This window comes from Pseudorca crassidens, chromosome 8 (genome assembly GCF_039906515.1).
Source record: "Pseudorca crassidens isolate mPseCra1 chromosome 8, mPseCra1.hap1, whole genome shotgun sequence".
NCBI lineage: Eukaryota > Metazoa > Chordata > Mammalia > Artiodactyla > Delphinidae > Pseudorca > Pseudorca crassidens.
In genome coordinates, this window is record NC_090303.1 from 97,018,127 (window position 1) to 97,306,484 (window position 288,358).

The 288,358-nt window shown below is 35.8% G+C and overlaps 1 long non-coding RNA gene across 1 annotated transcript; it reads left to right on the forward strand.

The window, feature by feature from the left end:
* The first annotated feature begins 57,324 nt into the window (after nucleotides 1-57,324).
* Nucleotides 57,325-219,501, forward strand: LOC137228673 (uncharacterized). The gene is made up of 4 exons (XR_010945332.1): nucleotides 57,325-57,411; nucleotides 57,832-57,872; nucleotides 155,428-155,451; nucleotides 219,390-219,501. It is a non-coding gene; the product is annotated as an uncharacterized lncRNA (long non-coding RNA).
* Nucleotides 219,502-288,358: the final 68,857 nt, after the last annotated feature.

Here is a 288,358-nt window from a genome sequence, read left to right on the forward strand (position 1 = left end):
ATATTACCCATTTTTAGTTACGCTATTTATTATACCACTCATATGACAACCAAATTTAATGCTATCAATGAACTAACTCTGCTCTATCAGCTATCGATGGCTCAACATCCAAAACTATTTTGCCAACTCTCAAAACTTTTATTTGCTTTCTTCAAACTTATCAATGTTATAACAATGAAACATGGCTCAGAAAGAACATTGGTAGCCTGAAGAAGTAGAAGAAAGAAAGATGGGTTGTATTTTCAATTTTATTAAAATTCTTATTTTCCACTAGCTATATGCTTTTTTTTTTTTTTAACATCTTTATTGGGGTATAATTGCTTTACAATGGTGTGTTAGTTTCTGCTTTATAACAAAGTGAATCAGTCATACATAAACATATGTTCCCATATGTCTTCCCTCTTGCGTAGCTATATGCTTTTTATGCTTGGCCTAATTTCCTCTTAGCTGTGGGCAACTTTTCATGGGTTTTACAATCTCTTCATAAAACACAACCTATCTCATTATCACATTACATACCTCCATAAGCGTGTAATATTTTGCTCAATTTAGAAGTGGGGAAATAAAGGCAAGAACAGTTTTCAAGGTTTTGAACTTTTCGTTAAAGTGCAATTTATTGAGTTTTGCTTCTAGTCACAGATTATACAATATGCATGATAAACTACTTGAAATCTTTTTATTTACTGATTTCTATGCATCTCTTATGGAGGTAAGAATTTTTTTAGATAAATGAATTATTTTAGCATGTCATTTTGTTTTCATTTCTATAAATGATACACATGAATTGATATTTACTATACTAATCTATCAAAGTAAAAAAGTCAATCACTGTCTACTCAACGGGACAAAGTAGATTCTTTATTTCCAGTAGTTGAGCATACTCTCCACTAGGTGATAAGGGAATTTTTACGTGCTGAGATCTCAGTATTTCCTGGCTTAATGAGTTCTTTTCAGTACAGGTAGTTAGTCTACCTAATTTTAACTCCCTATCAGAATTAGTTTTACACAGTAGCCTTTGTATTGATCATTCTCTTTAGGTCAAGAGTCTTCAAATTTCATCCCCTCACTGCTATACCTCAGGATCGTGTCTGATTGAGTGGACTTATATCTGGATGGAGAAAGTGGGGCCTTGGTTGATATATTGTTCTCTAGATTTGGGGTGATGGTAGAATTGAGTTCCTTGCAGCTGGAAGCTGAAGTCCAACACTGTTCCTCACTGGCTGTTGGCTGAGGGCCTTTCTTTCAGTTCTGTAAGCCTGCCTACATTCCTTCTTGTGTGACTACCTCCAACTTCAAACCAGCAACCAAATGCCAAGTTCTTTCCATTCTTCAAATATCTCTGCTGTCTTCTTCCATTCTGCCACCAACAAGAGAACACTCTGCTTTTGAGAGCTTTTATCTGATTAGATCAGGCTCGCCTGAATAATCTGCAGACTCTAATTTAACTGACTTGGCACTTTAATTACATTTGTAAAATCCCTCCAAAGCAGTACCTAGATTAGTGTTTGAAAAACCAGGGGACTGGAATCTTGGGAGGGTCATCTTTAGAATTCTGCCTACTACACTTCTGCCTTCTAGTCCCCAAAGATTCATGTCCCTCCCGAAAGCAAAATACATTTCGCCTGTTCCATGGTATCCAAAATTTCTTTTCATCACAGCGTCATATTAAGTTGTTTTCTCATCTATATCTCATCAGCTTAAAAATTCTAAAATCTCATTGTCTAAATCATCTAAATCAGGTGTGGATAAGGCTACCTTCCTTTCTGAAGACTCCGAGGAAGAATCTGCTTCCAAGTTCATTCAGGTGTTGGCAGAAGTCAGTTCTTCATGGTTGTAGGACTGAGGTCCTCTTTCCTTGTTGGCTGTCTGCCAGGGGAGGCTCTCTGCTCCTTGAGACCAGCTGCATTACATCTGCAAAGTGCCCTTGCCATATAACATAACATATTCATGGGCATGCTGTCTCATCATATTCCCAGTTTCCTTGGATGAGGACAGGACAACTTTGGCAACCATTTAAGAATTCTGCCTACCATTAGTAGATGCTCCTATGGGCCTTCAGGAGCCCTTCCTAATTCTCTTCTCCCTCTGCTACTCCTGATCAATTAAGCCTCAGTTCTCAATGTTCTTGGGTTTCCCCATAGAGGTTCTGAGGCAGGTGGAGCAAGGACCTGGTATCTGATTTATTTATCCTCCCTTTGTCTTTCTTCTTCTTAAAAACCACTCAGTCTGGCAAAACAGGCTTTACACTTGTTCTTTCCATTTTATTATGATTTTCCTTAATATAAAACTCTGAAATTATGTTTACCAATTTGGTTCTTACTATGGTTGTCATAGGACAATTTGGATCCTGGGATTATAGAGTTCAAATATAACTATACACTCACTCATTTCTAATCTTGGTGAGATACTAACACATCTTTCCAAAATACACAGAAAATATACAAGAAATAAGTGGAGATGCATGCAATTGAATGAATACTGAAAATTGGAGAGAAATTGCACATTGTGATCACTGAGTGTTTACATTTGAATTTGGATCATTGATTCTGTGATGAATAGAAATACCTTTAAATTTTGATCCTAACATTATAGTCATGTGACAAACGCTACCTGGGTCTGGTGTCCAGGAGAGCCAATAAAATCTGAGAAATATCATAGTGAACATACAGATGAAAATAAATTGTTCACATAACATTTGTTGAACAAATATTTATTGAGTACCTACTATATGTCAATACCTACTATGTGTCAATGTTCTAAGTGAATGGGATACATGAGTAAACAAAGCAGGTACAAAATCCCTGTGCTCAACTATACAAGTAAATTGTATAGAATGTTAGAAAATAAATACTACTTACAAAATTAGAGCAAAATAAAAGAGATCAGCGGCTTCCCTGGTGGCGCAGTGGTTGAGAGTCCGCCTGCTGATGCCGGGGACACGGGTTCGTGCCCCGGTCCGGGAGGATCCCACATGCCGCGGAGCGGCTGGGCCCGTGGGCCATGGCCGCTGAGCCTGCGTGTCCGGTGCCTGTGCTCCACAAGGGGAGAGGCCACAACAGTGAGAGGCCCGCGTACCGGCAAAAACAAAAAAAAAGAGATCAGAAATGTTGATCCTGGGATGGAGAGATTCCATTTTAAATACGTTTATGGAAGAAGATCTAACTAAAAATGAGAGCCAAACTTAACGAATGAAAAGGAGGTTGCTAGTGAATATCTAGGAAAAGAGAATTGCAGGCAACAGTTAAGGAAGAGTTAGGGCAATGGCCCTAAGATAAGACTATGTTTGGAATATTCTAGGAGCAGCAAAGGAGCGGTGGGGCTGGAGTGGAGGAAATGATGGGGAGAGTGAGAGGAAACAGGTAGAGGGGTGGGTGGGGGGAGAGAAGTCAGGTAGGAATATATAGTTACTGTAAGGATTTCAGATTTGACTTTGAAGGAAATGGGAAGACCTTCGAAGACTTTGAGGTAGGTTTGACGTAATAATTCAACTCACATTTTAAAACAATCACTTTCACTGCTTTATTGAGAGTACTTGTATGGGGCAAGGCTGGAAGCAAGGACCTGGCTAGAAGGCTACCGCAATAATCCTAACCAGAGAAGATGGTGCTTTACACCAGGGTGTTAGAAGTGGAAATGTGAATGGTGAGAAAATTGTTGATGTATTTTGAAGATATAGTCAAGAGAATTTTTTGAAGGATCAGCTGTAGGTGTGAGAGAAAGAAAGGATTCAATGATAAATCTAAACTTTTTGGCTTGAGCATTTAGATTTAGAAAGATAGAGTTGTCAGCTTAGATGAAGAATACAGGTAAAAGCAGTTTGGGGGGGGGGGGTCAGAATTGCATAAGTTTGAAATACTTATGAGACATCCAAGTGAAAATGTTTAATAAATATCCAAGTAGAATTTTTTATTAGATATCCACATACAAACGTTTATTAGAGACCCAAGGGGAAATGAGTAGAGATTTGAATACGTGAATCTGAAGTTCAGGGGAGAGGTATGGGCTAGAGATATGAACTTGAAAGTTATTGGTATAAAGACAGCCTTTAGATCCAAGAGACTATATAGGATCACTGATGTAGTGAGTGTGGATGGAGTAGAGGATTAAGGACTGAATCCAGGAACACTGCAATTTTAAGAGGTTGGGTAGAAAGGAGGAATAAGAAAAGGAGACTTGATAAGAAGAGGACAGTGTGGTAAGAGGTATGGTAGGAGGGTGTAGTTTTCTGAAAATCAAGGAAAGAGACTGTATCAAGAAGGAAGTGATCAAAAAGAAGGATGATCAGTGTCAAATATTGCTGCTGGGTCAAGCGAGATGAGGACTGAAAATTGACTGTTGGGTTTAAGCAATTTGTCAAAATTAGCTGCATTCAAGTGTGGGATGATAGCTTACATGGAGGGGGTTTAAAGGAGACTGGAGAGAGCAGAATGGGATGAACTGATGTTTGGACAGCTCTTTGATGAGCAGAAATAGGGAGCTTAGCTGATGAAGAAGTGGAGTCAGAGATTTCCCTTTTTATTTTATTTATTTATTTTTAGAATTTTCCCGAATAGGGACTCAGAATAGATTGCAGGCAGGACCAGATTATAAGATTATATTTTATTTATTTATTTATTTTTGGCTGTGTTGGGTCTTCGTCTCTGCACGTGGGCTTTCTCTAGTTGCAGCGAGCGGGGGCTACTCTTCATTGTGGTGCGTGGGCTTCTCATTGTGGTGGCTTCTCTTGTTGCGGAGCGGAGACTCTAGGCACGCGGCCTTCAGTGGTTGTGGCATGTGGGCTCAGTAGTTGTCGCACGTGGACTCAGTAGTTGTGGTTTGTGGGCTCTAGAGCACAGGCTCAGTAGTTGTGGTGCACGGGCTTAGTTGCTCTGAGGCAGGTGGGATCTTCCTGGACCAGGGCTTGAACCCAAGTCCCCTGCATTGGCAGGCAGTTTCTTAACCATGGTGCCACCAGGGAAGCCCAAGAGATTTCCCTGTTTAAATGAGAGAAAAACAGCGTGCTTCTGTGCTGATTAAAATAATCATATAGGAGGAAAAATTGATTATGGAGAAGAGAGAATTCTATGGCAAAATACTTGAGTAGATGAGAGGGAATAGGATCTAATACCCAAGTGAGGGAAATGGCTACAGTTGTTCATCTATTATAATAGGTGAGTAGGTAGAGCACATGGATACAGAAACTGTAGGTCTGTAGGTAGATATGGTGGTAGTGGCTTCAAATTTCACAGCAGAAAAGGATGCAAAGTCATGCCCTGAGAATAAAGATGATGGAAGAAGTGGAAAAATTTTGAATTTAATTGAAGAGAAATTAGGTGAAGACATTGATTTTAATTTTCATTTCATATTATATGAATTATACTGAAATGCTTTTATATCTGATCTTGTTTACCTTATTCTTGTCATCTATTAGTAGAACTTTGAGCCAATATACTTGTTTTCCAAATGTTTTTTTCACAAGTACCGTAGTGTGTTGGAACAGTAGTCTGTTAACTCCAGAAATGAGAGTATGCTATGTTAGATATTTGCTTTTATGCTATGACTTTCATAAATTATTTTTCTTAATGACTTTTAGTCATGTGTATTAATTTTTGTTGCTAATACAGTTTTCCCTTTGGATATGAGAGCACTTTGCAACTTAATTCTCAAACATTTTGCATAAAGAGAAACCAGATATACTAATGGTAAATTAATCAGTATGTTTATTCCAGTCCCAGAGCAGCACTGTGTGATAATGGTGAACAAGAAGGAAGAGTCTTGCTATCATAAATAATGCTGTATGAAAATTAGCCGCATCATTAAATTCAACTCCTTTAGCCCAAAATAGGAGTTAGCGTATTCAAATAAATACTGGAATAAAAAGGCAAGTTGTTCTAATACATGTTAAATTCCTAAGAACAGACTTCCTGGAAATAACTAGTTAGGCATGTAGACACCATACAGAAATATTATCTCTATCTAGACTCATTAAGAGAAAGACATTTGTAAATAGAATTTTGAGGATATCCTCATGCATTATTCTCACATTTACCTCACAATATAGGCATTAAACCTAAATACTTATATTGCTATTTTATTGGTAAACTCCTGTGCTGTTAAAACACCACAGATCAATAGTTCAAACCTAGCAATACCATTCGAGTGGGAGAGCAAATCTCTATATGAATTTGGAGTTATATTTCAAGGGAACTGCATACAATATAAAAGCTTACTGAACAAACACCATTAAATAGAGGAAACTGAATTCTCTCCTCCAACATGAAAATGTATTTTGTTGTTATAAGTAAGAAGTAAATTTCCATGCTCTATCATTCTTTACCATCTTTTATTTCATTTAGTTTTCCCTCGGAATCTCCAATTCACCAACATGAACAAATATATCAACTCTAATACCCTACCTATAACTTACACTTTGGTTGCTACATGTTTTCTCCTCTCCCTCTTCCCTCCGTTTTTCTCTAGAATTGCTCCTGCTCTTAGGGGCACAATGTAGGTTAGTATTGAAGGAAACCAGAGATAAAGCATAAATGTATACACAATATAATTATAGACTCAAAGGGACATAGACATCTATACCAAGTAGAGAGAAGGCAAACTATGTCTAGAAGGTGGTCTGAGTTTAAGTCTTAGCAATTTAAATACTTTAAAAATTCTGTGTATATAGCAAAAAAAAAAAATCCACGACACAGCAAATAATATATTTATGCTAGGCAGTATTTCGCTGGGTTGCATTTGAGGGGGTGATTAATAAAGCCTACAGGGAAGATGTGTAGGATAAATGATGCAGTCAGAAATGGTTAAGCAGTTTTGGATTTTCCTGAAAATATTCATTCTTCTAATAAATACTGAACACCTGCTGATCAAATTGCTACTAGAAGTATTTCCTTGTGTATGACATTTGGATTATTCCCTGTCATGTTTGTTGCAGGTGATTAACCTGTGATCATCTAAGTCAAAGGTTTTGAAATTGGTTTGATACAGATTAAATAACAGTATGAACAACAAGTTTTTTAGTAGAAGAAAATATATATTTGAAGTATAAACTAAAAAAATACACACTACATTTAAAAAAGATAAAGTTTATTGATGTTGACCTGTAGACATATTATTTTTGTTCCTTTGTTTTCCATGATCATTTTGTACATATCTACCAACGATACCTTGTAATTGTTTGCATCTCTGTTACTGGGCTAAGATGTTCTTGAGGACAGACACAAGATTTATTGATCTTGATACTTTCATGTGGCACACTTGCAGTCTTCAACATGTTATACAGAGGTTATAACCTATGTCAAAGACTGACCATTGGGTAGTAAACATATGGGCTAGATCCAAAGAGAACTAAAAAGACTTTGAAAACTGAATGGACATTCAAACCACAGCTTACAGAAGGCAAGTTGGAACTTAAGGCCTGAACTGAACCAATTAATTACAAAAACAAAAATACCATCATTCTCTGTAGGATTTATATAAGACACAGAGTATTGACATAATATCCGAAGTTCATAAAATGAAATAAAAAATGACTCAGCATACAACAAAACCATGAAAGTCTCAGCTGATACAGAAAAGACAATTAGCACATGCCAACAGCGAGATGGCAGATATGTTGAAATTATGTGATATAGACATTAGAACAACCATTGTAAAAATGCTTGAAAAAATATTTTTGTGGCCAGCATAGTTTTAACATTTTAAATAAATACTTTTAAGTACTTGAAACACTAAAACTGTAAGCTCCCTTCTGATCTAATCGCAGACTAGATTCGCTCATTTACTTGGTGCTTTTTGTAGCATTTGGAATAAGCTAGATTTTCTTAGTTGTGATGATGTTCAACCCTTACAGGGCATTTAGGAAATGTGTGAGAGTGCTTGGGTGTTTATAATTGTTGGAGGTACTACTTGCGTTTGATTAGAGGCTGGGAATGCTGGATATTCTGCAGTGTAAAAGACACTCCTTTATGGCAAAGACTTGTCTCTTTCAAGTATCTCTACAGTTATCTTCACACAGGAGAAAGATTTACTCATGTTTGCCCGAGGCGAAAATTTAACTCCATATTAAAAATAAACATAAGAAATACTTTATTATTATGTAAATTTCTAGGAATGAAGATGTTGTGTAAATTTAGAAGAGATTGTACATTGTTTTTCAGAACATTACCAAAAGTTGATTACCATTTTGCTATCATGAAACCAATGACATATCAATTCATGGATTTTAAGTCTCCAATACAGCATCCGTATAGCTGTTGTTCATTTCAGAATAATAGCTAGAGTGTTACAAAAGTATTTTTTTATAATCAAGGGTACTTAGGAAGAGACATGATCTTTTAATGTTTTTACTAGAAAATCTGTCACTAAAAGCAAACACATGAGCAATAGAAAAACAAAGCCCCAATTCATTTCCCGGTAACTCATCCCAGTGGTACTACACTAGGGTAGAGGCGGTTGATATCACATATTAATCATATTCATAAGTCAAATAGCGACTATGGTATAATTTCCATACAAATTAGACATAAAATTGGTATAATTCAAGATCCTGTTGAGATAAAAACTCTAAATACAACAAAAACAAAATTGACTCAAACCTTACACCTTATACAAAAATGAACTCAGTTCTTCTGCCCCCTTTTTAATCAGAAAGTTGCTAAGAGACTAGATCTTAAATGTTCTCACATGAAAAAGAAATGATAATTATGTGACATGATAGAGGTGTTAGCTAACGTTGTGGTAGTAATAACTGCAATGTATAAGTGTATCAAATCAACACATTGCACACCTTAAACTTACATAATGTTATATGTCAAGTATACCTCAATTTTAAAAATAAATAAATAACAATTAACTTAAATGAATCATGAACTAAATGTAAAACATAAAACTGTGTATCTTTTAGGAAAAAAGATGAGAATTTTTAGGATTCAGAACTGAACAATGAGTTCTTAGACCTGACATCAAAAACATGATCCTTAAAAGGAGAATTGGTAAATTGGATTCCATCACAATTAAAAACTTTTGTTTTGTGAAAGTCTTTGTTAAAAGGATGAAGAGCTATCAACTGGGAAAAAATATTTGCAGGTCTCGTATTCAACATAGGACTATCATCTAGAACAATAAAGAACTCTCAAAACTGAATAGTTAGACAATGAAACAATCTCATTAGAAAATAGGGAAAAGGTATGAAGAGACATCTCACCATAGAGAATTTACAGATGGCAAGTAAACACAGGAAAGATGTTCAACCTCATTAGCCATTAGGAAAATGCAAATTGAAACTCCAATGAGATACCACCACAGATCCATCAGCATGGCTAGAATAAAAAACGTCAATTACACCAAATGCTGGCAAGATGCTGAGTAATCACTCATACATTGCTGGTGGGAATTCCAGCCATTCTGGAAAACAGCCACATTTCCAGCCACGCTAGAAACCAATTTGCAGATTCTTATAAAAGTAAATGTATTTTTATCCAGGGCTGAGATTCAGGTGAGACAGGAGAGGCACTTACCTCAGGTACACAATTTAAGAAAAGGTGCTGAAAGCTCAGTAATCACAATAAACAATATTTTAATGCAGTCTTTTGAAAAATCAAAATTAATGAAAAATCTGTTTATTCGATAAAAAATTTTAAAAACAGAGTAATACAATTCAGCAAATTGTACTCCTGGACATTTGTCCCAGAGAAAAGAAACCTTCTGTTCACACAAAACCTGCACATCATTTTCATAGCAGCTATAACCCCAAATTGTAATCAAATCAATGTCCTTCAAAGGGTGAATGGTTAGACATATATATTGTGGTACATCCATACAATAAAGATTGCCAGTACCACTTGCGTGGATCTCAGGGGCATTATGCTGAGTGGAAGAAAGTCAATCACGGAAGTTACACACAGACCAGCTTCTCAAGGCTGAATTCTCAAGGTTACATAAGAACTTGAGGAAATTCTACAATCAAGGAAGTGCCCTTTTTTAACTTCCCATACATTTGCCGGAAGATATTAATCCTATATGCAAATATTACTAGCGTATTGGCCTCCCCTCAGGTGATTAGAATGCTAATAGAACTATGCTGTAATTTATTCCTTCCTGAAGCATCATTACTATTGAAATTTGAGTGCATTAGGATATTTGAATATAAAATCATTGAAACAAATTAAAATAATATTTTGCCTTCAACAGAAGGTTATATACTGTATGAAGCCATTTGTGTAATATTCTTGAAATAACAAAATTATAGAGACGGAGAGCAGTTTAGTGTCTGCTGGAGACAAGGGGAGGGAAGTTCCTTTGGGGTGATGGACCAGCTCTGTATCTTTATTTTGGGGGGGCTCCATAAGCATATAGGTGTGATAAAATTGTATAGAACTATACACACACACAACAGACACAAAGCACCGCATGTAAAAACTGGTGAAATCTGAATTAGATCTGTACTCTAGTTAATAGTATTAAACCAATGCCAATTTCCTGGTTCCTAGTAACTATTGTACTATAGTTATGTAAGTTAACATTCTCCGATGAAGGTTACAGAGGACTCTACCATGTTTGCAACTTCTTGGAAGTCTGTAAGTATCTCAAAATAAAAAGTTTTCAAAAATGAACAAAAGGGTAGTGCCTTAAATGAGAACACTGTCTCAACTAAAATCATACTTAATGTTGAAACATAGGGTGTACACCTGGTCTAGTACTGCCTAACAAGACTCTTAGTTAACATGCTTTCAGAAGAGCTATTCAGTTTATAACTATGCTCAGTATTCCTTTGGATGGTATGTTTATTTTCTTTCATGGTGCTGCATCTTTTCAGAGTTGCAGTAAAGTGCTCTTCTCCATCTGGATGAATGCACTAAATTAATGAGATTTGGGGTTAGAGAAAAGCTCTGCTCACAGCTATGCCCTGGCTCCCTTGCCTCTTTGGAAGGCACTCAGGCCTAGGGGAGCCTGAGTGGTTCGTCAGTGGGGTGGTGAGGGGTGAGCGACCGACAGAGGAAATGAAAGAGGCAACCCAAAATCCGAAGGAGTAAATGTGACCAATTATATGAAAAAGTACTAAATTGCTTGCAGAATGATGGAGAAGTTTGGATTATAAAATGACAACTGGCGTCATTAAGATATACCAAAAGATCTGAAGACAATTTTAAACATTTTAGCTTCTTTGTTAATATTACTGAGGCTACAGAGAAAGGTGCTTTCATTACTGCTGTAGTCATTCATAATTTAGTTCATCCTTTACAATCGCAAAAAAAGACATCTTCAGGTAAAGTTGCCTTCAATATGAATTTTAGAAAGCAGTGTTAGCAGCATTTGAATTATACCCAATAAAATTTCTCAAAAAAAAAAACACAACAGAATACTTTTACAAAAATAGGGGTAATTACAACTCTTCATATAGTTATAGCAAAGGTAAATGTATTTTATGTATAATTGTATAATTTTCCCTTGGATGGTAAAAGTTGTATAGATGGCATCTCATTACTCTCATTTTCAGATAGTGGGAATCAAAGAAAACAGTAATCAGGAAATTTTTGTGTCATTCAGAATAGAACAAAATGATCAGGCCATGGTCTCCTTTTATGGGAAAACACGATGAGATTTCTAGGGCCAACTCTGCCAGGATCATAACTGGCAATTTTAAGGTCTGTCACACTAATTTTTTGGCTTGCTCTGAAAAATGATAGCCCTTAAATGTTGAACATTTATTTAGTTGGGTGCATAGACAAAAACTTTTCCTATTACTAAGTGTTTCATTCCTGTTCAAATAAGGAATTTCTTGCTATAAATTTTCTGAACAATTCCTTGAGAGTCATTTTAACTATATATGTATATATTATATATACATAGATATGCATATTTATATGTGTATCTATCGTCTAGCTCTCTATGTATATATACACATAGATACACTTGCCCCCAGCTAAATGAAACTATACCATGCTTTTTTTTTTCTCAGAGTATCAGCTGCCTGTGAATGACAATTTTAGTTGACCATCATCTGGCTGATGCGTCCCATAGTTACGTATCTCCTCCCAGTGTCATTCATTTGCACTTTTCCAGTGGTGTAAGTTGTCATATATGGAAAACTTAGTTAACTGGCATCCTATTTGCAATATATCCTACTAATGGAGCATTTCATACCTACTGGGAAGCTACCAGTAATTTAATTGTTAATTCTGCCTTCTGCTTTTAGTTGCTGTTTTTCTTTTTTCATACTTACCCCATTCACGTAATTGTTCATTGGGTAGGAAGTAGAAAGGGTGATGTCATGAACCTGGCCAAGTTGTCTGGAAAGATAGTCTTGAACTTTGGATACTCTGAAGGAGAACTGTGGTTAAAAATCCCAAGGAGTAAACAACTGATAGAGCTCTAAAACTGTATAGATGACTACATAGTTGGCTCCACGTCTATAACAAATTGTTATTTCTAAAGGCTCTGGAAGTTCAGAATTGTATTGTGACAAATTGTAAGCATGCCTAATTCTCAAGAAACCGTAGGCAGTTTTGCTTAACCAGTTACTAAGGATGCTATAATTCTCCCAGGAGAAAAAAAGGACCTTTGCTTCTGACGCATTCTATTTCTGGCTCAGAAATAAAAAAAAAAAAAAAGATAAAGTATAAAACTTACGTAATAAAGACACTGTCTCATTCAACATAAATATTCTGAACCATTCCATTTTCACTCGGAGACCACCATTCCTGACACTCAAGTAAGATTTGACCAGAGCCGGAGTCCACCAGGATCCCTGGAGTAATATAGTGAGAAAGGGTTTAAGAAATACCAGGGGTTGTCACCTGAATTTCACTGTGCACGATGATGAGAAACTAATGCAAGCAGTAAAGACAAGACTGTCCCAGGGATCCTAATTTAGCCAACTGAGAGTTTCAACTTCCTCCTTACTATTTTAAGTGTTTAATGGCTGCTAAATTTGAGTCACATGTGATTACTACGAGCACTGATTGACAATTCAGCAAACACCTCCCCCAGCGCATACACTTGTAGCATTAGAGAAAGTGAGAAAACTAGGGAGTGATTATTCTAGGACTCCTGACAAAAAAACCTATAATGGTGCTTCATCTTACTTTGGGTTGAGGGCATAATATGGATAAGAAGCAAGGAAAAGAAAATGTCTCGAAGACATCTTGGTTGAGTAGCCAACAGGAATGGAAGACCTGAAATATATATTCACATACATATGCTTTTTCTCTATGATTAAGAAATATTCTGTCGTTTATAGAATTAAAAGCCACAGACAGTTGATGTTTTAACAGTTTATGGCATATATGTTTGACAGTCTTCAAAACTTTTCCCCAAAACCTTTTTCTTTTTTTTTGTAACTTTTGTGAAGGTGCCAGGTAGCTGTTAGGCAACTGCAAAAATCTGAGTGATCCCTAAACATACTTTCCATGAGGAAAATGTTTTCCCTTTAGGGGAAAAATTACAATTAAAACCAGTTTTGTTCCTGCATTCTCCTTGGACTTATAATATTTTAGTTGTTTTCCTTTTTTATTAAAAAACCTGAATTTTTATCAGCTGAAAATATTGGAGCATAGAAATACTTTATGAAATATTTGAATTGCTAATTGTGTGGGATTTATTTCAGGTTTGTAGTTTCTCAAGCAGTGGAAATAACAGCTGTGACGGTTCATGTTGTGCATTTGAGACTCCATAGTCTTAGGCAAAATTTGTAGAGTATAAAATAGTCCATCTCTAATATGCGACACTTGAATCCATTATACAGTTCTCTTTATGCTGAGAAAAAAATCACTGATGTTCTCATTCTGCTGTTAATAACAAAACACTTCTCTCTCCCTCCCTCCCTACCCACCCTCCTATCTAGGGGGTGGTTTTGTGGAAAGAGTCATGGGGTACTCTTAAGTATTTTCAACTTTAATTCTATAGAAATATTGTAAAAACTGAGAGTGATTTTGTGGGATAAGTATAAAAGTGTTCTGTAATATTACATTTTAAAATGGTGTCTATTTTTTTAGGAAAAAGCTAAATAATCCTAAAGTTTTCTTGTATTTACATAGAAACAGGAAATAAGTGGGACAAAGTAATGGAATCTGTAAAAGACATTCATACGAATCTATTTTTGCCACTACTTGTTCACTGGAATTCCTCAAACTCTGTGAGCCTTTGCAAAATAGGAATAATAATAATTACAAATGCAGAAGATTTTCTAAGGAGTAAATAAAATTATACATATGAATGTCCTTTTTTAAAGCTTTCTTTTGATATAATTACGTATCATAAACTTCGTTTGTGTTAAGTTCACATTTCAATGATTGTGTATTTACAGAGTTGTACGAACATCATCACAATTTTACTTATTTTATATTAAATGATTGCTGTGGTTGTCAGATTTCTAAGATGGCACTCCAAGATTCCTGGCCCTTGATTATTCAATCAAATTTTTATACAGGTACAGCCGAAAGGTCCCAGATCATTTGACTTTAAGATATAGAAGTTGGGCTTCCCTGGTGGTGCAGTGGTTGAGAGTCTGCCTGCCGTGCCGATGCAGGGGACACGGGTTCGTGCCCCGGTCCGGCAGGATCGCACATGCCGCGGAGCGGCTGGGCCCGTGAGCCATGGCCGCTGAGCCTGCGCGTCCGGAGCCTGTGCTCTGCAACGGGAGAGGCCACAGCAGTGAGAGGCCCGCGTACAGAAAGAAAAAAAAAAAAAAAAAAGATATAGAAGTGATCTGAGTGGGCTGGACCTAATTACAGAAGTCATTTAAAAGCAAGGAGTTTTCTCTGGTTGGAGATTGAAGAAGTTAGAGGGATACGGAGCATGAGAGGGTTTTGACAAGGGAGGGGTCCTCCATCTTTGAGATACAGCATGTTCCCAGGCAGGGCACTGAGAGTGGCTTCTAGGAGCTGAGAGCAGGTCCAGACAGTGGCCAGTCCCTGAAATAAGGAGTTGGAGTGCTTTAGAGGGAAAATGCAGTGTAGGCCAGCTGAGGATTGGAAAAGTGAAATAATAGAGGGAAGGTGGTGAGTAAAGGGTATTAAATCCAGCTACCACAGAGGATACCTTGGCAACTGCCTCCCCTTGAGGAGCCATTGTACTCACTTACTTCTTGCCATCGCTTTTTGATTCTTGAATTCATGGCTTGCCTCAACTTTGCAATTCCGTTACCTCTTTCCAGAAGGCTTCTCTCTAATTACTCAAATATGTCTCTGTAGTACTTTATTCAGACCTTTGCTCATCAGCCTAAATGTTTTAGCACCTCTCACTCTGACACTCTTTATTCCTTTTTATGTGTTTTTTTATTGAAGTATAGTTGGACAATATTCTATAAGTTACAGGCGTACAGTATAGTGATTCATGAGTTTTAAAGGTTATAGTCTATTTATAGTTATTATAAAATATTGGCTATATTCCCTGTGTTGTACAATATATCCTTGTAGCTTATTTTATACCTAATAGTTTGTAGCTCTTACTCCCCTACCATTATATTATACTTCACCACTAGTGTGTTCTCTATATCAGTAAGTCTGCTTCTTTTTTTGTTATATTCATTACTTTGTTATATTTTTTAGATTCCACATATAAGTCCATCCATGTTGCTGCAAATGGCAAAATTTCATTCTTTTTTATGGCTGAGTAGTATCTTTATTCTTTATCCTGTTTTTTTAACAGCAATTATCACTTCGTCATAGCATCTGGAAATTTATGTTTTGTTCCTAAACTAGACTGCAAAGTCCAAAGAGTGCAAACTTTGATAAAAATAAATTCAATAAATTGAATTTATTTTTCACAGTAAATTCAATTCCTAGATTATTGTTTGGCACACATAGAAGGCGCAAAAAAAAATACTGGTTGCTTAACTACATGAGTGAATACTTCTATTATTAAACCATTTGTAAAAAAATTTAAAACATCATATTTACATAGAAATACATATGTACTAATTGCACAAACTTGCGTATGAGACTGAAAATAGAATTCCTCAGGGCAGAGAATGAGACAATTGACATAAGGGGTAGGGGGGAGTCAACTCCCTAAATAATGTTTTATTAATTTAAAAAAATCTGAAGTAGATTTGCCAAATGTCAGGATTAGGTAGAGGAGGATGTTTGTAATCTGGTGTTTATTTTATATCTGTATATTTTAGAAAAATATTTTGAGAAAAACAAAATAATTGAAGAGGATCAGACATTGGCTATAGTAAAGTGCTGACATTTTTTTTCCTCTTTTTGCTTTAAATTAAACTTTTTACTGCCTTGAGGATGAAAAAGTACACTTAGCTTTATGTGAAAGTGAGCTGTAATGAGGATATGGAAATAAAAGAAAGGAAAGTGCTTACATAAGACTAAATTGTTGCCCTTAAAGCACCACAGAAGTAAAATTTCAGGCAGCAGCATTTTCTGTTTTAAAGTGGAAGTCACTACCTACATGGAGAAAAATGTTTAAAAGTTTTACAGCTTCTCACCAAAATTGTAAGGACTATTTTTAAAGTTCTAGTGATGATTAGTTAAATATAGAATATGGGCCATTTTATTAAATTTTAATCAACACAGCAAGGAAATGGCACATTATGGTTTATGTTTATGCATAGTTCAAATTTCATTTAGAAATCTATGAAAATTGATTTAGCAGTAGAATAAACAAACATTTCTCCTGATTAAACTTCTATGTTTGCCTTTCTTTGTTTTAAGCACTGTCACAAGCTAAGAAGTAGGACAGAAAAAAAAGTTCCAACAATGTGTCTTAGAAATTAGAGGCTGAGGGCTTCCCTGGTGGCGCAGTGGTTGAGAGTCCGCCTGCCGATGCAGGGGACACGGGTTCGTGCCCCAGTCCGGGCGGATCCCCCATGCCGCGGAGCGGCTGGGCCTGTGGGCCATGGCCGCTAAGCCTGCGCGTCCGGAGCCTGTGCTCCGCAGCGGGAGAGGCCACAGCAAAAAAAAAGAAATTAGAGGCTGAGGCATAGTTAACATTCTCATACTTTGGAGGTGCAATCCTGGGGCTACACGAATGAGGGAAGGAGTGTAAACGACTATAAGCAATTGCAGTTGGGTGTGTTCGGGAGATGCACAGCCTTACAAGAAACAGCTCATTGCTCAGTCGTGTGGGAGGCTTCCAGAGAGTAGGGAAATCTATGCATCACTTTCCGTATCCTGATGCGCATACGTCAAAATGTGCGCAAAGGCTATTCACTCCTTTGCATGCCTTGGTTTTGTTACCTGGTCCAGCTGGGCAGCCGCTGGGGAAGCCAGAGCTTCTGTAAGTTTCCACAAGGACATAGGGACTGCTGGTGCTTTTGCTGCAGCGCGTTTGATGGAGGTCCTGTGGAACTGTCATCCCCATGCCTTGGGAGAGGCTGAGGCAGCCAGGGTATCTCAGATGATGAGAAGGTGGATAGTGGTAGCTGGGGCTCTTCTTTGAGTGAGTGGGTGAGGCTGCGGGACAGGAGAATCGAGAGAATCTAGAGGGGCACAGAAACTGTGATGTAAAGTATAGCAATTTAAGAAGATTTTATGGAAAAATTTGAATAGACAGAATCTACCTTAGCTGAATACTGAGTACATGGAAACACGCTACATAAGCAGAATGTTGTTTTGGACACATTCACTTATTGTAAAATGAGGAAGGATGAAGAGTAGTATTAATCTAGTGGAAGCAAAAAAAAATGCTGAGGAGAATTATATTTTACTTTTTTTTTTTTTTTTGCGGTACGCGGGCCTCTCACTGTTGTGGCCTCTCCCGTTGTGGAGCACAGGCTCCGGACGCGCAGGCTCAGCGGCCATGGCTCACGGGCCCAGCCGCTCCGCCGCATGTGGGATCTTCCCGGACCGGGACACGAACCCGCGTCCCCTGCATCGGCAGGCGGACTCTCAACCACTGCGCCACCAGGGAAGCCCTACTCTTTTTAAAACAAATTTATCGAAGTATAGTTGATTTACAATGTGTGTTAATTTCTGCTGTAGAGCAAAGTGATTTTGAGATATATATATATATGTGTGTATATATATGGATATATACATATATATATATGTATCTCTCTTTTTCATATTCTTTTCCATTATGGTTTATCACAGGATATTGAATATAGTTCCCTGTGCTATACAGTAGGAGCTAGTTGTTTATCCATTCTATATATACTAGTTTGCGTCTTCTAATCCCAAACTCCCAATCTTTCCTCCCCCACCCCTTCCTGGCAACCACAAGCATGGTTTCTATGTCTGTGAGTCTGTTTCTGTTTCATAGATAAGTTCATTTGTGTCATATTTTAGATTCCACATATAAGTGGTTTCATATGGCTTTTGTCTTTCTCTGTCTGACTTACTTCACTTAGTATGATAATCTCTAGGTCCATCCATGTCCCTGCAGATGGCATTATTTCATTCTTTTTTATGGCTGAGTAGTATCCCTTTGCATATATGTACCACATCTTTATCCATTCATCTGTCGGTGGATATTTAGGTTGCTTCCATGTCTTGGCTATTGTAAATAGTGCTGCCATGAACATAGGGTTGCATGTATCTTTTCGAGTTATAGTTTTTTCTGGATATATGCCCAGAGGTGGGATTGCAGGATCATACGGCAACTCTATTTTTAGTTTTTTGAGGAACCTCCATACTGTTTTCCATAGCAGCTGCACCAATTTAAATTCCCACCAACAGTGTAGGAAGGTTCCCTTTTCTTGAGGAGAATTCTTCAGTGAAGAAGACTTGGGTGAAGTTCAGAATCCATTAAAAGCAGCCTAGCGTGTGACAGTCAGTCCCCAGCAAATTACAGTCAGACTCATGCAAATTACACTTGATTTCTGTAATATGCAGTCAGGAAGCTTCTTATCTGATCTAATAAATTCTTTTTGCAGAAAGAATTTAGAATGCTTGTGTGAGCATGGCCAAGGCCTTTTTTAGGTCCCTCTGGTAATCCTGCTGGGGCTTCTCACAGGGACATCCAGGACTGTCTGAAGAGACATTACTCAAGTAAAGAGACCAAGCCCGAAGCTTAACCTGGGTATTGGTATTTTGTTTTTGGCAGACTGCCTGAGAGGATCTTTTTTGGATAGATTTTTCTCCAAAGCTTCAATGATTATATTCTTTAATAGGGTTAAAGTCACATATCTCAGAAACAATTAGGAGTACATTGAGTACTTTAAACACTGAAAGCAAAGTGGCTGAGTATAAAGGCTTGAGAGTCCTAGCTCCACCTCACTGTGTGAATTTCTGTAAATTTCCTTCTCTGTTAACTGTTAGGGGGGGATAATCATATTGAACTCATAGGTTTACTTTGAAAATTAAATTGATAATTCATATATAATGATATATATAAGCACTTGATGTGAGTTGATTCTATATGTTACACAGTTCTTCCCGTAAGTCCTAGTACCCTGGAGTAATCTTGACCAGTTTTAATGTTTTACGTAACATTAAATTTCATAAAAGCATAAAATGACAAGGTAGGGAGGGACTTTAGAGTATTATTAGCTCACCTATTATTCTCCCCCCTAGTTCCTATTTTCTGTATTAGACCATTTTTGGGGAGTAGTCATCTAATCTCTGAATATTTCTCATGGTAATGAACTCACTACCTTGTCTGGCTGCTTACTTCACTATTGGGCAAACTCCTTTCTAGCTACTGGTGGAATTAATGTTATGTCTCTACTGTGAATTATATTGTCATTTCCTGGAAATAGCAGTTAGCCACATTATATTCAATCTGATTTGTTCATGGCCATCTCCAACTGACATTGGAAAAATAAAATTTTCTTGATGGTAATAATAGAGAGAAATAGCAAAAGTAGTAATAATTTATATTTTGGTTTCTGATTCTGTATCACCAATATTTAAAAAAAAGTTTAATACCTGAGTTGAGAATAGGGCTCTAAAATTACATTATGAGTTCTAACTTGCAAATATTCTACAAAATTAGAGATTTCTTCTCAGATCAACACCAACACCAACACCATCACCACCAACAAAAAAACCTGTCATACTGAACCATAGGCTCAAAAGAAAGCTTTTTATGGACTTGTCCTATTACCTGAAAGTTCAGAATATATTGCCTTAATTCTTCCCTTTCGGAATCTACAGTATGAAGATAAAATGAATATCCCTTTCTTCCAGTTGTCAGATGGAATTAGGTAAAATAACTTGAATGAATGACTCTCTTCACACTGTCATATTTTCAGCTTGCATTACCTATTCTGTATGGAAATGGGTGGTATATTTTCTTCTAAGCACTGACAGCCCATTGTACTGAAGGTTAAGTTATTAGTGATTGCTTTGAGGGTTGGAGAGACAGGAAAGGGAAACTTTACATAGAACTGTAATAAGTGCACTTCCCTTTCAATCACCAGTGGGTACAGAATTCTCTATCCAGAAGCCTGAAACATGCAGTTGATTTTAATAGCAATTAAAATGCAATGATAACACAACTGTAGCAAGTAATTCCACTTTTTTGTATTTTAATTCAAAGCCTCTCATCTGATTATGTATCTTAAGAAGTATAGCACTTGCAGAGAAAATAAACAAAAACAAAAATGAATGCTTAAAGCAACTATTAAATCTTCCTGAGTATTCAGGTTGATACAAAGAGAAATAAAAACATGCATAGTGGGCTTCCCTGGTGGCGCAGTGGTTGAGAGTCCGCCTGCCGATGCAGGTGACACGGGTTCGTGCCCCGGTACGCGAAGATCCCACATGCCGTGGAGCGGCTGGGCCCGTGAGCCATGGCCGCCGAGCCTGCGCGTCCGGAGCCTGTGCTCCGCAACGGGAGAGGCCACAACTGTGAGAGGCCCGGGTACCGCAAAAAAAAAAAATGCATAGTGATTTTTGGACTGGTATAGTTTATAATAAGCAGTCGTGCCCATTCACAAACAAGTAGCTTTATACTTTAGACCACATTTATTTTATTTGCTATAATTATATAGATAATGTAAATGTGGAGGGGAAGGGTCAATGTGTCTATAATTATTTTCCTTTCTTATGAAGAATTACTTTTTAAAGGATCAGTAGGTGTAATTGAATGGAGCTTCCAAGGCATAAGCTGAGGAAAGCTTATGGATGAGGATAACATTATTCTCTTTCTCACATATCCTTCTACTAGTCCTATGAAAGCAATGGGGTCACTCAAGTGTGAGCTACTATATTCCCACTGGTGAAAAGAAGAGAGATTACAGTCTATGCCCTGCTTACATCACTGAGCTTTTGGGATGAGATGACGTCATATGTGTTAAAGAACTTTGGTGTTGATAATCAACCTCAATGATATGAAGAATTGTTTTGATATTAAGTGGAATTTGTTTAATTCAATGTTTAACTTGAAGCATCTAGACTTTTGTAATTTTATCCCTGGAAGTATTATTAAAAGTTAAATATTTTTAAGTGATATTTTTCCCTCTCTAGATTAATGGCACATTGCTATAAGTAGACAAAATGAGTAATTTCTAAATATTTCAAGACCCACTTATGTATATTAAATATAATATATACACATTTTCAGGATTGACCCCTCTGTGGTAGCCCTTAACTTCTTTTACCAACCACATTTTCTATACTGTATCTTAAAACAATTTTTTCAATAAATTTATTTATTTATTTGTTTTTATTTTTGGATCTGTGTTAGGTCTTCATTGCTGTGCATGGGCTTTCTCTAGTTGAGGCAAGTGGGGGCTATTCATCGTTTCCGTGCACGGGTTTCCTCATTGTTGTGGCTTCTCTTGTTGCAGAGCATGGGCTCTAGAGAGCAGGCTTTGTACTTGTGATGCACGGGCTTCGTTGCTCCATGGCATGTGGGATCTTCCTGGGCCAGGGATCGAACCCATGTCCCCCGCATTGGCAGGCGGATTCTTAACCACTGCGCCACCAGGGAAGCCCTTAAAACAATTTATTTGCATATTTAATTCATTTAAAATTACTATGAAATCTATAAAACACTGCTTAATATTGCAAATTGTTCAAGACATATATGACTTGATTCTCATAACAATCTTATGAAGTGGAATATATTTTTTGTAGGTGAGGTAGTTTGTATATGAGGATACTGTGGTTTATGTTTTTATTCCAGACAAGAAAGAAAATAGTATCTACTATCAGCACTTATGTAAGATTTATATGGAGAAAGTTTAATTTCCACTTGAACTAAAGAACATGGTATTATATGTACCGCTTGATTTTCTCAGGAAAAAAATATACATTATATGATCATAAAAATGTTTGAAAAAGAAAGTAATCTAATTACATTTTTTAAAAGGAATAAGGATACCTAAACATGATTCTATAATGCTAAAACATGAAGACAATTTTCTATATAAATATATGATGACTGTGTACTGAGAGTATCTTTCAGATAGTAAACTTAGACAAAAGAGTTCTGATTAAAGAGTTATAAGAAATAAAAAAGGTATGTCTAAATATACCCATGCAAAAAACAGTCTCCTCTGAGCACCCCTAAAAGGAGAAAGTTCAGAATGAAATACAAATCCAGTAATTATAAGTAAATGTCTGAAGGAGATGATGCATAAAATACATTATTTCCCTCAATTCTCTGAAAAATCATCTCCTTCCATTTCCCCCACCCTCATATTTCTATGTTTCAAATATGGGCATAATGATTAGTTTCTAAGAAGGTAATACCAAGACAGAAAACACAATGATTTTTTAAATTCCTAACCAGAAAATTACTGAAGAAGTTTTATTGGAAGGCGACTAGGCTTTCTTCTATAATATTGTTTTCACTAAATTCTTTTCAGCCTTTTTGAGGCCAAGGACAGGGACAGTCATCAAATATGGTCAATAGCTTTTATGTAAAAATATTTTTATGTGTGTGACATGGATAATGCTGTCTGTCAAAACTTGAATTTGGAGGAAGATATTAATTGTTAACCTTGAGAAAATATTACTATAACTTGATGAGAATAGATTAACTACTTACATAATAAGAAAATAATAGTAATATTTATATAGTAAAGAACCCCAAGGTTCCAGTATTGATTTACCTTTTTGCTAGTTTTTATTTATGTATGTATGTATTTATTTTTTGCTTTGCTAGCAAACACAGCACAGTTTAAATTCCTGCTTCCTGTAACTTTTTCAGATAAGAAGCTCAAGATTTTCTGGTCTTATTCAACTGAGGATAAGCATTTTTAAATAATTTTTAGAAATTTTTCCTTTATAGATACTTTATAAATAGACTATCCACTTACAGCCCAGGAAGAAAACTATGGATAATTCATTGTTGCGCACTTCTGAAGCCTACAGGAGTACTACAGGAAATTTTAGCAAAGTTAATTCCTCCAAGAGGATGGTAGTCAAAAAGACTGCCTCCCAGGAGGGTCTGACAGCCTGGAGCCATGCTAAAGAACTTTTGTAAGTGGTTCAATGCGTTGAAGCAGGAGCCTGTAAAGCAGAAACAAGGAAGAGAGATGTTGGTTTAAGCTGGGTAGTCAACTGAAACGCAGAGTAGAACAATTTGGAGGGGAGGGGCATAGCAAGACAGGTAATGAAAGGGACAGAGCAAGATCAAGGTGAAGGTCAGAGAAAGTGTGGTCTGTGGTTTCAGGTCTCTCAGAGCGTTCTTCTTCCACTTAATTTGCAAAGTGCTCCATTTTGCTATCAGCGTCAGAACTACACCAATTATTGCTTTTGAATTTGGGCTCCGGAATTTGACAATCCACTCCTTGGTGGCACTGATTTCGTGCCTAATCTCCTATGTTTCACTGGCCAGTTTAGTGGAACCCCTTTTGTTTTTCTGACATAGTTGATTAACATTATGTTTTATGCGTAATTGATCAACATTATATTCTTAAATATGAATTTTCTCCCTGATTGGAAAGTTTAGGGTTTTTTTTTTTGTCTGCCCCTGAAACCCCTGCTTCATCTCCTGTCTTTTTGCTAATAGACACTGAGAGGAATTTACAGTTTGAAAGCAGTATGCGGCCAGCTGTGATCCCAGCTATCAGGCCCCTGGCAGGTTTGGATTTGCCCCGTGGAAGACCACTTTAGGCCTCGTAGTTTGCACTAAACTCCTCCTGGTGAGTTACCACAAGACTCATATGTGGTGGTAAAAAGTTAGATTTCTGCACTCACCTGGATCTGCATGAATAGACAGGAGCTCGTATAATTCTTAATCCTAAAATGCTTTGCAACTCATAATCCTATGTTTACCCACTTGCTCTGGTGATTTCTTTGCTCCATTCTGCTTCACGTTACTGAATTCTATGCTTTACAAATGTTTGCAAATTACATTATAAGCTCTGGTTATTTTTCCCTGCACTAGATTATAAATGCCTTGAAAGCAGAGACAATTGCCTCTTTCTTAAATATCGCCAAATACATTCTAGTAGAATTTGCTGCCTATGAAACACTAAATCAATATTTTTTATTCTTGTTAAATGAATTGTTATTACTTGTGATTCCCATTTTAATCATATGTTTGAATTTAAAATTTAGTTATTAGTAATATAATTTTTTTCTAATTAAAAAACGAATTCCTGAAATTTGGGCATTGAATAAGCTGTTAATCAATTATCTGGTTCTGCTAAATGTTATATATAACATGGGAAATATTTAAATTCTGAACATTGATGATCTCGCCGGGTATATTGTGATATTATAACTTGTTTGACAACTCTGATGGGGTTCAAAACATTCAGGATCAACTGTGTGTTTTGTGATCAACTGTCTTCGTTGTATCCTACACTTGCTTTCAAATATATTGAACTGGATTTTACAGTTTGGACCTTGTGTGATCATTACTTACTTATGACACTGTGCTAAGTCTTATCTCAGGCCAGGCAGAGTGAGTGCCGTGCTGAATGCTGCAGCGACAGCTAATGCTTCTCCTTCTGAAATGTGGCTGATCACGGAACCTACTGCTGTGTTTTGCTCTCAGCTATTGTCACTGCCTCCTCCACCTGAAGCTTCACAGTCCAAAGAGCTGACTGACCAGTGGGGAGGAGTGTGTAACAACAGCCCAATGTCAAGGTTTAGGTTGCTAAGAAATAATATTGCAAAAACACGTTATCAGTATCCTTTGGGAAAATTCACCCAGAAAGGTATCCCAGATAATTTTTCTCCTATGGAAAAAAAGTAGATGTGCAATCATAAATGAAAACTTTGCTCAAACAAATTAGAAATAATTGAAACATGAACAAGGAAAGTTTAAACTGCAGCTGGTAACTTTTTCACACGCTGGTAAATTTGAGAAGGCAAAGAAGAACCTAGAGAAGATGGTAACCAATCTAGCGTATCAGCCAAGGCTGAAATGCTGCTTGATCAGAATCAAGCTAGAGCGATAGATGGAGTGGTGTATTAAGTTGAGCAAATATTGGAAAAAGTGCTTGAAGATAGCAAACTCAGTTTAATCAACTGTTAGCCAGCCTCCTTTCGAGTTTATACTGTTGGATCTTAACAGATATTTTTTGGGTAAGTAAAAAAATAACGTACAGTCTCCAGTTGCTTGATATCCCAAAGAATTGACTAGTTGTTCATGTTTATTTTACTTGGAAAATGATTCTGTGTGTATAAAGACAAAATATCATTATAAAATATAGTATTATTAAAAAAAAGAGCTATTTTTTGGTACTAAACCATGTAAAATGCTGAACAGACATTATGTTCCTAATTTCAGGTCTACTTTATATAACATGACCATGGTTAAGGTGAGTCTTCAAGGTATCTGTCCTTTTAGTTTTTGGAACTGTTCTGTTTTGATAATTATCTATGATTCGTATGTTTACTTATACACTGTGAAACATTGCAGAACAATTTAAAAGAAGAATAACACCTTTCTGGGAGGTTTCCTTTACTCTGAAGAAGGTTTGTAAGCCCTCTGACAAGTTTAGTATCAAAGAAGGTATCAGTTAGGAAGTAATATTAGGAAACAATATAGAGGCCACTGAAAAATCTGAAATAGAATTTAGGATGTTGAATTTTATGATCAAGGTAGGTAACTGCCATTTATAGAGGCTAATTCTGCACTATAGATGTCATGAAAATATACTGCCATTAATCTCCTAGAGTAAATTTTACTAGAAGACCTTGGGAAGGTGTGTGGGAACAAGAAACAGGAAAACTTGCATCAGGTTCCTCGGATTAATATTCCCTGGAGAGAGCAGAGACTTGCTTAGTTTCATTTGATGGCCTGTCTTAACAATACATTTGGAAAAAAACTAGCAATTTAAAGAGATGTTTACTAATATCAATCTTTTTAGTCTAGTAAATTATCAAATCTTAACATTGAAAGAAATCTTTTTTTTAAAGCACAGATTTCTTCCTTCCCGTCAATGCAGAAAACCCTTTTATCATATCTTTAATAACTGGGCATTTGGAAGCAATTCAGTTACTTCCAATGCAAGGTTCTCAGAACGTAGGGTAGACACACACTTCATTTTGAGTGAGTCATTTTGGAATTTAAATCTTGGCTTTGTTGCTTAAACCTTTCTGAATCTCTCTGCTTTTATCAGTAAACATTCTTAAAAATTTTACAGAGTAGTGAGGATTAAAGAAATCCTGTATATAAAGGGACTAGGTTAGCAGTACACTCATGTTCTTTTTTCCAATGCCAATTAAAATTGTCCTTTGTTTTGAAAAAATAATACTCATCAAAAGATTGCATCACTATAAATTCCACTTATTTGTTCAAATCCTGTTGTACTACAAAGAATTAGTCTATTCTGTTTACATCATGACATGTTTTAAATATTAAAATTAGCTTCAGAAAGTTTTATTTTCTCTAGACCATATAAACAAACACCCATTCCAAAAAACAACAAAACCCCTGATTCTCAAGCATTCCTCAAAGACAGTATTCAGATTTTCTGATTTTCCTCCACATACATTTACAATTTTTCAGAACCCCTTTAGATAGAAAATTCTCACCTTAACTCAGAAACTAGGAAGAGTAGAAGAATACTTTTGGCATGAAGTGCTCCAGAGGTGTCATTTTAGGGAAATAGAAAATAGTGTGGAATATGATTGAGAAAAGATTGAATGTGAAAATTGTGATTAAGAGATTGCTGAAAAGTTATTTGGGAACTAGATTGAAATGGGTCTTGAAACCACACTAATATATTACAATAGTTTGAAATTTCCTTTAAAGAAAAGGGAGAAATAGTGATGATTTTCTTTAAAGGAGGAAAAAGATGTATCTGGATCTGAGTTTTTTGCATAGGTTAACCTGACAGGATTGATTGGAGGTGGAGGCTGCAGGGGGTAGAGTGACAAAGATCTCAGAAATTTATACAATAATCTAGATCAGAGGGGTGGAGCCTGAACAGGAGCAATGACAGCGAACCTGGAAGAGGCAGAAGCAAGAGAATTCTGAGATGTAGAAGAGGAAACAGGGAGAGTTGACAATATTCTTATTTGAGCAGGTGAGCAAATGGAGATGCTGATACAGTTGGGACTCTGGGGAGGAGTAGGTTGGATGAGTGAGCAGATGGTGACAACTCCACTTAGAACATCCTTACAGAACATCTTTACCAGGAAACACTTTATCAGATGCTCTGCTGAAATAATGCAACACTATATCTCTTTAATTTTGCCGTTCATTTGAAAGTGTTTGAATTTCAATTTTTACTCTACTTGAAGTAAAAATATCTCCTAGCATTTATAATATATTCTGAAGTTCAGAAAAGATCTCAGACGAGCAGAATATTTATAGAGCAAGAAGTCTCTAAGGGCTCATGTCCTTGTGGTAAGCCCTCCTAGAAGCGTTTTGTTCTCACAGAAACAGAAAAAAAAAAAGAGAGAAAAAAAATTAAAACATATTCAAACACCATATCGTTAATTATTTCAACATGACTGAATCAATAATATCATTTTCTGTGTCTTTGGAATAAAAATGAATTACCAACATTTGAATAATAATTTTCAAAACACATAGGCATGTATATTCCATATATATTCCTTACAAAGTCTTTTGAACAGACCTAAACAAGGCCTGAAAACATCACTGCTTGTTAAAGGAATTTCAAAAATAGATGCAAAAAAGGTTAGATACTTTTTCCTAAGTTAGATATTTTTTTCCATGTTACTGGAAAATATAGATAGCTATTAGCAAAACTTGAACATAAGCCTGGGTCTCCAGGTTAAATCCAATGAATACTTAATTCATCATGAAAAGCCATTCTTAGTAGGTGCACAACACTTTTCAAGGCAATTCATAAACTCTGTCACAGGAATCTGCAAGATTCTTATATTATCATGATCACTGCTGATGGCAATGTGAAGAGTGAGAAGGCCACTGCAGGGTCAAGCAGCTGGACAGACCAGCATTCTAATGGAAACAAGCACTGGAGAAAATCACTGCAATAGCATTGGTGAGATTCACCAATTCCCACTAATGGTTACAAAAATAGGATGAGGGTTCCCAGAACTCATAGAAGGGAAAAAATAAAAACAGCTTTTAGAAAAAGATTGATTATGTGGATTTTAATACTAAGAAGTTGGTTAGGCATTTGCTTTAAATGTTAAGTGTAAGGACAGACTGCAGAGGAAGATGGACAGTTATATTTTAATTGTGTTTAATTAGAAGTGACAACTGATGAACCAATTTTATAATGAAGACATTATTCTAGGGCACCCCATGCAATGTTCAATGTCCCAATTTATAAAAAGGAAATTGGGGGTTAAAAATCAGGAACTCTAGGTAAAAGACAAACAGATCAATGGAATACAATAGCCCAGAAACAGACCCTCATGCATTATAGTCAACTGGTCTTTGACAGAAGAACACAGGTAATGCAATGGAGAAAAGGCAGGTTTTTTTTGTTGTTTGTTTGTTTGTTTTAAAACAAACGATCATGGGTAAAAGAACAAAAGAAATCTAGACACAGATGTTACTACTTCACAAAAATTAACTCAAAATGGATCATAAACCCGAATATAAAAAGAAAAGCTCTGAAACTCCTAGAAAATAACATAGAAGAACAATATAGATGACCTTGGGTATGGTGATGACATTTTAGATACAACACCAAAGGTACAATCTATGCTCAGATGATGGTTTATGTCTCTTCTGACTTGAGGATGGATAACTTGAGGACCAGTTGACCTCTCATCCCTTAATTTCTTGCCAGTGTGTAAGCCACTCCACACCTTGACAAAAGCTGAGGCATTAGGAATCAGGGAAAAGCTCCCCTAACTCCAAAGACTAAAAATAATGGCATCACTAATCCAGTGGGATAGAGGCTCAAAATTAAGCTGAGATAATAGAACATAAACTTAAATTTCCTTCACACACGACTCTATTAACTGAGAGGCATACCTGCTATGTCTCCAACTGGCTTATGACCTAGCAATCAACTAGAGAAATTTAGAGGCTAATTTCAGGTAAAAATTTTTTTTAAAAAATTGTATGTTGGGCTTCCCTGGTGGCACAGTGGTGGAGAGTCCACCTGCCGATGCAGGGGACGCGGGTTCGTGCGCCGGTCCGGGAAGATCCCACATTCCACGGAGCGGCTGGGCCCGTGAGCCATGGCTGCTGAGCCTGCGCGTCTGGAGCCTGTGCTCCACAATGGGAGAGGCCACAACAGTGAGAAGCCCGCATACCGCAAAAAATAAATAAATAAATAAATAAAAATTGTATGTTAACTGTAAAATAACCATGGAAAATCACAGTGAAAAATAATTCAAGCACTGACAGATGTTACCAGGGATTATATCCATAGATTTGGGGTGTTAAAGCTTGTTCAGGAGAAGTCCAAGGACACAAGTAAATATATATTTTTTAATTGAAGTATAGTTGATGTATAATATTATATGTTACATGTGTACAATATAGTGATTCACAATTTTTAAAGGTTATACTTCATTTACAGTTATTATAAAATATTGGCTATATTCCCCATGCTGTACAACATATATTTGTAGCTTATTTTATACATAATAATTTGTACCTCTTAATCCCCTATCCCTAAGTTGCCCCTCCCACTTTCCCTCTCCCCACTTGTAGCCACTAGTTTGTTCTCTATATCTGTGAGTCTGTTTCTTTTTTGTTATATTCACTAATTTGTTGTATTTTTTAGATTCTCCATGTAAGTAATATCATACAGTATTTGTCTTTCTCTGTCTGACATATTTAACTTAGCATAATACCCTACAGGTCTGTTCATGTTGTTGCAAATGGCAAAATTCCATTCTTTGTTTATGGGTGAGTAGTTTTCCATTGTGCATATGTATATATACATATATACCTGTGTATGTGCATATATATATATATATATATATATCTCACATCTTTATCCATTCATCTGTTGATGGACACGTCCATATCTTGGTGATTGTAAATAATGCTGCTATAAACATTGGGGTGCATGTATCTTTTCAAATTAGTGTTTTTGTTTTGTTTTGTTTTGTTTCAGATATATACCCAGGGGTGGGATTTCTGGGTCATATGGTAGTTCTGTTTTTAGTTTTTTGAGAAACCTTCATACTGTGTTCACAGTGGCTGCACTAATTTATATTCCCATCAACAGTGTACAAGGTTTCCCTTTTCTCCACATCCTTGTCAAGTGTTGTTATTTGTGTTCTTTTTGATGAGAGCCATTCTGACTGGTGTGAGGTAATATATCATTGTGGTTTTGATTTGCATTTCTCTTAATAGTTAGTGATGTTGAGCATGTGCCTGTTGGCCATCTGCATGTCCTCTTTGGAACAGCTGAAATCCATGGCTGTCCTCTTTGGAAAAATGTCTACTCAGTTCTTTTGCCCATTTTTTAACTGGGTTGTTTGTTTCTTTGATGCTGAGCTGTATGAGCTTTTTATATATTTTGGATATTAACCCCTTATCAGTCATATCATTTGCAAATATTTTCTCAGTCATGTCATTTCAGGCATTTCGTTTGCAATTCAGTAGGTTGTCTTTTCATTCTGTTGATGGTTTCCTTTGCTGTGCAAAAGCCTATAAGTCTAATTAGTTCCCATTTGTTTTTTTTTGCTTTTATTTCCTTTGCTTTAGGAGACAGATCCAAAAAAATATTGGTACATTTTATGGCAAAGAGTGTTCTGCCTATGTTTTCCTCTAGGAGTCTTGTGGTTTCTGGTCTTACATTTAGTTCTTTAATCCATTTTGAGTTTAATTTTGTATATGGTGTTCGAAAATGTTCCAATTTCATTCTTTTATATGTGCTGTCCAGTTTTCCCAGCATCACTTATTGAAGAGACTCTTTTCTTAATTGTATATTATTGCCTCCTTTGTCATAGATTAAATGACCATAAGTGCATGGGTTTATTTCTGGGGTCTCTATTCTGTTCCCTTGACCTATGTGTCTATTTTTGTATCAGTACCATACTGTTTTGGCTACTGTAGCTCTGTAGTATGGTCTGAAGTTGGGGTGCTTTATTCTTCCAGCTCTGTTCTTCTTTCTCAAGGTTGTTTTGGCTATTCAGGATAATATTTTGTGTTTCCATACAAAGTTTAAAACTATTTTTCAAGCAACTATATTTTTAAAATTGACATGGACCTTAACATATTGATGCCACATAATAAAGAGAGAATTCTGAAGGTTAGGTTATTTCTAATGCACAGAAGCTGATACTATTACTGGGCTTTCTCCATATCTTCTGAAAGTTGACCTTTCTAATATGTACTACATATTTCTGACACTATCAAAAGTATCCTCCATTACAAGTAAAATTGACTGTCTAAATATCAATCAAAAATGTCAGTTGCATGAAAAAATGGGAATGAATGAAGAAACCATCTCAGCTAACTCTGTAAGAGGAGATAGATTTTTATAGAGTCAACAAAGAAAATCAAATTAGGGTAATGTGAGAAAAGAATGCACTCTGTACAAATATTTCAACTGATATCTTTCTCACAACATGTTTCTTACACTTTTAATAAAACACTGATATTGCAATACCCAGGAATTCTTCTTTAAAAATAGCACTTTTATTCTTTGTGCTGTTTCCTGTTTAAAAGTGACATATTAGGTATGTTTACCTTTGGATGCCTATTTAAAAGGCAATAGTATTATAAAAGAGGCAAGCAGTTGAATCGACTCCAAGAAGCTGTGAACCTTTTACCAGGTCATTACCTAGCACTAGCTGTCTCTACTCTAAATAGAAAACAATGCAGCTTTATTCAGATCTCCTAGAAAAAAAGGTTTAAGTCAGACAGTAAAATGTTAAATTCTATCTTTTTGATTAAAGAGACAGTAAAAAAGAGGAGTAGGGTAAAAGCCAGAAGCTCTGAAAATGTAAGTTCTGAGCAAATGAGGATTGTAATCATAAACAACATGTAACTACAGTGCACGTATACACACATGCTTCATTGTCTTGGAATTAGAGTACGTTATTTACAAAAGCAAAAGTAGGTCCTTATAGAAGGAGTCTCTGTAATGATTCCCCTCAGACGGGCAAATGATTCTAACAGACCAAAAATACATGCAAAACATCAAGGAAAGAGCTTTTTAATGACATTTAAGTTGTAATTATAAATAGAAAATCGATTTCTAAAGTGATCTTGTGGGTTTTGAACACATTTTTTTCAATCTCAGTGACTTTTACATTGGATGTTCTCAGTTGATAAATCAAAAGATCATTTTTAGCTGCCAGTGTTATAAATTCCACCAACAGTGGAATTCCACCAACTTAGCCAACAGTGCTGGAGTTGATGTATGAGATGAAAAGAATCCAGCCTGCTCTTTCATATACTGCATTGGCTCAGCAGGAGGTAACAGTGTTAAAAACTTGCTTTCTGTTACTGAGGTAGGTAGATACTGGGCCAAGACAACTAGGGAGAAAAAAAGTGTTGAGTGAAGCTCTGCAGGTTTCACCATCTGGCATCAGCCATCCTTACTGTTTGCTTCTGTTCACGTGGCTCCCTTTTCATTAAATTGTATTTTGTTTCATTTTAACACAAGTACAGATGGAAAGGCCAATAGGCAAAACAGAATCACAGGATTTCCTTCCAATGTGTAGATTCATAATTCCTTATAATGGCTTGTCTCTTCTCTGTTGTAATTGAATAATCAACCAGCACAAAATGTTCGTTATGTGGCTCAAGAGAACAGCAGCCCAATCCAAACTCCAAAGAAATGTCTACTCTTTAAAAGGCAATACTGTATTCTAAAAGACAGGCAGGTAAGATGTGTACAGTACCAAACTAGAAATACAGAATATTTTTAGAGATCATCTAATTCAAACTCTTCACTATAGATATGGAGAAAATAATACCGTTACATGCCTCAAGTTCAAAAGCTAGATAGTGTGAAAGAAGGTATTTGAATCTGAATTTTCTGACTTTCTTTCCCCCAAGTGTTCATTCTGTTGCATTATGTAGTCAAGTTAAACCTGAGTTTCATTCCTGACTGGATCATATATTGGCTTTGTGACTTTGGGCAAAATTTTCAGAGAACCAGTTTCCTCATGTCACAAGTGAAAATAGCAACAGATAATTCATAAGATTTTACTGAGGAACACAAGAGACTCCTCATTCAAAGCACCAAGAAAGACACCTAAGACATTTCAGGTGCTAAATAACAGGTACTATAATGAGTACCCATCATCACTGTGATGGTTATTCTTATGTGGAAACTTGGCTAGGCTGCAGTACCCAGTTCTCTGGTCAAACACTAGTCTAGATGTTGTTGTGAAGGTATTTTGTAGATGTAATTAACATTTATAATCAACTGACTTTAAGTAAAGAAGGTTACCCTTGATAATGTAGGTGGGCCTCATCCAATCAGTTGAAAGCTCTAAGAGCAACACCTGAGATTTCAAGAAGAAGCAATTCTCCCTCAGGACTGTAACATAGAAACCCTATTTGTTTCTAGCCCATCAGCCACCTGCCTGCCCTATGGATTTTGGACTTGCCATCCCCCGCAGTTATGTGGGCCAATTTTCTCTGTCACCTGCTCTTCTTTCTTTTGGAGAACCCTAACTGATACTGTCAAACAAACTGATAAAAGAATGAAGTAAATGGCTCCTCACGCCTACAATACAAAGTATTTTATTATTCTGGAAACAATGTTACACAGTTGAAGCTAAGCTCCACTGACATATTTACATGGAACCATTTTATCCTTGGAAGTCACAACTTGAAAGATGTTATTGACCCTACTCATTAGGAGGTGATTGGGCCATTGTTTCATTAGAGTGGGGAAAAGAAAGATGATGATTGGTGCACAAGCAATCCATTTAGTTGCATCTCGATTTTTAATGCCTGGTTTTAATGGTAAATGCACAGGTCAGCATCCTCAGGCTGAGAAGGGCTTGGTGATGACGGGGCTCAATAACCCTCAGGGGTCAGGTCTAGGTCACACCCCCAGGCAAGACACCAAGGCCAGTAGAGGTATGGCTCATGGTAAGGCTACATATCTACAATATGCTGTAGGTTAGAGCAGATGCGAATGAATATGCTTGTTTTTGGAGTGTAAAGGGAATCGCAGAAATTAGCATGAAGAAAACAAGGGAAGAGTGGGATTATTGCTTTCCATAATTAAGTTTAGGCTACATTTTTGTTTTTGAAATCATGATTGTTGTTTTTCCTCTATATGTTATGATGGTATGGGGGTAAAAGTACAGGTTCTATACTGAATAATGGGCAGAGAAATCGTTCTGCTAGTAAAGTTGAAGGGGACAAAGCAGGGTGATCAAGAAAGAGGGCAGTGGAGGAGCGCAGTGACAGAAAGTGGAGAGGAGGCTGTGGTGGGGAAGGATGGAGACACACTGGGAAGTGGTCTTTCCTCGCCAGGTGACTATGTGTGTGGCCATTTGTCAATAGCTGCCTTTGTCGCTTGGGTTTGCTGATGAACTGGGGGGTCTTGGTGAAAAAATACACACTCGTACTTCATTATCCAGAACTTTTCTATTCAGACTTGAGAACTGATGACAATAGAACCAGATTCTCTAAGAAATGATAACTACTGGGGCTAATGAATTAGTGTAAAAAAAGAATGGGAAAAAGGATGGAAGGAAGAGAAGGAAGAGGGCAAGAAGCAAAAGGAGATAAGAAAGGAAAGGAAAAAATAAAGAGGCAAGGAAAGGAGAGAGAAAAAGAGGGAGAAACAGAGTGGTGAAAAGAAAGACAAAGAAATAGAAGAAAAGAAAAGTCTTTTCCATGTAGAGGCTGAGGTGATGAGTGTTTTTTAACTTTGGGCTTTTAGACATCTATTTTCATGAACTTTTAGCACTCGATTTGAATAATCAGAGAAAAGTACAGTCCTATTACAGATAATTTCATGAAGGTCTCAGAAGCGAATACTGTGGCTGTAATTTTATAGAGAAAAAAAATCTTGCGTTTGGCTTTCATCTGATCTATAATCCAGCTACCAGGGAGACTGAGAAGGTAGACACCTTTATACAGGCGTTCAAGGTTACAGAGGTTAAGAAGGTCTGCATTACTTACTCCTACCTCATTGTCTTTCAGGCTTAAGAGGATAGATGATGTAATGTTGGTCATTTTAAAGCTTTTCTGAAAAGAAAGTGAAGTTACTAAATGGAGAAAACACTTCTATGGAATTCTTGGTAAGGTTAGTAGATATGTCATATTTTCTAATGATGGCATCCTAAAGAACTCTTAAGACCTATGTCAAGTGGTTGAGGCAAGTTCCTGGTGGGTCTAGTCATTGCCTAACTTGAATCTGCAAGCAAACTGAACCAAAAAAAGGCATGACATAGAGACAAGGGTCAGGAGGCCGAGGTTATATGCCAAATACAACTTCAGTGACGGAGGTCATCTGCGGGAGTGAGAGAAGCTGTTCAGCATGTCCACGTACAAACTGGGCGGAGTGAGGCCAGAAAGCGTAGGTGTCCTCTTGCAGACTGTTCTCAGAAACCATGATCCCTGTGGTCACCAGCCATTGCCTCCCGGCCTTCACATGGGGGCAAATGAGGCTAGAGAATTTTTCAGGCAGAGGGCAGCGGGACTGTAGAAGGCAGTTCTTGAAGGTGAAGATTTATGCTGTCTGGGAGTGAAGGAGAGACCGAAGGCTCTGTCTGGGAGAAGAAAAAGACAGCTGACTCGTCAAGAAAGTGTGAAGGCTGTGCTCAGTGTAAGGAGTTCGGACTTGATCTAACAAGTACTCAGAGATTGTTGTTAGGAAGAAATGAGATGACATATGTGAGAGCACTTTGTCAATGGAGAACCTCAATGCTCATGTGAGGCATTAATACCATTACTCTCATCCACTACAGGTTCCTGAGCAGGGGAGTGACATGATAAAACCTTCTCTTTAGAAGATTAGCGTCAGAGTGAGATGCGGATTGGCTTGTAAAGGCAGGGAGAGTGCAGGTGAGGAGAGACGCAGGGTTCTGCTAAGGCCAGCATAACTGAGAGTTGGAAAGTATTCCTTTAAAGGTGAAAGTCCTCCATTCTCTCCCCTCCCTCCCCATCATGCCCTGAAGAAAGCATCCTTTTGGCCCCAGCAGCCAGCTGACAATTAGATCTTGCTTCATCTTAAAGGTAAACAGAGGACGAATTAAAGGATAAAGGATATCTTAAAGGGTACTGAACCATTGCAAACACTGGTGACAGTGTACAGTAAGTCTCCAACATACAAACGAGTTCCGTTCTGAGAGCAACTTCGTAAGTCCAATTTGTTCGTAAGTCCAGCAAAGTTAGCCTAGGTACCCAACTAACACAACTGGTTATATAGTACTGCACTGTAATAGGTTTATAATACTTTTCACCCAAATAATACATAAAAAACAAACACAAAAATAAAACATTTTAAATCTTACAGTACAGTACCTTGAAAAGTACAGTAGTACAGTACAACAGCTGGCATCCAGGGGTTGGCATCGAGTGAACAGGAAAAAAGAGTTACTGACAGGAGGAGGGAGAGGAGGTGGGAGATGGTAGAGCTGAAGGATCGTCAGCAAAGGAGACGGAGGGCAAGCTGCAATTTCACTCACGCCCGATGTCAATGGCACAGGTTGTGCTTCCTTGCTGGATTCAATTCTATCTACCCTCTTGAAAAAATGATCGAATGATGTCTGGGTAGTAGCTCTTTTTTTCTCCTCATAAATAACATGGTAGCCCTGGATTGCAGTCTGAACGGCTGCTGCAACCTTCATGTACCATTGTACGTTCAGGTCCTGTGCCTCAAAAACTAACAGTGCCTCCTCAAATAAAAAAAATCCCCTTGCCATTTCCTGCGTTATGAATCTCTTCGGTTCTTCAGTTACTTCTTCCTCTTGTCTCTCTTCATCCTTTCTCTGAGCCTCCAATTCCGTCAGATCTTCACTAATAAGCTCCTTGTGTTGCACAACAACAGTACTATACAGTAAAGTACACAAAAGCACAATCACTTGTACAGGATACACGAATGTGACAGTGTATGCCAGACACGTGAACTAACTTACGTGAGTGAACATGAGAACGCACATTCGCATCTTTGAAAATTCGCAACTTGAAGGTTCGTAGGGCGTGGACTTACTGTAGATCTAGCTATGCTCCTACTTCTTCATTTGGACCAATGCATTTATCTCTTCTTCCTGCACTTCTCATTCAAGAGAAACAGACATCGCAGTGCTAAGATAAATCCATATGTGGTTCTAGGAAAGGGAACTGCATGAAAGCAGAACATGGGCTTCTGAGGTTGGCTTCCTGGTGGCTTGGGAGCTCCTGAGGATGCAGTTTATACCCCCAGTGCAATATTAAGGTTTACTCAGTAACTTTTTCCTACTTGTTCAACAATCAAGCTTCTAAATCGATCCCTTTGTGTGCCTTGTAATAAAGTTTAATACCTCATTAACAACAACAACAAAAAATGAAGAAATACGCATTTTTAAACAAGGTAAATCCTTAGGGAGGGAAAAAAATCCCTGAAGTATATAAAAAAGGAGATAACATTGCTTAGAATAAAAGATCAAGATGGATAATATGAAACTTCGATTCCCGTACAGAATAATGTGTCTTACAAGTTGAATGATGAGCTGCCAGCAACGAATTAGAAATCAATATGCTGTAGAAGAATGCGTCAGTGTAAGACCAATAGAAGAATACAGTAATCATTTCTGGAGATGGGACTGAGAATAAAAACAGAAGTACTTGGATCAAATTGAAAGCTGCCACACATTTGTCAAGGGAAAAATACTGAAGACTGTCAATAGATCATCGTCTTTTCTTCTTGGTTTAAATAAACAAAAGCAGCCAAATAGCCCTTATTCCGTGAGCCAGGAGGAAAAAGACACACTAGATTAGCATTTGCTCATAAACCATACTGTTTGCACACATCATTTGTTATCCACCTCGTTGTAATAAGCATCTATTTGCAGGCTGGCTTGGAACGCTGGAGTCTGGTTACTGTGGGATACTTGCCATGCTTAACTGGGGAACCAGGAAGAATGGCTGAGGAGATCTGAGCCTGTCAGTGCAGAGACTCTTATTCAGCCAAAGCACGTGCATATGCACACACTCACACACACATGCACACACACACATTCACTCAGTTCTCACTCAAGGCCAGTATGAAAAAGCCATTAGTTGATTTGCTTTCTCACTTCATAATGTCCCATAGCAAAGTGCTCATAACTTACTAACGTTATTATTTATGAGTCAGCAAAAGTCAGTAAGAAATCCTAAAATTCCCTACTTTTACCATAGGGATGTTACAAGGCTAGGGAATGATCTATCTCTCTAGAGGAAGCAAGAAAATATGCACAAGACCAATGGAAGAGAAAGATAAAGGGAAATAATCACTTAAAGTGAAAGAAAAGTACGGTATGTGTGCAAGAGTGTAAAATATGAATGTGCCTAAGAATACACGTCTTATAATTTATGGATCATAAGAGTGAGCAGTTGTTTTGTTTTGATGGTGTTCTTATTATTTCAGTCCTGGATTCACTTGGCAGTGTGTTTTGGGAAAAAAAAAATGATGAGACTGGTGCATAAGAATAAGGCCTTTTTACATGTAGAGCTGGATCTGCCTCACCCTGGAGAAAGGGTCCTCTAAGAAGAAATAAATATCTCCAGTTTGAGAGGGCAACTCCTTTCCCTAATTATTTATGTATGCTACAGTAGTCCTTTGAATGGAAAGCTAGGGTTTGATATACACAAGTGCAATAACTGGTTAATGGGATGAAGAGAAACGATTAATAATGTGTAAATGGATTTTCTACCCACTTGGGCAGTATTAGGGTTCTTCAGAAAAACAGAACTAATAGACTATAGATGGATAGTTGGCAGAGATAGAGACAGAGCCGAGAGAGAAAGAGAGATTTATTCTAGGAATTGGCTCAAATGGTTATGGAGGCCAAGAAGTCCCACGATCTGCCGACTGCAAGATGGAAAACCAGGAAAGAGGTAGCGTAATTCAGTCGGAGTCCAAAGATCTGAGAATTGGGAGCTGATGTAAGTCTTCATCTGAGTCCGAAAGCCTGAGAACAGGAACGTCTAAGAGCAGGAGAAGATGGATGTCTCAGCTCAAGCTGTTTGTTCTATTCAGGCCCTCAAGGGGTTGGACGATAGCACCCCCCCCCACCCCCCCGGTGAGGGTGACCCTCTTTACTCAGTCTACTGATTTAAATGTTAATCTCTTCTGGAGACACCCTCACAGACACACCCAGAAATAATGTTTTACTAGCTATCTGGGCATCCCTTTGCATGGTCAAGTTGACACATAAAACTAACCATCACAAGTCCACCCTTAGTCAATTGCACACTCATACCCGTCTCCTTAAACCATGCTTCATCTCTAAAGACAAGAGCAAGGTCGTAATTCCAACTAACATGATCCAATTATCCTAATTACAACAAAAAACGAACTAATCTCTTCCCTAGAAGAAGAGGTAAAGTCTTTGTGTGTTGTTTATTCTTCTTCTGATGTCTTATAACTTAAATACTATAAAATTAATGATAATTAACTACTGTTATAAAGTCAATACCTCTTATGTTATAGGATTAGAGAATAAGAGAGGAAAAAATAACCAAATATATTTGTTTAATATATGTATAAATGCATAGAAACATATTCACTACAAAATAGGGAAGAAATACACTTGACCCTTGAATGACATGGGTTTGAACTGTGCAGGTCCATTTATACACAGATTTTTTCAATAAATGTAGTTGGCCCTCTGTATCCACAGGTTTTGCATCCACAGATTCAACCAGCCACGGATCGAGCTTCAATCCGAGGTTGGTTGAATCCCTGGATGTGGAGCCATGGACATGAAGGGCCGATGGTACTGTGCCATTTTTTTTGTTTTTTTTTTTTGTTTTTTTTTTGTGGTACGTGGGCCTCTCACTGCCGTGGCCTCTCCCGTCGCGGAGCACAGGCTCCGGACGCGCAGGCTCAGCGGCCATGGCTCACGGGCCCAGCCGCTCCACGGCACGTGGGATCCTCCCGGACTGGGGCACGAACCCGCGTCCCCTGCATCGGCAGGCGGACTCTCAACCACTGCGCCACCAGGGAAGCCCAAGTACTGTGCCATTTTATGTGAGGGACTTGAGCATCCTTGGACCTTGGTATCCACAGGGGCTTCTGGAATCAATACCCCTGCAGATACTGAGGGATGACTGCACGCATAATAATTATAGTCTTCATTTCTGTAACTGCTCATATGGTTGTAGGTGGTATTTATAACTACCCTCTTCTACTACCCATTCTGTAGTTCCTTTGCCTTCAGCAAACACTTCAGTTGATTATGGTTCTTTACCTGATGGAGTGATCTAAACCTTCATTCTAAAAGCTTCTGAACCATTAGTTGTTCTGCCCGGATTGGGTTGTCAGAGTTTTCCATTGACTTTAATTATAGGGCATGGTAATACTAAGAGATGCCCTAAGGGATTTCCTGTATTCCAGACATACTCTTTCTTACCTCCATTGTAGAATAGTAGTCCAACTTCCCGTTGGTAGTCAGGATCAATCATCCCAGCCAACAGTGTCAGTCTCTTCTTTTCCTGTTGACTTAGAGGCATGAGAAGCCCAAAGGAGCCAGGCAGCAGTCTTAACTTCTAGCTCAGTGGAATCATTGTTGTGTCTTCTGGTGAAAATATTCCTCCCTCTGGGCTAAGATCTCTAGGCCAGCAAAGTATAAATCTGAGGGAACAAGAAGCAAAATCTGGCTTGTGGTCCCTATAGGGTAATAATGTCTGGTGCCACTCCAATTGTCACCTCTTGATTCCTAGACTCAGAACACTGATGCAGCCTTCTAGAGAACCTGCCCCAGCCTGGTATTGCCTGAAAGAGAACCTTCAGCAGAACCCAACCATTCTTGAAACTTGATCTTGGATTTCCAGCCTCCAGAACCGTGAGAAATAAATTTGGGCTGTTTATAAGCTACCCTGTCCCAGTCTATGGTATTTTGTTATAGTAGCCTAAACGGACAAGGACAGATCCTAATATATAAAATATAGTTTGAGAAATGTGACTGTTTCTTAAATTTTGCTTTATGATAGCCTTCTTTTTTCTTCCAACAGATTCGCTAGCAATATGGACTAATTAACTTTACACTATGGAACAGTTACAGATTGTAATTTAATTTCAGACAGTTGTTTTAGAATGATGTACAGATCTGAAGAGTGGGAAGAGTGCAGATGGTTGTGTGTGCCAGCCCCCAAAGGCTACAAAAGCAGCTCAAAGCACGAGGCCTTTTGTGCATTTGCGTGAATGAATAATATCATTTCTAATAATTACTAAAGATAAAATTGAATATAAGGATAATGAAAAATCTCTAACAGTGTAATGAAAAGCTTGCATTCTTGATTCTAGTAACAACTTACTTTTTAGAGACCTCTAATTTCAACCTCAGATATTTGGAACCCAACCCATAAACCTACAGTGAACAAGAAAAAGCATTATCAGAACTAGAGTAACTAATTAAGAATAATTAAAGTTTATTTAATTTTTGTGGGAGTATAAATTTATATAACTGCTGAAGAAGGAATTTGACTTTTGTCAAATTTTTCATAAACTTAGACCTTGAATTCACAACTAGAAATTCAAGCTGGAGTTTTAATTGGACAAAAATGATTTTCATAGAATTAGATCCAAAAATGAAAGCAAAAGGAACATTATGTGGAACAAAGGAAAAAAGGGAAATAAACTGTGGCATATTCACATCATGAAGTTTATATGGAAATCAAAATTCATGTGTTTGAAAATTATTTTTTGACACGGGAAAATATTTCAATTTAAATCCTAAAAAGCAGGATATAAGCTCTTCCATTTAAATATAATAATAACAGTGATAATCACAGTAATAGTAATAATATTAAAATATATAGAGTGGAAAATAAGCTAAAATATTGGGTGGTCTGGCTGCTGAGATTAAGTATGACATTTATTCTTCCCATTTAGAACTTTCTACATTTTGTTTCTTAAATAGTGAGCATGGATTACTTTTCAGTCGGAAAAAAAATTGTTAAGAGCAACCAAATATCTCCTGTAAAGTGCAAGCTCATATGCTTTACTTTAAAATGGTCTCTCATAGCCAGCAGATTCTTATTTTAAACACTTAATGATTGGATTTCAAGCCAACAGCAAATTGGTAGCAGGAATTTAAAAGGAGGAATGATGGGAACTACTCTAAAAAAGCAGAGTAGCAAAAAGATGAAAAGTAACTGACAACTTGTTCCTCATGGGAGGAACAGGAATATTATGGGAAAGTGTGCATGTCCTCTAAAATCATAGTCTCAGTAAGGCCGTTTTGAGGAGAGACTAATGAGCTACCAATTTCAACAGCCTTTCAGGATATCAATGATATGTGAAGGGAAGGTTTCTGCACCAGAAATTAAAATGATTTGATTTCTGTCCTCGGTCTGACACTTCCTAAATGACAATTCTTAAGATAGTCATGGAAGATCTTTAAGACTCAGAATTCTCAGGCTCTAAGTGGGGACAATTAAGTATTCTTTGCAGTTTGTACAGTGTCTTTTTGTTGTTGTTGTTTTTGTCATGTAAAAGTGCTTTGAAAATAATGATGGGACAGGCATATGTGCTTGATGTTAATAGCCTATGGCGTGTTGACTGACACTAACAATAAATCTAATTCAATACAAATTTAAAAAGCAATTATTTTCTATGTAGTCTAAGAAATTAGAAAGAGGTACAACGTGCTTTAGAAATATGCTTTTGCAATCAACTTATGATGAATGTTTGTATTTGGCCCTTCTCTGGTACTACTCCTTTTCTTGAAGATAATATGTCATGGTGGAAGCAGGTTAGGGTTTGGTGTCCGGCAGATATGGCTTAGGTCCTGTGTTTGTTACCTCCTAGCTTTCTCACCTAGATGGCCGTGAGTATGTGATTCTCTTCGAGCCTTAGTGTCTTTATCTGAAATATGCTGAACACACACAAACAGTAGTCAATGCTTACTGTATAGTATATTACCATATAGTCACTTTTTTAGTGGCTAATGTATCAGTTATCTCGGAAAATTTCTTATTTGGAATGATGTATTCCCAGACAGTTTTGGAAAAATGAGGTGCATCTTCATTTCAAAATTATGAAGGATCAACCTGTCATTTCTGATAATAAAATATTACCTCCCTTACTAGGTAATCACTAGATAATGCATCTACCTGTGAGAATGCTATAGCAATAACTGCTGCAGTAATAACTGCTGCTAAATTTGGGGGTAGCTTTACATTTGTCCTCAAATTATTTCTTCAGTAAAGTGGGACTAATAATAGCTCCTATAGGGGGTTGTTTTGTGTATTAAAAATTTATAATGTATATAGACTGCATCTTAACAAAGCACCTGTCAGATAGCGCTGTTGGTTGAAAGCTTTAGTCCAGTGAAAAGCATATCTGCTTTCAGAATAAAATAAATTTGAAAAATAAATAAACTATCCAAATTGTGGTCATGATGAAGTAAAATGTTAAGAGCTATATAAATTAGAATTTTATTTATGACAGATCCACATATGAAAAAGCATGATACACAGTCTTATACTTATTATATATTGTATATTATAAATATATACAGTATTATATTCGTGTATATAGACTCTTGCTAAAGATGATTAGTTTCATACACAGGGATGTAGATTTAAGGAGCATAGTTATAAATAAAAAAAGAAACATAGTTGTAAAATAACAGACGATGTTGACATGGAAAAAATAATTGAGTAATTACATCGTTTAGTGACAAAGTCCAGCTGAACCAAAGAAATGGTCAAAGGTGAACCTCAGGTGTTCTTAGGAAGATCAGCTGGTAAAAAGAAAGACAAGCAGAAGTGGATTATCATTAGTTAGCTGAGAGGCTGAGAGAGAACTGGCAATAGAACTAGGTTTGAAGGAGGAGTAAAAACATTTTCCAGTAGGCAAAACAGGTACTACACCAGAAATCACAGAGCTGCAGATGAGGTCTGGCTGTCTGGTTTGTCTTAGCATGCAGCACAGAGTGGGGCAAAGGATGTGCTTGCTTTGCTGAGCTTGGGCTTAGCTGGAGAGAGATAGGCAGCTGACAGTCATGACTGGAAAGTCAGAGCTTGACTAGCAATAGAGATTCTTCAACAGAAGTACACCGATCAAAAATGGAGAAGAATCAGGAATGGGAGTAATGGGCTCAAGACCTAAGTAAAGAGTTAGAGAAGGCAGAAGAGATGGCAAACACACTGAGGCCAAAGGTAAATTGCTCTCAGCGTGAGTGACGATGGTGAAGCAGGCTACAACCCTTAGAACTTTAAATGGTACAGCTGGGAGTATATCTCTCTCTGAGTGACTTATTCCATCAAAGGAGGTTTGGTTTCTCTGAGTCAGGTGTCGTGTTTCCTTCTGTCCATGAGTCTACCAGATTGTCTCTGAAGTCAGCATTCTCTTTCGGATGCTCAGCTGGGGAAACTGCTTTCTCAGAGAGACAATTATCTCTCCTTAGAGAGATACTTAGATACTCCTAACTATCTAGGAGTAGTATATGTAACATATTTATTTATGGAGAAGCATATCTGGTCATATAAATGTTTTTATCATGAGCATATATATTTATACCTACAGATATGAATGTACGAAACTATAAATCTGTTAATTAAACAAATACTTATTAAACACATACTAGAGACCTAAGGGGGACTATGATAAAAAATGAAACCCAGATTGACGTAGGATGCAACAAAGGGTATGACTTTATTTTTAGTTGGTATCAGAAGAAAGATGGCAGCCCATAGGGATATTTGAAGAGCTTGAATTGAATTAGACTTAGCTAAGCACTGATATGATGGTTCTCTTGTTCTTATTCTAAAGAAATCAGTATTACTTGCAATTCTATTAATGAAATAAACATACCGTTATTTTCTTTTAGAAATTTTCATTTATTTAAAAGAAAGAAAAAAAAAAAAACTGTGGCATCTGCCGTATCCATCCACCAAGGGAAATGTCCTAGTCTCTGAAAATTAGTTCCTGAGCTAGAGAAATTAAGACCCTCCTATTCCTAGTAGCTCTAACAAATTTAAAAAATGAGAATCAGGAAGAATTCCAAACATCTGATACAAACCAGAGTCAACATTTTAAAATTAAATGAGTGCAACTAATTAATGAAACTAATCTCAATCATTCACTAAGGTTTTGTGAAATGTTAAGTGGTATTAAGAATATGGAATTATTTACTTCAAATGTTATCAAATTTACAAGGGTATTTCAAAACAACAAGTTCTCACCTTCTTATATCAAATTAAAAAAAATCTTATTCAGGGAAGCCACACATGTTAGCTATTTTGAGCTATGTCTAGAGTTGAAAGAGCCATTACTTAGTGTTACAAATTTGATATGAAATTTGATTAAATAAATGAGAATTTGAAAGAATACACAAATTTGCTACATAAAACTGCCTTTCATTTCTAATTAGTTTTTACATTTAGAAAGATCCAAGTATGCTCTCCAAAAGCAAAACTCCCCTAATCTCTTTGGTACAGACCCCTCATTTCTATTTATTTTATCTGGACCAAAGATACTGAGTATTTATTTAGTCTCAAAAATCTTGCTGAATTTATGAGGATGTACATAACCTAGCAATTTTGGCAAACTGGATCAATCATCATGAAACCAAATAACGCAGAAAGAAGGACAAAGCATAAAGTTTTAAAAGATATTAAAAGATAGGATTTGGGATTAGACAGTTTTGCATTAAAATCCCTCATACACTTTGGGACTTTGAGAAAGGTAGTTAAGTTCAACATGCCTCAGTTTTCTCAACTGCAAAATGGGAATCATTATCTTAACCACATACAGCTATTCTGAGTATTAAATAGGATAGTATAAAACACTTGACATAATGCCTGGAGTATTTCACTGCTTAATAAATGGTAGTTATTTTTATTATAATAGTAAATAGGTTAGACCTCAGTTCAAGTTTCCAAAGTCATTTTCTAGGAGTCACCCAAGTTTTAGAAAATAGTGACCAAAATTGAAAAGTTTGTACTCAATACAGGGGAGTGAGTGTCTGTGCAAATAATTTAGATAGCTAGTACAATGACATTATAGTTATGGATGATCTTTTGATAACAACAGCATTATTAATCCATTTTTCAAGTCATAGAGAAGCCTCCTTCATTATGAGCATTTTTGGAGGAGGGAGTGGATGGGGCAGGCTTCTCTATCTAGAGAGCATGAAAAAAATTCAGTTGAGACCTTGCTTTCCAGTCACTGGAACTGGACTATCCTATTTAAGGATGTTTTAAAACAGCTAAAGTCATAACAATCTAACTGCCAATATTGCATTCTGAGTGTCACATCTTTGGTAAGCTTGGTTAAAATGAATTCATTCTTTCCCAATTCAGGAGAACAGAGTCGCCTATAGGCAAAGGGTCAAAGTGAACAGTTAACAATCTTGTTCTTTTGTTCCTTATCTTTCTGTCTGCATATATTTCTAGCCATGGCATAAATAAATACATTTTGCCAAGGGAAGCAGATAAGATAGGAAATAACAATTTTGGAAGAGTCCAGAAATGAACACCAGTTGTGATGAACTTCTGTCAGTTTCACAGGGTCAGTTATTCCTCAAGTTTCCCACAGAGAGCAACTGCAAGCAGCATCTTCTGTCTGCCCCAGAAATGCAGCCACATGCAGGATGGGAGGGGAAATAGGCTCTACTGGGGTCCCAGTGAATTCACTTCCCTATTATTCACCAGATTATTAAGTACAGTTGAAACAAAAAGAGCTTGCGAATAAGTGGGATTAGAGAGGTAAACATTTTTGTGAGCATTTAATGCTCTCGTTCATGTCTTATGAAAACGTTCTCTTCTCTAGAAATTTGATAGCCAAGAAATTCAGAAATCCATTCTATTTTATCTCATTGGGTAGCTGCTTCTAACACAGCGGTCCCCAAACTTTTTGGCACCAGGGACCAGTTTCGTGGAAGACAATTTTTCCATGGACGGGATGGCTTGTTCAGGCGGTAATGCAAGCAATGGGGAGTGATGGGGAGGGATGGGGAACGATGGGCAGATGAAGCTTTGCTTGCTCACCGGCCGCTCACCTCCTGCTGTGTGGCCTGGTTCCTAACAGGCCGCGGACCAGTACCAGTCCATGGCCCAGGGTTTGGGGACTCCTGTCCTAACATTCAATTGACATGCTTGTTCTGTCGAATCATTTAGGCAGCATCTCTCTTTGGAAAAGAGTCATTTTTTAGATGACATTCAGTCTGCACCCCCTGCCCACGCCAGGTTAAAATTGAATTGGTGAAACTTAGTTAATTTTTGTTCTGCTTCTGTTTTTCTCAAATGGCAAGTAATAGACCTCTGCATTAGGAACGTATTTTTGAGTGCTCTCATATAACTACTGATGAGCAGAGGAACAATGATAAAATGATTATTTTGTTAAATGTATGACATCCAACACTTCAGACTCTACCTGTTTTGAGTTTCAAGATGGAATAATAATTTTTTCATAAATTATATGAAGATCGGGTGAGAACATTTATAGAAAGTATTTTAAGAACTAGATGAGAAGATAATAAAGATACATGGATAATGACAGTGGAGAAAGAAAAGGATTGTGTGTTTTTGAAGGGAGAGTAGGATTTAAAGATTTTGTGCATGATTTAAAAAATGTAGAAAATAACAGAGGCATAAATAGAATAAAAGATGTATTTGTGGTTGATCTGTGAGAATTTACTTTCCTCCCATCCAAAAGAATGATCTGCAGTAAAAATAAATTTGACTATTTCTCCTATAGTCAAATAAATTAAATTTCTTGGGGGGGGGGGAAAAAAAAGGTGATGTTGATCTATGACAAAGAAGAGCCGAACGGTTCACGGAACTTAATCACTGTCCTGCTGGGTCTACAATGTCACAGAGCAGATGACGGAATAGTTTTTATTACTCAGACATATGCTATGTTTTATAACAAACCTGAGTTTTCAGAGAAGGCCGCCCCAAAATTAATAAATTTCATTTATTTTAATGCTTCTTGTGGGCCATACTAATGTGTAAGTAAAGAATTAAAGTTGTGTCCTTACCACAGGGAGATTAGTTATGAAGATTCTGAAGATGGATGGAGGGAATATCTCTTTACTTTAAGAGCAACATCCAGACCTTTGCTTAGAGGTAGGTCAACAAGCAAGTCTTTAGTCCAGGAGTTTATTAGAAAATGTAATTTTGGGCTTCCCTGGTGGCCCAGTGGTTAAGAATCTGCCTGCCAATGCAGGGGATACAGGTTCGAGCCCTGGTCCGGGAAGATCCCACATGCCACAGAGCAGCTAAGCCTGTGTGCCACAACTACTGAGCCTGAACTCTAGAGCCCGCGAGCCACAACTACTGAGCCCACGAGCCACAACTACTGAAGCCCGTGCGCCTAGAGGCTGTGCTCCACAACAAGAGAAGCCACTGCGATGAAAAGCCTGCACACCGCAAAGAAGAGTAGCCCCGCTTGCCGCAACTAGAGAAAGCCCATGCACAGCAACGAAGACCCAATGCAGCCATAAATAAATAAGTAAATAAATAGATAAATAAATAAATAAAGGAAAATCTAATTTCAAGATAACATCGCCATGGGCTTGCCAAAAAGTAACTAATTGTAAATCCCTTTCATTCACTGGCGGGGATAGTGAAGGTTGGAAAACGAGTCCAGGACGCCAGACCTGGAGAGTATCTACTCTGAGGTTTGCTCCAGGATATTATGGATTCTGTGTAATGGGAAAGAAAAGCCACTCTGTATTTTCCCCAGATAGCAGCCTAGTTCTCTAAAACTTCGAAGAATTTTCTTGCATAGCATGTACTAAATATATCACAACTTTAAATTTCTTATACAGCCATGAAAGTGCTATATAGCAGAGAAAGTGATCCGACTAAATTTAACCCACATATAAGAAATGATATCATTATATAAATATTAATTTTCAAGGATAGTATTTATTATCATTTGCCAAATGTGTTTAAAACTAAGTTTGGCCAGCCCTTTGTGGTTTAAAATGAAGCTCTTTTATATTTCAACAAATTATGAAGATGTCCTTAAATCAGAAGGCTATAATTAAGGCTAGGAGAGCCTGTGAGAAGCCAAATGCAGAGGAAAAGATATGGACCAACAGACTATATCCCTCTGAAAATGTGGACAACCCTATGAATTAGAATCTCACCTTGATAACATTCTGTGATACGTTACAACTTAATTTTTTTCAGTTTCTCTAGAGCAATGTTATAAAGGGCTAACTCATCATACTATTACTTCACCCCAGAATATGGGTACAAAAAAAAAAAGAATTATAACTCCTATGACTGGTTGCCTACTTGATAATAAAATGAATGTGTGAAAAGTAGCCTTAGGAAGAATATTTTATTAGATCAATTAATATTGTAGAGGGGTTTTGTTCCTGGGTTAATCACTGGTATGAACTCTTAGCTTGTAGTTAAGGTTTGGGGCTAGTCATAAAAGTGCCTTGAAAAAGACACCTCTGTTCTTTATTCTCTATCAAGGACTTTAACTCAGGTTTATTCAATGTGGTTCTCTACCTGCAGATTTCTCACATTACATGTTTGCCAAAGGAATTCTAAGAGGAATGTTGAGTTAGCTTTCAAGGGTGTTTCACTCACTTTGATTAGGAATTTTTGTAGATGAGGAAAATACGAGAACAGCTAGGTACTCTCTGAGTTTTATTGACCATAGCTGTTTTTAATAAAAATAATAGAGATTTCAATTTAACATAAGTACAACCTAGATATCTGTTGCTCCCTCTCTTCTTTTTTTTTTCAAAGCATCACCTTTGCTAACCCAAGGGATGGTCTTACTAACTAGTTTTCTCCTTCCTGTCTTTTCCTGACTATGCTGCCTTAGGGTGCAGGGCTTTGGACCAAATAAATCCCTTCTTAAACCTTTCTGTGCTACAACCTCATGCCCTCCCACCAGACTTCAATTACATCTTAAGGAAGATTGTCTCTTCTGTAGGAGGAGCTCTTACTCCTTAATGATTTCCAGAGTCTTCCACTTTCTCTAAGTGCCCAAGACTTCAGCTCAAATGTGTACTGATTAATATTTTCTTCCCCCTAATTTTCTGATGAAAAATGGTGAGTAGGTATCCTTCAATTCTAGTTCGGCTTTCTCAATAGAGAGAGCCACAGACTCACTAGTTGCTTTTCTAACTGATATTTTAAGTAAGAAAACATCTCAAGGATAAATATTACTTGTTTCTCAATGTCAGCACACTTTAAATTGATGGTAAGAGAATATTTTCCCTAGCATTGGAACAGACCATAGAGTGGTTGTTTCCTTTTTTTCTCCAGCTCATCTGCAGGTTTGGTGACATTACATGAAACATCACAGAATTTGATGTCTGCACAATCTGTTTCTAGGAGAATGATACTGTCTTGGATTAATATATATATACTTATTTATTTATTTATTTTCCTTTTCACATTAGCTCTGATAGAAAATTGGAGTGAGGCAAGCTACTGATTCTTTGCTACAACATAAAAATAAAATCTTATTAAAATTCTGGCCGAACCCAGTTCAATGAAACCTACTTGGATGTGGTAGCAGTGTGTAAACACACTTCATAAGTTAGCAAATATCTGAGAGAAAATATTTAATAAATGTTCTAGTTAATATTTAGGGGAAAGAGGATATTAATATGCTAATCATTTAATACTACTCACCTTTCATGCCATTTATTTTACATAAAAAAGTATTTGCCTCCTACCATGTTCCAGGTCCTCTATTAGTGCTGAAAAGACCGTTGTGAAGAAGGTCGATGAGGTTTCTGATCTCTTGGAGCCTGTGGTTGATAAATGAATCATTTTCATGTTTTAACACTATAATCGTCTGGATTTTAGAATAGATGTAAAGAACTTTGAGGCTAAGAGATACTCATATTTTATTCAGAGATATTTATATTTTAACATCGGCACAATTTGAAATTGTGCGGAATTCAGCCTCTTCAATAAATGTTGACAGTAGGTGCAAGATCAATATGATTGTGTACCTGGAACCATACCAGGACTCATAAACAATTCTGATTAGTTATGACCTTTTAGGTAGCTAAAACATGATGAAAGAAATACTTCAGTACTTGGTGACTACAAAAATTGGAAACAATTTTGAAGATTATGGTGTAAATATGTGCAGTACACTTATTGCATGAGAATTTCTATCTTTCCCATTGCATATTCTTCCCCAAAGACCTCTCATGAAATCATTGTAGTTCTAGCTTGATTTTTTGATAACTACTGTATAGTATTCCAAAATAGAAATGTAGCTTCATATATGTAAACATATATTTAGGTTGTTTAAAATTCTACAATATTATAAACAATTCTACAATAATATAAGCTATACTGCAATGAACACCCTTCTGTGTGTGTCTTTCTTTGTACACAAATGCTCAGAATATTGATTAGCCATAGTCCTGCAAATGGAATTATTGAAAGAGAGTCAGTAGATTTAAAATGTTAATGGTGTTAAAATGTCCTCCAAAATGTCCTTCAACTTATAGACTGATCAGCAATAACAGTGGATATTATTAAATGTTTTTAATTTTTACCATTCTAATGAATAATTTATCATTGTTGTTTAATTGGTGTTTCTGATTATCAGTAAGGTTTAATTTCATTCATGTATGAATTAATATTCCTATTTCAAGTGGCCATTGCATTTTCCCCTATGCCAGAAGCATGTTTTTATTTAAATATTTTTGATGTTTTTATTGAAAAAATTTATTATATGCTGTATTATGGACATTAAAATTTTGTTATAAATACTGCAAGTATTTTCTTTCAGTCAACTGTGTGTCTTTAAACTGTATTCATGATCTTATATCCTACTCATATTTTTTTTTTTTTTTTTTTTTTGTGGTACGCGGGCCTCTCACTGCTGTAGCCTCTCCCGTTGCGGAGCACAGGCTCCGGACTCGCAGGCCCAGCGGCCATGGCTCACGGGCCCAGCCGCTCCGCGGCATGTGGGATCTTCCTGGACCGGGGCACGAACCCGTGTCCCCTGCATCGGCAGGCGGACTCTCAACCACTGCGCCACCAGGGAAGCCCCCCTACTCATATTTTTAATGTAGATTTTTTTTTCACATTTTACTATTTGCATTAGGATTTTATGCCTTTATTTAATGGCCTTTGTTTGCTTTTTAGTATGGTAGGAATAGCCAATATTCTCCTCTGCATTTATTGAGTAGTTCAGCTGTTCCACCTATTTAAAATGCCATGCATATTATGTACAAATTTCCATACGTGGATTCCTTTGTGTACTCACTATAACAGTCTTCTATTTGTCTATCTCTGCATCAGTGATATACTGTTTTAATTATGGCATTTTTCTAGTTTTTTTTAAAATTTGGTAGCTTTTGTCTTTGTGCTGATTCATAATCTTGTTAGGTACTTCAGCACATTTATTTTTCTGCAGGAATCTTAGAATCAGCTTGTCAGGTTTCAAAAATGCCATTGGTAATGAATTCAAGGAACAGATTAACTTGGGAAAATGAATATCCATGTGTACCATTTATTAAACATGCCTTTGTGGGTTTCAATAATGTATTTTTATTTTTCTCATATGAAACTTCAAAGACCTACTGGATTTAATCATGGAATTTTACAATTCTAGTGTAAAATAGATTGTTTTGGTTCATTTTGGGGTTTGCGGTAGGTAGATTGGGTGCTGAAATATTATTCATTTCTCTATGTTTATCCTGCTATATTAAATACATTATACAGTCATTCCCTACCTTATCTGCATTTTCCCTTTCCAAGGTTTAAGTTACCTGAGGTCAATTGCAGTCTGAAAATACTAAATGGAAAATTCCAAAACCAAATAATTCATGTTTTAAGTTGTGCATTCTGAGTAGTGTCAAGAAATCTCACAAGGTCTGGCCCCATCCCACCCTGGACGTGAATCATCCCTTTGTCCAGCATATCCTGCCCTTTGGTCACTTAGTACCTGTCTTGGTTATCAGATTGACAGACACTGTGTTGCAGTGCTTCTGTTTGAACAGCCTTTATTTCACTTACTAAGTAATGGCCCCGAAAATAGCCCCAAAGGGCAAAAATAGTGATGTTGGCAATTTGGATATGCCAAAGAGAAGCCATAACGTGCTTCCTTTAAGTGAAAATTTCTCGACTTAATAAGGAAAGAAAAAAATTGTATACTGAGGTTGCTACGGTAAAAACAAATCTCTCCATGAAATTGTGAAGAAGGAAAAAGAAATTTCTGCTAGTGATGCTGTCGCACCTCAAACTGCAAACATTGTAGCCACAGTGAGTGGTAAGTGCTTAGTTAAGATGGAAAAGGCATTAAATGTGTACAATAAGATATTTTGAGAGAGAGAGAGACCACATTCACATAACTTTTATTACAGTATATTGTTATAATTGTTCTATTTTATTATTATTGTTAATGTCTTACTGTGCCTAAATTATAAATTAAAGTTTATCATAGGTATGAATAGGAAAAATCATAATTATATATATATAGGGTTTGGTGCTATCAGTGGTTTCAGGCATCTGCTGAGTGTCTTGGAATGTGTCCCCTGTGGAAAGGTGGGACTCCTGTAATACATTCCTGTTCTACATAAATGTTGGACTCTTTGCTGTGACAACTTATTATAGTTCTCCTTTACCAGCTCTTAATCCCAATGATTGCAGAGAGAAGGAAATTTAATTTTTTAAAATCATCTTTATTTATTTTTTAAATCTTTATTAAGAATAAGAATAGTTTTAAACTGTAAAATGCAACTTGAAACATGAGGCCAAGCTGGGCTCTCTGATCTTTCACTTTGAATGAGAAAAGTTTTAGAGCTGCCTGCCTCTCCAGAAAAAAAGGGCTGTACTGGGGGGACTCCTGCCTTTGTGGGCACTGGAACAGGAATAGGAAGAAAAAAATATACTTTGCTCAAAGGGAGGCACAATGGACTATGTTGGGGGAGGTCAGGACATATAACAGATTTGAATTTCTTATTTTTTCCTACTTTTTGGGAGAGAGGAAATGGGGAAGAATTAGATATGGGGTAGTTTTGAGAGACTTTGGGGTCTTTGTGTGATAAGGGTTTTGGAATCACCAGAATCACACCCCGCTAAGCTCTCCGTGCCTTAAATCACAGCCCAGTCTCCCTCCCTGGATAATGCTTTTCCTCCCTTGTTTGAAGAAAGACAGTTAGTGGCTTGTCAGAAGAGTTTACCTTTCAGAGGAAGTTAATTTTCCACATGCCCCTTCCCCATCCCTCCTCATTCTCTCCGGGCCTGTAATTAGAATCCAATTCCAATATGTGCAGGGGACCAATTGCGAAGCCAAACATGTCGGGACGAGGCTCACAGGACAAAGGATTTCAGGATTTTGCTCTTTTTCCTTTTCTTTCTTTTCCCTTTCCTCTGTTATTGTACGTAGAATTTGTTCGTGGAGGTTAATTATAAGTTCTGGTCTATAGGTAGCTGATTTTTGAAACAGAATTGCAAAAGAAGCAGAGAGTAAAAAGACATCCCTTAGCGATTTTTAACTTGGAGCTGAATTGGTTAAGAGTTAGGAACTTGAATTGTCTTTTATTTATTTATTTTCTTGGTAGATGGGTAGGAGTATGTTTTGGGCTATATAATGTAGAGTTGCTTTGAGCTAATAGGAGCCTTAAAATATTTTATTACCAAAAAGAAATATATACATAGGTATTAGAACAATACCTAGAACATAGTAAGAGTTCAAAAAATATTTGTTGAATGAATAAATACATGCTGGGCAGGCAGTGAGGTGAAGCACAAGGTACTTCGTATTTTAAAAGGTTTTTGGCTTATTAGCTCTCAAATCTCCTCCCTCTTTAAGGTAATTACTCATATTGTGTGAGTCTTAGTGAGAGGTTGTGCATGCCTCTGAACTCTTTCATTTTGCTCTCTGAAATTCAGTTTTTCATCAATAAAATTTGCTGTTTTCAAATGATTTCCTGTTTTCAATTTCTTTGATTTCTGCTCCTATTCTTACTATTTCTTTTCTTCTGCTTACTTTGGGATTAATTTGCTCTTCTTCTTCTAGTTTCCTGAGGTGAGAGCTTAGATTGCTGAATTTTAATATTTATTTTTTAATATATGCATTCACTGCTATAAATTTCCCTGGAAGCCCTGCTTTCACTGCAACCCACAAATTCTGATAAGTTGTGTTTTCATTTTCTTGTAGTTTAGAATATTTGAAAATTTCTCTTGAGATTTACTCTTTGACCCCTGTGTTATTTTGAAGTATATTGTTTAAGTTCCACATATTTGGGGACTTTCCAGTTATATTTCTGTTATTGATTTTTATTTTAATTCCATTATGGTCTGAGAGTAGCCTTTGTATGATTTCTATTCTTTTAATTTGTTAAAGTGTGTATTATGGTTCCAAATGTGGTCTATCTTGGTGAATGGTCCATGTGAGCTTAAGAAAAATGTGTACCCTAATGTTGTTGGATGAAGCAGTCTGTAGATGTCAATTATATCCAGTTGATTGATGGTGGTATTGAGTTCAACTAGGTTGTTACTGATTTTCTGTATGCTGGATCTGTTCATTTCTAAGAGTGTTGAAATCTCCAGCTGTGATAGTGGATTCATCTATTACTGCTAGCAGTTCTATCAGCTTTTGCCCCACATAGTTTGAGGCTCTGTTGTTGGGCATATACACATTAAGGATTGTTATGTCTTCTTGGATAACGGACTCCTTTATCATTATTAATGCCCTTCTTTATCTTTGATAAATTTCCTTACTTTGAAGTCTGCTTTGCCTGAAATTAATATTGCTACTTCTGCTTTCTTTTGATTATTTGTTAGCATGGTATATATAACATTTCTCTATCCCTTTACTTTTAATGTACATATTTCTTTGTATTTAAAGTAGGTTTCTTGTAGACAACATGTAGGTGGGTTGTGTCTTTAGATCCACTCTGAGAATCTCCATCTTTTAATTGGTGCTCTTAAACCATTGACATTCCAAGTGATTATTGATATAGTTGGATAAATGTCTACTGCATTTGTTGCCCTTGTTCTATGTTCCCATTTTTGTCATCCACTCTTCCTGCCTCTCATTGTTTTAATTGAGCTTTTATTTTATTATTTTCTATAATTCCATTTTATCTTCTTTCTTGGCCATGTCAAGTATACTAATAAGCCCATCAGACATCCTTCATTTCTCTTACAATGATTTTTATCTCCACCATTTATATTTGTTTGTTTTTTCTCCCTTCTTATGATTTCTATCTCTTTGCTTACATTGCCCATCTATTCTTTGATGCTTCTACTTTACCTATCAGAGCTCTCAGTGTGTTAATCATAGTAGTTTTAAATTCCCAGCCTTATAATTCCTACATTCCCACTATGATTGGTTCTGATTCTTGCTCTGTCTCTTCATGTTGTGTTTTTTGCCTTTTGGTATGCCATGGAATTTTTTTCTTGATAGTCAGACATGCTGTCCCAGGTGAAAGGAACTGCTATAACTAGGTCTTTAGTAACATTGTGGTGCAGCGTAGGGGGAGGGGGAACATTCTGAAGTTCTATGATTAACTTTGCTTATGTTTAGATTTGTCATTAATGTTTCATATTGTTATATAATTTTCAGTTAACACACTTATCTTTATGAATATAATTATATACATACTGTTGCATTTTTGTCATGTTTTAAATATAGTATATTTAGATATATTTACTTTGTATAACAAAATTATGTTTTTAGTTGCATGACTTACATTTAATTTTATTGTATTTTTAATCTAACACACAACGGAGATAAAATTACTTCCCCAAACCACACTCTTAAGCAAAATCTACAATCATCTGGGGTCCTTGTAAAAACTGCAAGAAAAAAAAAAAAGTTCCATGATTAGGTCTCAATCTTTTACAGAGCGTATGCATCTGGGCCATGAACTTCACAAGTGTTTCTCATTTTCTTTCTCTCTGCTTGAGTGGGATAGGATGGCTAGAGTGGGCTGGAGTTGGGAATTTCCCGCTTCCCACATAGAGGGTGAGAGCCAGCTGGAGCTGGTTATTTCCTTTCCCCAGGTCAATTAGGCTCTGATCACACACAGCAGGTTGGGTTCTAGTTAAATAGTTGCCGCTGAGAACAGGTCTTGTTGAGAACAGGGCACTCTGGAGTATTGCAAAACGGCTCCTTCTCCTCTTTCCCTGCTGGAAGTAAGTCTGAGGGAATTTCTCTCTGATATTTACTGTGGGAATATGGTTGAGCACCTGAAAGTAAATCTCACAAAATTGTGGAGGCCTAACTATGATAGGGTTCCCCAGGAGTTGTTTTTTTTGTTTGTTTGTTTTTTGCGGTACGCGGGCCTCTCAGTGTTGCAGCCTCTCCCGTTGCGGAGCACAGGCTCCGGACGCGCAGGCTCAGCGGCCATGGCTCACGGGCCCAGCCGCGCGGCGGCATGTGGGATCCTCCCGGACCTCCCGGACCGGGGCACGAACCCGTGTCCCCCGCATCGGCAGGCGGACTCTCAACCACTGCGCCACCAGGGAAGGCCCCCCAAGAGTTTTTAACTCCCAGAGTTGTCCCCAGTGAACGTCCAGCAATTCATTAATTTCAGTTCATGTTTTCCTACCCAGCGCTGGTTGCCGCAGTGATTTCAACTTGTGACTCTCCTTCGGTAAGTCTCGAATCCCTGTATTTGTCTGTCTCCAATCTTGGGGGGCAGTGGCTCGCCCTGTGTGCCTTCCCCTCTCTTATGGGTCCAAGAAGAGTTGTTGATTTTTTAGTCTGTAGAACTTTTTGTTGTTAAGACAGAGCGGTGACATCAAGCTCCTTACAGGTGGGACTTATAACAGGATGTCCCTCATCTGCTTCTTATTCTTTTGTGTGTGTGTGTGTGTGTGTGTAATTACCCGAGGCTGGTCCAGTCTGCAGGGATTTCTGCCTCTATTGTTAGGGCATTTAGTTTCACAAACTGCCTTGGGACACTTTTCACATTGTTATTCTGAATGGTAATTTCTCCTATATATTAGGGTTTTAGAATGTTTAATTTTTTACTCCCTAAATATTTTCTAAGTTCTTTCAAAAATAGATTCTCTTACTTGTTTAGAATCCTCTGTCCCATTTCTAGAAACTATCGTTGAAACTTCAATAAAGATTAGAGGGCTAATTCTCAAACCTTTCCTTTGGAATCTATCTCTGCCGGCTTCCTAGAACAGCTTATGCTGTCTATTTCCAACTCCACAAACAGTTGTTTTTGCCCCATTCTTTCTTATTGGGATTGGGTCAGGCCTCCATGTTACAGATACATGTATATGATGTAAGCATGCTCACTCAGTATATTTTATCTCCCTTACCGGGATAAAAGTAGTTGAGGATTGTATGCATAATGTGCTTGGTTCCTTATACTGTTCTCTGAGATGCTTCTGATACAGTTACTGAGAAAGATGTTCCTATAACCAGAAGGTATGGCTAGTAAGAGGTGTGTCTTCCCACTGACCTCGTTTCTCCCCAGGTGGAGACAGCCTTAGAGATAGAGGGGTGGTGTTTGATGAGAGCATTTGAACCCCTAAATTCAGCACCTTAATCATATGAAACAATAAAATTTCTTAATTGATAAAGTAATTTTTAAGTGGGGATTTCAATCACTTGTATTTAACAAAGTTCTGCCAATACGTGTCCTCTCTTTGATGTGTCTTTAACCACGTTTTTCTAATGGTTCATTTCCAAAGCGTGTACTCATTTTGGGGCCCCTCTCACTATACCACCAGCCACCAAAAGCCCTCTCTGGACTTCTTGATTCTCTCTTTCCTTCCCCCTTTTCATTAAAGCTTCTTGAAAGCAGATTCAGAGCTCGTGATGTATTCTCCACTTCCCGTTCGTAGTAGTGCTGATTTCGCTTTGGTCTCTTCCACTCCTTTGAAAGTGCTATTGCTAAAGTTATGAGTGCTTTCACATGGGCAAATCCATTAATTGTTTTCCTGGCTTTACATTATTTATTGGTTTTGCTACATTTGGCATTGAACAGCGTCTCACTCACATACCCAGCTTTACCATTAGTTCCTCTGATACTGTTTTATTTTTTTTGTTTCTTTTCCAAATGATTTACTGCTTTATCTTACTGTCATAAGTTCATCTACTCAACTTTTTGACATTTTCGAAGATTTGTCCTCAAACTTTTAATCTCTCACTCTATTGATGTAGTTGCCTCGTTTAAACCCATGGCTTAATATAAACGTGTCTACTTGGTAAATATTTGAAAATTGAAAATTCTAGTTTCTGGTAATAGTGAGGTAGGTCATTCAGACTAAATATCCCATCGAAAGCCATTAAAAATGCCAAAGAAAAAATAATCTTTGATTTTCAGAACATCAAAACCCTGATAAGATTATATAAAAAAAACCCAGATAAAATTTGAAACAGAAACAAAACAGGAATGCAGAGAGAAGCAGAGCACAAAAACTGCTATTATATTAAGAACAGTAAACTTTTATCTAATGACTTTGTCTAGCATGGTCTGCATAAACCAGGGCAAAGGGCCATACAAGGCAGAGTTCTTATTTTTTAAGGGGTGTTGGAGTTTTAGTTAAAGACCTCAAAGCCTTTCTGTTAAGTAGGCTTAACTGAGTGTGTCTCTTTACTAGATCTTTTTAGGAAGTAGTGAGATGCCCTGAGGCCATCAAATACACAAGGATTTGTCTCTCTTCTTACTAGAGTTCTAGAGTTTCAAGTTTTAATTTAAAGAGAATATACTATAATAAGGTTTCTAATTTTTTTCACAATATTCAATAATAAAGGTTAATTTTAACCTTAATTATTTATCAGTTTAAAACTTTTTTGAGTCGTTCACTAGGGCACGTTTTTTTTTTTCTTTTGAAATAATAGGTTAATTAGGATGACTTAGTTGAGAAATCACTAACTTTTTTTTTAAACATCTTTATCGGGGTATAATTGCTTTACAATGGTGTGTTAGTTTCTGCTTTATAACAAAGTGAATCAGTTATACATATACATATACATATGTTCCCATATCTCTTCCCTCTTGCGTCTCCCTCCCTCCCACCCTCCCTATCCCACCCCTCCAGGCAGTCACAAAGCACCGAGCCGATATTCCTGTGCCATGCGGCTGCTTCCCACTAGCTATCTACCTTACGTTTGACTAACTTACTTTTTAAAAGAGAGAAGGGTTAGCTGTAATATTACAAGGACTGGAACTAGGAATCTTTAGAGACTAGCCAATTTTCCTCTTTCTCTGCCTAATCCTGTTTTCTGTACTAATTTCTTACACCTGATTTTTCCTTAAATTCAGCTTCCACATGATTTCTGCTTTCTGTGACTTTTCATTTTTTTTGGACATTTTCTTTAAAGAATTTTCAAACACGCATGAAGTAAAGAGAATTATATGACGAACTCCCATTTTATAATTACCTTGCTTCAACAATTATCCATTTTGCCAATACTTCTTCACATGTCCCTTCCCATTTTGTGTATTCAATTATTTATCTGTTTAGTTTCCTGGATTATTTTTTGTAAAAGCTAATCCCAGTTATCATGTATGAATCAGGACTTCTTTCTTGCTGTAACTACTATCTTCTTAGGAATCCTTGAATTAACAGTAGTTTGTTAACATCACCTAATACCTAGCTCATATTTAAATCACCCAGATTGTATCAGATGTTTTTGAATTGCTGATTGTTGCCTCCTGGAGTTATTTTGCTTCTCTCTTCCCAGTATTTCCTGTAAATTGAAGTTAAATATCTAGGCTTGATGTTTAGGCAAGGATTCTTTATGGATGACTCTAATCTTTTAGCGTTATGAAATTAAGATAATGATGAGTGTTTTTAGTGTCCATTGACTTAGTACTTTCGAATGGAAATTTTCTAATAGTATCTTCCTTCTGTCTTTATCTCCTGGCATTTTATGAAAAGGGGATTTACCACATCCACCTTTTGGTGTTCTGCATCTAAACGTAAAGCACAGGTAGGGTAAATACTTCACAGCAATTAATTGGTGCCCTAGCAACTTCAGTGGTGTTTGATATTTTTTCTTTTTAAAGTATAATTATCTTATGAATTTTTGTACAGTTAATATACTTCAATTCATCATATATTTATGCTGTTTAAATTGTCCAACAGGAGCTCTGTCAAAGTATCTTTATCCTTTTGTCATAACCTCGTTGAACTTTTCTTGCTTTCTAGCACAAAAAGATAGCCTAGACTCATCTGTTTGTTTCTAGCTCTTTTCAAGTCATAGATCAGACTATTCATATTTTAAAGAGAAATATCATGTACATATTCTGGTATTTCAAATACAAATTTAATATTTCCTATTGTATTTGAATATTTTTTATACTTACATTTTTTGATAAAAATCTTGGTTCTTTATGCATAGTCAATTTACAATGTTGTGCTAGTTTCAGGTGTACAGCAAAGTGATTCAGTTATACACACATATATATGTATAAAAAAACCTTGGTTCTTAACAGTTGTAACAAAATTATTTACTTTTTCTACAGCATGCTTATAATGGTTCCAAAATAATAGTCCACAATATTTTACTTGTTAGTAAATTGAAATATTTTCTCTCTGTGATTTGCAGCCATTGTTATAAAGTTATAGCTATATTTATTTTAGCCCCACTCTTACCCCCCCCACCCCAGTGTTTAGGGATGTTTTATGGTTTGATTTTTAACATATGTAAAATACTCACCTAGCTTCAATGTCAAAATATATAATAAGGTATATTTCCATAAAACTTGTGTTTTTTTCCCCCGTTCTTTCTTCTATTTTCTCTATTTAGCTGTAGGAAATCATTTCGATTATGTTTTTCTTATTTTTCCATACTTATAAACAAAAAAAACAATTCTGGAAAATTAATTAGCAATTTAGAAACAAAGTTTTTACATCTTGTCATATACCTAAATAAATGCCATAATTAGTGAACAGCTCCAGGTAAAATTAAATTAATTTCAATAAAATGGTATTTAATGTTGATCCAAACTCTAAAAGAAGGAAAAAATATCTAAACATAGAAACTCAAAAACAAAACACACACTGGAACAAAAAACTTACTTCAAAATACATCACAGAGCTTCCCTGGTGGCACAGTGGTTGAGAGTCCACCTGCCGATGCAGGGGACACGGGTTTGTGCCCCAGTCCAGGAAGATCCCACATGCCGTGGAGCGGCTAGGCCCGTGAGCCATGGCCGCTGAGCCTGTGCGTCCGGAGCCTGTGCTCTGCAACGGGAGAGGCCACAACAGTGAGGCCCAAGTGCTGCAAAAAAAAAAAAAAAAAACCACAAAGTTAAATGATAAATATTATCATAGGAAATTTTTGCAATAAATGTAACCAAAATAAATTATAAAAATACCATTTATTATCTATTCCAGAAACTTTTCAAAATCATCTTATTTGATAGTTAGTACTTTCATGATTCTTTTAGTGTACTATTTTATAAGTGGAGAAAGTTTTAGAGACAAATTAATTTGGTCTTATGGATTGAATGCTTGTGTCCCTGCAAAATTCATGTTGAGGCCCCTTCCCCCAGTGTGACTGTCCTTAGCCATAGAGACTTTATGGAGATAGTTACGATGAGATGAGGTCATAAGAATGGGGTTGGCCTGGCTTCTGGTTCCCCATGTTGTCTGGGATCTTCACAGTGGTCAAGCTCTATATGCAAATCTGGCCCCAGCAGTGTCCCGGCCCTGTGGGGAGGCTGGGGTCCCTGAGGTGGCCTAACCCCCTTAGATGGCCTCTTTCTGCCCATGGGTTTCTTCCCCAGGCAGCTTCTTAAGAGCTATTTCTGTGAGAGCTGGTGTCTCAGGTGTCCTGGGTTTCCCATAAGCAAAGGGTTAGGAGGAATCGTCTGGCTCTGCAGGACAGTCTGCTTCAGTGGGGTCTTTAGGTTTCATATCAGGGTGGCCTGGCTCCCAAAGATACCCTTTGAAGGATTGATTAGTAGCCATTTAGCAGATGTACTTCAGAGGCCTTTGTTTTCACATAAGGAATCTGATCTTCCTGCTGTTGAGTTCTTTGCAGCTGGGTCTGGAAATGTAAAAATTAGAAACCACTTCTAGGAGACCCTTCCAGGAAGAGGCCTGATGGATTGAGAGTCTAAAGGTATCCACAGCGTCACGGTTGTGGTTCTGACACCAACCCTCAGATGTGCCTCCCACCAGGCCGATAAACCTCTTTCAAGTGTGTGTGTACATCCACACCCCCCCACCCCCCACACACACATACACATACGTACATACACATGCCTATACTCATACATTTGCCTAGTGTTGCAGAGTTAACAAATGAAAGAGTAGAGAAGCAGATTTTGACTCATTTGGCTCCGTGTTTCACACTTTTTCCTATTATGTCTTCTATAAAACATTTATTAAATATATAAAATGCTACAGAGAATAAATAAAAATAACGAACATTTCCTAAATAATTGCAAAAGAAGAAATATAATTGGAAAAAAATATGTGTTTGAGTGGGCATGTATGTTACCTCACTGGTAACAAAAAAGAGAATTAAACAAGAGTTATCAGTTAATTGGCAGCATGTGGTTCTCAAAATTTTGTCAATTGTTAGAGTCTGAATTATTTTTTAAAATATGTTATTAAATATCGTCCTATTGATTGGTATTTAGTTTCTGAGAAACAATTGTAAGGGAAAATAATACCCTAATTTCCACTCAAATTTGTTAATTACTGGTTATTTACAAAACATTTCCTTCCAGACTTGATATTAAAATTATTTATAACTCAGCAACTTGAGATCATATGGAAAATAGTACCATTGGCAAACCTATAGAAAACATAAACAATAAAAGCACTATGTTTTTATTTCTAACACTACAGCAATTAAGTATATAGAACTCAATGAATTGCATGCATTATGATTTAGGAATTAAATCCAATATATATTTTAGGTAATAGGTATATGAAGAGGTAGTTCTATGTCTAATCTTTCTGATTGAATTAGAAGAGAAACCCCTGTATTTTATCTACACATCTCCCTCTCACAGACCTGCGACTTAGCATGATCTATTTGATATGCTCTGTGTGTGCATTTCAAATCGTTTCCTGGAATCCAGGTTTAAAATCTTACCTTGTCCAACATACAGTTGTTTTTGTTTTTGTTGTTTTCTAGAATACCTTAATCTTTCTTGGTTCACAAACACCTCTGAGAATTTGAGAAGCTCTTAGTTCTTAGGTTACCTATTATACAACTATTGTCTTCCCATGAATGATTAATGGGCCTTCCATGTACTTATATACTGGGGAAGGTATATTTGGATGAAATAATTGTGTACTAGCTGGGAAGGATGTCAAAAGAAACATTGTTCTGCTTAGTGATGGTCTGAGTTGGGTGGACTCACATGGATCATCCCATACATGGAATTCCTGTACTGGTTCTAATGTATTGACTATATCGACCAGGATGGTTACACAATAGGGAAACAAAAAAGCCATTTTTTTCCCCCTTAAAGACTGCTGCAGGCTCTATTTACGATAGCCAGGATATGGAAGCAATCTAAGTGTCCATCAACAGATGAATGGATAAAGATGTGGTACATATATACAATGGAATATTACTCAGCCATAAAAAGAAATGAAATTAAGTTATTTGTAGTGAGGTGGATGGACCTAGAGACTGTCATACAGAGTGAAGTAAATCAGAAAGAGAAAAACAAATACCATATGCTAACACATATATGAAACCTAAAAAAGAAAAAGGTTCTGAAGAACCTAGGGGCAGGACAGGAATAAAGATGCAGACGTAGAGAATGGACTTGAAGACATGGGGAGGGGGAAGGGTAAGCTGGGATGAAGTGAGAGAGTGGCATGGACATATATACACTACCAAACATTTAAAATAGCTAGTGGGAAGCAGCCGCATAGCACAGGGAGATCAGCTCAGTGCTTTGTGACCACCTAGATGGCTGGGATAGGAGGATGGGAGGGAGAGGCAAGAGGGAGGAGATATGGAGATATATGTATATGTATAGCTGATTCACTTTGTTATACAGCAGAAACTAACACACCATTGTAAAGCAATTATACTCCAATAAAGATGTTAAAGAAAAAAAAAGAATGCTGTGGGATAGATGTCGTACGTGTGTGGACTCTTCATTCATAGCTACCTTGATCTTATTGCAATACTATAAGAATACATTATAACATAATAGGAGATGGGGGAAGGAAAGATGATCATATTTTGGCTCTTAAATGTTTCTGCAGCAAAATGACAAATGTCATTTCTCATATTGTACTGACCAGAGCAAGACACTTGGCTATATCCAACTTCAGGAAGTTCAATTCTCACACTTAGTTTTAATAATACAGCTGCTCAAGTACAGGTTATGGGAAATCTGTCTGAACAGTGTTTCATAGGAGAGTGAAGAAAAAAGACAAAAACTTAGTGGTTTTGCTTAAGTGTAAGTTCAATATGGATCAACAACTCCTATTTAAAAAATATCTTAACAGCTATAAAAAAGAATGAAATTCTGCCATTTACAACAATGTGGATAGACCTAGAGGGTATTATGCTTAGTGAAATAAGTCAGACAGAGAGAGACAGATCCTGTATGTTATGACTTACGTGTGGAATCTAAAAAAACCAACAACAATGAATGAATAGAACTGAGACAGACACATATTGAGAGAACAAACTAGTGGTTACCAATGGGGAGAGGGAAGGACGAGGAGGGCAAGATGGGAGGGGAGTAAGAGATACAAACTACTATGTATAAAATAAAAAAGCAACAAGGATATATTGTCCAGCACAGGGGAATATAGCCATTATTTTTTAATAACTTTAAATAGAGTATAATCTAAAATATTGATTCACTATGTTATACACCTGAAACTAATATAATATTATAAATCAACTATACTTTAATAAAAAAAAGTCTTAGGAAATTAGCAGCTACACAAATGAAAGTGAACTATGAATATTGGCTTAATATTTTAAAATCAATAACTATGGGGATTGAGAAATATAATAAGATTCTAGTTACTTGTAACATATTTTAAAATAAAACCAAAACCAAAGCAAAAAATACAAGAATATTTGACCTAGAGGTAATCAAAGTTTGGGATGACATTTCTTACCAAAAATGTGAAATATAAGTTTAAGTTGAGTGGCCCAACATAATTCAATTAGAACTGCTGAATGGAAGTCACATTAGTTCAAAATAAGGAAGAGACTTCCAACAGAAGGATGGGGCATCTTGAAAAACAAGTTCTCTGTTCCAGTGTATTGAAGAAGGGGGTTCCAGGAGACCATAGAAGGGATTCTTACCCCAGATGACTCCGTGAACCTTGCAAGTTTCCTTTGGCTCTCAGTTATGTGATGTGATCCTATGTCATTATTTTTATTTTCAGGGCCATATTTTTTTCTACTGTATATTCTTGAGTCAGTTGTCTCATTGAACTTAAAACATTTCATCCTGACTGTCTTATAGAATATAGTCTTTTCCCTTAACTCATTTAGCCTAAGTTCACTGTTCCCTCCCCTTCACTTCCTCTCAATCCTCTTCCTCCCTGGACCATTTGTCATTTCTCTTTTCCAAACAAAAACACATTTTTATTTTACAGGTATAAAGACTTGGGGGTATAACCGGGCTATTGAAAGTGAAAGAGACAGATATTGTTTAATAGCTGTGTCTATACTAGAGAAAGGGCTCAGATACTCTCCTTCTCCCTATAGGTGTTTCTTTCACTTAACTGACTCGATATTGTATATATATTTCATCTGAGGCAAAATTAGAAAGACCAGGAGACAGAGCACAAGTGATCCTGCTGCCAATTCATCTTCACTTGTACTTTTTTTCTTTGAGCCTGTCAGATGCTACAGGGCGAAGAGATAAAGCTGCAGTGTGACAAATAGGCCCCATGATTATTTTCAACAAGTCACAAAAAAGTAGGACAAAATATCTTAATGTTTTCCTCTTCCCCCTCATCTTTCATTCAACAGAGATTTGCTGTCATTTATAAAGGTCATTGGGCCTCTGAGGAGTCAGGTGGAGAAAAAGTTTGGTCGTTGCTCAGGTAGACTTTTAAATAGCTACTCTATTGAAATACAGTGAAGTAAGAGCTTGGGTCTAGAAAGTGTCTATCTTTTAGGGGAATAGATTTTATTAGGCCACTTACTGACTTCTATCTACTTGGGGCTATTGTGAGCATCAAATAATAGAACATTTTCATGTGGAAAATATGAAAATGTTAAAAGTGCATTTTTCCCCATTGTTTCTCTCTAGAAATGGTAGATTGGTTTTGGATGTGAAGTTCTAAAGAAAAAAAAAAGTTCAAGTGGGATACTCTTTGGCACTTAATATATATACTGATTTACTTAGTAACGTTTTTTCTCCTCTTGGGAGGCATTTCGAAGTAATAGACTCCTCAAACTGTAAATGTGAATAGAGCTAACATGAATAAAAGATAGGCTGAAATGAATATCTATAACCACTTAGCCACAGTCACTTTGGTCTTGGAAATGGGCTTTGTACCTGAAGGATTTATACTAATTGAAGAACTTTTAGAGCAAGTATTGGATATAGTGCCTTCAATTTACTCCCGAGATAAGCCAAGACTGTACTTTTACTAGGAAACTTGTCACTATAAATTTTTAGGTGACAATGTGATGTAGCAGCGACAAAAGGAAATGGCTAATGACTGCTTATCGAATGCCTACTCCATGAAAAGCGTGAAGGAGGGGGTGGCAGGGGGGTCAGAAAACTGTTAAAGGGACTTCAAGCCATCAATATTATATTAGTCATCATCTTCCTTGATTATGACAACATTTGAAACAGTTCTGTACTTCTCCCCCTTGGAAACACTTTCAGCTGTCCTCCAATACAACTCTCTTTATACTCCTATATTTCACTAGCTTTTCTTTGCAGTCTCCTTTACTGGTTCTTCTTCTAAAAGTTGAAGTGCTCAAAGGATCAGTGCTCAAATCTTGTTCTCTTTGACTGTGAGCCACAAAGTGATCTTATCTACATGCTGATGACTCCCAAATCGGTATCTCTAGCCAAGACTTCTGCCTTCAACTCCACTCCTACTGCAACCTGACTAATCCTTATTCCCACTTAGATGTATAATTGAACTATCTAAATAGAAATGTTCAAAATAGAATTTGTGATTTTCCCCAATATAACTGCCCTTCTTTCAGTTTTCCCCACCTCTTTAATTGGATCTGTATTCTACTAGTTTCACAAGTGAAAACCTTAAAATCATCTTTGAAATTTCTCTTTCTTTACCCTGTACTCTAACCAATCCATCAGAAAATCCTGTCTACTTTGCCTTCAAATTATATTGAAAACCCTAGCATTGATTCCCCACTCCAGTACTACCATTAGTTTAGGTCTCCATCTGGCTTTGTCTGGTCACCTGCACTGCCTGCCTCCTCATAGTCTTCAGAAAAGATGCTTGATATGATTTCAGTTTTCTTAAATTTACTGAAGCTTGCTTTGTGGCCTAGCTCATGGAGAATGTTCCATGTGCACTTGTGTATTCTGCTTTCTGATGGAATGCTCTATAAATATCAATTAAGTCCATCTGGTCTAATGTGTCATTTAATGTCAGTGTTTCCTTATTGATTTTCTGTCTGGTTGGTGTGTCCATTGATGTAATTGGGGTGTTAAAGTCCCCCACTATGATTGTGTTACTGTCGATTTCTCCTCTTATAGCTGTTAGCATTTGCCTTATGTATTGAGGTGCTCCTATGTTGGGTGCATAAATATTTACAATTGTTATATCTTCTTGGATTGATATCTTGATCATTATGTAGTGTCCTTTGTCTCTTGTAACAGTCTTTATTTTAAAGTCTATTTTGTCTGATATGAGTACTGCTACTCCAGCTTTCTTTTGATTTCCATTTGCATGGACTATGTATGTCTCTAGACCTAAAGTGGGTCTCTTGTAGACAGCATATATATAGGTCTTGTTTTTCTGTATCCATTTAATCAGTCTATGTTTTATGGTTGGAGCATTTAATCTTGTAGTCTTCAGGTTTATGTTTTAGATGTCCCTCCTCCTCTTGTCTGTCTGTTGTTGTTTTTATACATAGAATGTAATTAATATCACTTGACATAATGTCCTTTTATTGTTATTAATATAAGCTCCATGAGGGTGGAATGTTGTCTCTTTCATTCATTGCTCTATCCATTTTCAGCACATAAAATAGGCCCTAAAATATCTGTTGAAGTAACAAGTGAATGATCTAATGAGAGAGTATAACTATCAACTGCTTGCTGCAGTCCACTGATCTGATACTGTGACAAAGAAGACAGGACTTTTGGTGGTGTGTTCCTTTGATATGGGTCTGACTCCTTCTAAATGTACATATGTACAGGAGGAAGCAGGCTTTCTCAGAATGGATGTGAAGAAAGCATAAGCTAAGTGATTGGGACATACAATGAGAGGATAACTGAGGGCAGTGGATCAATAATTAAAGTGTATTAAGGAGAGGAAATTAATGTAAGAAATGTAGGTAAGGGCCAAATCATGGATCACCTGAAAAATCAAGGAATATACATTTTATCATCTCAGCACCTAGGGGCCTAAGAAAACTTTTAAGCAGAAGGCATTATGAAAGTCACATTTTAAGCTGTTTAACCTGGCTAAGATAAGAGAGAATGAGTCTGCCTTAAGCACAAGGCAGCAAGCTAGGTCATAGTTGGGTGAAAAACAGAAAGCTACTCTTCTGTATACTGGTAGAATTAAAATGATGCAAGAAGCATTGCAAATTTACAACTGGATATTTAATAGGTTTAATCTAACAGCTGGATGTAGGAAATAAAGGAGAGAAGTAAGGCTTACAGTAAAACTCTAAACAGTAGTTCTAGCTTTAATTGTTTTGAACTTCCTATAATAGTAGCCATTAAGAGCATCCAGTTGGCAATTACTAGTAAAATTCTGGCCCCTGAATCAGAATTAATAGCTATCAGATTTTTAATAGAAATAATACTTTAAATATTGTGGGTACATGAATTCTCTAATAGAAGGCTTATATAGAGAACAGATATTTGAATTGTGAGGACCAAGTTTTGGATTGCTAAATCTATTAGAATAGTTGAACACAAGTGAATGAGAAAAAGTGGTCAGCAGAGAATCACAAAAGAAAAAAGAATGGTTTGTGCAATGCTACAAAAAAATGTTGGAAGAAAGGATTTTCAAGGAATAAGGAACACTACCAAGAGGTTAAATATTCACAAAGAATGAAGACTTTTCAACAAGTATTTGTATTTGGTGTCTATGACATCATTGTAAATATTCCATTTTTTTATTTTCAGTGTTAGAAGGAGCTTTAATACAAGATCACAAAAGGCGAATGGGTCATGAAAAAACTAATACAAATGATTTGATAAAGTTTGCTGGAGAAATTTGTTAGTAAAAAGGACAGAACTAGATTGGCTAAAAGATACTTATCCAAAATTTGGAAATGGAAAAAAATAATGACTTTTTCATTTAACCTTGAATACTGCCTTACAAACTCACATGCGGGTCAACCCACCTATCATCACATGATCCTAGGGAAATGTAAATCTACTTGACTTGCTATTTACTATGGATTATACATATTTTCTTATAATGTTTTTTGACTTAATGCTTATTGATACTTTGCAGCTCTAAAATTAGAAATAAAATTATAGATAAATGATAAAGTATAGGTTTTTTTTACTGTCTAGTAGAGAAGATACCCCAAAATTTGTGCCTTTTAAAAAAAATTGCCCTGTAAGACATCAACCTGTTTTGTGTCTAACCTATCTTTAACATTTTTTTACCACTGAATGTAAAATACAGCTTTTCCATATTTCCTTTTGAACTGGGTTTTCCTGTTGTGCTTTCATTACTGAGTTAAATAAAAGTTTGCCACATTCTAACTATTATTTGAGAATTAGGTTTCAGAAATTTTTAAATTAGACTTTGACAGCAGCAAGGTTATTATTCTTATTTCATTCCTTTTCTCTAAGATGGGGAAGACATTTGCACATGAAATAAGGAGGGTAAAAGGCCATGGGACAGTAGGAGGTTGTGTGTGGAATTTAGATTGCCCTGTCTTCTAGTTGTCAGCAAGGATGTAAGTTGTGTTCTGTTATCAGGTATTAGAAATAGATGGTCCAGAGACAAGCAAACCCCAAAAAATGCTTTCTGTGGTTTAAAGTCTTTAAGAAAAATAAGCAATTTAAGCAAGCCCAGGGAAATACAATCTGTAGTTTAGGGTTCAGAAAGAAAAGTTAGATCAGGACCTTATAAAACTTGAAGCAGGCATTGATAAAGAAAGAATATAACCCTCCCAGTTCTTCATATCCCCTATCTCCTGGCTTTTTACTCTTCTTTGTAAGTTTTTACTTCTGAATGCTTGGACAGAGAAAAATCAAGAAAAAAGCCTAAAGACAGTAGATGAAAGTCTTAGTAGAACCTAGAGGAGATAAATATATTACTGTAAATATTCTTTCTCTGTGGCAAAGAGCTGTATTTAGAAAGTACTCCAGTAAGTTGTATGCCTGGACTTTTGTTTTCTCATCTATCAAATAAGGGCATTGGCATTACCTGAATACCTTTTCCAGGGTGAATCGATTCAATTGATTATCCTAACATGGGAGTAGAAACCTAAGTATGCTCTTTAAAAATTTTTTTTCATTCAACACATATATGTGGTTTATCTATTATTTTTATGCACTTTAAGAAATATAACATACAAAAGATAGTCCCCAGCATCTCAGAAATCTGTAATTACAGATGAGGGTTTATGTATAAATAGCCTTATCAGTACATCATAGGTTTTGATCCTCTCTGCTCAGGAAAGATTGGAGGCTGAAGCACCATGGATAAAATTTGCCAATGCTTCTATGTTTAAGCGCTCTTCTATTATCTACATTGATATAAAATAATGCTGGCACATGGTAAGCACTCAGTACATAGCAGTCAAGTGAATAATTGTCCAAGTGAACAAATGGGTGAATAATGTTAGGAACAAATATTTATTGTATACCCTATATTACTTGTTGAGGAAACATAGAACAGGTAAACAAAAAAGAAGTGAAAAAAATAATTTTAGATTATGGTAAATGCTGTGAAGGAAATAAATAGATTAATGAGTTAAGAATAATTGGAGGAGAACTTATCCCAACTCCTACACGAGGGACAACAGATATAAAGTCCCAGGCACTTTGCGGTGGTCTCTTAGCCTCAGACAGAGCACTTCCTATAGCCCGAGGGAAGCAAGTCTTCGGAAGAAGAGTGTCACCTGCAGGGCTTTGGAGGCAAAGCATGCTGCAGCCGGGAAAAGGTATATAAGAGTAGTTAAGGGATCCAAGGGAATCTCAGCTGGCTGACTGTGTCCATCAACATGGGCAAACTTGTCTGCAAGTATCCTTTATTGTCATTTAGAGCTAAGATAATCCAAATACCTTTGTGAGATATTTGAGTCATTTTGATTGGAAAGCTGTCCTTGGAATTTAATCACCAATATAAAGTTGCAAAATTGATCCAAATATTTAATCCGATCATGAGATGAAAATGTTTTCTCTGTCACTTGAAGTTAAACTTCATTGTGGATTCTCTGCACTGCAAAGCAAAATTGGCCAACAGCTGGAGGTGGCATTTTCTAAGATGTTTTATGTAAGTTGTAAATATTTTGTGGGATTTCTTAGACCTGTGGGCTGTCTTCACTGTTTTACTTTACCTTACTATTTTGTTTTTTACTATAAAATACATAATTCTTAACATTTACATAATAACAAGTAAAATCTATTTTAATAAAATTAACTTTAGTCCTAATAGGTAAGTTAGCATTTGAGTATATCTACTTTTCTGAAGATAAAGGTATTTTAACTTTAAAAGTGTAATTATGAATCTGATAGCCAGTGCTACCTTAAGCAAAGGACTTCCAAAGGCGTTTCTTGAGTCTAATTACAAGGTGATTTAATAAAGGTTTAATAATCATAAAAATTGTTTTGATTTTTATCTTCATCCATATGGCCATGTGAAAGATTATAAGATATTGAGTAAGTTGCTGAAGAATCTGAGTCAGTTTCCACATCTATAAAATGCAGATAGTAACAACTTCATGAGATGGCTGTGAGCATTAAATATGTAACAGCGTATATTACAGTGCTTGAGAAGATAGGAACTACCTCATAAATGATATTTATATCATTGGGAACAGTGTTAGCAGCAGTAGACACAGTAGTAATGATGATGGTAGTAAATATTAATGGCAGGAGAAGTAATATAGTAGTAACACTAGCAGTAATGACTAGTAATATAAGAGTTTAAAGTCTTTATCTGCATGTTCAAACAGTTGTGGTTTGTTAGTTTACATTGAAATTACAGTACAACAAAATCTAACATCCTCTCCCTCTATTTTGGCTTTCTTTTCTTTTTTTTTTTTACATAACGCCCATCACTTCCTAACATATATTAAAATTTTCTTGTTTATTATATCTACTGCTTATTTATTGTGTCTCCCCCACCTCCCTCCCACCTGAGAATAAGAGATAGATCTTTCTTTTGCCAATGCCTCCTTAGTTCAGGTCATGAAAAACTACATTTCTTGAGGCTATCGGTGAGTGAATGAGTTGTTTGACAACTTTCTATATTTTTGATGGCCCTATAGGAAATAAAACAAGTCTTTTTCTTAATTTTTAATTATGACTTTTCCTACTTTTGATGTATATTTCAGATGTCTTACAGATACGTCTTCAAAAGGTTTTTTTCTCCTAGAGAGAATAGGAGACATATTGTTTTCAGTTTTCAGATTTAAAGATGTTTCTGCTATTTCACATGATCGTTACTGGACAAGTTAGGTCTAAAATTATTGAGTTACCAAATTTTGCCTAAAAATCTATAAGTAATTGCTATATTGTCGTCTGAAATTTAGTTTTGCCAAGGAGTCTAAGGCTAATCTTAATTTTCCTCTTTTTAAGTGATTTGTTTATCCTGCCTTTACTTTTTATAATATTCAATGAGCACTTTAATGCTTCAGTTATCTGTTTTACTAATAGCCTTATTTTTTCTCTCAAACACATCAATAAATCATGAGTTGAATTTGTGTTGTCACTACACCACAGGTATCACCTTTCAAAAATATTTTAGTTATCTTTAATTCTTTTTCATGTTATTCATTCAATGATGGCTTTTAAACTTTGTTCTTTGTTTTGAAAAAATGTTTGAGTATTAATTTTGCACTTTACTATCCCTAATCCTGTTTTACATTCTTCTAATTAATTTTCTGTCACTCTGTGTCTTATCACCTCTTTCAATTTCAAAGTCATGTTGATGTTACCATTTTTTCTCTCCAACAACATGGATGACATTAAAATCTGTCTCTAGCATGCCTTGCCATCATGGATCTTTCCTGCCTCTGACATTCTTAATGTGCTTTATACATACAAGGATTAAACCTGTAAGTATATATAACAGCATATAGGTGCCCATTTACTTTTAGACAAATTGAGCGTGCATGTGTTTTGGATAAGTGGTGGTGGTGATAGACTCTTTCTGAATGTTAATAAATACCATTATGAGGGACTGAGGATTTGGAAATAACATTAGCCTGCTTTAAACAGAACCACCAATAGGGTAGATGGGAATTACTCTATTTTCTGAGGGGAGAAAAACCTCAAGTTTGTAAACCAAGATAAACATCGGGCCCGAGGGATAAAGTATATTCCTTTCTATAATCATATGAGTATAGCATATGCTCATCAACAGTTTTATTTCTCAAATTTGTTATAATAGTTCATATTTCAGAGAAAACCTTATTTATTTTAAACATGGTGACTGCATTTTTTAATGGTGTTATAGGTTTTCATCTTTTCTTTGCCTTTGTTTATTTTAGTGGGAAGTTGTGAAAATAGTATCAAGGCAATACTGCCAAATCAAATTAAATCAGAGACCACATTGTTGTTATCTTACAATGTGATTCAAAAGATTCATGGGAAACTAGCAAATTATTTGAAGATTGGAAACTGGTTAAAAAAAGAGACTAGGAAAAATCAGATAAATATTTTATTGCTTTTTTTCTGTATAAAGAATATCCTTTACCTTTTTAAAAATTATAAGGTACGCTTATTGTACAAATGTAAAACATAAAGGCATGTATACAATAAAACATTAAAGCCTTCTCATCTACCTCTGCAAAATATTCTTCTGAAGTAACTATATGTATACTTTAACATTTTTGACAAAAGCTATAAATTCCATATATATAATATTATGCCTTAATAGCTACTGAATACCTAAAAAAAAAAAAAGGACAGAAAGCTATCAAGATCCTGTTTCAGGAATTGGAACTATAGATAGACATGAAGAGGCTACCTAGAAGAATCATGGGCTAAAGTAAAGTTATGTATAACATAGAGAAGAACATACAGATAACTTCCAGCCCCTCACTCATTCCATTTCAGAGTTTCCTGTTCGGTTAGCCAAGGCTTCTGACACTGTATTTCAGTTATATTTTTCCCTCTGTCCGACCCTGCTTCTTTCTCTTCCCTTCCAGAGGTGTGGATCTCAAAAATACCACCTAACAAACCCTTTGCACATTAATCTCCATCTCAGGGTACGTTACCAGGGAGCCCAGTCTGTGGCACCATCCTCCCTGCAAATTTGGTTATTCAGACTCTATACATACCCTTCTAACTATATTTAAACTTACAAGCTCCAGTATCAATAGCACATTTCCACTAAAGATAACCCAACTGTCATAGAATCATATATACATTCTTAACCCAAAAAAGAGGAAAGCCAAACTCCTATCTGTTTATATACTACTCTTTGTTACCCTGTAGCTTAAAGGTATGGTTACATGTTTAACCAAGTTCTCACTTTAAATAAATTAGTAAGGGAAGAGGGGGGAAAACTACAATGTATGATGGTATATTTGCATAGCCGCTATAGATTTTATTTCTGCAAGTTATCACAAAACCATATTTGATACTTATTATTTATCTCTTCTACTGTTTACTTAATATTCCTTTTGCTCTCCGTGAGTACTACCATAGGCAATATAATTTTTAACTGTTGCAATAACCCAAACCTTTATTCCTGCAGGATCTAATAGTCTAGTTGCTGTATTAGATTATAATATTTTATTAACCTTTATTACTTCACATGGAAGTACTAAGAGGTATGTAAGAAAATCTCTTATGTTCTAGCAATGAGATCTCCCTGCTATGAAGAAAGCCTCCATATTCCCATGATATTAAGAAACAATTTTCCCAGTTAATATAAGTAGTAGCCAGCTGTTGCTATGGCACCAAACAACCCTTAAAATTCCATCACTTATAAAAGTAAATATCTGTGTCTTACTTATGGTTGTGAGGTTATGCTTGGCTCTGTTTAGTTTGCATCAGTTTGGGAGGGCTCTTTTCCACATGTCTTCTCATCCCCAAACGCAGGCTGATGAAATACTCCCTGCTGGCACCAGGGAAGCAGGAGCAAGTTGGCCTGAGCCAATCTACTCATTTAAGCTTCTACTCCATGGTGGCAAATATCACACCCATGTATATCCCATGAACAAAGCAAGTCATACAGCCAAGGCTCACATTAATGAGTTCTGTAACATGGAGTTTGCAAGTTCCCATCATCTTTGTTTCACTGAAATGCAGTTTTCCTATAAAAACCAAACTACTTTTCTGTATAATGGTGAATCAAGCCAATTCATAATTATTATCAATTCAGCTAACTCATAAATATTATCATTTCTGTTGCCTTTGGTCCCTTCTCTTCTCATTTTAGCCTCCACCCTCTTTTCCATCTTTCTTTTTTTTCTTTCCTCTTCCCTTCTCCTGTGTTCCCTACTGCGTTTGTTGTTTTTAATCTCATTTTTCTTTTGTATCGATTTGATCCAGGGAAATGCTAGGAAACAGCTAAATGGTCAAAGTTCATGCTATAATGTACCCTCTCAGCCCATAACCTCATCAGTGGAGTAAAAGATAGCCCTGGAACACACAACAGTTTAGAAGCTTATAATATCCCAGAGGATAACCTAGCCATATGTTACATATGTAAAACCATACTAATTTCATGCACTTATGTTAATTGCTTACTCATTGTGCATAATAACCATATAGCATAATAATCATCCTAACCATTAAATGTGATATTAAATGTGTAAGTCGTATTCATTTGCAATACTAAATTTGACTCACAAAAACCCACTGAAACAGATTGGCACCTTAAAACATAACAATAAATAGATGAAAACAAGTCATTATTTTGAAAGCTATTGACAATTAACTGGGAATCTTTGTGAAACGGAGCCAAGCATAAGCGTCTTGTGAAGCTCCCGAGGTAATTTCAGTGAGCGGCCAATTTGAGATTCACTGAACTAGATTAACAACCACAGATTATTTCCCACATTACAGCTCACTTTTCTCCCAAGAGATGAGATGAGCTCCTGACAAGAAACTAGTTTAGCTCCTTCTTTTCCCCCTCTTCAAGCCTTCTGAGATGGTATGTTCTGACTTGTGATCTGCCACTGATAAAGGACCAAACCTCAGAGAATTTTGTTTCCTCTGGGGGTGAGTAGGTCCATCTGCTTGAGGAGTGAATTATTAGCTAACATTGATTTCCATCTTCCTGACTTCTCTATATCTGTTAACCAGATCCAAACTTGGAGACCAAAGAGAGTCTTTATATAATCCCATACAACTTCTATAATAGTCATTACATAATCATTGAAAATACGTAACACTAGACATTCATATTACAGTTACCTCTTCAAGGTACTTACATTTTTGAGATTTTTTCTCTGCTCAGTGTTTTACTTTTAGTCTACTAATAGGAAAACCTATTTGATGATTTAACTCTTCTTTTTTAGATTTACAAAAAGTATTATATAAATCTGTAATCTATTAAAAACTTGTAGTTTTTTACCTTAAATAAGAGAAATGATGTATGTAAATTAACATGTTATAATAAGAATTGCTAATCACTCAAACACACTAGGTAAACGTAATACTAGAACAGGGAGAGTGTATAGTCTAGTCTTGCCCCCTTTGTACTCTGCATTAAGAGAGATTGAAGGAGCTCATCTTTTCCACCTCAGATGATGGGAAGTTCAGACCAGCTGATAGGACAATAGAAGTTTTAAACTCTAGTAGACTGTCAACAATTGAAAGTATTTCCCACATGATGAGATCTGCCTATAGGTACTGTCAATAGACCTGCTCCTCAGAGAGAAAGTGCGTTTTCATATGGTGTATTTGGGGACAGCAATGAGATAAAAATATTTTTAAAAGGTTTTATATTTATACTTGTCACAGTAGAGAGCTTAATAAATCAATTAGTATTAAAGATATTATTTTATGTTCCTTTATTATTTTCTTAGACAAGACATATTATACAATTATGTTAGAATAAAACTCAACTATTACCTTAATGGTTTGGACTCTAGAACAGTACTAATATAAATCAAAGAAAATAGAAAAACAGAGGGAAAATAACTGATTATGGAAAGAAACCAATACACATCTTAATATTTTCTTAAGCATGAGATCAAGATAGAGCACGGCTCTTTTAAAAATAATTTGTATTAAAGTTTTATCCCACAGTGTTTTATTAATATTCATTTTATAAAAAGAGAAATGCATATTCTTAACAAATTAGGAGGCAGAAGCCTAGAAGTCAGAAATTCAAATGGCTCTTTTCACTGGAAACTCCCTCAGGCCATCATTATTGATCACTCCTAATTTTCTGTTGAAAGAAAATATCAGGCAGAGATGCTTAACAGCATCTGAGCTTTAAGTGTTTTGAAAGATCAGTGAGTAGATTTGGAGCAAGATCTTTAGAGTTTGCTATAGAAAAGCATTTTAGAACCCAAAATTCTTTTACCAGACACTTCAGAAAATACAATAAATTTATTTATTGAAAACCTTGACTTAAGTGTATATCGATTGTATCAATAGGTTTTGTGACTGTGTGTAGGGGAAGAATGGAAAGGAATGAGAAATTAACGTTCTCCAGAGAGATGGCTAATTTTTTGCACTATCACAATGGGAAAAGCTACTGCAACACTATATGTTTATTGGGAAAATATTAATAGACTGTTAAATGATAACAAACTTTGGATTTCAGTATGCCAATCTTTGTTGGGAATTGTTTGCATAAAAGCGACTAAAATTGACATTTTTTTTTCACAAAAACGAGCTAAAATGAAAGTTTTAAAGAGTTGCCCATTACTCATTTAAAAACATTTGAAAAGAGTTCTGGATTTATGAGCTAAAATTTTCCCCCTATTTTCTAGTTTTGTTTTTGCCTTCTGTAGATATTAGCTCATTAATCTTTCATTAGATCTTTGTTGCATGCTTGGCTCGCAGTAAACTTGTCATATCCTTAACTTTTCTTCATCTCTGTGTCTGGCCTCTACTGTTGCAGGAAGGGAGACCCCTTCCAGGGCCCGAGAGTGGGCTCTTGTCTAACCTTCGGAAATGAATTGTCCGAGGAGACACACGTGCTGACAAAGCAAGAGACTTTATTGGTAAAAGGCGCCCTGGCGGAGAGCAGCAGGGTAAGGGAACCCAGGAGAACTGTTCTGCCATGTGGTTCGCAGTTTTGGGTTTTATGGTAATGCAGTTAGTTTCTGGGTTTCTCTGGCCAATCATTCTGACTCAGGGTCCTTCCTGGTGGCACGAGCATCACTCAGCCAAGGTGGATTCCAGCGAGAAGGATTCTGAAGGGTTGGTAGGACATATGGACTGGCGTCTCCTCTCTCCTTTTGAACTTTCCCGAATTCTTCCGGTTGGTGGTAGCTTGTTAGTTCCACATCCCTTACCAGGACCTCCTGTTGTAAGATAATTCACGCAAATTGTTACTGTCTTGCCTGGCCAGGGTAGGTGGTTTCGGCCAGTGGTTCCTCTAACACCACCACCCTCACCACCCGCCTTCTATCACAGCCATTCTACACTCAAACTAAGCCATTCTTGAAAAGTTGGGTTGCCTCCTGACTTTATGTACTGACATTACTGATATTTCTAAAGAGTTGAGTTGATACATTAGATCCTCAAGATCTTAAAATGCAGTCTTTGTGAAGATTTTAACGTTAGGCTTGCTGTCAGTATTGACAGCAGAAAATTATCTTCTTCATCATCATTGACATCTTCTTTGTTTAAAAAAATGAAATTCAACTGAGTGCATTTTAAAGATCTTATTAGCTTTATTCAACAATTCATGAATTAGCCAGTATCTAATCTAGCAGATGGAAAGTGGCTCCAGAAAGCTATAAAATGCAAGAGATTGTATAGGCAGAAGGCAGTGGGAACAAGGAAGTTATACTGGGAAAACAGTGGGTTGGTTATTGCAAGGTTACTTTCCTCGTAAGGGATGGGAGAGGACATCTGGCAGATTACTTAATAATGCTGGTCAAATGATTCCTGATTGACTGGTTTAAGATTCCAATTCTGGAAGAGCTGAAACTGTAATTAAGTTAAATCTTGGTTTGGTGACATGGAGTTTAGTAAGCAACTCCATTTAGGCCCTTTTGTCTGGTTTTTACCTCTTCATCAGCATTATTGTCCTTGTAGCTTATTGAGCTCTTACTATATGGCAAGAACCTTTTAAAACACTTTATATGTATTAATGTGATCCTTAATTCATCCTGGGGATGGTTCTCCTTACGTTAATATGAATGGAGATATTAGGGATTAAAGGATATTGTTGCTGCATGTGTCACTCTAGTATTTAGGTAAAGGCTCAATCTGGGCCTATATTCCAGAGCACAACATACTCTTGCCTATGAACCTATACTGTTGGGCATTCATTTCATGGCATTTAAAAATAATTGTTAATATTGGGAGTTCCCTGGTGGTCCATTGGTTAGGACTCAGAGCTTTCATTGCCATGGCCCAGGTCCAATCCCTGGTTGGGGAACTAAGATCCTTCAAGACACCCCGCGAGGCCAAAAAAAAAAAAAAAAAAAAAGTGAAAATTGTTAATATAAATTCTGAGTTAAAAGAAAAAAGTAAAGATATTAAAAAACATTTTAATTCCTTAGTTTACCAATGAGTAAGTGAATAAATAGCCAATTATTTGCTCATATTTGCCAAAGGAGATTTTTCAATATTTAGTCTTTTAAAAGCATACATTTGGAAAAGACCTGTGTTACTGAACTCAGGCTCAGCTACTCACCACTTGAAAGCTGATACTTGAGAGACAGGTGTTGGTCTTCATTCAGGAGGCCAGCAACCTGGGGAGAAGGCAGACTAATGTCTAAGAACCAACTCCAAAGAGTCTGCTTGGCCACAAAAGTTTTTAAAGGGGAAAAGGGGAAATAATCTCGATTAAACATTAAGGTGGGGGTCAGATTCTTCATCATCTTTCACTGTGTGCAGACTTGCTGACTCATGATCTTCCTCTAGATACTATCTTGTTCACATAGTTTGCTCACAGGATTACTGAAGGGGAAGCTGGGGAAAAGATCTGTAACTACTTCCTTAATTTAAGAAAAGAATCAAGATGTTAAAAAAATAAATAAAAAATAAAAAAAAAAAGAATCAAGATGTTAGGCAAGGCATTGTGTGATCAAAAGACTTGAAAGGTATACTAGGGCTGGAGGTTAGTGAAACACGGGAGAACCTGGTGTAAAGTTTAAGTTAAAATACAGCTTGGTAAAATCTGTTGTCTGTTAGCTTTTAGGAGCTGTTTACACATGCATTCCAAAATAATTTTCTATTCATAAATTATAGAAACAAAACAATAACAATAATCAAATCACAAAATTTTAAATTAACTCTATTAGTTTCATTTTATGACTATACCAAATTACCACAAACTTAAAACACATATTTTTATCTTATAGTTTTAGAGGTCAAATGCCAAAAATCAAGGTGCTGGCAGGGCTGCTGTCCTTCTAGAGGCTTCATGAGAGAATCCATTTCTTTGTTTTTTTCAGCTTCTAGAGGCCACACATATTCTTTGGCTTGTGACCTCTTCTTCCATCTTCAAAGCCAACAGAATAGCATCTTCTGTCCTCTCTGACCTTCTGCCTTTCTCCTATAAGAGTGCTTATAATTATATTGGGCCCATTTGTATAATCCAGGATACTCCCTTTATCTCAAGATGATTAATTTAATCATATCTGCAAAGTTATTTTAAATTTAAGGTGCATATTCACAGGTTCCAGGGATTAGGAGGTGAACATCTTTGGGGGAACGTTATTCTGGACCTAATAATAACATGATGTTGCAGTCCAGAGTAGGCTGCTCCAGATGTGCCTCAATGGCATATTTTGAATTAAAGTTAACTTAAGAAATGGCCAACACAAGAGGGACACTCTGACCCTCCTTCCTGTCTCCCTGAAGGCAGAAAATAAATCTATCACACGGAAAGTATTCTCCCTGCATCTGGAGTTAGAAGAACACCCTTATCATCAAAGATATGGAACTTGGAATAAGCTTGTATAAACAAACCTTACTACTTCTTTAATTTACTATCCCAAACCCAAACTCTGTTTAGATTGTTCGCTAATTTGACACCAAAAACCTAAGTTTCTTTTGTTTTGTCAATTCCTCACCAATGTATTATTTCTTTGCCTAAAAAGTATAGAAGCTTTCTGCTTTGGCCATTTCTATGAGACCTACGCATGATTAAAATGTGTTTCTTTTTCTCCTGTTAATTTATCCTGTGTCAATTCTATTATTAGTCTAGCTGCAATAATTCAAGAGAGGTAGAAGGGGAAATTTATCCCTCTCTGACAATGATATAAATGATCTTTCGGAATGATGCACCTGTTTTTCATCACGCATGATGTTGATGGTATTGATCTGGAACAAGTAGACTGCCAGATGTTTCTCTAGCAAAGATGGGTTTATTCAGGATCAGCAGAAAATTGCAGTTTGGGGTCTGCAACCATGATGAACCAGGTGCAAGTCCTCACATGGCAAGGGGAGAATGCTTTTAGAGAGAGGAAAAGGAAGTTGGAGGGCTGTAGTAAACAAAGAGTCCCTGGCTTTTCATTGGCTGACCCCTTGCTAAGAAGGAAGAATAGTCCTTCTTGCTGTTGGGCTCTGCTCTGAGCACAAGCACTCCCCCTTCTGGTCTCTCAACTCGATTAAATTGAGGTTTCTATTTTTTACTTTTTTACAATTTTCCCCTTTTGCCAAGATCTTTCCCTGAAAGCATTGCTAATCAAGAGTCAAGCTTTCTAGTTTCGGTGTTTTTTTTTTTTTTTTTCATCCCTCAATGTTAGGAAAGACCTTTCCTGGGTGTAATGTTTCACTTCAGAGGGAAAGTGCACAGACTAGAAACCTATTAAGGTCACATTCAAGTAAGAAGGAGGGGTGGGAGGGCAAATTCTCAGGCACTTTTTATCTAAAGTCCATATGTTATTAAGATCATAAACACTGGAGATCATCTGAAGTGTTATGTCATCATCAAAGGTTTGGCAACAAACTGCCAACGGGCCTGGTCCAGCTATCTTGGGAAAGCTGTTACCTGCTTTAATTCTGGGAAATCTTTACTTTCAGATGATGTGTAGGTCCAGCCAGGGTTCAGGGCTTTCTTGAGGCGTGTGCCGTGAATCCAAGAGTCTATTCCTTGGAGTTTGGCAGCATGAGGGTTGGTTAGCAGTACCTGGTAAGAGCCTTTCCAGCACGGTTGAAGAGAGTTCATCTTGAGGTGTCTTCTCCAATAGAAAAAATCTCCAGATTGCAAGGTGTGATGCTTAAGGTCTTCATCACCCAAGGGTGTACTGGGAAAAGATTGCTCTATTGAAACATGGCTATTTTTAATAAAAGCAATTAGGCCTTTGCAATATTGGATTATCTCTCCTTTTATCAGTTGTGGATGAAAAGCAGAAGCCAAGTGCATTGTGTATCCTGTGACTATCTCAAAGAGTGAGAGCTTATGAGTTCCTAGAGGGGTGGGACCAAGGGCAATGCTTTTTGCCAAGGTATTTTGCCTGTAGAAGCACCTGGCCAGTAAAATGGGTTCCTCGATCACTGTGAAGTTTGAGAGGATTTCCCCAGGCAGGGATAACATTTTCCAAAAAGACTTGAGCCACGGTAAAGACAGTAGCCTGGCTGCGAGGGAAGGCTTTAGTCCAGTGTGAAAACCATGACTAAAACGTATTTATATTCATTAGATGAAGGAAGTTGTGTGAAATCCACAGTTGTGTGAAATCTGAGCCAGACCTTGAATGGTCCATTAGGTAGTTTAAAATGCCTGGGAGCAAAATAGGCTTCTCTGGATTGTACTTGGGACAAGCAGGACAAGTGAGGTGTGGGCACTTCTTCTGCAGCCTTGTTAATGTTTTGTTACCAACAGTGATTCATGAAAGCTATCAGTTTGCCAGTAGACCAGTGGTTTAATGCATGTACAGTGGTGAGGAGTGGAAATGTTAGAGTCTCCAGGAAAACTGGGTTGTCATTTGGTCCAAACCAGAGCTCTGCCCATAAGGAAAATGGTGGCTGATTCAATATGGACAAATAATCAGTGTTTCCAGATTTTGTTCTAGTACCATCAGAGATGGAACGAATCAAAGATGCCAAAGGGTCATTTAATGTAAAGATGGGTTACTTTGATGACTACTGTCAAATTCTAGAATTATTTCCCCTTTTGGGGAGGAATGAATTTTGGCATCATACTTGAAGTCTCAGCCCAATAAATGGGCACTGGCAGAGGGACTAAGGAGGAAAGGATGTGTATCTCTCAAAGGGCCTAGAATAAAGGGAATAGGATGAGAGATAGGAACCTCTTGAAGTTCATTAGAGATTCCCACTGTTTGAACTATTTTAGTACTCCAAGACAGGGGCTGTTTTATAGTAGTGTGGTTGAGCAACAAGAGTGTGGCTCTTGTGTCGGTTAGGATTGGAAGAGATTCACCCCTCACCTGGAGAGATGTTTCTCCAAGCTGATTAAGAGGGAGGATTTGGAAGACCCCCTGTACTTTCTTAGAGCCCCATCACAGAATTGGGAGGACATTGAAAAGGCGGGTTAGAGGGCTGAAAGAGCCTCAAGTGCTCTCTTTTCCAAAAACTAGGAGGGTTTTTGTTTCATTTAGGAGCCTTCGTTTACTGGAATTGACGATTAGGAATTGTGGTGGTGTTCCTTTGAAGTGACTCATCTAGACTGAGAGAGTTGCTTTGCCAGATTAACTAAACCTAGAGTGGACATCGTTTTTCATTCCATTTTGATCCTTCTTACTAGAAGGGAAAGGTCCTAGTTCAGCCTATTAATAAATATAGAGTTAAAAGCTACTCAGGTAGAATCAGCATCTGAAGAAAGAGCAGAATTTTCTTTAAAAACAATCTGAAGTTGATTGTGATATTCATGAACATGTTCATCAGATTTTTGTGTGCAAGGCTAAATTTTATTCCAATCAGCAGGCTTTGGAAAAGCTCTAGGAATTGCTTGATGACTTTGCCTAGCAATTCCCTGAGTCTGATCATGTAAGAAGCTAGGGGGCTGGTCTCCTGTTTGTAATTCTAGAGACCTTTCAGAACTTTTCCAATAAGCAGTTTTATGCAGTGCTGGGCCTGCCCTTCACCAATAAGCCTTAGAACTAGCTGATATAAGTCAGAGAAACCAGGTTGGTCAGGTTGAATGTCTGTTTTAAATTCCTCGGAAAATCTGTGAGGATCTTCAGTTACTTTGGGAAAATCTTTGACTATGGCTCACAGTTGAGCTTCAGTCCATGAGTGTAAGAAATTAAGCGTTCAGCTTCTGGATCCTCAGAAGTCTTAATTTTAAAGGGACAAGTTCTGACACGTTCAGAGGAAAAGGGAGTGGAGAGAGTTTCAGGGAAGAGGGGAAGTTTGGTGAGAGAATTAGTATGGGAGGAGTTGAGGGTATAGTGGAGGTGTAGGAGGCATAGAAGGGAAGGAAGAAGGAGGTAGAGCCTGAGGCAAAGAAGCAAAGGAAGAAGAGCCCGAGTTTTTGGAAGCCATTTTATCTCTCTTTAATCTTTTGCTTCAGTTAATCTTAAAATCTTGTTTTTCAGAGAGGCAATGTTAAACCCCCGATAATATTGGAAAGCTTCAAGATACCAACTGAAATAAATATTCCACTCAATTCTGGAAATTGTTGAGTTATTGTAATCCAATTCAGTTTTAAGGAAATTAAGTTTGGGAATTTTAAAAGTTTATTAATTTTTTACAGTGGTTATTGTTGGGTAAATCCCTGTTTGCTCATCAGATAAAAAGATAACTACATGCACACTGTGGTTATAAAGGAAATAGAGAAGTGGGCATATACTATAGAAAATAAGAATCATCATGTACTTGTCTTTTCTCCTTATTAACTTCCCAAATCTGAAAAATAAATCTAGCTAAAATGTTTACAAGATTCCATATTTAGATTTAGTTGGGAATGTACTATAAATAATACCATCTGTGCCAAGTACTATAACAAGTTTTCTCTTTCATTTAGAGTTTTAGAAGCATTTCAAAAGTTTTCTTATCCCAAGAAACAATAAGTTACTATCACTTACTCTGATGTATATTAATATATGTTTAATGTTCAGATTTTTTTTAAGTTGGAGAAAGACAGAATATTGTGTGATAACCTGGAAGAGAAATTAATAATGTTAATAAAATTAATGATATTATAGTTCTCTGAAAATAATAAAATATATTTTGTACCTACCCAACACATGCAGTTAAAACGCAGAAACAAAAAAAAAGTAGTTTTTACCCTGTTTTTACTCCAAAAAGATCAGGAGAGTATTTTTTTCTAGTAGTTTAGACTGCTTATAAGCAACGTGCTGTTTTTGTGACAGTAAGCTTTGTCACTGTTTCATAGAGAATATTGTTGTTTTATGTTTAGATGCAACCACTGAGTGGTTGGGAATGCAAATCAGATAAGCTATGTCAAAATATGTAAAAACGTCGAGTCTTCTTCATTTGAGAAAAGGAAGCCAGTTTTCAAGCTTTCAAAGTGGTATTTCTCACTGACACTAAAACTTAAGAACCCTACATTGTAAAGTTAGAACTGATATAAAAAGAATGCAGGAATCTTGTCATAGCTTCAGTAAATGAGTTTTCTTATATGTTGTCTTATTGAGGCTAGGTTCTCTATTTCTATTATATTTAAAATTAGATTTTCTCTGGAGGTAAATTCATTCTCACAATAAGTCTACAACTGGAATTTTGAAGAACACTTAAAAAGTGTTCTTAATGGAATGCAGTGTTTTTCCTAGAAATAAATCACTTGGATTTCTCTTAACCTCCTTTCTTTCAAGAAATTTTAAAAAGACCCTTGCATTTGCATCAGTGGTTATAAAAACCAAAGTTGTTTCAAACTGTAATTAGTTCTAACAATTAAAGAACAATTTCTTCAACAAAGTAAAATTTTCTCTAGATTTGATCTATATCAGATATTTACTTAGTTGAGAAAGCCAAAGAAAATGCCAATTATTATCTCGGATGTCCAGGAACCCAAGTATGAAATCTGAGGTAATGAAGTTCGCACTTAGTCTGATTGCTACAAGTATTATTTTAACATTACATAATGAGGTGAATACGAAAGGAAAGTAAAAATGATTCTTTGTTGACAGAAACATTAAGATGTGTTTTCTTTTTAAATTCTCACCACCCAGCCAGATTTCATTTGTATTTCCCACTTTTATACATTAGGAAAATGAGGTTCAATGTCTAAGTTTGCAGAAATAATGAGGAACAGAGCTATGATTCCAAATGTGATCTTCTTGATTGAAACTCTTTCTATCTATGATGTCACAAAAACAGGAAGTTTCAGACTTGAATCCTGCCCTCAAATAGACCAGAAAAAAAAAAAGAAATGTCTAACGAGGCAAGATTTTGTGCCATGTGGTGCAATGAGAGTTGAATAAGTAATCAGAACTGTAGGAGCTTAGAGAAGAGGGAGTTTTGTATTTAATGGATGATAGGTGAAGGGGAGATTCTTAGGACATTAATGCTTCTTGAGATGCTCTCTAAGAATTAGATAGAAGTTGGATAATCATGGAGGATGGTGGAAAGCATTGTGGAAAAAGGGAATAGCTAAAACAAAGTAACATTTGGACCTGGGATGGTTGCAGGTTAATGGAAACACCGATCTAACCACAGAGGATATTGATTGAATTAATTCTGGAAAGGAATAATGGGCTCAGGCATGGCCAGAGATGGAATATACAAATAGATAATGGCCAGACTCTTGTGATAGAATTCTGACCCATAATTTACAGCAACCATCTCCAGAAGCCAAACCACAACCTTTGGAGCATTATGTGTGTCCCTTAGGGCCAACCAAGGAAGGCCAAATGTGCTCCCCTAGCCAATCACATAGGATGCCCTGCTTCTAGTTAGCCTACTCCCAGCATTCCTAATGCCAACAACTTCCAATTAAGGCATACCTGAAGTCTTCCCTTTTTTCTGCTATAAATCTTTCCCACTCTTCTGCCTGCCTTTGTGTCTCTGTTAAACCCAAGTGATGATGGTGGTTGACTCTGTTGCTACAGGAACTCTGAATAAATAGCTGTTGCCTGTTTTCATTTGGGTGGTCTTTATTTCCACACCAGTTATGTTTAGTTGGAGGCAGTAGAGTAATATGGGCATGTGCTGGAAATACAATGACCTGCAAGATTGTTACTGTAGAAGGATTAAATGCAGGAAGAGTGAAAAGTTGAGACCTGAGTGAAGACTGACGAGCAGTCAACAAATTATTGCAAGGTTAAATATATGAGACGAGAGTCCATGTGTAGGGTAAAGATATAGGAAATAAAATAGAAAAATAAAATAGAATCATCAATAATTCATTCATTCTTTTTCTCTACAAATATTTACTGTACTTCTATCTGGCCACTTAACTAGAATCTTCTAAACAAACTAGAAATTTATTTCCATGAATGATATATTTTCCATAATAATGGGCATCCCCAAAGCACTCCTGTCCTTTATTCCTGCTACATACTTGGTTAATAGAGGACAATTACTGCATTTAGGTGCATAAAAGCTATGTGATACTTAGGGCACAGGAGATATGTCTCTCTTTTTTCCTTTTTTCTCTAGTGAAATCAGTTGTCGGTAGAAACTTGGGAAAGTATATTTCTTCTACAGACTGTTGCGGAGCTATAATGTAAAACAAAATCTCCCCGCAATCCAGAACACCTCTCCACAAGGGTAGAAGAGAAAGAAAACAATTTTATTATTGAATAAACATTAAACCAGAATGAACTCCCATCACAAGCATTTTGCTAAGAGACTGGTTTTCCACTTGGTCTCCCTTGGCATCCCAAGGTGGGGTGGATGCCTTGTCACCACTGAGCAGAGATGGGATTTCAGATTCTCTGAGAGTCTTCTGCTAATCCCACCTGGGTGGCAGAAGGACAGAACCTTGTTCTTGTTCCCTGTGTAGCCTCTACTAACAACATGGTGGCAGAGCATGGCTTGTTACCACTGGATGGTGATGAGAGTTCCAGCTTCTAATCTAGCTCTTCTGACTCTAGCAGGGAGTCTAGATATGCCTTGTTACTGCTAGATGGGGTGAAAGTATAGAATCCCTGCATGGCCCACACTGAAGCCATGGAAGGGGGTGGGGGGTCATTACTGCTGAAGAAGGATGAAATTCTCAGCGCCTCACTCAGTCTTTGCTGATGCCACCCCAGCAGAGATGAGGGAGGAGGGGCACCTTACCATAGCCAGGCAAGACTATATGCCCAGTGTCCCTACTTGTCCTTTGATGACAGGGTTGTTGCTGGGACTGCAGTTTTTTCCACGGTGTTTGCTGGGGTAGAGTTTTATTGTCTAAAAGTTTGTTGTTGTCGTTTTCATCTTTCTAGGTTGCCCTTCTCTCCTCATCCTTTGTCTAGAAACAAAAGACTTTCTTTGGACCTCTCTCATGTGGTCCATTGACATTTCTGGGTTGCTGATGTCTCTAGCACCCAATCTGGGATACGTGAGGGGGAAAAAGGAAACCCAACAAACTCACTGGTGTGTTCTTCAGGGGTTGAAGTCCCTGGGCAGTGTACCTTTTTCTCTCCACTATTCAGAATTTACTTTTATTTGTTTTATAAGGGTTGTCCAAGTTTTTTAGCTGAACTTAGAAGAAATAGGGAAAAGTATGCTTACCCATCTTGGTCTGGATATTACTTTGAATATTAAAAACATACTTTCTATATATTGCCCCACACCCCAATCCCAAGTATCTTATTTATTCGGGGGATATTTTTAGAAATCTAGATATTTTTAGAAATTAGTTACATATTTTCCTTATAAGTAATGTGTGGGATATCTCTGAAGGATGAATTTCTCTCTAGTGTCAGGAAATGGATAGTTGTAAGAATACAAACTCGAAATGGATGAACAAACTTCAGATGGAAAATTTCTCCTTTAGTCTTGGTCACAGAAACAAAGATACCTGAGAAAAAACTCTAAGATATTAGAAGTTGAGTGATAATTTCCACAAGAAAAAAATGTCTTTAAAAACTTTGGGAGTTACAGCTAATTTAAAACAGTATATCCAAACTCTGGGAGCATGGTATTGTGTCATGGTTCATATATGCCAGGCTGGTGAACTCTTGCTCGACAATGAAAATAAATGTCTGCAGTGTTGCAGAAGGTAATGAATTGTGAGGCAGAACTGTAAAATGCACTGATAACAAGGATTCTGAAAACTTTCCCAGTTAATAGAGAGTGGAGAAAAATATGGATCAAATGTTTGTATCATTTTTGAATGTGTTCTGAGCACCAAATATTATTGATTATCTCCCTCCACTGAGTGTAAAGAGTGGAAAAGTTTGAATTTTTCACAGAAGATATCAGTCAGAGAGAAGTCAAGGTGTCTTCAAGGTTCATTGATACAAAGGGAATAAAGGTGGAGATTTCCTTAGGTTATGTGAAAATCTTCTCGTTAGAGCATTAGTAATGTTCCACAGAGGAAAGAAAAGAGTAATAAAACGGAATATTAAGCAGGATACAGAGGAAAGTCAGGGGAGTAAAATGGATGACTAAGGGAATTGAAGAGAGAAAGGCACATGATAGTAATTGTAGGAGAAGATAGAGTTTCCACTCTATCTCATATCCACTGTAGAGAATCAATCCTATATATACCGTTTTATTTTTGGACTACTGATATGTGTATAACCTTTCCCTGCTGGACATGGAAAGATACACACTCCTAGGTTGGAAAAAGGAGCTGGAATATTAGATTTCTGAAGACAGAGTCAATAAACATGCTTTAAAGAAAACGTAATGATTGAATTTTGTACCCATTATTTTTTTAACATCTTTATTGGAGTATAATTGCTTTACAGTGGTGTGTTAGTTTCTGCTTTATGACAAAGTGAATCAGCTATGCATACACATATATCCCCATATCTCCTCCCTCTTGCATCTCCCTCCCATCCTCCTATCCCACCCCTCTAGGTGGTCACAAGCACTGAAGTAATCTCCCTGTGCAATGCGGCTGCTTCTCTCACTTTGTCCCACCTTACCTTTCCCCTCCTTGTGTCCTCAAGTCCATTCTCTACATCTGCGTCTTCATTCCTGTCCTGCCCCAAGGTCTTACAGAAACTTTTTTTTTTTTTAGATTCCATATATTTGTGTTAGCATATAGTATTTGTTTTTCTCTTTCTCACTTACTTCACTCTGTAAGAAAGTCCATCCACCTCACTACAAATAACTCAATTTCATTTCTTTTCATGACTGAGTAATATTCCATTGTATATATGTGTCACAACTTCTTTATCCATTCATCTGTCGATGGACACGTAGGTTGCTTCCATGTCCTGGCTATTGTAAATAGAGCTGCAGTGAACATTGTGGTACATGACTCTTTTTGAATTACGGTTTTGTCAGAGTATATGCCCAGGAGTGGGATTGCTGGGTCATATGGTAGTTCTATTTTTAACATTTTAAGGAACCTTCATACTGTTCTCCATAGTGGCTGTACCAATTCACATTCCCACCAGCAGTGCAAGAGGGTTTCCTTTTATTCACACCCACTCTAGCATTTATTGTTTGTAGATTTTTTGATGATGGCCATTATGACTGGTGTGAGGTGATAACTTCATTGTAGTTTTGATTTATATTTGTCTAATGATTAGTGATGTTGAGCATTCCTTTATATGTTTGTTGGCTATCTATATATCTTCTTTAGAGAAATGTCTATTTAGATCTGCCCATTTTTGAATTGGGTTGTTTGTTTAATATTGAGCTGCATGAGCTGTTTGTAAATTTTGGAGATAAATCCATTGTCAGTTGCTTCATTTGCAAATATTTTCTGCCATTCTGAGGGTTGTCTTTTCGTCTTGTTTATATTTTCCTTTGCTGTGCAAAAGCTTTTAAGTTTCATTAGGTTCCATTTGTTTGTTTTGGTTTTTATTTCTATTTCTCTAGTAGGTGGGTCAGAAATGATCTTGCTGTGATTTATATCATAGAGTGTTCTGCCTATATTTTCCTTTAAGAGTTTTATAGTGTCTGGCCTTACATTTAGGCATTTAATCCATTTTGAGTTTATTCTTGTGTATGGTGTTAGGGAGTGTTCTAATTTCATTCTTTCACATGTAGCTGTCCAGTTTTCCCAGCCCCACTTATTGAAGAGGCTGCCTTTTCTCCATTGTATATTCTTGCCTCCTTTATCAAAGATAAGATGACCATATATGTGTGGGTTTATCTCTGGGCTTTCTACCCTGTTCCACTAATCTATATTTCTGTTTTTCTGCCAGTACCATACTGTCTTGATTATTGTAGCTTTGTAGTGTACCATTAAATTGGGGAGCCTGATTCCTCCAGCTCCGTTTTTCTTTCTCAAGATTGCTTTGGCTATTCGGGTTCTTTTGTGTTTCCATACAAATTGTGAAATTTCTTGTTCTAGTTCTGTGAAAAATGCCATTGGTAGTTTGATAGAGATTACATTGAACCTGTTGATTGCTTTGGGTAGTATAGTCATTTTCACAATGTTGATTCTTCCAATCCAAGAACATGGTCTATCTCTCTATCTGTTTGTATCATATTTAATTTCTTTCAACAGTGTCTTATAGTTTTCTTCATACAGGTCTTCTGTCTCCTTAGGTAGGTTTATTCCTAGGTATTTTATTCTTTTTGTTGCAATGGTAAATGGGAGTGTTTCCTTGATTTCTCTTCCAGATTTTTCATCCTTAGTGTATAGGAATGCCAGAGATTTCTGTGCATTAATTTTGTATCCTGCTACTTTACCAAATTCATAGATTAGCTCTAGTAGTTTTCTGGTAGCATCTTTAGGATTCTCTGTGTATAGTACCATGTCATCTGCAAACAGTGACAGCTTTATTTCTTCTTTTCCGATTTGGATTCCTTTTATTTCTTTTCCTTCTCTGATTGCTGTGGCTAAAACTTCCAAAACTATGTTGAATAATAATGGTGAGAGTGGACAACCTTGTCTTGTTTCTGACCTTAGAGGAAATGTTTTCACTTTTTCACTATTGAGAATGATGTTGGCTGTGGGTTTGTCATATATGGCCTTTATTATGTTGAGGTAGATTCACTCTATGCCTACTTTCTGGAGAGTTTTAATCATAAAGGGGTGTTGAATTTTGTCAAAAGCTTGTTCTGCATCTCTTGAGGTGATCATATGGTTTCTCTCCTTCAATTTGTTAATATGGTTTTTCACTTTGACTGATTTGCGTATATTGAAGAATTCTTGCGGTCCTGAGAGAAACCCCACTTGATCGTGGTGTATGATCATTTTATTGTGCTGTTGGATTCTGTTTGCTAGGATTTTGTTGAGGATTTTTGCATCTATGTTCATCAGTGATATTGGCCTGTAGTTCTCTTTCTTTGTAACATCTTTGTCTGCTTTTGGTTTCAGCGTAACGGTGGCCTCGTAGAATGAGTTTGGGAGTGTTCCTCTCTCTGCTATATTTTGGAAGAGTTTGAGAAGAATAGGTGTTGTTAGCTCTTCTCTAAATGTTTGATAGAATTCGCCTGTGAAGCAAATGGTCCTGGGCATGTTTTTTTGGTAGATTTTTAATCACAGTCTCAATTTCAGTGCTTGTGATTGGTCTGTTTATATTTTCAATTTCTTCCTGGTTCAGTCTTGGGAAGTTGTGCTTTTCTAAGAATTTGTCCATTTCTTCCAGGCTGTCCATTTTATTGGCGTATAGTTGCTTGTAGTAACCTCTCATGATCGTTTGTATTTCTGCAGTGTCAGTTGTTACTTCTCCTTTTACATTTCTAATTCTACTGATTTGAGTCTTCTCCGTTTTCCTTGATGAGTGTGGCTAATGGTTTATCAATTTGTTTATCTTCTCAAAGAACCAGCTTTTAGTTTTAATGTTCTTTGCTATTGTTTCCTTCATTTTTTAAAATTTATTTCTGATCTGATCTTTATGATTTCTTTCCTTCTGCTAACTTTGGGGTGTTTTTGTTCTTCTTTCTCTAATTGCTTTAGGTGTGAGGTTACATTGTTTATTTGAGATGTTTCTTGTTTCTTGAGGTAGGATTGTATTGCTATAAACTTCCCTTTTAGAACTGCTTTTGCTGCATTCCATAGGTTTTGAGTCATCGTGTTTTCATTGCAATTTGTTTCTAGGTATTTTTTGATTTCCTCTTTGATTTCTTTAGTGATCTCTTGGTTATTTAGTAGTGTATTGTTTAGCCTCCATGTGTTTTTATTTTTTACAGATTTTTTTCCTGTAATTCATATCTAGTCTCATAGCGTTGTTGTCAGAAAAGATACTTGATACAATTACAATTTTCTTAAATTTACCAAGGCTTGATTTTGACCCAAGATATGATCTATCATAGCGGATGTTCCATGAGCACCTGAGAAGAAAGTGTATTCTGTTCTTTTTGGTTGGAATGTCCTATAACTATCATTTAAATCCATCTTGTCTAATGTGTCATTTAAAGCTCGTGTTTCCTTATTTATTTTCATTTTGGATGATCTGTTTACTGGTGAAAGTAGGTTGTTAAAGTCCCCTACTATGATTGTGTTACTATCGATTTCCCCTCCTATGGCTGTTCCCAATTTGCCTTATGTATTGAGGTGTTCCTATGTTGGGTGCATAAATATTTACATTGTTATATCTTCTTCTTGGATCGATCCCTTGATCATTATGTAGTGTCCTTCTTTGTCTCTTGTAATAGTTTTTATTTTAAAGTCTATTTTGTTCTGATACGAGAATTGCTACTTCAGCTTTCTTTTGATTTCCATTTGCATGGAATATTTTTTTCCATCCCCTCACTTTCAGTCTGTATGTGTCCCTAGGTCTGAAGTGGGTCTCTTATAGACAGCATATATATGGGTCTTGTTTTTGTATCCATTCAGCCAATCTGTGTCTTTTGGTTGTAGCATTTAATCCATTTACATTTAAGGTAACTATCGATATGTGTGTTCCTATTACCATTTTCTTAATTCTTTTGGTGTTTTATTGTAGGTTGTTTTCTTGTGTTTCCTGTCTAGAGACGTTCCTTTAGCATTTGTTGTAAAGTTGGTTTGGTGGTGTTAAATTCTCTTAGCTTCTGCTTGTCTGTAAACTTTTAAATTTCTCCATCAAATCTGAATGAGATCCTTGCTGGTTAGAGGAATCTTGGTTGTAGGTTTTTCCCTTTCATCATTTTAAATATGTCCTGCCACTCCCTTCTGGCTTGTAGAGTTTCTGCTGACAGATTAGCTGTTAACCTTATGGGGATTTCCTCATATGATATTTGTTGCTTTTCCCTTGTTGCTTTTAATATGTTTTCTTTGTATTTAATTTTTGATAGTTTGATTAATATGTGTCTTGGCATGTTTCTCCTTGAATTTATCATGTGGGACTCTCTGTGCTTCCTGGACTTGACTATTTCCTTTCCTATATTAGGGAAATTTTCAACTATAATCTCTTCAAATATTTTCTCAGTCCCTTTCTTTTTCTCTTCTTCTTGGACCCCTATAGTTCGAATGTCATGCATTTAATGTTGTCCCGGCCTCTCTGAGACTGTCCTCAATTCTATTCATTCCTTTTTCTTTATTCTGCTCTGTTGTAGTTATTTCCACTATTTTATCTTCTAGGTCAGTTATCTGTTCTTCTGCATCGTTTATTCTGCTATTGATTCATTCTAGAGAATTTTTAATTTTATTTATTGTGTTGTTCATCATTGTTTGTTTGCTCTTTAATTCTTCTAGGTCCTTGTTAAACATTTCTTGTATCTTCTCCATTCTATTTCCAAGATTTTGGATCATCTTTACTATAATTACTCTGAATTCTTTTTCAGGTACTCTGCCTGTTTCCTCTTCATTTGTTAGGTCTGGTGGGTTTTTACCTTGCTCCTTCATGTGCTGTGTGTTTCTCTGTCTTCTCATTTTGCTTCACTTATTGTGTTTGTGGTCTTCTTTTCTCAGGCTGCAGGTTCGTAGTTCCCGTTGCTTTTTGTGTCTGCCTCTAGTGGCTAAAGTTGGTTCAATGTGTTGTGTAGGCTTCCTGGTTGAGGGGTCTAGTGCCTGTGTTCTGGTGGATGAGGCTGGATCTTGTCTTTCTGGTGAGCATGTCATGTCCGTGGTGTGTTTTGGAGTGTCTGTGAGCTTATTGTGATTTTAGGCAGCCTCTCTGCTGATGGGTGGGCTTGTGTTCCTGTCTTCCTAGTTGTTTGGCATAGGGTGTCCAGCACTGTAGCTTGTTTGTCGGCGAGTGGATCTGAGTCTTAGCATTGAGATGGAGATCTCTAGGAGAACTTTTGCCCTTTGATATTATGTGGAGCTGGGAGGTCTCTGGTGGACCAATGTCCTGAACTTGGCTCTCCCACCTCAGAGGCACAGACCTGACACCCGGCCAGAGCACCAAGACCCTGTCAGCCACACAGCTCAGAAGAAAAGGATGAAAGAAAGAAAGAAAAATAAGATAAAATAATGTTATTAAAATAAAAAATTTTTGAAATATATTTAAAATAAAAAAATTAAAAAGTAATAAAAAAAGAAAAATAGAAGAAAGAAAGAAGAGAGCAACCAAACCAAAAAACAAATCCACCAGTGATAACAAAAACTATCCAAAAAAAAAAAAAAAAGGACAGACAGAACCCTAGGACAAATGGTAAAAGCAAAGCTATACAGACAAAATCACACAAAGAAGCTTACACATACACACTCACAAAAAGAGGAAAAGGAAAAAAAATACATCTATATACATGTGTGTATATATATATATGTATATATATAAAAGGAAGAGAGCAACCAAATCAATAATCAAATCTACCAATGATAATAAGCTCTAAATACTAAAATAAGATAAACATAAAACCAGAAACATTAGATGCAGAAAGCAAACCTCAAGTCTACAGTTGCTCCTTAAGTCCACCAGCTCAGTTTTGGGATGATTCGTTGTCTATTCAGGTATTCCATAGATGCAGGGTACATCAAATTGATTGTGGAGCTTTAATCCGCTGCTCCTGTGGCTGCTGGGAGAGATTTCCCTTTCTCTTCTTTGTTCGCACAGCTCCTGGGGCTCAGCTTTGGATTTGGCCCCGCCTCTGCGTGTAGGTCGCCTGAGGGCGTCTGTTCTTCGCTCAGACAGGACGGCATTAAAGGAGCAGCTGATTCGGGGGCTCTGGCTCACTCAGGCTGGGGGGAGGGAGGGGTACGGATGTGGGGCGAGCCTGCGGCAGTAGAGGCCGGCGTGACCTTGCACCAGCCTGAGGCGCTCCCGGGGAAGTTGTCCCTGGATCCCGGGACTCTGGCAGTGGCGGGCTGCACAGGCTCCCGGGAGAGGCAGTGTGGATAGTGAGCTGTGCTCGCACACAGGCTTCTTGGTGGCGGCAGCAGCAGCCTTAGCGTCTCATGCCTGTCTCTGGGGTCCGCGCTGATAGCCATGGCTCGTGCCCGTCTCTGGAGCTTGTTTAGGTGGTGCTCTGAGTCCCATCTCCTCACGCACCCCAAAACAATGGTCTCTTGCCTCTTAGGCAGGTCCAGACTTTTTCCCGGACTCCCTCCGGCCAGCTGTCGTGCACTAGCCCCCTTCAGGCTGTGTTCACGCCGCCAACCCCAGTCCTCTCCCTGCACTCCGACCGAAGCCCGAACCTCAGCTCCCAGCCCTGCCCGCCCTGGTGGGTGAGCAGACCAGCCTCTCTGGCTGGTGAGTGCCGGTCAGCACCGATCCTCCGTGCGGGAATCTCTCCTCTTTGCCCTCCGCACCCCTGTTTCTGCGCTCTCCTCCGCGGCTCCGAAGCTCTCCCCCTCCGCCAGCCTCAGTCTCCGCCCGCGAAGGGGCTTCCTAGTGTGTGGAAACCTTTCCTCCTTCACAGCTCCCTCCCACTGGTGCAGGTCCTGTCCCTATTCTTTTGTCTCTGTTTTTTTCTTTTTTTTTTGCCCTACCCAGGTACGTGGGGAGTTTCTTGCCTTTTGGAAGGTCTGAGTTCTTCTGCCAGCCTTCAGTAGGTGTTCTGTAGGAGTTGGTCCACGTGTAGATGTATTTCTGACGTATTTGTGGGGAGGAAGGTGATCTCCATGTCTTACTCCTCTGCCATCTTGAAGGTCTCTCCTTTTTTTGTACCCATTTTAAAAATCCTATTTCTCTTTGTAATAATGATTTCTTGATAAATATTTGTAGTTTTATTGCGTCTTAACTCAGAATTATAAATAATTCACTTATTACAACAATATTGATATTAAGCTGAATATTATTAAGATATTTTGGATTTTTCTGCATTTTGTCTGTCTTCTCTTAAGGTGTTTTTCTTTTCATTCACTTTCACTCAGTATTCGCCTCCCTGTCGTTAATCATGCTACATTTACTGTGAACTGAGTTCCACCAGCCAGTTCCTGATGACTACTTTTACCAGTAAGACAATGCAATAAATCACAAGGAAAGCACTCTCATTAAATATATATTTTCTGTGGAATTTTGGAAAACTATAAATCAATTTTTTTTTTTACGTTTTAAAATTATGGGCTGAGGATTTTCATCCCTAGATGAAATGGAATTATTACACTCCACCTTGTCCCTCCCAGTGACTGCACAACAGAACTGTGACATGATGCATGAACCAGCTATTTGAGGATGTCATATAACCAACCTGGCTGTGAGTTTCCGTTACTTTTTCTCCAGTATTCCCAGCCCTGGGCTCATGCCCACCCAAAATTAGGAAGTTAGCATTGGCAGGACAGAGACAGTTCCAGGAGAAAGAATTTAGTTCTGGCTCAAGAAAAGGGCCCAGAGAGAGAGGGAAAATTCCTCCCTATTTTTTTTTTTTTTTTTTTTTTTTTTTGCTCTTTTCACATGCAGACAAGTCCTAAGGCAATTCTGACACAAGGATCTTGGTGCTAGCAACAGTTGTAGCAGAAGGGACCTGCAGTCAACTAAAATTCTGAGGGTTGGGGATTTTCCACTCTGATCAGAGAAGTTGGGGTCTCAAGAGGGTGGATCAAACATCCATTGCTTTTATTTCTCTCTATCCTGCTGTTTGACCTTCGATGTGGGAGCATTTTCAGGAAGTGTACAGTAGAGAGAGTAAAAAAAGCCACAGTTTTCTGCCCAGAGGACAGAAAAATGAGTCCTAGGGAACTGGAATGTATTTGGGATACAACAGAGAAGGAATTGTTTAAGAAAGCAACCCAGCACATAGTTTATGAATTTCGAGATCACCTGTAAGCTAATCTAAAATAGCATGACAGATACTTGGAAACTGAACTATATACAGACCACTTCCCAGGTCCCAGACTGTGACTGAGTAGTGTACATGCAGAACATGTCCAAATGGTACCATAAAAACTTTGAAAATATAACTGACCTTGAAACTCCAACCTAAAGAAGGCTGGCTGCAACTTATAGCCCAATTTCAATCAAGTTGAGAGCCTATTAAAACAAGCGAACAATATATCAACATTCTCTATAAGACTGAAACAACATCCAGAGTTTCAAAATATAATACTCAAAATGTTCAGGATATAGTCCAGAAGGACTTAACATCTGTAGAACTAGGAGAAACTCAAATCACAAAAAAGAGAATTAACAGGGATCAATACTAAGAGGACACAGATGTTAGAATCATCTAACACATTTAACTTTTAAAAAAATGCTCTAAGAAGTAAGTACAAACATACCTGAAATGAATAAAAAGGCAGAAAGTCTTAGCAAAGATTCAGATGATATAAAGAATACCCAAATGGAAATTTCAGAAATGAAAAATACAGTAACCAAAATAAAACAGTTCCTCACTGAATTGAGTCATAACAGAATGGAGATGGCAGGAGAGAAACTGAACATGAAGATGTACCAGTAAGAATTATGCAATCTGAAAACAGCCTTGTGGACCCAAAGATCAAACTTTCATGTCATTGAAATTCCAGGAGAGAATCTTAGAAAACACACACATATATATATATAAAATGTATTATGAATTAATGAATTTACATATATTCATTCAAATATGTTGTATATATGAATTATATATGATAGAGTAATGCCTGAAGACTTGTCAAATGTAAAAGACAAACCTACAGATTCAAAAAACTCAGCAACTGCAGAAAACTCATTCATGTCCACATATATCATAACCAAATAATAAAAACTAAAGTAAAAAAAATCTTGAACAAAACATCAGAAAAAAATAATACTTTACTTATAGGGAACAATTAGAATTATCAACGTTTACTCATCTGAAACCACGAAGGCAAGAGGCAAGTGAAACATTTTTAAAGTACTTAAAAAAAATTAACCCAGAATTCTATATCCTTCACGAATGAAAATATCTTTCAGGAATGAAGGTAAAATAAAGAGTTAAAATAAGAAAATGCATAACCAGGATACTGGCTCTAAAATATATTTTAGAAACTGTTACTCAGCCAAAGGGAAATAATGCCAGACAAAAACTTTGAATATCAAAATGAAGAAGCAATATAAGTTGTAAATATCTGGGTGTACTGTATCTGCTTTAACAAATCACTATGAACTTTGTGGCTTTAAGAAACACAAATTTATTATCATAGTTTCTGTAGGTCAGAAGTCTGGCACAACATGGCTTGATTCTCTGCTCAGAGCTCCACCAGGCTATAATCAAGCTATCTGTGGTTGTGGCTTTCATCTGGGCTTTGGGTCCTTTTCTTCAAAGCTCACTGCTTGTGGGACAGAGCTCACTTCCTTTTCATGCTTCCCATGTGGACTCCTACATCTTGTAGTCAACATTGTGTTGAGGTTTTGTGCTTCAGACCTTTCTGCCTTCTCCTTCTACTACCAGTCAGGGAAAGATTCCTGCTTTTCAAGTCTCATGATTACATTGGGTCCACTTGGATAATATCCTTCTTAAAAACTTTTAATCTTAATTACATCTGTAAGATCCCTTTGCCATATAACCTAAACTGAGGCATAACACCAGGTAGCAGAGATTATGAAGGCTAAAAGTCTGCTTACCACACTGAGTAAATAGAAAACATTATTCTGCTTTTGAGTTATTGAAAATTTATGAGTTGAAACCAAACTGTAGAAAACGATTTCTGCCTGCTTTTTATAGTTACTACCTTTCTTTTACTTCTCGTTGAAAATTACCAATGGCTGAACTCTCTCAGGATATTCACCTAGTATTGGTTTGGATTCTTCTATTACTTCTGTTTCTGATTACATTGTAGTCATGAAAGTACGTAATGGCTATCAATTAATATGGTGTGTGTGTGTGTCAAGTTGCAGAAAACCAAATTAAAAAATATGATGATGATCATGAACACTTAATCCATCCAGTAATAATTCAGGAGGTAGATTGTTTCAAGGGTAAATCTGTATTTTAATAGACACCAAGAAACCAGGGTCTTTCTTCCCCTCAATAATAATAATAATAATATGATAATTGATATTATTGATAATATGATAATGTGATAATTATGTATAGTAAGTGCTTTATGTATCTGTGGGGAGTCAGGGGCTCTTTTTCGTACTAGAATATATGATATTCTCTTCTCTTGAAGAAAGAGACCATGTCCATCTTCCTCATCCTGAAATCTACAGTTCCTAGTATAATGTCAGGCATACAGTAGACATTAAATACATTACTTTTTTGAATTATATATTTCATATTTGTTGAATGAATGAATAAACTTCTTAACTTTCCCTTTAATTCTGACAAATAGAAACTGATAATTTCTATAAATGTAGGTCTCCATCCTTTGATTTTAAAGGCTAAGATGCTTATAGTCAATGTAAATAATTTATTTTGCAGTTTCTTCTGTGCCCTGTTTTATGTAAAATATTTATAATTCTCAGATCTTGCTCCTAGTTAGGTGTTTGTAAGATTCAGATTTCCCCAAATAATCTTAACCTGCATTCATGCCTCTTAGTGATTTCTCTATGCCAGGCATTGTATTATAATTAAAACTTAAACAGAGATAAGTGTATATTGATGTTTAGATTACCAAGGAGATAAACAAATACAGAATAGTAAGTGTTAAAGCAAAGGTACTCCCATGAAGAAGAATCAATTAACTTAAACTTAGAGAAATTCTGAAAGGCTTCTGGGAGGAGGTGATATCCCAGCAAAGTTGAAAGAAATAAAGTGGGGAAATGACATCTTTAAAAGAGAGTATTTACTGTCTAAAAACATGGAAGTAAGACACATTATTGTTAAATTTGCTTACTTAAATATGACTCGTTCATTTGTTTCTAGGCAAGAGATAAATGACAAGATTTTGGGATGGTTTAGATTTTATGTTAAATTAATAGACATAACAAATAATTTTCCTAGAAAAAACTCCCCATTTTTCCCTTCCACAATGCTATTCTCTTCTTACTCTCCCCAGAGATATTTTCATTCCCATTCCTGGATCTATATTATAAATATGTGTATATATTTACTATATATGTGTTTACAGTATACATAAAATATAGGTATGTATATATTTAAAACACTGTTTTACACATTTTAAGTGTACATCATTCTATATTATACTTATTTTCTTTCAGTATTATAGTCGTGAGATTTATTGATCTTCTTAAGTGTGTTGGTTTATTTACTTTTACTGCTGTAAATTATCTTTAAAAGAAATTACTACAATTTAGTCATTCAATCTAGTATTGATGAACTCCTAGGTTGTTTCTAATCTTATTCTTTTAAAGCAGTGCTTCTATGCATATGTTTTCTTATGCATAAGAACAGGAATTTCTTTAGAAAACATGGCTAGGCATGTTATGACTGAAACCAGCAATTTCTGTGCTCACTTACATTTGCCATTTTCTTCATATTCTTGCCAACAACTTATATTTTCAGAGTCTTAAAATTTTAAGACCCAACTAGGTATGAAACAGTATATCATTGGTCTTTAATTGCTCTTCCTAATTATCAACAAGGTTCCAATAAGTTAAGTAGTATTAAAAAAAAACTCTAGGTAAAATGTGGTTAACTAATTAAGGGGTGGAGTGACTGTTTACCCTTGGATTGTGGAGGAAAGTTAATAGGAAAGGAACCTGGAAACTCAAAGGCAGGAGAACAACAAAACCGAGATTCAGACCACCACTGGAGAAGATATGGTTACCACAGGAACATACTGCCCAGGGCTGTGGTGACAAAGAAACTGGCCACAATTTGCCATCGGAGCAAGAGCTGCTGCCAGTGCTGGGAGGATAAAACCACTGGAAGGGTTTCAGCTGCTGAGATATGAGAGCCAAGAGTACCTCTCCATGTGGTAACAAAGAAACTAGCTGAGTGGATTTTGACACTAAACTGCAAGATCAGCCTGCCACTGTGGTCATCTTACTGGGACCTTGGCATACTTAGCCACTCAAAGTCGCATGGAAATATAGCATACTCCCCCCCAAAAGTCTGTTCTTCGTCTTCCAGTTTGGCTGTGTCCTTCTAGAGTCTTCTATTTGTAGATCCCAACATCGATCCAGCTGGCAAAGGGTAATGTAGTTTGCAGAGTCCAGTTCCAACATAACAAAGCGTGACACAGATGAGTGGGTTGGAAGCTGAAAGGAAATGAATTTTAACTGGCACAGTCCACCCCTTTGACTACTCAGCATCAACACATTCCATTCCATATGAACATGGACTTCTCTTCAACAACAAAACAACTCTGTTTCCACCCAGCAAGTTGCATCTCTTTACAGAAGTGATGATCTCACCCTTTTTCCAACATGAGGAGACACAACTCCAAAAATTGTATTCATGGGTGCTTCAAATTTAGTTACAGACCCACTACATCTTCTCTTACCTCAAGACTGAATTGTAGAGTAAGACAGCAACAAACTTGTATAAATAATACCGGGAAAAGAGAGAGAGAGAGAGAGAAGACACTAATGATTCGTATATTCAAATAAACATATGCATATTATAAGCAAGGAGAGAATATGTAAAGCTTCTACTCTGTTTTCCGTAACTGGTGCAAAGCTGTACTTGATATTTATCACTGCCTTCTTCTACTCTACTTTCCATGTGTCCTTTGCTTTAAAATAAAACTCAACTGGTCAGAGTTCCTTCCCTGCTAGATAACCCAACCCTTCATTCCTGAAGAATCTCAATCTCTGTGGTCTTACTTATTTTGGGTGCTGTAGTTTTCTGTGACACTTGGGAAGGAAAAACTAAAAGCCACCCAGAGAGTCCTCTAGCTTGTAGACATAGCCCTCCTCGTCCACAGTGTCAGCAGCAGCACAATTTCCTCTTGTTAATTGGAATCAGGTACACCACAAGTAAAGTTACCTCTATTTTCTGATTGGTTCATTGGTAAAAGGAGCCCAGAATGCTCAAATAACAGTTTTATCTTATAGTTCACTGGAACCATTGTTGCGTCCCCTGATGAAATCATTCTTCCTCTGGTAATCAAGATCTCTAAACCAGCTGAGTTCAAAGTTGTTAGAACTGGAAGCAAAATTTCTACGAATGAATTATTAAGTAACATGAGGGGAGAATCCACTTCCACTTCCATCCTTTAATTCTTAGACTCATGTATTTTTGATAGAGGGATAACAGTCTCTTGATATGAAGCATATACTTCCTCCTGTAAGATGCCTGTCATATCCCACTTTTAAAAAATATTGACCCTTAACTGGCACCATAACTCTGTCTTCATTAAGTCATTCCATCTTTCAGTTTGTACTGGGTTTTCCGTGTGATAGGGTATGTGGTAAGGCCACCCATAGCTGCACTTCCTTTGCATTGAAATGAGTTCCTTGATCAGAAGGAATGCTGTCAGTACCATGGCATCATCACTGGATGTACACTGGGATATGAATTTTCCTTTCCGGTCTATAATGTTCTTTTAGTACTACCATCCATGCACTCATGGAAGGCCTTATCTCCATCATGTTACCATTGAAGTTCCATGACCATGTAATTAACTGCCACTATGGCTACTTCTTTCATTAACTCATTGAGAAAACAGTGGAAAGCACTAGCATGGCTTGGATAAGAAGCTGATTGACATGCACAAAACATGTCATGTTGTCAACTGCAGGAGATATCTTAGGTGAGCCTTTAAATGAGAGCCAAGAGTCACTGCTGATACGGTAAAAAATGTTGGCTTAGAGGGATGCCAAGGACTAAGCTGCAGTAAATGGTGCCAGTAACCTGAATCTCAGTAGGATTGCTGCAAAATAGAAAAGTCAGACACAGGAAGAAAGAATCTCTCTTCCTCTTCCATCTTCACAGAGTCCCTCCAGTAGCCAAACATTGAGGCAGCTTGCAAAAGAGAAATATAGTCTGCAGGATCATGTTCCAGTATCATTAATCAGGGCAGAGAAGGTCGGTTTAGAGCTGAGAAGCAATAAATTAAAAACGAACATACCTGGATTATTACTTAAAATAGCTTCATGATATATTGTATCAGATTTTCAAGTTGCTTCTTCTGTTTATTAACTTTTCCCATTATCTATTTTTTTATCTTCTTCTTATTTCCTCTCTTTGAAAACATGAATATTAGTCCTTTATGGGTTGTAAATAATTTTTCCCAGTCTGTGTCTTGTTTCCTTATAATTTGTAGGTACTTTCACCTTTTCTTACTATTTCTTTATCTTTCTAATATTCTGGATACTACTTCTTCACCAGTAATAGAATTTGCAAATGTCTTCTCTCAGTCTCTGACTTGTCTTTGTATTCAAAGATACATTTTGATTCATAGACACTTGAAATTTAATGTAGAATAATGTTATTTTTTGTTTTTTAATATAAGATTTATTTAGGAATAATTTTAGATTTATAGAGATTTGTACAGAGAGTTCCAATATAATATTCAGCCAATTTCGTCCACTGTTAACATCTTATTACCCAGGTGCATCTGTCAAAATTCAGAAATTGAGTTGGTATAGTACTATTAACTAAACTCCAGAGTTTATCTGGATTTTATCTATTAGTTCCTCTTTCTCTTCCAGGATCCAACTCAGAGTACAAACTGCATTTACTTTTCTTGTCTCCCCAGTGTCCTCTGTTCTGTGACAGTTTCTTAATTATTATTGGTTTTATAATTTCAGTGATCCTAAAGAGTATCGTCCAGGTATCCTGTGAAATGCCCCCCAGTCTAGGTTTGCCTGATGTCTATCAGAATTTGTCTGGGATTATGGGATTTTGGAAATAATATCACAAAACTGAAACGTTCTCTTCACATCATATCAAAGTGTCACGATATCTATCTGACATTATTGGTGATGTTAATTTTTACTGAAAGTTGATTAAGGCAATTTTGCCAGGTTTTGAGTCATTAAGTTTATTTTACCCACAAAAGGAGGGAATGGCCAGTAATTAAACTCCACCTCTTGGAGGGGGAATAGTTATGTATATTATTTGGAATTCATCTATAAGGGAGTATGTCTGTTTTCTCTTATTTATTTGTTTATTCAGTCATTATTCACATCAGTATGAATTTAGGGACATTTATTTTATAATTTGAATTATAATACTATGCTGCCTTACTTATTTTGTTTAAAATTGTTCTGGCTTTGGACATGAGAAGATTTTTAAGATTGGTCCCTTTGAAACAACCTCCCTTTTTTTTTTTTTTAAGATTTTCTTTATTTTCTTATACAATAAGGTGCTTGAGTCTTATCCTGTAGTTTCCCTGGGCCAGCATCAGATTCAGACATTTCTCTAAGGACTCCCACTCTTTCTATTTGAGAATAGTATTTAGAAACTAAGTTCTGGGCTCTGGGAGTGCTCATTGCTTGTGAGGTGTCATTGCTTCTAGACCCTTACTGTGGTCAGAGCTAAGTAATAAATGTACAAATACCAATTCAAATCTATCTGTTAAATTACCCTCTATCTATATTTATCTATCTACACACATCTATATAAATATTTGGTGTGTATGTATGTGATTGAATAAATTAATTCTTATTACTAATGTTTTTTTTAATATATACCCAGCTCTCGTGCTCTCATATATGTCGGTCTATGTTTACGCTTGCTTTTAAATTTCATTTATCTATTTAATTTCCCATGTACTGATTTATAATCTTAATTAATACATCTGTATAGAAAGCAAATATAGCAGTTAAAATTGCCACATTCTTCTTCTTCTAAGTTTTAAATAAATTCTTTCTGCTCCTTTGTTCTTTCATATGAATTCTAGGATCAGCCTTTTGATTAAGACAAAATAAAATTGTGGGAGTATCAGTTCAAGTTATATTTTATTTGGGGAATAATGTGGGGATGCTGAATACTGTTTCAGTGTTTAGCATTCCCATCCATGTCTCCAGTCACTCAGGTCTTTTTAAAATATTTGTAATATTCTCAGTGAAGATCCTATACATATTTTGTATAAAGTCGAAGATGCCATCCATTCTATTTACATTAGTAAAAAAAAAATTAGGCATTTCTTTGCTTTTTTTTACTTTCTCATGCACAGATTCTGATTGTAAGTCTCATAGCTGTCATTGACTCCCACCCATATCTTCTCATATTTTGGGGTTTATGGAATAAAATTGTCATCTACTTTGTTTGCAGATGCTGCCTGTAAGTTTTTGATTTTGTTCTTTTAGCTCTCTGTATATTTTATAGCAGGATTTGGGGGGATTTAAAAATAATACCAATACTTCTATCTTCTCTGGTTCTTCTGTGTTGGGCTGAGTGGGATGGTCTAGATATTGGTGCAGGAAATACAGGTCATATTTTCTATGCAGTGCTTGCATTCAATAATTTTGTAGAAGTTTTTGCACCTCCAAAGGAAGTCCTACTTGAAGTAGTGCTAAGGAAACTCCATAAACCTTGTCCTTATATATGTGCCCACATCCCTCACACTTGTGTTCAGTTTTTATACCTTTGGTGTCAGTGGGACACACGTTTGCTTTTTCTTTTATTTGTTTGTGTGTTTTTACTTATCTGGTAGCATTGATTTCGAAGCCAAGTGAGAAATTCAAGAGGAATTCTTCTTGAAAATGATCGCTTTAACTAAACTTAGATTTATCACCATATCTTGATTTTGCCAAAAAAAAAACCAGAGAAAATATCTTATTTTTTGGTTTTTGGTTGTTTCATTGATAAAAGGCCTATCTCTTATTTGTACTCCAGTAATTTTCACAGTGCCTGATAATTTAAGTAAATTGACATAATTTGATATTGTGCATATTTTTGGACTTCTGTGTATTAGATACTTTGCAAAGTGCTTTGGATATAATAGTGAATAGGAATAACATGATACCTCTTATTTGATCAAAGAAAATACTAGTAGATGAATTATGACAATCTATCAAGCATCAGACCCACAAGCATTAGCATATATTCACTAGCCATCCATCGCTTCTAATCAGAACTACAAATTTATTGCATAATACCATAGATTCCAACGGTAATTTATGCTTGTGTGTTTAATGTCTTACTTTTTTTCCTAACCTCAATAAATTGTAAGCTCATTGTACACAAAACAATGACTGAGTCACCTTTGTCTTTTACTAGTCATAGCACAGAACTTAAGTATTCAGTGTTTGCTGGGCTAATCAATTAATGTAAAGGAAATAGTAACATAGAGGAGGAAAAGACAATTAGGAACCAGAAGCTTACTCATTATTACATTTTTGATTAACTCATATAGTACCTCTGAAGGTAAGTTTATATATTCATAAAATAAACTATCTCTGAGAACACACCTTTCACCTTCTGTTACCAGTGTTCTGTGGAAACGTGTATGAGAGCACCAAAGTCATACTGATTTTGTTGCTAAAAAGAATTAGGAGATATCATAAATAAGCTATTAAGATAAATAAAAGCAATATTAAAAGTGATTTAATTAATTATTTTTCAGCTTTATTGAAGTATAATCAACAAATAAAATTGTATATATTTAAAGTGTGCAATGTGATGATTTAATATAGGTATACATTGTGAAATAATTTTCAAATCAAGTTAATCAGCACATCCATCACCTCACATAGTTATCGCGTGTGTGTGTGTGTGTGTGTGTGTATGTGTATGTGTGTGTGTGTGTGTGTGGTGATAATGCTTAAGATCTGCTGTCTTAGCAAATTTCCAGTATACAATACAATGTTATTAACAATAGTCACTATGCTGTAAAAATAAATAGGAAAAATGTATTAATGGTAAATGTTAAGTCATGTAGCTTGAAACCATATAAAAAATGATTTCACAGACATGGGTTCTGGGACAGGTTAGGATTGTCACAATTTTATATTATAAAGGATATTTAGTTACAACTGACTGTGATCTGTGTAACTCCAGAATTTGACTTTCCAGCTGAAAGTATTTTTCAGCCCAACAGGCTAAGCACTGCATGAGGTGTTGAAATACAACATTGAAAACAAGGGAAAAGATAGAGTTACGTTGACGTTTCTCTTTACTCTTTTGGCTGGAGGAGGTATATTTTTTAAAATATATTTTTTAAAATATATTTTTTAAAAAATATATTATTTTTTAAAATATATTTTTTTAAATATAAAAAATTATTTTTTAAAATATAAAAAAAATTTATATATAAAAATTATTTTTATATATATAAAATTCTTCACCTTCATAAAGATGAAGAATTCTTCACCTTCATAGTTTTTATATATAAAAATTATTTTTTAAAATATAAATTTTTTTTAAATATAAAAAAATTTATATATAAAAATTATCTTTTATATTTAAAAAATTCTTCACCTTCATAAAGGTGAAGAATGGTAAGATGGGAGACAAAGTTTAAGTGGGTACTTGGAAGTTTTAAACAATGTTTCAAATAGAGTGAGGATAATTTGGTGTATTAGTATTCTAGTAAGATAGTACAGTGGATGCATCTTTAAAAAGTCATATTTCAACTATTATGGATACAAAATAAAAAATAATGTGTAATAAAAATTCTCTTAAATGTTTCAAGCAGTATTTTAACAACCACCTTCTATAAAAGGCTGAATGTTGGTTAAATCTCATTAAGTTCTCTCTTAAGTCACTTTTATAGCTAAAACTCAATGATTGTAGAGTATCATCTGTTTTCATTCTATTTACTTAACATTATGTTTTGCTTCATACATGAAAAGCTCATTAAAAATATACTCTCTGGGGCAAAGCGTAAGCATAGCAATATAGTATCTTTATGCATAAAGTGGCCTTAATGTAGAGAGAACACCATTAAAATTAAAAGAGAAAATTGCTGATTTTGTCTTTGAAGGACATAAATACAAACACACACATAGGTGCACACACACAAACACACATATCCAATTTTAATATATTCCCCCGCCCCCCACCAAAATGTTAGGAAATTATCTTCTCTCTGTATTAACTGGAGCTATATAGCACCATGACTATATGTAAAGAATAGTGATATAAATGATGACCTGGAAAAATATGACTTATTTTTATGTGAGTGTCCATAAAAGCAGTATCATCCCGTTGTATATTATTGGATTCAATATTCATCCCACTCAATTATTCTGAATTGGATTAACATTTTCACACACTTTTATTAAAAAAAAATTTTAACTTGCCAACCAAAGCATTATAACCAACATATTCGTACAAGATATTTTGGCTATCTTTATTTCACTTAAGAAGCTTTTAGTTCTATAAAAGTATTAAAAACAACTTTAAGATAGCCACTGTTGATAGGAGAAAAAAAATAGAACTAGAGAAACAGGAGTTTAGAAACACAATCAGATACAAACAAAGAACAGAGGACAAGAATAATCTAGACTGTCAGAAAGCCAAGATATTGCCATTTGTTTCTCCTTGAGGATGAATACATTATCAAGGATTAGTAATGCTATAGAAATTAGATCCTAGGGAAAATGTCACCACCTCTTTGACAATAACTACCTTTCAGAGCTGAACAATGTGAAATCTGGATTCTGTGTATATCTTTAAATGAGCCATGGAGTGATGTCATATCATTTGTTTTCCTTTTTTGTGACTTAGTAAATTGACTTGGCCTGCAGTAGCTGATGTTTGTTTTAAGTTTAAGGAGATATTCAGTTGTGTTGTAAAAGAGAATAAAGTTTTACCTCGATTTTGTTAGTGTTGCACATCACCTCATAGAAATCTTTTTTTTAGTAACAATTCATATTTATCTAAACATCTGCCAGAAAAGGTCTGGTGACTATCCCCAATCCCTTGACAAAACTGATTAACAAAACACCATGCCAGGTAGTTTGTATGTCTTTAAGTGTTGGCACAGTATCTGCATAATATTTCCATTAAAAATGTTTAGCGTCCAATAATAATATCATTTTCTAAAAAAAAAAAGAAAAAACTATTTGGAAAGGAAGACCAGGGGAAAGAAAAACCTTAAACACAGCAAATTAGAAGTCAAAATGTGTTTTCAAAGTCCATTATTCACAATTCTGTAATCCAAAAACACTCCCCAAATTTTAAAAATTAAAAAAAAAATTCCATAAATCCTGCACAAACTTATTTGGAGGCAAAACCTGACCCTGAAAAAAATGTGAGACTCTAAGTTTAGTTTTTTATTTGCCTACATGAATATTCAAACGTTTTACTTTGGAAATAGTGAAGTATTTGATAACAGGATGTAGCCTCAGGATATGCAAGGATGGTCTATGATGTATGTACTATATTACCTTTTCAAAATCTGAAGTATTTCAGATATAATACTCCCTGGGCTTCAAATAAGGGATTGTGACTTCTGTCATAATTGTTGATTGATTTTTATGTGAAAATCATTAGGGTGAATCTTGATAAGGCATATTTTCTGGGAGAAATAACAGTCTGAGTGATGTGTAATCCAAAGACTAGAATATTATGATCAAAAATTCGAGTGTGTATTTAGAGTGAGAAGTGAGTTTGAAATGGGATGTTTCAGGTGAAATAATGGGAACTTCCATTAAGGGATCCCGTACCTAACTGATGTATTCTGATGTGTGTTTAGTTTCATAGGTTTTAGTTAAAGGAAGAGTTAAGAGATGAAATCATTCTGAGTTGGTCTCCCCCTTTCAGTTCCTTTAGAGAAAACTGCCTGTCTTCCATGAGAAGATAAATAATGGTCTTGTCCCTTAAGTCCAAAGATAAGCTTTTGTGCTTCTGAACTGTTCCGGGCTTCGTGAATCTAAAAATTAAATACTTTCAAGCAGAAAAAATGTAAGAGATAGCAAGTAGAATTGCATCACCAACAACATCAAGTTATACATCTTAAATATGTACAATGTTTATTTGTCAATTACACCTCAGCAAAGCCAAAAAAAACAAGAAATGTTAGCTGCGGTTTACTGTATTTTAGGTATATATCAAATGTCAATATTTTATGTACTTTTAAAACTATTTCATGACCTGTATCATATTCTCTGTAACATTGCTAAATTTCTTCCTTTCTCATTGAATAATAATTTGCATATATTTTATTCAGTTGAAATTTATCTTTTTAAATTTTTTAAAAATGTTAACACTTAGCATGAGATCTACTCTCTTCAAAATTTAAATGTACAATACTATATCGTTCACTATGTTTTACAGCACATTTCTAGGATGAAATTTATTAAATAAGAATTTAGTTTTAACAAATATTTTTATTAAGTAATAATATAGCTCAAAGTTTATTCAATTTAAGCTATGAATTATTATTTCTTGACATTTTCAAATGAACAAAAAAAAAGTCATACTTTCTTAAATTTCATGCATTCACAATTTTGAATTTGTTTGGAACAAGGCATACATACATAAAAAGCAAAACCCAGAAAAAGTTCATCTTTCTATTTACTGAAGATTTTAACAGATCATTGTTTTCCAGCTCCTTCCCAGAATGGAGGAGGCTTGTGTGTGACATGGCATAGCCTTCAGCGTGGGTGCTGCCTAGGTGGTAACACTTCTATCTCTTGGGGAAGATTGTTTCAGGGACCAGGGGCTGAACCCATAACGGGCTAGGCTGGGGACACCCATTTTGAGGATTGTCAGGAAATTTTTTCTGAGTTGGAAGGTGGCATGTGGCAGGGCTGAGGCTCAGATAACTCTATACTTCTTTTCTTTTTTTTGAACAGCTTTACTGAGGTGTAACTGGTATACAAAACTGCACATATTTATACAGTTTGATGAGTTTGGACATATGCATTTATCTGTGAAACCATCACCACAATCAAAGTAATAGATATATCCATCACATCCAAAAATTTCCTTGTGTTCCTTTGGTTTGGGTTTGTTGTGGTAAGACACTTAATATGAGATCTACCCTCTTGACAAATGTTTACATGTACAATACTATATTGTTAATTATAAGCACTCTGTCTGCACTCCCATGTTAATTGAAGCATGCTCACTGTTGCCAAGATATGGAAATAGCCTAAATGTCCATTAATAGATAAATGGATAAAGAAAATGTGATATATACACACCATGTGGCAATATGGATGAACCTTGAGGACATGATGCCAAGTGAAATAAGCCAATCGCAGAAGAACAAATACTGCATGATTTCACTTATATGAGATGTCTAAAATAGCCAGTCTCAAAGAAGCAGAGATTAGAAATGGTGGTTGCCAGGGCCTAGGGAGAGGGGGAAATGTGAAGTTGTTGTTCAATGGGTATAAATTTCAGTTATGCAAGATACTTGTAATTTTTTGGTATATTCTAGACTGTACTCAGATGAGTGGTTTTCTGATACATCTATTAAAATTAATATATGCAGGAGTCTTGAGTTTTCATAGCATGAAGAGAAAATTAAATGAATAACAACTTTGTTTATATCATATTTTGTGCAAAACTTTATTTGACGCACCCCAGGGAAGATTTTTGTTTTTATGGTGTTTCTATCCTCTTATTCAAGACTGCCAGTTATAATAAAGCTGCATTTGGTGGAACAGTGTCTACAGACAGTTTCCTGAAGCCACATTTCATTCATTAATGAATATTCTATTTCTTGAGAAGGTTAGAATGTGGCAGCTACTCTGAAGTTCAGGTCAGAACGTGTCCACTCAGTGGCCAGTGATCAGGACACATAAAGCAAGTCCTAACATGCTGAACTTGCACAAGCCAGATGTACGCTATTAGACACAATTAGTGATTCCGAGTCCAAAGAGCTGCTTTCCATGCCGATGGCAAAAATGGAAGATATTAATTGCACTGCTCAGAGTTTGAGCCTCTTCAGCTGAAATAGATATTTTGTGATTTCCCCAGGAGCATGAGGCTTGAAGCTGAAATATATTTCATGACAGATTGACAATTAGGGCAGCTTTTAAAAACATATTTTAGATTCCGGAATGTAAAACAAGAACAAATAATAAAGGGTTTTATCTTCTCTTTCCAATACAAGTAAATTATTTTTGAAGGATTCTCTTTTTTAACATTTTCAATTTTTTGGCAGAAAGATATTTGTTTTTCTTCTGTTTTGCTTATCTATGGAAATACATTAGTGCTATATTTTAGGAGTTTTAAAGTAAGCAATAATCAGCTATAATTTATGAATATTCAGGATGGGGGTAAGTATGGAAAACAGCCAAATATTTTAGTTTGTATGACATTAATTGTGGTATTTGTTATTAAGGGTGCGCCCCCCCCGAACCCACAAATATGCCCATACACTAATCAGTGGAAACTTTGAAGTTGTTACATCGTATGGCAAAGGGACTTTGCAGATGTCATTAAGGTTATGGACCTTTAGATAGAAAATTATCCTGAGATTATTTGGTTGGGAGCAATCTAATCACATGAACCCTTTAAAGCGAAGAATTGTCTCTGGCTTGAGGTAGAAGAAAGCTGTGGTAGAAGAAGTCAGAGAGAATTCAGGAGTGATAAAGGTTGAAAATGCCATGGCTCCATTGCTGGTTTTGGGACATAGGGGCCCATGTGCAAGGACCACAGCATGGTCTCTAGGGATTAAGGGTGGCCCCCCCCCAGATGACAGCTGGAAAGGAAAACAGGTTCCGCTAACTATGTGCATGGGCTTGAGAGTAGATTTTTCCTAGAACCTCTTGATAACAGCCCCAGTAGCAGACACTTTGATTTCCTGTAACCTTTATAACCTGGAGTGGAGAAACCAGCTGAGTCAATCCAGACTTCCAGCGTATGGAACTGTGAGATAATAAATATACGATGTTTTTAGGTGCTAAGCTACTGGTAATTTATTATGTCAGCAATAGAAAACTGACCCTAATTTATGTCCTACCTCCTTTCAAAAATGATTTGAGGTGAATTTTAATAAACAGAAGCACTAATATGTTATAATGAAATGTTTTAATAATTTGAGATTAATTAATAAAATATTTAATATTAATAAAGGATTAATTTATTTAATGTAGAATCAGCAGTAAATACAGCTAACTGAAAACATACCAGTTTTTCAGAAGAAATATACTTTTCCTTAGTTTGAAATTCAAAAAGGATATTTTTCATTAATTTTAATTATTTAATTAATTTATTTTAATATGATTGTCAAAGAGCAGCATAATGGGCTTTACCTATTTGTAGAATATACACGAAATTCATGAAATAGTTACTCCTTATGGCGTTTCTCAGTCAATTTAAAGAATGATAACCAAAATTCAGGTAAGATATTTCTTCATGAGGTATAAATTCAATGTGCATTATGTGCATACTTTATGGAGACCCAGAAAAAGGTAAACTCATAATGGAGAAATTTATATCAAGTGCATTTACCCAGAGGTTCTCAGATAAATTGACATAATTTAATAATAAAATACTAAAAACCATAATTAAATAGGGAAACAGACACAGAGTTGTCATTTTTAATGAAATAAGATGGTAAAAACAATCTTTCATTGATGAATGTTTTTTCATGACCAAAAGGAAATTAACAGCAAAATGTAGATAGTACATCCTAGCATAAAGAGAGTACTATAATTTTTATAACTTGAAAATATTTAAACGTATATATTTATGTTCTTTGTTCAACTATGAAACACAAGCATATGAGCAAAAATTAATAAGATCTAAAAAGGTATAAATTAAAATGTCTACTCTTGCGCCTGTATCCGTACACCCCGCAATCCCTTTTCTCAACATATAACCTCATCACTGTTTTCTTATGCAGATTGAAGCAAATACAAATATGCTGTATGTTTCTCTGTGCCTCTCCCTTCTTTCACAAAAGACAGAACACTATGCACATTCTATACCTTTCTTTTTTCAGTTGTCATTTAATTATTCAGATGAGTACAAAAATAACTTTCTCAGATCCCTTCTATAGCTGTACAGCATTGTGCTGTGTGGATGTACCTTAGTAACGGACATGAGTTATTTTCAATCTTACGTCACTATAATCAAAGCAACAGCGACTGCTTTGTATGTATGTGTTTTTTTGTTTTTTTTGGTTTGGTTTGGTTTTTACTCCTACTGTTGGATCTGAAAGATAAAGCCCCAGAAGAGGGACTCTTGGGTCAAGTGATAATTGAGTTCATAATTTTGATAGCAGTTCCTCCAGTTTCTTCCCTAAGACTGTATGAAGTCATTCACTTCTACCAGCATTGTACTAGAGCATCTGATGCACCATACATTGATATTGTGAAACTTTTGCACTTTTTCCTCAGATTTGTGAGAAATGGCATCTCAGTCTAGTTTTCATTTTTATTTCTCCTTACTACAAGTGGAGTCCATCTTTTCATATACTAGAGAGTGATACATTTTTTACTTTCTCTGTGATCTTTTACTTTTTTAATTGATTTGAAGTTCTTTATATTCTGAATACAAGTTCTTTCACATATATGTGTGTGTATATATGTATATACGTACACTCATGCAAATAACATGTGTAAATGTAAATATATGTATGATATACATAAACAAAACTAACAGCATGTCCCACTCTGTGGCTTGTTTATTGTGTAATTGAATAATTTTCTTTTTCTGGGTGGCCGACGATTTTATTCTAAATATCTAGGACTCTAGAAATTTACATCCCACCATCCACTTGTGAGAATTCCAGTTGCTCCACAGCATCACGAACACTTGTTATAGTTTTTTATTCCTTTTTCTCATTTAACTGTTCTGTTGAGTAAGTAGTAATATCTCATTGTGGTTCTAATTAATATTTTGGGATGGTTAATAAAATTGAGCCCCTTTATATGCTCAGTGAAGGTTTTAAAATTGTGCTCTAAATGGCTCCTTCAGATCTATCGTCTATTTCTACGTGATTGCTTGTCTTCTTTTCACCAACTTATAAGTGTTTTAAATGCAAAGCCTTTATCAGATCTAAGAACTGCAAATATCTTCTTCCAGTTTGTAGCTTGATTTTTCACTCTATTAATGCTGTGTTTTGATCAATATACATTAATCTTAATGAAGCACAGTTTATCAGTTTTTTTGGTCTGTACAGTTAGCCTATTTTCTGTGCGTTCTTTCTAGTGTATAGAAATATAATCGTATATGGAATAAAGATCTTACATTCAAAGATCTTGATGAACTCTGTTGGGTTTTTAATACTGATTAATTTTATCCTGAATGTGTGTAATAAGTGCTCTACATCAGAAAGAGATTGATTACCTCACATTACAGAATAAGTGTGTCAGCCCCCTCCCCTTCTTTGTCCTAGAATTTACTCTAAGTGTGATGGGATGTGAGTCAGGTTAAGTTTCCTAACTTAGGAGCTGGATACCCCATACTCAGTGGATAACAAAAAATGATGTTTTTCTGCTTACAAATGCAGCTGCTCCCCTCCCCTCTTGGAAGGATCTCCTGACTCCAGCCTTTCGGTATATGAATAAAATCTCTCCAGGAACAAGATACCCCAGACTGTCTCAGTTGTCACAACTTAAAGATGTTTCCAAATTCTGTCTTTCATCTCTTGTGACATGTAAATATCCAGGAAGGTAGTATTGGAGTCTTCTAGCACTGTGGTGTTAAAGACTTTGCCAGGATGTAACCATTTAGCCCTCTAAGGGAAATACCATACGTTTTATTATCCTTTGGATCAGAACAATTAATTAGACAAATGATTATAGATTCAATTATCATGATATGGGAAGAGACTTAGATGATTAGGGCTTTTTGCAAGAGCACTGAGAAATCCAGAGAAATTTTCTTTCTCTACAAATTCAAATATAAATTCTAAAGGTTTGTCTGTTAGAGCTTTAGATTTTCTAGGAATTCAATTATGCTCCATTTGAATAATTTCTGTTTTAATCATCTCAATCCTATAGCTCTGATTTCTTCTACTTGCCTTATTGTGACTTGTATTTAAAGTATAATATTTTTAAAAAGTGGTGATAGTGAGCAAACTTTTCCTGATCACAGATGGAAATTTTCTGATGGCATGTTGGAACTCTTCTGTATTAATTTGAGAAAATCTCCTTATATTGCTAGTTTGTCACAAATTTTTTATGTTTTGTTTTTGCTATTAATGGGTGTTGACATTTATAAAGCTTCTTTTATTTATGCAGGTGATTATTTTGTGTTTCTTCTTATCTTTTCTGTTAATGTAGTAAATACTACCAATCAATTTTCAAATATTAAACCAATGCAGCATTACTAAAATAGAACCCATAGGGTAAGGAGGTATTGTACTTAGTTGTATTTCCCAAATTTAATATAATTATATCTTTGAGGAGGTTATTACATCTGTATTTATGAGTGAGATGTGTCTATAATGTTCTTTTTTTTTTAATCTCTGCTGGGATTTGGTGTTAAGAAGGTGCTGGCTTTCTGAAACAACTTGGAATCGGTCCTTCTTTTCTACATTACTAGAAGAATTTGTGTATAGTGTTACTGGTTTTTAAATATTTGTAAGAATCCACTGAGTAAAGGTATATTGTGTCTTCTCTGTGGGAAAATAAAAAGAAATTCAATTTTTCTAGTACGTATTGGACAACTGAGGTTTGGAAAGCAGTGTTTTTCTGAAAATTTGGACATTTCTTGTGATTTTTTTAAGTAACTTGGCATAAAGTTGCTTATAATATACTCTTGTTAACTATTTGATATCTAGGAACAGTAATGATACCCTCATTGTCATTCCTGACCTTGATGAACTATATTCTTTTCCTTCTTGCTATAAAATCTTGCAATAAAATCTTGCAATATTAATTGACTTTTGAAGAGTCACCTCTTAGCTTTGTGATTCTTCTCTCATATCTTTGTTTTCTATTTCATGTTTGTCTTCTCTTATCTATTATTTTTCCTTCTTGATTGTGGGGTTAACATTTTCCCCTGTAAATCTTAAAATAAATGCATGATTTCTAGCTTTTTAATTTCTTTTCTAACATGTATTTAAAGTGATTTACTTTCTTCTTTTCCTCATTTTAACAGCATCTATAAGGTTCAAGTGTTTTATTTTTTAAGTTGTGATTAACTTTTCTATATGTTAAACATCATTTGTTTCTTTTACTGTCATTCCTTGCCTTCTTTTGGATGAATCAATGTGTTAATATTCTATTTTTCTCCTCTATTAACTTGATGTTATATATCTCATATAGTCTTCCAGAGGCTTCCTAGAGATTAGAACATTCAACCTTGACTTCTTACATTCTGATATAAATTACCACTTTTTATACAACTTTTTGATACTTTCTGGCAACACTAGGCCTTAGAAGTCTCTACTCAATTTTCTCCCTTTATTATGCAATAATTGTGTATATTTTAGTGTTCCATTTTATGTTCACTAATGGAATTTTAATTTTACTTTTTTATTTGATATTGTTCTAGGGTTAAAATAAATATCTTTCATAATTTGTCATGGTCTAACTTCAAATTACATTATATCATTTTATATATGATGTTAAATTCTTACAGTAGTAATCTTAAGTAGACCTTGTCTTTTGTGCTGGTTTTGTCATACATATATATTCTTCATATGCTATAATTGTTATATTGTTAACATTGTTTGCTTTAAATAGTCAATTATCTTTTGAAAGAATATTAACGGGAAAAGTCTTTTATATTTACCCACGTATTTAGCATGTTTGTCACCCTTCATTCCTTTGTGTAGATCCAAGTTTCTGTCCAGTATCTCTTTTCTAATTGCAGGTCTGCTGCTGATAAGTTCTTTTAATTTTGTTTGTCTGAAAAAATCTTATTTTGCACTTATTTTTGAAGGGTATGTTTCCTGGTTAGAATTCTATTCCGATTTTTTTCTTCTTTCAATATTATAAAACTATTTTTACATTGTTTTCTGAATTGTTTTTTTTCTAAAGAGTAGTCTGAGATTTTTCTCCTCTTTTTTCCTTCATATGAAATGAGTCTTTTTTCTTTTCTGTGTTGTTTAGATGTCCTCTTTATCACTGGATTCCCTAATTTGCTTATTCTGTTCCTTGGTATGTTTTTCTTTTTGTTTATTTTGCTTAGGTATCCTTGTCTTTCTTGAATCTGTGAGATTATAGTTTTAATTAAATTTTGAAATATTTTGGCCATCATTCTATCAAAACTTTTTTCTTCCTCCTCATTTTGGGATTCCAATCATAATTATGTTACATCAGTTAATATTTTCCTACACTTAATTGGGGTTCTGCTTTTCTTTCTTTTTTTTGATGTTCTTTCCCTCTTATTCCTTCAGTTTGCATATACACTATGCTATATCTTTTATTTTACTGAATTTCCTTTATTGTATCATCAGCTGTTAAGACCATTCAGTGAATTTTTCATTTATGTATTTTTAAACTGTAGCATTTCCATTGTACCATGTTCCTAAGGAGTTCATCACTTTTATTATTGTAGTCATGTTTTTCTTTAACTCATTGCTCTTTGTCATAGCTATTTTAAAGTCCTTGTTTGCTGATTGCATCATCTGTCATTTCTGTGTCTGTTTTATTGACTGATTGTCTACGTCATTATGCTATACCTCAGGAGGTATATTTTCCCCCTTCTTCACGTATCTTATAATTTTTATTGGATGAATATTATATTTTGAGTGTTTGGATTTTGTTGAGTTGGAAAAACTCTCCTGTATTTCTTCTTTACTCTCCTCACACAACTACCACACTTCCCTTCTGCTCACCAAATCTGTCAGGTTTTTTTTTCCCCCACACATCAAGCAATTCTCTGACACTAGCTGGTTGTCCTACAGTGTAACTCAAATCTGGCACTATCTGTCTAGAGATAGCATCAGCTCCCGCAGGTTAAGGACTCAGCCCCACAAAATTGCACCTCTCCAACTGCAGATGCTATTGCAGGTCCCAGGTTGTCACCTGTAGCTCTGACTGACCTGCCATGAATCAGGGTTCCCATGACCCCTTTCTTAGATTCAATAATTTGCTAGAATGGCTCACAGAAATCAGAGAAATAATTACATTTACTGCTTTATTATTTACTAAGGGTTATTATACAGAATACAGATGAACAGCCAGAGAAAGAGATACTTAGGACAAGGTCTAGAAGTTTCCAAGTGCAGGAGCTTCTGTTCTCATGAATTTGGGCTGTACCATCCTCCCAGCATATCAATGTGTTCACCAACCTGGAAGCTCTCCAAACCCTGTACTTTGGAGATTTTTGTGGTGACTTCATTATGTAGCCATGATCAGTCATTAACACAGTCTCCAGCTCCTTTGCCTTTCCCAGGGGATGGGGAGTGAGACTGAAAGTTCTCAGCTTCTAATCATGGTTTGGTTCTTCTGGTCACCAGCCCTCATCCTCATGCTCTCTAGAAGCCCACCAAGAGTTGCTTCATTAGCATAAAAGGCAGTCTTATAACCCAGGAACCAGTGTCAAAGACTAAATACTAAAACAAAAGATGCTTTTCCTAATTAGGAAATTACCAGGGTTTTAGGAGCTCTGTACCAGAAACATGAGGACAGAGATCTATATACGTATATACTTTCTATTATTTAAAAAAAAATTTTTTTAACATCTTTATTGGAGTATAATTGCTTTACAATGGTGTGTTAGATTCTGCTTTATAACAAAGTGAATCAGTTATACATATACATATATCCCCATATCTCTTCCCTCTTGCGTCTCCCTCCCTCCTACCCTCCCTATCCCACCCCTCCAGGCGGTCACAGAGCACCGAGCTGATCTCCCTATGCTATGCGGCTGCTTCCCACTAGCTATCTACCTTACGTTTGGTAGTGTATATATGTCCATGCCTCTCTCTCGCTTTGTCACAGCTTACCCTTCCCCCTCCCCATATCCTCAAGTCTGTTCTCTAGTAGGTCTGTGCCTTTATTCCTGTCTTACCCCTAGGTTCTTCATGACATTTTTTTTTTCTTAAATTCCATATATATGTGTTAGCATACAGTATTTGTCTTTCTCTTTCTGACTTACTTCACTCTGTATGACAGACTGTAGGTCTATCCACCTCATTACAAATAGCTCAATTTTGTTTCTTTTTATGGCTGAGTAATATACTATTGTATATATGTGCCACATCTTCTTTATCCGTTCATCCGATGATGGACACTTAGGTTGTTTCCATCTCCGGGCTATTGTAAATAGAGCTGCAATGAACATTTTGGTACATGACTCTTTTTGAATTATGGTTTTCTCAGGGTATATGCCCAGTAGTGGGATTGCTGGGTCATATGGTAGTTCTATTTGTAGTTTTTTAAGGAACCTCCATATTGTTCTCCATAGTGGCTGTACCAATCCACATTCCCACCAGCAGTGCAAGAGTGTTCCCTTTTCTCCACACCCTCTCCAGCATTTATTGTTTCTAGATTTTTTGATGATGGCCATTCTGACCAGTGTGAGATGATATCTCATTGTAGTTTTGATTTGCATTTCTCTAATGATTAATGATGTTGAGCATTTTTTCATGTGTTTGTTAGCCGTCTGTATATCTTCTTTGGAGAAATGTCTGTTTAGGTCTTCTGCCCATTTTTGGATTGGGTTGTTTTTTTGTTATTGAGCTGCATGAGCTGCTTATACTTTCTATCATTTTTTAAGGAAGTTGTCTTCTTTAAGAGCATGTAATTCAAATTGACTGGCAGTTAAGCTACTAATGATTGGCTTTATATTTTCCAGGCTTTCTATTTGTTTTGTTTTTAAAGTTATGATGGTTCTAAAGTAGCCTTTTCTTTAGGGCTTATATATCTATACTCCCGGCAAATTAAAAAAATAAGGAGAGACTACATTCAAAAAGACTAATGCAATAGGAAGAGACTCCAACCTCAGCCTCTGTAGGCATCACAAAATTAAACGGGAAAAGTATTTTCTTCTATAAAGAGGACTGTATTCATTTCCTAGGACTGCCATAAATAATTAGCACAAAATTGCTTGCTTAAAATAACAGGAATTTATTTTCACAGTCTGAAGGCCAGATGTGTGAAATCCAGGTGTCAGAAGGGCTGTGCCCCCTCTGAAGACTCTGGGAGAGAACCCTTCATTTTCTTTCCCAGCCTCTGGTGGCTGCAGACACTCCTGGGCTTGTGTATTCATTACTCCAGTCTCTGCCTCTATCCTCACACAGCCTTCTCCTCCTCTCTGTGTCTTCTCCTCTTTTGTCTCTGATAAGGACACTTGTCATCAGCTTTAGGGCCCAACTGGATCATCCAGAATGATATCTCAAGATGTTTAGCTTAACTCCATCTGCCAAGACATTTTTTTCTAAATAGGTAACATCCATGGATTCTGGGAGTTAAGATATGGACATATCTTTTGGGGGGCCACAATTCAACCCACTACAAGGAATCAGCAAGGCTAGCAGGGATATTGTGAGAGGGGGACAAGCAAGTGGAGGTGAGCAGACAGCATGACTGGAGAGGATCTATAGGAAATGACCTTCTCCGTGGTCAGCCAGTTTCCAAAATGAGCTGATAAGCGGGGATGTTCTGCATGTTAGTACTTGCTTATTCTTGAGGGAAGGAGAAAAGTCTGACTAAAGTTAGGTCAAGCCAAGTCAACCTGTAAGTTTCAGGCAATCGTGAGCACTTGGTGACTGCTAAAATAGAACACTTCTGGGGTCTACCTGAATGCTTTAGGTGTTTAGTACAGTCTCACAAATTTGGATGGTAAGAGCTCAACTATCTCCTTTTCTTGTGAGTGTTGGGGGAATTAGTTTATTTTTTATATCCCCCTAGTAGTTTGTTCCCTGACATCTTTCACCCTAAATATGTATAGCTTATTATTCAGCAGCCAGGGGGAGCCTTCCAAAGATTTCTGCATCTCTTTTTCTACACAGGTCCTTTCTTCACAATAATCTTTCCCATCAATTCTAGTCATTTTGGCCTCCTTGGATTCTGAAATCTCAGCTCAGCCAGAGCATCATGTATGCTTGTTTTCCTTCTCCCTGTGCTGCAGTCCAAAAAGTGCCTCTAGGTAGAAACTCAATAATCATACACCTCACTCATTTATTTCCTTTATATCATGGATCAAAATTCTGTAATGCCTTTATCCCATGTCTTAAAGTTTTTCCAGCTGTCGAATTATTTACAATGGACAGGCAAGTACTGTAGTGGTTCCCCGATTGTAGCAGAAGGGGAAAGCCCCCAGAGCAGAGTAATTTTTAATTGAAACTTTTCACAGCCTCTTCATTGAAATCATGTTTACTTCCTTATGGCAAAGAACTTTGTTCATGCTGTTGCCTTTTCCAAGGATGAAATATGACACAGGGAGCTGTTTTTAAAATTTATCTACACCTTTCAGAAGCCTTGGCCAACATGTAACTCTTGGACCTGAAGCAGCAGAATTGTTTCATTGCCATCATGATTAAAGTCTTTCACTGCCTTGTCTACCAGGTAGAACAATCAGGGACTTAGGTTCAGTAGAATTGTAATGGCAAATGCCAGGCTGTAAACATGAGGGAAGGATGAAATGTGAAAGAAATGGTAACATTATATATTGACTATTGCTTTTATGAAATCTTTTACAAAAATGAAGGAGAGTGGTGCATTTTGAGGGGATATCTGAAGTAGCAGGATTGGAGAAAAATTGCTTTTGTTTGAGGTAAGAGGACATGTATATGCTTTCAGACAGGGAGAATAAATCATTTGGAAGAGAGAGGATGGAGTGGCCAATATTTGACAGAGAAGAACCTGGCAGAGTTAGAAAAAAGATGGAATGAAGGGAAGGGGTTAGGAGTGAAATTCACTTTGAAAGAAATAGGAGTATCGTTTTATCTCACTCAAGAGAAAGAAACACAGAAAAGGAAATATTTGTTATTGAGATCTTACTATGTGTTAGATGTTATGCATACTAATTTAGTCTGTGCTCATGGGACAAACTAGGTAAACATTAGTATTCCTATTTCAAACATGAGAAATTGAGATTGTAGAGTTTAAATAATTTGTACGTTCTCTATCTATAGCCAGTGTGAACCTTTTACAGCAAAAAAGAATTCAAGTCATTTTTCTACACAAGACCTCCAAAGATGCCCCATCCTACACAGAATCAAAACCAACGTGCTCTGGCTTACAAGGCCCACACGACCTGGCTTCCACATGTTGGTCTGAACTCACCTGTCCCCTCTTTTCCATGATGTGCTCAGCTTTAGCCACCTGGATCTTCCTTCTCTCTCTCCTCCAAACTCCCAGAGCTCACTCTCATTCCAGAGCTTTGTGCTCACTCTTCCCTCTACCAGGAATTACTGTGAGCTTTCTTATTTCACTACCTCAGTCATGCTTCTGCTCAAATGTTGTTTCTTCAGAGAGGCTCTTTCTGACCATTCTATCGAAAATTGTACTTCTTATTTTATCATGATATTCCACTTTTGCTATCTCTGTATCTAGCTGCCCATGTAATGGACTTGTTTAATTTCTGTCATATCCACTAGAATGTGTGTTCCACAGAGAAGGCAATACATTGTTTGGCTGGTTCACTATCGTGGCCTCAGAGCCTGGTGGGTACCTGGCACATAGTAGCTGCTCAATAAAAATTTATTGGATGGGGGCTTCCCTGGTGGCGCAGTGGTTGAGAGTCCGCCTGCCGATGCAGGGGACGCGGGTTCATGCCCTGGTCTGGGAAGATCCCACATGCTGCGGAATGGCTGGGCCCGTGAGCCATGGCGGCTGAGCCTGCGCGTCCGGAGCCTGTGCTCCGCAGTGGGAGAGGCCACAGCAGTGAGAGGCCCGCGTACCGCAAAAAAAAAAAAAAAAAAATTTATTGGATGAATAAATAAAATGAGAGAAGAGCCATAGCTAAGAAATCACAAGAACCTTAATTCCAAAATTCTTTTTCTTTTTATTCCAGCCAACTAAGGGAAGGTGAGGATTCTCATCATGTGGTCTTAAAGTTTTACATAGATAGCAAAGTCAGGAATAGCATTTTCCTCATGGGAGCAGTAGAAGGCAGATGGTGACATCTTGACTTTTTTTGTTATGGTGGTCACAATAAAAGCTAAGCTTAATTGAACATTTCACATAGTATGGCCTTTAAAATGGTAATTAATAGATACTTAAGAAAATATTAGCTTTGAGGGCTGGAAAAAAATAAGTGAAGAGTAGAATCCAGGCTTCTGAACACATAAGCTGTATTCCAAATTTATATTATGGGAAAATAACAAATTTACTTTAGAATTTAATTTAAAAACAGTGTTCCAACGAGCTTATTTTTCAATTTGATTAACTTGCGACATTCTGAAGGCTCTTTAGATTGCTTCATTTTTTCAGACTTTTTTTTTTTTTACATAGGAAGGTACTGCTTTGGAGTATAATGTATTTTCCTAGACAATGTTTATTACATTATTTGAGGGTTTACAGAGGACAGGTCAGGCTGACAAAGGAGCTGGACTAGACTGTACATCTGAAGAAATCAATAAGTGCGTAAACAAAATCACCTTTAGAAACTAGGCAGATTCGTTAATACTTTACTGCTTCATTTATATTTCGGCATTTTTACGATGAAATTTACCTTGTGGCGCTTACTGTTTTAATAATCTTTTCTACTTCAGAAAAGAACAAAGGATTTGCTTAGTATATGAAATGAGATTGTTTTACTTTTCATGTGCTTTGATTGTTTTTGAATTTGGGCGTTATTGATTATGGTAGATAAACATTAAGTCACAAAGCAATTTGTACATGAGCACAGTAATTCTTCATCCTGTTCATTGAGGGCAGGTTTGAAATTGAAATGCCATACACCATTATGAGGAGCCAGTGGTTTATGCATGAGGGCAGCCTAGAATACTTCGCTGGAATTAATGTCACAGAAACTCTTGGAAAAGCAAATGGAACGCTGAGGTTATTTGTAATTTACCTACCTCTTGTTATCCTATTTCCATTTTAAAATATTGATTTAAAAAATAAACTTAATAATAATCATAAAGATGATATAAGATTAACAGTCATTCCTGTTATTTCGCTATTTCATAAATTTAGCAAGAGAGGAAAAGTTAATGTTCTATCTTTCTATTGACTTCTTGGGCTCATAAAAAGCCATAATCCTATAGCCATATAATCAGTGCAAGTCAGGAAAAGTTAAGTAAATCAGAAATGGACTGAGGTCGATGTGATTTGATGTGAATTTTCTTTTGGCGTTTTAAAGGGTTCTTGATTTTACCTGACCTGAAAAAGTTAATAATGTGTTTCTCCATGCATAGGAGATTTTATAAATATACATACCACCAAACTGCAGGAAAAAATACTGTTTTTAAATACTCTTCTTGATTCAAATGAATGACTATGTAAATTTGGAGGGAAAAAAGGATATATGTTAATTAATATTCAGCAAAATAGGAATACTAGGTGTTTACATCTGAGAAAGAAAAACATTGTTAAAATTGAAATACAAACTCTAGTTGTCACATGTTCATGTCACCTTTGGTTTCTTCAGTACTAGCAATATTTTATTACATCCATACTCAAGAAAAGTTTCTGAAACATACAAATGTTTAATTCTTTAATGTGGATGAATTGCTTCTGACATTATGTAGCTCTACTAAAAAGTTATATTAATAAGATTGCAAATGATAAGTTATAGATATAAACTCTATTTAAAATCCTGGTCAATAAAATTTTTTTAAAAAGGGGAGGTTGGGGAGGGAAGGATTAGGAGTTTGATATTAGCAGATGCAAACTATTATATATAGGATGGATAAATAACAAGGTCCTGCTCTATAGCATAGGGAACTATGTTCAATATCCTGTGATAAATCATAATAGAAAAGAATATGAAAAAGAATATATATATTCTTTTCAACAGCTTGGAAAAAGTACTAAATGTCTCTCTACCTGTTACCTCATTTGAAAAATGGGTACAATAACATTTTTCCATTTCAATGATATTTTTAAGAGAATCAAATGAACGTTTTAAAAAATGTGAGAAATGACTCTTAAAATGAGGATATAGCTATAGAAATATTGATAGGATTTTTGGCTATGGAGATATTATTGCAGCTTCATCAGATGGACCTGGGGAAGTTATTGAAGGAGTAGAGAACACTGGTGGAAGAACTTCCAGAACAATTATTAAGATGTTCTCTATTGCCCATCAGCAGAAAATATGAACCTAAAAAGGTGGAAAAAAAAAAAAAGAGAGAGAAAATTGGGTCAGAATGGAAGAAAGGAAGAAAAAAAGAATGTGGAGAAATAAGAGCAAATAAAAGGAAAATATTATTTTACAGATTGTTGACTGTGGAAGAAGGAAAAAATAGATCACAGAACTGGCAATATTTATGAGGGTCCAAGAGCCTGGGCCAATTTTCTGAAATAACTATGAACTGTAGTAGAGTCTGTCACCATCATAAACTGAAGTAAACCAAAGGGGAATGTTTGTATTAACTACAGTCTCTTGAAAAAAATGTATTTATCCCTGTATTGCAAGTATATAAATTCATATTAAATTGAATTAGGGAAATATTTAAATCACTTATAAGCTTTTATATATTTGGGGGGGGTTACTATCTGTCTATCTTAGCTAAAATGGATTAAAAGTTTTTAAAGGTTTCAATCCTAGTGTATATTCAACTACATAGGTTTTTATATAGAATGGATTAATATTTTTTAAAGTCTTCAGCCATAGTGTACATTTATATAGATTTTTAAAATAAGTGATTCACTTATTTACACAGTTCGAGTCAAGGTTGATTTCTGTAAATCTTAAGTTTTTTCAGGTTAGTAATATCTTTATTATGTCAAACACAGTAGGAATTAAGATACTTAGGTACCCTCATGGACACAAAAGTAAATCAAGGTGGTAGAGTGATAAAGATGGTATAAGCAGAAAACTGTAAAGCTGTGTGATGTGGTGGAAAGTGCCCTGGGTGGGGCAGGGGTGGGGTGGGCAACAGGGGAAATGATTGGTTGTTTTCTGTCCTGGCTTTTGTAAGTATTACCTACTATTTTGGGTAAACATCTTGATCTCACTGAACCTCAGTCTTGCTATGTAAAGTGTAAAATGGGGGAAATGCTGTGTGTGCCCATTAGAGGCAAAAGACAGATAATGTGTATTGAAAATACTTTGTAACCTGTGAAACACTATGTGCATGTAAGAGGGCATAACTTTTCCTGGAGCAAATTTGTGCTGCTTCTATATAGAGGCAATATTCAAAAGTTCTCATAATCTCTTTAGCATGAACTCGGTGCTATAGATGGCATTCATATCATGCCATGAAAAGAAGTGTGATATTCTGATAGTCTAGAAATTCCAGAGAAAAGACAGAACAGTTTGAGAGTTGAAATGGAGATTATGCCTGTGAAAGAGATTTCTGGCAAGTGGAGGATGGAGTTAACCACCTGCCAGGTATGAGTCCCATAGGCAGAGGATTATGGCTCTACAGGGGAGAGTCAAAGGCATGCTATAAATGTGACTCGAGACATCGTTTGAGTGGAAGTATGCAGTCAGGAAAAGTGTTCCAGTGTGGAGCACAAGGCATAGCTGTGCTTTCAGGAAAAGATTTTGGGGGTAACCTCTGTGAGAAAGGAAGGTCATATATAAGCGAACTGTTGAAAACTTATTTTAATTATCCTTTCTCTAAATAGGTCTTATTTAATGAATTTCAATTCTTGAAGATCCTCTTTTGACTTAGATTGACCGATATTAACTGTTGAAACTAGGGAAAATTTCATAGGGTTCTATTTGGCAAACCAAATTGTAAGTGCCAAAGGCAACGTAATTTTAAATGATTGCTCACTGGGTCTTAGCAAACATGCCCCTCTACAGGCGACTTTAGGGCGTTGAGTGCTATGACTGTGGGGAATGTAAGCAAGGCAGTAAACTGATGGTTAAGATGAGGCTTATCTCTTTTTGCCTCTGTTCTCTATTTGATAAGGTTATAGGTGGTACCTTTCTCAAATTTAGCAGGATTCCCAAGTATGTGTGTAATTTGAGTCTTAGTATTGACTAGGTAGTGAAGGTTGGCCAATTCGTCCATTTCAGCAGATGTTAAAGTTAATTCAGAACCTACATTAGAGATGGGCAGAAGACAGACTGCATGATTTTTATCTTTTATTGTGTAACTTCTAGTAAGTTTTGGATGCCCATTTGGGAGAAACTGAATTGTGAACCTCTTTCAGATCTTTATTCATTTATTCTTTATTTCCTCCCACTGTATCCAAATTTCTTTCTGTTTTAATCTTCTTTCTAATCTCTCTCTCTGTTTTGTGGTGACTAGATATACTTTGGGTGTGTGGGGTTTGGGGGAGTTTCTCTCTAACCTGCTTACATTTTATATATTTCGGCCACCAGAGAGCTTCAAATTAGTATCATCAGGGTTAGGAGCCTCGTGGCAATGGTAGAAGAACCCCCTGGGCTGTGCCCTTGGGGTACCATGCGTGTTCTTCCCTATATCCCTGAGGATCAGAGTCCTTATTACAACAGCGGCATAGGCAGCAGTGGCAGCAACTAGGGCGTTTTTGTAGGGTCTTAATGAGTCATGTGATTTTAGGAGTGTGGCCCTCACTAATTCAAATCTTCACATAGTGACTGCTCCTCAAATGTGCCTGTTCTTCCTCCACATGGGCGACCACTTGAGAGGCCCTGATATTGCACCATGTATGGCCTCTCCCCTGAGCACTCTGTAGAATGGGGGCCAGTGCCTGATTGAGACACAGTCACTCAGTCACAGGGTGAAAGTCATTCCCCTGAGTCTAGCGTTAGTTACAGCTTATGCTGCAGTTAACACACATGATTCATTCTAGGACCCAAAGATTGGTCTAGACCAAGAGAAATGACCCATGGCCACTTTTAAGAGAAACCCAATCCCATACTCTTGTCCTAAAATTAATTATTAATTAATTAATTATCAAAACTCGTGATTTAGGTCAATTAGATTTATAAAAGAGGCTCATAAAAAAAAATCGGAAATGCAGCACAAAGTATCACAGCTCAAGGCTCAAGCCAGCTATCAAGCAACAGCTCAAAGTACATGCTTGTCACGAGGCACAAAAGAGCCAGTTTGCAAGTCAGCGTAAGAAGAAAACCCTGGTGGTGATGGTCATTGTGTAGAGCATCCTGTTCACAGTGCCAGTCGTTGTGACCACTCTGAAGAATCAGGATGACCCCCCTCTGCCACTCCAAATTTGGTTTGGATGTTAAGATTTATGACATACACTAAGAGGTCATGAAAACGCTTACTGCTTTCATCATGAGACTTTCTGGGGAGAGCAGAGTATGTCTCCTAAGCCATTCCAAAAATGGGTTGAAAAGAAAAAGAATAGAGACAGACTTTGGGTTTTTATTGTGGGTAGCTGCTGAATTTGACCAGAGGGTCCCTTTACATAAGCAGGAGCTTCTGTCCTTGGAATCTCCCACTGACACCACAGGAGGGAACCCTCAGGCTTTCTGAACAGCTTGCCAAGATATAGGGCAGCACAGGGAGATCAGCTCAGTGCCTTGTGTCCACCTAGCGGGGTGGGATAGGGAGGGTGGGAGGGAGGGAGACGCAAGAGGGAGGAGATATGGGGTGTATGTATATGTATAGCTGAGTCACTTTGTTATACAGCAGAAACTAACACAGCAATGTAAAGCAATTATACTCCAATAAAGATGTTAAAAAAAAAAAAAGATGTAGGACAGAAGGAGAAGAGGGAAGAGTGAGGCTAAAAAGCTGTCAGCAAACATCAAAAGTGGGATCTGACTCTTTATTGCACCTCCAAATCGATTTAGAGATTTTATAATTCACACCTATCAGGGTTTTTGTTAAACATCTAAAAACTAGTTATTTATAGGAAAAGGCAAAGTACCTAAAAGAGGCAAGATTTCTTTTAAAAGAATAAACTCAGAGGACTTACATTAGCTGGTCTCAAGACCTAATATACAGTGATCAGGACAGTATGGTGTTGGTATAAGGCTAGAGATATAGATCAACGGAGCAAAATAGATTTTCTGGAAATAGACCCACATTTGTGTGATCAATTAATGTATGATCAAGATGCCAATGTAACGCAATTAAGATAATACAGCGTTTTCAACAAATGGTGCTGGAACCACAGGGTACATATATGGCAAAAAATGAGCTTGACCTTCACCTAACGTCATCCATCAGCATTTGACTGAACGTGAATCATAGGCCTCTTTGTAAGAGAGAATTGTTTTACATTTCCAAAAGAAAACTTTGGAGAAACCTTTGTGACATTGAGTTAGGTAAAATTTCTTGTACCAGAATAAAAAATGTATGTGAACTATAAACAAAAACAATTAAGTAGAGTTCATCAAAATTCATGACCTTTGCTCTTTAAAAGATATATTTCAGAAATGAAAAGGCAAGCCATAGAAAATATTTCCAAAAGTATGTTAAAAGGCTTTTATTAAGAATATATAGTTGATAAATGCGGGGTTTAGGGGTGCTGACCATCTACATGGAATTGGTAGTTGGCCCTCTGTATCCGTGGTTTCTCTGAACTGATGGTTCCTCCGTATATGTGGTTCCAGATTGGGCGATTCAGGCAACCGCCGATCCTGTGGTACTGTAGTGTTTACTATTGAAAAAAATCCATGTATCAGTGGACCTGTGCAATTCAAACCTGTGTTTTTCAAGGGTCAACTGTATAAATCTCACAAATTAGTAATAGAAAGACAGTTCAATTAAAACTGGACAAAGGGTTTGAAGAGACACTTCACAAAAGACATAAAATACCAATAAGCATATAAAAACATGCTTAATTACACCATCAGAGATTCAAAAATAAACTACAATGAGATACCACGATACACTCATAAGATTAACTAAACTTTAAAAAAACTGAAAATAACTAATTTTGGCAAGAATATGGACTAACCGGAACTCAAACAGTACTAGTAGAAATGCTAAGTCACAAGCACATTGGAAAACAGTATAGCAATATCTTTATAAGGTGGAACATACATTTATGATACCAGTCAACAACCCTACTCTTTGATATTTTCCACAAGATAAATGTGAAAGTATTTGTCCAGCTGAATATTTCTGTATATCTTCATTCACATCAGCACTATATCTAATAATAAAAAGACAAAAAAACCCTAAAAACAATCCAAATGTGCATTAAATAGTGAAAGGATAAAACTGTGGCATTACTCAGCAAGAAAAAAAACTATTCACAAAAGTACGACTAAATCTGAAAACATTATAATCGGTAAAAATAATCACACAAAAGACTACATCCTGTATGATCCATTCATATGAACTTCTAGAAAAAATTTTTTTTTAGAGACAGGAAAGTGGTAGTTGCCTGGGCTAGATACTGGAAGAGGAGATAGTCTGTAACGGGCCATGAGAAAACTTGTTTAGGACAATAGAACAGTTCTTTATCTTTTTCTTTGTGGTGAGAGTTAAGCAGTGGTATACAACTACCAAAATGCCTCAAACTACATACTGTACTGAAATGGGTGAATACAATGTAAACAACTTAAAAAGTACAAGATAGAATTAGGTTTTAATTTTACCTTTGCCAGTTTTTACTTTTGTGGCTTTAAGCAGGTTATCCAGCTTTCCTTTTTCCGTGTAAAATGGAGAAAATGGTACCTACTTTGCATGGTGGTGGTTGTGATTATTGTGATATATACAGAGTACTCGGAACTGTGCAGGTTGCATCGTTTATTATATACGAGAAAATGAGAGTGTTTACTTTTATTAGTAGCATAAAGACATCTTGACTCAGAGGAGAAACATTGAGTTGTTTTGCATATCAAATTATTTGTTCATAAAATCCAAAGAATTTTCATATTAACGAATTAAATATGAAGATTGTTTAAATGCTTTTTAAAGTGTAATTATTTTAAAAAACTTAAATTCTACCGGGAGTTTATTTAAAACCAAATGCATTTGATGTGTACCTACAAATTCACGGAGTAATTAAACCCCAAGTTTTTGTTTGTTTGTTTTACAAAAATAAAACTGTGCCCTACACCAAAGAAAGGTTGACAAGACAAGAGGGCACAGAAATAGAGTTTGTTTAACATTGTTATTTATGGAAGCATAATTTTTAGACAGTGATATAGCGGGTTTTTTTTCTTTGGCTAGATGAGGATGGTAATGATTGTTAACTATTTGTTAGATTATTTTATCCAGGAATTTGTAACTCCATTTCCAGAGCAAAGTGCCTAAAGGTGTCCCATTGAAAGAGTGTATCTTTGGCTAGGTGTATCTGAAGATAAACTATCAGGATGAAGACAGAATGATAGTGATAAAGTAAGTGAGGGAAGGGAAGAGAGAATGAAGAGATAAGGGATTATAAATGAAAATAAATCATAACGTTATAAAGTGTCCTCAATTATTTGTCCTGTGATTGGTAGTACCTGTTTCAATGATTTAAAAATAAGTCGTATAGCGGCCTTAGTAATATGTGTCTTGTCACAATTGATTATTTAAATGGGTCTTATTACTTGGTGTGTGAGTCACATTCATAATATTGTCTGAGAGTTAAGGGGAAATCTCTAGAATATTTCTTAGGATTACCCCCTGATGGAAGTCTCCCTCTTTCTAGACAATAGGGCAAAAAGTTAATTTAATACTAACCTTGTTATTCTAAATTCACCTCAGCCACACCTTGGATAGGAAATTTTGTTCAATGTTGAGCTCATTCATAGATGCTGTAGCAAACTGCTCAGTCCCGTGGGAAACTTTTCTGCCCCAGGTACCTGCCTTCACTCTTCATTTCTTCTTTTTTATTCCACTTTCCCATTACTCTTTCTCTGGCTGCCCTAGTCACTTTGAGTTTTATTCTTAACTTTTAAATTAAAGCTACTCTATTCTGTCTTTGAAACACCTTCACCTTTTTTCTTCTACATCATACTGTAGAATGGAGAGAAAGCGTGGAGAGAAAGTATGGGTAAAGGGAATTTATTTTTCATAGACAATTTGTCCAAGTTGGTATTTGGCTAAATAAAAGACTACCTCATTTCAGAAATATATTTTCTACTTCCTAGGAAACAGAATTGCCTTGGGTCAGTGTTGTCTTGAACAGTATGTTTTTTTCCTCTTCATTTAGTCGCATGGTAATTTGGTGAAACTCAATATTCAATAAATAAATGCCATTTAAAAAACAAAATGCTGTTTCTCCTAAAAGCAATGGGAAATTATAAAACTCACTGCTGATGAGAGTGAAATGAGATTTGTTCACTCATCTGTGGCTGTTAGACATAAGACCTGTGGTATAGATCACATTATTAATCTTGATTTATGGATATAAAATGTATGATTGTATTCTTTTTTCCAGTTTCCCCACCAATATTAAGTTTCTCTTTTTAATTTTTTGCAGCCTGATAAGTATGAATTGTAACTGGTTATTTTAATTTACATTCCCTTCGGTATCATATTGAAATATATTTTATTTTTCATTTGAATTTACTCTTCTACAAATTGCTTATTCATATATTCTGTCAACTTTCTCCTGCTTTGTTTGTCTTTATTGATGAAGCAATAAGAGTTATTCATTACAGATATTACAGATTTCAAGTTTTTTGTGGTCAATTTTATTACAAATATACATTTTTTCTAGAACGTCATTTACTGACCTTCTTTATTATGTGATTTGTCTTCTGCCAAAGCGTTGTCCCATAAAACACAAAGAGCTGTACCTTCTGCAATTTCTGGGGCTATCGCTGCTTGAGATGTATTAAAAACTGGATCTGAGCTCAAATTAAGTACAGAGTGTAAGATCACCACATACATAAAGAGGTACAGAGAAGGAGCAAGCCAAATGTTTACGGTCAGCTGACAACGAAGTCTGCGTCCTGAAGGGCAAATATAATACCTTTTAAAAATAAGCTACTGGGCTTCCCTGGTGGCGCAGTGGTTGGGAGTCTGCCTGCCGATGCAGGGGACACGGGTTCATGCCCCGGTCCGGGAAGATCCCACATGCCGCGGAGCGGCTGGGCCCGTGAGCCATGGCCGCTGAGCCTGCGCATCCGGAGCCTGTGCTCTGCAATGGAAGAGGCCACAGCAGTGAGAGGCCCGCGTACCGCAGAGAAAAAAAATGTAAAAAAATAAGTTACTGAAGTTAATGAATATACACACAAACATATACATGTATATATGAAATATTATGAAACATATATTTCATGTATATTGTATATATACACACGTATACATATGCACACGTGCATATAACACTTAAGGATCGTCATATATGGTACAAACTTGAACTTCCGGAATAAAAAATACTCTGTAATTTCCAAATGTAGCACTTTAAAGTTTGAGCAGAAATATCTTTGCATAACAAGCAAAAAAATACCAAACAATAGGAAAGCTGTTAATATGTCCAGGAGGCTTACACCTATAAATGAAAAGACTCATATCTTACTAACTTAAATATTCACGTGGGGAAAGAGAAAGGGAATAAAAGTGTTTTCTCATCTGTGTGGGTTTTTCCTTTTCATCAGGTAGTAATTTGGTGAAATGCAGTATTTGATAAATAACTCCCATTTTACAAACAAAATGCTATTTCTCATCAAAACACTGGGAAACTGTTGGATTCTATTTGAATCTATTTGAAATGAGGTAGACTCACTCGTAGGTGGCTGTTAGGTACAGATGTATAGAGGAGAGAAGGAAATCCTATATGTGTAAGGTCTCTACACTGGTGTGTCTAGAATTTTGTAGCAAATTAATAAGGTATTACTTAGTCAAAGGAATACAATGAAATTTAAATCAAAAGCACCAGGAAAAGCCAGATGAATTCACACTCAAATTCCACCTCACTGAAAATAGATGATTCCAGAAATGATAAACTAATCTAGATCATATAAACATTTTTTTCCAAATGAGTGGCCACTTACATTCTCTCCAGATGTGTATATAACTGAGACTTTTTCTTCAACATTGACAACACTTGGTGTGAGAAATTTTTGCTTTGTGCCAAATGGGAAAGTTTGAAATACATCAGTAGAGTTAGGATTTGAAATTTCTGATTAATAATGGTAAGCCGCATTATCATATGGCTATCGACAAATTGGATTCCTTTTCTTGGTGAAGAGAGTGTTTGTTTCAAGTATTTTATTTTAAAATCGGTCTTGACTTGTCTTTTCACTTTTGAAATACAATTTATTCATATGTTTATTGTTTGTCTTTTTATTTCATGATGTATACAGAGTTTTGTAATGTTTACTTATTTAAATTTATCAGTATAGCTCTTTATGATTAGTGCTTTTTACATCTCAGTTAAGCAAATTTATACCCCGAAGTCACAAAGATGTTGTTCTTCTATATATTCTTTAAACATTATTTCGTTTTGTATTTCACATTTCATTTTTAATACATCTAGAATTGATTTTGTGTTTAATATGAAACAGTGGTCCAAAATCAGTTTCTTTCCTTTCTGCCTAATTCTTTCATTTTTCTTTCTTCCTTTTCTATCCAGATACCCAAACCTCCTCATTTATTGACTTAGGAAGCTTTCCTCCACTCATATACAATGATGTATCTTAAATCATGAGGCCATAGGTTCATGTGCATCAGTCAAAGTCCAATCAGTAGGCCGATATCACACAGTCATTTGAACAGAGAAAGTTTAAGATAAAAAATTCACAACAGGAGATTGAAATAATGGGGATTGGCAAGTAATATATAAAGAGAACTTTAAAGAATATGGAAATTGCCTATAGAAGGAGGAACTACTAGCTGTAGGGCTGAGATGGAGCATGCAATGAAGAGCCCCTGAGAAGAGCTCCGCACAAGGCTGTGATCCAGACTGAATTAGAGAGGGCATGACTGTGGTAGAGAGGGTCACTGAAGTGACATGCTGGCACAACTTTGGAAATCTTCCCTCTAGAGTGCACATACCTGTGGCCATACATTCTGATCTGTGGTGGCAGCGTATAGCCATGCTTATTACAAGTATCATGTCATCTGGCAACACCAAACAGTTTACATAATGTAACTTTGTCGTTTCTGCAACTCACAATGATGAGCTTAACACAGAGGGGTATCTATGATGCGCTCCCAAACCAACCTAAAATAATAATTTATTTAGGTCTATGAAGTTTTAAGTCATGCCAATGAATTTGTATCTAAAAACATGTAAGTCTAAAGCAAATAGAGATGAGTGACATGGTGGGAAAGAGCTGGTTCACAGGGGCAGTGGGATAAAATGCAGAGCAACAAGTAGATGCTGGCTTATTAATTAATTTTCTCTTTTGTTACACTTATTCTCTATGTCTTGTAACATATTCCTAGTCTGGGAAGCACTTTATACATAATAGCACCCTAATGTGTATTATAGAACTACATTCATGTACCCCTAAAATGATGGTGTCTGGGGACAAGGGGTTAGTGAGAAGTTGTCAGGTACCAGGTGTATTTCAAAATAGTAGGGACAGGAGTTGCTAGAGAAATTGATAATGCGATGTGAAAGAGGAAGCCAGTGTGATTCCAAGATTTTGGTCTGAGCAACTGGAAGAATATAGTTGCTGTTATGGAGAATAGAATTAACTGAGATGGTGAAGAAGGAACCGTGGGCATGGCGTAGGTGCAGAGAACACACAGTTCAGTTTTGCAGATATTAAGTTTGAGATGCTCATTAAACACTGTGATAGAGGCAATTGGCTGTATGAGACTGGAAACCAGGGGAAGGATATCAGCTGGAGAAATAAATCCGGGAGCCCTCAGTGAGTGGATGTAAAAATATGCAGTACCTGCTTTGCAGATAAATGTTTAGAACATTGTCTGAATTATTTTAGTGTTTGAGCTCATGTATTAAATAATTTCTATAAGGTTCTAGAATTTTTGTGAAATGATAGAACAAGGTTAACTTCTGTTATGGAGAGCGTTTTAGGAACACCTATGGACAACGGTAAGGCTAGACTTTAAAAGGATTGTGGATAAAGTATTACATATTCCTTGTGATATTACTGCAGTTGAAAAGAAATAGGTGCTGTGCTGAAAGGTTATATAGATAATTTAACCATAGCTTTAACAATGGTGGACTAAAATGGAATGTTCAGTATAACATGGAAAAGATATTTTGCTTATGTATAATAATGGCATTGTTCTTAGAATGCTTTGACTATTAAGATTTTGTGATGAGAGGCAATCCAAAATTTTAGAAATTGATGAAGATAGAGTTACTTTCATGGAATTTAAAATTTTAATTGTGTTCAATTAAATTGAATTAGCATAATTTATTTGGAAGCACTAGGCATTGGACAGAAAAATTGATATTTATCAACTTAAAATACTAAAAGATGATTAGCTGGATAAACTGTTAAAGCATTTTTTATTGAAGTATAGTTACTTTACAATATTGTATTTCAAGTATACAGCAAAGTGATTCAGTTATACATATACACATAGATAGATAGATAGATAGATAGAATGATAGAGAGTTTTCAGATTCTTTTCCATTATAGGTTATTACAAGATACTGAGTATAGTTAGTTCCCTGTGCTATACAGTAGACCCTTGTTTTTTACCTGTTTTATATATAGTAGTATATATATGTTAATCCCAAATTTCTAACTTATCACCCTTGCCTCACTATCCCCTTTGGTAACCATAAGTTTGTTTTCTATGTCCGTGAGTCTATTTTGCAAATAAGTTCATTTGTATCATTTTTTTAGATTCCACATATAAGTGATACCGTATGATATTTGTCTTTCTCTGCCTGATTTACTTCACTTAATGTGGTAATCTCTAGGTCCATCCATGTTGCTTCAAATGGCATTATTTCATTGCTTTTTATGGCTGAGTAATATCCCATTGTATACATATACCACGTCATCTTTATCCATTCATTGGTCAGTGGACATTTAGGTTGCTATTGTAACTAGTGCTGCCGTGAACTTTAGGGTGCCTGTATCTTTTCTAATTAGAGTTTTCTCCAGATATCTGCCCAGGAATGGGATTGCAGGATCATGCGGTAACTCTATTTTTAGTTTTGTAAGGAACCTCCATACTGTTCTCCATAGTGGCTGCACCAACTTACATTCCCACCAACATGTAGGAGGCTTCCCTTTTCTCCACACCCTCTCCACCGCTTATTACTTGTGGACTTTTCAATGATGGCCATTCTGACTGGTGTGAGGTGATAAAGCATTTTTTAAAATGTATTTTCTAATATATCACACATAGAAAACTTTGATAAGAATTTGATAATATGTGCCTATGAAATACTCTAAGAGGAAATTATAAATAAGAATGTCACTGAGCACAGCTGACGGAAGTGGAGCAGATTGATTTCTGATAATGTATCATCTCCTATGTGGCTGGGGATCTAAGGGATTCTACATATCCCTTCTTTGTCTAAATAGTTTATAAAAGGTTGTTACAACTTTATTAGCCTCCTACTTTCCAGAGCTCATTTTTGAAGATGTGTATGGAAATCCACTTGTCATTTTCTATCATCAAGTAAGAAGCTACTTGTTTTGCCTGCCAAACGGTGTTTTTCCCCCTGCAGGTAACATCAGAAAAGAATAAAGCTGAGGTTTCATGTACTAATTGGGTTTGTGGAACTTGGAAAAAATTAACCCATTTCTTTGTAATAATTTTAAAGCACGATGAACACGGTTATACATGATCAAACAGGAGCTTCTCTTTGCCACTGGTGTCTAGATTTCTTATCTTTCTATTTGAAATTCAAATCCTTACAAACACACACTTATTTACTCCTAAACATAGAGCAGTATGCTAAGTGTTCAGAAAAATAAGTAAGTTGACTAAATGTCTCCTAATCTCAAAGGGTTTGTGTTTTATGAACCAATAGGAAGTAAATAAGAGAAGATGACTCTTGACAATAAGAAGATAACTGAGTATACAAGAGTGATTAGGCAATTAAAAAAGAAGCTGTTACTAAAATTCAAAAAAGATTTGTGTAACATTTGAAATTGCTCATGTAGAATGGGTAACGACTTAACAGATAGGGTAAAAAGCACTAAGGATATTCCACTTGGGGGAAAAGCGTACATGAAAGGACATGCATTAAGTTGAATGTGGAGCAACCAGTAAGCCAATTTGTCTGAAATATAGTGTCATATTGGAGTGTGGTAGTAAACAAGGGTAAATGTAGGACTTAGATTGTGATAGACCCTGATTGCCAGTTTGTTTGAGTCTTATTTTATATGTGTTGAGGAACCACTGAAGGTTTTTGGATCAAGAATGTAATGCCCATGGATCAGAGTTTTAGGAAGTTTAATCTAGTTCAAATTTATATTTAGTGGGGTAACAGTTACAAATGAAGGACTTAGGCAGCAAGCCTAGTGGGGAAATCAACACCCAAGATGAATAGTAATGAAATTCCAGAGGGAGAGACAAAACCAAAAGACAAAATGAAAGCAGACTTAATATTAAGTTAGTGCTTGAATTTGGAAGTATATCAAAGATGAATCTTAGACTATGATCTGGGCTGTAATATCAATCAAACCACAAGAAATAGGTACTCGTAAATTTTACAACATAACTTTGGTTATGCAAGCTTATTCTAGGCATACATGGGACCGTGGGGTAGCAAATAGTACTCTTCCTTATAATGTTGTCTATCTGGGTCTATGTGCTGCTTGTAAACTTCATGACGAACCAAAGCAATCATACCTCATCTTCTGGAATATAACTTAAAATGTCCTTGGTTTAACCGGGTTTAGATGAAACTAATGAAGGTTAATTCTCGGCGTCTCTCACTTAACCTCCCGTTAATGAGCCCTTCATTCCCTTTAGAATTTAGAAATTCATATCTATTTTTTACTTATAAAGATCCCCACAGAGTGTATCAGTTTCAGACTCCATAAAACCTGGATATATGAATGCAGCACAAGCAATAGGAATGTATGCAGAAAATAAGAGCTTTATTTCATTTAAAATATCGGGGGACATAGAAAGTACTTGCACAATTAAGAACTCCTTCTGCATCCTGTCCAGTTCAGACAATTGAGAGAATGATTTAAGTGTGTACAGCAGAGGGGAACACTGCACAGAAACGCGGTAAAGGCCAGAGCACCTCATTTCTTCACTGCTGACCTTGTCTTAAATTCAGAACTGTCTAATATATAAGTGATTATTCGCTCAAGCATATTTTGATTTGAAACAGGTGTCCCGGTAAAGGCACTGCATGGTCTGAAATGGAATCTCAGAAAATGTTTCATTTGCATTTGACCTAACTTTTTTCATTCAAATTTTTCATTTGAATTTTGAAACCTTAATTCTGGAATCTCTGGAGATTTGATTATTTAAGAAGAGTATGTGGAGAATACTAGTTAAAGGGATATCTCTGATATTTCTAACACTGAGTCTCAGGAGGGAGTAGTATTCTCTTCTGTTAAAAAAAGAATCCTTCCCTCTCTGCTCATGAGCCCATACCCTTCCTTTTCCACAAAGATATTGTCAATATTTGTGCTCTCTCCTATGTATTCAACTTCTTCCTCTCTGGTGACTTCTTAATAAAGCATTTAAGGATCCCAACATCTTCCTTGCGTATCAAAATTTAGCTTTGTTCTCTGTTTGTTCCATTGGCTACATCCTTATTTTTCATCCCTCCTATTCCACTAAATCCTTCCAACTTTTCATGTCAGGAAAATATAAAAGAACAAGTCAGGGGCTTCCCTGGTGATGCAGTGGTTGAGAATCCGCCTGCCAATGCAGGGGACACGGGTTCGATCCCTGGTCCGGGAAGATCCCACGTGCGGCGGAGCAACTAAGCTCGTGCACCAAAACTACTGAGCCTGTGCTGTAGAACCCGTGAGCCACAACTACTGAAGCCCGTGGTCCACAATGAGAGAAGCCACTGCAATGAGAAGCCCGCGCACCGCAACAAAGAGTAGCCCCCTCTCGCCACAACTAGAGAAAGCCCGCGCGCAGCAATGAAGACCCAACACAGCCAAAAATAAATAAAGAAAATGAATTTTTTAAAAAAAGAAAAGAACAAGTCAGTAGTTGCCACCTAAGTTCCTGCATCTCCTGCTCTCTACTCCCATCAACTACTTTTGGGCTTAAGTCACTACCACTCCAGTGGGACCACACTGACCAGTGTTAACTGATGACCTCACTAACTCCAGTGGATTCTTTTTAAGGATCATTTTCTTTTCACATCTGCACCGTTTGACAATATTAGCCATGGGATTCTTTCTTAAATACTACTTATTCCTTTGGTTTTTATAGATTGATTACACCTGCTTCCCTTTCTATTTTTCCAATGCTTTCTTTACAGAATTTGTGTAGGTCATTCACCCCCTGCCTACTCTTAGAAGTTGTGACCTTCAGAATTTCTTTTCATAAATTTTTCCTCATTCTCCATATATATATTCAAATTGGGTGATCATATGTAATACCATCGCATTTTGCTATAAAAATCTAGAGGGCTGTTCTTGCCACCATTTCCTTTGTATTGACCTCACATGAGATTGGCCTTACCTACCAATAGTTCCACAGATAGTTGATCACTGAGTCTCATTGTTTTTGTTTCCAAAATACTTTACCTGTGGTTTTCCTCTCCTTTCCTACATCATACCCTCATTTCCTCTGCTGTTAAATAGCTTTCTGTAAGATATCCTTGCCTTTAGTCATTTATCCTTTTTTATTATTATTATTTTTTAAATTAATTTATTTTTGGTTGCCTTGGGTCTTTGTTGCTCATTGCGGTGGCATCTCTTGTTGCAGAGTATGGGCTCTAGGCACACAGGCTCAGTAGTTGTGCCTCACAGGTTCTAGAGCGCAGGCTCAGTGGTTGTGGCACGCGGGCTTAGTTGCTCCGTGGCATGTGGGATGTGGGATCTTCCCAGACCAGGGCTCGAACCTGTAACTAAATATTGACTGATATTATATTTTAAGTAAGGACTAATAAATAATACAGTGATTCATGATAATCATAAAATGTTTTAGTGTTAGAGCAGAATTAGAGTGAGGAATAAAAGAACTATTGGTTCTTTATTCCCACCATTCTCTTCCAGCAAAGGATGTTGTTTCTTCAAGGTGGAATCAACATAAATGTTCATGTTTTCAAAATGTATTTATTTCTGTTCCCTTGTTTATTAACTGTGGATTGTTTGGTTGTGTTAACATGGAAAGCCAAAACTTGAGTTAAGTCTTCTGGACATAATAAACATTGGATGCATGGCTTCATCACCCTTTGGTTGTAAAGATAGGAGGAAGCACAGCATCAAGGTTTTCTTACAACTTTGTGAATGCTTCCTTACTTGAATCAGGTTTGGAAGGGCCATCTCCTTATTCGCTTGGCATGGTGAATGGCATATGGCCAAGACAATTTCCTAGTCTTATGCGAAACAATGTAATCCCATCTTTAAAGTTACTCATGGTTAATAGGTTGAGGGGGAGGTATGTCCTGTCACCAGAGATAAACTACTTGTTTAAAGGAATTTTAAAAAATAGTTCTAGTGAACCACTTTGTATCTTTCCAAGCATTTCACAAAAATAACTTTTTCCCTCCTAGTTGCGTATTGTGGAATTAATAGATAACAGAATCACTGTGCTTTGGATACTGGAATGTACCATGAAATTTGCTTAACAAAGCTTTTGGTGTTAAGGGGTTAATTCTTTTGAATCAGTTAATAACTGATGGGCATAGGCCTCAAAGTGCTATTTTCTTTGCGTGGATTATGCATTTTGGAACTCATTGCTCTTCAATTTAGCTTTCTAAATTAACTCATATCATAGCCATTATTGCAGGAGTTGACCACCTGCCACCCCCATATGTTGGCTTTAATTATAAATATTTCCCTTTGAAAGTCACAGAACTTTACCCAATCCTCTACTCTAAGTTCAAACCAGAAGGACCAAAATTTCATGAAACATTTTTGAATAAATAATATCTTATTATGAGTGTCTTCATATCAGAAAAAAGAAAAGGATGATGACCTGTGAAAAAGGTAATGTCAGAAACATAACAGATGGCTCATAGTAAGTTATTTGTTAACCTAGTCACACAAAGCTTCAAAAGTCTTTGACAGTTCATTACAATAGCTCTTATATAGAATTTCTTTTTTCTTTGCTTGGCTTTGGGATAATTATTTTTCTCCTTCCTTGCCCCTTCTTTCTCTCCCTCCCTCCCTTCCTTCTGGCTTTATGTGTTATATCAGGCAACAAACATCATTAAATAAAAGTTAGCTTTAGACAAAATTTCTAAGCAAAATTTGTTGTTAACACTTGGCTTTTGGGTTTCCTGTCAGCAGCTATCATTTTCCTTCTGGTTTGTTTTCCAGCAAGCATTTATTAAGCTGTTTTTATGTTCCAGATACTTTATAGTTGCTGAGGATACAAACAATATTAAAACATGTTTTTTTCATTCAGTGACCTCTCAGGGTAGGGCTGGGACAGACATATCAACATATGTGTCCAGTAGGAGTACAAATAAGGTATATGGTTATCACTAGCACGAAACACTTACCTGGCTGGAAATATCAGAAAATTTGGCATTAAAAAGGTATGGGCAACAACTTGAAAAATGCTTAGGAATTAACTAGGAAGAGCCATCCTGGTGGAGATGGGCGTGCAGGAAGAAATGTGAATTTTCTAATGCTGACACTTATTCCCTGGGTAACTCACCTCTGCCTCATTTTGTAGGAAACCTTTGTTGTCTATTTCAATCTAAATTTTAACTGAGAAGTCTTTCTTAATCTGTCTCAAGTGCTTTTGTTTTTTACAGTGTCTTTCTTGGAAAACTAAAAGTCTTATAAAAGAAAAACAGTTTCAAGAGTTATAGAAAATATTAAAAAAAAAAACTTCTTAAAAGTCTAAGCATTTAACTTATGCTATTTAACTTAAACTTTTCTATAGTATCATCAGGGGTATATGAGTAAGCTGAGAGGTATATCAAGTAAATCATACAGGAAGTAGATTATGGCAGAGTTTGAAATTAAATCTCTATACTCTGTTTTCCTAAAATGGAAATGATCATAGAGCACTACCTTTGGCCCTTTGATTTTCTTGTTCTTTCTTCTAAAATTCTTTTTAAAATTCACCTGAACCTCCTAATTCCCATTTTTGTGTCTTCTGTTCTCCCACAATTGTCACACAAATTGCTCTCGGTATTTCAAACCTCAGATCAAATGCACTTTCTCTATGAAATATTTTCTGATTACTCATTACAAAGTATTATTTCCTTTTTCTGAGTTTCTAAATGATTTGACTCTTTTTGCCTGGGAACAATGATCAGGGCCCTGATTAAATAAATACTTCTGTGAATTCTAATCCCACATATTGAAAATTTTAAAAAACTAAATTTCTACCTAACTTCCATCAGTGTCTTCTGTGCATGACAGGCATTCCCTCTTTCACGGAACTAGAGAAGTCCAACATATAAAGATTGACTTGTATCACCATGAAGCTGGATGGACCTGCCTCCTTTAAGACAAACCTGTGTAAAGTTACCACTTTCCAACAAGTCTCCATTGAGTTCTCCATCCAGTTCTCCAGTTCATCCAGTTCTCCATCCAGTTCTCTTAGGAACGACCTTGGTTGCCATTTCTACTACTAAATTAGTCTCCTCTGCTTCCTCTTATTCCATCTTGAAAATAAGATCTTTGACCGACTCTGAACTTTAGCAACAATGCCCTACTCGTGCTAATAAGTATATCCTGCTGTAGCTGAACTTCTACTTGACTGAATATGTCTCTGTATTCCAGTTCCATCTGGAGTTGAGATTTGCAAAATTTCCATTGCTGATCTCATCTAAATACCTTCTTGACTAAGCCATCCTTGGCTACTTGCCTTGTGTCAGTGTCATCTTGGTTAAACGTTATATCAACCACAGTTCAGAGGCAGGAAATAGAAACCTCCTGATTTTAAGCAGAAATGGATGTGGGAGTCTGCCACTGAAATTACTGTTGTAGCTGTAATCTAGGATCTGCCACTACACTTAACACACCCTTGCTATATGGACTAGACACTGGTCCCAATATCAAAATTTTTATGGTGGCATGTTGGTTTGTAATTCTCAAAGGAATGCAGCATTGTTTTTGCTTTATTATTTTGCTAGGGAAAGAAAATTTCAGAGACTTCTACTTGCACCTTTCTACCAAATAACCCATGGACCAGGGAGCCATTAATAGTGATATTTTAGTTGTTGAAATATGTATTTTATGTGTAAATGAAGAATAAGTTTGCGGATCCATTGAAACAACTGTGAGGTTTTTTGCTTATTAGCCTTGCAATAAACCACATCTGAGACACAAGATATATTAAGGGAAATCACATGTAAATTACATCCTTTTAGACCCACTAAAAGCTGAAGACACCTTTTACTTTTATATTTTGTTTGTTGTTCAGTAACTTTTTAAAAACTGAGACATAATTGACATATAGCATTATATTATTTTCAGGTATATAACATAACAAAATGATAACCACAGTAAGTCTAGTTAACATTCATCACCACACATAGTTACAATTTTTTTCTCACAAGAATTTTTAGGATGTACTCTCTTAGCAACTTTCAAATACATAATACAGTATTATTAACTATACTCACCATGTTATACATTACATTGCAGGACTTTTTTATTTTATAACTGGAAATTTGTACCTCTTGACCCCCTTAACCCATTTCACTCATCCCCAACCCCCTGCCTCTGGCAACCATCAATCTTTACTTTGTTTCTGTAAGTTCATTTTGTTGTTGTTTTTGGTTTTATAAGATTCCACATATAAGTGAGATTGTATGGTCTTTGCCTTTCCCTGTGTGACTTACTTTACTTAGCAATATATCCTCAAGGTCCATCCATATTGTGGCAAATGACAGAATTGCTTCCTTTTCCTAGTGGAGCTATATATATATATAAAATCTCTCTCTCTCTCTCACAACTTCTTTATTCATTCATCTGTCAATGGATACTTAAGTTGTTTCCATCTCTTGGCTATTGTAAATAATGTTTGCTCTGAACAAAGCGGTGAAATTATCTCTATGACATAGTGTTTTGTTGTTTCTGTTCCTTCAGATACAATCCCAGAAGTGTAATTGTTGGATCATATGGTAGTTCTATTTAAAAATTTTTGAGGAACCTCTGTAATTGGTTGTACCAATCTCAATCCCCCCCAACAGCACACGAAGATTCCCTTTTTCTCTACAGTCTCACCAGTATTTGTTAACTCTTATCTTTTTGGTAAGAGTCATTCTAACAGGTGTAGTATCTCTGTGATTTTGATTTCCATTTCCCTGATGAGTAATGATGTACCTGTTGGCCATTTGTATATCTTCTTTGGAAAAAATGTCTACTCAGGTCCTTCTCCCATTTTTTAATTGGATCATTTGTTTCTATTACTATTGAGTTGTATGCATACTTTATATATTTTGGATGTTAAGCCCTTGTCAGATATTTGGTTTGCAAATATTTTTCCCATTCCATAAGTTGTCTTTTCATTTTGCTGATTGTTTCTTTTGTTATATAGAAGCTTTTTAGTTCAATGTACTTCCACTTGTTTTTTTTATTTTACTACTTGTGCATTAGGTGTCATATCCAAAGAAACCACTGTCAAGACTCATGTCAAAGAGCGTTTTTCCTATGTTTTCCTCTAGGAGTTTTATGGTTTCCAGTCTTACATTTAACTCTGATCCATTTTGTGTTAATTTTTATGTGTGGTGTAAGATAGGAGTCTAGTTTCATTCTTTTGCATGTGAATATCCAGTTTTCCCAGCACCACTTATTGAAGACACTCTTTTATCTTTATTGAATATTCTTGGTTCCCTTGTCAAATACTTCTTGACTATATATGCATGAGTTTATTTCTAAGCTCTCAATTCTGTTCCACTGCTCTATGTGTCTGTTTTTATTCCTGTACTATAATGTAGTTTTAGAATATATTTTGAAATCAGGATGTGTGATGCCTCCCACTTTGTTTTTCTTTCTTGTTTTGGCTGTTTGAGGTTTTTTGTGGTTGAATATAAGTTTTAGGATTTTTTTCTACTTCTATAGAAAATGGCATTGGAATTTTGTTAGGAATTACATTGAATATATAGATGATTTTGAGTAGTATGGATATTTTAACAATATTAATTCTTTCAATCCATGAATATGAGATCATTTTCCATTTATTTGTACATTCTTCTATTTATTTTATCAATGTCAATGTCTTGTGGTTTTTAGTGTAGAGAACTTTTACCCCCATGGTTAAATTTATTTCTAGGTATTTTATTATTTTTGATGTTGTTGTAAATGGGATCATGTTCTTTATTTCTTGTTCAGATAATTCCTTGTTACTGTATAGAAGCACTACTGATTTTTGTATATTTATTTTGAATCCTGAAACTTTATTTAATTTGTTAATTAAATCTGGGAGTATTTTGGTGAAGTCTTTAGGAATTTCTATATATAAAAAAATGTTATCTGCAAATAGAGACAATTTTACTTCTTTCTTTCCAGTTCTGTTGTCTTTTATTTCTTTTCTTGCCTAATTGCTTTGTCTAGGAATTCCAGTACTATGTTGAATAAGAGTGGTGAAAGTAAGCACCTTTGTCTTGTTCCTGATCTTAGAGGAAAATCTTTCAGTCTTTCACCATTTAATATGATGTTAGTTGTGGGTTTATTTTATATGTTCTTTATTATGTTGAGGTACATTTCTTCTATACTTAATTTAATAGTCTTTATCATGAATGGAGATTGAATTTTGTCAAATGCTTTTCCTGTGTCAGTTGAGATGATCTATTTTTTTTCCTTTTGTTCTATTAATGTGATGTCACTTTTTTTTTTTTTTTTTTTGTGGTACGCAGGCCTCTCACTGCTGTGGCCTCTCCCATTGTGGAGTACAGGCTCTGGACGTGCAGGCTCAGTGGCCACAGCTCACGGGCCCAGCTGCTATGCGGCATGTGGGATCTTCCCGGACTGGGGCACGAACCCGTATCCCCTGCATTGGCAGGTGGACTCTCAACCACTGCGCCACCAGGGAAGCCCATGTCACATTTTTTGGTTTGTGTATGCTGGAATATGCTTGCTTCCCAGGGATAAATCCCAGTTGGTAATTGTGAATGATTCTTCTAATGTGCTACTGAATTCAATTTGTTCTTATTTTATTGGGAATTTTTCATCCATATTCATCAGGGATATTAGCTTATAGTGTTATTGTAGTGTCCTTTTCTGGCATCGGAATAATGGTGGCTTTGTAAAATGAGTTTCGGAATAATGATGGCCTTGTAAAATGAGTTCAGGAGTGTTTCCTCCTCTTCTGTTTTTTGGAAGAGTTTGAGAAATACTGGTGTTAAATCTTCTTTAAATGTTTGGTAAAATTCACCAGTGAAGCCATCTGGTTCTGGGCTTTCCTTTGAGCAAGAATTTTGATTCCTGATTCACTCTCCTTACTAGTAATTGGCCTGTTCAGATTTTCTATTTGTTCCTGATTCAGTCTTGGTACATTGTATTTTTCAAAGAATTTTTCCATTTGTTCTAGGTTTTCCAGTTTGTTGCCATATAGTTGTTCATAGTAGCCTCTTATGAGTCTTTGTATTTCTGTGATACCGGTATAGTGTTTCCTTTTTCATCTATAATTTTGTTGATTTTGATCCTAAATTCTTGGTCACTGATACTTTCTTCTCTTGGTCAAGTCTGCTTTGAAGCTCTCTATTGAGTTCTTCAATTCAGTTATTGTATTTTTCAGCTCTAGAATCTCTGTTTTTGTTTTTTTGTTTGTTTTTGTATGTTTATTGTTTTTTTGGATGGTTTCTTTTTCTTTGTTGAACTTCTTGTTTTGTTCATGCGTTGTCCTTCTAATTTTGTTTAGTTGTTTGTCCGGTGTTCTTATAGTCCACTAAACTTTTTTTTTTTTTTTTTTTTTTTGCGGTATGCGGGCCTCTCACTGTTGTGGCCTCTCCCATTGCGGAGCACAGGCTCTGGACACGCAGGCTCAGCAGCCATGACTCACGGGCCCAGCCGCTCCATGCCATGTGGGATCTTCCTGGACCAGGGCACGAACCCATGTTCCCTGCATTGGCAGGTGGACTCTCAACCACTGCGCCATCAGGGAAGCCCCCCACTAAACATTTTAAAGAGGATTGTTCTGTGTTCTTTGTCTGACAGTTCATAGATCTCCATTTCTTTAGGGTCAGTTATTATTGGAACTTTATTAGTTTCCTTTGGTGATGTCATGTTTATCTGATTTTTTATGGTCCTTGATTCCTTATGTTGGTATCTGCATATCTGAGTAAACAGTCTACTCTTCCAGACTTTACAGGTTCACTTTGGCAGAGACAGTTCTCATTAGTCATCTCAGTTTGGGCTTCTGGACATGTCCATTGGTAGATGGATAGTGTGGCTTACCTGGCTCTCTCTGCAAGCAAGTGAGGCTGTAGGAAGGGCTCCAAGGTTGCCTGGGTTCTCTGGTCAGCCTTACTAGATGAGTGGGATTGGGTACTATACTTGGTAATAGGTGGGGCTGTGAATTAATTGCTCTGTGCTGGTGGGACAATGGAACAAGCTCCAGGGCCTACACAGTTCATTGTTTGCAGATTTGAATCAGGCAAGACTATGCACTGAATCCCCTGGCCAGATAGGGCCACTGGTTTTGCTCTTCAGGTGGAGAAATTCACAGGCTGTGGTCTCTATTCAAGACCCACTGTAAGCAGGGCTGTTGGATGGGTTATGAAGCTTCCTGCATGCTCTGTTACATTCCATGGTTGGAGGGATGAAGGCTGTATTCAGCAATGGGTAGGGTTACAAATTAGTCCCTGCCTGGGTGGAGCAAGAGAATTGACTCCAAGGTCAAAGAGACTCTTTGTGGTCTTGACTCTGAGCTGACCCATGTCACAAGTTTCCTGGACTAAAGTGCCACTGACTTTACTCTGTGGATGATCAGCTCTGCCTGCTGTAACCTCTGCTCAAGCATTTCTGGACTATGAAGCTTCTAGGTATTCTGACCAGCCTTTCTGTTCAGGTAGGGCTGGTAGCTACACTCAGCACTGGGCAGACTATGACTCAGCTCCCCTAACTGGGTGGGAACAGACCAGGCTCCAGTGCTGGAAAGGCTCCTCATCTGGGGACCCAAGTCAGGCAAACCTGCACCCCGCCAACTTCTCTGGTTAGATGGTGCACCGTCTTGGCTCTGCAGAAGAGCAAAGCTGCTGGTTGGACTACTACTTGGGCACTGCAGGTAGAAACTTGTTCTGCCAAAATCCAAGTGCTGGTGTTGCAAGACCTTCCCCATTCTCTATCATAATCAGATTCCCTTTGCTCAAGCCCTGCAGATTCCTCTGCAATCCATGTGAGGGTGAGACCACAGTGGGGATTCCCAACAAGTGACCCACAACACCGGGTGAGCTGGATGTCCACTCTGGGCTCTCTTTTCCCACTGGAAGAACTGTAGGCTCAGGGGACACTATTCAGCATGGTGCTACGCTGGAACTGGGGTAGGGGCAACCTGGTCAGCCTATAGCTGCTCCTCTTACCCTTCTGATGTCAACTGTTTTGGTCACTGTGGTACAGGGGTGTGCTTTAGCCTCACCCCCATATTCTAGGGTTTTCTCAGTGGTGTCTTGTGCATGAATAGTTGTTAATTATTGTTATTTTGAAAGGAAGTCAGGAACCATCTATGTCACCATCTTGGTGACATCACTCTATTTCTTTTCCTTGCTCTAGCAGTAAAACCTTGTCACTTTGGTTAAGTCCTTGGCATTTCTCCTCTTTAAATGTCTTATATATAAGGTAAGGTGAACGATCTAGATGACCTCTGAAGTTCCTTCTAACTTTAACATGATGCCTTTTGTGTTTCGTTTTACTTCTCAATGCATCCTCAAATAGAGTTAACATACCTTGTCAACTATTCCCTGCACCGGTCTGTATATTCCCCACTATAGTATAGGCTCCATGAGGATAGAGGAGATAAACATTTTGTTTATTGATAAATCTCCAGAATGCTTTTAAATATATATTCTGTAAGTGCTCATGCTTAATTATTCATTTATACTTTTATGCTATATTTTCCTTCATTCATCCATTCATTAATTCATCATATGTCAGTTTACTTAGCAAATACTTAATGATGACCTCATCACCTGCTTCTTTTTGATTCTCTAAATCCTATCTGCCTTCAAAGTCAACTGAGCTTCAGCTTTTCTATTAAACTCTGCTGAACATTCCAGCTACAACGAATCTCTCTTATTTGAACTCCTTCCACATACACAGTAGTTTTTTGGTGGTTTTTTTTTTTGTGTGGTACGCTGGCCTCTCACTGTTGTGGCCTCTCCTGTTACGGAGCACAGGCTCCAGACGCGCACGCTCGGCGGCCATGGCTCGCGGGCCCAGCCGTTCCGCGGCGTGTGGGATCTTCCTGGCCCGGGGCACGAAGCCGTGCCCCCTGCATCAGCAGACGGACTCTCAACCACTGCGCCACCAGGGAAGCCCCCACAGTAGTTTTTATCATGGATTTATGAATATAATCTTTAGGGATTTATTAATATTCTGCTTATTTATACTATGCTATGTATGCTACTTCTTAATATATTGTCCTTTAATATTTCTGATTTTAGAATCAGAATGTGTGGACTTTTCAAAGTCAGGGATATTATAACATGTTTTATAAAATTTACCCATGGCATGTAATACCTTCTAGACAGAATCTGAAAACTGTAATTTAACACATTCTCTTTATCTCTCCCACTCTTTCTCTCTCTTTCTCCCTATAACACATGTGCAAGCACGTACATATACACATACAATCTTGAATAGCACTTCAGTATCCTTGATTTATTCTGGTAGAAATTGACACAGAAAAGAGGAGCAAGTGATATATGCTCCAGGAAATGGCCATAAGTTTTATCTAACTTATGGGAATAATGGTTAATTTATAATTACCTAGAGTATAAGTGTATCATCCCATTTCTTGGTTTTGCCCATGATATGGAAATGTTCTTTCCTTCCTTGTCTTTACCACAATTTCTCCTTTTGTGGTGAGAGAAGCTGAGTAGTCTGAAGTTATGCTGGTGCACAAAGTATTTTAAAATAGGCTTCATTTATGAGCGATCATCTATGGAGGACTAACATTTAAGGAAATTGCTGTGTCCTTTTTTGAGATTACAGCTTCTATACAAGTGACAAATATATTTAGACAGAGCATAAAGCGTTCTCTGTACAGTTTTTATATAGTTAGCATTCATATCTTTTAGGATAAAATGCCCAATGGGGAAATGTTGAAGAATACTAGTAACTACTAATAAATAACTAAAATAGATGTTATCCCATAAGGGGTACAGCAGGCTATACTTCTGGGGAATATATTTGGATGAATGTTTTATGATTCCTTTCTGAGAAAATATTGTTAATAGTTTTTCTGATTGCACATTTCCCTTATTCACTCCAAAAATTCAGAGCAAGATGAGAGAGGAAAGACAGAGAGAGGGAGAGAGATTTCTAGCAGTTTATCTTGTGTCTACTCCTTCTAGATGAATACTGTGTATGGTAAATCTCAAAAGAAAAATAAATTTATGGTAATGTATCAATAATTCCCTATTTTATATATTTCTTGTGGCCAAAGCCCTATTGATCCAATAAACTTTTGATTAAAAGAACATTATATAAATAATTCCTAATTAAGAGGATGACAAATATAGAATTATATAAAATATAGGGCCAAACTACATCTCTCTGTTATTCTTACTAGAGAAAGAATATAAGAAGATCTCACTGAATTTGGGCTCTCTCCATATTAGAAAAAATGAGCAACATTTTAGACAAGAATAAATAAAAATGGGGACTCTCTCTGCTAGGAGAAAGTTACTCATTTAAAGATCTGCTATATGACTTTTGTTAAAAATTTAGACCAGTGCCCAAACTAAAAATAATGGTGATTGCCTTTAGCATAACACAGGAGATTTCTGAATATTGAGGTTGGAGCCTGAGAAAAGATGAATGTTCAGTGCTAAATAGAGACTTCGAAATCATCTTATGACTCATTTTACAGGTGACGATTCTGAAGCCCAGAGAGGTACAGTGACATGACAGCCTTACACAAGGACCTAGAAATCCACAAGCCAGGTTTCCTCATTCTGAGGTATACAGTGTCCTTTTCTTTTGATATTTAAATTGATAAGTTGAAGTACAGTAGGTATTTCAAAGTATAGTTATTTTTATTTATTTGTAACTGCATTATTTTAAAATTCTCCTTTTCTAAAATAATTGGAAAGTAAATACTAAAGTTAGTGCGCCCTTTCAAAGTTCACCAAAAAATAAGCTCCTGACGTAGCTCTTGTTTGCTTTGTTTTTTTATTGGTGATGGTGTTGCAGTAAAATATACGTAACAAAACATTTCCCACTTTAGCCATTTTTAGGTGTACACTTCGGAAGTATTAAATACATTCCCATTGTTGTGCAACCATCACCATAACCTCTAGAATTTTTCGTCCTCCTCAACTGAAACTTTGTACTTCTGTCACCAACTTCCCATTTGACCTGCCCCCACCTCCTACAACCACAATTCTTTCTCTCTCGATGAATTTGGCTAATCTGGCTACTTCATATAAGTGGAATCATCTAGCATTTGTTGTTTAGTCACTGGCTTATTTCATTTATCATAATGTCCTCAAGATTCATCTATGTTGTTACCCATATTTGGTTTTAATAACACTTCTATTTTCTTCTTTTCCCATCTCTACTGAAGTATAACTGACAAATAAAAATTGTATGTATTTAAGGCATGCAACTTGATGTTCTGACATACATATATTGTGAAATAATCACCGCACTTAAGGTAATTAACATATCAATCATCTCACATAGCTATCATTTTCCTCTTGTGTGTGGGTTTTGTTTTCTTTTTGCTGTACGCGGGCCTCTCACTGTTGTGGCCTCTCCCACTGCGGAGCACAGGCTCCAGACGCACAGGCTCAGCGGCCATGGCTCACGGGCCCAGCCGCTCCGCGGCATGTGGGATCTTCCCAGACCGGGACACGAACCCGTGTCCCCTGCATCGGCAGGTGGACTCTCAACCACTGCGCCACCAGGGAAGCCCTGTGGGGTTTTTTTTGTTTGTTGTTTGGTGTGTGGTAAGAACATTTAAGATCTAATCTCTTAGCAAATTTTGAGTATATGGTACAGTATTTTTAACTATATTCACATTGCTGTACATTAGATCTCCAAAATTTATTCATCTTGCATAACTGAAACTTTGTGTCCCTTGACAAAATCTCCTCATTGCCTCCTTCCCCCAGCTCCCTGGAAACCACTCTTTTACTCTCTGCTTCCATGAGTTTCTTTTATTTATTTTTTAAAAAAATTTTATTGGAGTATATAGTTGATTTACAATGTTGTGTTAGTTTCAGGGGTACAGTAAAGTGAATCAGTTATGCATACACATAAATCCACTCTTTTTAGATTCTGTTCCCATATAGGTCATTACAGATTATTGAGTAGAGTTCCCTGTGCTATACAGTAGGTCCTTATTAGTTATCTGTTTTATACATAGTAGTGTGTATATGTCAGTCTCAGTCTCCCAATTTATCCCTCACCCCCTTACTCCTTGGCAACCATAAGTTTGTTTTCTACGTCTGTGACTCTATTTCTGTTTTGTAGAGAAGTTCACTTGTACCCTTTTTATAGATTCCACATATAAGTGATATTATATGATATTTGTCTTTCTCTGTCTGAATTACTTCACTCAGTCTGACAATTTCTAGGTCCAGCCATATTGCTACAGATGGCATCATTTCATTCTTTTTTATGGCTGAGTAATATTCCATCGTATATTTGAATCACATCTTCTTTATCCATTCCTCTGTTAATCGACATTTAAGTTGCTTCCACGTCTTGGCTATTGTAAATAGTGCTGCTGTGAACGTTGGGGTGCATGTACCTTTTCGAATTACGGTTTTCCCTGGATATATGCCCAGGAGTGGGATTGCTGGATCATATGGCAACTCTATTTGTAGTTTTTTTTTAAGGAACCTCCATACTGTTCTCCATAGTGGCTCTATCAATTTACATTCCCACCAACAGTTCAGGAGGGTTCCCTTCTCTCCACACCCTCTCCAGCATTATTGTTTGTAGATTTTGTAATGGTGGCCATTCTGACTGTTGTGAGGTGATACCTCATTGTAGTTTTGATTTACATTTCTCTAATAATTAGTGATTCAACGTATAAGTGAGATCATGCAGGATATGTCTTTCTGTATCTGACATTTCACTTAGCATAATGTCCTACAGGTTTATTTATGTTGTTGCAAATGGTAGAATTTCCTCCTTTTTCAAAGCTGAATTATATGCGTGTGTGTGTGTGTGTGTGTGTGTATGTGTGTGTGTACCACATTTTCTTTATTCATTTGTCTACTGATAGACTTTTAGTAGACTTTTAGGTTGTTTCCATATCTTAGTTATTGAGAATAGTGCTACAGTGAATATGGGTGCATAGATATTTCTTTGAGTTCCTGATTTCATTTACTTTGGATATATACCCAGAAGTGGGATTGCCAGATCATATAAAAGTTCTAATATTATTTTTTTGAGGAAACTCCATACTCTTCCATAATGGCTCTACCTAGTTACATTCCTACCAACAGTGTCAAGAGTTTCCTTTTCTTTTCATCCTTGCCAGCTTTTGTTATCTTTTGCCTTCTTGATAATAGTCATTCTGACAGATATGAAGTGCTTGCTAATTGTAATTTGCTTTTTCCTGATGATTGGTTATGTTGATATATACCTGTTCACCATTTGTACATCTTCTTTTGAGAAATGTTTATTCAGGTTACTTAACCATTTTTTTCTATTGAGTTGTATGAGTTTCTGATATATTTTGTATATTAACACTATCAGATATATGGTTTGCAAATATTTTCTCCCATTCCATAGATTGTCTTTTCATTCTGTTGATTATTTCCTTTGCTCTTTCCACAGAAGATTTTTAGTTTGATGCAAGCCCACTTGTCTGTTTTATTTTTCTTTTCTTGACTGTGCCTTTGGTGTCATATCAAAAAAAAATCATTGCCTAGACTACATCAAGAAGCCTTTTCCCTATGTTGTTTCCTAGTAATTTTAAGGTTTCAGATCTTACATTTAAGTTTTTAATCTACTTTGTGTTGAGTTTCGTATATAGTGTGAGATGAGTCCAATTTCATTCTTCTGCATTTGAATATCCAGTTTTCCCAACACCATTTATTGAAGAGAGTCTGTTCTTTTCCTTTTTTTTCATAAAGAGGCTGAGATATTACACTGCTTGGACTATAATAAGCTACTTTGTTAAAGTTACAGGCATGATTGTAGAAAACACGAGAATCCTGGGTGAGAGAGAAAGGAACTTCTTACCCATGGCACAGGAAGCAGCATGAGCATCCTGTTTGCATCAGCCTTGCCCTTCAAGTCCCACAAATCAGATGGGAAGGTACCAGATATATTGCACTCACAGTGCTTACACATCACAGCTGAGGATCCCTGAATTTAGGGGATTCAAACTTTTATTTTTTTCTTGATATGCTGCAAGCAAACCTGCTCACTGTCCCAGAAAGAGATATTCTTTGTTAAAGTGGACTGTAAGTAGGTCCCTCCTTTGTTTCTGAGAGAGCTCCAGCTTCCAAGGCTGTTTTTCTACAACATACAGTGGTTAAAAAAAAAAAAAAAAAGGCAGTCAGTGCTTCACTCACAAGATATGCAGTAATGCAATAGATGTGGAAACTGTGATGCAACCACCTTCTATTTTTTTTTTTAACTTACTAGTAGAATCATGAATTCATTCATTCTTCTCCTCCCTTTTTTCTATAGTTTATTCAGTAAAAATTCCATCTCTTTGCCACAGACAGTTCTATTCTTCCATAACACTCTATTTCAACCAAATGGAATCGGTCTTTCTATTTTAAATCAATCAGTCCACTGACTTTTCTAACACAATGACAGTGTCTTTTCTGATGCTCTTCCTTCAACTTAAAAAATCCTCTAACACTTACTTCTGCTAATTGAAACCCTCTGCTTCCCTCAAGTAATAAAATACTATATTCATTATCCACTTTTTTCTGATTTCTGTGATTGGAACTAAACATCTACTTTTATTGAGTTCATGTAACAATGCAGCTTACATTCTTAGGACACTTTTTCAATTCTTGCTTTCTTTGACATTTGTCAGAGTTATTTATGATTAGTTCTAACTCCCTATCTTGGAGGGTAAATTCCATGGGAAGAGAGCCTGTTTAATCCTCACATTTTTAATACCCTGCAGTGCTTTGCAGTTTCTTGCTCATAGTTGGAAATCACATATTAATTAAAACTGATATATTTGGAATTTGGTCTGTGTTGCAGCTGGGCTTTTATTTGGTATGCAAAATTACAGTAATTAACAAGTGATTACATCATTTCACTTTTTTTCTATGCACTTTTACTTCCATAGGAGAGTATATATATGTTTTATATATATATATATATACATATATATATATATTCCATAAAGTACAAATGGCGTAGATAGATGTAGATAATATCACCACATATATGCTATATACATTATCTATATCTATCAATCTATCTGCTGTGTATGTGCTTTATTCCCTCTTCCTAGCCTATATTATTGTGCCTACTGAGATGGAATTCAGTAATTCAGAAACCAGGTTTCTATATTTTGCCTGTTGATTGGTTACAGTTGGAAAAACAGGTATATTGCCACAACAACAGCAGCAGCATATTAGAAATGGGGCCCAGGAACAAAATGACTAAAAATAAAATAAACTAAAAATACCAAGTATGTCAAGGATGTTGAGCAGCTGGAATTCATGTATTGCTGGAGGGAGTCTAAATTGATCCAGTCACTTAACAACATTGTTTCACAGTATCTATTAAGGCTAAACACACATATTCTGTATCCCGGCAGTTATTCTCCTAGGTATACATCCTCCCAAAATAAATGCATCTGCCCATCAAAAAGCATGAACAGAAATGTCCATAATAGATTTATTCATAATAACAAAATAATGGAAATAGTTCAGATGTACATCAACAGAATAATTGGTGAATTGAGGTATATTCATACAGTGGACTACTACATAAAAATTAAAAAAAATATATTTCTGTTACACATTACCATACGGTTGGATCTTTTAACACAAAATGTTGCATGGAGTTGTCAGACACAAAGAGTGCTTATAGTATCATTCCATTATGAAAAGTTCAAAATTTGTGATGATAGAAGGAAGAATAGCATTTACCTTTGTCAAGTATTTACTATATGGGGGAGAAAGGGAGCCTGCTGGCATGCTACAAATTTTCTATATTTTGGTACATGTAGTTATACATGTGTGTATATATGTGTGTATGTATACACATATATAGTGTGTGTATATATTGTGTATTTATAATACATGTAAATATACATTCACACAAATTCATCAAACTATATAGTTAAGATTTAAACAGTTTTTCTTATGTAAATTACTCCTTAAATTTTTGAAGGAGGAGGAGGAAATGGAACTGTATTATTGGTAAAATGAACAAAACCTGAGGTCTAGGACCTAGAGACTGGAAATTCCTCTGGGCGTAGGTCATATTTTTGGTACCCTGGCCAAGGTTAAGAGGTGAGGTACAGAATGGGAAAGCACTGGAGAGAGTTATGATTCACACTGTAAAGGGTAGAGAGCAATTCAAGGAAGAGCAGAATAGATCCTACATCTAAGAGTAAGGAAAGATATAAGGAAAATAGAACTAGAATTTATTTGTATGCAGTTCAGGGAAATAGATGTGCATGTTGAAAAAAAAATCAAAAACTGAGTTCTCATACCAATACCTGAGTTTAGACTAAAAACTGATATTTCATTATCAACAATGGAAGCCAGTAGATAAAAGATTAATATCTTACATAATTAGAAAAATAGTAAAAGTAAACCTAGAATTTCAGCTGGAATAAAATTACCAAGAATTAGGGGGAAAAAAAGACATTTTCAGAAAAACAACAATGGAGTTTACCATTAAATATTAATTAAAGAAAATTACAAAGAATACACTATGTAAGAAACATGATGCAGAATGGGAAACTGGAGATACAATAAGAATTGGTGAGCAAAGAAATTGATAAACATGTGAAAATTTAAACAAATATTGATGGATTTTGACCACATAAAATAATAAATTATGTCAAAATCATAGTATTGATAAAAGCAGACATTAAAAAATAGTGTGAAAGTAGGGATTACTGTGATAAATGTTAAGCATTCTAAATTTCTTGTATTTTTCAGGAGGGTAAAATATTGACTAACTTTGCACTTTGTCATATGTGATGTGCATATTAAACTTAACTAAATAACATAATAATAGATTGAATTCCAGTGGGGTGTGTGAGAATGAAATAATAAAAAATAATAATTGTATCCTACAAAAAGGTAAAATTGAAGTGAAATGAGAAACAGAAAAATAGGGCAAATATAAACGTATAACATAGGAGAAATATTTCTAAATATATTACCAATCACAATAAGTGTACATAGATAAAAGTCTTCCATTAAAAGACACTTCTATTCAGGTTATTTTAATAAAACACATACAGTATTCTAAACTAAAGAGTCAAAGGTGAAACAAAATTGTCAATAAAAATATTTAGAAATAAATGTACATAAACTATTATTGATTAAATGCTAAAGATGAAGCTAAAACATTTTATAAGGGGAAATATTTAGCATTAAATACTTACCCTTAAAATGGTTCATAATTAATGAGTCGCATTTTCATTATAAGATATATTAGGGAACCAGGAGAAACATGAGTAACATAGAAGAAAGAAAGAATAATAATAGCAGAAAGGAATAAAATAAAAAACAAGCATAACATAGAAAAGACCAACGAAATATTATACTAGTGCTTTGAAAAAATTAAAGAGATGAAAATATTAATAAATGAAAAAGAGAAAAATGATATAATGACATTTATTCTATAAAAGGACAAATAGCTACTGATGTTGAAGAGATGGGAAAAGTAAAAATGTTATAATATATATCAATAAATGTATGAACTCTGTGAACAAAACCTTTTTAAATCCTAGTAAAATAAAACTTACCAAAACTGACTCTAGAAGAAACAGAAAACCTACAATTTCTAGCCATCAATGAAATTAGTTCATTATTTAGAAGTATTACCTCCAGGAAGTTATAAGGCTAAGAAACATTATTTCTATCACTCATTATTGATTGTTAGAATTTAAATTCTAAATAAATTCTTCCAGATATAGAAAAAGGAGGAAAATTATCTAATTCATTTAAAAAAGCTAAGATAACCTTGATGCAAAATCCAAACAGGGGCAGTACAACAAAGGAACAATCTAACTCAGGGTAAGGTTATAAAAACCTAAACCAAAAAGAAGTAAACTGAATCAAGTAACATAAAAAAGTAAATACATCATGACAACTTTCAAATAACTGTAATGCTCCATAATCAATTAATGTAATCTATCACATTAAATGTTTAGGAGAAAAGAATAAATTATCATTCTAAAATAGAGAAGTGTTCAATAAATTCAAAATGAATTTAAAAGCTAAAAAGTGAGCAATTCACAAATTCAGGGAATTTTCTTAACTTGATAACAGGAACCTATAAAAAAGTTACAACAAGCATGATATATAATGGGAAAATATTGATAACAATTTCCTTTGGATCAGGAAGAGGACAAATATGCACACTAATCCAACTCCTGTTTAACATTGTAGTGACTTACAAAGGAAGACTACAATAATGACATAAATGCAATACTATACAATACAATAAAATATGGCTTGAGACAATGGAATATTACTCAGCCATAAAAAGAAACGAAATTGAGCTATTTGTAATGAGGTGGATTGGATAGACCTAGAGTCTGTCATACAGAGTGAAGTAAGTCAGAAAGAGAAAGACAAATACCGTATGCTAACACATATATATGGAATTTAAGAAAAAAAAATGTCATGAAGAACCTAGGAGTAAGACAGGAGTAAAGACACAGACCTACTAGAGAATGGACTTGAGGATATGGGGAGGGGGAAGGTTAAGCTGTGACAAAATGAGAGAGAGGCATGGACATATATACACTACCAAATGTAAAATAGATAGCTAGTGGGAAGCAGCTGCATAGCACAGGGAGATCAGCTCGGTGCTTTGTGACCACCTAGAGGGGTGGGATAGGGAGGGTGGGAGGGAGGGAGATGCAAGAGGGAAGAGATATGGGAACATACGTATATGTATAACTGATTCACTTTGTTATAAAACAGAAACTAACACACCATTGTAAAGCAATTATACTCCAATAAAGATGTAAATAAAATAAAATAAAAAAGTAAAATTAAAAAATTTTTAAAAATTAAAAATAAATAAGAATAAAAGCAAACAAAAAAATATGGTTTGAGAGTGAAAAATCAAACTAATTATATGCAGATGCTAAAATTGTTTATGGAGAGATGTAGAGACATTAAAAATTTTTTAGAATTAATAAAAGGTTGTTGGATATAAAATCAATATGCCAAAATTTGCATTTGTAATTAGAAGGAAAAATAAATTCAGCTAGAAACTGTAATTAAAAATATATCATTTAAAATAATAGTAGATTATTTAAAGTACCTGAAAAAATTTTAACAAAAGTATTGATACTTTTAATGGAGAATATAAAATTCTACTTTATGACATGAAAAAGAGCTTAGTAAATTAAGAAACATGGAATGTCCTGAATTGGAATATTTAATATCATAAGGATATTAATTCTCCCCAAACTCATCTACAGATTTAATGCATTTTATTTAATGTCCCATTGGTTTTGTGTATTTGAGTGTGACAAGGAGGGCTGGAAATTGACATGTTGATTCCCAGATGTGTGTAGAAAATTCAAAAGTCAAGCATTCAAGGAACTCTTGTAGAATAAAAAGAAAATGTGAGGAATTTCTCTTAAGGACTTCAAAACTTTTAAGAGGTATTAGTAAATAAGACAATGAGATATTATTGGGGAAGTTTATAAATAGGCCATTGAAACAGATTTGAGAGCAGGGAAATAGATGATACAATGGGAGTCCAGAAATAATTTATAACAGAGCTAAATGGCAGGGCCAGTTAATGAGGAAGTAATGGGCTTTTCAATAGATGGGTCTGAGTCAGAAGAAAATTGAATGTACACACACACACACACAAGTTTCAATATATATAATTAATATATATTATGGAACCTTGCACCATTCACAAAAATCCAATTTCAGGCAGATTAAATCCTAAAATATGAAAAACAATCCTAAATTCTATAAAAAAACAAGTATATTAACTCATTTAATCCTCTATAACCATAATATTATTTATAACTTTTGTTATTCATAATTTATAGATGAGCAACTTGAGACTGAGAGGAGTGGAATATCTAGCTCCAATCATGCAGCAATTAAGTCCTGGAACCAGAATTTGAACATCTGCAATTTGAGTGGAGAGTCTTTTTTTAGCTACCTTTGCCAAAATGCATGGTTTTGATATCTGGGTTGATAAGGATTTCCTAACCAGCATCAAAACATTCAGAAAAAAAATTGGTAAATTTAAGTACATTGAAATAAAAAAAGAATAAAAATGTATCTTCAATAAAAAGGTCTATAACCGAGAAGAGTATATTTGCAATAATTTTGTGAAATTGTTATCCAGAGAAATTAAAGATTCTATGAATCCATTAAAAAAAAAGACAAACACTTCCATAGAAAAATCGGCATATGGACAGAATGGGAATTTTCTAGAAGAAAAAAACAAATGAGGATTTCAAAATTCAATCATTGTGAAATACCAATTTACTATTAGTTTACAAAAATTATAAAATTCTACCAGTAGCAAATATAGTGATGATGTGGAACAGGATTTCTCTTTTCCTCATTGGAAATGAAATTAATCCAACCATTCTGGCATTACCTAGAGGAGCTTAACATATACATAAGTTATGGCCCCAAGATACCAATGCTTGGTATGAGCAGTAGTGTCCAATAGAATCAGAACACAAACCACATATGTAATTTCAAATTTTCTGGTAATAACCTTATACAAGTAAAAAGATGAAAATAATTTTAACAAATATTTCATTTGACTCAATATTTACAAAAGATTATCATTTCATTATGCAATCAACATAAAATTATTAACAAGATATTTTACATTTCGTACTGTCTTTGAAATCCAGTATGTAACTTACACCGATAGCACATCTCAGTGTAGACTAGCCACATTACAAGTGGCTACCACAATGGCTCAATAGCCATATGTGGTTAGTGGCTACCACATCGTGTAGCACTCTAGATAAGTTTGGCTCAAATTTTAAGGGATATACAAATGCTATGGAAATCTTGATAAATGGCAGATTCTGATTTGGAGGTCTGGCTGAGGCCTGATGCTCTGCATTTCTAACACTCCAAGTGTTGCTGGTGCTTTTCATACATTAGTCACAGTTGACTAGCAAGTTTGTAGAAGATACACCAGGCCACATGTACAAGAATGTTCAAATTAGCATGCTCATATTAGCAAGAAAAAAGTGGAAACAATTCGAATGTCCATCAACAGAAGAAATAATAGTATTACACAGTGGAATTCAATTTAACAGGGGAAATAAACTTTAGTTGCAAGCATGGATGTAACAACATATAAAAGTAAATAACATTGTTTAGAGATATTTTCATTCACAAGAAAATTAAGATCAAGGAAATTATTATCTGCATGCCTGCATTCATAGCAGCATTATTCATAATAGCCAAGAAGTAGAAGCAGCCCAAATATCCATTGACAGATGAATGGATAAACAAAATGTGGTCTATATCCACAATAGAATATCATTATTCTATATCATTACATATTATTCAATATCATTACAAAGGAAGGACATTCTGACATACAGTACAACATGGATGAACCTTGAGGACGTTATGCTAAGTAAAATAAGCCAGACACAAAAGGGAAGATAGTATATGGCGTTACTTATATGAGGTTCCTAGAGTAGTCAATTTCATAGAGATGGAAGGCTGAATCCTGTTTACCAGGGGCTGGGGAGAGGAAGGATGGGAGTTGTTGAGTGGGTACAGAGTTTCAGTCTTACGGGAGGAAAAGAGTTCTGGAGATCAACCACAAAATGTGAATGAACTTAACACTACTGAGCAGTATACTTAAGTTGGTAAATGTTATGAAATGTGTAGCTTATCACAATTAAACATGAAAATCAAGAAAATTATTAATATTAAATTCAGAATAGTAGTTACCTTTGGGAGGGTGGTGTTCCAGGAGCAAAGATAATTTTCTATTTCTTAATCTTCTACGACTATTATTGTTAATTTAACTGTACAAATACATCATGTGAAATATTGCATAATGCAATTTTAAGAATGGCTGGAGATAGAAGTCACTAATAAGAAACTATGCTTGCCTTCCTTTAATTTGGTCTAGGTTACTTTTGACTACTTTTTTGAGATTTTTTTTTCTTTTTGTGTTTATTTTTTACGTTGGAGTATGTTTGATTTACAGTGTTAGTTTTAGGTGTACAGCAAAGTGATTTAGTCATATATATATATATATATATTCTTTTTCAGGTTCCCATATAGGTTATTACAGAGTATTGAGTAGAGTTCCCTGTGCTATAGAGTAGGTCCTTGTTGATTTATATACAGTAGTGTGTCTATGTTAATCCCAAACTCCCAATGTATCACACCCCCCCCACCTTTCCCCTTTGGTAACAATAAGTTTCTTTTTGATATCTGTAGGTCTGCTTTCTGATATCTGTATTCTGTTTTGTAAATAAGTCCATTTGTATCTTTCTTTTTTTTTAGATTCCATATATAAGTGATATCATGTGATATTTGTCTTTAACTGATTTTATTAGTATGATAATCTCTAGGTCCGTCATGTTGCTGCAAATGGCATTATTTCTTTCTTTTTTATGGCTGAATATTCCACTGTACATATGTACCACATCTTTATCCATTCATCTGTCAACGGACATTAGGTTGCTTCCATATCTTGGCTATTGTAAACAGTGCTGCAATGAACATTGGGTGCATGTATCCTTTCAAATCATGCTTTTCTCCACATATATGCCTAGGAATGGGATTGCTGAATCATATGGTAGCTCTATTTTTAGTTTTTTAAGGAACCTCCGTACTGTTCTCCGTAGTGGCTCTACCAATTTACATTCCCACCAACAGTGGAGGAGGGTTCCCTTTTCTCCACGCCCTCTCCAGCATTTGTTATTTGTAGATTTTTTAATGATGGTCATTCTGACTGATGTGAGGTGGTACCTCATTGTAGTTTTGATTTGCATTCCTCTAATAATTAGTGATGTTGAGCATCTTTTAATGTGCTTTTTGGTCATTTGTATGTCTTTGGAGAAATGTCTATTTAGATCTTCTGCCCATTTTTTGATTGGGTTATTTGTTTTTCTGATATTGAGCTGCATGACCTGTTCACATATTTTGGAGATTAATCCCTTGTGGGTCACCTCATTTGCAAATATTTTCTCCCATTCTGTGGGTTTTCTTTTCCTTTTGTTTATGGTTTCCTTTGCTGTGCAGACGCTTCTGTAACAGAGCTGTACCATACTGAAAAAAGCTTTAAAGCTGGATATACCTGGATCAGTTTACCTTGTTTGCAAGCCATTCTGTCTTGTAAAATTACTTAACCTCTCCATACCTCAGTTTTGTCAAATGTGAAATGTGCAAAATAATGTGCACACCCTTTGATTTATTTCATAACAGTCACATAGGAGGATTGACAAGGATTATACCACCCTGAAGTGTAAGGGAGTGCAGTGACTATATCAAATATCTGTATTGCTTGCATTCCTTTTCCTATACTCCCTTGGAATATCATGTTACTACTATTTGATATTCTTGTAACATCCAGCATTCTCTTTCCCTCAACATGTTTTATGTTCTCCTGTCCTAACTGGGACATACTCCATCTTCTTGTTAAGCAGTAGTTGAGTGAGTGCCTGTGGCTGGTGATGGCTTCCAGTCATTCTGAGCTCGAGGCTACTGGTTACCTTGATCCAGGTTTATTGGCTGGAGATAACTACTACTACTACTGCTGCTGCTGCTACTACTGCTACTACTACTAGTACAAACAACATGAAAGCACTAATGCTAAATGCAATGGGGAGAGTTGGTCACAAGTGAGAGGCTGGTGAATTGTGGGAAATGATGAATTGTGGGAAATGATGAAATTGTGGGAAATGATGATTGGAGAGAAGCGTAACCTCCATAAATGTTTGTGGAACTATATTTCCTATGGCAAGTAAGTGTTTAAGATTTTACATTTCCTACTCACGGAAGCTAGAATTTTGGGTCAGTAAAGTAACTTAAGTTTCTGCAAGACAGACCATATATGTTCATCGTATTTCCCAAGAAACTCCATAGACTTCATGACTACTAAAGAAATCTCAATGATGATAAGAACTACCACTCAGTGTTGTTTTGAGAATTAGATAAGAATGCATGTGAAGGTACCTAACACAGAGCCATCTTGCAGTAGGTACCCTTCTCACATATAATTATAAATTAAACCCATTTATCTCTACCTAATCTATGATCTATGGGAAACAATACTGAGCTATTGGCATAAAATCCTCTTTTTCCATTTTTAATACTCATAAAACCCCATGACAGGGCCAGACATATCTTGTGTCTGGAGAGGGAGGAAGCTGCAGGTAGTGGATAAATGGCTCAAGAAAGTCATTAGAAAAATCAGAAAAAGCATCTAATTATGCAGTCTTTTGTGATCTTGGAGTTCTGTAAGTGAAGAAAACAACACAGGTGCAATGCACATCCTGATAAGCTGAAATAATCCATTTGACCAAGGAAAATTAAAGAATTTTTTCCATCATTAAAGAAGATAAATCCAACATACCTTAGATTTCTTGGAACTTTTATATTCTCTATTCCCATAGAGGTGATTTTCAACTGAAGATAAATAGACTGTGAAATTCCATCCACAAGTCACCTTCTACTTAGAAGGTATGGAAAGCAGTATCATGGAACACTTAAGAGTCTAGAGAAAGACTCTCTGGAAGTTTGAGTCCTTCTCTATATTCTAGTAGCATGTGACATGGGAAAAGCCACTTGACCTCCCTGATCTTCATTCTCTCATCTATGAAATAATGATAATGATGAGTACCTTTTGCATAGGGCAGGCGTGAGAACAAAAAGACAGTCTGAGTAAAGCCCATGGCTTGTGTTCTATAAGTTTCCCTATTCCTGTTATCCAGTGGGCAGAAGGATTCTGCCAACACTGGGAAGGGCTCTTCAAATTAGAGCTGAAATCTTATAGTTCCCATAACTTCTACAGTTCATCAGGTCACTTCAGTTGAGGTTGTTAATCTACTTCAGTTGATTGACAGTTGCACAGTAGTCAGATATTTGATTTATAACTTGGACTGAGTTATTGAATTTGTAATTTGGACGGAGCTCGAAATGCGTTTTTGATTTATGTGTATCCCCCACGCAGTTACAACAAATCATTGGTGGTTGAGCAACATTGACTGTAAGACACGCACATTTAGCAGTTGGATTTTAAAGGGCAAAGAAATTTATATTTCTTCATGTAAATGTGGGGAATCAATGCTGCAAATCACTGCAAAAGAAGCAGTGTGATCAAGTGAGGAAAACTGTAGCACTTAATAACCAGAAGAGCCCAGTCTGTTTATAATTTTGTTCCTCTCTGAGCTGCATTACAGACTTTCAGAGTTAGGCCATACTAGGTGAATTTTTACTTTACACACAAGAGGGCTAAAGTGCTCAAGGGCATCAAGTACTTAGTGGTTCAGTTGAAAATGTAACCAGCTCTCCTGATTCTTGCTTAGGACTCTTTCCACTGCAACACACAACTTTTCTGTGTTTCAGCTTCTTTCTCTGACAAATATAAGGATAGTGATAGAAAGCTCTGCTTCTCAATGCAGTTTTTTTTTTTTAATACATGAGACAATGCCCTTGAAAGAGCTTTACAATATAAAAGTACTTTACAAGTTCCTACCTAGACCCAAACCTAGGTTTCATAGGCAAGAAAAGATGGATCGTAAGGGGTGGAGTCAAGTGTACCCATTTATTGAGAGGCTACTATTAGCACAGGGCTTCCATCCCCCACCTGTTTTTGGTTTTAATTCTCACAAGACCCCATGACATTTTCTTATTTTCAGATGATGAAACTGAGGCTCAGAGAAGTTAAGGGGATTGTCAAGCTAGGATTTCAGACACCAGAGGTGCGCTTATGTCACCACTGCACTACTACTAGACACACTAAAATAAGCTCTACCAGGCTCCTTAGTGGGAGACTGAATTTAATATTTTCCAGCAAAGCAAAAACACCTGCCTCTTTAAGATTTGATGCTAATTGTAAAACAGTTTTCTTCTTGCTGCAGTATTGTCATATTAATATTTCTTTCTGACCTCATTCTGGCAAATCATCTTGGAGAGAGGAATAAATAATGTTCCTGTAAATTGAGGTATATGAACTCTAGAGATACAGTACTAGCAAAAAATATCAGGCCATGTCTGGGCCTCAGTCAGTAGATCTGAGTTGCCTGTTTCTTATTATTTGTCTTCATATCAAGTTCAAGATGATTACTGAAATGCCCATTTTCCTAATGTCATACCTTCAGTCAAGTATCCTGTACTTTGACCTCCACTGATCTGGTCTCAAATATAATGCAATAACATCTTGTAATGGTCGGGAACAATAGTTGTAGGAATCTGAACTTGAAGTGAAAGGTAGGCTGGAGATGCCAAGATGAGCAATCAGAACAAGGAGGGTAAACCTTTAGACTTCTAAGTCCTAAAATGAACTCTGTAAAAATACTCTATTTTAAAACATCATAGGGCCTTGGCCCTTTCACTCTGAGCTGCGTGATTAAAGCCTGATGACTTGTTTTCACTTTTCAACTCCCCTTTGATTGTTACTAAGGCAGCACTCATTCCAGCACAGCGGATAACCAAAGCAGAGGAGATGGTGGCATCCATCGTTTCCTCCTCTGGAAATTGGTTCGCTTTGTTTTAGGAGGTCATTATCCTCTTCCACTCAATTCAAACCATATTTATTGAATGCCTGCTATTTGATTAGTAGAAAGGACACACTCACTGACCTAAAAAATACTAGTATTTTACTGAGGGACAAAAAGGTAACGTTGCTTAAAAAACGAAATACAGTATGGGATCATGTGTGAACGTAATTGTTACAGATAACTTCACAGAAAAGTAATGACAAAAGGGTTAAAAAGTATAGGAAAGCATCCAGGAAAGCATGTGCATGAGAGCTTGACAAGGTAATCAGATGAGAAGACACACATATCTAAGACACACAAGTAGCCTGGCCAGGAGGTATAGATACAGTAAACACATTTAATTAAAAGGCATTTGGAGTGAGGCACTAATTTGGGAAATTAGTGGGACAGAAACTGAATAGAAAGATGCCCTTAATTAAGAGGGAGCCTGAAAATTAAACTGACAATTTGGCCTTCGTCATGAGAGAGCTCGAAGATTTTAGAGCAGGTAATAAAGACCTGGCAAAATGGTTTCAGACAGCATGCACAAATATGTCAGATGAGAATGGCTTGTGAGAAACCAGAGGCAGGGAGTGTATGTACCAAAAAAGGTCCAGGGGTGACAGCAACAAGTGAAGAACGGACTTCACAGTGAAGGGACTGAACAAAGTAAGAAGAGGAAGAAAGGGAGGGAAAGAGGAAGGAAAAAAACATGAAGCAGGTCTCTGTGGGGAAGCCGGATGGAGTCTCAGTAATAATTTCCTGCTAGTGTTGCCAAAGTTAGCAAATAAAAATACACTTAAATTTGAATTCAAAATAAATAATTAATATAGTTTTGATACAGGTATGACCCACACGTGCATAATTACACTAAAAGTTATTCATTATTTATTTGAAATTCAAATTTAACTAGGTATCCAGTATGTTATCTGGCAAGTCTATCCAGGGAATTTTCCTGTACCAATACTACTTCACATTACGGAAACACTCAAAGAACAATTGTCCTGGTGCTACAGAAAACTATGAATTCATACTATTTATCTAATGTCAGAAGTGTAGAACAGACTTAGGTAAAAAATAATGTATAAATAATAAATACTGCATATTGAGACTAAACTTGGGGTGGGGAAGTTGTAGCATTAATCTAGGTAGGACTTTTGTAAGACACATATATTTGACCAGTAGTTTTAGGAGGGAAAGTGGAAACTGTACTGTTTTAAGGGAGAAGTTGTAATTACCTAGAACTTGTAGATTCAATATTGTGATAAAGCATATTTCAGTGATGTGAAGAGAGTCTAAGAACCAGAATGAACTTGGATGGATTGTATACCAGAATGATGCCAATTTGACTGAACTTCAGGGCTGGCCAAGAAAGGAAGTAGAAATAATTCATCATTCACTTTTCCATGTTTTGGAAAGAGAATGATGATTAAATGCAGGTATTAGGAAAATAAGTACTTGAAACTCTCTTAAAGAGTAAGGGTCACACTAAACTATCTAAGAAGCTCCAGAATTTATGTCGAAAGTTAAAAGGTGGTCATAGAAACAAACAAAAGCATTGAACAACATTTTTTTAAAAATTTTGTTTTCTGGGCTTCCCTGGTGGCGCAGTGGTTGAGGGTCCGCCTGCCGATGCAGGGGACACGGGTTCGTGCCCCGGTCCGGGAGGATCCCACATGTCACGGAGCTGCTGGGCCCATGGGCCACGGCCGCTGGGCCTGCATGTCTGGAGCCTGTGCTCCGCAGTGGGAGAGGCCACAACAGTGAGAGGCCTGCGTAACGCAAAAAAAAAAAAAAAAAAATTTGTTTTCTTTTATTATAGTTTTTGTTTTTCTTTGCATAGGAAATCCATCCACACAGTAAAAAGGAGGATATCGGGTGAAAACACATGTCTTTTCATCCCTCCCCTGTCCAGCAGCCACACTGCTCCAACACCTGCTCAAGTTGCACTGAACATTTGCGAACCTAATCACAGAAGATACATGAGACAATAACTGATAGAACTACAAAGACAACAAATCCACAACGATGATGATTTTGACAAAATATGGATGCCATTAACCACATGTGGCTATTTAAATTAATTAAAATTAAAAATTCAATTCTCATTTGCCTCGCCATATTTCAAGCACTCAATATATGGCTAGTGGTTTCCATATTGGACAGCAAAGATATAGAATAGTATCATCATTGCAGAAAGTTCTGTTGCACAGTGCTACTGCAGAGGTAACTGCTGGTACCAATTCCTTGTGAACTTTCCACTTAGCCAGAGAAAACATTGAACAACATTTGATCAAGAGCAATGTAGAAAGAAATGACTTAAAAGATATAAAAAAGACGACTTCAATTTTATATAACTTATATAGAACATTGAAGGACAAAGGAAAACCAATAAAATATTCAGTACATCTGGAAGATTCAGACTGGAAAGAGTGGTTGTTGGTAGAATATGTGTTTGACATGTGAGGTTTTCTTACAAGGCTTGAAAGTCAATGGCAAAAAGATTTGGTTTTAGTTGCGAAATGTCAACATCTCTCTGTATCTCCTTTCGCACCTTCAGCGTAACCGGTTCTGCTCACTCAGAGCTCTCTTCTCATGCAAGCTTTTTAGATTGCTCCCACCACCATTAATTTCTTCCTCCTTCACAAACTCTTGTCACCTATTTGACTTATTTTTTCCTAATGATGGCATACAGCTATATATTCTTCATGTGTTAAATATCTTCTTTCACCTTCATGAGCACATGCATAATGATTGTATTCTTTGTATGTAGTTCTAAACACATAATAGGAGCTCCATGAACGCTCAATAAATTCAACAAAAAGATGTGAAAGAAAACATCATGAAACCTTTAGGAAGAAAGTTTTGATTGCGGGACTAAATACAAAGCTCATTTTTCTACTGGCTTGAAACGTGGAGGCTTGATTTAGCAGTATATTGTTTGTAAAGGCTTCCAGCAGTATAAAGAGAACTGCTTTTTGAAGGAAAGGGTCCCACCTAATGAAGAACAATAGAAAACAGACTGCCTGAGATATTACTCCTTCCTGTCTATTTGTCAGTAGTTTTTAAAAATCCAGCATGACTGCCATATGACTTTCTAATGAAAGACGTTTTCATTTTCATTGTTATCAATTATTTAATAGTCATCATTTTTGTAGAAGGAAACCATAGAACAGATATAGTAGTCAGAACTTTACATGAAATAAAGTGTGTTGTATGGAAGAACCCAGCCATTCCTTTATATTGCTAATCTTCAGAATCATTTGGGAACAGATAAAAATTACAGATATCCAAGATCTGCTGGTCATAATGTGGTTTTTTTTGAATCTCATTATTCCTACCTAGATTAATGATGCAACTTCCCTAATCTCATTTTAGTCTCAATGTGCAGTATTATTTATAGACATTATTTTTTCACTTAACTCTATATTTCTGATATTAGATAAATTTTTTTTTTTTTTGCGGTACGCGGGCCTCTCACTGTTGTGGCCTCTCGCGTTGCGGAGCACAGGCTCCGGACGTGCAGGCTCAGCGGCCATGGCTCACGGGCCCAGCCACTCCGCGGCACGTGGGATCTTCCCAGACCGGGGCACGAACCCGTGTCCCCTGCATCGGCAGGCGGATTCTCAAACACTGCGCCACCAGGGAAGCCCTAGATAAATATTATTAACTCATATTTTTTGTATCAGCCTACCAACTGTTCCTGGACTGTCTTTATTTTCTGAGGTAATGATTGTCATAGGGAGATTCCCCAGATGTGGTCGCCAGATCGTTTAGGTCTTGGGTGGAACCCAGGAATCTAAAATTGAAAGAAAAGTATCTCAGGATGATTCTATTCAACTGCGTTTGGGAATCACAAATCTATTCTGTTGCCATGATTTCATATTTAAAGAAACTGAGACCTCAGAAGTTTAAAGAGGTTTCTGAGTGTCACAAGCCTTTTATTGTTGAAATTGAGCTTAAGCGTTCAAGCTACCGTTTCAGTGTACTGGAACCTTTGTGTCTACACTCTGCTGTGGTTATTTCCTCTGATGAATAAATCCTGTCCATTTGACAATGAAGTTCTCTTTAAATAAGTATGATTGGGACTTTATTTGAAGAAACCATGGCAATCTGTCCCCTAGAAGCAATATTTTTGAAAACAGAAAAATTCAAAGGATTGCTGGAAATCAGGCATCAAAGAGAGTTATTCAAAGTGAGATGAATATTAACTTCTTTCAAACATTTTATATGAAACAAATGGGCAGTATCTTCTTATCATAATGTGGGATCAAAATTGTGTAGTCCCAGCTAGAGTTCATTTCTTAAAGCTAAAAGTGTTGATAATAACCGGAATATATATATATGAATATCTATATATGTAACCCCTTGATATCACCCTACCATTAAAAACAAAACAAATAACCAAAAAAAACATAAAATGTGTTCCTATGACACCACAGTGTATCATTCTCATTCACAGATAAGGAAATCCAAGCTCAGGAATAGACAGCAGTCAGTGAATAGTAGATCCAAGAGTAAAATTTATTTTTGTGTCTTGCTGTCTCTAATATTTTATATATTGCTACACTTAAATTCTTCTCTCTTCTTTGAAAAAGTGTGTAAACTCACTATATATGTATATATATATAGGGTGTGAGATGGGCACCTGGCAGATGGAGGTTACTGATGCAACAGGCCTAGAAATCTCGGTAGAGTTGCCAGATAAAAACACAGAGCACCTTGTTAAATTTGAATTTTAGATAAACAACTTTTTTTGGTGGGGGAATCTAAGTATGTCCCAGGCAATATTGGGGACATTCTTACCTTAAAATATTATTTGCTGTTTATATAAAGTTAAAATTATAGTAGGTGTACTGTATTTTATTTGATACTCTGGTAACCCTAACCTAGGGACATGCCAAGAGTCCAGCTTGACTGGGAATTGGAATGAGTTATTAAATTCTTTTCTAAGACAGTGAATGTAAGAATCTTTTGAAAAACAAACAAGTATATACAAGTGAATCATGTCAGACAGTAGTGGGTACAAATGGGGCTGCATTAAGAATAATCATCCTTGTTTCTATGGCTTGTGCCCTTAGATGCTAATGACAAAGGTCCAGGTTTATGAAGAAACACCATCCTTCATTAGCACCTTCCCACATTCCAACACACAACACACTCTGGTTGGCTGGTACTTTGAGTTTTCTCTTCATTGATGTCCTGATGCTCTTCCTCACCTGCTCTTAATACCACTAATGTTCGCCACCCATGTTCATTATCCCCAAGTTCCTCATCACCGCCGTTGCTGCTGGTGCTCATCTGCTGGCATCTAAGACAAAACTTTCAAGATGTCAGGGTGATGTTGGGTCCTCTGGAAACTACACTGCACCACAGTAACGCTGTGCCTTGCATATGTATGGAGAAATTTTCCTTCCAATTCAGATTCACACATTCTTAAATGACCATCAAAGCAGCCCTATTTGTGCCCCATGATTTACAAAGCAACTCTTGAGGACTTTGTTCTCCTTAAAGCCCTCAACCATTTCTCCAAAGCTGCCAGGCACGAGCTGTGACACCAGTCCCTTAGGTAGACCCCATGACACCTTTACAACTTGTCCATCCGTACACACTTCTTTAGGCTTTTTTTCCCACACACATCCCCCCTCTCTCTAAGCCCATGTGAAAATCACCTCATCAAAATTGTTTCGCTAAATTGGGGAGCAGCTCATTTTAAAGCTGGGAACACTTTTATAAACTGAAATAAATTTCAAGCAATTTCTAACCAGTTGCCGTACTTTTGAATATTCAACAACAAAAGATTAACATTCTTTAACATGCTGAATTTATATGAGCTCCAGCTGAAGCAATAGTCTCTCCAGGGTCACAGCTGTCTAATATTATTTTCTCAAATTGGAAGGTGTCCTGGTCACCTCAGACTTTGTGTACAGACATAGTTCATCCCAGGTCATTCATTCACTCGCCAAATGTTTAATGAGGACTTTTATGTGAAAGACACTGCCGGAAAAGCAAAGATATACATTACAGGATAATGCATTTGGAACTTTAAAATTTATTTATTTATTTTTGCGGTACGCAGGCCTCTCACTGTTGCGGCCTCTCCCGTTGCGGAACACAGGCTCCGGACGCGCAGGCTCAGCGGCCATGGCTCACGGGCCCAGCCGCTCCGCGGCCTGTGGGCTCTTCCCAGACTGGGGCACAAACCCGCGTCCCCTGCATCGGCAGGTGGACTCTCAACCACTGCGCCACCAGGGAAGCCCTTGGAACTTTTTTTAAGCTCCCATCCCTCTCCACTTTGACACACCTTAGCCTAAGTTACTTAGTCATTATGCTTTCATTGTCTCAAGGGGGAGATATGATTGCATGATAGCAGAGAAATAAGGGAAACTCTTCTTGTCTTTAAAGTTCCAAAATCTGTTACGTTAAGGAACTGAGAGGAATACACATATTTTTTAGAAGTGATAGAAGATGGTAAAACTAGGTAGGGTTGGATAGCATTCCCTCCTCTCCAGCTTCCATCCCCTAAGTATTTTCTATGGTATGGGTGTAAGCTAACCAAAAACAAATAATAAAATATTGTATGGGTGTTGGTGGGTCACAGAAGAGAAGATCTGTCTAAAAGAAAATAAATTAATAAATACATTTCTGCCTAAAATTTATTCTGCTACTTACAAGTATGATCATAAAAATGTGTCATCTAAATTTTGGCAATTTAGAGTTACAGCAGACTTTAATGATACATGATGTCAGGAAAACAGAATTAAATCCTGTCCAAGGTACATTTGAACTTAGTTGCTCTACTTATAACCTTCTTTTGTACTAGAATCCTTACCTCTTATGTGACTGGATTAGAAGAGGGTAAATTCCTTTATTTTATAATAATTTCTTCAGTTATTGGCCTTGTCTTTCATACCTTGGTCCCTCTTTTCTTAACATGTTTTTATTTCCCAATGAAACATTTGAAAAGTACAAGAGATTAAAAGTAGCTTATCTAAGGAAGAATGGTAAATACTAGGAAAAATTAGAAAATCTTGACACTTACAGAATAGAGAATTGAGGATATTTCAATGAGGAGAATAAAAAGGGAAAATGTTGGGCCAAACAGTCTTGCAAATCTAAAATTCTATTATTTTTGTGGCAAAATATCAAGATTCATAGTGCTCACCAAATACGTGAGCAACTAAAATTAAAATTGGGGGTAAAACAAAACTTTTAATCAACTATAGATAGTAAGTATAGCTTAAGCATGTAAATATTTTCCATCATTAAATTTTCATCATTATATTCCTAAAGAAGAATGTCACTATTGAACATCCATTATTCGTGATCCTCCAAACTCTTCTCCTTGTCTAGAATCTGTCAGGGAGTCAAGAGATTTTCATATCCCCAATAAATTTTCCTTTGTACTTTTAATCACATTAGAAATTACCAAAAGTTCCCACTAGCAGATATAAAGGCATTTATCTAAAATGATTCAAGTAATAAATGATGTGTCATTCTTAGCACAGAAGAGGTTTTGAAATCCATTTTCTCATGAGTGCTAAGTTAACAAAATCACTTATCCTCATACGAACCTAAAATCAATCCTCTAGACAGTCTAGTCCTTCAATGCGAGAAAGATAACTCTGACTGTATGGCCCCGGGGATGAATGTGCCTGGCAATAAGGAGTAGTAGACTGGAATAAAGGAAAGAATAAAGGACACAGTCACCACAGCCAACTATTGTTCATCTCACCTTGGGAAAGTCATTCCTAGCATTTGGGTGGTTGATACCTCTTTGGCATATCAAAGTGAAGATCTGACCTCATTACATGCTTGCTTAAAATCCTTCAAAGGCTCTTGGATAATGTCAGATAAGTAACAGATAAAATTAAACTCTTTATTGAAATTTTCCTCTCTAGGTTCATTTTATAACAATTACTTTCTTACGATTTCCTTTATGGTCTACCTGTTTACATTTTAATCTTCATTTCACACTACTCTCTTACATGTATTCTACATTTCTGCCACGTCTTGGCAGTTCTCAAATTTTCCATAAGCCAAAGATCACTTGGAAGAAAAGTCATGTTCCATAGGATAAAGAATTGAAAGTGAACCTTAACCTAACCATTTATATAGCTTCAAAGGCCAATGCTAGCAGACTGTATCTGCTCATAGAGCTTCTAAACCATCTACAGCGAAATCTATTCCATTAGATGGCAATGCAGTAACTCTAGGAATATTTTTTTTAGTTATGATCTTTAAAAGATCAAATGAGGGGACTTCCCTGATGGCGCAGTGGATGAGACTCCGCGCTCCCATTGCAGGGGGCCCGGGTTAAATAACTGGTCAGGGAACTAGATCCCACATCCATGCTGCAACTAAGAGTTCCCATGCCACAACTGAAGAGCCCGCCTCCCACAACGAAGGAGCTCACCTGCCGCAACGAAGACCCGGCACAACCAAATAAATTAATTAATTTAAAAAATAAATATATTATAAAGATCAAATGAGAAGTAAAATCAGTACCTATTTAATTAATAATTTGATTAACACTTTGTGTAAGAATCGATATACACATCCTAGTAGGAACTTAACAAGTAAGAGAAACTTACTAATGGAAGATGCTCATAGAGGACAAAGGATTAAAGGCTGTGTCCTGACAGTGGATTGCAGTCACTTAAAAACATTATTAAAAATGTCAAGTTAATAATAATTACTTTTCATACTGACCTAAAATTGTAATTCTTAGGTTTTAAAAAACACGTGGTAGATAAACTTAGCAGATTTTAATTCAATAATGGACAGAAAAAAGCATTTAAAGATGAAGTTATAAAGTTACCTATAGAAAGAATTCAGTGCAATTTGGATTCTGGACCTATTCATCTTGAAATCTTTCAGTGAAAATTCTTTAGAAATGAGGAAATGAATTTTATTTATTTGTTCCAAGTTAATTTTCCTTTAATTGCTGCTTCTGCTTTAACAACTCTGATTGTGGTTCAGAGATGATGTTATACAATTAAACAAACCACTGGAAACAATCACTTTGTGTTTCTTTTCTGAACATTTGTCTGGAATCCAAATTGCAAATACTCAAAATACTTAGAAGTCTACAGAAATGGGGAAAATATGCCAATAAGTAATCCCCAGCACTTTCTAACAAAACTCTCATTTTACATGGAAGAACAATGGAAAAATAAGATTTGATTTACAGCAAAATTCGTAAGGTCAATGGTGAAGGTTGAAATTATTTGTAATAAGCACTTTATAAATATGAAAAAATACTTCAACTCACTTTCTAGGAGAACATTTTTCCCATATACTACCAGACTAGCCCTCCTACTGTAAATGAAGAGAAAATTAAACCAACAAATGTGTGTATACACATATAAATATATCAAATTTTTATATAATTAGACAACAGCTAATGCAAGAACATGATCCTGGAGAGAATGGACATGCACAAAGGCAGTCCCACTTTCAATGCTGTCCTTTCCCTAGGGACAAATTTCTGGCCTGTGTGCAATGCAGTGGAGTCCAAACAAATCATGTGGTCCTGCTGAGTGGAGAAGGCAAAAATCAGAGTTTGGGGCAGATGAAGCAGCTATAATCTATGAATGAGAGCAGTATAGAAGAAAGGAATCCAACGAAGTCAAGAAGAAATTCCTCCAAAGTATTCGGCTAAGATTGCACTGTCTATACACAGAGTGAGACTATACAGAGTTACCAGAAGTTGGCAGCTATGAGGTTGAGAATGAAGCATAGATACTAGAGGCTGAGATATGCTGGGGACACTGCTGTTCTAACACACCCCTAGTACACTGAGCATCTAATAGAGACTCCATTGAGGCCATGCTTTAGGAGTTACGTCCTCATTCGAGAATAAGATTTCTATAGTCCTACCCTAACACAGTCTGAAACCAGGTCTTGATAACATCTATGTAGGAGATTGAGTTTGGAGATTGATTCTTGCTAATTTAGAAAGGTTTGGAAAACATACTGGGCTTTCCCCAGGCATAAAAGACATAAAATCAAACTTATCCAAGTTCAACGTGATCAGCAGCAATTGAACTGACTACTACAATAAAAGTCAATGCTTTAGAGGAAGGCAACAGAACCCAGCACCTTCACAATGTATAAGCCACAATATCCAATATAAAGTTTTAAAAAATTACCAGTTACTCAAAGAAACATAAAAATGTGTTTCATAATAAAAAAAATTAAAAAGATAGTCAATAGAAGCCAACCCAGTGATGGCAAAAATATTTATCAAATTGTGTCTATTATATTCAAGTAATTATAAAATATATTAAAAAATATATGGTCTTAATAAGATAGTAGACAATCTGAAAGGAACAATTGGAAACGATAAAAGAGAACCAAGTGGAAATTCTTGCTCTTAAAATTATAATAACTGAAATTAAGAAATTAACTGGATGGCCAATGTACTATTGGATTATACTACAAAGTATAAAATAAAAATCCATGACATAATACTGAAACACTTTTTGATAAAATAATAGTCAAAAATTCAATTGCTAAACATTTGAATATTACATAATAAAGAATGTCAGAGTTTGAGTCTTTTTCTTTCAGAGAAGATTTAGCAATTTATATAGTAGAGTGAGAATTACTGATAACACTGGGCATTCTAATATTGGATTAACTATGGGGCATGGAGTGTCATGGTATAAATAAATCTTACTATATATTTTAAAGCTGTTGTTAATTATGAATGCTAATAGCAAAGTGGCTGAGAATATATTTTAAAAGTAGATATGGGGAAAGAGTATTAAGTTATTGGACCAAGACAAAGTAGTGAAAGATAATCAAGACAGATGAAAAGTATTTATTTCACAATTTTAGGTCAAAGCTGTATAGTTGAGAGCTAAGAAGCAATGGTTTTATACAGCATTGAGATGGTCTCCAGAGAAGTGATCCAAACTTGTTTTCCTATATGATATACAGAGACTTCATAAAAATGATTCAGCCTCTCTTTGTCATCATCTATTTTCTGTATTACTCATTTATCTACCATACACACTTGTCAAAGAAACTTAAGCATTCAATGGTTCCTGATGAGATTAGCTTGACCTTTTTGTTTCCTTGTATTCAAAGAAAGCTCATATCTTTAAGTGCTTCACGGAGGCAGCAATGCCCTTTAACAGGTATGAACCACTCGTTACCTTGATGGATTTTCAGGGAAGGGCAAGTAACATTCAGAAGTCTCAAAGGCATATTTTCCTCTCCCCCTCACCAACCTTGCAACTTAGGGTTGAAGAATTGCTTTTGATATATCTCTCTGCTGCTATATAACCAGAAATTGCAGCTGACTCAGTCTGCTAATCTGGACATTTTCAAAACAGTTAACTTTCCATAAGGTTTCCATTACTCATTTTTCCAACTGACTGAGTAGCCGTATGTGTGCCTTCTGGAACTCACTCTGAAAGCTGATCCATTAACTTTGCAAAAGAAAAAAAAAATACAGTCTCTTGTTAATCATCTTATTTAATACTGCCTCAACCAGAAAGTATTCAGTCATCCTGGGAACCAGGCTGCAATCCAATCTTGTTTCCATTTACAATAAGCATCCTCACACCTCTGTTTTAAAGGAAATTTAAACATGGATGAAGCTGATAAGCTTTGTAGTTTGACACTTGGATATTGTCTCCAGTGGACTAATGATGATAAATTATTATTGATTCCCACTAAACTGAAAAAAATGTGAATATTTCATCAGGGATCAAACATTTTCAATTCACTCCATGACAACATATAAAGATATGGTTCCCATTTTGGGCATCTCATATTTAGCAAAATTAACAAAATCAATAAAATTATATAATCCCCATCACTAGGATATGAATACTTTATTATATATATTTTACCTAGAGAATCTTATTATGAATTAAGCAGGTAATTGTAAAAATATATATATGTTTCCTATTTGGACTAGTAATCTAATTGAAGCTACTGATATCTTTTCTCTAAGGCAAAGATGAAATGTTTAGAATTAAAGTCAGCAGAGTAAGATTAATTTTGGTAATGTTACTGGTATTTTTAAATCTAAGATTCATTAATAAATAATGTTTGGCTCAGTAATTACAAAGTGTGAATAAATGTTGAAGCTTTAGCTCTGACATTAGAATCCGATGTGGATTCTAGTATCAGTTCTGTTACCAGTTTAGTTACATAATTCTCTGAACCTCAGTTTTCTTCATTTGGAAAACAGAAACCTTGGCTTAAAGAATTTTTTCAATGTTAAATGAAAAGTATATGTGTGGATCTTGTGTTTATTTGTGTGTGTAGTTTTATTTATGTGCACAAATCACATTGTCTGCTTAATTGTGATGTCTTACAAACATTTCCTCTGAATTATTTTTTCCATTTTTAATTATTTTCATTTTTAATTATATTTTTTTAATTTGATGAATATAACATTTACTTCATTTCTAGTTGTTCTGTCAATTTTATTAGCTTTTGAATGATGGTACTTAATAGAGCAAGTCTTCCTTCACAATTGAAATTATATCTTTGATTTAATTTAGAGCTTTACAGTTCACGATGTATCTTTAGACATTACAATCTTTAAGGCCCGCAGTAATTCTGGAATATTAACATCATTGGGCTAAATATCTTTATTTCACATATTAAAAAGAACTGGATGTTTAGAGAATACAGCAATTTGACTGGAGTTTGAAATGTATAAGTGATGGATCTGAGAACAGAGACTGTACCTTTTCAACCTAACTTGGAAGTTTTTTGGAAAGGTATTAGGTAAATACGTTGTCACAGACATTTCTTTTTTCTTTTTTTAATATTTATTTATTTAACATTTATTGGAGTATAATTGCTTTACAATGGTGTGTTAGTTTCTGCTTTATAACAAAGTGAATCAGTTATACATATACATATGGTCCCATATCTCTTCCCTCTTGCATCTCCCTCCCTCCCACCCTCCCTATCCCACCCATCTAGGTGGTTACAAACCACCAAGCTTATCTCCCAGTGCTCTGCGGCTTCGTCCCACTAGCTATCTATTTTACGTTTGGTAGTGTATATATGTCCATGCCACTCTCTCACTTTGTCCCAGCTTACCCTTCCCCCACCCATATCCTAAGCCCATTCTCTAGTAGGTCTGTCTCTTTATTCCCATCTTGCCCCTAGGTTCTTCAGAACCTTTTTTTTTCTCTTAGATTCCATATATATGTGTTAGCATACGGTATTTGTTTTTCTCTTTCTGACTTACTTCACTCTGTATGACAGACTCTAGGTCCATCCACCTCACTACAAATAACTCAATTTCGTTTCTTTTTATAGCTGAGTAATATTCCATTGTATATATGTGCCACATCTTCTTTATCCATTCATCTGTTGATGGACACTTAGGTTGCTTCCATGTCCTGGCTATTGTAAACAGAGCTGCAATGAACATTTTGGTACATGACTTTATTGAATTATGCTTTTCTCAGGGTGTATGCCCAGTAGTGGGATTGCTGGGTCGTATGGTAGTTCTATTTTTAGTTTTTTAAGTAACGTCCATACTGTTCTCCATAGTGGCTGTATCAATTTTCATTCCCACCAACAGTGCAAGAGTGTACCTTTTTCTCCACACCCTCTCCAGCATTTATTGTTTCTAGATTTTTTGGTGATGGCCATTCTGACCTGTGCGAGATGATATCTCATTGTAGTTTTGATTTGCATTTATCTAATGATTAATGATGTTGAGCATTCTTTCATGTGTTTATTGGCAATCTGTATATCTTCTTTGGAGAAATGTCTACTTAGGTCTTCTGCCCATTTTTGGATTGGGTTGGTTGTTTTCTCGATATTGAGTTGCATGAGCTGCTTGTAAATTTTGGAGATTAATCCTTTGTCAGTTGCTTCATTTGCAAATATTTTCTCACGTTTTGAGCGTTGTCTTTTCGTCTTGTTTATGGTTTCCTTTGCTGTGCAAAAGCTTTGAAGTTTCATTAGGTCCCATTTGTTTATTTTTGTTTTTATTTTCATTACTCTAGGAGGTGGATCAAAAAAGATCTTGCTGTGATTTATGTCAAAGAGTGTTCTTCCTATGTTTTCCTCTAAAAGTTTTATAGTGTCGAGTCTTACATTTAGGTCTCAAATTCATTTTGAGTTTATTTTTGTGTATGGTGTTAGGGAGTGTCCTAATGTCATTCTTTTACATGTAGCTGTCCAGTTTTCCCAGCACCACTTATTGAACAGGGTGTCTTTTCTCCCTTGTATATTCTTGCCTCCTTTATCAAAAATAAGGTGACCATATGAGTGTGGGTTTAGCTCTGGGCTTTCTATCCTGTTCCATTGATCTATATTTCTATTTTTGTGCCAGTACCGTACTGCCTTGATTACTGTAGCTTTGTAGTATAGTCTGAAGTCAGGGAGCCTGATACCTCCAGCTCCATTTTTCATTCTCAAGATTGCTTTGGCTATTCAGGGTCTTTTGTGTTTCCATACAAATTGTGAAGTTTTTTGTTCTAGTTCTGTGAAAAATGACAGTGGCAGTTTGATAGGGATTGCATTAAATCTGTAGATTGCATTGGGTAGTAGAGACATTTTCACAATGTTGAGTCTTCCAATCCAAGAACATGGTATATCTCTCCATCTATTTGTATCATCTTTAATTTCTTTCATCAGTGTCTTATAATTTTCTGCATACAGGCCTTTTGTCTCCTTAGGTAGGTTTATTCCTAGATATTTTATTCTTTTAGTTGCAATGGTAAATGGGAGTGTTTTCTTAATTTCACTTTCAGATTTTTCATCATTAGTGTATAGGAATGCCAGAGATTTCTGTGCATTAATTTTGTATCCTGCTACTTTACCAAATTCATTGATTAGCTCTAGTAGTTTTCTGGTAGCATCTCTAGGATTCTCTATGTATAGTATCATGTCATCTACAAAAAGTGACAGCTTTACTTCTTCTCTTCCAATTTGGATTCCTTTTATTTCTTTTTCTGCTCTGAGTGTTGTGGCTAAAACTTCTAAAACTATGTTGAATAATAGTGGTGAGAATAGGCAACCTTGTCTTATTCCTGATCTTAGTGGAAATGGTTTCAGTTTTTCACCACTGAGGACGAAGTTGGCTGTGGGTTTGTCATATATGGCCTTTATTATGTTGAGGAAAGTTCCCTCTTTGCCTACTTTCTGCAGGGTTTTTTATCATAAATGGGTGTTGAATTTTGTCAAAAGCTTTCTCTGCATCGATTGAGATGATCATATGGTTTTTCTCCTTCAATTTGTTAATATGGTGTATCACATTGATTGATTTGCGTATAGTGAACAATCCTTGCATTCCTGGAATAAACCCCACTTGATCATGGTGTATGATCCTCTTAATATGCTGTTGGATTCTGTTTGGTAGTATTTTGTTGAGGATTTTTGCATCTATGTTCGTCAGTGATACTGGCCTGTAGTTTTCTTTTTTTGTGGCATGTTTGTCTGGTTTTGGTATCAGGGTGATGGTGGCCTCATAGAATGAGTTTGGGAGTGTTCCTCCCGCTGCTATTTTTTGGAAGAGTTTGAGAAGGATAGGCGTTAGCTCTTCTCTAAATGTTTGATAGAATTCGCCTGTGAAGCCATCTGGTCCTGGGCTTTTGTTTGTTGGAAGATTTTTAATCACAGTTTCCATTTCAGTGCTTGTGATTGGTCTGTTCATATTTTCTATTTCTTCCTGGTTCAGTCTTGGCAGGTTGTGCATTTCTAACAATTTGTCCATTTCTTCCAAGTTGTCCGTTTTATTGGCATAGAGTTGCTTTAGTAATCTCTCATGATCCTTTGTATTTCTGCAGTGTCATTTGTTACTTCTCCTTTTTCATTTCTAATTCTCTTGATTTGAGTCTTCTCCGTTTTTTTTCTTGATGAGTGTGGCTAATGGTTTATCAATTTTATCTTCTGAAAGAACTAGCTTTTAGTTTTATTGATCTTTGCTATCGTTTCCTTCATTTCTTTTTCCTTTATTTCTGATATGCTCTTTACGATTTCTTTCCTTCTCCTAACTTTGGGGTGTTTTTTTTGTTCTTCTTTCTCTAATTGCTTTAGGTGCAAGGTTAGGTTGTTTATTTGAGATGTTTCCTGTTTCTTAAGATAGGACTGTATTGCTATAAACTTCCCTCTTAGAACTGCTTTTGCTGCATCCCATAGGTTTTGGGTCATTGTTTCTCCATTGTCATTTGTTTCTAGGTATTTTTTAATTTTCTCTTTGACTTATTCACTGATCACCTGGTTATTAAGTATTGTATTGTTTAGCTTCCATGTGTTTGCATTTTTTACAGATCTTTTCCTGTAATTGATATCTAGTCTCATAGCGTTGTGGTCGGAAAAGATACTTGATACAATTTCAGTTTTCTTAATTTACCAAGGCTTGGTTTGTGACCCAAGATATGATCTTTCCTGGAGAATGTTCCATGAGCACTTGAGAAGAATGTGTATTCTGTTGTTTTTGGATGGAATGTCCTATAAATATCAGTTAAGTCCATCTTGTTTAATGTATCATTTAAAGCTTGTGTTTCCTTATTTATTTTCATTTTGGATGATCTGTCCGTGGGTAAAAGAGGGGTGTTGAAGTCCCCTACTATGTTGGTGTTACTGTCCATTTCCCTTTATGGCTGTTAGTATTTGCCTTATGTATCAAGGTGCTCCAATATTGGGTGCATAAATATTTACAATTGTTTTATCTTCTTTTTCAATCAATCCCTTGATCATTATGTAGTGTCCTTCTTTGTCTCTCCTAATAGTCTTTACTTTAAAGTCTATTTTGTCTGATATGAGAATTGCTACTCCATGTTTCTTTTGATTTCCATTTGCATGGAATATCTTTTTCCATCCCCTCACTTTCAGTCTGTATGTGTCCCTAGGTCTGAAGTGGGTCTCTTGTAGACAGCATATATGTGGGTCTTTTTTTGGTATCCATTTAGCCAGTCTATGTCTTTTGGTGGGAGCGTTTAATCCATTTTCATTTAAGGTAATTATCGATATGTATGTTCCTATTACCATTTTCTTAATTGTTTTCGGTGTGTTATTGTAAGTCTTTTCCTTCTCTTGTGTTTCCTCCCTAGAAAAGTTCCTTTAGCATTTGTTGTAAAGCTGGTTTGGTGGTGTTGAACTCTCTCAGCTTTTGCTTGTCTTTAAAGGTTTTAATTTCTCCATCGAATCTCAGTGAGATCCTTGCTGCGTACAGTAATCTTGGTTGTAGGTTTTTCTCCTTCGTCACTTTAAATATGTCCTGCCACTACCTTCTGGCTTGCAGAGTTTCTGCTGAAAGATCAGCTGTTAACCTTATAGGGATTCCCTTGTGTGTTATTTGTTGTTTTTCCCTTGCTGCTTTTAATATGTTTTCGTTGTATTTAATTTTTGATAGTTGATTAATATGTGTCTTGTTATGTTTCTACTTTGATTTATCCTGTATGGGACTCCCTGTGCTTCCTGCACTCCATTAACTATTTCCTTTCCCATATTAGGGAAGTTTTCAATTGTAATCTCTTCAAATATTTTCTCAGTCCCTTTCTTTTTCTCTTCTTCTTCTGGGACCCCTATAATTCGAATGTTGGTGCGTTTAAGGTTGTCCCAGAGGTCTCTGAGACTGTCCTCAGTTCTTCTCATTCTTTTTTCTTTATTCTGTTCTGCAGTAGATATTTCCACTATTTTATCTTCCAGGTCACTTCTCCATTCTTCTGCCTCAGTTATTCTGCTATTGATCCCTTCTAGAGAATTTTTAATTTCATTTATTGTGTTGTTCATCATTGTTTGTTTGCTCTTTAATTCTTCTGGGTCCTTGTTGAACATTTATTTTATTTTCTCTATTCTATTTCCAAGATTTTGGATCATCTTTACTATCATTATTCTGAATTCTTTTTCAGGTAGACTGCCTATTTCCTCTTCATTTATTAGGTCTGGTGAGTTTTTACCTTGCTCCTTCATCTGCTGTGTGTTTTTCTGTCTTCTCATTTTGCTTATCTTACTGTGTTTGGGGTCTCTGTTTTGCAGTGGCAGGTTCGTAGTTCCCATTGTTTTTGGTGTCTGTCCCCAGTGGCTAAAGTTGGTTCAGTGGGTTGTGTAGGCTTCCTGGTGGAGGGGACTAGTGCCTGTGTTCTGGTGGATGAGGCTGGATCTTGTCTTTCTGGTGGGCAGGTCCACGTCTGGTAGTGTGTTTTGGGGTGTCTGTGGCCTTATTATGACTTTAGGCAGCCTCTCTGCTAATGGGTGGGGTTGTGTTCCTGTCTTGCTAGTTGTTTGGCATAGGGTGTCCAGCACTGTAGCTTGCTAGTTGTTGAGTGAAGCTGGGTCTTGGTGTTGAGACGGAGATCTCTGGGAGGTTTTTGCCGTTTGATATTACATGGAGCTGGGAGGTCTCTTGTGGGCCAGTGTCCTGAAGTTGGCTCTCCTACCTCAGAGGCACAGCACTGACTCCTGGCTGGAGCACCAAGAGCCTGTCCTCCACATGGCTCAGAATAAAATGGAGAAAAAATAGAAAGAACAAAGAAAGAAAGAAAGAGAGAGAGAGGGAGGGAGGGAGGAAGGAAGGAAGGAAAGAAAGAAAGGGGATTAAATAAAATAAAGTGAAATAAAATAAAGTTATTAAAATAGAAAATAAAAAAAATAAGAAAAAATTCTAAAAAAAAAAAAAAAAAAAAAACCGGACGGACAGAACCCTAGCACAAATGGTAAAAGCAGAGCTATACAGACAATCACACACAGTAGCATACACATACACACTCACAAAAAGAGAAAAAGGGGAAAAAATAATATATATTTGCTCCCAAAATCCACCTTCACAATTTGGGGTGATTCATTGTCTATTCAGGTATTCCACAGATGCAGAGTACATCAAGTTGATTGTGGAGATTTAATCCTCTGCTCCTGAGGCTTCTGGGAGAGATTTCCCTTTCTCTTCCTTGTTCGCACAGCTCCCAGGGCTCAGCTTTGGATGTGTCCCCGCCTCTGAGTTTAGGTCGCCTGAGGGCATCTGTTCTTCACTCAGACAGGACGGGGGGAGGGCGGGGTACGGATATGGGGCGAGCCTGTGGCGTCAGAGGCCGGCGTGACGTTGCACCAGCCTGAGGCACTGTGTGTTCTCCGGGGGAAGTTGTCCCTAGATCACAGGACCCTGGCAGTGGCGCGTTGCACAGGCTCCCAGGAGGGGAGGTGTGGAGAGTGACTTGGGCTCACACACAGGCTTCTTGGTGGTGGCAGCAGCAACCTTAGCATCTCATGCCCATCTCTGGGGTCCGCGCTGTTAGTCGCGGCTCACGCCCGTCCCTGGAGCTCCTTTAAGCGTGGCTCTGAATCCCCTCCCCTCGCGCACCAGGAAACAAAGAGGGAAGAAAAAGGCTTTTGCCTCTTCGGCAGGTCCGGACATTTTCCCAGATGCACTCCTGGCCAGTCTTGGCGCACTAACCCCCTGCAGGCTGTGTTCACGCCACCAACCCCAGTCCTCTCCCTGCGCTCTGACCGAAGCCCGAGCCTCAGCTCCCACCCCCGCCCACCCCGCCGGGTGAGCAGACAAGCCTCTCAGGCTGGTGAGTGCTGGTCGGCACCGATCCTCTGTGCGGGAGTCTCCCCGCTTTGCCCTCCGCACCCCTGTTGCTGTGCTCTCCCCCACAGCTCCAAAGCTTTCCCCCTCCGCCACCCGCAGTCTCCGCCCGCGAAGGGGCTCCTAGTGTGTGGAAACCTTTCCTCCTTCACAGCTCCCTCCCACTGGTGCAGGTACAGTCCGTATTCTTTTGGCTCTGTTTTTTCTTTTTTCTTTTGCTCTACCCAGGTACATGGGGAGTTTCTTCCCTTTTGAGAGGTCTGAGGTCTTCTGCTAGCGTTCAGTAGGTGTTCTATAGGAGTTGTTCCACACGTAGATGTATTTCTGATGTATCTGTGGGGAGGAAGGTGATCTCCACGTCTTACTCTTCCGCCATCTTGAAGCTCCTCAGTCACAGACATTTCTAATTATGAACCTCTGTCAGTTCTCTCCTTCCTTGTAGCTGTATGCACCCGGGGGCCATAGACTGTCAGGGGCTATGTTTTCGAGCCTCCCTTCTAATATCAGACACTTGTATGACTAAGTCCAGGGAAATGAAATGTGATCAGAACAATTTGAGCAACTTCTGAATCATGGCGATAACAGAAATGTGGGTGTACTATCTCTTTCTTTTTCACTTTTTCTCTTTTTTTGGGGGGGGCTATTATATTTTTTTACAATAAAAAAAAAACAAACTGCGAGCATATTTCTCAATGTTGAAAACTTTTCTAAGGGAAAGAAGTACCATCATGAAAGTGTACAGCATTGCGGGGCTCTTTTTTTTTTTTTAATTGAAGTATAGTTGATTTACAGTGTTGCGTTAATTTCTGCTGTATGACAGAGTGATTCGTTTATACATGTATATACATATACATATATATGCATATATATACACACATTCTTTTTTATATTCTTTTCCATTATGGTTTATCACAGGATATCGAATATAGTTCCCTGTGCTCTACAGTAGGCACTTGTTTATTCAGTGCTCTTATTTGCTGCAAAGGCTTTGCTTTCAAATTCTAAAAGAATGAAAGGTTAGCATATCTCACTCTTACATTAGTTAACTCAGCAACATTGGAGAGGAGTGGACTCAACAGCGAGATTTTGCTGGAAAGAACATGAGGCTTTTAATAAAAACATGATGTGGAGGTGAAAAGTTGACTTTTAGTTGACAAATGGGAAGCAACAGATTCATATCATTGCCCAAATTGTTAGTCTTTCAACTCTGCATGAAGTGGATATAGAGAGAGCTAAAAAATTCCCCAGCAAGCTTTGAACTTGTTTATGTGCCAAAATCTATCATATATTTTGATTATTCTTTATTGGGCCTTTGCCCCCTCGAGAGATGTAAAGAGGGAAAAAAAATGCCTTTGAATGCTAGATAGGTTTAGGTTCTATCTTTACCAAATGTAAGACACTGAAAAAATCACTTTACCAGTTCATTCCTTCCATCCCTAGATGTAATATAAATACATCACATTACCTGACTAGGCATTTGTGAGTTTTCAATACACTGAAAAGCATCAGAAGTAATAAATAATAGTCACTCTTTGAGAGCAAGTTATATGCATTTTGATATCTGTATCATAAATATCCCAGCTGTAACATTAATACAAGGTAACTCAAATGTATAAGCTAAAATTTTCTATCAGCCAGATTGAAAAATTATTTAAGAGCAAAATCAGTATAACACTTTCTGTAACCCATTAGACCTAAAAATCATCTCAACATGCAATCAATATGAAAATTATTAATAAGATATTTTATATTCTTATTTTATATATACCAAGGTTTTATAATCAGTTATGTATATTACACTTCTCAATCTGGATTGGCCACATGTTAAGTATGTAATAGTTGCTGTGACCAATGGCTACTGTATTGGACAGTGCAAATATATATGGTTTAACACAGAGTAGTTATTAAAGATCAAGATGTGTTTTCAATGAATAATTACCCAAGTTATAGATAAGGCAGAGGAGAGCAAGTTTGAAAATATTTCTCTTCGCCAGTACTTTATTATACAGATTGTACATAATTGCAGTAGAATAAAACAATCTGCAATGTGTAGTTGTTGATAATGTTTAAATGCTTTACTCTTTTGAACATGATCTTAATCAAAATGGATTTTACTGTGTACATTACTATGTATAAATAGGCTTAAATGTCATTCTACTAGAGCATAAATGGGAGGATCAGATACTGAGTTTGAACTAATCAAACAATCATTTGAACTACTCAAATGATTTTCTTAAACCGCACAGGGTAACTATAAAATGGAGTCTTTTCAATAAATTCTGGACTATTTCTTTTAGTCTGTTAATTTCCATGATTTCTCTCATCTATTTTTATTTATTTACAGTAGGGACATATTGATGATAATACAAATTTGTAATCTTATTTATAGATTTTGGAATTCTCTAACTTAGATGAATATCCCTGAGGACAACATGCAACTTTAAAACATGCTTTAAGTGTTTGGTAAATGAAAGATTTCTTCCAACAGGCGTCTGAAAAATTGCTATTCCTGGCCCTAAACAATCCCAGATCAAATACAAAATGAACAGTAAAATGTATTCTCCAGAATTATCTATTATCCCTGAGAGGTTAAACATGGCAGAAAAATTCTTAAAATTTTTGAAAAATTATACTTATTCTGATGCTTTAATAAATACATTAAAACATAAAACACAAGTATGATATTTGTTATAATTATTTGAGGACTATTTCGTGAGAAGAATCAAAAGTCTAAATTAATCAACTGAAAAGATTAGAGTCAATAAGAGAACTCCATAAGCTAGGCTATATGAATAAAAATAGAAAATAAGTATATTTGCTATACACCCTCAAAATCAATTTAGAAAATACAAGAAAAATATTCTATTAACAAAAATTAGTGACAAAATATACATATCTAGGAATAGCTTTATTATGTCTTTATGATACCAGAAAAATGAATGTATATTTAATAAGAGGAGATTCAACATCCTGTTCTTAGATGGTACACTAAAAATTGCAAAGATTTTTAATTATTTTTTAATCATTTAAAATATTTAATTTATTTCAAAATGACTTAAAAATAATAGAGGTTTCTGAAGTTTCTTGGGAAAATAGCCAAGAATATATAAAAAATTTTAAGGGAGAAATTAATCTACTACATATTGAAAGTATTATAAAACTATAATAAATAGTATTTGTATCAGAATACCAAGAGACATCCCTGACACTTCATGATCCAACATATGGAAGAAATATTCCATAGGTAATGCTAGAATAGATTAACAATGTTTTCAGATTATTTTTACTTTTGAGCATATTCTTTAAAGAGACCTTAGGTCAAGGTTTAATATGTAAAAGTAAAGGTAGCAGTAGAAGGCCAGGAGACCTGCTAATTGTTGCTGTATGTGTGTTTATTTTCTTTTGTCCCTACCAGTTCTGAAGCTACTTGGAAGAACACTTAGCTGTTAGAAAAGCACAGTAAAATAATTTCTGGACAAGATACTTGAGAAAGTTTTGGTCAATAAATTACGAATAGTCATGACACAATTAGAGGTTTGAAATTTACTTGCACTTCTGTGTTTGCTATTTTGTGTTATTGCATTTTACCCAGAGGAAAACATGACTCAGAGAACTGAAATTACATCTTTGCATTTAGTTTGTTACTTTAAAAAGAATAAATAAATGGAGACATTTTATCAGGTGCGTTTTTGTGCATCATTCAGGGAACATAATAAGATTTTCCCCATTTTTAATCTGTTAATCAGGTGAAACACACTGATTCTATCCACCCTCTGTTTCTGTAATAAACTCCACTGGTGATTATATATTCAATAGATCCAATTTGCTAATATCTATTTAATGAGTTTTATATCTATATCTGTGAGAGAAACTGGTCTTTCACTTTCTGCCCTTCTAATTCTCTTTTACATATTGATATAAATATTATTCCTCCTCATAAAATGAATTGGAAAGGGTTAATTATTTTTTGTCTCTCTTAATTTGTTGAATACTTCTATTCTTCCTTAAATGTTTGGAAGAGATTACTGATGAAACTCACGGGTATTATGTTTTCTTTGTGAGAAGTTTCAAATAACATTTTCAGATCATTTAGTAAATAACAGAATATTCATAGTTTCTTTTAACTTCAGGAAGTTATATTTTGTTTAAGGAATTTTTCTATCAAAATCAAATTATCAATTTTTGTATAAAATTATTTGCAATATTTTTAAATTATTTCTTTAATGTTTGTGAAACCTGTAGTGATATCCCCTTTTGTATTTTGGTATTGATATTTTTGTTTTCTCTTTTTTTCTATCAGTTTTGCTAGGAATTAATTAATTTAAAAAATCTTTTCAGAGAAGGAGCTTTTAGTTTTTGTGTCCTTATTTATAATTGCATTGATTTTTGTTTTATATTTATTATATTCATCCTTTTACTTTCTTTAAATTTTGTCTCTTTTCATTTTAGCTTCCTTTGATAAAAGTTTAATCACTTATTTTTTTGGCCTTTCTTTAATATATGCATTTAAGGCTATACATTTCTCTCTAAGCACTGCATTATCTCTTTCATACAAGTCTTGATATGTCATATCTTAATTATAATTTAGTTCAAATTACTTCCCAACTTTTATTTTGATTTCATCTTTCATTGACTTGTTATGTAGAACTCTCTTATTCAAATTGCAGACTTTGGGGATTTTTCTAGTTATCTTAAAATTATTAAATACTAGTTATTAAATCCCCTTGTGATTAGGGACATATTACTCTCAGTGATTTCAATTATTTGAAATTTATTACAGGTTTCTTTATAGCCCAACATGTTAATATCAGTACAATTTCAAAATCATATTATCTCTGAATACAGATAGTTTTACTTCTTCCTTTCTAATCTGAGTGCCTTTTCTTTATTTCAATTACCTATTTTGGCTAGAACTCCCAGCACTATGATGAATGAGAGGGATGAGAACAGGTACCCTTTTCTTGTTCCTGATCAAGGAGGAAAACATTTAGTCTTATAGCATTAAATATGATGATAGCTGGGGTTTTTCCTAGGTAGAATTAGTGGGTTAAAGAAGTTCTCTTGTATTTCTAGTTTGTATATTTTTTTCATGAAAAGATAGTAGATTTTTGTCAAGTGCTTCAAATAAGGATCTATTGAGATGATCATGTTATTTGTCTTTTTAAATTATGTGATGCATTACATTAATTGATTTTCAGATGTTAAAGTAACCTTACATTCCTGAAGTAAACCCAGTTGATCATGCTATATAATCCTTTTTGTATGTTGCTGAATTTAGTTAGTTTGAACCAATAAGTCTTTCAGCCTCTGCTGAAGGGCTATGGGTACATATGTTAGGATGAACCTTCATTGCTCTAGCAGTTTACAACTCTGCTTTAGCTTTCACTTCATGTTTCCACAGAGCCTCAAGATAAACCAAAAGTGAGAGATTAGGACCTTCTGAGTCATTTCCTGGGCATGTTCAGAGCCCTGCATGTGCACATGTCTTTCTAGATAACCAGAAATATGTGACGAATATTTAAAGCTTCTGTGAACATCTTTTTCCCTAGATTTTCCTTTCAGCCTCCTGTTTGCCGCCAAATGGTATTGATACTTTAGGCAGCTGCAGTGTTGAACAATTGCTGCTGATTGTTTTTGGCAAATATCCTGGGGATAGCGCTGTTTGCCTTCAGTGAGCTCCGGGTCAGATGAAATAAAGACTAACTCTGAGAAGAGGGTTTTTTCAGGGAGCAGCCAGGCATGTCAAATAGTAGCAATTCTCTGGGAATGGGGCTTTTAGAGAGCTATAATTACCTATGTGTTAGGCCATATGGTCAATGGTCTAAGTCACTTATGCTCCTTTCTTGTTCTTTTGGCTTGCTGTGCCTCAGCATGCCCATCTTTTATTGATGTGTCTTCTACTTCACCAGTGCTGTGTCATGCTATAAACAGTCTGCTATTAAAATTATCCATTGAATTACTAATTTCATTTAATGTATTAATCATAATCATTGTAAGCTCCTTATCTTTCGCTCAATAAATAGAAGCTATTATTATGAAATAGCATTATGTTTAGAAATCAGAAGACCCATATTCTCGTGATTTTAGTGTAGATTCTGCATTTAGCAGTTGTTTCCTTGGGCAATAATAGTTATTTGAATTTCACTTTTCTCACCAGTAAAATGGGGAAATAATTTCTGTCCTGCCCTTCCTTCTCATAGCACTGTCCAAAGGATATGAGAATGCTCTATAAGCCATTCAGTGCTAAGGAGATATGAAGAATTTCTAGTTGCCCAGTAGAATTTCTATTTGTCTAGCTTTCAAATCAGTCAAGTGTTTACACTTTAGGAGTGCTGGGAATAGGCTTGAGGGAGGCAAGTGACAAAACTGGAAAATGAAGCTTTTTAGCTAGACCCAAACTTACCAGATTTAAGGTTCATCTCTGCAATACTCTATTTCCCTTACTTTCTTTTGAAGGGATCTGAATGAATCAAAATATTAATGCAAGGAGAAGCAACTGATTCCTGAGGACATGGGCTATCTTCCCAGGATACCTGATCCACTGTAGATGCTAAAAATTTAGCCTTTGATAGATTGAGAATGCATGGCCAGCATAATCCATGGGAAGAGGAATGCTTCTCTTCCAAATTGTGACGATGTATCCTCAGTTCTCCATGACTCGGGAAGAGGCAGGTTGAATGGGAAAAAGGAAGTGAGGAGGAAGAAAACCTGAGGGAAATAGAATGATGCATGAAGAGGAAGAGAAACTCTTAGAAATGAGAAGAGGAAACACCACCCTCAAATTAAATTTGTTGGCATGAAAAGATGCTGGAGGGAAGGGGTGTTGGAGGGAAGGGATGCTGCCTCTGGACCAATCAAAAAACATTTGCTAATGAAGAAACTAAAGCAGAGGGGTAAAATGACTAACTCAGGGTTACTTATAAGAGCTGACGCTTTAGCAGTCACTGGTGATTTTCTATGGTGTTTAAAAAATAACAACAAAATCTTGATGTTATCTTTGACATCTCTCCCTCTGTCTCTCACACTCAAATTCATCCATAAACAACTTCTTTTGAACCTATTTTAAAATATATACAGAACCTGACCGCCCCTCATCATCTGTACCACTACCATCCTAGGCAAGCCACCTTCATCTCTCTCCTGAATTAGTGAATGGTCTCATGCTTTCCCCTTGCCCCCCAGCAGAGTGATCTGTAAAAACTTCAGATCATCTTACCTCTCTGTTCAACACATTCACTGGCTTCCCATCTTAGAGTAAAATTCAAAGAGCTAACCATCACCTAGGAAGCCCTGAATAAACCTACCTCCCCTATGCTTCTTTCATTTCATATCCCACCACTACCCCCCCCCCCGCCCACCTCATTCCATCCAGCCACAATATCTCTGATATTCCTTTGACAAAAGCAGCATGCTCCTACCTTGGGACCTTTGTACTTGGTGGTTCCCTCTGCCTGAAACACTCTTCCCTCAGATATCCACATGGCTCACTTCTCACTCCTTCAGGTCTACTCCAGGGTCAGCTTATCAGACCACCTTCCCAACCAGCTTCCTTAATTAGTGCACACACACTCAGCCCTCTAGTCCTCTACTTCAGAAGTCCCCAAACTTTTTGACACAAGGGACTGGTTTCGTGGAAGACCATTTTTCCATGGACTGACAGGGTGCGGGGGGAGGCGGATGGTTTTGGGATGATTCAAGCGCATTACATTTATTGTGCATTTTATTTCTATTATTATTACATTGTAATATAATAATGAAATAATTATACAACTCACCATAATTTAGAATCAGTGGGAACCCTGAGCTTGTTTTCTCTTGTATCTTAGTTTTTAATAATTTGGCAGGCACTGTATATAAAAGAAGTGTAGAGGCTGCAAATGGTGATATATTCATTACCAGAGAGGATTCTCCTTTTTCTGTTAGGTTTGGGGGTGGTCACCTCCATCCAATCTAGGATTAAGCTCATTCAGAGTAGGGTAAAATTTTCAGAAAATTTAGCTACTTTTGTTTAACCACATTACACCATAACTCTGTAGTCCTTCAAGACTTTTAATTGAGCGTCTCATGGGATTTTGCCTATACTGGAAGACTATGAGGATTTAATTCTTCCAAAGATAACTTTTCTAAGGTTTTCTCTTTAGCATCTGCCCGATAATGCTTCACAATTTGGTAAGAGTCTTGAGAGAAATTTCCTCCTTGGTTTTGAGGGGTCCTCCATCCTCTGACCTTATCATACTAGCACACACCCAAGTCAAAATGTCTGTTGGTTTCTCTATCCTACAGCAGCTACCTTCTGCCACTGGACTTGAACCTCCATCTGAGCCCTAAATCAGAGCTTCTACGTAGTGTTTGCTGTATGTTTTGGTGTGAATTCATCACCCACTTCAGTGTCTTAATCTCTGGCCTATTTTGCTTCTGCTTAGATGCAATTTATATCTGACAGGGGTAGGCCCTAAACTCCTAAGCAGTGAAAATCTAAGGGAGATCTCACTTTCCTTTTCAGAGCTTTCCTTCTAAGTCCTTACCCGTGGCACTCAGCCTGACAATTCAGCCAGGGCTGTGTAGAGGAAACCAGGATTATATAATCAGTCCTCAAAATCTTCACATTTTGTCATTCCAGATCCTCATACCAGTTAAAAGCTCTGCAAGTTTTTCTTTCTCTAGCAACAGTCCACTGTCTGATCCTAAGCCTATGCCCCAAATTGGCAAATGCATTCATACTAAAATGCAGCTGCTTATCCATCAGTTCACTTCTGAATGTTTATCTCCTCTGTGGAATTTTATTTCATCTAGTTTTCTTAGCTTCCACAGATCTCTAATGTCTTTATTTATTCATTTTTTTGACACACAATAAACTGAATTTATTTAAAGAGTAAAATTTGTTAAATTTTGACATAATGGATATACCCATGAAACTGTCACCACAATCAAGATAGTGAATATATCACTATATAATCCTCATGCTTTTTTCTAATTCCTCCCTCTCTCTCCTTCCTGTCCCCCACCTCAGGAACCCCTAACCTACTTTCTGTATCAAATGTCTTTAATTTATAATTTGTCTTTTTTGTTGTTATCAGTATTAAAAAAGATAAATCTTCCAAAGAAAAAAACTGCACAGCCACAGAAAAAACGTAAATATCATACTCAGTTGAGAAAATGATAAATCTCATTATAAAAAGGAAAATGCAAATCAGTCAATAAGATATCATCCTTCATCCATTAAACTAGAAAGTAGAATAAAAGGGAAAGAATGTTTTCTGCTGTTACATGTCAGAATCTGTTGACATTTTCTTAAAAAATAATAAAGTAGTATGTTTTAAGAGGCTAAATGTGTTCATACTCTTTAAACAAGTTTTTCTCTCTCTAAAATATGTGGGAGGTAATTTGATAAAAGTAAAAATTTTACAAGAATTATTATATAGTTAATTAAAATTGGGAAAAATTGACAAAAACCTCAGTGTACAAAAGAGTGTTTAAATAAGTTATGCACACTTATAAAGGATTATTATACTATTAAATTGGTGTTTTCACGATATTTGTAATGTCATGGAAAAATATTTGCAGCAAAATGTTTATTTTAAAACAGATTACATAATTACCCCAACAATAATTTCAGTAATAAAATGCAGTAGCTTTGTAAATCTAAAATCTACTGCCTGTAGAAAATAACGAGCTGTAAGTAAGCTCATATACTAAGTGTTTTCTTCTTTATCATGAGATTATGGATTATTCTTTATACTTTTTCTCTAATTTTTAAGTTTTCTACAATAAGTATGTGTTGCTCTTGAAATCTGAAAAAACAGTAAGGAGTTACATTAAAATGATTTGGAAGATTTTGATATAAATAAGTCTAGGATGTGTATAAAAGGCCAAATATATGTATTTATGTCTAATATCCTTTTTTAATTGACATAACATTGGTTTATAACATTATATAAGTTTCATGTGTGCAACATTTTATTTTGACTTCTGTATACACTACAGTGGCTCACCACCAAATGTTTAGTTTCCATCTGTCACCTTACAGTTGACTCCCCTTACCCATTTTGTCCTTCTCCCACACCCCTTCTTTTCTGGTAATCACTACTCTGCTCTCTGTACCTATATGTTTGTTTTTATTTGGTTTGGTTTGTTTGTTTGTTTATTTTGTTTGTTTTTATATTCCACATATGAGTGAAATCATACAGTATTTGTCTTTCCCCATCTGATTTATTTCACTTAGTGGAATATTCGCAATGTCCATCCATGTTGTAGCAAATGGCAACATTTCATCTTTTTTTTATGGATGAGTAGTATTCCATCATTTATATCCATTCATCTGTCGATGGGCACTTAGATTGTTTCCATATCTTGGCTATTGTAAGTAATGCTGCAGTGTACATAGGGATGCATATATCTTTTCGAATTAGTGTTTTCATATTTTTCAAATAAATACCCAGAAGTAGAATATCTGGATCATAGGGTTGTTCTGTTTTTAATGTTTAAAGGAATCTCCTTGTTATTTTCCATACAGGCTGTACCAATTTACATTCCCACCAACAGTGTACGAGGATTCCCTTTTCTCCACATCCTCTCCGATACTTGTAATTCCTTGCCGTTTTTTTATAACAGCCATTCTAACAGGCATGAGGTGATATCTCATTGTGGTTTTGATTTTCATTTCCCTAGTAATTAGTGATATTGAACATCTTTTCATGTGCCTGTTGCCATCTGTATGTCTTCTTTGAAAAGAATCTCTATTCAGCTCCTCTGCCCATTTTTTAATCAGGTTGTTTTCTGTTGTTGTTGTTATGGATTTGTATGAGGTTTTTATACATTTTGGATATTACTCCCTTATCAGCTATATGATATGCAGTATCTTCTCCCATTCTGTAGGTTGTCTTTTCTTTTTGTTGATGGTCTCCTTTGCTGTACAGAAGCTTTTTAATTTGATGTAGTCCCATTTGTTTTATTTTCTTTGGTTTCCCTTGCCTGAGGAGACCTATCTGGAAAGATGTTAAGACTGATATCAAAGAGCATATGACCTGTGTTTTCCACTAGGAGTTTTATGGATTCACGTCTTACATTCAAGTCTTTACTCCGTTTTGAGTTGATTTTTTGTGTATGGTGTAAGATAGTGGTCTAGTGTCATTCTTTTGCATGTGCCTGTCCAGTTTTTCTGGCAACATTTATTGAAGAGACTATTTCTCCATTGTATGTTCTTTGCTCCTATGTTTTAAATTCATTGTCCATAAAAGTGTGAGTTTAATTCTGGGCCCTCAATTCTGTTCCATTTATCTGTGTGTCTATTTTTTTGCCTGTACCAAGATGTTTTGATTATTGTAGTTTTGTAGTGCATCTTGAAATCACAAAGTATGATACCTCCAGCTTTGTTCATTTTTCTCAGAATTGCTTTGGCTATTTGGGGTCTCCTGTGATTCACTATAAATTTTAATGTTTTTGTTGTTTTTCTGTGAAAAATGTCACTGGGATTTCAATAGGGATTGCACTGAATCTGTACATTGCTTTAGGTAATACAGACATTTTAACAATGTTAATTCATCAAGTCCATGAGCATAGAATATCTTTGCATTTCTTTGTTTCTTCTTCAATTTCTTTGAACAATATCTTATATAGGTTTCAGTGCATAGGTTTTTCACCTCCTTAGTTAATACAATTTACAGGTATTTTATTCTTTTGATGCAGCTGTAAATGGAATTGTTTTCTTAATTTCTCTTTCTCCTAGCTCATTGTTAGTGTATAGAAACACTATTTTGCATATTGATTTTGTATTCTGCAGCTTTACTGTATTTGTCTATTATTTCTAATAGTTTTCTGGTGGATTCTTTAGGTATTTCATATAAAAAATCATGTCACTTGCAAATAGTCACAATTATACTTCCCCCTTTTCAATTTGGATGCCTTTTATTTATTTTTCTTGCCTGATTGTTCTGGCGAGGACTTTCAATACTATGTTAAATAAGAGTGGTAAGCGTGTACATCCTTGTCTTAGCCCTGATCTTAGAGGAATAGCTTTCATTTTTTCACCCTTGATTTTGATGTTAGCTGTGACTTTATATGTGGCCTTTATTATGTTGAGGTACATTCCTTCTTTGCCCATTCTATTGACGGTTATTGTTTTGAATCATAAATGGGTATTCAATCTTGTCAAATGCTTTTCCCACATCTATTGAGATGATCATATGGTTTTTTATCCTTCATTTTTTTAATGTGGTGAATCATGTTGATTAATTTGTGGATGTTGAACCACGCTTGCATCTTGGAATAAATCCTATTTGATCATGGTGTATGATCCTTTTAATGTATGGTTGTATTTGCTTTGCTAACATTTTGTTGAGAATTTTTGCGTCTATGTTCATCATAGATATTGGCCTGTAATTTTCAAGGTGTGTCTGTCTGGTTTTGGTATCAGGGTAATTTTGGCCTCATAAAATGAGGGAGGAAGCACTCCCTCCTCTTCAATTTTTTTGGAAGAGTTTAAGAAGGATAGGTATTCAATCTTCTTTGAATGTTTGGTAGAATTCACCTGTGAAGCTGTTGGGTCCTGGACTTTTGTTTTGGGGAGGTTTTATTTTTTTACATTTTTATTACTGTTATTTTTTTAACGTCTTTATTAGAGTATAATTGCTTTACAATGGTGTGTCAGTTTCTGCTGTATAACAAAGTGAATCAGCTATACATTTACATACATCCCCATATCTCCTCCCTCTTGCATCTCCCTGCCACCCTCCCTATCCCAACCTCTAGGTGGTCACAAAGCACCGAGCTGATCTCCCTGTGCTATGCAGCTGCTTCCCACTAGCTATCTATTTTACATTTAGTAGTGTATATATGTCCATGCCACTCACTCACTTCATCCCAGCTTACCCTTCCCCTCCCGTGTTCTCATGTCCATTCTCTAAGTCTATGTCTTTCTTCCTGTCCTGCCACTAGGTTCTTCAGAACCATTTTTTTTTGATTCCATATATATGTGTTAGCATATGGTATTTGTTTTTCTCTTTCTGACTTACTTCACTCTGTATGACAGTCTCTAGGTCCATCCACCTCACTACAAATAACTCAGTTTCATTTCCTTTTATGGTTGAGTAATATTCCATTGTATATATGTGCCACATCTTCTTTATCCATTCATCTGTTGATGGACACTAGGCTGCTTCCATGTCCTGGCTATTGTAAATAGAGCTGCAATGAACATTGTGGTACATGACTCTTTTTGAATTATGGTGTTCTCAGGGTATATGCCCAGTAGTTGGATTGCTGGGTCATATGGTAATTCTATTTCTAGTTTTTTAAGTAAAGTCCACACTGTTCTCCATAGTGGCTGTATCAATTTACATTCCCACCAACAGTGCAAGAGGGTTCCCTTTTCCAGACACCTTCTCCAGCATTTATTGTTAGTAGATTTTTTGATGATAGCCATTCTGACTGGTGTGAGGTGACACCTCATTGTAGTTATGATTCTGTTAGCTACTGTTTTGTTGAGGAGTTTTGCATCTATGTTCATCAGTGATATTGGCCTGTAGTTTTCTTTTTTTGTGGCATGTTTGTCTGGTTTTGGTATCAGGGTGATGGTGGCCTCATAGAATGAGTTTGGGAGTGTTCCTCCTGCTGCTATATTTAGGAAGAGTTTGAGAAGGATAGGTGTTAGCTCTTCTCTAAATGTTTGATAGAATTCGCCTGTGAAGCCATCTGGTCCTGGGCTTTTGTTTGTTGGAAGATTTTTAATCACAGTCTCAATTTCAGTGCTTGTGATTGGTCTGTTTATATTTTCTATTTCTTCCTGGTTCAGTCTTGGAAGGTTGTGCTTTCCTAAGAATTTGTCCATTTCTTCCAGGCTGTCCATTTTATTGGCATAGAGTTGCTTGTAGTAATCTCTCATGATCCTTTGTATTTCTGCAGTGTCAGTTGTTACTTCTCCTTTTTCCTTTCTAATTCTATTCATTTGAGTCTTCTCCCTTTTTTTCTTGATGAGTCTGGCTAATGGTTTATCAATTTTATCTTCTTAAAGGACCAGCTTTTGGCTTTATTGATCTTTGCTTTAGTTACCTTAATTTCTTTTTCATTTATTTCTGATCTGATCTTTATTATTTCTTTCCTTCTGCTGACTTTGGGATTTTTCTGTTCTTCTTTCTCTAATTGCATTAGGTGTAAATTCAGATTGTTTATTTGAGGTGTTTCTTGTTTCTTGAGGTAGGATTCTATTGCTATAAACTTCCCTCTTAGAACTGCTTTTGCTGCATCCCATAGGTTTTGGGTCGTCGTGTTTTCATTGTCATTTGTTTCTAGGTATTTTTTGATTTTGTCTTTGATTTCTTCAGTGATCTCTTGGTTATTTAGTAGTATATTGTTTAGCCTCCATGTGTTTGTATTTTTTACAGATTTTTTCCTGTAATTTATATCTAGTCTCAGCATTGTGATCAGAAAAGATAATTGATATGATTTCAATTTTCTTAAATTTACCAAGGCTTGATTTGTGACCCAAGATATGATCTTTCCTGGAGAATGTTCCATGAGCACTTGAGAAGAAAGTGTATTCTGTTGTTTTTGGATGGAATGTCCTATAAATATCAGTTAAGTCCATCTTGTTTAATGTATCACTCAAAGCTTGTGTTTCCTTATTTATTTTCATTTTGGATGATCTGTCTTTTGGTGAAACTGGGGTGTTAAAGTCCCTTACTATGATTGCATTACTGTCGATTTCCCCTTTTATGGCTGTTAGCATTTGCCTTGTTTATTGAGGTGCTCTTATGTTGGGTGCATAAATATTTACAATTGTTGTATCTTCTTCTTGGATGGATCCCTTGAGCATTATGTAGTGTCCTTCTTTATCTCTTGTAATAGTCTTTATTTTAAAGTCTATTTTGTCTGATATGAGAATTGCTACTCCAGCTTTCTTTTGATTTCCATTTGCATGGAATATCTTTTTCCATCCCCTCACTTTCAGTCTGTATGTGTCCCTAGGTCTGAAGTGGGTCTCTTTTAGACAGCATATAAATGGGTCTTGTTTTTGTATCCATTCAGCCAGACTATGTCTTTTGGTTGGAGCATTTAATCCATTTATATTTAAGGCAGTTATCGATATGTATATTCCTATTACCATTTTCTTTATTGTTTTGGGTGTGTTATTGTAGGTCTTTTCCTTCTCTTGTGTTTCCTGCCTAGAGAAGTTCCTTTAGCATTTGTTGTAAAGCTGGTTTGGTGGTGAATTCTCTTACCTTTTCCTTGTCTGTAAACATTTTAATTCCTCCATCGAATCTGAATGAGATCCTTGCTGGGTAGAGGAATCTTGCTTGTAGGTTGTTCCCTTTCATCACTTTACATATGTCCTGCCACTCCTTTCTGGCTTGCAGAGTTTCTGCTGAAAGATCAGCTGTTAACCTTATGGGGATTCCCTTGTATGTTATTTGTTGTTTTTCCCTTGCTGCTTTAAATATTTTTCTTTGTATTTAATTTCTGATAGTTTGATTAATATGTGTCTTGGTGTGTTTCTCCTTGGATTTATCCTGTATGGGATTCCTTGTGCCTCCTGGGCTTGATTGACTATTTCCTTCCCATATTATAGAAGTTTTCAACTATAATCTTCAAATATTTTCTCAGTCCCTTTTTTTCTCTCTTCTTCTGGGACCACTATAATTCAAATATTGGTGCACTTAATGTTGTCCCAGATGTCTCTGAGATTGTTCTAATTCTTTTCATTCTTTTTTCTTTATTCTGCTCTGGTAATTATTTTCACTATTTTATCTTCCAGGTCACTTATCTGTTCTTCTGCCTCAGTTATTCTGCTATTGATTCCTTTTAGAGAATTTTTAATTTCATTTATTTTCTTGTTCATCATTGTTTGTTTGCTCTTTAGTTCTTCTAGGTCCTTGCTAAACATTTCTTTTATTTTCTCCATTCTGTTTCCAAGATTTTGGATCATCTTTACTATCACTACTCTGAATTCTTTTTCAGGTAGACTGCCTATTTTCTCTTCACTTTTTTGGTCTGGTGGTTTTTTATCTTGCTCCTTCATCTGCTGTTTATTTCTCTATCTTCTCATTTTGCTTAACTTACTGTGTTCGTTATCTCCATTTCACAGCCTGCAGGTTTGTAGTACCCATTGTTTTTGATGTCTGCTCCCAGTGGGTAAGGTTGGTTCAGTGGGTTGTGTAGGCTTCCTGGTGGAGGGGACTGGTGCCTGTGTTCTGGTCGATAAGGTTGGATCTTGTCTTTCTGGTGGGCAGTACCATGTCCGGTGGTGTGTTTTGGGATGTCTGTGAATTTATTATGATTTTAGGCAGCCTCTCTACTAATGGGTGGGTTTGTGTTCCTGTCTTGCTAGTTGTTTGGCATAGGGTGTCCAGCTCTGTAGCTTACTGGTCGTTGAGTTGATCTGGGTCTTAGCTTTGAGATGGAGATCTCTGCAAGAGCATTCATTATTTAATATTACATGGGGCCTGGTGGTCTCTGGTGGACCAATGTTCTGAACTTGACTCTCCCACCTCAGAAGCTCAGGCCTGACTGGCCAGAGCACCAAGACCCTGTCAGTCACACGGCTCTGAAGAAAAGGGAAAGCAAGAAGGAAAGAAAGAAAGAAGGAAAGAAGGAAGGAAGGAAAGAAAGGAAGAAAGAATGAAGGAAGGAAAGAAGGAAGGAAAGAAAGGAAGGAAGAAAGGATAGAAGGAAGTAGGGAAGAAAGAAAGAAAAAAGAACGAGAGAAATAAAATATAGTTATTAAAATAAAAAAATTATTAAAAATAAAAAAGTAATTAAAAAAAAGAGAGGGGCTTCCCTGGTGGTGCAGTGGTTGGGGGTCCGCCTACCAATGCAGGGGACATGGGTTCTTGCCCCGGTCCGGGAAGATCCCGTATGCCGCGGAGCGGCTGGGTCCGTGAGCCATGGCCACTGAGCCTGCATATCTGGAGCCTGTGTTCCACACAACAGGAGAGGCCACAACAGTGAGAGGCCCACGTACCGCAAAAAAAAAAAAAAGAAAGAAGAGAGCAACTAAACCAAAAAACAAATCCACTAATGATCACAAGTGCTAAAAACTATACTAAAAACAAACAAACAAAAAAAACGGACAGTGAGAACCCTAGGACAAATGGCAAAAGCAAAGCTATACAGAAAAATCACACAAAGAAGCATACACATACACACTCACAAAAAGAGGGAAAGGAAAAAAATATATATATATATAATAAAAAAGGAAGAGAGCAACCAAATCAATAAACAAATCTACCAATGATAATAAGCTCTAAATACTAAACTAAGATAAACACAAAACCAGAAAAAAATTAGATGTAGAAAGCAAACCCCAAGTCTACAGTTGCTCACAAAGACTACCGCCTCAATTTGGGGATGATTCATTGTCTATTCATGTATTCCACAGATACAGGGTACATCAAGTTGATTGTGGAGATGTAATCCGCTGCTCCTGAGGCTGCTGGGAGAGATTTCCCTTTCTCTTCTTTGTTCGCACAGCTTCTGGGGTTCAGCTTTGGATTTGGCCCTGCCTCTGTGTGTATGTCTCCTGAGGGCATCTGTTCCCCACCCAGACAGGACGGGGTTACAGTAGCAGCTGATTAGGGGGCTCTGGCTCACTCAGACTGGGGGGAGGGAGGGGTGTGGAATGCAGGGCGAGCCTGAGGCGGCAGAGGCTGGCATAACATTGCACCAGACTAAGACACGCCATGTGTTCTCCTGGGGACATTGTTCCTGGATGATGGGACCCTGGCAGTGGCCATCTGCACAGGCTCCCTGGAGGGGAGGTGTGGATAGTGACCTGTGCTTGCACACAGGATTCTTGGTGGCAGCAGCAGCAGCCTTAACGTTTCATGCTGGTCTCTGGTGTCCACGCTGATAGCCGTGGCTTGTGCCCATCTCTGGAGCTTGTTTAGGTGGTGCTCTGAATCCCCTCTTGCACCCCAAAACAATCGTCTCTTACCTCTTCAGCAGGTCCAGGGCTTTATCCAAACTCCCTTTGGGGAAGTTTTAGATTACAGTTTTAATCTCCTTACTAGTGATCATTCTGTTCATATTTTCTATTTCTTTATGATTCAGTCTTAGAAAGATGTATGATTCTAAAAATATATCCATTTCTTTTGGTTGTCCAATTTGTTGTGAATAGCTGTTCATAATGTTCTCTTATAATTCATTGTATTTCTCTGATATACATTGTAATTTCTCCTCTTTTGTTTCTGATTTTATTTTTCTGAGCTTTCTCTCATTTTTTTGGAAGTCTAGCTAAAGGTCTGTCAATTTTGTTTATCTTTTCAAACAATCAGCTCTTAGTTTTATTGATCTCTTCTATTGTCTTCTTAGTCTCTATTTTATTTATTTTCACTCTGATTATTATTGTGTCCTTTCTACTATAGGTTTCACTTCTTCTTTTTCTAGTTCCTTTAGGTGTAAGTTTAGATTGCTTATTTGATATTTTTCTTGTTTCTTGAGATGGAATTGTATTGCTATAAACTCCCCTCTTAGTACTGCTTTTAATGCATTCCATTGATTTGGGTATGTCATATTTTCATTTCTCTTCAGGTATTTTTTAAATTTCTCTGTTGATTTCATCACTGATCTGACAGTTGTTCAGTAGCATGTTGGTTAGTCTCCATATATTTGTGATTTTTCCAGCTTTCTTCTTGTAGTTGATTTCTGGTTTCATACATTTGTGGTTGGAAAAGATGTTTGATATGCTTTCAATCTTTTTAAATTTATTGAGACTAGTTTTGTGTCACAACATATGGTCTTTCCTTGAAAATGTTTCATGTGTACTTGAGAAGTATATGTATTCTGCTGCTTTTGGATGAAATGCTCTATATCAGTCTATTAAGTTCATCTGGTCTAATGTTTTATCTAAGGCTGCTCTTTCCTTGTCGACTTTCTGTCTGGATGATCTGTCCATTGATATCAGTGGGGTTATTAAAGTCCCCTTTTTTTATTTGTGTGCTGTCAATTTCTCCTTGTAAGTCTGTTAATACTTGATTTATATATCTTGGTGTTCCTATATTAGATGCATATATATTAACTGTTAATTTCTTCTTGATGAATTATCCCTTTTATATAATGTTCATCTTTGTCTCATGTTACATTTTTGGTTTGAAGGATATTTTTTCTGATATAACTACACCCACTTTCTGTTAGCTGTCATTTTCTTGGAGTATCATCTTCTCTCTCTTCATTTTGAGCCCATGTTTGTCTCTAGGGCTGAGATAAGTCTCCTGGAAGTAGCACATAGTTGGGTCTTGCATTTTAACCCATCCAACCACTCTGTATCTTGTGATTGGTGAATTCAGTTCATTTACAGTTAGGGTAATTATTGATAGATGAGGGCTTTGTATTGCCATTTTGTCTTTTGCCTGCTGGTTTCCCTATATCTCCATTGTTTCTTATTCCTTGTGTTTCTATCTGCCATTTTAGTTTGGTGGTTTTTTATGTTGTTTTTCTATTTCCTCTTTTTTATGTTTCATGTCTCTGCTCTAGATTTATGTTTTGTGGTTACCATGAGCTTTGTATAAAATGTCTCATAAATAACATAGTCCTTTTTCTGCTGATAGCATCATATCTTCATTTACACATATGGGTTCCATCCTTTTCCTCTTCACCTTTTATGTTTTTGTTGTCACAAATAATCCCATTTTACATTGTGAGTATGCTACCAAATTCTCATAGCTATTGTTATGTTTCCTGTTCTTTCTCCTTTATGCTATAATTAAGTATTGAACCTATTCTGATCAGAGCTGCAATTTTCTGATTTCATTTATCATCTTACTCAGTTTGTGTACTGTACTTTTGCCTTTCATTTCAAGTAGAATAGCTCCTTTCAACATTTCTTGTAAGGCAGGTCTAGTGGTGATGAACTCCCTCAGCTTGTTTGTCTGGGAAAGCCTTTGTTTCTTCTTCATATCTTAAATATAACTTTTCTGGATGAAGTTCTTATTTTTCAATATTTTGAGCATGTCATTCTATTTTCTCCTGGCCAGTAGGATTTCTGGCGATAAATCTGCTGATAGCTTAATGGGGGTTCATTTGTAGGTTACCATCCTGTTTTCCCTGGCTGTCTTTAAAATTCTTTCTTTGCCATTGACTTTTGATAGTTTTAATACAGTGTGCCTTGGAGAAGGTCTCTTTGTGTTGAGGCAATTAACTGTCCTTTTAGCTTCTTGGACTTATATATCCAGTTCCTTCCCCAGGTTTGTGATGTTCTCAGCTCTTATTTATTTAAATGAACTTTGTGCTCCCTTCTCCTTCTCTTCTCCTTCTGGGATGCCACTTACCTTTATGTTGCCCTTCCTAATGAAGTCTTGAGATAAGACTTGTATAAGAGCTAGTTCTTGTAGAATTCCTTCATTTAAAACAAATTAGTTCTCTCTACTTTTCTACCTCTTTTATTTCTAGATTTCTATCTTCGATCTCACTAGTTCTCTCTTCCATATTACCTACTCTAATACTTTCTAATGCATTCTTCATATCATTTTTTGAGTTCTTCAGCTCCAGACTTTGTGTGGTTCTTTTTCAGAGTTTCAGTGTCTTTGGTAAAGTATTCCCTCTGTTCATGAATTTTATTGCTGAGCTCATTGAACTTCCCTTCTGATTTTTCTTGTAGCTCATTGAGTTTCTTCATGACAGCTATTTGAGTTATATTGAAATATTCCATGACTTTTAGTTTCTGGAGGTTTGTCATTTTCTTTTTGTGATGCCATGTCACCATGGTTTTTTGTGGTGATTTATGTGTTGTTCCTCTGCCAGAGCATTTAAAATAGAGAATGCTTTTCTTCTTTAGGTGAAGCTCTTTTTTTTGCTTGATTCTAATAATTCAACAGATTAGTAATTAGAGGACGTTATTTTGTTTTTCAGTAGGTGATGGTATAGCATTAGCTTTTGGTTTCTCTTACCTGGCCTGTGTCCAGCAATATTTGAGAATTGGCAGTTTCCACCCTCCATTGCCTCTGCCAGAGACATTGCCAAGTGCCTTTGTTGTCAGTGCTTGTGCCTCTCGGGTCACTGCTGCCTTGCTGCTGCCAGTGTCACTGCTGTTGTTGGCATCACTGCCTGGGGCACCAGGATGGTGGGTGCCTCTATCACATCTAGATTTGGATTCACAGGTACCACCCCTGTGGGAGGTTGGGCTGGAGTCACATGCCCTGCCTCCTCTGCTACTATTGGGTTCTCCGGGGCTGCAAGCTCAGCTGCTGTGGCTTGGGGGCCAGGATTATAGGCACTGCCTCAGTTGTTCTCCAGACTTTACCTCCTCTATGTCTTCCAGTCCACCCACCTTTAGATATACAAATGTGGGGAACTCTCTGGCTTCCCGGTGTGTTGGGTAGAGGAACCTTCATTGAGTTGTGGGTGTTTTACTGGTTGTGGATTGAAAGGGAGAAACAAAGTGAAGGATTAATGCTGCTATCATGCTGATATTACCTTTGGTCTAATACCTTTTGTAGGGATCTTAGAGCTAAAAAAAATATGCAACTGACAGAGAAATGAGATATATTTTTAATATCATATACAGATTTTTATTTCTATAATAGTTATTATTTTGGTTTTGGTTAAACTTAATTATGAAAACTTCCTCTCAAAAGAACCCACCTACTCTAGTATAACATTTTTTTAAAAAATATTTAGAAACTGATACCATTCTGTTTATGAACCTTGAATCCTGCCCCCTGAGTTCCCTATTACCTGCTTCAGGCAATTCCTGAGAAACCTCCCAGGCAAATTTACCATCTGTGAGGACAGAATGACTAATACTAGTTTAGAGAAGCATTTTAGAGAGAGAAGTTTAGTAAATGTTTCATTTATTTATGATCTAGCTCTACTAGTTCGAACTATTCTGACTCTGTCCAATAATATTGTATGAAGGTAGTAGAAAGCTAAAAGTTATGGGTTGCATTTAGACAGTTGAAAAACCAAATATTTCTAATAAAATGACTCAGAGTATGTTATATTTTAATAGTTATAATATAAAAATATTTCTAAATATGCACACAGATTTTTCCATAGTGTTTAAATTTGTGATGGTAATAAAAAAGAAAGTAATTTAAGCCCTAAAATATTAACATGTTTGCAATATTATTAGATGCAGATAATAAAAGTAGGAGCTACCCTTCATTGAAAGATTACCCAGTACAAGGTTCTGTGCTAAACACTTTACACATGTTTTTTATACAATCCTAATCTCAATAATATGAGATAGATACAAATGACCATTCACCATTAATGACTATTCCCATTTTGTAAGTGAGAACATTAAATTTAAAAAAAATAGAGTAAAAAAACAAGTAATAGATGACCAAGTTGGAATTTGGCTACAAATATAAGAGTTGGCACTCTTAACCCTATGCTTTCTATCCCATCCTAAAATTTAAAAGTACAGCTTTTCTCTTCTTTTCAGATACATTTTTTAATGTAAAAAAATCAATCATTTTCCTTATCTTTGTACTGCCTGTTTTTATTGGGATTTTAGCATGAAACAGATGGTACACTTAAGTTAGGATAATTCAAAGAGAGCTTTAAAAGGGGACTATTTCTAAGTGTGGGCAGAACGTAGGGAAACCTCAGGAGATAGTACAATATCACAGAGTGAACTACAGCAGCTGTTGGTGCCACTATGAGACCCGAAATGATACGGAGAGGGAGTTGTTGGATACCCAAATTCAGTAGGAGACACTGATAGAAATAGTGTCAGCTTGAGAGGATCTGTGACCTTCAGTCCAGAGATGCAACCATCTTGAAGCAACCTTACAAAGAAGGAGCCAGGGATTAATTAACCATCTGACTTCCTGTACAAGCTTCCTATTGGTTGAACACAAACTGAAGCCAGGAGACAAAACAGTCCACAGACGGAGTCCAATAAAGTAGAGAGGGGAGGAGAGAGGTTCTGCAGGGATAGAGAGAAGGTATTCTCTGCACACTCATGCAACACAAATGAAAATAATTCTTACATAGTACCCTAGAATTTTTGCAATATATTACAAATTTTAAACACATCAAATAATTTTTAACGATGCAGATGTAGAGAAGGACATGAGGACACAGTGGGGGAATGGGAGGGTGGGACGAATTGAGAGATTAGGTTTGACCTAAATAAACTACCATGTGTAAAATAGGTAGCTAGTGGGAACCTGCTGTATAGCAGGGATCTCAGCTTGGTGCTCTGTGATGACCTAGATGGGTGGGATGGGGCGTGGAAGAGAGGTCCAGGATGGGGGGTGGGGGTGGGAGGGAGGTCCAAGAGGGAGGGGATATAGGTATACATATGGCTGATTCACTTCATTGTACAGTGGAAACTAACACAATATTATAAAGCAATTTTACTGCAGTTAAAAAAAATTACCACTTTAAGTGTTGATATTTCTTAATTACTTTTAATTGTTTATTTTATTCCAAACAAAATTTTATGTTCAAATAGAGCTACCTTTATTATAGATATCATTATTGAAATGATAACTTAGAGAAAATTTAATCAAGCAAAATTCATCTATTTAGTCCTGAGCAAAACTGACAGTGAAAATTTTAGCACAGATTTTTGCTGTGCTAGCAATGTTTGCAGTGTAAGAAAAAAGTTAACAAAACATTTTAATTATTCACACTTTAAGTACTATAGCATAGAGGTCAACACTTATGGCTAAAGGAGGAATATACACAATACTAATGTTAGAACTTTACATCCATAACAAAAAATATGAAAAACTTACTTAGTGCTTACTGTATACAGGACACTGTGCAAAAGCCCTTTCCATTCATCATCTTAATGTTTCCACCTTACGTCCTATGAGATATTTGTACTATTAGCCTTATTTTAAAATAAAAAATGCAGACTTATATGTAGTCATTTGATCACATATAACTTATTTTTTCATTCATTCATGTCTTCATTATTCAAAATATATTCATTGTGCTACTAAACTATGAGCAACTTGAAGGCAAGGACTGTGTCTCCCATCTCTTCATTTCCTTCAATCTGCAGTGCTTAGTACATTGGAATGAAGGACATTTTCCATCAAGGTATGGCCCATGGTTTTCAGGGGCAAAGAACTGGATTATATCTGAAAATGTAGGATCTTCTCAGCATCTGGGAAAGCAGGGCACACTTGACTGGGAGGTTTCTTGTGGTTTCTGGAGAGGCTCAGCATTTGTCACCTGCTGGACATTGACTGAAAGAACCGAGGTAGAATTTTCCCAAGATATTATTTTGAGACTTGCTCAAAGTTCTTTGACAGGAGTTGTCCATGTGAACAGGCCTAAGGTCTCAGGAGGCAGTGTTTCTTTCTAGCAACAATATATTTTATCACAGACCTCTAATTAATCTTACTTTAGGGGGAATGAAACAGGACATAGACCCACAGAACCTATTGTAAGGCCAGATTGAGAGTCCCTGGATCTATCTCTGAGTCTGTGAGCTGCTTGCTCCTGCTGTGAGAGTTGCAGGGCATTCAGTCATAGAATTACCTGCGATTCTAGAAAATAAGTGGACTATCAGAGAACCCCTTCCTTTTGTCTGCTCCTAATCAGCACCCTAGGTAATGGTGAGGAAGAACCTCCAGGAAGGTGAGCTGGCTCCAGATCTCTTACAGACTTTCAAGAACTTAACATATGGTAAGAACATCACTGGCACGAGCACTGTCTTTTAAGACACAGGCCATCCCTCAATCACAGGTTTAATATACACTGGATTAAACATGGGGACCAGGATACAGTCAGCACGGAATTAATTTAGTCCTTGTTTCAAAATGGTTAAACTCCAAGTGGCCAAAAGGGAGAAAAAATAGCTAACACTTTTATAAGTATTTATGTTGGGCCACGCTTTTGTCAAACTCTTGGAGTTTATTAATTTACTTCATCTTCAAAGCATGAAGTTGGGTATCACCGATTTCTCCTCTTAACAAATGAAGAACATTAATGCAGAGAGGTTGAAAAATTTGCCCAAGATTACGCAAGAAATACGTAATGGGATTGGGTGAAATCCAAACTCAGGCAGTGTAGCATCTTAGCTATGTTTTACCACAATGTTACACTACTTCTCACATACATTTACCTCCAGATAAGACCTTTTGAGTCCCAGTGAGAAACTGCTTTGGTGTGTCCTTTCTTATAAAAGACTGGAGCCTGCCATTTGGAGGCAATATCTGAGGAAACCTTCTGGTGTATAAATTATCCAGAGGATAGTTTACCTAGACAAATCATAAAATGACAAACAGTCAAACTGCAAGTTTTGTTTTTGTTTTTGGGGTTTTTTTGCGATACGCGGGCCTCTCACTGTTGTGGCCTCTCCCATTGTGGAGCACAGGCTCCGGATGCGCAGGCTCAGCGGCCATGGCTCACGGGCCCAGCCGCTCCGCGGCATGTGGGATCTTCCCGGACTGGGGCACGAACCCGCGTCCCCTGCATCGGCAGGCGGACTCTCAACCACTGTGCCACCAGGGAAGCCCCAAAATGCACGTTTTACTGAAAAATCGAACTAAAATGCCTTCTTTAAAATTTCAGAAATCTCACATAAATTTTCACATATTCAGTTTCTGTGGACCTGTTTCCTCAGTTGATTGACAGCACTCTGTTGGTGTTCAGTAGCCACTGCCCTTTTTAGGTTGAATTGTGCTCACCTGTTTATTACAGTTCTTCATAGTTCCTGCCAGAACTGGCCATGAGAGTTTAGGACCTCTGATCCACTGGTTCGTGCTTTCACACTTCCTAAACTGTGCAAGTGTACAATTGTAAATTGTATAATTTTATATTATTTTTTAAGGAAAATCATATAAAATTATAAATACAAACACAGCTGTGAAAGTGAATATTCATTTAAATTAAGAAATAATCACAAATTAGAATTTATAAATAATTAATTACACAAATGCCAAAAAATCCAGAGAATATATTTATATTCAATTAGAGTCTGACATGCTTTTATAATGCTTTCTCCAAAATCTGGCTGCCTAGTCTTTGATTGCCTCTTCTTATGACAATGTGTTTTATATTGTTTTCTATAGAGAGATTATGACAATAATTAACAAAGTCCTAACAAACCAATATATTTATATCTCACTGAAACCAAACCAAACTAAATCCATCCCCAGCTCAATTGACCTTAAAAGTAACATCCCCCAAATGGCCATAGCCACCTCAACATCATCAGACAACAGGAAATATGATGGAGGGGAAACTGAAATAGAAAGAGATAGTGGTCTCAAGCAAAGGTAGTTAGAATGCTTCAGTGTCTGAGTCATCTTGAACTACCAAAATACCACAGACTGAGTTGCTTCAAAAATAGAAATTTATTTGCTAACAAGTTCTGGAAGCTGGAAGTCAGATCAGGGTGGCATCAGGGTGAGTTTCTGGTGAGAACTCTCTTTCTGACTTCCAATGGGCCACATTCACATTGTCTTTACAGTGAGTGGCAACGAAGAGCTCTCTGGTGTCTCTCCTTTTATAAGGACACTAATCCTATCAGATTAGGGCTCTACTCTTAAGACCTTATTTAACCTTAATTCTCTCCTTTTAAGCTCTGTCCCTACATACAGTCATACTGGGGGTTAGAGCTTCAACATAAATTTTGGGGGATACAATTAAGTGAGCCACCATGATAGCTAAAGCTCTTCTCTGAGTGATAACCAATCTGCCAAATGATGGAACTGTAGGAAGATCTTGTGTTGTCCTCTTTTAAAGGGCAAAATATATCCAAATAGTCTTTATCTATAATTTTTTAATTAAAAAATGCAAGTTCAAACACATGACCTCTGTCTCTGATGAGTGCTTGAAAGGATACCCCATAGTCATTGAATAGTATCAATGAGGCCACTGAGAGGAGAGAAAATTTAGCATTTTCAGAGATATGGAAATTTGTCCAGTGTGGTCATGACAATGAGAGAAAGTGGCATGAAATGAGGCTGTAGCTGGAGCAAGAATCTAGGTTTTAATATTTGTTTAACCTACATACCTGATATTTTGAAAGGTTTAGATTGCAGATTATTTTAATATATAATATCTAGTTTCTTTATTTTTATTTACCATATACACAAATAGTAATCAGATGTGCTGATTGAGATGAGATAAACTATTGCCATAGTGAGTTAATATAGTTACTGACACAAACCAAACTGAGCTAACATATTTTATTGCAATCCAACCTCTTATCCCACCTTCAAAACTGCCTGTGGAGACTCCCAATAGTTTGTTTTATGTGGGCATCTTTAGTCTAAAGAGACAGTACACAGATGTGAATAGTTGTTTTTCATAGATAATATATGTCCTATTTAAACATTAAGATATTTATCAATATTCATACATATATAATATATGTATATATATTACATATATAATAACTTAGACCAATAAGTGATATAACCACTATGCAACACTGATGGTAAATCACACAGACAAGCTGTTTCTTTGAAAAACAGACTTCAAAAGATTATTTTTGTAATTTCTGCAAATAGGACACATTATTTCTTTATTCCAGCATTTGAAGCACTTTTACCCCAAAGTGACCAAAAACTGAAAAAATATTTTAAAAAATAGTCACAAAACCTCTAGCAACACAGAAATATCTCTCTTTCCTCCCCATGCTTTTGCTCTTCCACAGAAGTAGCCTCTGTGTAATAATAGTAATCAGTAGTTTATACCTATCTTTCTACTCTTTCTCTGTGCATACACACACACACAAATAGATACAGATAAGGGATAGTTAGGAATAATGTGTAATTGCACATAAATATAAAATTACTTTTAATAAAATTATATATACAGCATCTAGTGAGCTGTACATTTCTGCCCGTATAGAGCTATTTCATACTTTTATGGACTTTCATATTATTAAAAATATACATATCCTATACTTTGTTAGTCATTATCCTACTGATAGATATTTAGTTTCCTATTTTTTCCTATTACTTAACAATGGTTCAATACCATTCTTATAAATATGCATTTGTGTGTATTTGTGGTTAATTTTTAGGATAGATGTAAGTATGCACATTTTCATTTTGACAGATCACTGTCAACTTGTCAGCCTTAAAAGTGGTAACAGACAAAATTCTCTACCAATTTATACTTCCATCAACTGTGTATGAGGGTACCAATTTTAGTAGTCTATTTTACTATTGTAATTTATCATATTCTCATTTTCAGTTTCATAATCTAATTAATGAAAACTGAAATCTTATTATCATATTTATTTGCATTACTGATTACTCATGACAGTGTTATTTTATAAGCTTGTTTGGCCATTAACATTTTTTTAAACTGAGAATTCTTGCTTTTTGTTCTTTATCATTTTTTCTATTGTTACCTTCTTTTGTCTTACGAGTTACAGGGACTCTTCATCCATAAATGTTAAACATTTTACTGCAATATATGTATTTTCAACCATTTCTTTTTTAACTACGCTCATAATGAATTTCATACAAAGTATATAAACTTAGGTGGTCTTATCTATCTTTTTCTTTATGCCTTTAAAATGTTCTGTCTCATTTAGGAAGAACATAATGTAGTGAACTTCTCTTGTCCTTTGGACTATTACCCATAGTGCATCTGATACTGGCATCCTATTTTCCTGAAGGAAATCACTCTGACACTAAATGGATCAGGTGAGACAAGCTCCACTGAGACTCCATGGATTCTTACAAGTAGCAAACTTGGCCAATGAGTAACCTGCATTCCAAGATCACAGAGTTGAGGCACATGACCAAGGCTATGTAAGAGAAAGGAAATGTCAACCCTGGGACTTCTGCTGTTAAATGGATAAAAAGAAATTATTCATTCACTGGAGCCCTTGTGGATATAAGCCTAGGAATTTTTATGGCCATTTTGTCAACCTTCAGTAAACTTTGCATGCAAGTAAATCCAACACTAAGGAAAGCAGTGTGCAAAAATGTAGAGAAACACATTGCTGATGATACTGCTTGGGTACCAGTATCAACAATGCCAGTATCAAAAGCTGGGGCTACCCTTGGGCTCTTCATTTATGTGAGTGAATAAATTCTCAAGTTGTTACATTTTTTAAATACCCATTTAAGTAGAGTTCTAATCTTCCTTGGACTAAAAAAATAAAAGAACTCTCTAACATATTTTCCATCCCAATATAATTTTTAAAAATATCCTATACTTTCCTCTATAGTTTCATACACTTAATAATTTTCTCTCTATATTTACAATACAAAGTCATTATAAAAATATTAATCAATACACAGAAACTTAAGTGAGGAAGTTAAAATATTCTCAATTTTATGAAAGAAGCACCAATAATATTTTTATAATGTTCTTTTTTTCAGAATTTCAAAAGTATGCATTTTATTTTTTACAGTTCATTTTTAAAAAAGTTTTTATTGGAGTATTGTTGATTTATAATGTTGTGTTAGTTTCAGGTGTGCAGCAAAGTGATTCAGTTATTCATATATTCATTCTTTTTCAGATTCTTTACCCACATAGGTGATTACAGAACATAGGTGATTGAGTAGAGTTCCCTATGCTGTACAGTAGGTCCTTGTTGGTTAGCTATTTTATATATAGTAGTGTGTGTATGTTAATCCCAAACTCCTAATTTATCCCTCCCCCCACCATGTTTCCCCTTTGGTAACCATAATTTTGTTTTCAAAATCTATGAGTTTGTTTCTTTTTTATAAATAAGGTCATTTGTATCATTTTTAAATTAGAGTCCACATGTAAGTGATATCATATGATATTTGTCTTTCTCTGATTTACTTCACTTAGTATGATAACCTCTAGGTTCATCCACATTGCTGCAAATGGCATTATTTTGTTCTTTTTTATGGCAGAGTAATATTCCACTGTATATATGTACCACATCTTCTTTGTCCATTCCTCTATCGATAGATATTTAGGTTGCTTTCATGTCTTGGTTATTGTAAATAGTGCTGCAATGAACATTGGGGTGCATGTATCTTTCCAAAGTATGGTTTTACCTGGATATATGCCGAGGAGTGGGATTGCTGGATCATATGGGATTCCTACTTTTCGTTTTTTAAGGAACCTCCACACTGTTTTCCATAGTGATTGTACCAATTTACATTCCCACCAAGAGTGTAAGAAAGTTCCCTTTTCTCCATGCCCTCTCCAGTATTTATTATTGATGGCCATTCTGACCAGTGTGAGTTGATACCTCATTGTAGATTTGATTTGCATTTCTCTGTTAATTAGTGATGTTGAGCATCTTTTCATGTGCTTTTTGGCCATCTGTATGTCTTCCTTAGAGAAATGTCTATTTAGATATTCCGCCCATTTTTTGATTGGTTTGTGTTTTTTTGACATAGAGCTGCATAAACTGTATATATTGGAGATTAAGTCCTTGTTGGTCACTTCATTTGCAAGTATTTTCTCCCATTCCGTGGGTTGTCTTTTCATTTTGTTTATGGTTTCCTTTGCTGTGCAAAAGCTTTCAGGTTTAATTAGGTCCCATTTTTTAATTTTTGTTTTTATTTTCATTACTCTAGGAGGTGGATCAAAAAAGATATTGCTGCAGTTTATGTCAAAGAGTGTTCTGCCTACGTTTTCCTCTAAGAATTTTATAGTTTCCAGCCTTACATTTAGGTCTTTGATCCATTTTGAGTTTATTTTTGTGTATGGTGTTAGATGATGTTCTAATTACATTCTTTTACATGTAGCTGTCCACTTTTCCCAGCACGACTTATGAAGAGACTGTCTTTTCTCTATTGCATATTCTTGCCTCCTTTGTCATAGATTAATTGACCATAAGTGTGTGGGTTTACCTCTGGGCTTTCTATCCTGTTCCATATATCTGTTTTTGTGCCAGTACCATACTGTTTTGATGACTGTAGCTTTGTAGTATAGTCTGAAGTCCAGGAGCCTGATTCCTCCAGCTCTGTTTTTCTTTCTCAAGATTGCTTTGGCTATTTGGCTATTTGATATCGTCCAGTGTTTACTTTTTATAAAACAATTTATCAATTGTTTTATTTATTTATTATGTTTCTAAGAAATCTTGGCCTAATGCTGCCACAAGTATTTTCTCCTCTACATTTTCTAGAAATCTGGTGTTTATATTTAGGACTACGATCCATATTATGTAAATTTTATAAGTGATTCAAGGCTTGGATTATTATATGTTTTATGTATTATTGTATTTAATTTACTAAAGTGAGACATGTTGGCCCATACTTTGTGGGAAAGATAAGTACAAATTGTTGATTTAAGGCTATTCAGGTAACATATTTCTTCTTGAATGGGCTTTGGTAGCTTTTGTCTTTTAATTTGTTCATTGCATCTAATATTTAAAGTGGGCATTTTGTAAGCAGAATATAATTGGGTCTTGCTTTTTACCCCTTTTGACAATCACTGCCTATTAATTAGTTTATGTCATTTAATATGATCATTATCATGATTGGTTCTAAATCTACCACTGGCTATTTGTTTTCTATTTGTCCTGTTTGTTCCTGCTCCACTTATTTCCACTGTAATGCATTATTCTGGATTAATTTAGTGTATTTTATGATTCTATTTTATCTCCTTTGTTGAATTATTGGCTATAACTCTTTTTTTGTTTGTTTCAGTGTTTGCTTATGTTTATATCATGCATTTTTACTTATGATAATCTACTTTGAAATGTTATCATACCAGTTCATGCATAATATAAAAACCTGACAATAGTAGGCTTTCATTTTTCCTTTATTAGCCAGTGTCACTATTGTCATATATGTTACAAAGTCCACAACACAATATTATTTTTTATTTACTTTCCATGGATATGTCTTCAAGTTCATTGATCTTGTATGCTGCAGTGCCTAATTTGCCATTAATCCTACCCAGTGTGTTGTATTATCAGACACTGTAGTTTTCATATCTGGAATTAAATTTGCATCTTTGATATTTCTATGTTTTACTAAAATGCTGTCTTTTCCTCTAGTTTGTTAGAATAAGTGTTTTAGTGTTATTGTTACTAATTCTACAATGAATGTTTTTGGGGTTAATTTTGATTGATTTTTCTCATCTTGGGTTATATTTTCCTGCTTTTTTGCATATCTGGTAATTTTTAAATGAACACCTTCTTGTGTCTGTATACATTTTCCTTCCTTTAAATAGTGTTGAGCTTTGTTATCTGGCACAGTTAAGTTACCTGAAAATAGTATATTTTCCTGTCTTGATTTTAAGTTTTAATTCTTGTTAGGCAGGACCAGAACAGCTTTAGTCCAGGTCTCATTTTTCCCCAGTTCTGGGATAAATTCCTACTGAGTAGTCTATACCCAATGACCTGTGAATTATGAGCTTTTACACTCGGTCTGTGGGAATAGGAGCTACGCTTGCTTTCACGTGAGCACTGAGGGTTGTTTCTCTCTCTATTTTAGATGGTTGTTCCCTTAGTCTCAGGTGGTTTCCTCACCGTAAAAACTGATCAATACTCAGTTTAAGGCGGACCATCTGAACACCTCTAGATTGCTTTCTCCTCTCAGGATTCTGCCCTTCTTACTCTAGCCTCTAGTCCCACCTCAGACTTCCACCTCCCACTCCTCAACTCAGTGAGGAAACCATCCTCTGCCTGGGTTTCACCGCACTGTGACACTGGAAATTCTCTCCAGACAGTATACTGTGGCAATTACAGAGCTCACCTTGTTTGTTAACCATCTTTCAGAGAATACTGCCTTTAGCTGCATAATCTCCAATGCCTTGAAGTGTTATTTATATGTTGTGTCCAGATTTTTGGTTGTTTGAACTGGGAATGTAAATTTGTGTGCTATTATTTTATCTTAGTCATAAGCAGAATAGGAGTTTTTTAATATGGATTTTTTTCAAGATTGAAAGATGATAAATCCCAAGAATCACTGTTGTAATAGATTGTACTCTACCATTAAATAGGCATGTAGTTTATGATAAGAACTTTAAAAAGCATACCTAACTCAGTACAACTCCTCTATAGTTTATGTACAGTTTTCTTATATATAAATGTAAAGACTAAAGGATATTTTCCCCAAGTATTTTATGCAGAAGGAGACTAAGGGAGATAAAAAAGCCATGATTTTTTTTAAGGTAAGCCATTAGAAGAAAAAACACTTAATTTGGAATCTTTTTCTAAATATGCTTGTTTCCACTCTTGGAATTTTTTGTCTAATTTTAATGTGTATTCTACTTAATTTCATTAACAAATAAATCCTTAACAAAGGAAAACTTCAAATTCACCTACAGGGTATGTATTTTTATTTATTATCATTTTTATTTTTCTTTTTATATTCTGGACATCTCTTCCATAAAAGTTGCAGAAAAGTATGTAGTTGCCATTAAACATAGAACTATATTGTTTTTAGCAAGTCATATATTTATATAAAGCACAAAAAGTTGGAATTCTGTTTGGCATGTCAATATTTTTATCTACTTGGTAATTTAATTATAGTATGGTTAGTGCTCTGTGTTTTTCTTCAGCAAACAATCAATTTATCATTATTAACTGCTCTATATGGAATATATTTTTATGGAGAAGACCAAGAAAATAATAAATAAACTCTATGAAACTGGGTGCTCTTAAGTGTTTATGCTTTCTGAAATCAAAATACTTAATGTCTCTTTTTTGTTTTAGAGGCATTGGAAATATTAGGGGGAAAAAAATCAGGAAATTAAAATCCCAGAAAGACCTACTCCTTAGTTTGGGATAAATTTATTACCTTAACTAATTAAAAACTAGTTTTATGCATCTGGATAGAATGGCACATTTCTAATTGCCCCTAAAGAAATATTTCTGTTTTCCATGTATGATGAAATAAAACAAAAGAAACAAAAACTTAATAACCTCAGACATTGAGACCAGAATAATCTAATGCCAGCCTGTGGCAAAAGGTAACAGTGATCAAAAATGACATGGAATTGGATGGAGAAAAAAGCCATTGTTTCAATGTATGTTAAATTCCATCTTTATATTTTGAAAATAGACTATCTATCTGAAAAGGCAGAAGTTGCTGAAATTCTATAATTGGTTCTTGGATGCTCTGATGCAGAGTTTAGACCTACTCCAGGAATTCCTGATAAAGAGAGAAGGCCTTGGGTTTCACCACAATTAACTGAGAGGTTTTATTTTTCTAACTATACTCACCTGCCTGAGAGGCAGTTCGACATGGGAGAGGAGAGTTGCTTTTGGAGCCTGGTTGTGTAGGCTTGAATGCTGACTTCTACTAAGTTTCTAGCACAAGTTAAATTGCTTTCTGTAGTTTAGAATCTTCAGCTATAAATAGGAATCAAAAGTAAATCATAGAATCGTTTGAAGTCCAAATAAGATAATCCATATAAACTGCTAAACATGGTGTTTGACACATAAGCCCTCAATAAATGCTAAATAAATATTAGCTATTACATTAATTGTAATTATTATTATCAGCCATAGATAGCTATAATTACAAATGGAAGTGTTTCATAATACTTAGAAGTGATAACAAAGAAAAACTAGGTGAGAATTTCAATGACCAATAAGAAAACTTGACATCTACCCTCCATAACCCACCAGAGGATGAATAGGGAAATATGCTCACTCTATTTGCCCTATAGCACCCCAAGTTTTGAACCTTTGTGAAGTGATAGTCTTTTTCAGGTTAAGGAAGTTCTACTTCTACCTTGTTGAGAGTTTTATAATGAATGGGTGTTGGATTTTGTGAAATGCTTTTCTACATGAATTGATCTGATCGTGTGAATTTTCTTATTAGTCTCTTGATTTGATAGATTAACTTAATTGACTTTTGAATGTTGAAATAGTCCCGCATACCTGAAGTAAATCTCACTTCATCGTACAATTATTTTATACATTGTTTCATCCCATTGGCTGATATGTTTTTGAAAATAGTTTTAGTTTTCCTTTCTTGTAGAGCTTTACCTGGCTTTGTTATTAAGATAATGCTGGCCTCATAGAGTGAATTAGAAAGTGTTCCCCCTGTTTCTATCTTTTGGATGAGATTGTGGAGGATTGCTATCATTTTTTCATTAATTGTTTGATAGAATTCACAAGTGAAATCAACAGAGTCTATTATTTTCTACTTTGGAATGTTATTAATTATTGATTCTGTTGTGTCCTGCAAACATACTTTGTATGATTTATGGTCTTTTAAATTAGCTAATGTGATCTGTCCTATACAACAGTCCATGTGAGGCTTAGAAAAATGTGTATTCTGCTTTTGTGAGATAGGGGATTCTTTAAATGTCAATTGATTAATAGTGCTTTTCAGGTCAATTTTATCCTTAGTAGTTTTCTGCCTGCTTGGTCTCCCAATTACTAAAAAAAAAATACAGTAAAATATACAGTTATAATAGTGGATCTATCTGTGTCTCCTTTCAATTCTGTTTTTCTTTTATATTTTGATATTCTGTTGTTAGGTACATAGAGATTTTGGATTTTCTTGGAGAACTGTCCCTTTTATTGTTATTTTATGCCCTTATCTATGATAATTAAGCTTCATCTAAATTTTTGTCAGGAAATAATGTAGCTACTCAAGATTTCTGTTTATTAGAGTTATCATGGGATATTTTTCTCCATCCCTTTACATTCACCTTATGTGTGTCCTTGTATTTAAAGTGTATTATTTGTAGACTGTGCTGTTTTTAATAGTGTTGTGGATGCAATATTTCATTTAAGGAAACTCATTTAACTATACTAAATACAAACACAAAAAGTTTCTAAATGAAATGACAAAAGAGAATTGACTCTATGTTTGGGGAGGTGCTATTGAGTTGTATGAATTGTTGGTATATTTTGGATGTTAACCCCCTGTCAGATGCACGATTCGCAAATATTTTCTCCCATTCAATAGGTTGCCTTTTCATGTTGTTGACGTTCCCTTTGCTGTGCAGAAGTTTTTGTTTTGTTTTGTTTTGAGTTTGATGTCATCCCATTTGTTTCTTTTTGCTTTTGTTGCCTTTGCTTTTGGTGTCACAAGCAAGAACATCAACCTCCAACACTGATGTCGCAGAGCTTACTGCTTTGTTTTCTTCTATGATTTCAGGTTTTACATTCATATTTTTAATCCATCTTGAATTAATTTTTGTGTATGGTATAAGACAGTGGTCCAATTTTATTCTTTTGCATGTGGTTATCCAGTTTTCCCAGCACCATTTATTGATGAGACTGTCCTTTTCCCTTCCTATATTCTTGGCTCCTTTGTCATAAATTAATTGACCATTTATGCATAGGTTTATTTCTGGGCTCTCTATTCTGTTCCATTGATTTGTGTGTCTGTTTTTATACCAAGGCCATGCAGTTTTGATAACTATTGCTTTGGTAATATAGTTTGAAATCAGGGAGCATGATGCCCCCAGGTTTGTTCTTATTTCTCAGAATTGCTTTGGCTATTTGCAGTCTTCATGTCCTATACAAATTTTAGGATTGTTCTATTTCTGTGAAAAATGACATTGGAATTTTGATAGAGCTTGCATTGAATCTGTAGATTGCTTTGGGTAGTGTGGACATTTTAACAATATTAACTCTTCCAGTTCATGAGCATGTAATATCTTTCCATTTATTTGTGTCTTCTTCAATTTATTTCATTAATGTCTTACAGTTTTCAGTGTACAGGTCTTTCACCTCCTTGGTTAGATTTATTCCTAGGTATTTTATTCTTTTTTAATACAATTTTAAATGGGACTGTTTTCTTAATTTCTCTTACTGCTACTTCATTGTTAGTATATAGAAATGCATCAGATTTTTGTATATTGATTTTGTGTCCTGCAACATTACTGTATTTTTAAAATTATTTCTAATAGTTTTTTGGTGAAGTCTTTATTCTCTGTATGAAATCATGTTACCTGCAAATAGCGACAATTTGATGTCACAATTTACATCATTTAACTTGTGTATCAATGAACAAATTATTGTAGTTATATTATATAACTACAATATATATATTGTACTATATATATATATATATACACAATATATATTGTAGTTATATATTAATCTTCATTCTGGATTTATAAATGATTAACCCAACACCTTTCATTATGGATTTATAAATGATTAATCCAACACCTTTACAACATTAGATTATTCTGAACTTTACTATATATTAAGTTTTACCAGTGAGATTTATACCTTCTTATACCTTTATACCTTCTTATGTTTTTGTTATTAATTCACACCCTTTTGTTTCATCTTAATAAAGAAGTCCCTGTCACATTTCTTTCAAGGCCAGTCTAATGTTGATGAACTCCTTTACCTTTTGCTGGAAAACTCTTTCTCCTCCAATTTGGAAGAATAACTTTGCTGGATAGAGTATTCTTGGTTGTTACTTTTTAAAATTTCAGTCCTTTGAATATATCCTACCACTCCCTTCTGACCTGCAGAGTTTCTGCTGGTAGTCTAATGGGGACCCCCTTGCAGGTAGCAAGTGTTTTTCTCTTGCCTCTTTTAAGATTATCCCTTTGTCTTTAACTTCTAATACTTCTATTATAATATTTCTTGATGTAGGTCTCTTTGGGTTCATCTCATTAGGAACTCTCTGAGCTTTCTGGATCTGGATGTGTTCCTTCACCAAGGTAGGGAAGTTTTCAGTCTGTCTTTCTACAAATAAGTTTTCTGCCCCTTTCTTTTCCTTCTGGGACTCCTATAATGTGAATGTTCGTCCACTTGTTGTTCCATAAGTCCCTTTAGTTATCTTCAATGTTTTAATTCTTTATTTTTCTGCTTTGATTGGGTGACTTCTCTGCCCTGACTTCAAGTTAACTGATCCTTTCTTCTGCTTTTCTAGTCTGCTGTTGAACTCTGCTATTGTATTATTCAGTTTACTTATTGTATTCTTCAGCTCTGTGACTCCTATTGGTACTTTCTTATATTTTCTCTTTGTTGAAATTCTCACTTTTTAAATACGTTCTCCTCCTCCTAAGCATGGTGAGCACTGTTATGACCACGATTTTGAACTCTTTAAAAGGGAAATCACTTTTCTCCTCTTCATTAGAGTCTTTTACTGAGGTATTATTTTATCCTTTCATTTGGAACATATTCTTTTGTTTCCTCATTTTCCTTTACTCTCTGTATTGGTTTCTGTGCATTAGATAAACACCCACCTCTCTGAGACTTGGAATGGTCTCATGTAAGGGGTGTACCTTATTTCTTCCCTAGTTCTTTGAGATTGTCTCTCAAATCTTCATGGTTGTCCCAGCAGCCGATTTTATTGTGTGTGAGTCCCAGTAGTTGGAGGTGTGCCAACAACTGTCACTGTCCCCAAGGGGAGGATCTTAGCACCTAGATTAGGTTAATTAGAAGCCAGAACTGCAGGCAGCAGCTTTTAAAGTATGCAGAGCTTGAACTCTTCAACTCAATTTGCTCTGGTGTTGTGGGTATCATGGATGCAAGACATGTTGGATTTCAAAGCTAGATGTTTTGGGGGCTCATCTCTCAGGTGCAGGTCTTAAAAGTTGGAGTGCCAGATAAGGAGTTCAAATTCTGCTCCTCAGTGAGAAACTTAAGATTTGAGTTCTCTTCCAAGGGTGGGTTGCCATTCCTGGTATGGGGTTTATGGTGATATTGTGACTCAGCCTCTCCTACTTACTTCAATGTGAGTTTTTTTTCTTGTTCACCCAACGTATAGAAGTTACTCAGCTAGGTTTTCTCCCAGAGGAAATTGTTCCATATGTAGCTATAGATTTGGTTATGTCCATGGGAAGAGGTGAGTTTAGGATCCTCCTAAGGTGCCATCTTGAACCAGAACTCATTGAATTTTCGCTGCAATTAAAGGCTCCATTACAGATTTAAATGCCTGTAACATGTATTTGATGGTTACAATGTACTGGCCATTCTGCTAAATTGTAGGGTTTTAAAGATTAAATTAGCATAGGATTTATCCTCAAAGTCTCTACATTAGAACTATGTAAAAGATGAAAAACTGGAATGGAATGAGAGCCAGGAACCTGAAAAGTAGGGTGCTGTAAAATATTTTTTAATTCTCAAAATGGAGAATGAGGCTTACCTAGCTTACTGCCAAAGGCAACAGTATACAGTCATTAGGAGCACAGGTTTAAGAGTTCAAATCCCAGTTCCTCCTGTCACTAGCTGTAGTGACCTTGGGAATGTTACTTACCTTTTCTAAACATTTAAAAGCACTTTAAATGCACTGCTTTGCTATGCATCTATTATTTTATCTCTATCAATCATTTCTCTTTTAATTACCTCATATGTCACTGGCCTTGTTGAAATGAAATTACATTTCTTTTATATAAACAAGTTATTATGGCATAGAAGCTCACTAGCAACCTGTGAGAAATTCACATGTTTGGGGCAAATGAGACTAGTGAACATAAATTCCCATCCATATGCCCCTGGACAAGGCTCCAGATCCTTAAATTACCTGTCCTTCCCGTGGCTGTCCTTGATGGTGAGTACCCCTCAGCATATTGATGCTTTACTGGACGTACTTATTTTCCTGTTGGCAGTGACCTCTTCTGATGCCCTTGTTCTGACTTGGGGGGGGGGGTATATTCTTTTGCATAATTATACATAGTATAGTTTGAGTCCAGGCTGTGACTTTTAGAAAGCTTCCCTTATGTTTTGAAATTGGGAAAAATTCAGAATAGAGAGGAATGTAAAAACTGCTATTAGAAATACTTACTTTTTTAAAAAAAATACTTACTTTTAGGGTCTATAGGTCCAAACATGATGTCAGAGTTCTTACTTAGCTCCTTGTAATAGGGTCCCCTTTAGTCCCCACCATTAGCCTTCTCCAAGTATCTTCACAATTTCTATTTCAGGCACAATAACAACCAGGCCCTAAAACATGCATGCAAAACTTCACTGTCTCATTTCAAAACTCAGTTTACTCCCTGACCCTTCACAATTAATATTGGGATTTTTTTCCTTAGTGGATGCGCCACTTCTTTCCCACAGAATACCCTTCCTGCCAGTATGTTCCATAGGATGCATTTTTAATAGTATTAGAGTACATTTTTTTGAGAGCCTGGATTATCAAGTATTAAATTGTACTACATATTAGACATAAGTAATCCAGGAAGTATCAGACCAACACCAGATATTGTTTTCCAGTCTTTCAATACTCCCATTAATATAAGGTTTTTAAAAGCCCAATATTTACCTGTATCTTAGCATTGGCCTGAAGGATGAAAATGTTTGGACAAGGTACACACACACTTTTATAAAACAAACACTTTGGGGATATAACATATTTACAGGGAAATTCCTTAAATTTGCAGTAGCATTTTATGCTAAATGCACCCACATATCAAATTATCAGACAGAACTAGTAAAAGAGCACTCTGAAGAATATGCCCCTGGAATATTTCCCCTACATTTGGGTCATTCCAGGAACAATAGCAGGTACTAAACTGTACGGGTAAAAGTCAAAGGTACAATAAAGAGATGTTTCCTATACATAGGGGCTCTTGGGTACAAAAATTAAATTTCAATAATTGTAATAAAAAATGGGAATGGTTAACAACCTCTAAGTGGAATTTTTATCCTATATAAGTAGAATTTAACATTCAGTTCACATCAACACAGTATGATGTTGAAGACCAATTGATTTATGTTCCCAGTGTTTCCTTTTGCTTCTGAATATTGCTGTGTTTTCAGAGCTCTAGTTCCTTATCTAATTCCTTTCATATATAATCACTATCACCTAATATAATATATAATGTTCAACTGAAAGAATACTCACATTAAAGAATAACATTTGGAAATTTTAGGGGAAATGCTAATTATAGAACAACAACAAAAAGGGAAAGTACAACATAAAGCACTTAGCATATATCTAACAAACACCTACCTGATATTTTATATTTTCTGCCTTTATGTTTATGCCTGTTCGACTTACACGACTAATTTGATGAAGTTTTGTTCAGCAAGCATGTGCCCATTGCTTACTAAGTAAGTGTGAAGCACTGAGAAATGGGTTGACTTACTTATGGCAATCCCTTTATCTCTGTCCTTTGTGCAATAACACAGTTTAACAGGAGATATATGATTATAGATAGTAGTTACATGTAATTATATACTCAAATACCAAGGGAAAATAATAGCAGAATGTACAAAAGCATAGTAGCATAGCAGGATAAGCAAATTCATCTGTGAATTTTCCGTCTTTCCTCTTAGTCTGTGTCTGTTAAGCATTTCACCTTTCCCCATCCTCTAAAGAGAAAATAAACTATATTTTTGTAGTAGATTCTCAAAAGGAAAAACTATTAAAATAATATACAAATTCTCAAACGGGATATCTGTCATGGGAGAGGTGAAATACCTCAGCACTTTCCATGATTCTGCACATTATGAAGAAAATGAAAAGTGTGATGGGCTAAAAAGAGTGAAGATAGTTTGGATGAGAACAAACAACAATGTCATTTTCAAGTCAGAGCACTGGAAGCTCCCACAAATTACAGATACCAGATAATGTGTAAAGGCTGCTTTATATAAGAGTGGCTGTGTGTAAGCAATCGAACTTTGCTAAGTGCTTGAGGGATTTGAGTAATGCTTGAACCTCCTCTTTGACCCATAAGTGTTCAATGTGATACTACCGTGGGGACTTGACTGTAAGAGTCAGCAACTTTGAGGTGTTGCAAAAGCATGAGTGGGCTTTCTGTAATTTGGAAAGACATGTATTTATGCATTCCTGACATACACATTAGAAGGATATAGAAGTAAGTATGGGAGGAGTGTTGAGAAGGGGACAGGCAGGAGAGATCATAAAATGCTTGGATAATAGGACAGTGGTAGAGCACAGGAGCAATAAAGATGTATACTTGAGACTCTCCACTTAGTGCCTTGCAGTGAATCTCCAAGTTGTGCAGGTAGTGCTGCAGAATGGTAAGAGATCTATCAAGATGTGGAGAGCTGGGAGTAAGGAGAAAGAGTAAAGTAAAAGTCCTCAGTGATCCAAAACCTGGTAACCAGATTGTATATCATAGAGAATTCACCATGCTTTGCAAAGCTGGCACCTGAGCTGTAAAGCAAAAAGAGATCTCTATAACCTTAGATCTCTATAGCCTTAAAAGATCTCTAGTGTCTTATTTGTTCTAAGATATCAAGCCCCACAAAGAAAATGTTGTGATTCATAACTTCAAAATATTCACATCTAGTGGGCAAATGAATATAACCAAACCTGCAACCAAATTTAAACCCAACTCACTGCAGCTTAACTTTACTTAGTTCTCTGCCTACAGCTGTGACATGATGACACCAATGTGCCTTTTCCTGGGGATAAATATTACTTAAGTCCCTATTATTATTTTAAAAATAATGTCAAGCAGTTTAAAAAAATACAAGGCATGATAAGGAAAAAGAAAATGTTACACATGATCAAGGGAAAAACAGTCAGTAAAATCAGACTCACAGATTACCAGATAAGACATTAAAATAACTATTAAAAATATTAAATACGTTAAGCATGAACTAACAGGTGAGAAATTTCAACAAAGATAAATGAAATCTCCCCTACCCCCAAAAAACAGCCAAATGTAAATGCTAGCTATGAAAAATACTATATTTGTTGATTTTATCAATAGATTGAACACAATAGAAGAAAGGAGCCATGGATTAGTAGAAAAGTCAGTAAAAATTATCAAAACTAAAACTAAAAGAGAAGAAAATTAAGAAAATGTAACATAGAATCTAAGACTTTCAGACAATGTGAAATGAAATATAAAATGTAATTGAAATGCCAGAGAGAAAAGATAATGACTGGAATTTTCCAAGATTGAACAAACTAACCACTCTGCACATTCATGAACCCAGAGACTCTCAGGCAGGATAAATGCCAAGAAAACCACAATTTGACATATTGTAGTTACACTGGTACTAGGAAAGATAAAGAGAAATTTTAAAAAATAGATTGAAGAGGGTCATAGTCCATAAAAGGACACGGCTTTAGGACAGATGGGTGACTTCTCATTCAAAATGAGAGAGGATAAAAGATTGAAATATTTTAAACTAGTACAAGAAAAAATCTGCTAGCCCAGAATTCCCCATATAGCAGAATTTCTCTTCTAAATGAAAGAAAAATAAAGATATTTTCAGAAACATAAATAAGAGAAATACTGTCTTCAACAGTATTTGGAGAGATATATTATAAAAAGTTCCTCAGGGCAAAGGGTGATAATATCACACTGAGGCCTTAAACTACAGATAGAATAAAGAGTGATTATATGTATATGAAATTATTATTTTCATATTTTTGTATTTTTTTACAAGCAACTTACTACTTTAGGCAAAATACTAGTGTTTTATACATCAAACAAATGAAAAAAAGCATAAAACATAAATGAGGTGTGAAATTAGACTATTATTCATAATATTTGAAATTAAATTTTAAGCTCAAGATAGTTTTATTTTAATAATGATTATTCTAAAGATTAAACAAAGAAACATAGCTAAGATGACAATAGAAGATGTAAAATAGCATACTAAAAAATTATTCAATACATCTACAAGAAGGCAGAAACAGGAATAAAAGCACAAATGGGAAAAATACAAAACAAATATCAAGATGGTTGACTTAAAAAAGGGCTGATATGGTTTGGGTTAAGTTTAAATGACTAAACATTCATTGTAAAGGAAGAGATTGTCACAAAGGGAAAGAAAACAATTACCAAGACTGTTTACACTGCAAATTTACATATTTAAGTATAAAAACATAGACCATTATGGCACTTACAACACTAACCATTAAGTGTATTATTTAGGTGCTATACACTGAATGTTTGTGTCTCACCAAAATTCAAATGTTGAAATCCTAACCCTCAATGTAACAGTATTAGGAGATGGGCATTTGGGATATAACTAGATCATGAGGCAGGAGCCTTTATGAATAGTATTAGTACCTATATGAATGAGACCCTAGAGAGTTCCCTTGACACTTCTACCACGTGAAGACACTAAGAAAATGACCATCTGTGAACCAGGAAGTGGGCTCTCACCAGACACCAAATCTGCTGGAACCTTGATTTGGACTTCCCAACCTCCAGGACTGTGAGAAATAAATGATTGTTGTTTAAGCCACCCAGTCTATGTTATTGTTATGGCAGCCCAAATGGACTAAGCCATAAGAGTTCTCCACAGAAATAGAACCAAAAGGACAAACACACATCCGTTTGGTGTATTTTTGACATATATATTCTAAGGAATTGACTTACGTGACGATGGAAGTTGATAAATCCTAAAGTCTGCAGTTGGGAAGCTGGAGGCCTGGGAGCACCAGTGATGTAGTTTCAGTGTGAAGGAAGGCAGACCCAAGACCTGCAAAGAGTAAAAATCATTTCAGTTCTGAAGGCAAGAAAAAACAATGTCCCTGCTCAAAGGCAGTTATGCAGGGGGAGCATCAGCATTTTTGTTCTGTTCAGGCCTTAACTTATTGGACACGAGGCCCACCCACACTAGGGAGAACAATTTACTTTACTCGTTGTATTGATTAAAATGCTAATCCTCATGGACACACCAAGAATAATGTTTAACAAAATGTCTGGGCACTGCATGGCACAGTCAAGTTGACAAAACAATTTAACCATCACACTAATCATAAAACAAGCTAGATTAGTATCTGATAATGTAGGTTTCAAGACAGAGTATTATCAATACAGGTACCTTAGAGTTATTGTGGGTTCAGCTCCAGACCACTGAAATAAAGGGAATATTGCAATAAAGCAAGTCATAAAAAATTTTTCAGTTTCCCAGTGCATGTAAAAGTTATGTTTACACCACATAGTAGTCTGTTAAGTGTACAAAATCATTACATCTAAAAAAAAACAATGTACATACCTTAATTAAAAAATAGTTTATTGCTAAAAAGGCTAACCCTCATTTGAGCCTTCAGTGAGTTGTAATCTTTTTGCAATAGTAACACCAAAGATCACTGATCTCAGATTATCATAACAAATATAATAATGAAAAAGTTTGAAATATTTTGAAAATTACCAAAATGTGACACAGAGACACAAAGTGAGCAAATGTTGAAAAAAATGGCAGTGATACACTTGACACAGGGTTGTCACAAACCTTCAATTTGTGAAAAATGCAATATCTGCAAAGTACAATACAATGAAGTATGCCTGTAATAAAAAGGACATTTCATAATGATAAAATAATCAATTTATCAAGAAAATTTAACAAGCCTAAATGAATATGTACCTAAAGCAAAAAATTTAAAATATATCTAAAAAATAGCAACAGAATCAAAGAAAAATATATACACACCTACAATCATAATTGAATATTTTAACACCTCTTCCTCAGTAACCAACAGGAGAAGCTAGTAAGGATATATGATTTAAACTATACTACCAAAATTTTTGACAAAATTGATATTTTGTGTGTATGTATTTATTACAGATCATTGAAATCTATTTGACATATAACATTGTGTAAATTTAAGGTGTACACCATATTGATTTGATACATTTGTATATTGTAATATGACTGGCACTATAACAATAGTTCGTACCTCACCTAATTATCATTCATTTTTGTCCTGGGAATAATTAGCAAGTTTGATGATTACAATACAATATTGTTGTCTCTATTCACTATACAGTGCATTAGATCTCCAGGACGTATTTATCTACTAATCGCAAGTTTATGCACTATAAACAACATTTCTCCTATTCCCCCATTCTCCACCCTGAGTAACCACCATTTACTCCCTGTTTTTATTAGTTTGGATTTTATTAGATTCCACATATAAGTAGATATCATACATATTAGTCTTTCTCTGACTTGTCTCACTTAGCATAATGTCTTCAAGGTCCATCCATGTTCTCACAAATAGCAAGATTTCCTTCTGTCTCATGGCTGAATAATATCACACTGTGTGTGTGTGTGTGTGTGTGTGTATGCGTGTTTATACCATATCTTCTTTATCCATTCATCCACTGATGAACACTTAGGTTATTTCCACATAATTGTTATTTATAGAACATTATACCCAACAACAACAAAATACACATGCTTTTCGAGTGCATGTAAAATGTTAACCAATATAGTCCTTTGCTGGGCCAAAAGACAAATCTCAATACTTTACGAAGTGTTGAAATCATACAGAATAAGTTTTCTGACAATAACAGTGTTAAATTGCAAATCAATAAGAATACAATATCTGTAAAATCCTAAAATGTTTGGAATTTAAACAGCATACATCTAAATAACACAAGAGTCAAAGAAGGAATCATGAAGAAAAATAGAGATATTTTAAGCCTGCTGAAAATGAAAACACATCATATTAAAATTTGTAGATTGCAGCTAAAGTGGTGATTAGAAGGAAATGCATTGCAGTTAAGAGACTACTTAGAAAAGATAAAGGTTAAAATTAGTGATCTATGCTTTCACTTCAGAAGCTAGAAACAGAAGGACAAATTAAACAATCACAATAAATAAAATAAGGGAGTAATGAAATAGAAAAGAGATAATTAAGAAAAACAAATCAAAAGCTCATCCTTGAGATTTTAATAAAATTTATAAACACGTAGTAAGACTGATCGGGAAAAAAAACTAAAGAGAGATACAGAATTGATGAATGCATTGAATAAGATATAGGACATTATTATAAATCCAACAGTCATTAAAAGAAATGTAAAGAAGTATTTTGAAGAGCTTTCTAACAATAAGTATACCCACTTGATCAAAAGACTATTTACCAAAAAAATAAAGCAAACAAAATTGAAATAGAAAACTGAATAGAAAATTTGAATAAATTAAAGACTAATCTTTTCATTAAAAATCTTCTCACCAACAAAGTTCCAGACCCAGAGGTCTTCAATGGTGATTTCTATCAATGATTAAAGGAAGAAATTATACCAGTTTCACACAAAATCTTTAATAAAGCAAAAGAGGCCAGAACCCTTTTAATTTCATTCTTCATGTCCCATTATCACCCTATACCAATGCCTGATAAAGACATTACAAGAAAGTAAAATTAGAAACTGATTATCTTTGTGAACATACACACAAAAATCCTTTACAAATTAGCAAATCAAATTCAACATCCTATAAATGGCATATATAAAACCCAGTGTATTTATCCCTGGAAAGCAAACTTGGTACAGCAGTTGAAAATTAACAGTGCAGCACAATAATGTAGAAATATTGTATGATCATTATAATATATGAAGAATAAGGATTTAAAAAGTTTAATAAAATCAATCTAAAAATCTTACTGAATTAGGAATAGAATGGTATTTCCATCATCTGTCGTAAGATATCTATGAAAAACCTATGTGTAACATCAAACTTAATGGTAAAATATTGAATGTTTTGTCCTAATACAGGAAGAAGACAACTATAGGCACTTTCACCACTTCTATTCCATAGTGTACTGGAAATATTAGAGACAATAAGATAAGAAGAAGACACAAAAGGCAGAATTGTAGAGGAAGTCAAACTCTCATCGTTGGAGGATAACATGATTGTGCATACAGAAACCCTGTGAAATCTATATATAAACATTTTTATGGGTTGAATTATGTCTCTTAAAATTCATATGTTGAGGGCTTCCCTGGTGGCGCGGTGGTTGAGAGTCTGCCTGCCGATGCAGGGGACACGTGTTTGAGCTCTGGTCTGGGAAGATCCCACATGCCGCGGAGCAACTGGGCCCATGAGCCACAACTACTGAGCCTGCACATCTGGAGCCTGTGGTCCGCAACAAGAGAGGCCGCGATAGTGAGAGGCCCGCGCGTTGCGATGAAGAGTGGTCCCCACTTGCCACAATTAGAGAAAGCCTTCCCACAGAAATGAAGACCCAACACAGCAAAAATTAATTAATTAATAAAAAAATGCCAGGGAATCCTAAAGACCTTCTAATTGATAATAAAGAGAACTTAAAAAAGAATTCATATGTTGAAATCTTAACCCCAAGTACCTCAGAATGTGACTTATTTGGAAATAGGGTCATTGCAGATGTAACTAGATGAGATCATACTGGAGAAAGGCAGGCCACTAATCTTATATGACTGATGTCATAAAAAGGGAAATTTGAACACAGACATACATTTAGAAAGCCCATTTTGTGAAATTGCAGTGATACTGCCAACAAGCAAAGAATCTTCCAGAAGCTAGGGGGAAGGCCTGGAACAGATCTTCCCCTAATACCTTCAGAGGGAGCATGACTCTGCCAACACCTTAATCTTGGACATCTAGCCTCCAGAACTGGGAGACAATATTGTTGTTTAAGCCCCTCAGCTTGTGATATTTTGTTTCGGCAGCCCTAGCAAACTAAGACAAACATAACTCCTAGAACTAGCAAGTAAAGTTAGTTTGTGGGAAACAAAGTCAATATAAAGAATTTTAAATGTATTTCTATATGCCAACAACAAATAATTTGAAAAAAATTAAAATGTCATTTACAATAACATCAAAAAAACATAAATTATCTCCAAATAAATCCAACAAAAGATGTAGAAGAACTATACCTGAAACCAACAAAACATTGTTGAGATAAATTAAGGAGACCAACAGCAGTGGAGTTATATACCAAGTACAAATTTTGCTAGAATAGACACAATATTGTTAAGATATTCAGTTTCCCTAAATGGATATATAAATTCAGTGTCATCCCAATCAAAGTTCCAGCAGCATTTGAAGAAACTGTCGTCCTCCTTCTAAAATTTACATAAAAATGCAAAAGATCTCAAGTAGATAAAACAGTATTTTAAAAGAGCAACAAAGGTGTAAGATCAACACTATTTTGTGCCCAGATTTTCTATAAAGCTACAGTGATTGAGACAATGTACAATGAATGAAAAAATAGAAAAATATCCAGAAAAGAGATTCCAGAAATAGACCCATTACAACTCAAACCAAAAATACCTACTCGGTTGCTATTTTTTTGGATTAAATCAGTGATTTACCCAAAAACAGAACACTGCTTTGTGGGATGCAAATACATTCTAACAAGATTTTTAAAAAATCCATGAGCAAATAGCTTTGGGAGACTGGGATAAAACATAGGTGTCTTTACTGCAAGGGTTCAGAAGGGTTTTAATATGTAAATGTGCAATTAAAATCTCTAAAGAATGTGCAGAGATCCCCAAATTTATCTGGCTTTGGAAATGGTTTCTGTCAGTATATCCCATGGGAGAGAATTTCAAATAAACACTTTGATGAAAAGGCTAGAGTTGTTAAGTATGTATAGATATGGAAAGGATAGACTCCTCAATAAATGGTGCAGGAAAAACTGGATATCCACACACAAAAGAATGAAACTGCACCATTATCTTACACTGCATACAAAAACCAACTCAAAATATATTAAAGATTTAAATGTAAGACCTAAAATTATTCCTAGAAGAAAGCATAAAGAAAATATCCTTGATATTAACCTTGGCAACGAATTTTTGGGTATGACACCAAAAGCTTAGGCAACAAAAGCAAAAATAAATGAGTGGGACTAAATCAAACCAAAAAGTTTCTGCACAGTAAAAGCAACAATCAACAAAATGAAAAGGCAACCTAAGAATCAGGAGGAAATCTTTTCAAATCATATATCTGATTAGAGGTTATCCAAAATATCTAAGGAGCCTATACAATTCAATACAAACAATCAAACAACTTGATTTTAAAAATGGACAAAGGACATGAATACACATTTTTTCAAAAAAGACATAAAGATGTTGGTGTTTTTACTATGCTGCTGCTACCAGAGAGGTGCTGAGAAACAAGCAAAATGTCCTCTATTATCTCATGGTGAAAAAAATCAAACCACTGGAAGGTATTGAAAAGTACTGCACAGGTATCAATTAACATAGACACCTGTGCATATTGGAGATTTTTCTTTCTTATTTGAGATTTAATTGACTTTTCCATATTTGTTATTTAGGTAACAAATAATGGGATAAAATGTCAGTCTAATATTGTTTCTCCACCTATGAATTAGCACATTATTTTTTCTGTGCTGATTTATTAACATTGAGGCACTTATAATTTTTGTGTTTTTTACATATATATCTTGTTTCCTTCATGATATATGAGCTCATTGAGGGCACACAAATATATTCTGTTCAACTTTACAGCTTTTAAAGAATCTAGAAAATTTTGCAAATAAATAGTCAATCAGGAAACATGCTGAATTCATCTAAGCAACTTCTTATAAAGCAAACATATGGACCATTTCTGCTACAACACGTGTAGACCTTTAAAACAATAAAAACAACAGAAAATCCCAAATAAACTTATAATAATTTACTATTTGGATATAATAATTATTAAAATATTTACTTTGTGACATTAAAATAATAATTTGATTAGCATTTATTATGGTTTGGTTTTAAATTTTAGAGGATTAAGTATTTACAAAACTAATTTCCTCATTTTCCCTAATTATTAAAAGAACTAGTTTGTTCTTGGGACATCTTACAGTCCTTCAGAAAGGATTTCAACTTAATACTACACTAACACTAAAAATAGTATAAGAAATTTTAAAGTAATTTATTCTAAGTTAACTTTTCTAAATTTAAATGATGAGGAAAATTCTTTCTGTATTCCAATTCTAGCACTGTGTTATATTTTGTGTGACATCTAACAGTTTAGGTTAAGTCAATAATGTTGATTTGCATACATCAAATTGATTTATGAAATGCTTGAATGTCAGAAAAATTTATGTCAGCAAGTAACAAATAATCTTTCTAATTTACTAGCACTATAATTTATATTTTGAGTATAGATTTATATATATTTTAGATATACCAAGGAAAGGATTTCATTGCTAATATATCTGATTTTATAAAGCATGTTATTGAAAAACTATAGATATCAAGTGGAAATTATATATATATTTCTTATCAAGACACTGCAGTTTAAATCAAACAGAGGTGAAGAAATAATAAAACCATAAAGACAGAAGAACCGATCTTTATTGTGTACCTGTTCTATCAACTGTTGAGAAAGTACTGAAATTTCTCACTATAATTGTTGATTTGTCTAATTCTCCTTCTGGTTTTATAAGTTTTCCTTTCATGTTTTTGAAGTACTATTATTAAGTACATAAAGGTTAAGGACCTGTTATACACTCTTGATTAACTTACCTCTTTAAAATTAGGGAATGACTATCTCCAGCTATATATTTTTGCTCCGAAATACACTTGACCTGATTTTAGGAGATCTATTCCAGCTTTGGTGATTGCTCTCAGAATGTTCCATTTTTTTATTCAAGAAATGAAATTTTGTAGTCAGTTTATAGTTAGGTCTTGCTTTTTTATTCAACTATCTCTATTAATTGGGCTCTTTAGATCATTTTACATTTTTAAAATTTTGATATGGTTAAATCTATCATCTTACTATTAATTTTCTATTTCTCCTACTTAGTCTGTGTTACTCTTTTCTGGTTTTTTTTTTTTCTGGCATTTTAATTTCCTGTGTCTTTTTTTTTTTAAACATCTTTATTGGGGTATAATTGCTTTACAATGGTGTGTTAGTTTCTGCTTTAAAACAAAGTGAATCAGCTATGCATATATATATATATCCCCATATCTCCACCCTCTTGCATCACCCACCCTCCCTATCCCACCCCTCTAGATGGTCACAAAGCACTGAGCTGATCTACCTGTGCCATGTGGCTGCTTCCCACTAGCTATCTATTTTATATTTGGTAGTATATATATGTCCATGCCATTCTCTCAGTTCGTCCCAGCTTACCCTTCCCCCTCTCTGTGTCCTCAAGTCCTTTCTCTAGGTCTGCATCGTTATTTCTGTCCTGCCCCTAGGTTCTTCAGAACCATTTTTTTTGTTGTTGCTCTTTAGATTCCATATATATATATATATATATATATATATATGTGTTAGCATACGGTATTTGTTTTTCTCTTTCTGACTTACTTCACTCTGTATGACAGACTCTAGGTCCATCCACCTCACTACAAATAACTCATATTTCATTTCTTCCTTTTATGCCTGAGTAATATTCCACTGTATATATGTGCCACATCTTCTTTATCCATTCATCTGTCGATGGACACTTAGGTTGCTTCCATGTCCTGGCTATTGTAAATAGAGCTTCAATGAACACTTTGGTACATGACTATTTTTGAATTATGGTTTTCTCAGGGTATATGCCCAGTAGTGGGATTGCTGGGTCTATGATAGTTCTATTTTTAGTTTTTTAAGGAATGTCCATACTGTTCTCCATACTGGCTGTATCAATTTACATTCCCACCAATAGTGCAAGAGGGTTCCCTTTTCTCCACATCATCTCCAGCATTTACTGTTTGTAGATTTTTTGATTATGGCCATTCTAACTGGTGTGTGGTTATCGATACCTCATTGTAGTTTTGATTTGCATTTCTCAAGTGATTAGTGATGTTGAGCATCCTTTCATATTTTTGTTGGCTATCTGTATATCTTCTTTGGAGAAATATCTATTTAGGTCTTCTGCCCACTTTAGGACAGGGTTGTTTGTTTTTTTGATTTTTTTTGTTTGTTTTTTTGATATTGAACTGCATGAGTTGCTTGTAAATTTTGGAGATTAATCCTTTGCCAGTTGCTTCATTTGCAAGTATTTTCTGCCATTCTGAGAGTTGTCATATTCTCTTATGTTTTCCTTTGCTGTGCAAAAGCTTTTAAGTTTCATTAGGTCCCATTTGTTTATTTTTCTTTTTAATTCCATTTCTCTAGGAGGTGGGTCAAAAAGGATCTTGCTGTGATTTATGTCATAGAGTGTTCTGCCTATGTTTTCTTCTAAGAGTTTTACAGTGTCTGGTCTTACACTTAGGTCTTTAATCTATTTTGAGTTTATTTCTGTGTGTGGTGTTAGGGAGTGTTCTAATTTCATTCTTTTACATGTACCTGTCCATTTTTCACAGCACCACTTATTAAACAGGCTGTCATTTCTCCATTATATATTCTTGCCTCCTTTATCAAAAATAAGGTGAGCATATGTGCGGGGGTTTATCTCTGGGCTTTCTATCCTGTTCCATTGAACTATACTTCTGTTTTTATGCCAGCACCATACAGTCTTGATGAATGTAGCTTTGTAATATAGTCTGAAGTCAGGGAGCCTGATGCCTCCAGCTCCATTTTTCTTTCTCAAGATTGCTTTGTCTATTCGGAGTCACTTGTGTTTCCACACATATTGTGAAATTATTTGTTCTAGTTCTGTGAAAAATGCCATTGGTAGTTTGATAGGTATTGCATTGAATCTGTAGATTGCTTTAGGTGGTAGAGTCATTTTTACAATGTTGATTCTTCCAATCCAAGAACATGGTATATCTCTCCATCTTTTTGTATAATCTTTAATTTCTTTCATCAGTGTCTTACAGTTTTCTGCATACAGATCTTTTGTCTCCTTAGGTAGGTTTATTCCTAGGTATTTTATTCTTTTTGCTGCAATGGTAAATGGGAGTGTTTTCTTAATTTCACTTTCAGATTTTTCATCATTAGTGTATAAGAATGCAAGAGATTTCTGTGCATTAATTTTGTATCCTGCTACTTTACCAAATTCATTGATTAGCTCTAGTAGTCTTCTGGTAGCATCTTTAGGATTCTCTATGTATAGTATCATGTCAGCTGCAAACAGTGACAGCTTTACTTCTTCTTTTCCAATTTGGATTCCTTTTATTTATTTTTCTTCTCGGATGGCTGTGGCTAAAACTTCCAAAACTGTGTTGAATAATAGTGGTGAGAGTGGACAATCTTGTCTTGTTCCTGATCTTAGTGGAAATGGTTTCAGTTTTTCACCATTGAGAATGATGTTAGCTGTGGGTTTGTCATATATGACCTTTATTATGTTGAGGTAAGTTCCCTCTATGCCTACTTTCTACACGGTTTTTATCATAAATGGGTGTTGCATCTATTGAGATGATCATACGGTTTTTCTCCTTTAATTTGTTAATATGGTGTATCACATTGATTGACTTGTGTATATAGAAGAATCCTTGCATTCCTGGGATAAACCCAACTTGGTCATGGTGTGTGATCTTCTTAATGTGCTGTTAGATTCTGTTTGCTAGTATTTTGCTGGGGATTTTTTGCATCTATGTTCATCAGTTATATTGGCCTGTAGTTTTCTTTCTTTGTGACATCTTTGTCTGGTTTTGGTATCAGGGTGATGGTGGCCTTGTAGAATGAGTTTGGGAGTGTCCCTCCCTCTGCTATATTTGGAATTGTTTGAGAAGGATAGGTGTTAGCTCTTCTCTTAATGTTTGATAGAATTCGCCTACAAGCCATCTGGTCCTGAGCTTTTGTTTTTTGGAAGATTTTTAATTCCAATCTCAATTTCAGTCCTTGTGATTGGCCTGTTTATATTTTCTATTTCTTCCTGGTTCAGTCTTGGGACGTTGGGCATTTCTAAGAATTTGTCCATTTCTTCCATGTTGTGCCTTTTATTGGCATATTGTTGCTTGTAGTAATCTCTCATGATACTTTGTATTTCTGCAGTGTCTGGTGTTAACTTCTCCTTTTTTCATTTCTAAGTCTATTGATTTGTCTTCTCCCTTTCTTTTCTTGATGAGTCTGGCTAATGGTTTATCAATTTTGTTTAACTTCTCAAAGAACCAGCTTTGCTCTTTGATCTTTGCTATTGGTTTCCTTGTTTCTACTCATTTATTTCTGATCAGATCTTTATGATTTTTTTCCTTCTGCTAACTTTGGGGTTTTTTTGTTCTTTCTCTAATTTTTTTAGGTGTAAGTTTGCGTTGTTTATTTGAGATGTCTCTTGTTTCTTGAGGTAGGATTGTATTGCTGTAAAGTTCCCTCTTAGAACTGCTTTTGCTGCATCCCATATGTTTTGGGTCATCGTGTTTTCATTGTCATTTGTTTCTAGGTATTTTTTGATTTCCTCTTTGATTTCTTCAGTGATCTCTTGGTTATTTAGTAGTGTATTATTTAGCCTCCATGTGTATTTTTTACAGATCTTTTTCCTGTAATTGATACCTAGTCTCATAGCGTTGTGGTCAGAAAAGATACTTGATACGATTTCAACTTTCTTAAATTTACCAAGGCTTGATTTGTGACCCAAGATATGACCTATCCTGGAGAATGTTCCAAGAGCACTTGCGAAGAAAGTATATTCTGTTGTTTTTGGATGGAATGTCCTGTAAATATCAATTAAATCCATCTTTTTTAATGTATCATTTAAAGCTTGTGTTTCCTTATTTATTTTCATTTTGGATGATCTGTCCATCGGTGAAAGGGGGGTGATAAAGTCCCCTAGTATGATTGTGTTACAGTCAATTTCTCCTTTAATAGCTGTTAGGATTTGCCTTATGTATTGAGGTGCTCCTATGTTGGGTGCATAAATATTTACAATTGTTATATCTTCTTCTTAGATGGATCCTTTGATCATTATGTAGTGTCCTTCTTTGTCTCTTGTAATAGTCTATTTTAAAGTCTATTTTGTATGATATGAGAATAGCTACTCCAGCTTGCTTTTGATTTCCATTTGCATGGAATATCTTTTTCCATCCCTCACTTTCAGTCTATATGTGTTCCTAAGTCTGATGTGGGTCTCTTGTAGACAGCATATATACAGGTCTTGTTTTTGTAGCCACTCACCTAATCTATGTCTTTTGGTTGGAGCATTTAATCCATTTATATTTCGGTAATTATTGATATGTATGTATGCTCCTATTATCATTTTCTTAATTGTTTTAGGTTTGTTATTGTAGGTCTTTTCCGTCTCTTGTGTTTCTTGCCCAGAGAAGTTCCTTTAGCATTTGTTGTAAAGCTGGTTTGGTGGTGCTGAATTCTCTTAGCTTTTACTTGTCTGTAAAGGTTTTAATTTCTCCATCGAATCTCAATGAGATCCTTGCTGGGTAGAGTAATCTTGGTTGTAGGCTTTTCCCTTTCATTACTTTATATATGTCCTGCCACTCCCTTCTGGCTTGCAGAGTTTCTGCTGAAAGATCAGCTGTTAACCTTATGGGGATTCCCTTGTATGTTATTTGTTGCTTTTCCCTTGCTGCTTTTAATATGTTTTCTTTGTATTTAATTTTTGATAGTTTGATTAATATGTGTCTTGGTGTGTTTCTCCTTGGATTTATCCTGTATGTGACTCTCTGTGCTTCCTAGACTTGACTGACTATTTCCTTTCCCATAGTAGGGAAGTTTTCAACTATAATCTCTTCAAATATTTTCTCAGTCCCTTTCTTTTTCTCTTCTTCTTCTGGAACCCCTATAATTCGAATGTTGGTGCATTTAATGTTGTCCCAGTGGTCTCTGAGACTGTCCTCAGTTCTTTACATTCTTTTTTCTTATTCTGCTCTGCAGTAGTTATTTCCACTATTTTATCTTCCAGCTCACTTATCCGTTCTTCTGCCTCAGTTATTCTGCTATTGATCCCTTCTAGAGAAATTTTATGCTCATTTGTTGTGTTTTTCATCATTGTTTGTTTGCTCTTTAGTTCTTCTAGGTCCTTGTTAAATGTTTCTCATATTTTCTCCATTCTGTTTCCACGATTTTGGATCATCTTTACTATCATTACTCTGAATTCTTTTTCAGGTAGACTGCCTATTTCCTCTTCATTTGGTCTGGTGGGTTTTTACCTTGCTCCCTCATCTGCTGTGTATTTCTCTGTCTTCTCATTTTGCTTAAATTACTGTGTTGGGGTCTCCTTTTCGCAGGCTGCAGGTTCATAGTTCCCATTGTTTTTCGGTATCTGCCCCCAGTGGTTAAGTTTAGTTTAGTGGGTTGTTTAGGCTTCCAGGTGGAGGGGACTGGTGCCTGTGTTCTGGTGGATGAGGCTGGATCTTGTCTTTCTAGTGGGCAGGACTGTGTCTGGTGGTGTGTTTTGGGGTGCCTGTGACCTTATTATTATTTTAGGCAGCCTCTCTGCTAATGGGTGGGGTGTGTCCCTGTCTTGCTAGTTGTTTGGCATAGGGTGTCCAGCACTGTAGCTTGTTGTTCATTGAGTGGAGGTGGGTCTTAGCGTTGATGTTGAGATCTCTGAGAGACCTTTTTCTGTTTGATATTACATGGAACCGGGAGGTCTCTGGTGGTCCAATGTCCTGAACTCAGCTCTCCCACCTCACAGGTACAGGTCTGACTCCCAGTCAGAGCACCAACTCCCTGTCAGCCACACAGCTCTTATTTTTTCCTTTGTGCTTAGTTTTCTGTCACTTTCTCACAGGGCACTGCACACAGAGGCCCCACGCTAAGCCCTTCACCTGTGAGCTCCTCCTCGGAAGAGGCTAGGCCAGCGCCTCAGCTCCAAACAGTGCACAGAGGCTCCTGACACTGTGATTCAAGATGGCCTGGCTCTCAGGACTTTGGATTCAGACTGGAAGCTATACCGTTAGCTCTCTTGGGCCTCCAGCCTGCTCAGTGCAGATCTTGGGACTTCTCAGCATCCAGCTTCCATAACCACATAAGCCAATTCCTACTGTGGATGGCACCTGCTAGTCATGCTGTGCGTGCTGGGGGTGCCGGGAATCCCTATGCCTTCCACCCTCTCTGAGGTCTGGTGTGCCCTCGGCGTGCACACTGAAAAGTAATCCCAACTCCTGCATCTTTTTTTAATGAATTCATTTTATCTACTTTAGTGACTTAACATCTATAACTGTTATTTTCGTGGAGGATTTTTGGTTCACACTGTACAGTCATCCCTCTGTATCCTCTTGAGGAACTGGTTCCAGGATTCCCATGGATACCAACATCCATGGATGCTCAAGTCCCTTATATAAAATGGCACAGTACAGACAGTGCTCTGTATCTGTGGGCTCCACATCCACAGATTCAACCAGCTGTAGATTGAATTCTTAACTTACCTTAGTCTACTTTCAAGTTGTGTTATGACATTTCCTATGTAGTATAAAACTGTTATAATTGTATGTTTCCATTTAGCTCCCTTGCTATGTACTATTATTATAATTTTTTAATATTTTTTAACTCCATATACATTATTATATTTTACATTGCTGCTGTGTTATTAGTCACATGTGATAAAACCTGTTTCACTTTTTAACAGTCAATTATGTTAATAATAAAAACCATATGTATTTACTCACCTAATAACCATTTCCGTTGCTCTTAATTTCCTCTGATAGAGCCATCTTTCCATCTACTTTCATATTCCTTCTACTTGAAATTCTTTACATTTTTTTTAGTGTGGGTCTCATGGTGATGAATTCTTTCAATGTGTATATGTACAAAATAGTCTTTAACATTGATTGTCAAACGATATTTTTGCTGGGTATAACATTCTACATTGACAGTTTTTTATTTTTTTCCAGTGCTATAAAGATGTTGTTATACTCTCTCCTCACTTATATTGCTTCCAACAAGAAATTTGCTGATATCCTTATATTTACGCCTCTATATCTAAATTTCTCTGGCTGCTTTTAAGATTTTTCTCTTTATTTCTGATTTTGAGAAATTTGATTTTCATGCACCATGATGCAGGTTTTTCAGATTTCTCTTCCTTGTGTTTTGTTGAGGATCTTGGATCTGTGATTTATGCATTTCATCAAATTTAGAAAATGTTTGGCCATTATTTCTTCATATTTCATTTCTATGTTCTGTTTCCTTCTGTGTGGGCTCCACTTACACATATTAGGTTATAGAAATTTGTCCTAAAACTCACTTTTTAAAAATTTCCCTTTCATTTGTTTAATTTTAGACACTTTCTGTTTCTATGTCTTCAGGTTCACTAATGTTTTCTTCATAAATGGCTCATCTGCCATTAATATACCATTCAGTAAATTTTTCATCTCACACGTTGTAGGTCTTATTTGGGTCATTGTTTGCACCTTCCATTTGTCTCCACTTAATATTTTAGTGTATTGAATGCAGTCATAATAATCCTTTTAATGTCCTTATCTGTTAACACTAAAATATATTTCAGTTCTCTGTTTCTGTGATTTATCTTTTCATTATATGTATTTTCCTCTTGCACGCTTAGTAATTTTTATGTTTTAGCAATCACTAATTTCATTTTCTTTGGTACTGAATATTTCTGGACTCCTATAAATGTCTTGAGCTTTGTTTGGGATTTAGTTAAATTAATTGGAATCAGTTCATTCCTTGGGATCTTGTTTTGAAGGTTTATTAGGCAATATCAGAGCAGTGCTCAGCTTAAGGTTAGTTATTCCACATTTATCAGCTAGGACCCTTCACCCCGCCCCACCCCACCCCATGAATTTCAGGCACTCTATCTCCAAGAACTTCTGATATCTTTAATATCTCTAGCCTCAAGTAGTTTCTTTATATTCATGTATTAATCTGTACTCTGGATAACTTCAGAGTGCTGTGTGTCTGTGTAATTCTCTCTGTTCCAGCAGCAGGTCCTGTGAGTTCTAGCCACTTTGGTCTCGGCTTCATTTCTTCAACTTAAGGATAAAACTGGGCTTTGCCTGGATTCTTTCTCTCTGTTTTTCAGAATCTGAAAATTCATTCAAGGTAGTACATTTGGGTAAGCTTAGGGTTCACCTCATTTAGTTACTTAATCTCATGGATTGTTGTCCTTTATTGCCTGATATCTAGTGTCTTTAGAACCATTGTTCTATTAATTTGGTTAATCTTTTGGTTGTTTCAGGCAGTAGGGTAAATCTAGTCCCCTTTATTTGGTATCCTTACTGGAACCATTCTTATAGGTTTCTTTTTTTTTAACTATTTTGCTTTAAAATATATTGGTTTCTACAAAGAATCAGAATTTAAATATCATTAACAAGAGCATACTATCTCAAAATATACTTTAATCAACAGAATATGACACTCTTCAAAGTAATGACTTTGAGAAAAGAAAGTATTTCTCACTCTTGAATTTATTTTTTAATATACTTTAAATATTGTAGTCCAACCATGATAAAATATAAGATAGCTGAGTAAATTCAACTTATACCTGAAAAAATATCCTAGAGTTATCATGGATTTTATTTCCTTTTATTGACTAGGCTAAAAATAGATAAGGGAATATTGTCCCTTGGTGAAACTAAAGTTATTACAAAAAGGAACTGCCATTAATAATATATGACTACATTTATTTTTGTTATCTTACTTTGTGAATAGCTTTAAATTTTAACTTGTTTCTTTCTACTGGTGTTTCAAAGTAAATAGGTTATATACAACTGACAGGAAGCTAAAATATTTTTAAACCTGAAACTGATAATCTATTCCAGAAATTTTAAAGACATAGCATTTTTGTGATATCTATAATTTTTAGTTTGATGTTTATTTGGCTTTTCAAAATGAGAATAAAGTAATAATTGAAAAGTACTTGTCCCCTGCTGATATGAAGAAGTTATCTCCACTTATAGAAACAGGGAAACTAGTATCTTTTGAGTAGTGACAGCATTAAGAAAGCTTGTGAAGCAGATAACATTAGGCTTCAATCCCCTTTCATCACTTCTTGTCACTAACACTTCTCACCACCTGCTATTTTTGCTCTTTCCTCTTTACGTATCATGTGCTGTAATTATAATCAGATTTTCCTTTACTCATACTGCAGAGCCAGAGTGTGGCCACCAAATAACCACTTAAAATTTCATTGACAATTATGTTTTGCAGAAAGGAAACTTATAGGCCAAAATAATAATGTTGAAACCTTAAAATCAGAGAAAACTGACCAAAGATGGAAGGGATTATTTTTAGTTGCATGTTTTCTTGTTTATATTCAAATGAACTGTTGTATGGGGTTCAATATTATATCACATGCAACGGAATACAAATATGAGTCATATGATTACCTGTCACATCTTAAGGTTTGTCACATTATTTACAACAATTACAAGAGAATATTTTATACTCTTATTCAACATAAATACAAGCCTATAAAATAACTTTCATTGAATCATTTTATAAAGAAAAAAATCATAGGATAAAAGGTTAAATCCTATTTTGTGTCCTGAGGCTGTAAATCCCTGCAGACTTAAGAATTATCTGGGGGACAAAATTCCTTTTCCAGAGCTAACCACATATATACTTCTTTGTCTTGGAATCACTGAATTCTACCTGCCTCTTGTAAAATACTCTATTAGCAAATCAAAAGCTAAATAAGAAATTTGAAGTTATCCTAAAGCAGGGATCCCCTATGAATATTAATATACTAAATGTGTAATTCAAGCTCTGTCTCACTCAGAATTTTCCCTGTGGATGTTTTATTTTTAAAATCTATATTAATATACAGATAAAATAAATGAGATAATTTATGTATTTAGTCAAGGCTTCCCCATCACCTCTCATGAAAACCCAACTAAAATTTTATTAAAAAGGATACAGAGATTATTAAATATCCCTTAGGCATCCATGAACATGTGTTTTCATAGTTGCATTAACTGTCTCTGATACAGACCTCCAGCATCTCTTTGCTTTTTTTTTAAATATGCAGATGAGAAATTTTGAAGAGCCAATTAATCTCAAAAGATATATAGTGGTTTTTCCGAATTGATGTTGATATGAAAAATTCTTTTCCCAACAGCTGTTTAAAAAAGACATATACCTTTAGGAACAATGGTATAGTCTAATCTCATTTAAGATAAATTTCAGGTTCTAGTATTTCAAACATTATATTCATCACATTTTTTAATATTTAAATGATAAAATATGCCCTGGAGGGAAACAAATTTTTCCAGTTTAAGACAGACCAGGCTTCCAAAACATAGTTATGTTAATATTTTCCACATAAATTTATCATGATTAATGATTTATTTTCTTTGGAATTAAGGAGCTATAATGCAGTTCCATTGGTCTTCCTGGATAACATTCTCTGCCTTTTTCTTTGCAGCCTCAGTCCCCAGGCTATAAAGAGACACTGCCTAATACATTTTTATTTGTTAACTCTAAAATTATTTAAACTGGTGCAAACTGAATTCATGTTACCAGTGAAAGTTCAGGATACATGTGGTTCTATATTTTTCTATACTATAGATAATGAATATTTCCTTTACCTTCTAAATCAAAAGTGGTAAACATCAGCCAGATGGCTTGATTTAATAAAATCTGGGTCTCTTGGAGACAGCTAAAATAAAGTTTCACTACATTTTACCTACGCCCCCAAGTTAAGATAGAAATCCATAATCAGCTCATATTAGAACGTATAATCCTGACATAAGCTTCTCATTCTGTGATATTACTTTCATAGCTGGGTACAGTTAATGTAGTGTTTATGAAGAAAACTGATGACCAGATCCTTTTATAGGGATTCTTGAGTTGAGGAATAGTAACCTGGACAGTAAGAGCAAGGGCTCAGTGGTAGACAGTATTTTAGCTATGACTTACAATCTAAAATCACCATATTTATATTTCGATGATGCCAACAGTGAGGCCAAAAAAAAAAAAATTGTATGATCCTCTCTAGAATCGACCAAATTCATAGACTTCCTTACATTGAGAGGCATGATCTTATACTAAAATATAATTTTCATAAACATTTCTTTCTCCAGAAGCAATTACATCTCTATGTGTTATTTCCATCTCTACGGCCATTTCCAGTTAAATGTTGTATCCATCCTGAAAACCATATTCATCCTAAAATTAAGTTAATTATAAGTCTTCCTTTCAACCCCATCACCTCTTGTCCCAAACTGATTTCTGCATTTTTCTTAGTGGTATCATTCTCCTAATGCCTAAAGCAAAAATCACAAATAAATTTATACTTCCTCCCTCCCCTTTCCTGTGTAATATTAAATTGACCGATATGTTGTAAAATTCTCCAGAAATCAGCAACAAAAAAAACAATAGGAAAACTCACGAAAACATGGAAATTAAACAGCATGCAGCTGAACAGCCATTGGGTCAAAGAGAAAATCAAAAGAGAAATTAGAAAATATTTCAATACAAATGAAATAAATCTACAACATACTAAAACTTATGGGATACATTAAAGGCAGTACTAAACAGAAAATTTATGGGGACAAACACCTACATTAAAAAAAAAGAATTCAAACCACTTAACTTTATACCTCAAGAAGTTGGAGAACAAACTAAGCCCAAAGTTAGCAGGAGAAAGGAAATAATTAAAATTATGACAGAAAGAAGTGAAATAGAGAATATAAAAAAATTTTTTTGATCAACAAAACTAAGAGATGGTTTTTGAAAAAGATAAAAATGACAAACCCTTAGACTAATCAAGAAAAAAAGAAAAACTAAAGCAGGTATAATAAAAAATGAAAGAGGAGATATTACAACTGACACCACAGAAATTATAAAAAGACTATAAGGGGCTATTATAAACAATTATACACCAACAAATTGGACAACCTAGAAAAATGGATAAATTTCTAAAACATACAACCCACCAAGACAATGAAAAAGAAACAGAAAACAGACCAATGATAAATGAGATTGAATCCGTAATCAAAACACTCCACAACTGAAAGCCTAAGACCAGATGACTTCACAGGTGAATTTTACCAAACAATTAGATAATTAATATCAATCCTCTTTAAACTACTCAAAAGTAGAAGAGAAGGAAACACTTCCAAACTCATTTTATGAAGACAGCATCACTGTGACAAAGACACTGCAAGGAAAGAAAACTACAGGCCAATATCTTAATAAACATGGATGTAAAATTCCTCAACCAAACATTAGCAAATCAAATTCAGCACCATATTTAAAAGATCATGCACCATAGCAAAGAGGGATTAATCCCTGGATGCAAGGAAGGATCAACATATGCAAATCAATAAATGCGATACACTACATAACAGAATAAAAGATAAATATCACATGATCATCTTAATAGACACAGAAAAATCATCTGATAAAATGCAAAACCCATTCATGCCAAAAACTCTCAGTAAGCTATGTATAGAAAGAACTCACCTCAAAGCAATGAAGGCCATATGTGAAAGTCTGGCAACTAATGTCATATCCAACAGTGAAAAACTGAAATCATTTTCCTCCAAGATCTGGAACAGGGCAAGGGTGCCCATTCTTGCCACTTCTATTCAACATAGTACTGGAAGTCCTAGACAGAGCTGTTAGACAAGAAAAATAAGTTAAAAACATCATTTTTTTCCCCTCAAAATTTCTTAAATTTATCCCTCTCTTTGTATCAAACTGCCACTGGTACAGTTCAGGATCTTAGTACTTTATACCCAGAATACTAAAATGTCTTTACACTGGTCCTCCCCACTGCCCATTCCCCAACTCTTTGGGTCTCTTCATTCTTCAGGATTAGACTTCTAAAATGCTAATGATATTCACCTTCTGATTAAAAGATTAAAAACTGTCATAGCACCCATTGTTTTCCAGAATAAAGGCCATAAGATTATACACTGTGTTAATGACATGGTATACAATAATCTGTACTTAACATCCATTTATCTGCCAATTTGTAACATGAGCCTTGCGATATGAGCAGCCAGAACCAACCAAACCAAATCAAATTCTTCACCGTTCACTGAACAGATTTTGTACGTATCTTCTTCTACCCAACACCAGACACAATGTAAATATACAATGTTTATAGATGTAACAATGTAGCATTATTATGAAAACAAAAGTTCAAAGATAAAAATTCAGTGTTTATTATCTTCTATTATTCTAGCTCATTTTGTGCCATAAGTATATTTTTTGAAGACTTTGAACTTAACGTGTGAGCTGTCAGCTTCTAAAATTCTAAATGAGAAATTGTGACAAAAATTGTGTATGTTGTATTCAGATTTTAAAACTGAATTGCAAATGGGATAATCATGTTCCTTTGAACATCTTTGAAATGCACATATACCAGGCAATTTATATTTCTTTCGTAAATTCTGTAATTCAACTTGCTGCAATTTTTTTCATGCTAAAAGATTCTTTTAAGATAAAAATAGACATCTGAAGACTGAAGTAGAAGGCATATCTTGCAATAAATTTCAGAATCTCTAAATTTCTGAATATATTTTCATATTAATGCTGTTGTTGAATATAAGTATTCATTTCATATTCATAAATTCCATAATTTTGCTAGTGAAATATTAAATTATAAATATTATCTGTGTCAATGAAAGTATCTTTTAGTATCCATATTTTTGATGTTTTAAATATAAATTACATTAGTAAATATGTATTCTAATTTAAATAATATTTCACTCATCTGATCACTGTAAGGTTTCAGGTAAAGAAAAATTGTTACAAACAAAATTTATTATTTATATTTAAAACATGGTAAAGCACTTGTATATTAACAAATTTATAAAATGTTCTTTCTTATATTCCCCTTTTTATTTTATTCGTGGTATTTTAATATGAAATGCTGGAATTTACATACATTGTAGTAAGTGGGCCATTCCCTTAAATTGAGGATTTAAAACATGAAATACATCTCTTTAAATTAGTATTTTTTTTAATCTCCCTAGCTCCATTAACACATTTGTTAACTGTAATATTTGAACAATGTATTAATAACATTCTGTGAGATGAATGAATCATAAGACTTTATCAACATTGCAACAATCTTCACAGCTAGAGGAGGACAAAATGAATTAGTGATGATGAATAAGGAAAAAAAATTCTACCACATGGCCCATGTTTACTAGTTTGAAAGCATAAATTCATATTCTATATTAAATACAAGTAATAAACCACAGACACATGAACACACAATTACACATTTATGTACCATATTAAATCAGATACAGGCCAGGTATATGGGCTTACACATGTACTTTGTCTACAGTGTGAAATTGGGTTCCTTAACAAAATTGACAGGGAGTGGAAATCCTCTATTACTTCGGGGTGTAAACTTTGTTCCATACTCTCTGCTCAATTACAGCTACTTTTGGTCTTTATGAATTTGATTACTCTAAGTACCTTATGTAAGTGAAATCATACAGTTTTTGCATTTTTGTGACTCTTTTAACTTCACTCAGCATAATGGCCTCAAGGTTGATCCATATGTAGCACAAGTCAGAATTTTCTTTCTTTTTAAAGCTGAATAATGTTCCATTGTATAATACATATCTACCACATTTTGTTTATAAATTTATCTGTCAATGCACCCTTGGCCTGCTTCCACTTTTGGCTACTGTGAATAATGCTGCTATGATCGTTGGTGTATTTTCCTTAGGTAAGTATCTTTTGTGTTTATTCTACACATGTATACACCCTTGCTGCACAGATTAATAAGAGTTGTGGTAGGAGATATATAAGACATATATATATATTATACAAATTTGCCTGAATCCCTATTGATCTTATGAAAAAACTGACCAATTGTGAGTTTATTATTATATATAACTTACGGAATTTGTTCTCTGTTTGAAATTTGGAAAGTTGAAAAGTGCCAAATATTATATTGACTCCTAATGTTAGGGTACAGTAGAAACACACACACACAAAATGATGTATGTGCAATTGACAACAATTGATGGAATTTAACATATAAATCCACCACTTTTTCACTTTTAAACTATTCCTTTGTATTTGATTCTGGTTTGCATATATGCTACATATGATATTCCCCCAGTAGTATAGCAAGATAAAACTTGACATATGGGGCTTCCCTGGTGGCGCAGTGGTTGAGAGTCCGCCTGCCGATGCAGGGGACACGGGTTCGTGCCCCGGTCCGGGAGGATCCCACATGCCGCAGAGCGGCTGGGCCCGTGAGCCATGGCCGCTGAGCCTGCGCGTCCGGAGCCTGTGCTCCGCAACGGGAGAGACCACAACAGTGAGAGGCCCGCGTACCGCAAAAAAAAAAAAAAAAAAAAAAAAAAAACTTGACATAGTGCAAAAAATGAGTACTAAATGGACACTATTCTTGAAGTGACAGGCAGTGTTATCTTTTAAAATACATTAATTTTTAATGTATAAAATTGGTTTCAGATAGAGAGGAGCTTCAAGATGGTGGAAGAGTAAGACACAGAGATCACCTTCCTCCCCACAGATACACCAGAAATACATCTACACGTGGAACAACTGCTACAGAACACCTACTGAACGCTGGCAGAAGACCTCAGACCTCCCAAAAGGCAAGAAACTCCCCACGTACCTGGGTAAGGCAAAAGAAAAAAGAAAAAACAGAGACAAAATAATAGGGACAGGACCTGCACTAGTTGGAAGGAGCTGTGAAGGACGAAAGGTTTCCACACACTAGGAGCCCCTTTACAGGCAGAATTGGGGGGCGGTGGAGCTTCAGAGACACAGAGGAGAGCGCAGTCACAGGGGTGTGGAGGGTAAAACGGAGAGATTCCCGCACGGAGGATTGGTGAGACCAGCACTCACCAGCCCAAGAGGCTTGTCTGCTCACCCGCCAGGGCGGGCAGGGGCTGGGAGCTGAGGCTCGGGCTTTGGAGGTCGGATCCCAGGGAGAGGACTGGGGTTGGCAGCGTGAACACAGCCTAAAGGGGCTAGTGTGCCACAGCTACCTGGGAGGGAGTCCGAGCAAAAGTCTGGAGCTACCAAAGAGGCAAGAGACTCTTTCTTGCCTCTTTGTTTCCTGGTGCACCAGGAGAGGGGATTCAGAGCACCACTTAAAGGAGCTCCAGAGACAGGTGCGAGCTGCGGCTATCAGCGCGGACCCCAGAGACGGGCATGAGACGCTAAGGCTGCTGCTGCCGCCACCAAGAAGCCTGTGTGCGAGCCCAGGTCACTATCCACACCTCCCCTCCTGGGAGCCTGTGCAGCCTGCCACTGCCAGGGTCCCGTGATCCAGGGACAACTTCCCCGGGACAACACACGGCGTGCCTCAGGCTGCTGCAACGCCCCGCCAGCCTCTGCCACTGCAGTCTCGCCCCACATTCCGTACCCCTCCATCCCACGGGCCTGAGTGAGCCAGAGCCCCCGAATCAGCTGCTCCTTTAACTCCGTCCTGTCTGAGCGAAGAACAGATGCCCTCAGGCGACCTACATGCAGAGGCGGGGCCAAATCCAAAGCTGAACCCCAGGAGCTGTGCGAACAAAGAAGAGAAAGGGAAATCTCTCCCAGCAGCCTCAGGAGCAGAGGATTAAATCTCCACAATCAACTTGATGTACCTGCATCTATGGAATACCTGAATAGACAACAAATCATCCCAAATTGAGGAGGTGGACTTCGGGAGCAACGATATATATATATTTTTTTCCTTTTTCTCTTTTTGTGAGTGTGTATGTGTATGCTTCTGTGTGTGATTATGTCTGTATAGCTTTGCTTTTACCATTTGTCCTAGGGTTCTGTCTGTCCATTTTTGGTTTTTCTTAATTACTTAAAAAATTTTTTTTCTTAATAATTATTTTTTATTTTATTTAGGACCTAGAAGAACTAAAGAGCAAACAAACAGTGATGAAAAACACAATATATGAAATTTAAAATTCTCTAAAAGGGATCAATAGCAGAATAAATGACGCAGAAGAACGGATAAGTGACCTGGAAAATAAAATAGTGGAAATAACTACTGCAGAGCAGAATAAAGGAAAAAGAATGAAAAGAATTGAGGACAGTCTCAGAGACCTCTGGGAGAACATTAAACACACCAACATTCGAATTATAGGGGTTCCAGAATAAGAAGAGAAAAAGAAAGGGACTGAGAAAATATTTGAAGAGATTATAGTTGAAAACTTCCCTAATATGGGGAAGGAAATAGTTAATGCAGGAAGCACAGGGAGTCCCATACAGGATAAATCCAAGGAGAAACACACCAAGACACATATTAATGAAACTATCAAAAATTAAATTCAAAGAACAAATATTAAAAGCAGCAAGGGAAAAACAATAAATAACACATAAGGGAATCCCCGTAAGGAAACAGCTGATATTTCAGCAGAAACTGTGCAAGCCAGAAGGGAGTGGCAGGACATATTTAAAGTGATGAAGGAGAAAAAGCTACAACCAAGATTACTCTACCCAGCAAGGATCTCATTCAGATTTGACGGAGAAATTAAGACCTTTACAGAGAAGCAAAAACTAAGAGAATTCAGTGCCACCAAACCAGCTTTACAACAAATGGTAAAGAAACTTCTCTAGGCAGGAAACACAAGAGAAGGAAAAGACCTACAATAATAAACCCAAAACAATTAAGAAAATGGTAATAGGAACATACATACCGATAATTACCTTAAATGTAAATGGATTAAATGCTCCCACCAAAACATGTAGATTGGCTGAATGGATACAAAAAGAAGACCTGTATATATACTATCTACCAGAGACCCACTTCAGACCTAGGGACACATACAGACTGAAAGTGAGGGGATGGAAAAAGATATTCCATGCAAATGGAAATCAAAAGAAAGCTGGAATAGCTATTCTCACATCAGACAAAATAGACTTTAAAAGAAAGACTATTGCTAGAGACAAAGAAGGACACTACATAATGATCAAGGGATCAATCCAAGAAGACATAACAACTATAAATATTTCGGCACCCAACATAGGAGCACCTCAACACATAAGGCAAATACTAAAAGCCATAAAAGGGGAAATTGACAGTAACACAATCATAGTAGGAGACTTTAACACCTCACTTTCACCAATGAACAGATCATCCAAAATGAAAATAAATAAGGAAACACAAGCTTTAAATGATACATTAAAAAAGATGGACTTGATTGATATTTATAGGACATTCCATCCAAAAACAACAGAATACACATTCTTCTCAAGTGCTCATGGAACATTCTACAGGATAGATCATATCTTGGGTAACAAATCGAGCCTTGGTAAATTTAAGAAAATTGAAATCATATGAAGTATCTTTTCTGACCACAAAGCTACAAGACTAGATATCAATTACAGGAAAAAATCTGTAAGAAATACAAACACATGGAGGTTAAAGAACACACTACTTAATAACCAAGAGATCACTGAAGAAATCAAAGAGGAAATCAAAAAATACCTAGAAACAAATGACAATGAAAACACGACGACCCAAAACCTATGGGATGCAGCAAAAGCAGTTCTAAGAGGGAAGTTTATAGCAATACAATCCTACCTTAAGAAACAGGAAACATCTCAAACAACAAAACCTTACACCTAAAGCAATTAGAGAAAGAAGAAGAACAACAACAACAAAAAAAAAAACCCAAAGTTAGCAGAAGGAGAGAAATCATAAAGATCAGATCAGAAATAAAACAAAAAGAAATAAAGGAAACGATAGCAAAGATCAATAAAACTGAAAGCTGGTTCTTTGAGAAGATAAACAAAATTGATAAACCTTTAGCCAGACTCATCAAGAAAAAGAGGGAGATGACTTAAATCAATAAAATTGGAAATGAAAAAGGGGAAGTTACAAAAGACACCACAGAAATACAAAGCATCCTAAGACATTACTACAAGCAACTCTATGCCAATAAAATGGACAACCTGGAAGAAATGGACAAATTCTTAGAAATGCACAACCTGCCAAGACTAAATCAGGAAGAAATAGAAAATATGAACAGACCAATCACAAGCACTGAAATTGAAACTCTGATTAAAAATCTTCCAACAAACAAAAGCCCAGGACCAGATGGCTTCACAGGTGAATTCTATCAAACATTTAGAGAAGAACTAACACTTATCCTTCTGAAACTCTTCCAAAACATAGCAGAGGGAGGAACACTCCCAAACTCATTCTACGAGGCCACCATCACTCTGATACCAAAACCAGACAAAGATGTCACAAAGAAAGAAAACTACAGACCGATATCACTGATGAACATAGATACAAATATCTTCAACAAAATACTAGCAAACAGAATCCAACAGCACATCAAAAGGATCATACACCATGATCAAGTGGGGTTTATCTCAGGAATCCAAGGCTTCTTCAGTATAGGCAAATCAGTCAACGTGATACACCATATTAACAAACTGAAGGAGAAAAACCATATGATCATCTCAATCGATGCAGAGAAAGCTTTTGACAAAATTCAACATCCATTTATGATAAAAACCCTGCAGAAAGTAGGCATAGAGGGAACTTTCCTCAACCTAATAAGGCCATATATGACAAACCCACAGCCAACATCGTCCTCAGTGGTGAAAAACTGAAACCATTTCCACTAAGATCAGGAACAAGACAAGGTTGCCCACTCTCACCACTATTATTCAACATAGTTTTAGAAGTTTTAGCCACAACACTCAGAGAAGAAAAAGAAAAGGAATCCAAATTGGAAAAGAAGAAGTAAATCTGTCACTGTTTGCAGATGACATGATACTATACATAGAGAATCCTAAAGATGCTACCAGAAAACTGCTAGAGCTAATCAATGAATTTGGTAAAGTAGCAGGATACAAAATTAATGCACAGAAATCTCTGGCATTCCTATACACTAATGATGAAAAATCGGACAGTGTAATTAAGAAAACACTACTATTTACCACTGCAACAAAAAGAATAAAATATCTAGGAATAAACCTACCTAAGGAGACAAAAGACCTGTATGCAGAAAATTATAAGACACTGATGAAAGAACTTAAAGATGATACAAATAGATGGAGAGATATACCATGTTCTTGGATTGGAAGAATTAACACTGTGAAAATGACTCTACTACCCAAAGCAATCTACAGATCAATGCAATCCCTATCAAACTACCACTGGCATTTTTCACAGAACTAGAATAAAAAATTTCACAATTTGTATGGAAACACAAGAGACTCCGAATAGCCAAAGCAATCTTGAGAACGAAAAATGGAGCTGGAGGAATCAGGCTCCCGGATTTCATACTATACTACAAACCTACAGTAATCAAGACAGTATGGTACTGGCACAGAAACAGAAATATAGATCAATGGAACAGGATAGAAATCCCAGAGATAAACCCACACACATATGGTAACCTTATTTTTGATAAAGTAGGCAAGAATATACAGTGGAGAAAAGCCAGCCTCTTCAATAAGTGGTGCTGTGAAAGCTGGACAGCTACACATAAAATAATGAAATTAGAACACTCCCTAACACCATACACAAAAATAAACTCAAAATGGATAGAAGACCTAAATCTAAGTCCAGACACCATCAAACTCTTAGAAGAAAACATAAATCACAGCAAGATCCTTTCTGACCTACCTCCTAGAGAAATGGAAATAAAATCAAAAATAAACAAATGGGACCTAATTAAAATTAAAAGCTTTTGCACAGCAAAGGAAACCATAAATAAGACGAAAAGACAACCCTTAGAATGGGAGAAAATATTTGCAAATCGTTAGAGAAATGCAAATCAAAAGTACAATGAGGTATCACCTCACACCAGTCAGAATGTCCATCATCAAAATATCTACAAACAATAAATACTGGAGAGGGTGTGGAGAAAAGGGAACCCTCTTGCACTGTTGGTGGGAATATAAATTGATACAGCCACTATGGAGACCAGTGTGGAGCCTCCTCAAAAAATTAAAACTAGAACTACCATCCTACCCAGCAATCCCACTACTGGGCATATATCCTGAGAAAACCATAATTCAAGAAGAGTCATGTACCAAAATGTTCATTGCAGCTCTGTTTACAATAGCCAGGACGTGGAAGCAACCTAAGTGTCCATCAACAGATGAATGGATAAAGAAGATGTGGCACATATATACAATGGAATATTACTCAGCCATAAAAAGGAACGAAACTGAGTTATTTGTAGTGAGGTGGATGGACCTAGAGACTGTCATACAGAGTGAAGTAAGTCAGAAAGAGAAAACAAATACCGTATGCTAACACATATATATGGAATCTAAAAAAACGAAACGAGAAAAAAAAATGATCAGAAGAACCTAGGGGCAAGACGGGAATAAAGATGCCGACCTACTAGAGAATGGACTTGAGGATACGGGGAGTGGGAAGGGTAAGCTGGGACAAAGTGAGACAGTGGCATTGGCATATATACACCACCAAACGTAAAACAGATACCCAGTGGGAAGCAGCAGCATAGCACAGGGAGATCAGCTCAGTGCTTTGTGACCACCTAGAGGCGTGGAATAGGGAGGGTGGGAGGCAGGGAGATGCAAGAGGGAAGAGATATTGGAACATATGTATATATATAACTGATTCACTTTGTTATAAGGCAGAAACTAACACACCACTGTAAAGCAATTATATTCCAATAAAGATGTTAAAAAAAACTACCAATGGCATTTCTCACAGAAGTAGAACAAAAAATTTCGCAATTTGTATGGACACAGTAAGGACCTCGAATAGCCAAAGCAATCTTGAGAAAGAAAAATGTAGCTGGGGGAATCAGGCCCCCAGACTTCAGACTATACTACAAAGTTACAGTAATCAAGAAAGTATGGTTCTGGCACAAAAACAAATATAGATCAATGGAACAGGATAGAAAGCCATGAGATAAACCCATGCACATATCATCACCTTATGTTTGATAAAGGAGGCAAGAATATACAATGTAGAAAAGATAGAGTCTTCAATAAGTGGTGCTGGGAAAACTGGACAGCCACATGTAAGAGAATGAAATTAGAACATTCCTTAATACCATACACAAAAATAAACTCAAAATGGATTAAAGACCTAAATGTAAGGCCAGACACTGTTAAACTCTTAGAGGAAAACATAGGCAGAACACTCTATGACATAAATCACAGCAAGATCCTTTTTGACCCACCTCCTAGAGAAATGGAAATAAAAACAAAAATAAATAAATGGGACCTAATGAAACTTCAAAGCTTTTACACAGCAAAGGAAACCATAAACAAGACAAAAAAGACAACCCTCAGAATGTGAGAAAATACTTGCAACTGACAAAGGATTAATCTCCAAAATGTACAAGCAGCTCATGCAGCTCAATAACAAAAAAACAACTCAATCCAAAAATGGGCAGAGGACCTAAATAGACATTTCTCCAAAGAAGATATACAGACTGCCAACAAACACATGAAAGAATGCTCAACATCACTAATCATTAGAGAAATGCAAATCAAAACTACAATGAGATATCATCTCACACTAGTCAGAATGGCCATCATCAAGAAATCTAGAAACAATAAATGCTGGAGAGGGTGTGGAGAAAAGGGAACACTCTTGCACTGCTGGTGGGAATGTGAATTGGTACAGCCACTATGGAGAACAGTATGGAGGTTCCTTAAAAAACTACAAATAGAACTACCATATGACCCAGCAATCCTACTACTGGGCATATACCCTGAGAAAACCATAATTCACAAAGAGTCATGTACCACAATGTTCATTGCAGCTCTGTTTACAATAGCCAGGACATGGAAGCAACCTAAGTGTCCATCGACAGATGAATAGATAAAGAAGATGTGGCACGTATATACAATGGGATTTTACTCAGCCATCAAAAAGAAATGAAATTGAGTTATTTGTAGTGAGGTGGATGGACCTAGAGTCTGTCATACAAAGTAAGTCAGGAAGAGATAAACAAATACCAGATGCTAACACATATATATGGAATCTAAAGAAAAAATAATGATTCTGAAGAACCTAAGGGCAGGACAGGAATAAAGACACAGAAGTAGAGAATGGACTTGAGGACATGGGGAGTGGGAAGGGTAATCTGGGACGAAGTGAGAGAGTGGCATGAACATATATACACTACCAAATGTAAAACAGATAGCTATTGGGAAGCAGCCGCATAGCACAGGGAGATCAGTTCAGTGCTTTGTGACCACCTGGGGTGGCATATGGAGAGTGGGAGGGAGACGCAATAGGGAGGAGATAATAGGATATATATAGCTATATATGATGTATAGCTGATTCACTTTGTTATAAAGCAGAAACTAACACACCACTGTAAAACAATTATACTCTAATAAAGTGTTAAAAATGTTCTCATATAAGAAAAATATGTGATTATGTGAGGTGATGAAGATTAACTAAACTAATTGTGGTAATCATTTCTCAATATACACAAATATCAATTCATTATGATGTACACCTCTAATAAAAAGTCATATATCAACTGCATCTCAAGAAATGAGAAAAATACGCACAAAAAACTTTCATATAAATCTAACAAAATATGTTTGCTGCTAATAATATTTATTTGTTAAAAACAATAAAATACTGATGACAGAAATCAAAGTAAACCTAAAATATTGGGAATATATCCTAGTTTCATGAGTGAAACGTTTGTAGGATGTCAATTTTCCTCAAACTAATCTATAGATTCAACATAATCCCAATCAAAGTCCCAACATGCATTTTTTATTTGTGTGTTTCAGGGTGTTTTTTTCTAGAAATCAACAAATAGAGTCTAAAATTTCTATGGAAAGCAATGGAACTACAATAGCAAAACCAATTTTGTACAAGCACAACAGTAGAGAATGATTGCATGATTTACTATAAATTACAGTAATCAATACTACATAGTATTTGTGAAACTATAGATACATAGATCAGTGAAATAGTAAAGAAAGTCCAGAAATAAACCCATATAGATATGGTCAGTTGATTTTCTCAAACTTCAAAAATAACTTGGTAGAGAAAGAAGCGTCATCAAAAATGATCGTGAAACAATTATATATCATTATGCAAAATAATAAATCCTTACAAAATTTAGCTCCAAATAGATCATAGCCCTAAATATACAACTAAAACTCTTTCAATTTCTCGAAGAAAAATACAAGAAAAGATATTTGGTTTTGGCAAAGTTGTTTATATATAACAAAAACATGATTCTTATAAAAAATTGGTAAGTTAGACATAAAAGTTTTAAATTTCTGCTCTTCTAAAAATATAAACATATTTAAGTAAATTAAAAAACAGACTGCAGACTGAAAGAAAAAAATACGTATTATTAAATCATCATTTCTTTATTTTTGTTCCAAATACTATCCCAACTTACATTCTTAGAAGGTATGTGTGTATATATATATATACACACACACACACACACACACACACATAAAATGAACACATATATGTACACCTAAGTCTTCTGTTACCAAAGGCTTGCATGTCAAAGGATGACACGCCAACACACATTTTGCTGAGTGTTATCTACAAGTCCATTTTAAACTGAATTTCTCTGGAATTAATTCTAAACAACTGATATATATTACTGAAGGAAATATCCATAAGGCACAAATAATTACATATTCTTTTATGTATAACCTTTTAAACTATAATAATTCATTTATATGTATTATTATGGTGTCCTAAATGTGTTCCCATTTTTCCATAAGTACATATAATTTTTATACCTTTTTTTTTTTGCGGTACGCAGGCCTCTCACTGTTGTGGCCTCTCCCATTGTGGAACACGGGCTCCGGATGTGCAGGCTCCACCGCCATGGCTCACAGGCCCAGCCGCTCTGCGGCATGTGGGATCCTCCCAGACCGGGGCACGAAGCCATGTCCCCCGCATCGGCAGGAGGACTCTCAACCACTGCGCCACCAGGGAAGCCCTATAATTTTTATATCTTGGTTTATACCTACTCTTAGCTACTCAGAAACATTTTCTTTCACTTATTTCAGGTTTATTGGCTTTCTTTTTAGGTAGGTTAGTTTGTTGCATGAATGACTTCTGTATAAATGAGACATTGTCATCTTTGAATAGTCTAGAGTTAGCAGTTTCTCTTGAAAACACCTGTCTGGTTGCTGAAGGAAATAATTTCATAGAAACAATAAAATCAATTATCATGATAACTAAAATAATTATTTCAGAATAGAGATATATCTTTTGTCATTTACATTTTAATTTCATCAGTCTTCTCACTGACAATCTAATAATTTAGAATTAATCTCCACAAGCTTTCATGAATCATGTAGTTAGTTATGATAAAAAGGGATTAATTTAAAAAAAAGGGGTTAATTAATTTCTGGGGTAAATTCCAGATAATCATAAAAACTTGGATGGGAATCATTTGTATATTTAATTAATCAACTGTAACATGCATACTATTGTTTCTATTCAAATGAGCACTTTAATACTGATCATTACTCAATGTGAAATTCCTGCCAAGTGTGATCACGGGGAAATCCGCAGGATGAAAACTGAGTGCAAAGAAATATCAGCAGTGCCTTAGAAAGAATTCAATTGAAATAACAAGAATAAAAACAGATCAGGACTAGATATAGTTCCACATGGTTCTTATAGATCACTTGCTGAAAATAATTAGACTCAAATATAAACTGATTCTAAAATGACAAAACAAAACCCATGTTCACTGAAGCCGTTAAATACTACGTAACTTAGTCTGACATTTTTACCTACTGCGGCATCACACTTTTCATGTGATCAGGAAATTGACAGTTTTATTGCTTTTTTTATTTTTTGGGTTTAACCTGTAACCCAGTACCACAACTTATGAGACTATGATATTAGGATATTTTATTCATTTTAACTGACATTTATCAACTGGCCCTTGTGTATCAGACACTGTGTGTATTTTAATGATTACATTTATATACACTCTAAACTCAACTTGGGCAGTCTCTGCCTGAAAATTCATCATTTGGGGTCAATGGACTTCATGTGATCCCTTCCCACTTCTGCTAGTACATTAGGGAACCTATTATTTCATCCTAGATGCTCATATACTTCTTTCTATGGCTTCATTCTCCTGCTATAAAATGCACTTAAGTTTATCCACCAATAGCTACTTATTTATCCTTTCAGAAATTTTCATGGAAATACACACACACACACACACACACATACACACACACATTCAAATATTTATTGATCATCCATTAGGTATCATGAGCTCCTCTAGGTGCTTGAGTTAGATTATAAATAAAACACAAAAATCTCTGGCTAAGGTAGGTGACATTCTATTTGGTGGAGAGACACAATATATTAAATATAGTAAATAATTTAAAGATCTATTATATTAATAGGTAATAAATGCTTTAAAAAGCAAACATAGGGTAATGGGTATAAAATACATGTGAATAGGGTGGAAGTGGTTGGCAATTTTATCTAGGGTCATCCATAAAAAAAGGTGATATTTGTTAAAATGCTTGAAGGAGGTGAGAGGTAGCTATTAGGATATCTGGGAACAGAGCTTTCCAGGAAGGAGAAACACTGTGGCCAGAGCACCATGAGTGCAGAGTGAATAAGAGGGGAGAGTACAGGAGGGGAGGTCAGAGATGATGGAGGCCCTCATTTGATAGAGACTTGCAGGATATTATATAGTTTTTGGAATTTTTTGAGTGAGGTGAAAAGCCAGTAAAGAATTTTGTCCAGTGAAGTAATATGATCATACTCATGTCTTCAAAGGATTTCTGTAGGTTCTACAGAAATGGAATATAGAGCAAGCATGGTTGCATGGAGACTAGTTAGGACACTCTTGTATGAATGTAGGCAGTAGAAATGGTGGCTTGGATCAGGGTGGTACTAGGAGTAGTGGAGAAGTGGTCAGATTCTGGATATAGTTTTAAAGTAGAGAAGAAAGCATTGGGTGCAGTGGTAAGAGAACACGTATTAAGTATATCTCCAGAAAGGATGCATGCACCCCGATGTTCATTGTAGCACTAATTACAATAGCCAGCACATGGAAGCAACCTAAATGTTCATCGACAGAGGAATGGATAAAGAAGATGTGGTACATATACACCATGGAATATTACTCAGACATAAAAAGGAATGGAATAGTGCCATTTGCAGAGATGTGGATGGACCTAGAGATTGTCATACAGAGTAAAGTAAGTCAGAAAGAGAAAAACATCACGCAATAATCACTTATATGTGGAATCTAGAAAATGGTAGAGATGAACTTATTTGCAAAGCAGATATAGAGTCACAGTTGTAGAGGACAAACGTATGGTTACCAACGGGGGAAGGAGGGGGTGGGATGAATTGGGAAATTGGGACTGACATAAAATAGATTACTAATGAGAACTTACTGTATAGCACAGGGAATTCTACTCAATGCTCTGTGGTGACCTAAGTGGGAAGGAAATCAAAAAAAGAGTGGATATATGTATATGTATGACTGATTCACTCTGCTGTACAGCAAGAAACCAACACAACATTGTAAAGCAACTATACGCCAATAAAAATTAACTAAAAAAATAAAAAATAAAAATTTAAAAAAGAATATCTCCAGAGTTTTGGTGTGAGCAATTGGAAGGACTGACTGTTCAGAAACTGGAACGGGAGGAGCAGTAAAGTGATTTTGTTCATTGGAGGAATTCAGGAGTTCAATTTTAGACATGCTAAGCTTAATGTGTTTCCTTCCAAGTGGAAATATCATATAGGCAGTTGGGATATGAGTCTAGGGTTCAGGAAGAATCTGGGTTTTGGAGATAATTTAAATGGTATTCAAAGCCAAGGACCGGATAATATAACCAGGAACATGAGTGGAGACAGTGGAAGGGGGAAGCCATGTACAAAGAACTGGGGAACTTCCATAGTAAGTGGTTATAGAAAAGGTGAGTTAGCAAAAAATGTTACTTATTACCATGTCTATTAGACTCTGTTTCCCCAGAAAGAGGATTCAGGTGTAAGTAGCTTACTTTGTAAGATAAAGGAAATTCTGGTGATGGCAAAGGAAAATAATACAGGGAAGGAAGATAGAATAACTAATAATGATGTGCTATTAAGTTACATGCCATAGTGGATGACAGCAGCTTAATTTCATAAGTAAACCTTGAAATCATTGTAAAATACTTGGCTTAGAATGATCCCACTGGTGGCAAATCTAAAATGGTCCTTGACTACTAAGCAGTGAAGAATAAAAAAGTAAATCCACATCTACATACTTAATATTGAGGCAAAAATGATCAAGAATAGATACAATCTTAAAAGCTACCAGCTAACTAAAAGATTATCTACACAGGGACAATGACTAGATTAATCTTAGACTTATTTCTAGTGAATACAGTGAAAGCACCAGAAGGCAGAGTCTCTTCAAAGTATTTTTAAAAAAATAACTCTACCAGAAATTTTATATCTATCAAAATTATAAGACTGTGAGCAAAATAAAGACATTTTCAAAACAAATACTGAGAAAATATTCTATGTGTAAACCACTATTTTAAAAACTATTAATGAAAGAACATCAGCTACAAAAAAAACCCAGAAAGAATGTATAGACTATTCAAAACAATGATGAGCACAGCAAAGGAAAAAAATTAAATAAAGTTTTTTTTTAACATTTTTATCGGAGTATAATTGCTTTACAATGCTGTGTTAGTTTCTGCTGTATAACAAAGTGAATCAGCTATATGTATACATATATCCCCATATCCCCTCTCTCTTGCATCTCCCTCCTACCCTCCCTATCCCACCCCTCTAGGTGGTCAAAATATAGTAAAGTCTTAAAAACTAATTCATTAACATGGGGAAAGATGATAAAATAAAAAACTTTAAATTACAACAATTCTAACAAGATTGGAGATGTATTCACTGCACTGATAAAGCAGGCAGAAGTCTACATGATCATAGAGGAAGAAAGAAATGTCTGCTTTTCATATCTCACTCTGCTCTTTTTTATTTATTGTAAACATGTTCTAAATTTTTAAGAAATGTAATAGTTTCTGGACTGCAGATGTTTCTTACTTCAGGCACTTTAGATTTCTTTTCCTTTGTTACAATTTCAGCTATGAATTTAAAATATTTTTTAAAGTAATTTAACTGGTATTTTATGTACTCTTTTATAGGAGAAATAATCACAATATCTAAAATATAATTTTACAAAAGCTGAAATCTTTGACTTTTTTTCAACCCTGAACACCCAGTATTATTTATGATTTTACAGTCAGTTATAGTTTATACATTCCAACATGTTAGGCATTTTTTTTAATTCATTAATAGTTTTAGTTTTCCAGTCCTTTCTGGGTTTAATTTCACTTTAACTGGAGTATATTTAGTACTTTCAAAATTATCCTCAGGAAACTACACCTTTTGTGTATTTGTTCATCTAAATGTTTCTGTTTTCCTCTGATGTAAAATTCTAGGTAAGAAATTATTTTTTACAACACTTTGGACATATTTCATGACCTTTTGCCATCTTCTATTAATAATTTGAAGGCTATCGTGAACCCAAGTTTATTTTCTTCAGTGTAATCTGTATTTTCTCTGTGGTAGCTATTCAGATTTCCCACTGATTTTCTGTTTTACCATTATTCTTTTACAGTGGCAAACACATTATTAATCTTGCTCAGGACTTGATATGTTTTTTCAATCTGAAAAGTTTGGTTTTTTTCAGCATTGTATAATGCATATACCAATTTCTCTTTAAATATTGACTTTTCCCCAATCTGTATTTACTTCTTCCTCAACTCCTATTGCTTTATTCCTTTTTTTTCTTTAGCTTTCTCTTAAGACACTTTGATATTTTCATATATTTTTATCTTTGTGCTGCATTTTGGTGATTTCCTCAAAAATCTGTCATTTCTATTCATAGTTATGCCTAATTAACTCTTGGGCAAATCCTTTGAGGTTTATTTGTCTTTTTTGTAATGAATATATTCTGTTTTAGAAGGTGTGTTTTGACTTTATTTAAAAATTGTTTTCATTCTGTAGATTGCCTTTTCAATGTATTTATGTTTTCCTTTACTGTGCAGAAGCTCTTTAGTTTAATGCAGTCCCACTCATTTATTTTAGGGTTTTGGGGGGTTTTGTTTTTTTGCCCATTCTCTTGATATCTTATGCAAAAAATTTTATTGCTAACGCTAATGTCAAGGATTTTCTTTTCCTAAGTTTTCCTCTCGTTTATGGTTTCAGGTGTTATATTTAAGTCTTTGATTCATTTCAAGTTTACTTTTGTAAGTGGTGTAAAACAAAAGTCCAGTGTTGCTGTTGTTGTTTTTTGTATGTGCATATCCATTTTTCTCAACACAACTTATTGAAGAGACTACCCTTACCTCATTGTGTGTTCCTGGCACCCTTGTCAAAACTTAGTGGACCATAAATGTGTGGGCTTATATCGGGGCTCTCTATTCTATTCCACTAGCCTATGTGCCTGTTCATATCTGAGCAAAGGTTAATATCCAAAATATATAACAAACTCAATATCCAAAACCATAAATAATCCAAGTTAAATGGGCAAAGAACCTGAATAAGTATTTTTCCACAGAAGATATACAAATGGCCAAGATGTATATGAAAAGGTGTTCAGCATTACTAATCATCAGGAAAATTCAAATCAAAACCTCACAATGAGATATCACCTCACACCTGTTAGGATGGCTATCATAAAAAACACAAGAGATAACAAATGCTGGCAAGGATGTAGAGAAATGGGACTCTTATCTAATGTTGTTGGGAACATAAAATGGTACAGCCATTAGGGAAAATGGATTTTTTAATCAAAAAATTAAAAATCAAACTGCCGTATGATCCAGTAATCTCACTCCTGGGTATATATCCAAAGGAATAGAAATTAGCATCTCGAAGAGTTATCTGTACATGTTTACTGCAGCATTATTCGCAATAGCCAGGATATAGAAAAAACTAAATGTCCTTCAATGGTATGTGTGTGTTCGTGCATACCTGTGCATATAAGTGTATACACATATGAATATCTATGTGTATATATATATATATATATATATATGTATATATAATGGGATATTGAGTCATAAAAAAGGAAATTCTGCCATTTGCACCAACCTGGGTGTATCTAGATGACATTATGCTAATTGAAATAATCCAGAAAGAAGAAGACAAATACTGTATGGTATCACTTATATGTGGTATCATACAGAAAAAAAAGCTGATTTCATAGAAACAGAACATAGAATGGTGGTTGCCAGTGGCTGGGGGGTGAGGGAAATAGGGTGTTGGAAGTCAAATGACACAAATTTACAGTTAGAAGAAGAGGACCTATGGTATAGCATAGTGACTATAGTTAATAATACAGTATTGTATACTTGAAAGTTGTTGAGAGTAGATCTTAAACATTCTCACTACACAAAAAAAGAATTACCTATTTTAACTATATGTTACCCATGTAAGATGATATATGTGTTAATTATCTTGATCTTTGTAATCATTTTGCAATGTATATGTATATCAAATCACTTTAAATATATACAAATTTATATCATCAATTATTCCTCAATAGTTAAAAAACGTAAAATAAAAAATTGTTTCATATTCAGTCATATTGCCCTTACATTTTTTCTGCTTTCTCTTTTCAATGTGTAACATGATTTCAACATGTGACAGTAATGTGTAATGTTCTCTTTCAAATTGCTGTATTATTTTCCCATTGCAGGGCTAATTTATCTTGCTTTCAGTTAACACAAATGCCCACAGTTTCTTACATCTTTCTGAAGGAAATCATCATTACCAATGCTCCAAAGATATATTTTTGTGATTTATTGGAATAATAAGATTGAGTGCAACTTTTTAAAGTCATTTCTAAAATCCAAGGGGGAACTTATATGACCCAGCTTGAAGGAGCTCCCCAGTCCTGGAATAAGCATCTTTGGAAAGGGTTCTGAGTGTTATTGAAGTGGATACTCACAATCTTACCAAATAGATAAGAGGAATAGTATACCATCCAATGGGTGTTTCAATCAAAGCACAAATATTATACATTTCAGTGCAATTTTAGATGAATATAAGTAGTTTGATTGGAAGGATGAGACTAAATAAAATTCACTCTGAGTTATATTGTGAAAAGTAAGGCCAAAGTACCTTCCTGTTTTTTTATAATGGTAAAGTTAAATGATTTTAATAACAGTACAGATGTAATAAGGGACATTAAAAAAAATGAAAAAAACCTACAAATATCTTTATTGGAGTATAATTGCTTTACAATAGTGTGTTAGTTTCTGCTTTATAACAAAGTGAATCTCCAAAATTTACAAGCAGCTCATGCAGCTCAATATCAAAAAAACAAACAACCCAATCTAAAACTGGGCAGAAGACCTAAATAGACATTTCTCTCCAAAGAAGATATACAGATTACCAACAAACACATGAAAGAATACTCAACATCATTAATCATTAGAGAAATGCAAATCAAAACTACAATGAGATATCATCTCACACCGGTCAAAACGGCCATCATCAAAATATCTCCAAACAATAAATGCTGGAGAGGGTACAGAGAAAAAGGAACCCTCTTGCACTATTGCTAGGAATGTAAATTGATACAGCCACTATGGAGAACAGTATGGAGGTTCCTTAAAAACTAAAAATAGAACTACCATACGATCCAGCAATCCCACTACTGGGCATGTAACCTGAGAAAACCATAATTCCAATAGAGTCATGTACCACAATGTTCATTGCAGCTCTATTTACAATAGCCAGGACATGGAAGCAACCTAAGTGACATTACAGGTTTTTGAGCAAGAGAATGAGCCTGAGGAGACTCAATGTTCAAATTCAGAACACATGCTACCTTTACTTGTCCCAATAGTTTAATAATATCATCCATGGTCTGGGTTCTTCTCACCTCTCTGATCTGCCATCTCAAGTATAATGGTTCCCTACACCCCCAGGTGATTCTTCTCAAGGTTATAGGACAGCTTCAGAAATTCTAGGCTTTATCCAGGCATGAGAACAACCAGAGCAAAGGAAGACATCTCAGTTTTCACCACATCTGACCATTCTCTACACTATTTTTCTAGAGCCTTGTATATGGTATTGAATATATTTTTAACATGAGAAAGAAACTATTTTGATATATTATCTACTAAACTGAAGCATTATAAAAATGTTAGAAATGAGAGCAGTAATCTATCAAACAACAATAGACATGTAAGTTGCCAAATAAACCGTCGAGTTTAATCTTCTGTGTGTGTGACAAAAACTTGAAAATATGTTCACCTCAGCCTATTCTAGTATTGCTACTACTTAATCATCAAAGCATTTATCTTAAAATGTCATTAATACAGAGGATTAGAGGGAGGAACAGTGGTGAAAACAAAGAAATACTGAAAACAAGCCACGGATGGCAGGGATTTTGCTCATTCATGACAAACTTGGTTTTTGTACATTCTCTTCTAGCTCCTTCAAATATTTTTATGATATATGTAGGAGGCTGATTTGCCAAAGTAATTAATCATGTAATGACTACACTTGTGGGTTCAATTATAGTCTTTATGGTTGGTTACTCTTTGTAATAAATACCATTTCTAGCTCTTTTTTACTCCTTTTGCCCTGGGCAAGAAGGCCAGGACATAAGTGGAAAAGACAAATATAACCAATGTGCAGATGGAATACTTTTTCTCAAGTAGATGTAAGAACATATTAATTTTCAATGTCAGAAATATTAGTTTGTTTAGTGAAGCTAAAAGCATATAAACATTCCCTAAATGTATAACTTCATTGCCATATCATCAGCTCTTTACCACATTTCAATTTTATTACTAATATGAATAATTTTAAAATGATTTTTAAAAAGTCTCTTCCTTTTTCTCAAATGGTAAAGGAAAAGTTTTGTGTAGCCCCAAAAAGTGCTTTTAATGTTTAAAGCTAAAAATCATTCATAAAGGTAACATCATTTTTCTTAGAATAACCTCTCATGAAAGCATCTTATCAGGCTTCTAAAAATACATATGTATCTCTTATGTCTTTTAAACATATTGGGATTATAATTTGTCCTAATTCTGAAAAGGAAATACAACCCCCCCTCCTTTATATAGGAGGCACTCTTTCTTCATTTTGAATGGAGTTTGCTCAATTCCTTTGACAAATGTTTCCCAAGAATTGCCATTTCACAGGTACAGTTCTAGGTGACGGGAATAATGCAATGAACAAAACAGACAAACATCTCTGAAATTGTGGAGCTTACATTTTAGTGTAATAAAGCACATATAAGACTTAACAATAAAATATCAATTTTAAAAAGTGGCAGTAAGAATTTTGGAGGAAAATAAAGCAAGTGGTATCTAGGCAGTACATGAGTTTGCATTTTTAAATAGGGTGTTAAAAGAATGCTTCACTAAGGAAGTCATGTTTTAGTAAATCTCTGCCTGTTTAAACTATTAGGATAGTTTTTGCCTTGTATTAGGACCCTGACTGATACCACCAGCGGTCCTAGGAGACTGCCTCTCAATTACAGAATTTTTGGATTGGTTTAGTCATGGTGTTGCTGAACATCTTGTTTATGGAAAATGGGATAATAATAATCTATGGTGTATACTGGCATCAAAATGAATCAAGATGTTTACTTGTGGTTTGTTGTGATAAGACAATGGAAGCAAGTTCCTAGGGAGCTCTGATTATTAAATTATCAGCTCAAGTCATGATTTCAGAACCAGATAACTTCCACTGTAGAAGCAGAATAATCTCTTATTTTTTGCAGCCACAGAGCCAAATTTTTTACCATTAAACACAAATTTTAAGTGTGCTACTTATAGAATTAGAATGCTGATTTAATGTATAGTCTTGCTCAGTTTCTCATATGAAAGTTAGGACTTTGATTGGGAAGCATAAGGGCCATGACCTTTAGAACGAAGGTATCTGATGGGCTCCACTGACACTGAGAATCTGTGCATTCAGTCACCCTGAGCCTCCTTGCCAGTGGAAGTAGCTGTCCATCTGTGTCTAAAGAGACTTGCCTCTCTTTGCTGAAAACTCTGTTAACCTTACCTGGAGCATATATCTTATAACGAGGTAATAATTTTCCTTAAGCCTACCACCATCACCGCCTGTTGGCATAGAGACCCATAGCTAAAGTCAAATATCGGCATGATCCAGAAAGCCAGACACATACTATGATGCAGGAGGAAATAGCTTACACACAAAACAATTCCAATATTTTGCAAATATATGTCAAAAGAAACCTTGGGAACTGGTGTGAGAATGGATTCTAAGGGTGCTAGACTGAGAAGGCTAGAATAAAACACTAGGACATGCCCTTAGTAGAGATTCTTGATTTAATGTGTTATCTTATGCAGCTGAACATAGCTCCAACTAGTTGCTTTGTTGACTGAAACTTGGATTTCAAGATAACATACCTTTAGTGAGATTGATATAATAGATCTTCCCAGGCATGATGTGGAGAAAAGAGTCAAACAACATCAGGAGACACGAAGGTTGGGATGTATTTAATTTCTGCAACCTTCATACCAACCCCCAATTACATCTCATAAGAATGTCAAGAAGACATTCCCATAACTATGCTCATGAGATACACATAGTGAGAGGAACACCTATATCCTTGAAAAAATTGTGGTTGTTTTCCTTTGTGGGTCAGGAATGACCATGAGGGGATGCTGCTCCTGAAATGTGCTCCCTGATTTCGTTTGGGATAATTGGATCACACTGTAGCAGAAGCCAAGTGGCAGCACATAATCATCAAAAAGGAGGAGTTTATTTACCATGAAGAACAGTAGGATCATACCATTAATCGGAATATTTTGGCTTTCTGGGATCTCTGGAGCTGGCTAATTGATCATATTGTCCCAAGGAATAAAAGAGATGATCAACATACTATAATATTGCTTGATCTATATAACTGAAAAATCATCACCAGCAATGATGTTTGTTGACCAAATCCCCACATAAGTTGCCGGAATAGAGAATCATGACATCTAACCTAACCTTGAGACTTAAGTCACAAAATAAGCCTAAAACCTCTTGACTAAAGTGGAAGACAGAGTGTTATCTTATTTTTAAAAATCTGTCTAGGTCTACTAGTTTCAGTTATGCATCCAATCAAGCTTAGAAATCTTGTTGTATGATTCTTACAACAAGAAAAAAAAGGCTGAACAAATGAAAATCAACAACTTTTTGTAGGCCCATCAGAGAACTGATGTCACAGGTCAAACTGACAACCCCAAATTTGAAAGGACAGGAAAATATAGAGAATCAGAGCTTAGATCAGCTAGCTCACTTGGAGTACAAACTGCTACAGCCAAGAATTGGTAGGAACATTTAAGTAGCAATTTTGACAAGTTGCTGGAGATTAAATGGAGACTAGGTTTATAGTAAGAAACTAGTGGGAGCCTAGTCTTAGTGATGTCCTGACACATTCATGGGGTTTACTGCTAGAAACTTCAATAGTGAAAGGTTGAAACTGTTTCCTCTAAGGTCAGGAACAAGAAAAGAGTGCCCACTCTCACAAACCCTATTCAATATAGTATTGGAATTCCTAGCTAGAGCAATCAGGCAAGAGAAAGAAATAAAAGGCATCCAAATTACAAAGGAAATAAAAGTACCTCTGCAGATGAGCTCTTATATATAGAAAAATCTTAAAGACCCCACCAAAAAACTGTTGGAACTAATCAACAAACATCAGTTGTGTTTTTATACAGTAACAACAAATACCTGAAAAAGAAATAAAGAAAACAATCCCACTCACACCAGTATCAAAAAGAATAAAACACTTAGGAATAAATTTAAGCAAGGAGATGAAAGATCTATACACTGAAAACTATGAGACTTTGATGAAAGAAATTGAAAACACAAATAAGTGGAAAGATTTTCACAGAGGAGAATACGGTTAAAATGCCCATACTACTCAAAGCCATCAATGGATTCAACGTAATTCCTATCAAAAATTTTATGGTATATTTCACAGAAATAGAACTAAATTCTAAAATTCATGTGGAACCACAAAAGACCCTGAAGAGCCAAGGCATTCTTGAGAAAAGAAAACAAACCTGGAGTCATCACATTTCCTTTCAAAGTACATTACAAAACTATAGTGATAAAATCAGTATGGTACTGGCATAAAGATAAACACATAGACCAAATGGAACAGAAGTGAGAGACCAGAAATAAACCATTGTATATACAGTCAAATAATATTCAACAGGGAGCCAAGTTTTTGATACATCTGGTATCAAAAACTACAGCAAACATTAAACAGAGCCTAACTCTACCCAGATTAACAAAAAGCCTCTCACTTAAGACTTATTTACTTCATTTGCAATTACCTGATATTTCATGTGTGGTTTTCAATAAAAAATTACAAGGAATGCTAAAAGCCAAAACTACATAGTCTGAAGAGACAAAACGGTCATCTGAACCAAACTCCAATATTACACAGACTGGAACTATCAGACAGGAAACTTAATTGTGGTAACTATGATTACTATGTTAAGGACTCTAATGAAGGTATGCAAGTGGATGCATGCAAGAATAAATGGGGGTTATAAAAGAGAAATGGCAACTCCAAGAAAGAATCAAAAGCAATGCTGGAAATCAAACACATTTGAACATAAATAAAGAATGCATTTGTTTTGGGCTCATGAATGGACTGGACTTAGCCAAAATAAGAATCAGTGAACTTCAACATAAATCAGTTAAAACTTCCTAGACTGATATGCAGGGAGAAAAAACATTGAAAAGAAAACCATAAAGGAAAATGAAAGAAGAGTGGGATAATTACAAAAGGTGTACAGGCAGACCTCAGTGATATTGCAGGTTTGGTTCCAGACCACCACAATAAAGCAAGAATTGCAATAAAGCAAGTCACACAAATTTTTAGGTTTTCCATTGCATATAAAATTATAAAGGCATTAAGTGTACAATAGCATTATATCTAAAATTTGTACATACTTTAATTAAAAAATACTTACATGCTAAAAAATGCTAACAAGCATCTGAGCCTTCAGCGACTCATAGTACTAACATCAAACATCACTGATCACCAAAACAAATGGACAGGAATAAGGACGCAGACGTAGAGAATGGACTTGAGGACGGGGGAAGGGGAAGAGTAAGCTGGGACAAAGTGAGAGAGTGGCATGGACATATATACACTACCAGATGTAAAACAGAGAGCTAGTGGGAAGCAGCCGCATAGCACAGGGAGATCAGCTCAGTGCTTTGTGACCACCTAGAGGGGTGGGATAGGGAGGGTGGGAGGGAGGGAGACGCAAGAGAGAGGGGATATGGGGATATATGTATAGGTATAGCTGGTTCACTTTGTTATAAAGCAGAAACTAACACACCATTGTAAAGCAATTATGCTCCAATAAAGATGGTAAAAAAAATAATAATACGGTTTGAAATATTGCAAGAATTACCAAAATGTGACACAGAGACATAAAGTAAGCAAATGCTTTTGGAAAATGGTGCCAATAGATTTGGTCCATGCAGTGTTGCCACAAAGTGCCAATTTGTAAAAAACATATTATCTGTGAAGCACAATAAAGCCAAGAACAATAAAATGAGGTATGCCTGTAATATTTATGTAACAGGAATACCAGAAGAAGAAGAAAGAGAGAAATGTGGAGAAGAAATATTTGAAGTACTAATGATGGAGAACTTTCTAAAATTAATTAAAGACAACGAACCACAGATCCAGGAAGCTCACAGAACACCAAGTAGGATATATATCAACAATTTTGCATCTAGTCATATCATATTCAAGCTGCAGAAAACCAAAGACAGTAAGAAAATCTTGAAAAAAGCAGAGGAAAAAAATCACACCTTACCAATAGTTAAATAAGGCTAAGAAATAATCGGACTTCACATCAGAAACCATGCAAAAAATAAAAAAGAAGAGTGAAGTATTTAAAGTGTCAATAGCACCCCAAACTGGAAGCAAGCAGGATGTTATTTAAAAGATAAATGGGTAAACCATGGTACTACGATACAATGGAATATTATTCAGCAATAACAAGAAATGAGCTATCAAGCCATAAAAAGACATGGAGGACCTCTAAATATATACTGCTAAGTGAAAGAAACATTTGTCCACATCCTTAGAACTTAATAGTGAAGAGAACCTTTGGGTGTATAATTTAAAAGAAAAGAACATTTAGGGTGTTGTGGGATCACCAGAAAGAATGCAGACTGGGACAAGAGAATCTACCTGTACTACACATGAATTAAACAACCACATTAAAGGGAGTTGGGGGAAAAGTGTTGATTGAAGTAACTTTGGAAATGAATGGAGTATATAAGAATAAAGTCAAAAGGGGCTGCACATAATCTCTGTTACTTGAAAACATTGTCCTCCATGGAGGTACAGGCAACAATTCTGATACCGCTGGACACAGACCAATTGTTATGCTGGTATTGACCAACAAAGTAAATGGATGGGGGATTGTGAGAGCCAGGTTCCTTACTGTTGGAGTGCAAATTCATAGTTAAGCAAGCAGAAGATGTTAGAATGATCCATGAGGTGAAACGTCAGAGTTGGAGACAGTAAGAACTCATGTTTAACTTAATATAGATACATATGGTTCATATATAAATATTTACAGATATGTGTCTATGCACAGGTTAGTATACATGCATATATTTCTTTGCTCTGTGTGCTAAAAAGGACTAGAAGCTACGATACTTCAGCAGCAACACACACACCTAGAGCTTCTTTGAGAAATGGCTGATCAGACTGATGTGGGAAATATACAAGATGAGTCTGCAGCATCTTGTAATGCTATCAAGTAGGGAATTGCTCAAAAACTTGTAATGATTAGAGAATGGCAAAGGCACACAGGAGCCACCTGAAAGAGTTTCCAGTGGATAAAGCTAGAACAATTTGAGCGACAATTAATAAAGCAGTGTTGGATTCTAACCCAAAGTATAAAATAATTATCCATGAGTTCCTATGGGAGAAGAGAGAAAACAGAAACCTCCCATGGAGATGAATTTTAAATAATCTGTATAGATATTCCATCCCATCCTTGAGGAGTAGTATAACTCCCCACTCCTTAAGTGTGGGCTATACATAGTTACTTCCTCTTAAAGAGGGTAGCATGAAATGGGGCAGGCAGTACTTTGTAGTGGAGAAACCTGACAAATACTACCTCAGTCAGGTAATCAAGGGCACTATCAACATAGATAAATCATGTTGATGTGTGTACCCTTTACATGAGTGACAAAAGGGTGTTTCTCCTGTGATCTCTGTCCCAAATCCATATCTTCATTCTAACCATGAAAAGACATCAGACGAATTCCAATAAAATATCCTGAATATACCCAACTAGTACTCCAGAAACTGTCAAGGTCATCAAATACAAGGAAATTCTGAGAAACTGTCCCACTCAAGAGGAACTTAAACACATACAGAGCTAAATGTAATGTGTTATTTGGGATGGGATTCTGGAACAGAAAAGTAAAAACAAAGGAAATCTGAATAGAGTATGGACTTTAGTTCATAAAAATATGTATCAATACTAATTCATTAATTATAACAAAGGAACCACACTAATATGTTAATAATAGGGGAAACTATGGGAGGGTATATGGGCACTGTCTGTACTATCTGTGTAATTTTTTCTATAAGCGTAAAACTGTTAAAAAATTGTCTATTAAAAATAAAAAGAGAAGCCAGGCCCATTTGAGGAAGGATCCTGCAGCACTATCACAGTATAGAACATAAGTCTTCCTCTAAGCCTTCCCCTTAAAGGACTTACGACAATTTATTAGAATGACTGTGCAATGGGGAGAAATACTGAGACTTTTCAAAGATTAACAGACACTGGTGCTGAAATGACATTAATTCCTGACCACCAAATTGTCACTGCAGCTCATTAGGCAAAGTGTGTATTTTTGGTGTCAGGTGATAGATGGAGTCTTGGTCCAAACTGAACTTGCCGTAAGATCAGGTAGTGACCCATCATGTGGTTACTTTCTGAATGTATCCTTGAGATAGACGTATTTCACAATTTTTAGAATTTCCTTATTGGCTCTCTGACCCATGGAGAAATAGCCAAACTAATAGGAATGCCTACTGGAAACCTCTGGAATTTCCTCACTCTAGCAATATGGCAAACCAGAAGCACAACCCATTCTGTTGCATTACAGAAATAACTGCTACCATCAGGGGACCTCAGGAAATGGGCAGTGATTTGGGTGAAGTGGCCTACAGGTGACATGCATAACTTCTTACAATGTTAAGATGCTGGTGTACAATGGACAGTAAATATTATGAAAGATAAGAACAGTGCTAAAAGATTGTAACTTGAAGCTGTGTGGGTTTAGAGCTGGGATACAAAAGGGAACAAATGTAAAGTTACAAACTGCAAAGTGTGACAGGAGAGATTTTTCAGGGACTAAGTAACCTTTACCTGAATGCATATTTGGAATGGCTACAACCTGGGAAAGGATTATGTGTTTGTCTTTTATAGGGGTTATCTGCTAAACCTGCCCTTTACCCAGCTTTAATTGGCTATGCTAATTGGAAACATTTAGGATTACATGAGCCCTTTTTGCTAGTAAAGATTAAACAGTATCTTAGTCCATTCAGGCTGCTCTAACAGAATACCATGGACTGGGTGGCTTATAAGCAACAAAAATTGATTTTGCATAGTTCTGGACTCTGGGAAGTCTAAGATTAAGGCACTGGTAGATTCAGTGTGTGGTAAGAGCCTGCTTCCTATTTCACAGATAGCCACTTTTTTGCTGTAACCTCACATAGCAGAAGAGACAAGGCTGCTCTCTGGGGTCTCTTTTATAAAGGTACTAATCCCATTTCTAATCACCTCCTGAAGTGACTTAATCACCTCCCAAAGACCCCACATCCAAACACCCTCACACGGACGATTAGGTTTCAACATGTGATTTTGGGGAGGGAGGCACAAACATTCAGTCCATAGCAAACAGTGTAGAATTCCATGTAAGCCTTCAACAGTTTCGTAGATGGTGGCAAATGACATGATACTTGTGGGTCAGAGACAAAGGACTTGATTACTCATATTTACACTGTTTCTCCCATGTGATGCAGAGCAGCCCAGGTAGATGCTGCCCATCTGGGTTTTTATCATAACTGAGGAATCCAAACTTAGGAAACTCCAACTGTTTATGATGGGCTTTAAGAAAACCTGCTCAACCTTTGCATTAGAAGGAGACATTATCTACCTAAAATGTTTGATTTGACAATTTACCCAAAAGTAAGTTTAAAAGTAGAACTGTCTACGTACACTGAGTTAGAAAAATTTCTGCTGAATGCAACATGAATACTCAAGACTCAAACCAAGTTCTGGAATTAAAGGAATATAGAACTAGAAGTAATTACCTTTTTTTGGAACAGCACAATTATGACAATGGACTTCAAAATATTATGATTGCTAGTTATTATTATGATGTTAATATTATTATGCTTATAAATACTGAAAATACGTATATACAGACAATGGACTAATCAACAGTAAAACATAACAAAACACTGACAACAATATGCCATAACACGAATGATTCTCACTGACCCTATGCTGAGCAAAAGTATCTGAACACAAAATGTATATGCTGTTCAGGGATATGTGGCCACAAGGATGAATAAATGGGATTTTTTTCAGTACGCAATTCCTTTATCTCTTCAATAATTTATGGAGTCCTATGGGACAGAAATTGACCACAGTGGAGAGAAACAGAATAGTATTACAGCTGGAAAAACCTGGGCAGACAATTTGAAAAACTGTACATATAAATAAATGACTGACTAATCTACTTTTCATGATTAACCTCCCAAACTGAAAACCCAAATAAAGCCAAGTGTAACCTCTACATTTCACCTGCCATATTATTGAGATTTATTTTAACACCAAAAGTCAAATGGCACAAGGTTTCTGAATAAATGTTAAACTATAAACCGAAGTTCTTAACTACAATCAAAATTTGAACAGGCAGTTTTACTTCTGGGAATCTATTCTTTCATTTTGCTGTATTTGTGAATAAATATTTATGCATAAAAGTGATCATGACAATGTTATGTATATAGGGTGAAAAATAGAACAGATAAAATTTCCAATGAGAAGAAAATACTAAATAAATTATTGTGTATCCAATTGATAAAGTGCACCAGCTAAAAAACTTTTAATAACCATTTAAATTGCATACTAAAATACTTATGGTATGGTAGCTAGTCGGAAAAGCCTAATATAAAACTGACAATGAGTTCTTATTAAACTCATATTTTCTGAAATAAGGTATGGCATAAATGAATTTTTAATAATAAAATTTGAGGAATGAGCTCAGTTAGATGACCAAAATATGTGTTTAAAAGAGGCTGTATAGGGCTTCCCTGGTGGCGCAGTGGTTGAGAGTCCGCCTGCCGATGCAGGGGACACAGGTTCGTGCCCTGGTCCAGGAAGAGCCCACATGCCGCAGAGCGGCTGCGCCCATGAGCCATGGCCGCTGAGCCTGCGTGTCCGGAGCCTGTGCTCAGCAACGGGAGAGGCCACAACAGTGAGAGGCCTGCGTATCGCAAAAAAAAAAAAGGCTGTATAAAAATATATGGAAAACTCTACTTGAAATGATCATGCTTATTTTTATTTTTGTCTTCATCCATTTTAGATTTTTATAAAAAGTTAATCACCAAACATGATAAGTAAAATATAACATTCAACCTTTAAACTATAGCTAACTCAGTATTTAGAGACAAGGCAATATTTTTAAGTGAGTAAATAGAGGATTTTTGCACTATGAAGATTTTTTAGTACCAAAAGCTATATAAGAATATAAAATAGTTAAGAAAAAAATAGTTCTAAGAAATTAAAAATTATCTATAATAAAATGCTACAAAATAATATTAATAGTATTAACTCTCATTCATACCCAGTAGTATTTCTACGTGTACCTATTTTCTCTGAGCCTTGTTAAAAACAGTAAATGGCATGAGATTTTACCTGACACGCAAGCTATAAAGTAGGCCTTCAACAGTTTCATAGATGTTAGCAAATGACATGACACTCTTGAGTCAGAGACAAGCGACTTCACTCAGATTTGCATTGTCTCTGCTTGTGATGCAGAGCAGCCCAGGTGGATGCTGCATAAACAGCGGGTTTTCATCGTAACTGAGGAACCCCAAGCTTGGGAAACGCCAATTTTTTTTTAAATGGGCTTTACAAAAACTTGCTCAACCTTTGCCTTGGACGGAGACACTGTCTTTATTATATTGGGGAGTACACAAACCTGCCCTCTGCTCCAAAGAAAAATGCCACCTTTATTTTCCAAAAATTCAGCTATACAAACATTCTTGAAAAGATGATTCAGAACAAAGCTGTAACAAATACTGAAAATTAGGACTATTGTCCCCACACATAGTGACTAGGTAAATAAGTTGAAGTCATAAAGTTAAAAAGAAATGGTAGCAGGCTGTTTAGGAATTTTCTGTGGATATGTCCTCTGAGTTTGCTCATAAATAATACAGGACAATTTAGTATATTAAAAAGGGAAGCAAAATTTCTGATAGGCTGATGGAACCTCAGGTAGGCAGAAGCAAATTTAGTATTTATAGTACTAAAGTTAGTGTATTTAGTACTAAATATACTAAGCAAATTTAGTATAGTATAGTTTAGTATATATTAACATAATTATATAACTTATATTGATATAATACATAATTTATATTATATAACTTATATTGACATAATTTATAAATGCACATTATATAAATTATATTGACACATCTATAATTATAAATGTGTAATTATATATATCTAATATAAAATATCCTCCAGTGTAAGCAAGGAAAAAACTATTAATTGTGTCTTCCTCTGGGTTCTAATTATACTTTTATAATCCCACATTTGATACTATATATACTGCATTATAATTTGTTCACATTTGGTCTCCTCTGTATACATTGAAGTTTCTCTAGAAAGTGAGGTCTAGCCAAGGACACTTGGAAATTAGTTCTAAGTTCAAAACCAATCTCTGCCCTTCAGTTAATATTGACCAGCTGCTTAACTCCTCTGAGAATTAACTACTTCAATTATAAAATTTAAAAATCTGAAAATTATCATGCAGTTTTGCTGAGACTTATGAAAGACACCTGGCACATAGTTTCTCAATTAATAGGTGCTTACAAACAAAATACCATTAAAGATAGTAATAGAAATGCATGGTACTTAGGCATATTACCCTGAAAACTAGGATAATAACTTAATGGGAAAAAATATAATATTTATAACAATAACAAGGTACTGAATAAATGGAGAGACATGGCATGTTCACAAACAGAAAATCTGACATCATAAATACAATATATCAATTGATATTAAACTCAAACTTATTTCATTAAAAAAATTCTCATTAGGGGGCTTCCATGGTGGCACAGTGGTTGAGAGTCCACCTGCCAATGCAGGGCACACGGGTTCATGCCCCAGACCGGGAAGATCCCGCATGACGCACAGCGGCTGGGCCCGTGAGCCATGGCCGCTGAGCCTGCGCATCCGGAGCCTGTGCTCCGCAGCGGGAGAGGCCACAACAGTGAGAGGCCCGTGTACCGCAAAAAAAAAAAAAAAAAAATTCTCAGGGCTTTTGTTGATCCTCACAAAGTAATGATAAGTTTTGACTGGAAGTTTAAATTAAAAATATATATATAGCTAAGCAACTCCTGAAATAGGAGGAAAAACGTTAAGAGGAGAATAAAAGTTATTGCTTTGCAACATTACATAGCAAGTATTTTTACAAAGCCATGTTAATTACACTGTGGTATTGATGCAGGGAAATACATCAGAACAGTATAGAAGGTCCTCAAGCATACACTTGGATAATAAATGGAATCCTGATCATTTACCCAGCTACCATTGCATACCACTGGTACCTATTCAATATATGGTGATACCTCAACTGGATGTAAATACAGAAAAATGAAGATAAATAAATCCCTCTCACCCACCATATACCAATCACCTTCAACTTGGCCTACATAAAAATTAAGAGCTTAACTACTGATTAAGTCTTATGTAAACACAAATAGTTTAAAGAGAAAAAAATTCTAGATCTTTAACTTCAATGTCTATTCTTTCATGTGCCTGAGAACACATTTGAGTGGAGGCATCATTTATGGTCTCCTCTTTTTATGACCCTTTTCACTTTTGCCTTTCTGTACATTTGCATAAGATGGCCATACATCTCACTCATCCAGAATTATCCTGTGGTATAAAACTGGCAAAGTACCTGATAAAGGGAGAAATCAACATGCTTCCATCAATAGACCTATACACCATATTCTTGCCCTAGACTAGTCTTATTTCCTCTCTCTTACATGGAAAAAGCT